Source organism: Cololabis saira, chromosome 20 (assembly GCF_033807715.1).
Source record: "Cololabis saira isolate AMF1-May2022 chromosome 20, fColSai1.1, whole genome shotgun sequence".
Classification (NCBI taxonomy): Eukaryota; Metazoa; Chordata; class Actinopteri; order Beloniformes; family Belonidae; genus Cololabis; species Cololabis saira.
Genome location: NC_084606.1, coordinates 19957643 through 20242535, shown reverse-complemented (window position 1 = coordinate 20242535; position 284893 = coordinate 19957643). Strand labels below are relative to the sequence as shown.

At 40.1% G+C, this 284893-nt stretch overlaps 16 protein-coding genes, 3 long non-coding RNA genes and 4 other non-coding genes across 30 annotated transcripts; 13 read left to right on the top strand and 10 right to left on the bottom strand.

Moving 5' to 3' along the window:
* The first annotated feature begins 24466 nt into the window (after positions 1–24466).
* On the top strand, positions 24467–50710 carry shtn2 (shootin 2). 3 transcript variants are annotated; one of them, XM_061710475.1, is made up of 18 exons: positions 24467–24557; positions 26622–26782; positions 35489–35538; positions 35778–35838; positions 38413–38507; positions 38584–38776; positions 40648–40745; positions 41189–41270; positions 41677–41771; positions 44851–45000; positions 45084–45228; positions 45695–45815; positions 46014–46072; positions 46222–46319; positions 46466–46486; positions 46581–46634; positions 46722–46872; positions 47737–50710. In XM_061710475.1, the coding sequence occupies exons 5-18, from the start codon at positions 38436–38438 to the stop codon at positions 47913–47915; spliced, it is 1518 nt and encodes a 505-aa protein (XP_061566459.1). In that variant the 5' UTR covers positions 24467–24557; positions 26622–26782; positions 35489–35538; positions 35778–35838; positions 38413–38435; the 3' UTR covers positions 47916–50710. The 3 variants fall into 3 exon arrangements, with proteins under 3 accessions (XP_061566459.1, XP_061566458.1, XP_061566457.1); XM_061710474.1 differs by lacking the exons at positions 24467–24557; positions 26622–26782 and adding an exon at positions 27122–27158; XM_061710473.1 differs by lacking the exons at positions 24467–24557; positions 26622–26782 and adding an exon at positions 32546–32669.
* Positions 50711–52011: 1301 nt separating this feature from the next.
* On the top strand, positions 52012–58448 carry tex261 (testis expressed 261). Its single transcript, XM_061709687.1, has 6 exons — positions 52012–52192; positions 54822–54901; positions 55015–55168; positions 55385–55452; positions 55572–55674; positions 57078–58448. Exons 1-6 carry the CDS (start codon positions 52123–52125, stop codon positions 57191–57193), a joined length of 591 nt encoding a protein of 196 aa, XP_061565671.1. The 5' UTR covers positions 52012–52122; the 3' UTR covers positions 57194–58448.
* On the top strand, positions 56846–56918 carry trnak-cuu (transfer RNA lysine (anticodon CUU)). The gene has a single exon. It is a non-coding gene; the product is annotated as a tRNA-Lys (tRNA).
* A 1746-nt stretch (positions 58449–60194) lies between the features above and the next one.
* ankrd53 (ankyrin repeat domain 53) lies at positions 60195–65671 on the bottom strand. The gene is made up of 6 exons (XM_061710172.1): positions 65535–65671; positions 62498–62594; positions 61669–61868; positions 61175–61339; positions 60953–61076; positions 60195–60749 (listed from the first exon to the last, which is right to left on the bottom strand). The coding sequence occupies exons 1-6, from the start codon at positions 65669–65671 to the stop codon at positions 60195–60197; spliced, it is 1278 nt and encodes a 425-aa protein (XP_061566156.1).
* A 27743-nt stretch (positions 65672–93414) lies between these two features.
* Positions 93415–117445, bottom strand: si:dkey-185m8.2 (trichohyalin). The gene is made up of 3 exons (XM_061710053.1): positions 117308–117445; positions 116218–117039; positions 93415–99008 (listed from the first exon to the last, which is right to left on the bottom strand). The coding sequence occupies exons 1-3, from the start codon at positions 117354–117356 to the stop codon at positions 93493–93495; spliced, it is 6387 nt and encodes a 2128-aa protein (XP_061566037.1). The 5' UTR covers positions 117357–117445; the 3' UTR covers positions 93415–93492.
* Positions 117446–122091: 4646 nt separating this feature from the next.
* On the top strand, positions 122092–133976 carry f13a1b (coagulation factor XIII, A1 polypeptide b). Its single transcript, XM_061710322.1, has 15 exons — positions 122092–122213; positions 125627–125856; positions 127482–127670; positions 127905–128153; positions 128275–128393; positions 128478–128585; positions 128713–128887; positions 129224–129362; positions 129439–129542; positions 129653–129741; positions 129903–130056; positions 131475–131750; positions 131883–132043; positions 132264–132400; positions 132874–133976. Exons 2-15 carry the CDS (start codon positions 125655–125657, stop codon positions 133013–133015), a joined length of 2244 nt encoding a protein of 747 aa, XP_061566306.1. The 5' UTR covers positions 122092–122213; positions 125627–125654; the 3' UTR covers positions 133016–133976.
* Positions 133977–143856: 9880 nt separating this feature from the next.
* Positions 143857–156810, bottom strand: LOC133420575 (protein mono-ADP-ribosyltransferase PARP14-like). Its single transcript, XM_061710276.1, has 14 exons — positions 156585–156810; positions 156385–156509; positions 152023–153543; positions 151690–151926; positions 151281–151505; positions 151133–151187; positions 150859–151005; positions 148468–148530; positions 148208–148384; positions 147917–148096; positions 147211–147822; positions 146598–146734; positions 145529–145709; positions 143857–144779 (listed from the first exon to the last, which is right to left on the bottom strand). Exons 1-14 carry the CDS (start codon positions 156754–156756, stop codon positions 144493–144495), a joined length of 4119 nt encoding a protein of 1372 aa, XP_061566260.1. The 5' UTR covers positions 156757–156810; the 3' UTR covers positions 143857–144492.
* A 747-nt stretch (positions 156811–157557) lies between these two features.
* On the bottom strand, positions 157558–161840 carry LOC133420676 (protein mono-ADP-ribosyltransferase PARP15-like). The gene is made up of 4 exons (XM_061710440.1): positions 161282–161840; positions 160148–160284; positions 159736–159916; positions 157558–157975 (listed from the first exon to the last, which is right to left on the bottom strand). Exons 1-4 carry the CDS (start codon positions 161736–161738, stop codon positions 157689–157691), a joined length of 1062 nt encoding a protein of 353 aa, XP_061566424.1. The 5' UTR covers positions 161739–161840; the 3' UTR covers positions 157558–157688.
* Positions 161755–162642, bottom strand: LOC133420479 (uncharacterized). Its single transcript, XM_061710171.1, has 3 exons — positions 161985–162642; positions 161804–161866; positions 161755–161762 (listed from the first exon to the last, which is right to left on the bottom strand). The coding sequence occupies exons 1-3, from the start codon at positions 162544–162546 to the stop codon at positions 161755–161757; spliced, it is 633 nt and encodes a 210-aa protein (XP_061566155.1). The 5' UTR covers positions 162547–162642.
* Positions 162643–162652: 10 nt separating this feature from the next.
* Positions 162653–163788, bottom strand: LOC133420677 (uncharacterized). The gene is made up of 3 exons (XR_009770611.1): positions 163697–163788; positions 163040–163156; positions 162653–162906 (listed from the first exon to the last, which is right to left on the bottom strand). It is a non-coding gene; the product is annotated as an uncharacterized LOC133420677 (long non-coding RNA).
* Positions 163789–167073: 3285 nt separating this feature from the next.
* Positions 167074–168267, bottom strand: LOC133420685 (uncharacterized). The gene is made up of 3 exons (XR_009770612.1): positions 168225–168267; positions 167686–167989; positions 167074–167254 (listed from the first exon to the last, which is right to left on the bottom strand). It is a non-coding gene; the product is annotated as an uncharacterized LOC133420685 (long non-coding RNA).
* Positions 168260–168686, bottom strand: LOC133420686 (uncharacterized). Its single transcript, XR_009770613.1, has 3 exons — positions 168632–168686; positions 168439–168545; positions 168260–168329 (listed from the first exon to the last, which is right to left on the bottom strand). It is a non-coding gene; the product is annotated as an uncharacterized LOC133420686 (long non-coding RNA).
* A 21681-nt stretch (positions 168687–190367) lies between these two features.
* Positions 190368–191766, top strand: LOC133420635 (platelet factor 4-like). Its single transcript, XM_061710385.1, has 4 exons — positions 190368–190612; positions 190719–190827; positions 190926–191006; positions 191193–191766. Exons 1-4 carry the CDS (start codon positions 190552–190554, stop codon positions 191275–191277), a joined length of 336 nt encoding a protein of 111 aa, XP_061566369.1. The 5' UTR covers positions 190368–190551; the 3' UTR covers positions 191278–191766.
* Positions 191767–197606: 5840 nt separating this feature from the next.
* LOC133420553 (interleukin-8-like) lies at positions 197607–201152 on the top strand. Its single transcript, XM_061710247.1, has 3 exons — positions 197607–197820; positions 199018–199153; positions 200559–201152. The coding sequence occupies exons 1-3, from the start codon at positions 197769–197771 to the stop codon at positions 200683–200685; spliced, it is 315 nt and encodes a 104-aa protein (XP_061566231.1). The 5' UTR covers positions 197607–197768; the 3' UTR covers positions 200686–201152.
* A 3972-nt stretch (positions 201153–205124) lies between these two features.
* trmt10b (tRNA methyltransferase 10B) lies at positions 205125–209605 on the bottom strand. Its single transcript, XM_061709944.1, has 8 exons — positions 209237–209605; positions 207882–207990; positions 207634–207767; positions 207295–207447; positions 206865–206943; positions 206502–206569; positions 206185–206308; positions 205125–206097 (listed from the first exon to the last, which is right to left on the bottom strand). Exons 1-8 carry the CDS (start codon positions 209363–209365, stop codon positions 205943–205945), a joined length of 951 nt encoding a protein of 316 aa, XP_061565928.1. The 5' UTR covers positions 209366–209605; the 3' UTR covers positions 205125–205942.
* Positions 209606–211068: 1463 nt separating this feature from the next.
* LOC133420983 (small nucleolar RNA U3) lies at positions 211069–211284 on the top strand. The gene has a single exon (XR_009770675.1). It is a non-coding gene; the product is annotated as a small nucleolar RNA U3 (small nucleolar RNA).
* Positions 211285–213473: 2189 nt separating this feature from the next.
* On the top strand, positions 213474–218912 carry LOC133420668 (radial spoke head protein 9 homolog). Its single transcript, XM_061710430.1, has 5 exons — positions 213474–213787; positions 213875–213986; positions 216393–216522; positions 216769–216891; positions 218574–218912. Exons 1-5 carry the CDS (start codon positions 213561–213563, stop codon positions 218732–218734), a joined length of 753 nt encoding a protein of 250 aa, XP_061566414.1. The 5' UTR covers positions 213474–213560; the 3' UTR covers positions 218735–218912.
* Positions 218913–228884: 9972 nt separating this feature from the next.
* LOC133420994 (small nucleolar RNA U3) lies at positions 228885–229100 on the top strand. The gene has a single exon (XR_009770685.1). It is a non-coding gene; the product is annotated as a small nucleolar RNA U3 (small nucleolar RNA).
* Positions 229101–232644: 3544 nt separating this feature from the next.
* Positions 232645–232860, top strand: LOC133420993 (small nucleolar RNA U3). Its single transcript, XR_009770684.1, has one exon. It is a non-coding gene; the product is annotated as a small nucleolar RNA U3 (small nucleolar RNA).
* A 1145-nt stretch (positions 232861–234005) lies between these two features.
* intu (inturned planar cell polarity protein) lies at positions 234006–255663 on the top strand. Of its 2 annotated transcripts, none has more exons than XM_061710834.1 (17): positions 234006–234289; positions 236609–237201; positions 238754–238839; positions 245574–245789; positions 248065–248183; positions 248377–248466; positions 249456–249533; positions 249827–250010; positions 250256–250309; positions 250971–251033; positions 251243–251461; positions 252744–252836; positions 252990–253421; positions 253720–253814; positions 254040–254229; positions 254685–254821; positions 255259–255663. In XM_061710834.1, the coding sequence occupies exons 1-17, from the start codon at positions 234204–234206 to the stop codon at positions 255368–255370; spliced, it is 2847 nt and encodes a 948-aa protein (XP_061566818.1). In that variant the 5' UTR covers positions 234006–234203; the 3' UTR covers positions 255371–255663. The 2 variants fall into 2 exon arrangements, with proteins under 2 accessions (XP_061566818.1, XP_061566817.1); XM_061710833.1 differs by lacking the exon at positions 234006–234289 and adding an exon at positions 235211–235459.
* Positions 255664–256026: 363 nt separating this feature from the next.
* Positions 256027–260401, bottom strand: ino80b (INO80 complex subunit B). 2 transcript variants are annotated; one of them, XM_061710835.1, is made up of 6 exons: positions 260098–260401; positions 259633–259767; positions 258133–258313; positions 257891–258048; positions 257193–257365; positions 256027–256927 (listed from the first exon to the last, which is right to left on the bottom strand). In XM_061710835.1, exons 2-6 carry the CDS (start codon positions 259673–259675, stop codon positions 256463–256465), a joined length of 1020 nt encoding a protein of 339 aa, XP_061566819.1. In that variant the 5' UTR covers positions 259676–259767; positions 260098–260401; the 3' UTR covers positions 256027–256462. The 2 variants fall into 2 exon arrangements, with proteins under 2 accessions (XP_061566819.1, XP_061566820.1); XM_061710836.1 differs by having other exon boundaries at positions 260135–260401.
* Positions 260402–260443: 42 nt separating this feature from the next.
* On the top strand, positions 260444–270770 carry aadat (aminoadipate aminotransferase). 4 transcript variants are annotated; one of them, XM_061710832.1, is made up of 14 exons: positions 260596–260642; positions 260969–261040; positions 262097–262265; positions 262371–262503; positions 262754–262828; positions 262918–263127; positions 263341–263406; positions 263516–263598; positions 264108–264204; positions 264901–264962; positions 265090–265154; positions 266974–267080; positions 267532–267633; positions 267709–270770. In XM_061710832.1, the coding sequence occupies exons 1-14, from the start codon at positions 260639–260641 to the stop codon at positions 267748–267750; spliced, it is 1287 nt and encodes a 428-aa protein (XP_061566816.1). In that variant the 5' UTR covers positions 260596–260638; the 3' UTR covers positions 267751–270770. The 4 variants fall into 4 exon arrangements, with proteins under 4 accessions (XP_061566815.1, XP_061566816.1, XP_061566813.1 ...); XM_061710831.1 differs by lacking the exon at positions 260596–260642 and adding an exon at positions 260444–260594 and having other exon boundaries at positions 267532–270770; XM_061710829.1 differs by having other exon boundaries at positions 267532–270770.
* Positions 270771–274560: 3790 nt separating this feature from the next.
* On the top strand, positions 274561–284352 carry mfap3l (microfibril associated protein 3 like). Its single transcript, XM_061710032.1, has 3 exons — positions 274561–274689; positions 276550–276953; positions 282105–284352. Exons 2-3 carry the CDS (start codon positions 276683–276685, stop codon positions 283253–283255), a joined length of 1422 nt encoding a protein of 473 aa, XP_061566016.1. The 5' UTR covers positions 274561–274689; positions 276550–276682; the 3' UTR covers positions 283256–284352.
* Positions 284353–284893: the final 541 nt, after the last annotated feature.

The window sequence follows — 284893 nt, the reverse complement described above, 5'->3', positions numbered from 1 at the left end:
CTGTGTGTGCCCCAAAGGAACGAAGAGATAAAATGTTTTTTTTATGCATGTTTATTCAGCCCCAACTGCATAAAGCAGTCACTGACCAGAGGCATGACGGACTTGATGCAGATCACCATGAAGGGGAAGGTCATGACACTTTGTTGAAGCACAGACTGAGGAGTGAACATTGTGTCTACGTAGGTCTGTAAATGCTCTGTTGGAGGGTGGAGGTGGATCTCATGCGCAGCTTTAAGCTCTTTCTGTGGAAGTGGCTCTTGAGCTATCGAAGGTTATGAACAAGAACTTCATCCTAGAGGTGGTGCCTGTTGGTGGATACTGGCTTGATGGTGGGATTTCTGAGCAGCAGCCATCTTGGCAGCTGTGCATCATTTTCAAAACAAAGATGTGCACCCTTAGCTCCTTTAAGACATGAAGGGAGTATTGCTGGAATGAACTGTGTAGAGCAAACATAGACTCATTTTAAAATGACTGGGACAACACACGATGATTCAGGTGTCTGAAATTAGAGGGCTCACACACAAGATAAGCAATAAAATAAAATAGTTATTCTCAAATAACTTCTGGCGATAACTTTTTAACTAAATACACAAAGACACGTGATCCATGTTTATGCTTTTTCAATATCAAAAAGAGAAAGATGAGTGAGCAGTTAAATAAAAGAAAAGATAATTGTGCCATAAGGGGCCGAGGCCTTTACACGCTCCTGTTTTGTTTAAGAGAAAATCAGATCAGTTCCACTTCAGCTCTCAAAAACTGTTTGTTGTTCCTCTGCACATGAACTCTTAGCTTCACATTAGCTCTGATTCTCCTTTAGTCGGCACTGGATGTATTTGTGTGTCTGTGTTTCTGGAGGGTCCACAGGGCCTCAGGAATGCTTCACTGTCCGGCCACCCCCTCTTTTCCTCCCCTCCTCTCCATCCTCCATCTCTGTACTGCCCCCGCCTCCTCCCTCCCTCCCTCCCTCTCTCCCTCCCTCCCTCCCACTATAAAGCAGCTCAGCGGCCCATCAGGGGGGCTTCTCCACTAATTAGGGTCACTAATTGGAGGTCGGCTGGGGCAAAGACCCCTCCACACCTGCATGGTCATGTGACTTTAAAATGGTCCACAGGGTCAAAGGTCGTGCAGTTGGGGTGGCGGAGGGGGTGCTGGATTAGTTTAACTGAGCAGACGAAGAGAAGAGTAACAAGATGACACAAATTGAAATAACAAAAAAAAAGGACTTTCCTGTTGCAGTCAATAAGATTACAAAAGCCTATCTGGAAAACAAATTACAAAACAAAGATTAAGCTTGAAAGAGTTAATACGCATGAGCAAAAGAAGCCTTCTTTCAACAGGTGTCTATCCTAGTGTACCTACAACTATCAACATCAAAGTGAAACGACACTTCAGAGGAGAACAGCCTGGATGGTGGTGGCTGCACTGCTAAAACAGCCTCTTTAGAAATAAGCCTCATATTCCTAAATCCAGTCATAATTGTCTTATTTTAAGCCTTATATGTCTTTGTCAGTGTGGCAAAAAAAATAATTCTTGACTGGAATTCTTCAAATTACCAAAATAATCTTCACATTTTCTTGAAACGAGGCTTTTAAACTCTCTTAGACATTAGTTTTTGTTTAGCTTCCTGTTTTGACTCCTGGTGGGGGTCTTCCCGTGGTGTGTTTGCAGGGTTGCATCAGCGAGGGCATCCGGTGTAAAACCGATGCCAAATCAAAATGATCCCTCTTTTAGGCACAGTTTCAGTTCATGATCAAGTGCCACAGATCAGGAAACTGTACCACATATCCTTTGATAGCAAACAGGAAAGCTGAAGCAATATAACAGCCAGCAGGCAGATTAAAAGGTGAGTCAAAATCTCTCTGAACCATGTCGATAAATATCACAAATGCTGCATTTACTCTGCTGGCCATTTCTAGTTAAGTATATATCCATTTTTTTTTTAAATGAGATACTTAGATCATCTTATAAAAGTGACCCATATCTGATACCTGCATTCACACTGGTAGATGGCAGAATATAGATAGATTTGACTACCAATCTGCAAATAAAAAAAGGTGGCAAGAGAGGAAAAAAAAAGTCCAGCTTTTTTCAATGAATGCAGTCAGGTGAAATAGAAGATGTAGTACATGGACCTATTTCTGTTAACGCAGTGACACACCTTCTGAGTGTTTTACACTACCTTTGCATTTATACTGCTATGCTGTTGGTTCAATAAACGCTGATGGCTACAACAGCAGCTCAGAGCAGAACATATTATCCAAGCCAGTGCTTTTCGAAGCATTTATGGAGTTCAGCGATATATAAACCATAATTTAATGTGAAAAAGAAAGAGTCCGTCCACCTGTGATAGCATCCATTTTCACCCTCACAGTAATGGGAAACATCTGATCTGTTCCCCTTTAGACCTGAAACCAATCTAAAACTAACATAACTACTTATACATGTCAGCTGGTCATCTGATCTCTGCCTCATAGGAAGAAAAAGATGGGAATTGAACCCTAAAGTGTAAATACAGTCACAATTTACCTCTGGTGCTGATGCTGCAATCTATAACTTCTAATCCAACTTCTAATTGGATAAAAGAGGAAAATCCAACAGGATGTCAGATGTCATAGCTGGGATGTAAAATGTTTTAGTATTGGTAGAGCTATATTACATCAATTCTAAAGTTAAGTGAACTTTATAACTACCGTACTTCCCACATCTGAGGTAGAACAAGGAAGCTGGGTAGCTCACCTCTGAGTAGATACTGTGATGTAGCAAACACTTTCATCTCTAGGCGGCCTCAAAGAAAGTAACATTTACATTCTGTCTGAGTTTTTGAATCGGCAGTTACTTCAGACACCCATATGAATACTATCAAGCACAAAAAAGTGTGTTTTTTTTCACAATATGTTCCCTTTAAGAAATTAGGGCCTAGTCAGAGGTTAATTGCCAGGTGACCTCAAGGGCAGAGAGCTCAGTGGAGGCCCCAAACCCACCTGCCTCTCTCAGCGCTCATGGACTAAGTGATGTCTCCTTGTTTTGACACAATTCACACAAGAGTTGGGCCTAAGCTCGTCCGAGAGGTTCACAGCTGCATTCCTGAGAACCAACCCGACCTGATAGCTTGGCGGGCCAAGATGGGGGTTCTTGTTTTTTGAAATTATGAAAAGGCAGGACGCCACAGGAAGTAAAATGTGTGAACCTTGTGGTTGTTTCACATTAACAAAAAAGACATGCTGGGTTATGGGTGTTACAGTACAGACTGTTTTACATGTCAAAGTTGTAAAAGCAACATTCATCTCAGCTGAGTTTATTGGTTTTAGTCATTTCTGCTTGTGCATCTATGTTTTGTTGTTTGGAAATCATACTCTTTTTTTGTGGTCATAATGTGTCGTACTATAGTTGCTTTATAGCAAATATTTTTCATTCATCTATTCACGGTCCGTTCATCTTGCATCTCTTTACAGCTGTTTTTTTCCTCTACTTTAGTTATATCTCATTTTGACAACTTTACTTCCCTTTATGTTTGTTTTGCATTTTATGTTTGATTTAGGTTGTTTAGCGTCTGTATTTCAAAGTTTTGCTTCTCATATGGATTATTTTTGATGATCTGCCGTCATTTGCTTTAAATTGTGTGTGAGTGTATTTTTTTTTCTGACTCAGAGGTCATTATATCGTAGATCTCCATGTAATCACAATTCTTTGTGTCTCTTAATGGTTTGTTTGGGTTTTATTTTAGTGATCTAACATTTGTTTGCTATTTTGAAAGCTTTGATTAATTTTACTTTTGTGTCTCTTTCTTTCTCTATCTTATTATGTGATTTATATTTCTTGGGGCCTTTACCTGCAGGATGTGGTTAAATAAAACCAAAATACAATGAATATTGGTTCATATACTGTATATGTACTGTTAATCGTATTATATTGGACTGAATTGCAAAAACAGGTGGATTCAGTTTCAATAAGATAAGAAATAATAATATAAAATTAAAATTTTTTTTTTTTTAGAGAGTAACAGATGGCCAAATCTAAAACTCTGACTTAAAATGCATGTACACATTTTTTGTGTAAGTTTTGCTGCTATTTTTTTAGTTAAAGGTCAAAGGAAAGACCTTCCATCTTCAGCCTAAACAGAGAGGATTAAAAAATACCATTATTCTTAACAAAATCTGTAATCTGATAGAAGTAACTTAGTTTTATATGCAGCCAAGTAATCAGTGCTACGAATTAGTTGTGCTGGAATAAACATGCAAGGGTGTGGAGTGATGCTTTTTTAAAATGTGTTAATGTTTTTATTCTGTGTTGAAAATAATATAATCAAAATGTGATTGCAAGAAGCTGCAAGAAGTGCTTGGCAAAATAAACTAACTTAACTCGCTGATTTTTCAAGTGGATGGAAAATGAAAAAGAGAGACTTCTTATGGATGTGAAATGCAAAACAACAATAAAACACACAATTGGAAGCACAAAAAGCTCAACTCACATTTGCTGGTTTTGTTTGTCCTTTGGTCTGGAAGTCGGTGGGACAACTGGGGGCCCATTGTTTCATCTGTGTAGGACAATTAGACAATTAACGTGGATACCGGTAATAATTAATCATTATCAGGTGCAGTGTCAAATACATCGATTCAAAGACTGCATCTTCACTATTGATGTTTTCTCTCAGGGTACAATTCAGCTATTACAGCCCATTGATCTTCTTCTCAAACTCATTGCCTTTCATGTGGCAGCTCCTTGGTTATTTTAATTTTTTTGAAGGTTTGCTGATGAATGTTTGTGAAAAAGTAAACAAACACGTTTTCAGAGAATAAAAGCATTTCATTTTCAGCACCATCTGCAAACAGACGAATCAAGGCCTAATGAAGGCCAAAATGTGGAAAAACAGGCGTTTAAACCAAAGAATAGTAGCTGACCCATCACATCTGTATTTTGCAGCACTGTGCCACACACACTCACACGCAGTCTATCACTGCCACATAATTCTTTTCCAGTTTCAATTTGTAAACCTTTCACAGAGCTGAATGAATCTTCCCCTTGCACACAAAGAGTGATGACTTCAAAAGTTGAGATTACATATTGTGCTTTGCCCTTCTGCACATTAAATCTGATTTGTGGTGTGAAAGCAGGAGACAAAATAAATAATTCCTGCACAGACTTTTCACCTTTAAACTGATTGATGTTTGGGCCACAAAAACCATTCTCAGTTATGCAGAAAATCCTCTTTTCAATATCAAAATCATTCCATTCACTGCAATACTGATGACAGGATTCAAGGTTGCGTTCCTCAAAATTATTATTATTTTTCTTTTTTATGCCTCTAAACACATGAGCAAGCCATAACTTTGCATCACCCTCCCCAAATTGCTTAGCCTTTTGTTCAAATAGCCGTGATATGATGTGAAAGCAGTTGCATCAGGACCATTCCAGCTTTGTTTTGGTTGATGCCCCGTGAGGACTAGACTATCAAATTTGACTGTGGTGTAAAGATACATTTTGTGAAGATGTCATTCTTTTGCTTATCTTGTTTTTGCAGGTTGGTTGATATTCAGAAAGTGATCCGACCTCAAGGCCGGAGGGTGGTTTCATAATTTCTTTCCCAGAGTATAAAGCTCCTGCCCTGTAAAGCATCAATCAGTCACCAATTAACATTGGTAAAAACCTGAAAATTCAGCTTTTAAATCAACCGTGACATCTTCCATTTTCTTTCTTTTTTTTTTTTTTTTACTTTACCTTCACCCCACATTTAATGCAGTACTAATGCACAGCAGAGTGCTTCCTAATGAATTCAAGGTTTTGTGCAGAACGCTTGTCATATTTATTCTCAACACATGGTTCAAGACTCTCTAAACCGACTCAAGGGAATGTGACAACAGCTAATTGTATACTCAGGAGGAATATGTTATTTAGATTTCAAGGGTATGAGAGTGCTTTTGAAAATAACAGCTGAGGCGATGATATGTAGAGTGCAAAGTGTGGTAAAATTGTAGTTTACTTTAAAAAACAATAGGAGCAAAAGCAGGACAAAAGCAGTCTGTCCTTGTTTAATGTTAATGTTTGTCGAATACTGGTACACTGGACTCCTAAGTAACCCATCAAAAACGTAATCATACTCTCTTAATGGAAATTAAGTTTTATTATGAGCCTAATAAGTGTACTTTCACCGTCACTTTATCAGATATTATTGTGATTTCCCAATATTCTTTTGACAGGCTTTTTTTGTTGTGTTAAATGAATTTTATATTTTATTTTTGTTGTTCTATGTGTATAAATACATAGTATTTTAAAACTTCCTATATCTAAGGTGTTTTTTATGTGTATTGTCTTTATTTTATTATGTTTTGCTTCAAGGTAGACTCAGGAAATGAACTGTTGCTATGCCTGTTAATCATACCCCCATGGCCCATCTTATGATAATTATGGATAAATAATGTTGTAAACAGCTTTTATTTATAAGTTTGTGAACACTCTGTCCGTAATGAACCTTTTTGCTGTTCACAAACGGCCAAAAGCATAAAATGAGACTAAAAAGAAACGAATGTAGCAAAAGAAAAAAAAGAAGAATAAACAAGTAAACATGGAAGGGGCAGAGATGCTTAATGCAGTTCTGAATAAGGTTCCATAATACAGCTTTGGATTTTTCCAAGCTGACTACAACCCCTGCTGGACTTCTTCATTGGCATAATACGCCAACAAGGTCTCGACCTCGTCATTAGTCCATCTATTTGTTTTTCTTGCTATCCTGCTATCCGGCTGTTGCCTGAGTTCTCACTAGAACTAAGAAAGTGGATCACATCACTTTATATCAGTTTATAAATCACTGAATGTTTTAGGACCAATGTACATTGGAGATTTTTTATTGCCATAGAAACCATCCAGATCATTCATGTGTTTTGGTTCAGGTCTGCTCTTTGTACCCAGAATTAGAACCAAATGTGGAGAAGCAGCATTCAGCTTTTATGCTCCACAAAACTGCAGGAACGCTGAAACCCTCAGTTCCTTTAAATCAAGGTTAAAAACTCATTTATTTCCAGCTGCCTTTGACAGAAATATTCAAACTATTCTGAATTTAACTTTAAATAATGCTGATTTTAATACTCAAGTGTAACTCTAGTTTCTGCCACTGCGCTGTAACTTTTTATTTTCTCTTCATATATTTGTTAAGTAAAGCACCTTGAACTGCCTTGTTGCTGAAATGTGCTATACAAATAAACCTGCCTTGCCTTGCCCTGCCTTCCCTTGCCTTGCCGTGCTTTGCTTTGCCTTGCCTTGCCTATCTTGATCTTCATCAAATCTAGAGCAAAATGTTTCAGGTTCAAATGAGTTGTGTTCACATGATCCATGATCACTTGAAAGGCCTGCAGATTATGTCCTTCTTGTAGAACAGCTTAGTACAATATCTTTACTTCTTAATTTACAATTTATTTTCTATTTAATATTTTTTGCATTTTATCCTCTTGAAGCCTGATGTGGCATATTTGATCCATACAGTAACAGTTAGAGACCTTTGCGGGTTTTTTTTTATTTCATCCCATCCAACGCTGGCAGAGACGTGGAAATGTGCAAAAGGTGTTTCCATTATACTTTTGCAATAAATTGGAATATAAAAACACCTGGAAGACCACCTCATGAAAGTGTAAAGACGTTTTGTACTCACACAGATGGAGTACATTAAGTTTGGTTTTGCTTCTTCTTGCAAGAATAAAGTTAAAAAAACATTGAGACCTGACATCTTTTTTTGATCCTTTAGTTGTCTTCCATAGATGTTGTTCCTTTTCTTTTCTTGAACTTTTACAGATTTCTCTTGTCTTTCCAGCCTATTGACGACATCCTTCACTTTCATTGAGATCTCATTGGACTCCTTCTTGGTAGTTCCAGTGGAACAGATGCGAACTCAACACCTGATATAAACTCCAGACCTTTGGTCTGCTTCATTCCTCTTCAAGTCTTGAAAGAATGGACCACATCTTACTAATACATGTCTTTTCAATCAGCTCACCACATACTGTAGTTCTGAGACCTTGAGAATGGAGGGCTTTCCTTAAAAAAAGCATCTATCTCTATATGGTTAAAGTAATATTTTTTCTGAAACCTCTTAAATTAAAGCTGAAAGTCTAGACTTTAGTCACATCTCGATTGCTGTATTTCAAATTCATTGTGTTGGCATAAAAGGTAAAATCATAAAAACTTTATCATTGTCCAGATTCTTCTGGCCCTAAATGTAAAACCCCACCTTTTTCTAAACAGAAACATCTGGTAGGCTATAGCTTTTGCAATTGTTTGCAAAGATGCTCATTTACTTCTGGCCTGGTTTTTACATTCAACACTGATGCGACAAACTCCAGAACATTATGACTTTAGTCAGATTGAGTTCATAACTTTACCTGTGATGATCAGGTCCCATTTAATGACAAATAATCCTACAAATGGTTTCTTGCACTATATCTGAACACATAGTATAGCAAACTGAACAAAAATAAGCTCTAGACCATCTATCACAGGCAGGGCTGGACCTGAATCCTTGGAAATCTGCAAATTCATTTGTTGGGTTGACATCCAGTTTACAATTATGGAACATGAGTTACTTTTCTCTTGTAATGTTCTGCTGTCATGTTCTTTTTGAACCAGTAAAATGTGGGTAAAAAATAAATTAAACAATAAAATTCACATTCATATTTGGCTGTAATCATCATCATCATCATCATCATCATCATCATCATCATCATCATCATCATCATCATCATCAGCAGCAGCAGCAGCAGCAGCATCATCAGCATAATCATCATCAGCATCCACAATGATGCTTAAAAGGTTAAACACGATGAAGACCTCAATTGTGTGGCATCACTTTAAATAGAAAGATGGCAAAACAATGACTTTCTGTCTAAAATGCAGTTGCATTTTCGTCTACAACAGTTGCACAACAGCTGTGAGACGTCACCTGGTTGGTTTAAGTGTCTATACTCAACTCAGACAGTATAAACATACAGTTAACTTGCGAGCACACTTAACTAATGTAGCTGCAGTTGCCACAATTAAGCTGTTCATTTTCTTAATACACCTTGAATAACATTTCACATGACATACTGTTACAATACAAGTGATTCTAGTAATATAAAACGTGCATAAATGTCTTCAGATCCTGCCAAGGGAGGTGCCTCTGGTCTTCAGAGCGGCTGTCTTTTCCAGGTACGTGGGTAGTGCCTGCCACTGTTTGGACTTCCCTTCCTCAGGTATTCTATATTTACCTTTGGAAAGCAAGGACCTGCCAGAATCAAGCCTTACTTCCAATTAAAAGCAATTAGAACCTGCTGATATAATTACAATTTTGATAAAGTTTTTCTAACAAACTGCAAACTATAATTTTAGGGGGTTAAGATGGGATCTGAAAGCATGTCTCTACCACAGTGTTTATCATTACTTCTCAGTCCTCGGCCTCACAACCCTCTACCCTGTATGTTTGAGATGTTCAGGTGCTTCAGCAGACCAGACTCTGACTTGTGCTTACCCAGGAGAGCTTAAACCATGCAGAGCATGGTTTAAAAGTCCTGAGGTCCAGGGCACAGAAACACACATGTATGCAACTTCAATTCAATTCAATTCAAAGTCTTTATTTCAAAATGACAGTTGAAGGTTACAGACACGCTTGAATATTTGAACAATGAATGCAAGAGATACACTTTTCTTTTTATTCAAACACAATGCATCTTTATCTGTTTCATTCACAAACCCTATTTTTTCACAGATGGATGTACAGGTACAGCTGTTCTGTGTAATCCTATCACATCTCTGAGTAATCCTGGTGTTGTTGTACAGTGTGACAAAAATGTGTCTAAAATCGGTCTTTATCCTAACACAACCCCATTTGGGTAGTTGAATTTATGATTTTTCTAATGAGATGATAATTTTGCATGTTTTCATGCTACAGATTACGATTAAATAGTGAAAAACACTCTTATGGATCCTACTTAGCTGTTCGGGATTGGCCACCTAAGGAGGATGTAAGTACCAGGATGTGGGACAAAGGAGAGGCTCATTCCTGCTTCCAACCAGCCACACCTTCACATTAACGAGGCATGGGGCCTCGTTAATGTCGCGTCCTAAGATGATTAGACGTGGAACATGACACCTGGCAAAAATTATGTTAACCATTGCTGTGACATGATACATTTAAGTTCTGTGGAGAAAAAGAAACGTTAAAAGTACTAGTACTACTACCTTCTCACATTTAAAAAAAACAACTAACTTTAAACAACATTCAGTTACATAGCAGCTGTAATTCAAATTTTTAAGTTTCTCTTGTGAACTTTCTCTTGTGCCATTACTGTCATTTAACAATGACGAATGCATTCTGGGATACTTTGCTGTGTCAAGTCTCCACCATAGACTGTAAACACAATGGACAAAGCATCAGTCAGGTGGCCTATAGATTTCTGAACGGTTTTCAAACCCCTTTCTTCTTACTCCATGCAGCCATGTTGCCCCGGGAAGCCAACTGGAACACGCTCACTGAATGTTAAACAAAGTCAGCTGTGGTTACCAGCTCCTTCAGCTGATCCCTGCTGAAATAACTGCAGGGCCGTTTATAGAAGTATCCGATTTCACATGTTTCTGTGGCAAAAATAAAAAATTACATTACATTAGTATTGTTTTTTTATTTTCATGGGTTAAATAAATGGTCAGAATGGCATGTGGGAAGTATTTTTAGTATAGATAAACTATTTTTGTATTGAGTGGTTTTAAGGGACACAGTTGTAAATACACCCCTTTGATTTGTAGTAGATGGTTTTGCCAATAGTCTTTTTATACTGCATTACTAGCAATTGGCTGAGCTGACTGTTAATCAGTCATATTAGAAAATAAATAAATAAATAAAAACCCCTCTGAGTTATCATGGATAAGAAATCAATTGACCTCACTTTTGGAGCCTCTAGTGGCCAGTAAAGGAACTGCAACAAAACCTGGATGTTAGATGATTGGTGTTTGGTCTACAACAGATGCTTCCTACATATCATGGGCAGAGCAAGAACACATTTGGGGATTATGACTGTACTGGATTACACGTGGAGGTTTGATGTCTAAAGGAAGAAAATGTTGCTCTTTGATCATTGCGTTATAATGACACCAAAAGACTACTTGAACATCACGAGGTCTCAAGGTAAATTCTGATTTCTTTCCATGTAGAGTATCTTGTATACTCAAAACTGTCTATACATCATTCCTACATTAAGCTCAGCTCTTTACTTGGATCATCAAACAGGTGTGGCGTGACCCTCTGCATCCCTTGGGTCACTAGAGCTCACCCTCATTAGTAACAGGGGGTCTCGACCCAGTCCATCACTCTATTTGTGCTCTGCTTAATAAAGCCAATACGACCACACATGAACCAGGGTTCCTACCCATCTTGTAACCTATAACCTTTGGAACGTCTCTTCTTTCTTTGCCTCCATTCACACTTCATTCACTTGAGCTTCAGCAATCCGTTTAGTCGGTGAAAAGGAAAAAGACACATATGGACTCAAGAGATCATTTCCTCATCCGGCCCCTCAGCTCAGACTCAGGACACCCACACGCATCCACACACAAATGCACACAGAAACTCGCAACAGTGCTCACACAGGGCTCTCTTCAGGGCCGTTCCAGACACAGAAGGAGCTGGAGAGAGGTGGAACAGACTGGGATTATATGGAAGGAGGAGAGGAAGACGAGGAGGAGGAGGTCTCGGGGGCGGAGGAGTGGGGCTTCCCCCCCTCGCCGCCTCTCTGCTTTTCAACGGACGTGTGAACAAAAGCCTGGTCAAACTGTCGGACTTGCAGCCTCGGGTGTTTACCGCTCTTGTATCTTTCACCAACAAATCAAGCGTGGCCCCCTCACCACCACTACCAACACAGAGACACTCCCCCTGCTGCCCCTTTTCCCTTGAGCTGCCTGCCTGGCTTTATTGGGATCACCAAATTAAGAAACCATCCATCTGGGTGTGATCACCAATTACGGGCCGAAACTGTCAGCATGCATTAAGGCCTGCAGGGAAGGCGGGCGTGTTGGGCAGCTCTTGCGAACAGAGGCAAGGGAGTGAGAAGTTGATTGAATATGATTAAAAACAGATTCATTTATTACACCATACTCATTTTATGAGGAAGAAAGGCTTCAAAGTCATCCAGACAATCCTGAAATAAACATGTCTAGCATTTTTGTCTCAGTATCCCCATTTTTTTTTTTTACTGGTTTGCCTCCCCAAGCAAAGCTGTTTCGAAACCTTTTCATGAGTGAGGAGGGAGTTTGATCAAAAAGCAACATAATATGTAAGAAATAGAAATATGAAAAATGAAAATGAATCAATGAAGTTTAAGTCTGGCCCCCTTTTGTCGCTGCTCACTGTCACAGGCAGTGATTCCCTGCAACACTTCTCCTCTGGCCAGCTTTCTCACAACACAATAGGACCATCATTAACTTTTTGCTCCATCGGAATGCTGAAAGACCTCCGCGACCAAACACCCCCTTTCCCTCCCCTCGCTCCTCCATGCGTCCCGCTTTTCTCTCAGCTCGCTGGCTCCTAATTTGTGAAGACCAGGTGTGCACAGACCCACAGAGGGGAGGTGGTGGAGGGGGTCAGGGAGTGGGAGGGGGGGCTGCACACAAAGAGTATCCACAAATAAGGCGGCACTGGTGCTAAAATGCATCTCTGCGTTGATGCAGTAATCCTTAAATGCAGTCGATGGTTCTATAACCGGAGGTTTTGAGATGGTGACACCAGGCACAACGCAACACAGATGCACACTAAACTGAATTTTCACACCTTCCTTTTCCTCCAGAATAAAAGCATGTTTGATTTCTTTTGACAATGATAGATTTTGGTATCCACTGCAATATGTGATGGATGCATTTCTAAAAACTGCAAAAAAAAAAAGATATTAGGATCCTTTTAGATTTTTATAGCAAGGTTTTGGGTCTGGTTACATGAAGACTTGTTTTTTAGCTTTGTTTTTGGTCTGCAATATCTCCAATGGCCTTGTTAGTCCATCACTCAAATTGTTACAAATAAAATCAGCAGATTTGTGAAGTGGTTATAATTGTTGATAGATAAATTGACACCTTTAAGCCGTTCAAACAAATAAAGCACCCCCATTCACACAACCAGTTGGTTCTGCATCTGTAGTCCCTTATTTCTGCTCACTACATTGTGTGAACAGTACATGAAGTAGAACGGTGTTACTCTTCGTTTGGCAATGACATTACCTTGCAAGGTAGTAACAGGGAGGGAATATGCTGCTTTCTTGGGATCATTATGAATGTACACCTGAAGAAATGGAAAAATTAAAAAAAGGATGACCAGTACATCTCTCTAGTGCAATTGCCATGTGAAAGTGATTTTTGATTTATATCACTTACAGTGTTCCTATTTTGCTTTAAAAAAGCTGCATGGAGTGTCACCAGCGAGATTGTTTAGACATTTTTCACTATGAATTCCCACCAGCGAATATGTATATCATTTAAATTTAGTTTTAATGACTTCCAGTCTTGATAAAATAAGAAAACACAATAACTTAGCTCTCCTAAGCTCTATCTATCTATCTATCTATCTATCTATCTATCTATCTATCTATCTATCTATCTATCTATCCTAAGCCTAGCTAATTTGTTGCCTAAACCTAACTAAACAAACAGTAGACAGCTTAATGATGTTTGCCTTGAATTTATTTAAATGACGTCTCAAATTATTATTTCAGATTTTTTTTGTGGTTCTAGTGGCCGGACGGGAAACGTAGAGGTAGAAAGAAGGGGAAGACATGTGGCAAAGAGTCACAGACCAGGGTTTGAACCTACGCTGTCTGCACGAGGGTGATAGCCTCTGTATACGGTGCAACCGCTCGACCAGTTGAGCTATATATGCAGGGTTCATCTATAATTCTTATGACAAAGAAATGGTATTTGTAATTCTGTTTTGCGAGACCCTTCCTGTCCCAAAGTAATATGAAACCCCAGTATTTTGAAAGATGCATATACTTTTCTTGGCTCTGTATTTGTTTTACGTGCAGATTAGACGTGCATACACATTCTTTTGTGCTGCTCCTGAACAGGACCTGTGGGAGTTTATGTGCAGAAATCCGTGCACACACAGATGGTTTCTATGTGATGTGTCACTTTGAATATGTGCTCTCATGGTGCATCTGACTATGAATGTGTGAATGAGTCATTGTGTGTATGTGTGTGTGAGAAGATAATTGGAGGACGAGGGCTGGGGGTGATGGTGGTGGTGGAGGAGTTCAGGGTAGGGGTGGTGGAGGGGAACGAGGGGGCTACAAGTCGGCCCAAAGTTGTTCATCAGCCAGTTTGCCAGCTTGAGTGAGTTGCTTAAAGCTTGGCAGCTTTTTTGGAGAGTCACAGCAGGCGACGGGAGGGGTTAGGTGGCAGATGAGGAAGGGGGTAGGAGAAGGAAGGAGGTGGTGGTGGGGAGGGGACCAGGACTAATTGCCACTAATTGAATTGGATGTGCTGATCAGATGGGAGGCTGTGGAAGTAATCAGGGTTGTCACAGTAGATAACGCAGGGCTGTCCCAGAGTGTCCGCCTCATGTGACAACCTGTAACATAGCCTGTGAGAGGGCACCGGCCCCCTTTGTCATCACCACAAAAGGGGAGAGAAGCAAAGTTGCCCGTTACAGTGACCAGCAACAGGCTCAGAGCGGCAGGAGGGTACAGAGGAGGGAGTCAGGGAGGGGGGAAGTAGGGGAAAGGAGGGAGAGAGGAAGGACGGAAGAGGACGACACAATGAGGAGAGAACTGACTTGAATGAAAGAGGAAGATTTGAAAAGGTGAGAGGTTCCCTGGATGAAAGTGCTAACAGAATGAGATGAAGATAAGCTAAAGGGAGAAAAAAGGCAAAGAGATGCTAGAGGTGAGAGGGGGACTAAATTTGATTTGAGTCTGGAGGTTTCACTTGCAAACAAGATGTTTATGAATGGTTCTGCTTGGATCAATGATCATGTGATGCTGAATTTCAAGCTCAGCAATATGGAAATTTGTTATTTTTAAAATTCATGCTTCAGATATTTGACATGGGTGACTCCCAAGTACGTTTTGCACATCTCTCTATTTCATATACTGTACCTTCATTCCTGTTCCTGTAATTTTTTATTTTATGTGTTATTTTATGTTTATGCACCAACGCATGAACGCAAACTCTTCTTGCATAAATACTTTACTTGGCAATAAAACTAATTCTGATTCTGACTCAAACATCAGCTTTTTCATGTCTTTTTTTGTACTACAGAACAACATTTGAACATCTGTCAGCTGAACCTGCTTTTGGGGATCACGGGGTGCCACAGCTGATTGGTGGTTTCATGTGAAACCAGGGGGATGCCATTTTGATGAAAAAATAAAAACAAAACATCTATCAGAAAGTAAATTACAAACACAAAATTACGTGTTTTTCGATTTCATTTATAGCATAAATAAATGAAACACCATCTTCAGTTTTTTGAGAAATGAAAATGAAAAATAGCAGGTACATTTTAAATTGAGGATATAATAGTAATTTGGTAGATCAATCAATATTTACAACAAATTCGTATAAGTAAAAATGTGGGCGGAGTTAGAACTATATGTATACATGTATGTATACATCTATACACACATACATATTGGTAGATAAATGAATCAAATCACAATAAAACAATCAATAAATCATGAATAAAGAATTATAAAAGCTTAAGTAAAAGTGTCTTGAGTCTAGTTTTAAAATCCTCCAAAACTTTCAGCTGTTCTCGGGTTCTCTGGTAGATCGTGCCACAAATGTGGAATAGTAAAAGAAGGAGCTGTGGAGGTGCCCCATGAGTGTTGCTGACAGGGTCTGGTGTGCTGAATTATTTTGGCCGGCACTGACCAAATGGCCTGAGGAGAGGAGGGAGATTTATTATTTAGTTCTTTTGCTATTAGTAATGTTTTTTAAGGGTTAAATAAATGGTCAGAATGGCACGTGGGAAGTATCTTTGGAATAGAGAAAAAAATGTTTGTATTGAATGGTTTTAAGGGACACAGTTGTAAATACACCTAGTGGATGGTTTTGCCAATAGTCTTTTCATACTGGAGGGGGGTTGTGAGTGGGAGAGATTTTTTTTGGATGATGTGAATATGACCTGCACTGTCAAAACTTAAAGTAAAAAGAATCAGAGTTGTGTCTATACTGTGACTCCATGTTTTTTTGTTTTGGTGGTACACTTCATTGCCATCCTGCATTGAGGGGGGTGGTTTCGTCTGGTTAAAACTTACATCAGGCAACAGGAGTTGGAGAATTTTCCCATCCCCATCTAGCCCTGCGATAGATTAGACCATTGGTTCTTATCGTCTTGTCCCACTGCTGTAACAACACCCTGGTTAGTCCTGACAGTTTCTCACCGGTGTTGGAATTCAGTGGTCTCTGTGCGTGCCATTTTTTGTACCATGCCAATATCAGAATTCATAGTTGACTGCAGACAGCTCAGCCAGCCATTGCTGCTCAGTGGCACCCAGCTTGGCTGTGTCCAAATGACACACAGGATTATTGTCAGTCCACATTTTACAATGCTGGCCCCACAGATAGTCCTGAAACTTTTTGGTCATGGCACACTTCATCCTGAGGAATTCCAGCTTCATGGAGCTGTATTTCCTTTCAGCAGGGCTGAGGCTACAACTGGTAGCTAGGTAAATGGCCTAATCTTGCCATCCTGCTCTTTGGACAACACTGCTCCGAGACCTGTATGACTAGCATCCACTTCTAGAGGAAATGGTAGCTTGAGGTTGGCAAAATTCAAGGGTAGGTGCACTCATCGGTCTCCTCTTGAGCTCCTGGAAGCTTCTCACATGCCTCAATACAGGCCTCATCCAGGTGTGATCCTTGTCCCTTCCTGTCTGTTAGCTCAGCAACCAGGTTTTGCAAAGGTACTGCCAGTTTAGAAAACCCCTCCACAAATCGCTTGAAGCTAGCAACACCAAGGAAAGACTGCAGATCTGAAATAGTAGAAGGGTGGGGTCAGTTTCCAATAGTGGACACCTTGGATGAATCTGTAGACATTCCTTCACTGGAGACAGGATGACCCAGGTCATGAACCTACCTTCTGAAAAAAAAAAACACAGCTTTTTCCAGCTTTACCTTTAGTCTTTCCTTCTGAAGGCGGCTCAGCACTAGGTCCAGATGGCTTAGATGATCATTCACACTAGCGGAAAACACAATAATGTCACCAAGTACAGTAGGAGAGACTGAAAGTGCTGCGCCCCAAATTTTCTCTCCATCAACCTCTGAAAGGTACTGGGAGCATTACAAAGCCCAAAGGGTATGCAAGTAAACTCAAATAGTCCAAATGATGTGCAGAAAGCAGTCTTTGGATTATTTTTTTCAGTTACCTGTACTTGGTTATAGCTGCTAGCCAGGTCAAGCATAGAGAACCACTTGGCCCAACAAGGCACTTCAAAGGAATTGTTGATGCGGGGAAGGGGGAAAGCGTCTTTCTGTGTGTTATGGTTAAGCTATCTGTAATCAACACACATGAAGATACCCTCCTTCTTTGTCACCAGCAAAATGGGAGAGGGGTAGGGGCTACTACTTTCCTGAATGGCAGAGCTGTCCAACATGTGTCTCAAGTAGGCCTTAACTCCTTCATAATCATAATCATCAAAAAAAGGGATGTCATGTGGCATTAAATCAATGCAGCCAAGGTCACTTCCAAAAGCAGAGAAAACCAACTCATGTTTTGACAGAAACATCCTCATTTGTTCCTATTCGGCCTCTGATAGCAAGAATAGATCAAGGGCTTGAATCTGTCGTCTTACGCTGCTGACTTGCCTTGCTTGGATGGTGGCTGTTACCCTGTCGGTTTCTACTGGAATCTCAGAAATCCCTGCTGGGAAACCATCAATTGTGGCCTGGACTAAAGACCCATGATACTGTGGGGATAGAATTTCGCCAGGTAAGCCCCACATTACCAATGGGGACGAAAGCAATTCCATTCTCAACACAAATCCGACAAGGTGAGACAAGGAGACCCTCAGGTAAGGGGCTACTAGCTGAGGCATTGCACAAATGGGGTCGGCAGTAGCAGCTACCAACTTAACAGTGCCTCCAGGTTTAAGAATCATCCTGCAGTCTCTAACTTTGGCAAACCCTGCACGTATTGGATTTGGTTGGAGCCAGACCTGAGTACAATACCCCAAAGCGTACTGCCATGGAGGTGAGGCATGGACACCGGTGGGAGGTCAAACAGGGAAGGGCTATTCTGACCAAATAGCTCATCACACCACTCACGAATTACATTAATCCTGAGGACACCGGGCACTTCAGGGGGAAGAGACTGGCCTGGGGGATCTTTTTACCACTGAGGAATTACCTTGCCTTGTAGCTCAATGTCTAATGCTGCATAGCTGGTTTAAGGTATGTCCAAACCATTTGGCGCATGAAGGTGCAACCAATGACATTGTTGTACGTTATTTTTAAAAGTTAACAATGACTTCCCCTATACTAACAGCTACCTTTGGGCACTGTGCAACAAGGGAGGTCATTGTAAGGCTAGCTGAGTTTTTGTCCTGAGAGCCTTTAAGGGCCCTCTTCCAACATTCTGGAGGGAAGTATGTGGCAGGGTGGTGGATTGGGCGTGGTCTGCGGGGGAGCAGCACAGAAGTGGCGCGGGCCTGGTCCAGCTGATTGGGCACACCTGTGCCCAATCAATCTCTCCACCCTGCCTGGGTATTTAAAGAGCGGCTGCACACCGGCAAAGGGCTCAGAGGGATGACACAGAGCTGCCGAGTGTGCTGGTACACGTCTGTGTCTGGGTGCAAATAAATATCAAGAATTTCTCCACGAAACCCCGTGTCCTCTTTCCTGTCGGTTGTCCGCGGCACGGGAGGTGCTGGCGGACCAGCGCTGCGTCGGGGAGGAGGAGGTCCTGGACGAGAAGGCGCAGCTGAACCGGCGGGTGGATGGGCTGAGCAAGACGCTGCTCAGCCGGACCTCCCAGTTGGAGGAGCTGGGGGGGGGTTGGCTAGACTGGATGATCCCCGGCCTGAGTCGGGCGATGGGGGTCTGTGGCAGGGTGTAGCTGATTGGGCACACCTGTGCCCAATCAATCTCTCCACCCTGCCTGGGTATTTAAAGAGCGGCTGCACACCGGCAAAGGGCTCAGAGGGATGACACAGAGCGGCTGAGGGTACTGGTACACGTCTGTGTCAAGGCAAAATAAAGATCCACAATTTCCCCACGAAATCCTGTGTCCTCTTTCCCTGTCAGTTGACCCCGGGTAGCACGAGCTTGCTACAAAGTAGTTTCCCACAACCCGGGAATTAGAACCAGCATCAGCCTGCGCTAGGGATGGAGTAGCAGGGTTCTGGGAACAACTTGTTCATTGTCACACTCTCTTGCATAGTGACCAGGTTTCTGACATCGCCTACAAATGACAGCTGAGGGACAGCTAGATCTGGTCTGGTACGGGGATTCCATGTAGAGTGGCTAAGTTAACTGGATAATCTGTTCTTGCTGTTTTAACAGCATGCAACTGGGCCATTTCAGAGCTAGTTGTACTAACCAGCGGATAGGGCACGCTAAACTGGGTCCTCGTTTTCTAAACTGGCAGGACCATTGCACCACCTGCTTGCTGAGCTAACAGGCAGGTGCTGGCGACCTCTCCAAGGTTCCAGGGTATACTCCGTCAATTAGCTGGGATATGCACCAGGAGGATTAAGTGGGTATACAAAATCAATGAATTCCTCTTTTTAGTTACAATTATTTCATGAGAAAATGAAAAAAAAGTTTAATTCAGCTTTTAATTCAACATTTTCTTGCAAACACGTCTTAAGTCGTAGTTGCAATTTTTAAATAAAGAATTCTCCAACTATTCTCTACTGGGGACAGACCAGGACTGCAGGCAAGCCAGTCCAGGGCATGTACCTTCATCCTCTTCAGCCATGCCGTCATAATGTGTTTGCAGAATGTGGGTTTGTATTGTCTTGTTAGGTGCATTATTGGTGCCTTCACAGCAGTGCCAATAACGTTTGGCATAGGCAAACACTTAAAAAAGAAAGATAAAGAAAGAAAAGAAGATCTGGAACACTGACTGCAATACATATTTCCATGGTGTGATGTTCCAGCCTGGCCCCAGAGAGCACCATGTGAGGTATGAGATCGCAGGTTTCCTCTTTAGGCTTATGGCCTTTTACATATTGAAATTTCCTCCCATTCTATCACTCGATTAATTATATTATTCATTCTAGAAATTGAAATATTTAATATTTCTTTCAGTGTTTCTTTAAAGAACATGGTTTTCAAACATGTCAATGATTTTTATGACAAACTGTAGAATCTATGTCCTCCTTTCATGCATACTGAATTTCTACTAAATTTACAATAACAAGTTGACATCCCCTGAAATAACATCACCAGCCTTTTTCTTTAACTCACTACCGGCCCTCAATTCACCATCATCCCACCCTTTTTGCAATGCATTGCAGACCTGAACTGCAGGAATTGATCTTTTTTATCAAATGAAATGATGATGATATCAAATCTTGAATTTCTTGCATTTATACTGTCTGGAATGATATAAAAGTCGAAACAAAGTCAGGATTCTCTGTTTTTTTTACTATTTTCTAAAGCCTTGTAAGTGCTTTCTGATTTCACATTGATGCAGTATTAAAATAAGTTCAAAATAAAAATATACTTTTAAAGGAGACACTTCATGTTCAAACTCTTTACTTTCAAAGATAGAAAAACATGTGTGAAACTCAACATCACTGAACCCAGAACAGGAGCTATGATCATAGGTTTTGAGGTTTTATTTTGTTAACATTTCATCGTTATCGAATTTACTTTTAAACTTTATCTTAAACACACTAAGCTACTTCATCTAGTTGCTTTGGCACAAAGGGCCTAAATGATCACCTTTTTAATATTATTTTCATCACATGGTTTCAACAAAAGTTCTGTAATTGTTGAAGCTGGGCCATTTGAAAGGGTCCTTAAAGAAAAAGAATGTGATTGCTTTAAAAATAAAAAAAAAATAAAATGAAAAAAATCTAATGTTTAGCTGTGAATGGACTGGATCATCCACATCCGATGAATGTGTTTAGCACTTGGCGAGCGTTTGTTGACGTAGAGCAGGAAAATGAAGACAACCGGATGACAGCAATTAATAAAAAAAAATACAAAGAAGAAAAAAAGGAAAGGCGTGAGAAAGAGAGTGAGAAGTAAGAGCTGGTTTGGGTCTTTCCCAAGCCTGCAGCAGTCCAATTAAGGAGAATTTCTCCAACTGGACATCTGAATCTCTCTCTCTCGCTCTCTCTCTCTCTCTCTCTCTCTCTCTCTCTCTCTCTCTCTCTCTCTCTCTCTCTCTCTCTCTCTCTTTCGCTCACACACACACACACACACACACACACACACACACACACACACACACACACACACACACACACACACACACACACACACACACACACACACACACACACACACACACACACACACTAACAACCTCAGCAGCTGTGCAGTCAGTAGTCAGTTGGTGCTACTGAGGGAGGGGTTCGGTCTTGTCAGCGTGATGAAAGCGGCCCAGAGTTGTGTGCGTGTGGGTCTGAGCATGCATGCTAGTGTGTACATCTGCACTCGTGCTTTTCTGTGTCACCATGAACGTGCATCCTCACATCTGTGTGTGTGTGTGTTGCGCGGAGGGCGAGCTGTGCACTGGGAGAGCATCCCAGGGCACGCAGATATGTGAGAGTGCATGGCTAAGCCCTGGCGAAACCCACTGCGAAGGGTCAAGACCTTTACAGAATCAGTGCCTCTGCATGTCAGGACTAATGGAAGGGCCCCACCAGCTGCACAGAGAGGAAGAAGAAGGCGGGGGGAGATGGAGGGGACACGAAAGGAGAAAGATGAAAAGTGAATAAAAAGAAGCGGTGGAATGGAGGGGAGAAGGAACGGATGGGGAGTTTTAGGAGAGATGGTGGGAGGAGAAATGTCAAGGAAGAGGAGAAGAAGAAGTGTGAGGAGTGGGAGGGAGACAGAAGGAGGAACTGTGTGGGAGGGAAATGAATTGGGATGTTTGAAGCTACAGGATGTAAAAACTTCACGAGAAATGGTGGAGGGAAGAAAAAACAGAAAAGAAAAAAGGAGAATTTTGGACAACTGCACACCAGTAGGAAACGAAAGCAAACAACAGGCAGGAAATGTGAGGTAAGGATTAAAAATACACCCAGTGGGGATGCCTGGGTGAGCGGCACAGATGGAGGAGTGATACATGTTGAAGAGAGGGAGAGAACGTAGGGGTGTGAGGACATGGGTGTGGTCTGGGAGATCAACACACTTTTCCCCCTCTCACTCTCTCTCTCTCTCTCTCTCTCTCTCTCTCTCTCTCTCTCTCTCTCTCTCTCTCTCTCGCTCTCTCTCTCTCTCTCTCTGGTTGACTCTTCAACCTGGTAGTAACAGTTTCATGGGAGTATAAATCTTTATTTGCTTTGAGATGAGTGACTGTGACGTTTTAATTCCATGAAGAAAATCTCTCGCTGCACACAAATATGTTTGATTGTTTGCTGGAGTAAGAGGAATTGTAATTTCTCCTGTCTAATCAACAGCCTCACTGAGGAGGAAAGTCGGTCAAAGTTAGGCAGCAGAGAAATCTGCAGCAGGCTAGGTCCACACGAACGAGTTTAGATGAAAATAAAACTAAATTTACAGATAAATATAGAATCAAAAATACTCATCAAATATTCACAAGCCTGACATAAGAAGTTGGACTTTCTTTTTAAAGATGCAGAAATGTCTTTAAGTTTATAAATGTTTTCTGTCTTTGTTTGGCTTCATCTTTTATATTTTCATCTATTATCTTAAATTCATTTTTTTTTAAAATAAAATTATGGGATATTAAAATAACAAAAACATATCTATATATTGTTTCCAACTTTTCATTAATATTAATTTATAAAATAAACTGTACTCATATGCTTATAGTGTCATTATGCAAATTGATCTACATATTAAAAACATATATTTTGCAATAAAAAGATATTTTTGAGGTAAAAATCAGTTTTATTATCTGAAGAACGTACTAAAATTGACATTAAAAGTACAGGTTTTCTGTGTCCTTTAAAAAAAGTAATTAACTGTGAGTGTTTTCTGAATTAGAAAAAAAGTCTTAATATGTGACAAGGCCACCAAAGTCAAATGTACAACGTTGAAAAGTATAACAGGCATTTATTTAAGTTAATTTATTTTTCCCTTTAACATCATTTAACATCATTTCCTTCTATGCCCTGTGATATTACCTCTAATCTGCATTTTGTGCTTTCTTCACCCTAACATGGTGTGTTTGCTTTAGTGAGATTTAAAAGGAAGATTACTTATCAAATAATTAAAAAAAAGATAAAAGATAAGTAAACAATTGTGAACATTAAAAACTTTAAAACATTTCTTCTTTTTTTCTCTACCATTGGTGATCTCATAATGTAATCTTTTAGATAGTTAGCTTCAAAAACGTGTTTTTAGTCTGCTTGTTTTTTCATTCAGACCCTGTCGTTTGTGCTGAACATTCATCCTCAGGGTTTAGTTATTTCTGCCATAGTTAAAGATCTGAATGTTTTTTTTTCCCAGATTAGTTTTTTATGGATTGGCTTTATATAAACTTTGAATCTGGCAACAACCTGGATTAACTAAATTACAATGAACAGGACTTAATTGGACTGTACTGATCTTGTTGAGATGACTTTTGACATGAATTGGCGCTTTACAAATGAAGTCAATTAAGTTGAATTAAACTGAATTCTTCCACTATTTGAAACAGAAAACACTGTGAATTTGAGAAACATCAGCTAACGATTGCCAATAAGGTTTTGCCATAAATCTGCCTGGGTTCGTACATGTGCGAATAAATGCCAGAAATATAAGCACCCGAATATTTAAAAATTCATTTAAAAATCTGTTTAATCTCTTCAGCAAACCCGGGAGGCTCATGTTCTGCCCAGTCTTAATCTTTCTCCAACCTGGATCTGCTGGATGTGGTCTCGCAGGGCCTTAGTTTTGTCTTAGTTTTCTCTTTATAAAGAATAAATGGGAAGCAGTCAAGATGACATGATCAGACATCAGAGTGTTATCATTCGTAAAAGAAAAATGATAAACCATCCATCCGTCATTCATTACACACTTTGTCCTGTTCAAGGTGGTGCAGGGATGGAGCTGGTTCCAGTCATCACTGAGCGAGAGGAGGACCACACCCTGGTGAAGTGATGAAATATTTCAGGTTGAATTATGCTGATTTATTCTGTAGGTCACCGTCATCACTGACCCTCACCCAGACGAGTCTTCAGACTGTGCTCAGTGTTCAGCTGCAGACGGTGTCACCGCGTGCCCGTCATGACCAGACACCCTGCTTCCGCCTCTCCTATGCCCCTGAGACGGTGATCGACCGTCTGGTACCACTTTGTGCCAGGGTTCAACAGACGGCTTCCTCTCTGACATCATCACTGTGAGACGGCGACGTAGCCGCCATCACTGGTCATAAACCAACGACTGACGACTCTGACGGCGTATCTTGGGTGTTGCTGGGTGTTGCTGGGCGTACAGTAAGTGAAGACTTTTTATTTTCATTGAGTCACATCACACACACCAAAGGGTTCAGGCGGCAGGTCTCCGCCTGAATCTATTGTTTGCTTGTGTGTAAAACATCACGCACAAGCAAAGGCATGATTGCAAACAAACACATTCTTCTTCCTGGTATAATGACAACATTGAACTTTTTTGAAGACTTTGAGCTGAGCAGACAGAAAGAAGAACCTGTTGAAGAGGAGAAGCAGAGCAACAAGTGGCAGATGACAGAGTTAGAGCGACACCTACAGAGCAGAGAGAGGAGGCACCCACACAGCCAGCTGCAGTCGGGGTTTGAGCGCCTAGGTGCGGCAAAAAACTGCAGACTAACTTATACTGGTCTGAAAAAGACAAAATACACATCTAAAAATATAACATCAATTCTAGCATTTGCACTATGAAGTAAACTCCATTGGAAAAAAAGGAAGCTACATAAAAGAATAGATCAGACAGCTGAAATCCATGGACGAGAAAACCAAGGGAATGCTTTGTGAAAGAGTGATGATAAATTTAAATATATATCTTTAAACATTTGTCTTCGTGAAAAAATAATGTATACATTTTTTTCTCCTCCCTCCAATATAGTGTTGTGTCTGGAGTCACCAATTTGTTCAAAATGAATGAAAGCCTTTTAAAACAAATGCACACGAGGCCCAGAGTGGCTAAAAATGTTGCAGCAGAATCTTTCAATGAAAGATGCATTTGTAAATTGAATTTATATTTTGCTATATGTGCATTTAAATCCATTTGTCTGTTCAGAATGTGCCCTTAAAGTAAAACCAAAGAATCTGTTTCAAGCATCATGTTTAAAACATTTCCTCAATTAATTTCCTCAATTATTAATATTTAATGATTTCATAAAATACAGTGGATATATATATATATATATATATATATATATATATATATATATATATATATATATATATATATATATATATACATATATATATATATAAATACTGTTCGATTTGACTAGATGCAAAATAATGTTTTAATATCCTTAGTGGGAAATATGATGCAAGAAAACATGAAAACACTGAGTTAACCACAGATTTGGTGTTAGATTTTATTATTAGTCAAATACCGAGCTATTCACAGAAGGCGCAGAGGACAGGAGCATCACAAAACCCGCTTATGGGCATTAACAGTAACACCAGATTTGTATTTCAGAGTGCTGCATTTGCACATTTCGACCTGCTGATCCTGTCATGTCCTTGAAAGTTGTCAGGATGATCAATAGCAGCAGTAGCCGGATCATATTTGTGGATTTTCTTTTTCTTTCCGTCTTATATTTACTAATGAGCGAGCGTGGATATGAGTGTGTGATAGTCACAGAGGAATATTGTCACTTACGCACCCCACCACACTTTGGGCTAAACTAAGGCAGAGACAAATCCCCCCGTAGGGGACTGAATAAAGAGATCGCTGTTGTCACTAAAAGAATAAATAAATCAAAGAAATGCCTAGGCTCTTTCATTTACATCTGCAACCTCAAACCTTGAACTTTAGGATACAAGCTAAACCTAAAGTTCATGACATGATATCAAGCTGTAATCATGGCCCCAATAAGTTCATGTAAAAACGGTTAGAAAGTTAAAGGAGAGTTCAGGTGCCCTTTTGCTCTGAGGTAAACACAAACAAGTGATGATGCTTGTTTGGACAAATCAAAAGGGCTCCGAAGCACCATTTGTGAAAGAAAACAAGGCATGTGTGAGGGAGGAAAAAAAAGCCTGAGAGTTTTGCATTAAAGTGTATGAAGCAGCTTTGTTTGTTTGTGTTTTGAGCGTACAGTGGAGTCACCAGGAGGCCAGCAGTGTCTGCAAGGCTCTTCTGTCACAACACATCCCATCTCCCTCCACAAACACACGCCTTCTTTCCTGCTCCCCTTTAATTTTGGCATCCTCCTCAGTGAACTTCCAGAAATCCAATCTGTCACCAGTGAGCTAAAAAAAAAACAACAAAAAAACAGAACCTCTCTCTCTTAGAGATTTGTCTCTCGAAATTGTTCATTCACTTCCTCTTCTGCTCTCCTGCCGAAGGACCCGTCCCTCGGAAAGGTCACGGCCCCGCTGGCCTCTCGCTGACCCCGGCCTGACCTAAGTAGGGTAGCTTCTCTGTCTGCTGCAGCTGTGGTGCTGCTAAAAGCCGGGATAATCCAATCACACAGTCATTAGTGCTGAGTAGGCCAGAGCCGGAACAGGTGAGTGCGCTTTCGTCCGTGTGTGGGTGCGTGTGTGTGCACATAGGTGTGTGTGGGTGCGTGTGTATTCCTGTTTGTGTCTCTGTACTCTGAGCCTAATAATCTTTCTCCCTTACACAGATTTTGTTAATTTCACGGACTGCATATGCAGCGGGGGCATAATCAAAGCCCTCCCTCGGTTCAAAAACACATCAGATCAGTGGTGGTGAAATCCAATGATCTGTCACCTCGGCCCAAATCTGCTTCGAGAATTATGAAACAAGCTGAAGCCGCTGCAGTCCTCGCTGCTTCATTAACACTCTGCTTTTTTAAAGAGTCACATGCGTGGATGCAGATGAGGGAGGGGTTGCCAGGGTTGAGGTTTTCAGGATGACAGGTATGTGAATCGCTGAGCCAATCATGTCCGGGATGCTAATGAGAGAAGAGGAAAAATGGGGGACTCCAAACGGTTGTAAAGAGCAATTAAGATGCTTTAGAAAGATGCCGTCTTTTAATTGGGTCCTTGTTGCTGCTTCATGCCTTTTACCATAGCAATGCCTCCCTTTTAAACTTAGTCATATCTGTCTGATTAATGAAATATTAGGCAATGTCACACAGCCATTAACAGATCATACAGTTTTTCAGCTTCTCCACCACTTTTCCCCCCATTTCTTTTTATTTAGTCTCAAGTTTAATAACTTCTTAAATGAATTTAAAAACTCTGTAAAGTACTTGCTTTTGAAAGTGGCCAATAGACAGTGTGTAAAAGTGGTTAGAGCAAATAAAAAAAATATGAATAGAGGAACCAGTCTTTAAAACACCCACTATGTAAACTCAGAGAAAATAGGGAAGGCAGCCATGGATTTACTAAAGCTCATCATCATTCTGTTGTTGTTTTGTTGCTGTGCTGCTGAACGAATCTCTCAGTGTACAGCCTCCACTAACCAGAAATTATGGGCTTTTTCGGGTCAGATTATTTGATGCACAGTTTTGAGGAAGTCTGCAGGAGTGTCTGCTTAATGCTGGCACATGATGGCTAACTTGAACTTTCATAATCAGATCCTCTTCACGTGAACCATTTAATTCCCATAAGAGAAAATAATAAAATAAACTAAGCTTACACTGAAAACAAACGAAAAGTCTTCTATTTTAATTTTAAAATCAAATTCATACAGGTTAATTCGTATTTTCAGCAACCGAGAATCGTTTAAAAGCCTTTCAGTCGCAGTGAGTGCGTGAATTAGTCCCATTGAACCCGGGTTCTTGTTCTTGGCCCTGGACGGAGGAGGAGGGGAGACACTGCAGTTACACGACTGGAAACGTGAAGTTTCCTCATACACAACAGATTCGAGACTTTTCTTTCTCATTTTCTTCCCCCTCGCCCAAAGAGCCGCTACAGAGCCGGGATTAGCGGCGCCTCGGGCGCTGCGTTTCCCCGGAGGCGTCGGCCCGAAACCCGCTCCTGCAGCCGCTCCTGCAGCCGCGCTGCGGCCGCGCTGCAGGGAGACGCTCCTGCGCGCTCTTTGGACGTTTCTCACTTTGTCAAAACGGTTCCTCTTTCACATTTTAAGGCATCGCAATATACAGTATAGGCCTGCTGAATAACTCTAGCAATCTGTCAACTTTTTTGATTTAACAAGAAACTGAATCCAAATATCAATCATAAATAACAAAAACGAAAGTTTTATTATTGTGACAATATTTTAGAGGCCAAAACATTTTTGTTTTTCCGTTAAAAAAAAACATGAAACAAAACAAAAAAAGAAAGCGAATCAAAATAAAAAAACCTACAAAAAAGCTACAGGTTTAACTTAAGACACCACTGTTGTTTTTATGCCGTCCATAATTTTCCTCATCCGTTTAAGATGCAACCAGGACAACCAGGAACATGGCCTTCTTCATGGAAAGTAATTACGACTAATATTATTGCAACTACTTAAAGGGTTAAAGCTATGCTCCATTCTGAGGGAGGTCACAGTAAACTCTTGCTTGGAGAGTTATTCAGTCTCGACCAATTATCTGTTCTCCTGCAAACATTATCATGGTTATCACTGCAGTGTGCAATAGTTGTTGTTGTTTTTTTTAATTACATTGTGTTTTGTTATGAGTGCATAATTCTTGCCCAGAAAAAATGCAAAAAAGGAAAAAATGATATTAAACCAGTACACAATCAATAAATTACATTAAAATAATAATTAGTTAAGATAATGACTATAGAATATGAATTGGATGAACCCAGTCTTCTTCTTTGGTCTTTGTGACAATAAATAAATAATAATAATAATGTGTGATATTGTCAGAAATGCCACACATGGCCACACTGTTAGCTGACCGTCCTGCTTTATAAAGATGGTCAGGAATCCTGAGTGACGTGCTGCTGGAGATGTTGGAGAGCAACACATGGAAAAAAGAAAAGAGAGCAACACATGGAGAGAAAAAGTCTCGTGAAATCAGAAGGATGCCACAACCTTGAATAACAGCAGCTTTTCATCCTTCAGCTTCATAACACATCCAAGTGTGCAACGGAAGTGATTGAAAAGCACACTATTGAATCTTATTTTCTTAGATTGCCCTTTTTATTTCTTAAGAATAAAGAGTTGATAACACTTTTCGTTTGATATGAAAATAAAAATAAAGAGGTACTGAAGCCAGTGTAAAAAATGAAGAGGTTTTCTGCTGAATCTAAGCAAGCAATTTATTCAACTTATTTTCTTAAAAAAAATGTTTTTTTTACACTGTTGGACATATTATAAGACACAAATGGCTAAAGTCAATGGATTAGTTAGGTTTATTGACTTTAATGTTGGAATGTAAGGACATTTTTTTTCTTTAAGAAAATGTACTTACATACAGTATATCAATTACCATTAAATCTTAAGTAGATCATCTTGTACAGTATTTTAGACTGCAGAAGCTACACTATTAAATCTATTTTGTCTGAGTTAAGTTAAACCTTTTGAAGGGTTTATTTGATTTTACAGAGCAGTAGTAGCTGGCTGACTGCTCCATTTCACTCTGTTCACATCACACTTCAACTGCAATTCAGACACCCGTCATCTCCACAAATACTCAGATGACTCTGCAGCGGTGGCGCCAACAAGCTACAGTACAATATCTTGAATGTAAGATGAGGCAGTGGAGATGATTGTGGATTTTGTGAAGACCAGGAATAAGCCAAACACAATTTTCATCATAGAGGAGCTTCGGAGACCAGGGTGTTCAGCTGGACAACAGATCTAACTGGTGATAAACACTGAAGCTTTATCAGTGTTTGCAGCAAGATGTTGTATGTGATAAATAAAATGAAAAAGGAAAAGGAGGCTGGCTCTGTGCTGAGGACCACTTCGGAGCTCTTGGAGCTGGTTGTGCTGAGAAGAATATTGCATAAAATGAAAAACACAACAGACAACACTGCCCTTCTTCCACACAACATGGTGATCACGCAACAGAAAGTCTTCGGTCAGTCTTCTTCAGGTCTGCTGCACCGCAGGCCGCTACAAAGCTCATACAATAAATCTTGTACTGATTGACTGACTGACTTCCCTATGGATAAAATCGTTTCCCTTCAGTGATTATTGAAATACACTATGAATAATTTGACTATCTTAGATTTATAATGTTTTCTTTGAAATTCAAGTCAATAAAAGTAGGAATTGCTCCTGTTTTGTGTTTATATCTCCAGACCATCCCAGGTTTTTTCTTATTTTGATGACATCCCAAAAAGCATACAGTATCTCAGTGGGCTGTTGTTCCGCCTTAAATAAATGATGTGCAATATTTGCAACTGATGCCAAAATTGCCTTCCCCTGTCGATTGAATTACGTAAATGATAAAAAATACAGTGATGAACCGCTCAGGAAATTCCAAGGCCTTTAATTAAGTCACACTGAGCCACGTGGAAAAATTACGTATTCATCTTTCACTTCTCAGGTCTTACTTTTCAATTAATCTGGTTCTAACCAGCTTTCAGAATAAGATAAATAAGGCTTCAGATGAACAGACCTGATGAATAGATCTAATGACACATTTAAAACTAAGCCAAAATACAGAAACTGTGGCATCAACATTAGAACCAGGCTCAACCTCATCAATGACCGGAAGTTTTCTGTATGATGTCATCTATCTCTCACATTGTTGGCAAGGGATTTTGGCCCACTCTTCCTTGCAACTTTGCTTCAGTTAATTGAGGCTCACTAGCACTGGTTTCTGAAGCATTTAAATCAGGTTGAAGTCAAGACATTGACTTGGTCGCTGAAACAACTTTATTCTTTTTTCAGCCATTCTCTTGAAGACTTGCTGGTGTCCCTGGGATCGTTGTCCCGTTGCATGACCCAGTTTTGGCCCAGCTTTAGTTGGCAGACAGACAGCCTCACATTTGACTTGTGAATACAATAGCGTACAGCGGAGTTCACGGTGAACTCAGTGACTGCAAGATGCCCAGGTCATGTGGCTGCAAAACCAGCCCCAGTCATCACCCCTGCTCCACTAGACTCCACACTTATATGGAAACGTTCTTCAATCCAGATTCACCGGTCTTCATGTTTTAGACGTTTCACTGACGGACTTGTGCTGATGTTGATGGCAGGTGATCCATCATGTGAATCAGCGTTGTGTTGGAGCAGAGAAGGCTCTAAAACAAGCAAGCCTAAATAAAAATGAACATGGGATCATATGTTGTTGTCCATCTGAGGCCATATTTGTTTAATGTTTCAGACCTGGAAGGAGCATATGAATTATTCATTTACTTTTGTATTATGCTATGATACAGTTGTGCGAGGAACTGGCAACCAATGAAACCTTGCCTTTCACCTGAAGACAGCTGGAACAAGTTTCACCAGACCCATGTGACCCTGAGTAAGAAGAAGCGGGAATAAAGTAGATAATGGAAAGCTGCATGGACGGATGGATGGATGCTATGATTATAAAGCCTTGTAAATTAAAGTGGTGCACTTTCTCTTTAACATGGCTGTACTTTATAGCTCTGTTTTTCTCTATTTTTATTTTTTTTCTAACAAAAAAAAACAAAAACCCAAACCCATAACACAAACATTATCCTTTAAGATTCTAATCTCCGTCTGGCGCTGCAGCATCAGCTTCATCCATCTGGAACATTAGCCAAGCTAAATCAAAAACTGAGAATTAAATGCAGGTAGTACTTACCCCAAACTAAACTCTCAGCGTACTACTAGAAATCACCTTCTGGAAGGCTGGTGAATAATTAAAACGGGAACGAGGGATAAAGAATTTGAAGAGTCTTAATTATTGATGGTGGAGGAATGTGTGTCATCAGCATCATGGTTGCCACCCACGTCATCATCCGCTGAATCCTTACCCAGAAATGCTGTTCCTGTGGCAGGTGGCTGATGTTTCATAGGTCATGAACTTTAGCCCAGATGCTAATAAAGGAGTAAAAGCAGCTTTTACTTTCCCGCAGCTGCCTGAGTGACATTGATCTTGCAGCGGGGAGACAGTGTCAGCCCTCAGAGACGACATTCACGGAGAGAGGATACATTTTTCACTTTTCACCATATGAGAAGAGGATAGGGGTGGAGGAGTAGAGGTGGGGGGATTGGAGTTCACACAGCCTGTGTGTGTAACATCAAAAGCAAAAATCTGCAAATATCACTATTTAAACAAAAAAAATGAATAAAATAAACACCCTTGATGAATAGGATTTTCTTTCCACTGTTAGAAGTAAGTTCCTCATTTTTGTAACTTGGCGATGGGGGAGGGTTTATGAAAAAATTCCACTTGCTTCTTTTGACATTAGTTTCCTGCTGCGTGGAGAGAAACACATTTTTGTTTGTTCTTGCATACATCTTCGCATACAGCTTCGTAAAGGGCTAAAACTTAAAAACATTGCCAACAAGCAGGATGTGGCTCCAGGATGAAGACAATGCACCTGCTGGTAAGAAATGATAATGTATATTTAAGATAATACTGAGAATGGTAGCATTTTGTAATAACTCCTATCATTTATTAAAGTAGAAAAAGTCGTAATCACAGATACATTTCTTTCATATTGTGAAGATATTCATCATGCAGATTTTTCTAATTTTTCAAGATGATTGTGAAATTCTTGCCTTGTCAATCAAATAACTGGAGTACATTACACATGAACAACTATTCGGGAAATGTTAACAATGCTTTGGGATGCACTTCAGAATGAAAGGAAAAATAATATAAAGACAGATTAAGTCTCCAGGAGAAACGTCAAGCACTATCAAGAAGATAATCTTCCTGCTCCTTTTTCAAAAAGGAGCTCCTTCCAGCTTGTTTTTGTCTTAACTTGTTGTTTTTGTTTTTCAATACATGCTTTTCAGGTTTTCTTGTCATTTTTTAGTCATAACTAAAAACTAATATTTATTTATGTTTCTATTCATGTGCATATTTGTATTAGAAGTTAGATATAAAGATAGACACAACCACCACAGTACTCTTATTTGATCTTTTAGCTTAGCTTACAGTATAAACACCATGTTCATGTTTTCCATCAGTTTAAACTTCATGTATTCTTACTCATTTTGACAAGAAACATATTAGTCTTAATTGTCCAAGGAATTGATAAACATTTTGTAAATGTGCTGTTCACTTTCTTGCCAAAAATTAGATGAGAACGTTGTTTAACTTATCACAAAGACAACCATCCAGTCTGTCTAGACGAAGACACAAGAAAACCTACCAATTAGTTTCAGAAACATAGCTTAATGTCTTATTTAATCCTCCAAAAATGAGGAAAAATGATAAAATGTTCAGATGGGCGGTGTCTAGATTTGAAAATTGCCATCTAACTCTCAACAAGATAGAATAATAATTTCTTATTTTACAACTAGCAAATCTCAGGTTTTTGGGTAGAGGGGAACAGCTGGTAGAAACTGTCTTTAATGTCAAACTTTCTGTGTTCAGAGACTCACTGTATTGCCACAGAAACAAAAACCTATTCATAAGATCCTCCCGTGATTTCACTTCTGTTTTTCTGTTTTTTTCACCAAGAAGCATTTTGAACTTCCTCTTCCAGTCACGTTGACAGGAAGTTTGGATCTTTGGTTGTCTTGGCTTAAACACTCTTTTCAGATGCCAAAACCCAATAATGTCACTCTTCTTTACACAAATCTGGATGTTGAAACAATATTTAATTATTCCTGTTGCCAAAATGTTATCTTCATTGGGGGGAGGGTCAAGGATGCATCCTCTCCACAATAGCTGCACTTGCCATAGACCCACTTGTTAAGAGCATTATATCTAATCCAGATATATACTGCTACACTACCAAAAACATGCAAAAATAATCATTTCCTTCATGCAGATGATGCGTTGTTATACATTACAAAACCCCAAACCACTACCCCTCCATTGGTATCCATGATAGATCAATTTGGTATAGTTTGGGGTTAAAGAATAAACTGAAAAAAAGATTATGACAACAGGCTTACATTTCCTTACTTGTCATCAGAAATTCCTCTTTGAGTAGCTACAGACAAATTTAAACATCTTGGAATCTGCGTAACTAGGAAATATTCTCACTTATTTGAAGAAACGCTTTCAAAGTTTTAAAGTATTTGTTATATGAAGAAAAACTTTAATTAAAACTGATCTCCAAAATCCAGTTCTGGAAAACATTGCCTATCTCTTGTCTTGTCAGCGCCATAAATGCAATGAAAATGATTTCCCATGTTAGATACTACTTTCACCCAGTGGAATAGAAAAGAGATTAATACCGTGGAGGATCTAGAAGAGAAAAACACACTTTCCTCCTTGTTAAAATTACAGTGGGAATGCAATTTGTACAATATTTTGTTCCCGGTTTTCTGTTAGTAAGTTAAAATGCGGGAATACACAATATAAAATCCATATGGAATCAATGAATGTTAATGCAAATGCAAGATCAAAGAAGTTAATCTTGACTATTTACAATATTGGCCAAGCTAATACAGCTCATTCAACAGGAGTGTAGAAACACCTTTGGAAATATAAATTAGGGCATTCAACATTTCAGACATTCTTACCTGCTGCCTCTCTTAAAATCCCACCTCCCCACAGTACCTCTTATGTGCTGATTCTATGGTTGGGGAACTCTATGTGTGCCTTAAAAATTGAGATTCATTAGACTGGAGCCTGGATGCAAAAAATCAAGTGTTTCATCATTTGTCTTAATCCCAAAACCCATCTTAAACAGATTATTTTGGGAGTCACATATTCAACCATTTCAGATTAATGCCTCTTGGAGCGGTTGCCTCTATGCACATTTGGCTAGATATCCTTCCTGCCACAACACAAACATAGAGGTTTTTTTTAATGTGGGAGGAAGCACAGGGAGAGCACACAGAAAGACTCCTGCTGGACCTGGTAATTGAACCACAAACGTTCTTGCTGTAAGGCAACAGTGATAACTACTAAACCCTTCATACTTCCTAGCGTCAGAGATTTAGATTAGTGCTTGCATTTCTACAGCATTTCATTTGTTGTGGGTTGTTTACAGTGAAAAAAATGAATTCTCCCATAGCTAGAAGAAAAGGGAGCTATCTCTTTCTTTCCTTTTATCACGCATGCTGTAGTCACCAGTGTTGCAATTATTGTGTTCTACTGGTGTGTTATTATTGTGACAAATGTTATTGCACTTTCACTTTTACACAAATGCCAGCCTGGTTAAACACATTCCAGTGAATAAATAAACAAATGAACAAAAAAAAAACAACAACTAATAAAATGATTTATTTCTCAATACAGATTCTGAAGATGAAAGTGATTTGTCCTCTGAAGATGAGGAAGATATTCAGGTATTACCGGGGTGGGGGGGGTCTTAAATTTAATCCCATTTAATTTAAAACATTTAAAAGTCAGAAACAATATAAGTTAAACAATCTTGTTTTGCATGAAGATGAAGCAATTTGATTACATCACTTGATTGAAAATGTAAACTACCTGATAATGAAATAAAATATGGATAAAAAATGAGCTGCATCAATTTTGTGTGACAAAAATGGATCTGTTTCTCCTGATTGTAATAATTGAATAGTATGAAATCCTGGAAAACCAGAGGGATGAAGCCAATCAGAGGCTGGCTGAACTGGAGGAAGGTGAGAAATCTCTTTAGTTGTTCATTATTTCCACATGTTTGATCTCACTGTTGTGCCCAGTGATGCAAAATCTAGCAAGACCGGGCAAAACAAGCAAAAACACAATAAACAAATTAAATAAATAAAAAAAATACAACAAAAAACAACATTTCCAGGAAAATGAAAAAAAACAAAAAACAACTGAAGACATTACTGTTATGCCAGCACACGGATCACAGGTGAGAGTCGATGCTCCCATCTTCCTCAGATTGCTTTTGCCACCGCAAAACTGACGTATTTTAAGAGGCACCCACCTAGAACCACCACGCTAATATTGAGGAAAGCACAGTCATTTACAGCTTGTACCAACACATTTGGTGGTTATGTAACTGAAATCAAGACTATCATTAAATAAGGCAATCAGAAGACATGGCTGCCAGAAGAGGTCCACAGGTTACTGGGGGGATGGAAGGCTGCCTTCAGAGCCCGAGATGATGCTGAACTAATAGATCAGAAAAGCCAAGAAAGAGTTCACAAAGAACACTGTTGCAGACTATATATAAGCAGGCATCATAGACCTGTGAAAACATCCCTCTGCTAATTTACTCAACAACTTCTCTGGATGAAATTGCTCCACAGCTGCTCCACATCACCTCTTCCCCTTGACCAGATTTCTCCAGCCAGTGTGGACAGTGCTATCTCTCAAAAAATATTCCCACAAAGCAGCTGGTCTAGACAAAATACTTTTCTTTGTGCTAAAAGACTGTTCAAGAAGAGCTTAGAAATGTCCTCACAGACATTTTTAACACCTTTCTGAGGCAGGCTATTTTTTCTACACACTTTAAAGCTTGCGCTCATTCCAACATCAACGACTACCATCTTGTTGCACTGACTCCACCCATCATAAAGAACTTTGAATGGCTAGTCAAGCAGCACATGACATCCAGTCTCCCTAGACCAGAGGTCAGCAACCCGCGGCTCTAGAGCCGCATGCGGCTCTCTAGCGCCGCCCTAGTGGCTCCCTGGAGCTTTTTCAAAAATGTTTGACCTTTTATTTCTTTTTTTTCTCTTTTTTTTCTCTTTTTCTCTTTTTCTTCTTTTTTCTTCTTTTTTTCCTTTTTTTCTCTTTTTTTCTTCCTTTTTCCTTTTTTAATCTCAAAATTTCGAAGAAAATTTTTTTCTGGACATTTCAACTTTTTTCACAAAATTTTTACTTTTTTCTCGACAATTCGAGTTTTTCTCAACATTTCCACTTTTTTCTCGACATTTTGACTTTTTTCTCAACATTTCGACTTTTTTCTCGAGATTACACTTCAACATTAATCTCGAGATTTCAACTTTTTTCTCAACATTTCCACTTTTTTCTCGAGATTACACTTCAACATTAATCTCGAGATTTCAACTTTTTTCTCAACATTTCAACTTTTTTCTCGCCATTTGCCTTCATTCTAAGATATATACAAGACTTTTCATTTTTTGCGGCTCCAGACATATTTGTTTTTTGTGTCTTTGGTCCAATATGGCTCTTTCAACATTTTGGGTTGCCGACCCCTGCCCTAGACCCTAGACCCCTACCAGTTTACAGGACAATTGGTCAACTGTAGATGCAATTTCCATTCCTGTACACTCAGCCTTCACTTTTCTTGACAGTTCTGAACACTGAGGTGCCTCAGGGATGTACACTTAGCCTCCTGATCTTCACCCTGTTAATACACGATTGTTCACCAGAGCACAGCTCCAATCTCTTCATAGAGTTCACTGACGACGTAACTGTAGTGGCTTTCATTACCGACGACAATGAGCAAAACTGCATGACAGCTGTACGAGCCATCCTGTTTATCTAAGCAAGTTGTACAGTGACAACAATCTCTTTCTCAACTTGGTGAAGATGAAATAGATTATTGTTGACTTTTGAAGAGTCTTCTGTCCTCTGACCATCAACTATACTGTCAAGCAAGTGAGCCCTTCCCGGTGTACATGAAGTAGAGGATCTTCCTCTGGGAAAACAAGACTACATCAATAGCCAAGAAAGCTGAAGACCTAAAGCTCCACCATCCATCAAGTGTTTATTCTACTGAGTTGAGTGTCCTGACCAGCGGTATGGTTTGAAGCTCTACCAACTCCAAACCTGTCTTGTGAATCTGAATGAAGGTACATTTCTCTCATCGTTCATGGAATAGTAGGGAATGTATAGGAAAGCACTCGTTAATGTCAGAGACCACAACCACCCCTCAAAGCTTTTTCCACCTTTTCCAATCTAGAAAGATATTTTGGAGTCTAAGGACTTGCACCCCAATAACCAAGGACAGCTTTGTTCACCAGTCTGTCAGGAAGCTCCTTTCCCTCCCTCCTCTGTCTTCAGCCATCACAAACTCTGCACCCTGACCCCTCACAAACCCTTCTGACTGGTCTATCACCACTTAAGTTGCATTTATTTTCTTCAAGAAGTATTTTTCTACCCTTTTGTTGCATTTTATTGTTGTTATTTTGTTTTCTAAATAGTATTGTGGTTCTAGAAAGGTTACCACTCTTTAACCAGTTCAGATGTGTTTTACACCTGTGCAACTATGATGAATGTCCTCTTTTCGCCATTAGTTTCCAATCAGCTCCTGAAAGAAATGAACGTGTTGGAGATGCAGTTCCAGATTGAACGTGCTTGCAGAGAGAATGCAGAAGTACTGGCTCTCAAGGTAAATCTCCTAAACACTGTTTTTCCATTTCTTTCCTTGACCACATCTCTCAGCCACTGTCTCCTGTGTTGCTTAGGTGAGTAAAGAGAACAAAGTTCTGAAAAGGAAGAGCCAGATGCTGATGCCGCTGATCCAAGAGCTGCCAGAAAACCTTGATCTTGTAACGCTTGATGAAGAAACTAATGACGCAGTTGATGGTGATGTGGCTGATCTCGGCGAGGTCAACAATGAAGAGACAATGCTACTCGAGAGTCAAGCAAAGATCACAGGTTAGCACTTATAACATGATTCCAACCAGTTTGTATTTACTTTTTGTTCCCTGGATTTTAAAAGTGATAGAAGACAATGTGATAGTCTCATTGATCTGCCCTGCAAAGGTTTCTCAGCTGAGTTGCTTAACCAGAAGAAGCCTGGATGCGTTTAGTTTTCTTATGTAAGCAAAGACTCACCAGGCATAACCTGCATTAAAGCTTCAGGAAAGATTTACACTGGATTCACACAGCAGCGTTGCGGCTATGTATGATGGAGGTGATCTGCCAGCCGTCGTTTTTGGGTGTATTCTGTTCATCAGAAAGGCAGGCAGAGGGCTGAATTTCTGGGCTGATGCTTTCACTTCTGACCCTCCTCTTGTACAAGTTCATTTGCTCAGCTCCAGCTGTATAGCTGCATCTTGGTTGGCTGACACATGCAATGAAGCAGGAAAACTTAGTTTTTGATGGATGCAATACTCGCAACCCCCAATTTATTTTGGCAGCAGAAGACATCACCCCTTTCAAAGTCTATGAGATGGACACAGATAACGCACAAAACGCAGCTGTGAGAATCCAGCATTAGTCTTAATTTGGTCAGAAGATTTAATATTATGAGTCTACCCTCCATAAGTCAACATCTAGGGTCTATTGCACTGAGCGAGGGAAGTACATTTTGAAAAAGCCAGCTCTTTCTCCTGTTGGACCCTACGAGTCTGGTGCATTTGCATAACTTTGAAACAGTTTGGTAGGGTGAGTGGTTCTACATGATTTCTAATCCAGGACACTTTTTGTTACATTAATTATCTCTTTACCATCTGCTAGTTTCTTATTTTATGACTACACTGTTACCCCCCCCTCTCCTCCCAAAAAAAAAAAGAAAACCAAAAACAAAACAACCTCTTACACAGCCTTGGCTCTATAAGCTGAACACATGGTAACAAATGGTGCTCCAGCCAGTCACCAACAGAGGTAAAAGATTTGTGCTTCTGCTCGTGGACATGAAGTGGACAATGGGCGTAGAGGCCTCATGATGGGGCGGGATTTGTCTGAGGGCACTGGAGGGAGGGAAGAATTTGCTCTCCATGTTTTGTTGATGTTTTGTTTCAAATATCAACAGACCCTTTAGCTTGTCTTTTTCTACTGGGATGATTGTTTATCCGACTTTCATTTTTTTCTTTCTAATTGAAAAAAGGCTAACACACTTGCTGAAATGAAGTTGGCTATCAAAGATAATGTGATTGTTTTTGTAGCAGTTAGGTGATAGATGACCAAAACGTAATTTCTCTTTATTATTATTTATTTAGCTGGTTGAAATAAAACCAGACAATGACTCCAAGCTTGCGCAGGCTTCTCATCGGGTAAGAGGGCCAGTCCACTGCTATGACCCAGTAAGATGGCCCCATGCCAGTCACATCACTCACATCACATCACATCACATCACATCACATCATCATAATTAGTCAAAAAGCCATCATTTGTATATGCTTTTCACTTAAGCAAATGCACACAAGTACATAAAACTGCATCAATTGTTTTCATTTTCATTTGATATGATTTAGCTCATTTTGAGGAAGGACAGCAGGGAAAATGTCTCAATCTTGGATTTGCTTACATAATCTTATTTTCATCCTTCAAACTCAGTTGAAAACTTTGTTTGCATTTAATCTGATGTGAGTATCTGTTGTTTGGCTCTTGTTGAGCCTCTTAACCTTGAAGAAATCTTGCCCTGGGCCACCTGCTGTCTGTTGGCGACCCCTGAGGCGAGTGTTTATGCCTCAGAAGCTACAGCACTAGTGCGACACTGCAGGAAAACAGGACAGACACACTGGGAACAATTTCACTTTAAATGACAAAGTAATGTAGCACCTCAATCTCTGTCTGTGTGTTAGCGCTGCAGGCTTCGGTGGACGGTTTACTGGCTCAGAACCTGCAGCTGGAGCAACAGGTGGAGGAACTGAACTTGGTGCAGGTCCAGCTCAGAGAGCAGGTATTGTTAAGTTACACAGCCGTGTGTGTGAGTCCTTGTTATTCTTTAGTCTTTTAGCCTTCATGAACTCTAATCTTGTAGGGTTGGTTGTCTTTGTGGCAACAAAAGCTAGGTCGTACTCAGAACAAAAGAGAGAATCATATTAATCCGAGTTGGATTGAAGATAGAATTATTTTGTCCAAAATAAATAGAAGTCAATACAATGTGTGTGTCTGAATGTGTGTGTGTGGGTGGGTGTTACTCATGTTGTGGGGGATCTGGATCAGCATACACAGCCCTGAAATAAAAATTGCTGTGTGAAGACATCTTTTTGCCCAAGTAGTTATTGTCAAGGTTAGAGAAAGTCTCAAAGACCAAATACAAATCTTTGTTCTCTGACACATTTACCATGTGTGAGTGTGTGTGTGTCACGAAACAACTTCAACACTGCTGTTTTCTCTCAGCTCGCTCTGGAGGTTGAAGAGAAAGAGGCCATTCTGAGGAAGATGAGCAAACAGAGCAAGACCATGAATAAAATCAAACGAGGTACAGTCCCATGATCACTAGACTGAGGCTGACTGTTAAATTCAAGTATGCATTTTTTTCTGATTAGAAAATGTGTTTTATTTTTACAATGTCACATAATGGCAAACATGTCTCTTATGTCTTAAGGTCTTTCCTCATTTAATATCTTTTTTTTCAGCAATTAAATAATCACTTTGCCCAAATTGCAAACAAACATTTTGCTGTGCAATTTGTTTTAATTGAAGTACGCTAAGATGTGAGGCAGTGCTTTACTTCACAATGTGATTTGAATGTGATGCTGAATTAATTTATTGTAGATGAACCATAAAAGCTACTAAAATGTGATTATTTTTTCAATTGAAAACATAATGAATGTTATTAAGTCACTAATCAATAACTGTGTGTGTGTGTGTGTGTGCATCCCCAGTCTCCCAGCTCGTCTCAGAGGAGTTCACAGAAATGTCTCAGAAGCTGGAGCTGGAGCAGGGCCTCCGGCAATACGTTGAAGACTTTGCCCAGCAGGTGTGTGTGTGTGTGTGTGTGTGTGTGTGTGTGTGTGTGTGTGTGTGTGTGTGTGTGTTTTCATCAATGCACATAATATTTTTGTCACACATTCACACCTATAGATACTGGGGCTGACAGGTAGAAAGGGTGACCTTCGGGATAGTTGAGCAAAGGGACACTGGGACAGACAGGAGGGACAGACATCCTCAGAAACATGCATGCTGTGTTGCTGTGTGAGAGCAGCTGAGGTGGCACGACGGCAGGGCGCATTTCAATTCTCCGTTTTTAACACTGATGGTCAGACTATCAATGAGACGTGGTATTCACACTCACAAGACAAAAGCACAAACACACACTTTCACACAAGCAGGGAAAACAACTCAATTCACTTAAAATCCTCAAACCCAAACAAATCCACACACACCCTTACACACACCCAGCTGTTCTTTAAATGGAGGGCTTTTCTTTTCAAAACATCTCCTCTCCCTTCCCCTCTCATTTGGCCCCGCCCCTTCCCATAATTAGCGCTCATCATTGCTGCTGCTGGAGAATAGTGCACTTTAAGCACAACCTGTCTTTGCCTGACACCTTTATGTTTTGCCGAGCATATAGCAATTGTTGCCTTTGTGCACAGTGTCCTCCATTTACCGGACAGGCGCACAATGGGCTGCCTCGCAGGGGTCCTTACCTGTCAAAAGGACCCCCAGCTCCCCACACAATTTAGCCCTTTTACTCTCAATTCATGGTAAAAGACCCCCCTGAGCTGAATGCCTCTTCTGTGCACTGCTATTTGTCTGTTTTCATGTGTTTTGAAAACAACAACCATTCGCACCTCTTCTCTGTGGTGCAGGGTGGTATAATGATGCAGATCCTCAAACAGGAAACAATTTGGAGCTTTTTTTTTTACGTGTGTCTTTGTCCCTTTGTGCTGCGGTGTGTATGTATTAAATAACTGTGCTAATTGCTGTGTGAAATTGCTCTCCGCTGAAGAGGGACCAAAGATCAGAGCGGTGTAATTTGCAGTGCGAAGCCTTGTGTTGTGTGTTGTTGACACAGAGCTCACCAAACCCGCTGTTTGTCCTCAACGTGGTATCACAGAAATGAAAACCAATTCTTTTTTTACACTTCCTGTTCTCGGATATGCTTTAAAACATGTTCACAAAGTTTATCTCAAAAGTACTTTCTGAGCCCACTATGAATAGAGTGCAGAAGTTTATTGTCTCATGGAGTGAGGACATCATCATTGACGATGATGTGCAAACTAAAAATTACAGTTTTTTTTTTTAATTATGAAAAAAACGGCAAACTGAAAATTACATGGAAACATTTTTCAAACCTGCAAAAATATGAAAAAAAAACTGCTAAAACTCCTCCTGGCTACAATGATAGCCTTTATTTAATTGACCATGATCATCTCTTGAAACAAAACTAAGCGCAAATGAGCAAGTAATCAATGATGTTAAAGAATGAGAGAGGACTGATTTATGTCCAGTTAGAATTTTTTCAGTGGTGACGAGCAGAGAGTTGAATGAGAACATCACAAATCCCATTATCAAAAAACAGAACCGTTCCACAGGATTTGAGACATTTAGCAAATGTTCTCATATCCCCTTTTCAAATGTTCACCTGCCATGAACTTGTTTCAAAGTCACAAACCCTTCTAGCAGAACCTGGCGTTGAGTAGAATTTGATTCAGTGAAGTCTTGAAAGTATTTTCTAGCTTGTAGGGATAAAAAAAAAAATCACTTCACAAGACATCTTAAGAGCCTCAGGATGACCCAGGGCAGTTTAGAAGTGCTTCATTCAACTAATGCTACACACAGAACACAAAAACAGGATCGTTTTAAGCCAAGGAAGGTGTCATTGCAGAACTGAAACACTAAAATGTCAAATCAAACATTAGTAAGAATCCACAAACAGCAAATGTAGCGTATAGACGACAAATGAAGCCCTACATTAAAGCACGGTGGAGGTTTTATCATGCTCTGGGGCTTTTTTGCGGCCTATGATACTGGAGATATTAGATATATCAAATAATAAACGATAATGATCACTGAGGCATTTCAGAATAAAACTGTTTCAGAGTTAAGCTAGATTTAGATCAAGGATGTTCAGTTCTGGTCCTTGATGTCTTCCTACTCTACGCACCTGGTTCAAATGTAGACCATCGACAGACTTGTGTAGACCCTGATGACAAGCTGATGGTGATCCAATCAGGTATGTTTGAGCAGCAGGGAACTGTAAAATAAATCAATGAATCAATATATAAATTAATCAATAAATAAATCAATAAATAAGTCCTGCAAATCTTAGAAAACCTTGACCACTACCTGAATAGCGTCATCTACCAGCTAACAGAAAAGTTTCCAGGTTGATGCAGAAAAGGTTTGAAAGCCTCCCATTGTTTTGCTAAATGTTGTGCAAAAGAAAATTAGCAGTTTATCATTTCGCATTTGTTGTTTTTATTTCGCTATTGGCCGTTTTGTTGGTAGCTTTGGACATATTGTTAAAATGTTCAGATGACACAAAATTGGTTAATTATGAGTCATTTTTGTTGACTGCTCTGAGGAGCCAGTAACTCTAAGCGGGACTGTATCGCACATATTCATTTATCACTTTTATCACAATATACAATCTGTGGTAAAAGCTCTTGCAGAAGAACGGCGGGTTTATTTACAATGCTCTGATGATTAAGAAGCTCTCAGATTCAGTTATTAACTACAACTGCTGTATTTATCTGTAACACTGTTGAGGAAATCATTCGAGAGTGAATTGTGGCAAGGCTTCATTTTTTTGTTTATCATAATGGAAAAATAATGACGCTTTGTCTCACAGAAAAGTCATCCTGTTTACATTGTTAGGACTTAACAATGAAGCTGATGGCTAATAACAGCTTCCACGCCATTGTTCAATCAAACGCCCGTTTCAAAACATTTTCTTTGCATCGCGACAACCTCCTGGTGGGAGGAAATCTACAACCAGCAATTCAGCTCACTTCATAATGGGGCTTCATTGTGATTAATGCATTTTCTTTTCCCATTTTCTTAGAAGCAGATGATTTTAAAGATTGGCTGAAATGTGTTGTTTGCTTCCTCAGATGATAGTGGAGCAGAAGGTGGCCCAAACACAGGACACGATGGGGACGTGTAGCTCAGAGCCCGGGATGCAGCTGCAGCTCCAGCAGGCACTGGAGCAAATATCCCACGTCAGCACGGCCCTGTGTGATATACAGCGCTACTACCAGGAGGTGAGCAAGAGAGTGTCATGGTACAGCAGAATGCTTTCCTGGTCTATCAGCACACGGTCTCTCAGTCTCTCTCGTTCCTGCAGAGCAAGGGTGCTGTGGAGCAGAGCGGTGTCATCTCTGAGCTGCAGAACCTAAAAGAGCAGCTGGAGATTAGTGAGAGGGAGAGGAAGACTTTGGAAACCCAACTGTCTGAAGCTCATAGACATGCCACACAGCTGCAGGAAGAAGGTACAAACTATTTAAGACAATACAAGCATCTCTTGGTACCTTCTAGTGGTTGAATGTTGTAACCTAACGATAAAACATGAGCTTTTCTACTCACACCTCTAAAAGCTTGTCTGTAGGGTTCCAGTCTTGGATAGATTGTGAAGCAACTGATTCAAATAGTCTCCTCTCTTCTTCTGGTCCATTGCAGATGACACTTGTGTCCATAACTTCATTCCCGAAGCCTCAGGAGTCTCTGGAAGTTGTACTTTCTAGGTTGTTCTCAGTAAAATCTTGTCCTGTTAGAGCAATTTCCGTATTAAGCGTACTCTCTTCATCTGTATCTGAGTTGTCTTTGACCTATAAAGGACTGCTTCATCTCATCTTTCACTCCATGTTACGATAAGACTGCATTGTTTGATATTTGACGTTGAACACTGTGATCTTGTAATATCTGGACAAGCTCTCCCTGTGTCTGCTCCCTGCGTAGTCAAACAGTTGCAAGAAATACCGAACCAGGAGCATAAAACTGTTGAACTGATGGGGGAAAAATCTCTTCTTCCACCTCCACCTCCACCTCCACCTCCACCCCCGTCCACTCCTGCCGTTAAGTACGTCTCACTTAAGATGCATATTTCTCCTTGAATGAAAGAAGTAAAAGTCGAAATACTATTTGAGATTTTACTTGTTTTGTTTTTTTTTAATCTTGTACTGACAGAAAAATGTAAACACAGAGTTATAAGATCGTTTTTGGTGCATGGCACTGTGATATGAAGGCTGTGACCTCTGGTTTTTATCTCTCCGCCTAGTTTACAAGATTTCCTGAGGAGCAGGAGACAAACCTGCATAAATCCAGCTGACCAAACCAGTGAGTCTCCCAGTCACACTGAACTTCAACTATTATTCATACGGGTTGCTTTAAAAACAGTTTTTTATTTGATTACATCCATCCTCTCACTTTATTTACACGTACTGCAGCCCATAAGGTGTATGTTGTCATTTTGTTTTTATTTTAAGAGCCAGCACCCTTGTTGGACATGAAGGCAAAGGCAGTGGATGAAATGATGGAGAGAATAAAGAAAGGCATTTCCTTGAGGCCCATCCAAAAAATACAGGTAGAAAAAGAAAATATTATGGATTTAAGCTTTAGACATTTAGATGATGTTACTGTCAAAAAAAATGTCCCTAATAAGTGGGAATTAAAAAAATATAACTCCCAGACTTTGTCTGATGACAATCATCTCACTTTTTTGGCTCGCAGGACGACGACAGCTCCTGGAAGGTCAGTTATCTTTTGCTTCTTATCAGTTCAATCAAGCACCTCTGCTAATTGGACTGGTAATTTGTTTTTTTTAAAATATCAACTCATCTCATAGGACCAGAGAAGTGAAAACAGAAAATCTGCCGTCATGGAGCTCAAAGTAATACTGGTAACTGATGATACGCTGCTCTTATCTGCACTGTAGAGACAAAAGACTTTCGTCTCTTGATGCGTGTTTTACAATTGTACACACCAGGGGAACATGAAGCATCAGAGTCACCGCAGAGTACCTTCTAGGAGGGGGATCGGACGAAATGTTGGCGAGTCAGAGCTCCTGCTGGTGCTGCAGAGGAGGAGGAAAGTGATGGGAGATAATCAGGACTCATTGTCCTCAACTCAAACACAGGGTGCGCTGCCTCGTCCTGCCCTGGGTGTCAAAAGTCTAGTTTTAGTTTTTTTATTAAATGGATAATGGTTATTATTACTGTCAGTGTATATTGCTGTCTAAGTGGTTATAAACTCTAGTGATTTGTTCGGGACTTCAGTTGAAAATAGCATGTCTCGATGGATATATGTTTATTGAGCTGCTAAAACATGATTTAGCCTGTTATCAACCATCATAAATGAAAGTGTAGGAGATACATCAATGTTAGTTGACTCTACATGACTGATCTGTGACAATCCAGCATAGTTTTCACCAGGTTGAACTTCTGACTTGTCTGTCTGGTCTTTTATCGGGCATTTAAAGCTGCCATGTAAGCTTGTAAGCAGACAATTGTCTCTCAACATCAGTGTCTCACTACGATAAAAGCAGCTCCTGCTAAATCAACTTCTCTTGTGAGAACTGGTGGTTTCTGTCATGAGTCTGTCAGGCCAAAGCATCCAGGAAACATGAGGAGCTCACAAAAGTTTAAACAAATTCTGCTCAGTTTTCTGCTCGGTCCATCGATAGAAAAAAAGGGAGGTATTCATGTGAAAAAAGAAGGAAAAATAAAAGTTTGGATAGGATCATTTAAACAGCTTTTCAACCAGTCACTGTGATACTTGACCTTTTAAGATATCATTATGTGGTAAAAGGGAATGACAAGGAAACAAGACTGCACAGTAACCATCAGGTCACTTCCAGGGCAAGAGGAACTTGAACTTTTCAACTAACTACAATATTTATAAACTAAATGAATATCTTTTTTTTCTTTCTAACTTAAGTGTTACAGCGTGTTCTCATTTTTGGATTCGTGCCTAACATGAGTATGTGCTGATGTCTTGGCCAGACCCCCAGCCAGGAGAAAGATGTGGCCCTGCAGCAGCTGATGGTCCCTGGGCAGCCGAGAGCAGCAGCGCTCCCGTGCTCCGGAGGCTGAAACAGAACCGGGAGAAGAGAGACTCTCGCATCAGAGCCTCGGCGCTGGTCGTCAGCCCTGAAGATTCACACGTAATACCCAACATATAAAATGCTCAACCTCTCTGATGTCTGGAAACCGCTGGCTAATGAAAGTCCAAATAAAAACAGTTCTGTTTTATGTTTGTTTAATCTCCTGCTGAGTACCAGACAGAAGGAGTTTCCGAAGGAAAAGCATTTCTTTTAAGAGCCATTTAAGCCCGGGTCTGCAAAAAGCAGAGGGCAGTGTTAGTCATGGTACCTGAACTCTTATTCGTGTCTAGTCGTGTTTTATATCCAGAATCCTTTATTTTATTTTATGTTTATGGGTGAGGGGGTTCTTGGCTTTCAGCTGATCTAAGTGCAGGAAAAATAGGTGAATAAAGCCTGAGCCCTTACAAAAATCCTTTCTATGAATACCCTTGCCCACTCCTTTCCCTATCTTCCTCTTAAAGCTCATTCTAGGCTGCCTTGTGTTTAGGCACATTAGAGCTGTCACACCAGGAGCCCAAAGGTGTTGCAGCGATAAGAGCCTCATGTGATCTGATGCTTCCCTCCTGAAAGTTCTTTAAATGCTGCGGGTCGCCTTTTGTTTTCTCACCTCTGCATGGGGATTGCATATATGTGTGCATGCATGAATGAGTGCACGCACCTTTACACCACACCATCAATCTGCCTATCTACCTTTGTTAAAAGCACTTGAAAATAGGATGAAATTACTCTCACCTTTCGTTCTGACACCATTTTAGTGTCTTCACACTGTTTCACATTATATATTTACTTTATTTAGCGCTTTACCGAAAGGTGTGCCTTTTCACTCTCGGGCATGCATTTTTGATTGTTTTCATCCGTGATCTCAAAGGTGTTAGCATTTCAGCTATAGTAATATATGCTGCCCTTTCTTTATTATTGAACTCCTGCACATGACTGTGATTGTGTGTGTGTGTGTGTGTGTGTGTGTGTGTGTGTGTGTGTGTGTGTGTGTGTGTGTGTGTGTGTGTGTGTGTGTGTGTGTGTGTGTGTGTGTATTTGTGTGAGAGAAAAATAGAGGAAGTTGTGGAAAGGTCACTCTGTAATCCAAAAATCAATATTAGGAAGAACTTTTTAATGACTCATATATGGATGGGATCTGAAAGGCATCAGTTCATGTTTCTTTCCCTTTCTTAACATTTTATAACAATGTTCCATTATTGAGGATTAAAAGAAAATGCAGATTAATGTTAAAGCCATCAACATGTCTCTTTTATTGAGTGGTACATTTTATACATTTGATCTTTTAACTTTGATATTTGGTCTTAATTTTTAATGATTTGAGCCAAAAAGTGTATGTTGACCAAAGATCTAAATTGCTGACCTAAAAAGAAAGAACTTTTGCACTCTTCAAACGGTATTCCTCCTGAGAAATTAGACTTCAGCTCCACTAGTTCAGATCTTTACTGGACGAGGCTGATGATGCTTACGGTGACTTGCTCCTTCTGGCTGAGTCGCAGCAAAGTTTTGCAGCGAGTTATTGACTGGCTGTCTGGGATTCGCTCCTTTATAGACGCACGCAAGTAGAAAGAGCAGCACGTGGAAGAGTGCGAACTGTCAGACCGTGCATGGATTCTTCATTTGAGATTTCCACCGGGCCAAACTGAATGAGCTCAGGTCTGAACAACACGGTGAACACCAAGGAAGAGAAGTTATAGCATTATAGCATTTTAATCCAAAGTGGGCTTGATAAGAAAAAAAGCCTCACATGGGGTTCATCATAAACCCAGTTCTTCCCAGTGACTCTGACAGTGTCAGATGACCTTTTAACAGCTCACTGTAATCAAAACAAAGCAGACGACTGACTTGATAGTAGATTACTGACTGTGACTGCAGATGTCCTTGTGAGCTGAACGTGATCGGCACCCACAGACCCTAACACATCTGGACTGCGTTTCCAGACACCATTGTTGTCAACTGTGTTAGCACCTAACATAGCTGGAAAGATGCGAACACAAAGCATCTGGCAACAGTGTGGTTTGGATCGCCGAGGTTCAAACCAAACTTATAGTAAAGCCGTTTTCAGTTTTCAGAAAACAGTCATACTTTGGATGTTTCAACACTGCATCATACTGCTATTAGTTAAATGCTAACTTCGGTCGTTGTAGGGCAAATGCACTCCGAATGAATTTCAACCTCTTATTTCTCTTTTGTTGTGTGGGTTGATTAGGATGATTTATGCACGCCCACAACTAACTCCGCCGGCCGGAGCTTCTGCCATTTTTTCGTAGCGGTGTATCGCGTAATTCGCGTCAGGCAGCCAATCAGAACAGTGTCTCATTATCATAGCCTCCCCGCCCACTCAGAATCCCACATAGAGAAGGAGGTTAGAAACGGGGAAGATAAAGACATGGCTTAGAGACTGAATTTCTCATTTATTTAGCAAAAACAATCAAAAGCTTGTTTTTAAGACATTCAAGGCCTGTTTAAAATAGGTATTAGATGACATAATAGGTCCCCTTTAAATTACAACCTGAGTTTATCTGTGATACACCAAGGTGTTTTAGGGTTAACAGCTCAGATTCTGCAGTCTGTTGTATGCCTTCTTTTATAGTAACAAACCTTTTTTATATATTTGAAAGTTGGCGTCGGGGCAGTCGTTTTCCATTCTTTTTTCAGACTCATGGACAACAGACCGACAGAGAGAGAGAGCAAACCAATAAACCACACCCTAACCCTGATAAATCATTAACTTCCTCAATGATTCTTATTTTGAATTCTGTATTCAAGGCTCATTTTGAGATATTTTTCTTGTATTTCATTGTCCTGACAAAAAAAAAATCAAAATGTATAGACCAACTGTGTGTAATTTTGAATGTTTAAAAACATTAATAAAAGCAGCAATATAATTCAGGATTTGCACATTTGTATTTCCTACATGCAGACCCGGATTAACTCGGTGTGGTGCCCCAGGGTGACCACACTTGAAGTGCCCCCCTGCTCCCACATTTTACAGTAAAAAAAGGGAAATTTACTATGGTTATGAAGACCATAGATTTACATGAACGTATTGCTGAAGTACATGCTCAACACTCATACTACAAATAAATGTAAGACAAGCAACCAACTAAGAGTAACACCACAGATAGACATGAGTCTACAAACGCCAAACTACACTGATGCTCCAATCAGAATGCACCTCACATGCCAATGTAACACCACATGTTAACTATCATCATTTCCATCATATACAGGATTGTCAGAAAATTTGAATATTGTGATAAAGTTCTTTATTTTCTGTAATGCAATTCAAAAAACAAAAATGTCATACATTCTGGATTCATTACAAATCAACTGAAATATTGCAAGCCTTTTATTATTTTAATATAGCTGATTATGGTTTACAGTTTAAGATTAAGATTCCCAGAATATTCTAATTGTTTGAGATAGGATATTTGAGTTTTCTTAAGCTGTAAACCATGATCAGCAATATTAAAATAATAAAAGGCTTGCAATATTTCAGTTGATTTGTAATGAATCCAGAATGTATGACATTTTTGTTTTTGCAATTGCATTACAGAAAATTACAATATTCTAATTTTCTGAGACAGTCCTGTACTGTATGGCCTGTCTGAGGACTACATGCAAAACTATTACAGAATATGACTAAACAATCAGACAGGCCTGAATGAGCTGATGGGGGGGGGGGTAGGGAACAGCACACTCACTCAAATGCAATTCTTTTTATTATTATTATTATTATTATTATTATTATTATTATTATTATTATTATTATTATTATTATTATTATTATTATTATTATTATTATTATTATTATTGTTATTATTATTATTATTTTCATGTATTTTTATTATATCATTGGTTACTGCTGTTGTACCTGTTTGCACCTCTTCCAGCAAATATATAGAGAAAATAACAAAATATGACATATATGGTCCAGTTAGTCATTTGATTTGGTGCCCCCTCATTGGCTGGTGCCCCTGGGCGCTCGCCCAGTTCAGTGTATGGATAATCCGGCCCAGCCTACATGTGTGATCGGCAGACTTTGGTCCGTGCAGTGCAGAGCGAGTGTAGCGGTCCGCCTGTGGGGGGTGTTGTAGCGGTCCTCCCGCCACAGGCGGCGCTGCAGCAGCGCTGCAGTAGCAGCGCGGCGCTGTCCTTCCCGCAGACGCTCCACCAGCTGGAGTGAAACAGCGGAAGCGACCTCGACCACCGCTAGTTAGCAGCCTGCTAGCCGTTTTTTCTCTGTTATTTTCTTACCTGTGTGTCTCGTGGCATATGCAGAGAGATGTGGTTTATTTATTTACTCAGCTGGTTATCCTTGGTGATTCAGATATCCTTCGTCACTCTAGCTATAGGTAAGTTAAAGCTGAAAACCCTCAGGTGCTAATGCAGGGACTGTCACCTGTTTGTGCGAACGTCGTCACAAATGGAGGATAAAATCAAATTAAGAAAAAAAAATGAATATGAAATATAAAATCACTGCTGCTTTAGTATTTAAGTTCGTTGGTTTCAGTGACATTTTAAAAGCTACGTACTTTTCAGCATGAGCAGTTCTAAGACGAGGTGAAGATGTTCTGGCAGCATAAAGTAGATATGTGAACTACTTTACAATTACTTTAAATATCTGCTGTTTTCTTTGGGGTCTGGGATACGCATTTACTTCCGAGGCTTGTTATTTTATAGCGTAATGTTACCGGTTCTGCAGTTATCAATATACACTAATCAACTAAACTTTTAATCAGTTAACTGTACGATTATTGGTTTTTGAAATGTGATAATTTTGTGTGGACTTGATAGTCCTATTGCTACATTTACCAGCTTTAGGACAATATATTGATATTATAATGGATTAAGTGAGAGCTGGATACTTTAAAATGCCCGTCCGTGCCCCCAATGTATATAGTTTGATCAAATCAAAACACAAAAGGGAAGTTGAGGAAGAGTCCACGTTGCAGGTCACCTGGCCACGTACCACAGGTGTGCCAGACACACCCCGTTTATATACTCTTAAACAGAGCTGTCAAAAGTATTCACACTCATTACTCAGGTAGAAGTATAGATACTAGAGTTTAAAAAAACTCATGTAGAAGTTGAAGTATCAACTCAAGTTTTTTACTCAAGTAAAAGTATAAAAGTACTGGTTTCAAAACTACTTAAAGTATAAAAGTAAAAGGAATGTAAGGGGAAAAAAGCATTTAAGGACAAAAACCATTGAAAATGAATGCATCTTAGTATAATGCAAATATATTAAAGAACCATATATGTGTACTATTGAGCATTAACATGTGTTTCAGAGAGCAGGAGATATGATGACTAGTTGCCTATAAGTATTGTAATGGTGCAAAAAGTCAAACTTCAGAGGCACGTTATCATTTATCCTAATCTTTATTGGAATGTACATCCAAGTTTAGTTGCAGGAATCTGAGGGCAACGGATGTAAGAACAAAACTGGACAAGAACATCTGAAACAACCACAACCAAATTCACTCTATCTGGATGGAGCAATTTAACTGGATAGTTTTTTTTTTTTAAAGGCCGAAATGAAATAGAGTAACAAGGCTGTTTTTAAAATGTAAGGAGTAAAAAGTACAGATAATTGCGTGAAAATGTAAGGAGTAAAAGTAAAAAGTCGTCTGAAAAATAATTACTCCAGTGAAGTATAGATAACCAAAATTTCTACTTAAGTAAGGTAACAAAGTATTTGTACTTCGTTACTTGACACCTCTGCTCTTAAACGGCTTTACTCATGACTTTTTGGTGTAGAAGACGAACTTCATTGATCTATTTAAATAGTTGACAAAAACTGTCCAAAATTCCCCACTAATATGATTTGAATACACTCTTTACCATGGAAGTATGACAGATGTAGCTTCTTCTTTTTTTCCAATCCCATTACAAAGTAATTCAGCATGTGAGGAATGGACGCTATGCTGGCTCTCGTTTACAGTAGTGGTGCACATACAATAACTTTGTGTTACATTAATCTTTAACTTCAAAGTATTCAAGAGGTCCTTTTTAAATAGTGACCGTCATATTAGAGAATGTTGCTCTCCACCAGTACAGATCGCGCTGACCCAACCACAGTGCATCTGGGAAGTCCTTATACAAACTCTCAGAGACTAAAGAGCAGCTATTCAAAACAACCCAGATGGCTGTAGAATTGCTAATAACACCTTATATCGCTTTTTTGCTTTGTAAAACTGGCTTTCCTACTGTGGTGGCTGCATGCCATTTTGGATGTTTTGAGGATACTAGTCTGGTTGCCTCTCTCCCTGCATCACATGCTTCATTTCTCTGATTGATTACATGCCTATACAGTGGCTTCTTCTGCTTTTTGTTGGTACTACCTCCTGAAAATCAAAGTTAAAGTCAGAGGAGCCACACTAATGCAATGTAACAAAGAGGAAAAGATTAGGTTTGCTTGGCAGGCAAGACTGTAAATTCAGTTTGATGGGTTTCCATGGTATTGGGGCATCTTGCAATGATGCTGTCTGAGGAAACAAAATGAAATGTTTCCTCAGACAGCATCAAAGTAAGCAAAATCTCATTTGTTTACAGCTGCCTTTCACTATATTATGAGTTTAGATTTAAACAGTGTTAATTCCAGTACTTAATTGCAACTCTAGCTCAAGTCTAACTTTTTCTTTATTCTGCCACTGCACTGAAACTTTTTTCTCCTCTTCACTTTTCATATTTTTATTATGTAAAGTACCATGAATTGCTTTAGTGCTGAAATGTGCTATACAAATAAACTTGCCTTGAAATGTCTTCAAGAACAAATGAAAAGGCAGTCCAGTTGCCTACTTTCAAGTCTTGAGAGAGATAACAAACACTTAGTTTTGCCAAAACTATGTATAATGCTAATTCTTAATGCTTATGGATCATGCACAGATTGAGGTTTACAGCATGGAATTGTGATTGCAGCATTTGTCATTGTTGTTGCTGTTAATCTAAGGTGCTCATCACTTTTTTGCCCCTATCCAGCTGCTGGCCTGTATTACTTGGCTGAACTAATTGAAGAATATACAGTAGCCACCAGTCGAATAATAAAGTATATGATACTGGTGAGTAAGCGAGTAGTCAATTATGGATTTGTTTTTAGTATTTGATTGAGTAAAATTAATAGTTAAGACCATCTACATCAAACTAAATTCTTACTACGTGCGAATGTGTCCAGTTTTCGACAGGTGTGCTGGCTGCTCTCTATGTTTTTGAAGGATTTCCAGTGTTAATGGTGGGAGTGGGCCTCTTCACGAACCTAGTGTATTTTGGCCTTCTGCAGACGTTCCCCTTCATCCTGCTGAGCTCCCCAAACTTCATCCTCTCCTGTGGTATGTATTACAGTCAGGATTGTTTTCATATAAATAAAAACAGTCGCAAAGTTGACTTAGCTAAAACACCAAACAATCCAATGTGGAAGTATTACCCAAGATGTGTTAATTTCTATCATCCCAGCATGTATTTGATGAACATTTTTGTATAGGTTTATTTGTTTTTAAGTTTTGCCCCTCTAAAATAGTCTCTCTTTCCTTGTCTTCACACTGCAGTGTTGGTGGTAGTGAATCATTACATGGCCTTCCAGTACTTTGCACAAGAGTATTATCCATTCTCAGAGGTAAGTTCATCTCCCATTTATGCCATGACCACTTCTAGATGGAGTGCTTTATGAGTGGGGAAAAGTTTCCTTCCTTAATTTCAGTTTCTTGTCTCATCTGTGTTCCTCTCTGACCACAGGTGCTGGCATACTTTACCATTTGCCTCTGGGTGATCCCATTTGCCTTCTTTGTGTCACTGTCAGCGGGCGAAAATGTCCTTCCCTCCACCATGCAGCAAGGAGGTGAGAAACAGACACTTTTTCCTCTCTATATTGTTTGTGATGGGTGGGGGCAGAGGTGGAAAAAGTACAAAAATATTGTACTTAAGTAAAAGTACAAATTTTCTGCTTGAAAATTACTTAAGTAAAAGTAAAAAGTACCCATTAAGAAAATTACTTAAGTAAAAGTATAAAAGTACCTCAAATTAAATATAATAAAGTACCAAAAGTACATGGTGTAAAATGTACTTAAGTACAAAAGTAAAAAGTACAAAGTACAAAATTATTTTCAAAAGGATTGCAAAGAAATGAAGAATCCAAGAATTTGCTTACAACTCTAAATAATGGTGATATTATTCTGACCCCTTTAACGTTTGTTTCCATTAACCCATTTTAATTTCGTCGGCTTGAGCGTCGGCTGCCGCTCAAGGCTGATTTATGGTTCCGCGTTACACCAACGCAGAGCCTACGGCGTAGGGTACGCGTACCCTACGCCGTAGGCTCTGCCTCGATTTAACGCGGACCGATAATTCAGGCTTCAGTCTTCATCGGTACTCGACGTGACGGCGGTTCCTCCGGCCTTTCCGGCCCGCCTCTGCGGCGCAACTCTCCCGGGAGCTGCGGCTCCTTCTCGGGGAGGCCGAGTCTCCCCCGCTGGGCAATCACGGGCAATTCACTCGCCCCCCTTCCTTCCCGTCCGCCTTATGGTTCAGCGTTAAATCGACGCATACCTACGGCGTAGGGTGTGCGTCGCCGCGTCCCCTACTCCGTAGCTCTGCGCCGGTGTAACGCGGAACCATAAATCAGCCCCCGCTGTGCTGTTCTCATGGCTTTAATTTGTAGCGAGTAACGACGTGTCCAATTTTAAATGTAGCGGATTAAAAGTACGATTTTTTTTTTCCTTGAAAATGTAACGAAGTAAAAGTAAAAGTACAGAAAAATGAAAGTATCAATAAAAGTACAAATTCTCAAAAGTCTTACTTAAGTAAAATAACGAAGTACTTGTACTTCGTTACTTTACACCACTGGGTGGGGGTTAAGCGTTCAATATCCATGGTACACAGTTAGGGCAATAATGTGCCTATTTGTGTTTTGTTACACACATTTGAAAGGTATTATCTGAAGTACATTATTCCTTGAATATATCATGTGCTCTTAGGAGTGTCAGGTCAAGTTCTACTGATGACTATTCATAGCCCGGCTAGCTCAGTCGGTAGAGCATGAGACTCTTAATCTCAGGGTCGTGGGTTCGAGCCCCACGTTGGGCGCTGACTTTTTCTTAGGCTACTTTCTGTATTCTACCATGACTCTTAATCCCTATTTTTTATTTTATTTTTCAAAGATATAATCCCAATGTAAAAATGTGCTGGTAATAACATCTGCTTTCTGGAAGGTGTAATTAATTCTCTCTTTCCTTTTTTCCTTAGATGACGTGGTGTCTAATTATTTTACCAAGGGCAAACGGGGTAAGAGGTCTGGGATCCTTCTTGTGTTTTCTTTCCTGAAGGAGGCAGTGCTGCCCAGCCGACAGAAAATGTTCTGAGGTGCTCAGACTCGGGGTGCAGCCTCGGGGGCTCGGAGTTTAACTGCGTGCATGGGTCGGAGATGAAGGGGCACTATGGGAGAAAGTGGGAATTGATTGTGGACGGGACTGAAACGAAGCAGAGGCCAAAAGGGGAGGAAGGCACACAAAGGAAGGACCAATGAACAGAACAGAGCTTCCAAGTGGACAGGCTGGCGAGTTTACACGGACTATGTTCATCCTTGTTTGTACTGACTGCCAACAACACTTACTAGAGACCTCATTGTGGGGAGGTCTTGTCTGTAGCGCAATGTTTTCATATTGTTGAAATTCATTTTTTTAAGCTTTAGTATTCAATTATGTATAAGTGGGGTTTGGAATTAACAACCAACAAATCTGACATCTTTTGCTTGGGCAGATGAATCATCAGCTTTCTTCCTGAGGAGGCATCTTCTGTCATTTGTATGTTGTAGGGCACACGCTTTATCTGATTTAATACACTACCATCAAAACCAGATAAAGAGGTGAAAGAAAACCCTTAAAAATATTTTCTCTTAATAAGTAAGATGGGTAGGGATAAGTGAGTAAGCTTAAAATACAAAAAAACTGAATACAATGGTAAACTGTGTAATTAGCAAGTGATTTGCTTACAAAATTCCACAGGTCACCATGCAAATGCTTATTAGGATAAATGAGAAACGTCTGTCAGTGAAGCTGTAAGGAATGTATAGAGCAGTCTTATTCTAATTACAACGTGTGACTAGATAAAAATACCCTCTGCCCTGCAGTATCACATGGCTCAGAAGGAGATATATGTGGGCACTTTTTAACCCTTAAACTGAAGTGAGCAGCAAGGGATCTCTTGTACCCTGGATAATCAACATTGAGCTACTTAAAACAAAAATAAACTTCACCAAGTGCAATATTTTGGATAATCTTCATCACATTCATTATTCATTAGCTCTGCAGAGCGACTGCTTGCCTGTCTTTTTTTTGGACAATTTGTAAAAAATTCATATTTATGACGAATTGATTTTTGTACACCGATTCAATAGTAAATTCAAAAGCAAATGTAAAAACTTCTGAAAATCTAAATGTGCATCTTTTTTTTTAAAGATTCATGGTGTTGGGGTACGAACACTGCTCAAAAAAGTTTCCTTAAAGAGAGATTTGAGAGGCTGACTTTTATTTCCTTTCTTTTTTTTTTTTTTACCAATAAGTGTGATTCATCGTAGGCTGGTATGCACACAACTGTGAAATAAAAGGTTTTGTTGGACTAACTTTCAGATTAAATTGTTATCTTTTCACAGGGTTGCGCTTCAAGGAAACAAATGCAAAAATAGAGCTTCTGAAAATCAATTCCATTTAAATAAGGTCAAAGCACTCGGTCACCCACAAATTGTTGACCTTCACTATGCCAAGAAGGTGTTCATGTGAGAGACTGTCAGTCTGGATGATACTATGTGATTCTAGTCCCATGTGGACTGGTCTCATAGGGAGCACCAGGTTGGTGCCAGTGTGCACTTTGACCCCCCAGCAAGGTGTGAAGTGCCTCCTGAAGTAAAGGAAAAAGACAAAACTACAGCACACGCACGCACACACGCAGATCTTCCTCTGACAGGGCACAGCTCGCGGTTGGTGCTCAGATGCTGTTGACAAGCCCTTACCTGAATCCCAATATATTTCCCTGGGGGAGATCAGTGGAAGTGCAGAGATACAGCTGTGACAGGTGACCCAGTTCACTGTGGTTTTCTCACCTTTCACTCACCCTGCGTTTGTTGGTGCAGCATCTGGAGTGTGTGGGCTTTTGATCGTTAATTTGAGCTGCCTGTGGCAATGTTTGCATGCCTCTTAAAACTTATGAGACAATCAGGGATGTAATTCATTTATAAAGAAGTCAGCCATATTAAAACCACTTGCCTAATATTGTTTGGGTTTCCTGCACTTTAGCTGCATAAACATCCCTGACTCACTGGACTTGTAGTCCATGGGCCAGACCAGATATCAGTACCACTCAAGGTGACAAAACTTATATCTATAGATGACATTCTGGTATGATAACCCTCCCTGAGTGGCAGCTGTATCATAGTTACCAGCTCATGAAGTTACCCACCCCCTTCAGAAAATTACATTTTAGATGCTGGTGCATATCCTGGTTAACTCATGTACAGCATATCTGTCAATGTTTCACAATATTGTCTTTGGTATCATTTTAAAGGGGACCTTTGTAGCATTCATTCAAGCTAAGATGTGAATCTTTCTGACCAACATAGAGGTCACTGCAGCTCTTTAAACTATAAACAATGCACATTTTTACACAATTTTCGCCTAGATGATATACTATCTTTTAGCCCTGTGTCATCTAGGAACAACAGAGACACAAAATACAAAAACTGGAATATTCACAGGACCATAAGGATTCAGGAAATGTATCACATCTTAACTTGAATTAATTCTTCAAAGGTCCCCTTTAAAATGATACCAGAGACAATATTGTGAAACATTGACAGATATCCTGTACATGAGTCTAAACCAGGATATGCACCAGCATCTAAAATGTAATTTTCTGAAGGGGGTGGGTGACTTCATGAGCTGATTACTATGATACAGCTGCCACTCAGGAAGGTTATCATACCAGAATATCATCTACAGACATGGATCTTTTCAAAAACCCTAAGTAAGTTTTGTCACCTTATGGCAAGGGAGTGTCAGTTACCAGGATGTTGGTAGCACATCCTTTGGTTTCTGTGGGTTTTGGGGTAAGGACAATGTGGATTTTTCTCTGACACCTTTTTTTGTGTTTTGTACTGTTTAGAAAGAACATTGTCATGACTCATGGGAGAGAGTTGGTTACGTTTTCCAAGTAGTATCTTTGTGAATATCTTGAACAGAGATTTACCAGTATAATATTTTCTTAACCTGGTATAAGGTCAAGTCTAAGTTGAATTTTAATGCATTTCCCCTCAACCCTTGTGAACACTTTCAGGTGTAGTTGAAACCCCTCAGTCCAGACTGGAAAGGTTCAGTGATGTCCTGCCTCTAGTACCTCTGCAAGGTGCGTAGCCACCTCTGTCCAGATGCATGTGCTCCCTCCCTGGGGGTTTCTTCGATGCTGGCCCTCATCAATTTTCTGTGGCTCGGCTAACCTCGCGGGGAAGGCTCTAGGGAACAACACCCTCTCAACCATATCCTGAGACAAGTTAGGGGTGGGGTGAGACATACAATCCCACTTGGTAGTATACTGCAGCTGCCGGCTGCGGCTGTCCCTCGATAAGGTGACACATTTCCTGAGGTCCATCCCGGTTGGTGTCTCCTCTGGCTGGAGGTTGATGAAGATGGACCAGGGGCTGGGAGATGGAGCTGCTGTTTGCTTTGCGGGGGTGAGCTTGTCTTCCTCAGAGTCTTCTGGTTGGTGTTGTTTACTCAAGCCCTTCATCCATTTGGGATTCGTGCGGGTCTGGTCTGATGAGAGACACTTGGTGTGGTACAGGCTCACACGCACTCTGGGGGAGAAGTCCTTCAGGGGAGCAAAGCCTTTCTTGGTTGCCCACTCTGCCATCTTCTCATCGGTAAGTTTCTAATGATGGAAATGAAGCATTTGCACTTAATGTTGTGTGTTTGCATTGTAGAAAATAACAGCAAATGCAAGAGTACGGAATGTGATATCATTAGATATCAGGTTTTTTTTTTTAAATGACATAACACTCTTCACTTAATATATAACAAATCTTTTGATTCTTTTAATAAATTATAATCAGTGTCTACATCATACAAACTTACCCTTTTACTAAGATCATTCTGCTTGGTCACAAGATCCACAAGATCCCTGTGCAGTGCTTGAAGCAGCTGTCTTTCCTTCAGTTCTAGCTTCTTTTCTGCCTCCCATGAACAATTTTTCAGGTATCTGCGCACACAGAACATTTTTTTTTTTTTTTTTTGGCTCCAGACTATTAATTTTAAACACTTTCTGTGGTGTATGTTCCTTAAACCCTGGCTCAGTACCTTGCTACTTTACGACGGCACCAGATGCGGGCCAGGTCCAGTGGAGTATGTCCGTTGCTGTCCTTTGCCAGCACATCTGCTCCAGCCTTCACCAGGATCTCTGCACAGTCAAGGAAGCCCTCGGAGGCAGCCAGGTGTAGTGGTGTCTGCCCTGAGTGTGCGGGGCTGTTGTCAAGAGAGGAAGCTATCATCATCATCATCATCATCATCATCATTCAGGCTCGCATCACTGCTAACTTCATAGTTGCATTAGTGATGCAACTAAATTGCATGTATAGCAATGTTTGAAAAAGGTGTCTGCTAAATGACAGTAGTAGTTTGCACCTCTTACTAAGCATGTCCCCCACCCAACCAACCCAAAAAATACTTTGCTTTGCAAATATTGCTTTAAAGTGTTCAACAGTTGAGTTATTTGTGCATTTTGAATCCAGTTTAGGAAACGAGGTAAAGGCTGCTGCCTGAACAGAAGATCAACATTGAAGAATATTCCCTACACGTTGACATCAGCCTTTTGCTCCAGCAGGTATTTGAGGCTGGCTGATTTGTTCTGTGGGTACTGGGGGGAAAGGACCGAGTGAATGGGATGGGAACCCAAAGAATCTCTGCCGTTGATCTGCTCCACCGTGGACCCCACCATGAGCTCAACTGAAGCCACTTCCCCATAAAGCCTGGTCACATGGAGCGCTGGTGGACCCTGGAGGACAAAGTGTACATTAAACACTATCAATAGTTTTATATTTGTCCTTTTAAAACACATTTTTCTCAAGTTCATTATAGTTCTACTCAATAAGTATTCTTAGGCCCCCTTTCGGATGTTGCATTAAAACGTCTCTTGAGAAATCCAATTACAGTAGGGCAGTGCTTAACGTATGTTCACACCTGGCATTAACATGTCTTCCCAATTATGGTTTGAGTGATCAGATTTGATTTACTTTTCATCTGAATTTAGCTGCTTGAAATGACTGTAACTTGAAAAATAAATAAAGAAATAAGTCATAGAAGGTCTTCCATTAACTTTTTTTTTTCATAAATGGAAAAAAAAATCAATGAAAGACTACAATACAAATCAGAGTGTACAAATACAAGGAAATAAACTGCAAAACTATTTTCAGGGAGAAGCACACACACTTAAAAGACAAAATAGGTGTCGACTACAAAAAGAGGATTATAGTGACACAAATTGTGGCTACAGGGACATAAATGGCTACAAATGACGTCCGTAAAGAGACATTACAACTGGAGACCGTGAAAGGTCGCAACAACAACAAAAAACGGATGCATTTTTATGGCTTTTATATGGCGTTTTGGTTGTTTCACACGCACCTGTCCTCTCTCCGGCCTCTGTGCGCTCCCAGCGGCAGCAGCGGCAGCAGCAGCAGACACCTGGGCACCCGCCCATGGATCTCTGCGGGACACTTTCCTGTGTAAAAAACAACAAAACCTTAGTGCAGAAAGGAATAAGCAAATAAATAGCACGGGATTTTACAAATATAAGCTTACAATTAATTAAATGTTCAAATATTAAAGAGTGGATTATTTATTTCTAACGATGTGCGTCACTCCCGAGAAGCTCAACCTGGCGCTTAAAAGAGAGAAACGCACACTAACATGCATGATATATAAGCTCTACTTTGGGACTTGTATGCAGATAAAGAAACTGTTCTAATTTTGAATATTTTCAATGCAATTTAGTTTACTTTTTACGTCCTCCGCGTTTTCGTTTTCCGCGTCTGTTGACAGGATCCATGGTTGCCATGGAAACTTAGTAGCAAGGAAACGAGCCCTGATGAACTGCAGTAATGCAGAAAAAAATATAAACATTTATACAGGGTTTTGATTTTAAAGTTCGTTAAAATTTAAGTTATATATAATTTTAGCCTTTGTGTGTATGGCAACTTTGTTTTGCCAAGTCTTAACAATTATCTTTAGCCAATCATGCTTTTGATTATTTGGGTCATGATACATCTAAAACAACGTTTTTCCACTCTCATCTGACTTCTAGTAGTTTAAATGCATAAGAGAGCAAAATGGAAATATACAAGCAAAGCAAAAAATGTTGTGTACAGTAAGAGCATTTTGTTACACTGCACATTGTAGCTTCACAGACCCACTTGTAAAAGGCCTCAACGCTGCATGAAGTGTTTCTTCATGTTTGCAAGCTCTTCTATAAAATTTTTATCAGTTAATCTGGATTCATCGGGAAGGCTTGCCTGTTAGCTTTTGTACCATAGAGACATAATAGATCACCTCTTTATGCTTTACTCCATCTTTTATTCGAACTGAAAACTGAAAGCAAAGTTCAGCTTTGCGATGCTGATTCTTTATCCAAGAGAGGAGTCAGATAAGCAGAGAGAGGAAAAGCTTCTAAACCGAGTAGACGGAATATATAGTAACATATAATAGTAATATATAATAACAATACCTTAATAATTAATTCAATACAATGAAGTGTTGCATCAATGACAGAATAACAACGGCCCAGAAAATATAGGGTTATTGTTTTTACGTCTAGTAGTCCAGCAGATGTAAACACAAATTATCTTGCTCCCCTATGAAACTGAAATCAAACTCCGCCTCCATTTGCAGCACATTCACTAGCACATAATGAATGTTTCCGTTGGTTGTGACAGATAAAGGCAGATGAGCTGCTGCAGGCACAGCGGAAACGGATACTCACACCCTCCTCCACTTCTCCCCACACAGGCCACATTCCTGGCGTGCTCATATTGACATTGCATTAGAATTGCCTGCTCGCACTTGGCCTTGGTAAAGCAGATCAATCCGGCCAATGCCGTGGAGACCTCAGATTGGCCATTTTTTTTCCACTGCACCCCAGACCTGCCGCCACACGTGAAGCTGATGTGAATCGGAACAGTTATATTCTCCATTGGGCAGAGGAGTCGATTTTCTCACCAGGCATCAGGCCTTCCTGATCACAGCTATTGACCATGTGACCCCCGACTGAACTGATTGTGATGGACTGCTCATCGGTGGAGAACAGAGTGTGCCATGACAGAAATACTGTAGTATAACTTTAAAGCGTCTGAAGTTTTCCACAAGTTTTCCAACTATGTGTCTTGGGATGTATTAGATCGTTTTTGGTGTAGAATAACAATGACCACAAAGGCATCAGTTATACATTAGGCTTTATACATCAATAATACATCTTAGAAGGTCAATCTGTGGTCTTCCATCAGATGTTTTTGGCTGTCGGATATAATGTCAAACAGAGAGTCAAATTATCTCATTTTGTTATTTACTAACTAACCATTCGATCATTTGAAGATTTCTTGAAAGTTGTATTCATACTAGTTTGTGTGTGATATGTAAAATAAGACTCGTAAAAAAAGTTTAAAAGTAGTGAACGGGGTTGATTTTTATATTTTTTTTAAACTAAATTTATTTTGTTATTATAATTTGGTGTCACAGCTTTTATGGCAGTTTTATTTCTAAATGTGTGAATTAGATACAGTATTTGATCATCTACAGACGAAGAAAGAATACTTTTGAAAAAATGACATTGAAAGTGTTTAAATTGTGAACGTTCAAACCATTTATTTGAAACTACTTCGTATTCATGATGATTTTATGTCATACATTCAACCCCAGATGGTTACTTGTATTAAGACATTTTCATACTATATCTCAAATTTTCTTAAGTTCCATGTGTGAATATTCAAATAAGATATTTTCTAATTAATTATATGCAGATGTCTGACATATCAAAGGTGTTAAAATACAAGTAATCTTTTTTCCATTAGTATGATGAATTCAAACATTTTTTTGTCCGTAGTTTTCAGCCTTTCAAAAGTTTATTAAATGACAAAGAAACATACCAAAAAAGATGGTGCAGTAATCCAGCATCCTCATCAATACAACTGATCATTTTTATATCAAATTTGTTCTTCAAACTCACCTTTGGACTTTTACCAGCCTTTCCCAAAACTTTCTTATACATATAAGTGTTAAGTGTAACTCAGTAATGTTTTTCACTTTTTGCCCTCAAGACTTTAAATCAATATCCCATCCTCCCATAAGTGGCTCAAATGGTATATTTAATTTACTTCTTTAATTTGTGACGTTGTGCAGGGGTCAAGGACGGGCCACAGACCCTGCTTTCTAGGAGGGGGTTGCTACAAGCAGCAACTGAACTCCCCCCCCCCCCCCCCCCCCCCCGGCCTTCATCTTCAGCGCTGCTCTGCCCTGCAGCTGATGACGCAGGCGAGTATGGAGAGGGTAAGTACAAGTGAGCTCTGTGTTTGTGCATGTGCTGTAGTGTGTATTGTGTTTGTGTTGTAAGTGAATGCAAGTGTATATTGCTTAATAACGCAGTAAGAGAGAAGCACAGCCTTGTCGTGACCCACGCAGCCTCCTTTGACCTCGGTCACGTCCCGTGACGCTCATGGGGATCCTTCGCTGTAAAGCTCTTTCGTGTTTGACTTTCAGCTCAAGTCCCTGGACAAAGATCCCCTCCATGACCTCTTCCCTCCACTGCATGTGTGCTTGTTTCGTCTTGTACTGTCAAACCCAGTCCATATGTGCATGTTCGCACCTTAAAGGTCCCTACGTCTTAAAAGTTTTTGCTCTGGACTTTAGTTTGAAAGAAAATTCAAATCAGAGCTGTTTACTTCAAGGTTTAAGTTGACATTCATACTGTCCTCAGCATTCCACCTGTTACTTTCCAGTGCTCATTACGTTAAGAAAGTACAATGAAACCTTGTGTTTATGTGTGCGCATTAGCTGCAAGTCATCCAGTTGGTGCAATGCCGATTAGCAATGGGCTAATCAGAGTCTAAACCTGCTTAGGGCGAGGATGAAAATGAGATCATATCCCAGCAGCCTCACGGCAGGCTCTCTCATTGGTCCATTAAATCATCTACTCGCACGCCATCTGTTTTTATTGGCTTTGCAATACAAACTCCTGCTCAGCAAGTGGCACCTGACCGGTTGGAAATCAAGCTGCGTTACAAAGAGAGTTGCAAAGTAAACTCAATCTATTAAAAAACACGGGGGAAAGGAATGATATACTTTGCAATTTATCTCAAATATTTTATTTCAAAATTAGGGCTTTGCTTTTTCCACCAAAGCTTTGAGCTGTGATAAGTTCATCTCCTTTTTTGTCACATTATCTGAAACAACAATCTGCTTTCTATGTACATTTTAACTTTGGTGCATTGTATTTCTTTAATATGAAGTTTTTTTACCGGGAAAAAAACAAGGTTGGAAAATCTGTGGCATTCATGAGGAGAAGTTGTGAGCCAGAAAGTAAGAGAGAGAAAAGGAGGAGGAGAGAGAAAGAGCTAAGGAGAAAATAGCAGATGAGCAGTAATGTACATTCCAGCACCAACACACTCCTAATGTGCCTTCATATTTGATGAAGCACCTTACAAGGACCCCGTGTCCCTGGAGCCTCTGAGCTCTGCCTGTGTAAGTGCGCTGATGTCTTCACTTCCTTCTCACTCACTCTCTCTCTCTCAACCGCTCCTCATTTTTCCCTGCATCTTCATCTGGTCCTCCTCCTTCTTTTATCTCCTCTCCGTTCTGACTCTGACTCCTCCTCCTCTCGCCTCCCCTCTCTTCCTCTTCCTCCTCCTCTCTCTGCGCATCATGCTCGGCCAGGCGGCAGCGCGCTAATGCACCGTGGCACATTCTGCAGCTTCGAGTCACAATGCGACTAGGCTTTACGCAGTGACCGAACTGCGACCTCCCTCAGCAGCACTGCACACAGGCGCTGCGCAGTACCAGGGCCTGTTTAGGGGGATGATGGATGAAGCAGTGAGTGGAGGGTTCGGAGAGGAGAGCAAGCAGGGATCTGCCACTCAGAGATATCAGATCAAACGACTAGAAGATAAATAATTAGGAACAGAGAAAGGATAAAGGGTGCTGATATCCCTAACTAGGAGATATTTTATCATTTTAGTGTGCAGTTGTAGCATGCAAAGCAGAAGGAAAAAACGCTGAGGCCAACCAAAGTACTCTCCGAGTAACGTTGGTACCAATATTTTGGACCTTTCGTTCATCAGACTGGAGTTGTGCATCAGTCTTTATCGAAGGTGCTACTCCACAAATAAGGAGAGAGGTTTATTTGACCTCTTTCTCATCATCAGGCCTACCCTTTTTTTCCCCGAGGTTCCGATAGACAACCTGCCATCACACTCCCTGCGATTGTGAGTCTTTTTCCCACATCCTCAGGACACCTTCTTCTCGGTCCTCACAGCTCTGAAGAAATGACCAGAGGGAAGGAGAGAGAGATAAAAGTACTGCGATAGTGAGAAAAGGAGAAGGGAGGCCTTAAAGGTCAATGCCAAATAGGTAGTGGAAACAAGATGAGCATGCATATGTAAGCATCAGTTGTGTATGCAGTGGAAATATTAGTAGAAAATGAATTGGAAAGGCTCCAGATAGGTGGGAGATGCGTCCTTTTTTATTTATTTGTACATTAACTGTTTTTTTTTTGTCAAACCTGGAGGGGAGTTATGTTCATCTGCTTCTTCAAAACTCTTGATTATCAAGCTCTAGTTCATCCATGAATCTTTAACAGTTGTTACAATAAAACAGCTGTTATAGATTAGACATGAATGAGCTACTCTGATTACAGCTGGACACTAGTTTGGTTTTACTTACGGGGTTTGGATTTAAGCATGTCAGAAGGCCATCCAGAGCTTCTAAAGACTGCAGTTAACAGACAGGTTTTTTGTCCTCCTCAAAAACAGCTTCAGAGCTCCAGAGTTGACTGGTTCAGCTGTGGTGTGAACTTGCACCCCGCTTGTGTGTGAAGCTGCAAAGATCAGCCGCTCAGCAACACCATTAACAAGGTCAAATTTACATGTGCTTTACGCAAACCTTTCCTGTCAGGGGACTCCAGCAGCACCAGTGATCCCCGCTCTGTGCTCCTCACTTGCACGCGAGCTTAAAGCTTTGAGACATGCTAATGTCACAGCACACCTGTACGTGCTGACACTGCATGCTGGAGCCATCAGGTGTATGTTGCATATGCATTGTGTTTGCGTGTGTGTGTGGGTGAGAGACCACTTCCCCTTACACGCTCGTGTGTTGCCACTGACACCGTGACCCTTTCTAATATGATATCTAGGTCACAGAGCATTGTCTTGTCCCGGTTCATCAGCGGGGCAACGCTCACCAAAACCCCTTTGTTCCTCTGACACACATGCTGATTACATTCATGATCCGTAGTGATGCTGGAGATCGCAGGAAGTACAAATGCAAGTGTCACTGGGATAAGTGATACCATACTTGCTTTGAGCCAGTTTATAGTGTGCACACACACACACACACACACACACCAGTTACCGGTCAGGCCTGCACACAGCTGAGAACCGTCTGTCTTGCCTAAAGGTTACTTTGTTAACGTGATATAAACGATTAAAGATCTTGTAGTTTGTAGTTAAGTCATTATATGAAACTGCTAAACTTAAACGAGGCCGAACAGACATATTCCAGTTAAAGGAGGAAGATGGGTTTCAAAATGAGGGATAGAAATCATTTGAAAAGTTTAGACAGAACAGAACAGCATGTTAATTGCTGTGATATTGATGGTGAATGTGCTGGCTGTTTTATCCAGCTGTGGGTTTCTCAATTTTCAAACCAGCTGCAGGTTAAAATATATTTTGTGAAAAGAGCTGATGGAAATGCTGCTGCTGTGGATGGAGACCAACAGAGCAGGTCAGAGAAACGAGGGGGCGGACGCCAGGATGATGAGGGAATCCGTGGAGACATGATGAGGAGCAAGAGGCTGGAGTCAGGGCGGGGGAGGCAAAGGCGATGGAGCCGCTGGGAAGAAGATTCAGGCAACATGAGCTGAATATGAGCAGCGACCAGCACAGAAGAAGCTTTTGACTAGTGAAGGGAGCAGAATTTACCAGACAAAAGTAATTGCAAGTCAGTTAACACAGAAAGTAAATGACAAATTGTCCACTTAAGTCTAAGAATAAGCACATTTTATTCCCATTAATTCTTTTTCTCGTCATCGATTTATGATCCCTTTCAGTCCAGTTCATAATTGTTTAAAGACCAGTTCATTGATAAGACCTTTGTCAAGGAATCCTTCAGAATGCGATGAAGTGTCACGTTCTGAGCACATGTAGTCTGACAGCAGAAAAGAAGAACTTCCTCTGTGCTTGTATTGTCAGCTTAGTCATCTTGGTGTAGGTTCACACCGCAGATAAAAGCGACCCAAATCAGATTTTTTCACCTTTTATTTTTTTGACAGTGAACACTTCAACTGACCTGAAATCCAACTGTTTCACATCAAACCTGTGTCACTTTCACACTTGGTCCTAAACGGGATTCATATCTGACGTTTTGGTGAGACTTTAGTGTTAACTGTCAGGTTGGATTCATCCGCCTTGGACCTCACTGTTGTGGCATTGATGCCTCAGTTCTGCATTGGCAGGATTTCTTTGGATGAAATGTGCTTCAATGAAGCTGTTCACGTCACGGTCCACCACTCCTAGCTCCGATCCATCATTCACACACGTCTCTGTTAAAGCCATGCTCCACATATGGCCAGTGTTAAAAATGCTGCTCTCTTTTTCATTATTTCTTCATGAATTTGTCACCTTCCACTCCACGAAAACATCAGAATGAGCTAGGGCTGGGCGATATATCGAGATTTTAATATATATCGATATATTTTCAAACGCGATATGGTACGAGACAATATCGTTTATATCGATTTAAAAAAAATATATTTTTTTTTATTTTATTTTTTTTATGAATTTGATATAGCTAATTTTGTGATAAATTGACTTGAATGTTTTATTTGAGATTTGCACAAATGTTTTGTTATTTGCACAACTGTCAACCTCAGTGGAAAAGTCTGCCTGTTACTGTCTACATTGTATTAATTGCACAGTGTATTTTAATTTAATTGTTATGCAGGAAAGGGATATTTGTTTTATTTTATTCAAGAAGCATTTTTATTCTATATATGCAGGCAGTTTATTTTTATTTCATTTGTTTTATACATTTTGATATTGTGCAGACCTCTGTTAATAAAGGTACCTGTGTGACATTTGGCACGAGGCTTTGTATTAAAACTGACTGTTTTTTTAAGGGTTTGCCTCAGAAAAAAATGAAGCTAACAGAGATGCTATGCTATAATGCTTTGGGGGAAACCCCAATTATGGCACAGAAAAAATATCAATGTATATCAAGTATCGCCATTTAGCTAGAAAATATCGAGATATTACTTTTGGTCCATATCGCCCAGCCCTAGAATGAACTCATCTGGGCTCGCTGCTACTGCATCCATGGTTACCGTGTTTGTCGTCACTTTGTCTTAGTGCACATTTGGGTTACTCAAAGCTCACACAGATATTCGATGCAATTAAAATTAGAATTCAGCAGTAAGAAGTGTATTGTAGCTTCAGATAGCTTAAATCCAGTGATGAAGGGCAGCTAGAGCATCTCCACTGCAGCCACCCTCGTTCCCTTCTTACCCCTTCGCCATGAGAATAGAAGCTGCTCCTTTCTGCACCAAAGTTCAACCATTTGGAGCTTTTTTCCCCATTTTTCCCTGAATGGGAATGGTTTAAAAAAAAAAAAAAACAGATTGAATTGGGGTTAAGTGAAGCATCAGTCTGGTCTGATGGTGAATTGTCAAATAGGCATGAAACATCAATGATTTTTTTCCCTCACAGATTTACACAGCACGGTGCTTTTTTTATGGCATTAAGAATTTCAGTTAGACGTATCCTTCATGTTTTCACCATGTTATGTATTTGGTTCAATCTAGTGAGTTAAAAGAATAAGATTGCTATAATGACATACATTGCGAGAGGATCAGTTTTAAGACAATCCAGGGTGTTTTTTCTTTCCTTTGTCAAGTATTTTTTTAATGCATAAACCTAACTGATTAGGCTAAAGGCTAAAATGCAGATTACCTAGAATCCAGCAGAAGAAATGTGTTCAGGGAAACTATATTGATTAAGGTAAGAAAAAAAAAACTGATGTGGGATAATATTAATCAAACTATTAAGCATGGATAGAAGCCAGCAACCTACTGGATCAGTGACTGCTCTGATGGGTCATTAAAGCTGAGGTCAAGCATCACCTGTCCAACTTCCTGATTGAGGCCAGTGTGAAACTAAGAAAAGTTACAGTTCCCCAAATGACCAATAGGGGCTGATGTTTTTGTTAAGCTCAATCGTAAAGGCTTTGCTGCACTCATCACAAGAACAGCGACTGGTCCTCCCCTCTCTTCACTTCGATCTCAGTCAAAACTGTTCTCTCATGTGGTTCTTCAATGGTGGATCAGCTGAAGTGGATAAAAGAGCAGAGATTCTTTGCGTTCAAGAAACTCTACAAAACTTTCCTCTTGAAATACTACAGTCCAGAGCTCAGATTCAAGTTTGAGCCAGAATCATTCATTAACTGTAATCATATTCGTAAACTAGGGATCAGATTTTTATTTTGTGTTATTCTTGAAGTGATCCTTGAGGCTGTCCACTTTGCTTTTACTGATTTCTTATGTATAGCGGTAAAAACTGCACTGTTAAGTGTTCTGTCTGTAAAAGAACCACCCAGATGTTGATGTGAACAACTTCCAACTCAAATCATCATCTGACAAGAATTCACACAGAGAAGTACGTTTATAGCGGGGGCACAGCAGCAGATTAAATTATCTATGGATCTGATCTGGTTAGAAACACTATCAGCCAAATGAATAGTCACAGTCACATTTCCCAAACTTGAAAGATCAGTTACCAGTGCTGATTTATCATCAAAGAAATCAGTAGCAGGCTTCAACAAGGATATCGCTTAGAAAATATCTCTGTGAACAGAATTTTTCAATTTTTTCTGAACTTGAACTCAACCCAATAACGTTTTAAAGCCTAAACTTCGATCAGGTGCTGTAGTTGCCTGAATCAGAATTAGAAAATACTGCTTTTGTGCAGTAGCTCTAACCTTTAGCAAAGAACCTCCCCCCAAACATTACTTTTGAAACTCTTTTAAAAAAAGCTTTGAGACTGTAGACATGTAGTTATTTTGTGACCATTCACAACCCCCCTACACCAAAAAAAAAAACATCCTGTCCAAGAGCATGAATCAGTAGATCACATTTTGTGACAGGTTCAAGTACTGCTTGCAGACTGTCGATCAGAGCGACAGAAAGATGGATCACATTGAGACGTAGTAGTTTGGGGGCAGGTTACTGAGGTAGACTGGACCTGCACTAGACCTTAACTTAACCCCAGTACTTTTGTTTATGCACACAAGATACAGCACTAAGGGATATGCTTAAAAGAATACTACATTTTATATATTGTCAATGTCAGTTGAACACGTTTGAGAAAAAAAAGGCTTTGGCTTTCCATAGAGGAAGGAAAATAGCTGTGCTTTTGGCTTGACAGCGAGCATCTTTGACATTATCAGGTTGATTATGTAAAGGGTTCATAAGTTCTAGGGGTTGGAAAGGAATTCCCCTTTGAGCAAAAGTACTGTAAAAATCACCAGTGGTGAAGTTGATTTTAAGGCTGTAAAACAAGAAGGGCACAAAGTTCAAACAGAGTTCTTCCATTTAAAAGAAGAAGTAAAAAAGCACATGGAAATGATCAATGCAGCATATTTCTGCTCGGTGTACCGTCATGTGACACATTTCAGAGGTTTTATATATCACGACATTATCAAAGAATCACCTGGTACTTACCAGGTTTTATTATTAAGTACGACCTCAGATGAACAACCATACATGACATATTACACAGGGTTATTTGTTTAGTAAAATCTCAGAGAAAATGCTCCGTTCCCTTTTGAAACAACTCTCAAAATCACCTTTAGCAGCAACAAGTTAAAGTGATAATGTTCAGTCATGACATTTTATGTCTGTGACATCATTGTAGAGGAAATGTTACTTTGTCTGGATTGTGGCATCACCTTAATGTTGTGTTGTATTAGATCATTGTCCTGTTGTGTAACCTAATTCCATATATATATATATATATATATATATATATATATATATATATATATATATATATATATATATATATATATATATATATATATTATATATAAATTATTAAATAAATAATTAAATTATTATATAAATTTGATGTCCTGACACTTAAAACTTTAGAAATGACAGAGGGTGTAAATTCTGTTTACATGTGTAGTGCGAGAGAGCCCATTTTGACCTGATTTGCTGAGTTTTATTTGTTGTTCCTGCTGTGAAAAGCCCGACTGCTGTGACACCAAAACAATTGGTAGAAAATACAGAATATTTTGTGTGATCAATTTCGATTTGATTTGTCAGTGTCCACTCAGTGTCTGCTGTTTGGCAAATCTTTATTAAAGTTGGAAATTAATTTAAGCAAATCAGAAAAATGTTTGATGGCTGCGATTCAGATTATATAAGTGTATAACGATGGATGTTCTTTGCTGTCTGAACACCTTTAGTAGCTACGTTCTTTGTACATTTTCATTAAACTAGCTGACAACGAGTGCATGATTGGCTAAAAAATACATATCTTGATTAAAGTGGCATTTGAGCTCTTACTCCATCCATCCATCTGTCTTGTATACCCGTAAAATGCTTTTAAGAGTCACAGGAGAGCTGCAGCTGTCCCGATTGTCAAGTGCTGGCTGAGTTGTTGAAAAAGTTATAGTATTTTCTTATACAGCAAAAAGTATTATTTTCCGTGCGGGCGTGCGGGCGTGCGCGTGCGCGTGCGTGTGCGTGTGCGCGTGCGCGTGCGCGTGCGCGTGCGCTCTGTGTGATCGTCACCTCCCTTGACATCGCCCACAGTGCCCTCACTAAGGTCTGCCACCCTCCCTGCCCGGCTCCTCTTACTGGAGGTCCTGGGGTCGACGCGGCGCTGGGCAACAGACTGTGATACCGTCTGGCAGGTTCGGGCCCTTTCTGCATTTTCAGCCAACTCTGGGTGACGACACCTCCTGTGCTCACTGTATTATCCTCTCAGAACTTGCGACTATTTGTATCTGTGACAGCGCCGAATGTGTTTTTTTTAACACATGCACGCAGCTCGATGTGTTTCCCAGTTGAAGCCCTCGCGCAAACTTTGTATTGCCATCAGCTGCATGGTGTGGTGCCGGCACATGTGGCTCAGATACACTGTCAGATGTGCTGCGTATCATTGGCTGCTGCGGCTCACTGTGTGGGTTTCACATCATATGTGCCATATGATCTTATTTAATCTATTCTGAAAATGTGTGGAATGGAAGCGATGAATGTGTGCCTTCGTGTGTTCGCGTCTGTCCTCAGCAGTGCCGTTCAGGGCCTTTGTGTTTGTGTTCGAATGCCCTCGGGATGGATATATGACCCATAAAGCCAAGCCATGAGCATGCTCATTGCTGCTGCTTACAGTCAGGTGAGAGTTTGTTGAGACGCTTGACCCGGGGTCGGCGTAGGAATTGTGATCCAAGTGTGAAAAAAGGTCTGGTGGGCCGTGAAAAATCAGGGTTAAATCACACTTTGCTCAGGGTCTAGTTCCTCTGGTTCTCAGGTGTCGTTTCACCTCAGATAATCGTGCAGAGTGGAGAAGAGGACTGGAAGATACTGATCTGGTTTTTATCTGGTTTTTATTGTGTTTTTTAAACGCAAAGTACATAGGAGATGATGTTGAAGCGCTGCATTGTTCCACAGCTTTCGGCTCATTTTCAAACACCAGGGGTCAGAGTTTTGAGAGCAAATTCCTCAGGAGGCACACAGGAGTACACTTCGGTATGTCCTGCACCCTAAGGAAACATTTCCAGGGGAGCAAATAGCGGTATATGTACGGCAAATGTTTGACAAAACATATTACAAGGTCTCAGTGTGACTGTTGGGTGATGATGCTGAAATAAAAGCTGGACATCGGCCTTTCTGTGAAGAGAAATTGGGCATTTTGTTAGTAGCACTGCTGTGTTGTTCCCCCTTCTTTTAAAAAAAAAAAAATCTAACTAGCACTGGTCAGGAATGTCATGGGGATGCATGCAAGAAAAGAGTAGCTTTCATTTTATTATAATTGTCTGGGTAAGTGTATGTGTTGCAGAACTGTGCTCAGCTGCACCTCCAGACGCACATAAAGCTCTTTTGACCTCACAATTAGCTTGTGGCAGTTTTCTCACTAACAATGCCCATAGCTACCTATGAGATCCTTTTCAAATGTGTGATGGATGTAAAGGGGTAAAACAACCTTTTAAATGCCCGAAAGAGGTATTATCAAGGAGCTAAAAGGCTTCAGGTGATCTTGCATAGACTTTTTTTTTTACACTTTAGTTGAAGTGACCTAGAGACAGATGACCTGGGAATGCAGAGTGTGGCAACTCTCTCGTGCTCAGCTGTGTCTCTCCTCGGTTGATTACCTGCATAAAAGCTGCTACATACATCTGATGCATCCTGAGTTTCTATGTTGTCGGCCTTTGTCTTGAAAATACCTATAACACTGTTGAATTAAGTGCAATCTAAACCATGGAGAAAGAAGAAGAAGGTTTTCCTGCAGGAAATGTTCCCAGTTGTTGCAGGAATTTCCCTACCTAAGTAATCCCTGTTCTCCCTCATTTGTGGGTCATAGCGATGCCTGCTCATAGATATGTGCTTCCAGCTTATTCACGTTTAAGTACCAGATGCACCGAAAACACCAGATTGCAAAAACCAGCCATAACAGCGCCTGTGCAGACTGTGCACCAGCTGTAGCCACATCACTCTTGGCATTCAAGGGCGTTCGCAACCGTGACAACAAGCAAGCGTAAACTAAACTTGATAGTGAGGTCATGATATGCTGACACACCCTGGAGGGAAGTTCTACTATCAGGGGTCAGCAAAACTACATTTGCAGCTGCTGTAAATGTGCCTGTCATAGGGTTCATTCTAACATATCTATAATGATTAAAAAGATAACAGTCTGTCGGATCATCTATGATTACATGCTCATTCATGTGTAACCTTTTGAAGCTCGCAGTAGTTCATCCAAAGGTCAAAACTAGTAAGTGTCCTGGTAAAAGATTTAGCATGATTTCAATGAAGTATTTTCTGCTAAAGTGCGTGCATGATTGTAATTCAGAATTATTCATCCGTAATCTGTGCTTTGAAACACATTTTCTTCTTGAATTCTTCCAAAATAATTTGATTTACTTATTCAAAAGACATTTTACTCCTTGGTTAAGGCTGTAAACTAATAAAAATAAAATGCAAAAATGAACTCTATGAGATAAAGATCAAATAGCACTAGTGTCCAATTATTTCTTGCAAATTAATTCTACGTTTAGAAAAATGAACAGAATTGTTTTGAGTCATGCAATATGAAAACTTTTTTGGCTACGAACTCACTTCCTCTCAATAACAGGTGTATTTGCACACATCTGGATTATCTGTCACTGTATATATTCCTTATCCTCCACATCTGCTCCCCTCTAGGTGCCGCGCTCCTCAGCAGCTGCTGAGATGCTGCACGCTTTAATATCACTGCAGTGCTGCTCTAAGGCAGTGAGGGGAAACGACATCTCACCTCTCACACACACATCTGACTACTCGAGCTTTTAAAAACCTCCCTGGTTGTTCCTCCAGCTGTGCCCTGTCCAATATTACACCTCCACCCTAAAAGCTGTAGTCCCTGTTCTGCTCTGTTCTGACCTAATGGGCTGTGAAGGATTGAGGGGAAGGAGGGGACTGATTATCATCACCTCTACCTGTCTTTTCCCTCCTGTGTATAAATACATCTTTATCATCTAAAAGCAATCAAGGTATAAATCGCTTGTAGCACCAGACTGGTATTTCCCCTGACCTGGGGTGTACACTGAAAAAGATTGTATGTATTCTATGTATATACACTGTATTGTGGATTTTTGTTATTTGAGTTTCAGAAAGTTTACAGCTGTTGGAGTTGCTATGGAAACTATGAGGTTTGAATTATGTTAGATGGCGATTTGCTCATCTCATTCTAATTAGCTGGTGGCGTAGCTTCCCATCCCAATTCCACCCTGAAGCCCAAAACTGACAGCGCTGTGAGTGAAGGGTACTGCAGGCAACACACTAACTATTCATACTATTCACACATCCAAACTTTGAAAGACAGAAAGGAAGAATGGTTCTGTCAGACTTCCTCCAGAAGCCAGTCTTCAACTGTCACCTCACAACAGGAAGCATCGTGGTTGGAGTCTGTACTGGGGCCTTTCATATGGGCTTTCCTCCTAAAGATATGAATGGTTGTTGTTTGAAGTATTATTATGGGTTATCATTCTCATGTTATGAACCGGTGACCCATTCAGGGTGTGTTCAGTGTTTACATCCCAGAGGACAGCTGGAAGCTGGAAGGATGGACTGATTGATTTATGATGTTGTTAGTTGGTCATTTTAATGTGGGGCTCAGTGGAGGCAGTTCCAGGACCTCCACCTTATACCCCTCCCACATTGGTGACAGTTTAGCAAGCCTGATATAGCCCCATGGCATTTATATCTGAAGTTGCTGTTCTAAGACTATCGATTACAAGAGGTGGTTAATGTTTTCAGCTCAGAAATCCGGCTGTTGCTTTCTTGAAGGACTCAACAATTGGAAAAATTGAATCAAAGAAAAATAGGTCCAGTTTGAGAGGTCAAGTTTAGTTCGTTGGTCTGTTTCTGCTAGGGGTGTAACAATATATCGTGCCACAAAATTTTGTGATACAAAAACGTCACAATACGTGTCGTGGAGGTGAAAAAGTGTATCGCGATATTGGAATATTAATATTAATCTATTGTGTTGACTAGTAACACGCATCCGAAAAAAGAAGAAAGTCAAATCATACATGAGAGAAACTATTCAGTTTGTGGCAAAATATTTGTACTTGTATGAAACTGAAGATGCATAATACAAACCTGACATTTACTTTTAGTTCAGTTTGTGGAAAATGGTTGGCCTGGCTTTCTCTTTAAAACTTAAACAGTTATAAAGCATTACAAACTGGAACAATAGGGCAAACGCACAGCATTGTTTTGTATTTTGTGTTTTTCAAATAAAAGACAATTTTTTCCAGTCATATGTTCCTCATTCAAGGTTGTTAAAAAAATACTGCTATAATATCGTATTGTATCGTTATCGTGACCTCAATATCGTGTATCGTACCGTATCGTGAGATTAGTGTATCGTTACACCCCTAGTTTCTGCAAACACCACCCTTTTGGTAATTTCACTTTCAACCTTTCAGTCATTTAAAGTCCATCAAAGTGGAAGGAAATGGAAGAAAAAGACTGTCTGTGAGTTTTGTGCTATTGCATTATCAGTTAAAACAGTTAAGGGACAGCAGATAAATGGAGCAAATAAATGTCCTATATAATTTCCCTTCATTTTTCACATGAATGCAGGCCCTGATATTCAATGCCCTTGACTTGTTTCAACCCCTACTGGTTCCCTGTGCTGACTCAGATTGGCCTTGAACATGATTCATAACCCACTGATGTGGTCTCCAGCAGCCATGCTGCGACTTCAGATTCCTCCAAACCCCTTACTGTCATTTGACCTAAACCAGTCCGGTCAGCTTGTCTATGATGGACTGGCTGTCAGTCAGAAACAGAAACTTTGGTTTGACAGCTTTTCGTCGCTGTCATGTGAATCTGATGTTGACCTTGCGCAACCTGAATTGGCACAGGGATGCACATAAGCAGGGGCATGGGAAAAAGCCCCTCAGTGGGCTCACAATCAAATCGCATTCATTGCAGGGCAACCTTTCCACTCTGTGGGCTCAATAAGTTTGACAGAGTTGCAACGATACCCAGCCCACCAGAAAACATTCTGGAGGAAACCTCAGATGGACGATAGTGGGACTGAAAGCTCAGACCCAGAAACATTTGCCTGAAGGACACGGAAACGGCAGAACCTCAGGAAATGGTCAGTCTCACTGGTCAAAGTTCAAGGATAAAGTCTGGCCACAGGGGACATCTCACACTAACTTGTTTAGTTAAACATCTGCAGGTTTATAGTAAATGTCCTGACAAGGTTTGATGCATTTGCTGCCTGGCTCATAAGAGATCTGAAAACGTGGAGCTATTTCTGCTGATGTTAATTTGCTCTGTGTTAGGGCTCTGGTTCACAGCTCGGTCAGCCTTCCCTGATACTATATTCCCGTTTGTTTCAGTAAAGGTTCTCCTGTCACATCGCATTTGGGTCGAGATGCCTGTGAACTGTGAAAGCACCGCACGGAGGGACTGGCTCCGCTTGGCCTCTGGGTCCTAGGCTCCGCTGTGTTCGAGGAAGATATCCTGGAAATGAAGTTTTCCAACATGATTAGAGTGCTGGATGAAAATGGGAATAAATGCAGCTATAATTGAAATTATTTAAAGCTTAATTTTTTTAAAATCCTACCAGGATATGAAGTCCCTAAGTCTACATTTTTAATTAATTAAAATTTAAGAAAATACAGCAATATAAAGGTGTCAAATGTATTCTGTCATTTAAACGTAAAAACATTAAAACTTTATTTGTAAATATAAGCATTTATTTAAAAATCTAATAATGCATATAAACATTAAAAAAAGAAGTGTAAAATAATTAAAGTTAAAAATCAACATCCACAATCTATTTTTGAAAAATAGACATTGTAAGATAATTTTTCACATTAAAAAAAAAATACAACTTGTCAGCTTAAATTATTATATTCGCTAGGTAAAAAAATAAAAATACCTGAATAGTCCAGCAGAATCCAAGCAGGAGTGACAGCAGCAGACTGAACATGTTTTCTAAGAAGAGGCAGCGGTAGCGGTGTCTCCCGTCTTTATACCGATCCCCCCTCAGTGGGAACACTGATCTCTTCATTCGCTTTCTTGTTAACTCTGATTTCATGAATTATTCATCACACAGTCAGATGCACTAATGAGCACGCTAATTGGTGCATTTCTTTCTTTTTTCTCTCTTGCCCTCTCCTTTTTTTTTTTTTATAACCGTCACAGTTATTATTGTCATTATTGCCAATTCTGGTGTGCACCGTTAAACATGAAATTAAATTAATGTGATGGTGAGAAAAATATTGTTCTCATTTATCATTATCCCTCTTGGTAATTTGGAAACACATTTTGGGAAATTAATTTCACATTTGAACACAGTTGGTGATGAGAAGCTGCACACTTTCATTTACATAAATCAGATGTAAGTATTAATTTGTGAAACAGCTCAATTTAGTTGCCACTGCAGATACGATAACACTTCTTTTTAGACTAGTGAGCTGGAGAAGTGATTCAGCTGGGTGTTAATGAAGCACTAACAGAGCTTAATGTTAATATTCCTGCTCAACAGTGAGAGTCATGTGTGCTGCTCTGTTTGACAAAGAACCAAGAAGTCATTTTTCTGTCTTTTAGGAAGGTAGCTGAGTTATAACCAGATTATGCTTTTATTATTTAATGCCATTTGGGTTTTTTGTGTATTTCAGACAATGTTTCAGTGCCATATACACACAACAGCATCTTTACAACTTCTTTTAGTGGATTTTCTGTCATTGTGTGTGTGTGGTCCTTTAAAACAGCCAGCAGCTGAGTGCATGAAGCATTTAAATGGCCGTTTACACATGTTGAAGCGAGCACATAATTAGGTCACATTAAGTTCATGAGAGTAATTTTACTTTTTTTCCTAAATACGTTTGTTTTCCTTTCTTTTGGATTCTCCGATGTCACTGCTTTGTGGAGTTTGCGACCAGGCAGAGGTTGTCGAAATAAAAAATACACTAACAGTTACATTCAAAATTGATGGAACATCTACACTTACTACGTCATGCTAAAGGCTCACTGGTTGACTACTGCTTCCCTCTGCATGCGCAAATCTGCTACACACTAGTGGCATGAAACACTTTATATGTAACAACCATTCCTTATTTCTTATTCATCTTTTTTCTTTTTCAAATTATTAATAAATAAATGGGCTTTTACTTTTGGACCCCTTTTTAAATCTTAATTTAGGGGTTATTAGATCTCAAAAATCATCACAAATCATTTACTGGACATTTTAATCTTGATATATTTTTCTTTCAGACCAGACAATGTTAGTTTAATGATTCTTTTTGTTATGTTCATTCAGAATGTTATAATTAAAGTTGAATTGAATTGTCTTAAGCCCTTAGTCCGCTCAGTCTCCTATTGAACAGGGCTCTGTCGAAAGCCTTTTTCACCTCACTGACTTGATCTGAGCAGCCTGAAAACCAGTAAATCTCAATTCAATTCTAATAAAAATGAGCCGTTCCAGAGGTTATGTGAGATAAGAACCAGTTTATTATTTATTTAACAGCGTTGCTGCAGTTTTTGTGACTGTCCTGACCACACTGCCGTGTTTCGGTGTTGCACAGAGGACACCTGGACATTTATTTCCCTCAGGAGCAGCTGAATAAGATGTGCTCTGATGTGTTGGAAAAACACGTGTAATAGTCCAAGTGTGTGAGAGGATTTAGGACTAGAGACTTGCAGCGCTCTTGAAAAGCGGTCTTTACTGTCCTCTAGTTTGTGTCAAAGGGCTTTTTTTTTTAAAAACAACAAAAAAAAACTTTTTTTCTCTCCTTTCTTCCCTTCTTATCCGTCAGATAGCGGCAGCATTATGAGCAGAAACAGCTGCAGCAGTTGCCATGGCAACAGAAGCAGATGTTGAGGAGTGTCTTCTGTGTGACGAAATGTGAACTGTTGACCTTTGCTTTCAAAAAAAGATTAATGACAGCAATGGATATGGATTTACAGTGTGATTGTACGGGCCGTAGCTATATTCCCTCTAACACAGCTTGGCACACCATATGCCACTGAATCCATTTTTTATGAAGTGGGGTTACTTACTTGCAGGGCTTGGAAGATTTACTTCGCTCAGAAGCTCTGGGACTTTGCAGCCATATAAACTTGAATCTACACACACATATAGCGCAGACTTCACTTCTTTTGCATCTTCCTGTCATCCACATCCTTATCAAATCTTAGTCTCTGCTGAATGAAGAGTATATTTAAAATAAAATGCTGCAGAGCCGGCTTACACACGGGTACATTTTTTCAAACCTCCTCCTTCTGACTCACACACACAAAGCTCAACCAAACGTCGACCTAATTTCACACACTAAGATTCATATATGCATTAATGGCTTTCGGCACAACGTGATTCATCGTAATACTACTTCTGTATGCTTTTCAGGGGCTACAACATGTAGAACACTATTTCTGACGCTTGACATCCACAGGCAAGTCCCTGACTGGCTGTTCCTCCATGACAGACTGTTTTTGACGAGCATTTGCACTATTGTTTTTGCAACAGAACGATACTGTTTCCCTTTCATGCAGTGCAAAAATTAGGCATCTAGTACTGTGATGAAACATTGGTGTTGGAATAAACAATTGTATAGTAATTAAAAGCTGCAATACCTGTTTATTTAGTTTATTTGGAGAGTGAACATTTTCATGTTCATATAAAGTATACATGTGCAAGAGTGAAGTTAACAACACTGGAAAGACTTTTGCGTATTTTGTACGTGAGATACAAATTCATTCGGAAGTTCAAACATATTAATGTGTGATTTTACATCAAATTAATACCGTACTACTGAGTGTTTTTTGTTCTATAAAAAGAATTTAAGCCTGTAATGTGTCGCCTCACAATGCCAATTACTTAACTAAACTGTAGTCTTTGTTTTTTTTCCCCGTCATATAGAAATAATTCATTTAATATGATTTCACTGAGCTTTTTTTATCTTCTCATATCATACATAAATAAACATATATCAAGGGAAAATACGATATGGTGCAAAAAGCAGGATATTATCCTGCTTACCTTATAATGATACAAATATCAGATGAGGCTCCGCGATGATTTTTATTGTGTTGATATTGGTACCACATGTATTTGAATGCTTCCACAGTGTCAAAAAAACCATGTTACGCTGTAAAGGTCAGCACAGAACCGAATGAAGCGCTCCCTCACTTGCAGTAAATGCTCCAGCAGATTAGAAACTCACATTTGCACACTGCCTTTCCCTCTGACGTTCAGTTGGGAGGCTGTGTGGAAAAACATCAGCAAGAGCTCCAGAGTGAGCGCTGCCCATTTCTGTTCTTAGATGCCAGTCCTCTTGAACATCTGGAGAACCTTTCAGTACTGCAGTGCATTTATGAAAATGGGTTCAGTCATCCAGAAAGACGGAGACATAGAGAACAAGCACAAACCACGGAGACACGATTTGTCATGTTGCGGTTCAAACTGCTGACATTCCCATCGGACGGCTTCCAACTCTTCCCAATGATCCAAGATGCTCAGTTTTCCTTGTTGTTGCTGGTTCTGCAACAATAAGAGGCAAGCAACCATCATGTAAAGAGTCCAGAACTTGAAAAGTTTGTCAACCTTCTTAGTGGAGGGAGGTTTAAACTTCCAAGCAGGTACCGAACTACCGAGCTCTCAGATTGAACTTGTTAGTGATCACCAAAGATTCAGATATACTTAGGAGGTCGTGGGTTGCATATGATATCAGTGAAATTCCATGTGGAGGACCGATACAGTGACAGAAACACACAAATACATGTGGCTAACAAGTGAAAAACAAGGATGTAGCTAGGATTAAGGTCACCATTTAGCCCACAGTATATCCTAAATCCATCCATCCTGTGCACACTTTAAACAACTCAAGGTCACAGGGGCGACCCTTGTCGTCATGCACTTATGCAAACCTTGAACTCCTATAACCCCTCTTTTCTTGCTGCTCATGACATACCGCTGCTTATGTATGGCAGGAATTGTCGGTCCCTGACCCTGAACAGGGCAGAGACCGACAATTACGACATCATATCCTGCAAACTTTGTTATACTTCTGACCATGCAGCAAAATTAGGGCCATCTCTTTAAAGAAGGTTTGATGTTCATCTTCACTGCGTGAGCTTTCCAGGTTTCTAATTCTTCCTTTTTTAAACCTTTGTATCACTATGACTCCCTGTTCTATTTATTTATGTAAAGTCCTCAGGCCACCATTCCTGCAACTCAAATGTGTGGATGCATGCTCACAGCACACACATCCTTCCAAGACTTCATTATACATAGATAATGAATCTTTAATCTGGTCCGCACCTCCATCCAGAGCTGTGACTCTGCCGGCCTATCAAACTTTCATAAGGGTAATAGAGATAAAACCACAAAATGGAAAAAAAAATTCTCCTTCCCTTCAGTCCAGGAGGAAAGGTGAAAGAAAACATTTTTCAAGGTGTTACATGGTGCTAGACGGCTCTCTGGATAAGTTTGTCTACCTAAATAAGCAACGTTGAGGGCCAGTCAGCCATAGTGAATAGAGAAAAAGATTTTGAAGGTATCTGCATGAAGAAAACACCCAAAAAACGTGACGATCATTTTTTAAATCAAGAATTTAAAGTGGAAAGATGTTTAATTAGGTGAAAATGTTGCAACAACTGATACACAAGAGGAGAGCGTCATCATTTATGTCTTCTGTGTATTTGTAATTCCTTGTAAATCCTGTCAGTCTTACATAATGTAACTTAGATGAAGTAAAATGGTCGTGTGTGCTTGTGTGCATGCGTGTTAATGCTTGTGCATCACTTACAAAAGAAGAGACAGCATAAAGAGCAGAGAATAGACACGGTCAAAACACGGTGACATGATGTAAATATATCAAAATAAATATCACCCAAGGGGGTGTACTTATGCATGTATGCATCTGTTAAGCACTTACATCCACGTGTAATGGTGCAGGCCTGCAAAATAGTACAGATGGGACTTTGTGTTCACCACTAGAGTGTGCTCATCCTCTGTGAACTTTTGACCCCCCCGCTGCTGGGCATTCACATAATATCACATCTGTTATTACACGACTCAGCTTTAATTAATGAGACAAATGTAGTGGGACGCACTGACTCTATGACCCTCCAGGACAGAATCTCCTCGGCCCGATTAAAGGACCAGAGTTGACTGAAATCATGCAAAAATCGGCAAGCTATGAAACGAATGATAAGGAGAAAAGAGAACGGTGGAAATCTAGGTGGAGAGAGAAGAGTGGAGCTGACAACGGGGAGAATAGATTTAACTCAAAGATGCCGTACGTTGGTCTGACGGTGGAACGTGTTTGTGTTTGTCACAGAGCTGACCCCAGGCCTTTGTGTTTCTTCCTGCTTTTTTTTCTATTTCTATGTAAATGTTCAAAAGTGCAAGAGGTCAAGCTCTCAGGTGAAGGTAAACGTTTTGTATGCTGAATAACATCACACAATAATGACAATAAAACATAGTTTAAAGGTATTTATCATCTCTTCAGTTTCCATACCCACTTCATCTGGTTCAGGGTCGCGAGGGAACCACCTTTTAGCAGCAATAACTTGGAGTCCTAGTGTTCTGTGCGATGTTATCAGTCTCTCAAATCCTTGTGGAAGAATTTTGCCCCACTCTCTTTTGCAGCAGCGCTTAAGTTCACTGAGGTTTTCATTTATGTGAGTCTCTCGAGAGGTCCTGCCACAGCAATTCAATCAGCTTGGGGTCGGGACTTTAACTTGGCCTTTTGACCTCATTGATTCTTTTCATTTACAACACTCTGTTGTAGATTTACTGGTGATTTTGGTATATTTGTCTCGTATATCCCAGTTTCTTGCAAAATTTGACAGATGGCCTCTCATTTGCCTCTAGGATATATGAGGGGGTTCATGGTCGGGTCAAGGTGTCAGCTCCTGTGGCTGCAAAGCAGCCCCTGATTATCACCCCTCTCCCACCGTGCTTGACAGATGATATTAGTTGTTTGTGTTGACAAGCTGCTTTTTATTTATGACATTATGACCAAACATTTACACTTTGGTCCCATGAGTCCAAAATACATTTTGTGTCTTGTGGTGTGTTTAGATGTAACTTTGCACACCTAAGCTGCCTACTGAAAACCTTTGCCAACAAGCAAATCCATACTCTTTTTCTAATTGTGGTGCCACAAATACTAAGGCCTATGGACTCTTTAATGTCACTTTTATTCTTTGAGCATTGCATGATCTGATATTTGATGCATTTGCTGGGACATTCCTTCCTGGGAAGACTGGCAACTTTCTCATGTCGTTCTTCCTCAGCACCGTGTTAACTGCTGTCATTAAGGGGCTTAAATAAGACACTGGATTCCCATTTTCAGACATTTTTGTCTTATGTACTGTAGGTTAAATCTACATTAGTTTCAAACCTGTGCGATAATATATGTATATATATATATATATATATATATATATATATATATATATATATATATATATATATATATATATATATATATGTATACTACTACTACTACTGTCATTTAGCAGACACTTTTATCCAAAGCGACTTACATCTAAGAGAACACAAGCACATATATATATATGTCTGTGTGTGTGTGTGTGTATATATATATATATGTATGTAGGAATGATAAGGAGAAAAGGTATATACAGTATATACAGTATATATATATATATATACACACACATATATGAATATATACATATATGAAACGTTGTCTGTCCTACCTCTACCAACACAACAGAAGAAACATCTTAATGAAACACAGATAGATTAAAAGTATTATTCATAACTTTAAACATGAATATATAAATCATTTCTACTATAATTATTATGCACACTTATAATTTCAATGCAGTGTTTTCCTTTTATCTTTTTTTTGTTGCAAAGAAAATGACATAATCTCACATTTGCACAGAAAAATGGAAAGGTACTATTGTGGTGCTGGACTAGATATGCACTTCATTGCACAAATTATTCTCTTGAGATGTTCAATGAACTTTAAAAAGGCGCAAGCCCGCAAATGAATAAAATAAATCTAAAATACAGATAAAAAAGCAGGCATGAAATGATAACAAGATGCAAAAGCACTATGTAGGACGCTGGGGGTGATTTACATGACTGTGCCAAGGGGCCTATTTTCATAATCCCATGACTTCTACCCCACTTTTTTACTTGTCATCTGTAAGCCACAGCTTGGATTTTCCCTTTCCCCCTTAGTAACCACCACTCTCTTCCTCTTCCCCCTTCTGCTTGTCTTCTGTTCTTCAGCCTTCGGGCATCTGCCGCCACGGGATGATCAGAGAACGCCCACTTAAGACCAGAAATGTTCCTCCTCTTGCATCCTGACCTTCAGCTGAACTCAACTCACAGCTCCAAGGAGGCCGCAGAGATGGAGAAGCTAAATGTCAAAAGACGGGGTGAAAATGCTGAAGGTTGGACTTTTTCACATCCTCTCTTTTAGTACATTTCAAATGTCTTGAACTTGTTGTGCCCGCCTTTAATTCGTTTCAGGGCAAAATACAGAATATGTGTCTAAACTTTTAGGAAAGTTAACATTTATAAAACTGGCTCATGGTGAAGGATGATGCTTCTTCATCAGTCATCCAGATGATGTTTAGGGCAGCTTGTATGAGTCAAAGTGCAACTAAAAATAATAGTTGGACGTTCTATATAAGAGGCTCTGCCTACTGCACACATTAAAAGAAACAATATTTTATTCATGCTGTAAGATACATGGGATGTTGCTTTCATTGTCAAAGGCCTGTCTCTGATATCCTACTGAATAAATAACATCAAAATGAATATATAGTTCTTACTGTGGGCGTCATCCTATCTGGTAGAGGTCCCATAACGTCTATAAGTTCTTTGTGGCCGTAGGGAAAAATGTGAATTACGGCCCTTAAAATGATTCTGTGTTAACACATCATGACTCATTCAGCCAGGAGAAGAGAAATAAAATACTGTACGTTTGCAGTAGTCAGTTGATTTTGAGGGATTAAGAGCTTCAATTGAAGAGGCAATAATAATAATAGTAATAACAATAATAATAAACCCTTCCTGCTTAAGTGATATTTCATGGAACATGTCATGTAACATCCTTCATTCTTATAGAAAAAAATGACTAAAAAACGTACAAAGGTTACTTCTGCACCTTTCCCGTCTTTATTCAACCTATAGTGTGCAAAATCTTCCAAATGTTACTTAGAGTATACATTTCACTCTCCTCACTTATCTTTTTTACTGTGTGCCACACTGGATTTGAATACCACTAGTCTGATGAACCCTGACAGCTGCTCGTTCAAGACGCGATCAGCCAATCGTCTCAGCCCCTGCAAGCCTGTCAGCCAATGGGACGGCGCAGGGCCCTCGGGGGTGTGTCTCATTAGCTAGATTCCAGGACCTGGCTCTGGCCCACTGAACGCACTCAACTGTAAAGGATGCAGTCCAGAGGGGGATTCATCATCTGCAGCGTTGTCTCTTCCTCCTTTTGACTCACCTCCCTCTGTAGAACGAGGGAGGAAAGAAGAGAGGTGGAAGTGAAGCACGCGAAGGGGGAAAAACTGGTGAATAAATCAGCTGTTAAAGTAATATTTTTTATTATGCAAACACTAAAATTAATGCATCTCAAAATGATAATTTAATGCACATTTAAAAGACAAGATCTCATGTTTTCATGTAACATGAGCCAATGCTTGTTTCACCATGCATATCATACCTTATTCTTCCTCAATAAAACATATCTGAGGTGTAAATTGATAGTTGTGTGTACATTTGACTAACCCTTAATTCTTATCTGCCACCTCTTCATTCAAATGTTATGTATAGTACGATCAATTCAAGCAAAATGGAATTGACTGTCGCTGTTTTTAGATCAGCTAAAGCTCAAGTGACCCCACTTCTTCACCACAACAAAAGCATGTTGTTCTTTTCTTACCTTCTTTTAAGCTTTAGTTATTTTGGTCACATAGGTGGCGGGGCACCGGGGGTGGATGAGACCCTGAGTACCTCAAGTCTCTGGATGTCGTAGGGCTGTCTTGGTTAACACGCCTCTGCAACATCGCATGGAGGAAGGGAACAGTACCGCTGGAGTGGCAAACCGGGGTGGTGGTCCCTCTTTTTAAAAAGGGGGACCAGAGAATGTGTTCCAACTAAAGGGGGATCACACTTCTCAGCCTTCCTGGGAAAGTCACTCGGGAGGAGCTCGGAGTCGAGCTGCTGCTCCTTCACATTGAGAGGACTCAGCTGAGGTGGCTTGGGCATCTGTACCGGATCCTCCTGGACGCAGGCATGTCCGATCCTGAATGCTAAATTCAGTTCTTTGTTAGGTGGCTGAGGTGCGGCGTATGGGGTCGACGGGAAGGGAAAGACCTGGAACTCACCATGATAAAATCAGCTTCAATATAAATCCTGGAGCTCAAGATGCCACAAGTGACCTTGCAATCATGACCAATGCAAATATTTACCTTTCTACCAACCTGGATTCTGCATCAATGCTTTGTAGGTCATACAAATAGATTAATAGAAATGGGCTTTTTGAAGTTATATGAATGTGTTTCTCAGGCATAGGAGTACCTCTTATCTCATGAGTTACCATAGCTGCAAATACTGTCTGTACTCATGGAAAATGATTAGATAATCAGTTACTGATTGTGGAAACCTCTGATGACAACAAATACATTGACATGTTGCAGTTTAAATCATTAGAGTCAAACTTAAACCAAACTGTTTTCATGTTGCAAATAAACAGATCAGGGATGTTTTTGTTTTAAATTAATCATTCTTCATTGCGGCAAACAAAACAATTGTTTTTATTACATTTCTTGGAACTCTGTTCCTCTCCCGCTGTGTAATATTTTTTTGATGATGCTTTTCTGCCCCCGAATGCACAGTCACGGTAAATGAGCTCTCATTAACCGACACCAGACTGACGGGCTAATTACGGTGAGTCCGACTTAAACCAGAGAGTTAAAGCCACTTGAATATTGATGGAGGTGTTAAAGCAAAATCACGTTTATTTCCTTCCCAGGTCAAGTACCGAAAAAGAAAAAAACAGTGCAGGAAAGACCATTATTCAAATGAGAGTGCACAGACCTTAATAGAAATCAGCCAAACCATTAACTTGTGTTTTAACACAGCCCAGTAATTTTGGTTCCAACATTTGTAGAAATGATTGACTGCGCATCTCCTGTCTATTGTGCGGCATGTAAATGTAGCCCCATCAATATTTCCCAAAAAGCCTCAATCAGGACATTAAAAGGTTCCAAATAAAGACAAATTAGAGTAACAATGTTGGCTTTATCTGAACTACTATAAGCTAAAACCAAAATGAGTGCCCAAGAGTGGTTTCATCTGCTGCTGTTTGCACCATTCGCCACAACGATGTCAACGTGGAGTAAGAATTCACCTGTGAACTCTCTGATTGCACCTCCTAAATGGCCTTGAACAGAAACACAAGGGAATGCGATGGTTTTAAAGGGCCTAAAATGCACGTTTTCCATTTTTTAGTTTTTAAAATCCATCACTTTTAAATCAGTTTGTGCAGTCAGGTTTAACATCTTAGTACCATTCCCAAATGTCCGTACTACCTTCACCTCAAAGCTACATGGAATTACACATTCTTGTTATTCATTAGCTTTTTCCCCTTTTTATGTGCAAGCTACTTATTTTTAAAGTTCTTTCTTTTGTTTTTCTTTAGTCAGGAGAGACACGTAGTCTAACCTCAGCACAGGTATGAATGAAACTAAAAAAGGAAATGAAATATTTCTGTGTTAACTGTATACCTTGTACACAAGACACTCTCCAACAGGTACAAGAACAGGTTGCTGCATTTTCATTTTCCAACAACTAAGCTATATAATTTGCTCTGAATCAGCAAAAATTTGTTTTTTATGTTTACTTTTTATATAATTCGAAGGGATTTTTACTGCTCTCACAGTGTCCCGTCACTACTATCAGCAGAAACTACAAACAACCTGCTCTTCTCTTTCTAAATCTGTGCATCAGCTCACTGAGTCATGACCAAGGCGATTTAGTGGCTCAAGAAAATAATTTTTGGGAGAGAAAATTACGACTAACCAATAAATGAATAAACCAAACAGGTGTAATTGTTCCTGCTGCTTTAAAACAACCCAGATTAATCAAATTGCAGTTGGAGCCTTGATGACACTTTAATAACCCTTTCTGAGTCCAGAATAGCTGGGAGAAACTTAGCAAAAGGACCAAAAACAGACTCTTAGCAGACCATGCCTACTTGCCCGATCGCAAAAATCACCCAATCACCCAATTACCCACAGTATAACCATAATAATTCCTTACACTCACGTTTCTGTCCAAAAAGCAAGACATAATGATATTTAGATGTACTCAAAGGGTGTTTTTGCTTACTTTGAACTGTCAGGCAACCTGTCTGAGCAATGCTAACGGGTTTAAGTTTAGGGATGAAACATATAGCCTAACCTGTACACTTTTTCCAACTAACTCTTGGAAACATGGAGACTTAAGTGGTATTTCCATTTAACCCTAGATATCTTGCATATATGACATCACAACTGATGAAAAACAGCCACAGTTTTCTTTTTTAACACACGGGCACATACATTCACTCACCGATTAAACTGAAAAGTAATGGTGTGGTAAGGTTGGTTAGGCATAGAGGAGGGAAACGTCATGGCTGTGAACACTGAAACTCCAGAAAGTTAGCAACATAAAGGCAATGAAATGCCTGAAAGGATGAAACGTTGGCCTATAGTCTTACAATTTTGTAGAAAACTATCACTCAGAAAAAATCTAATAACCAGACACTAAATTCGGTAAAATCAGTAAATTCTTAAATTGCAAATGCAATTATCAGAAAGAAAGAAAGAAAAATAAAAAAGAACATTTCTTATGGGATATTATGGGGGACTTTGTGTTGAGAACTAGAAAACATTATGCTAAGTGTATGAAAATTATGTCTACATCAACTGCAATTTGTCAACTATTTTTTTTCCTAATTTCCCCAGCCGCTTTGAAAACAGACCTATCCTGCAGAGATGATCAAAGAAGCAAAAGATGCATTTTGACAGAACACCCTCTCATCTTGCCTCTAAAGGCAGCTCTCATTGAATGGACAGATTATAGAAGAAAAAAAATCACTGCTGCCATGTTATGTTCAGACCAGCACTCACACTCCATAATTATCAGGCTGATGATTGCACTCGAGTGTTTTTGGATGTTGTATCTGGCTCCGTGGATGATGGAAGATGCTGTATTTATCCACCCGCATTTTCCTGGCTGTCAAAAATTGCATTCTGAGAACGCCGTGCTCCTCTCATCAAGAGTCATCATTTACTTGTCAAAGCGGGGATGCTCTCAGTGTGCGGGAAGCTCCCCGGGGTTATAATTGCGAGACAGCTTCTCCTGAAAATGCCTCAAGTCAAGATGAAGCACGGGTCTGCTAGTCAGGCTTTGTGTATTCCTCCTTTTAAAAAGTAACCACTGCACTGTGAAAAAACAGTAAAAAGACAGTTAAAATATGATGCTCTCTCCATCAACTCCTTACCATCCGTGACTTTCAAGGGATACCTGGAGCGAGGAAACGCTTCACTGACACAAGGTCTCCATCTTGTGGAGAAAAGACCAAACGCTTCAAAAGTGGAGCCTGCAGGTCAGATGAGGTTTCTCTAAATATCATTTTCATTTAAGTAGAAATAATTCGGATGCTCTTTTTTTTAAATACATGTTAATTATCATCCCTTAAAGAATTTCACTCACATGCAGGGGCGTCAATTGGGTATGGCAAGGTACGGCAGCCGCCACACCTCGGCTTCAAGGGAAAATGTAAATGTTTGTTTTTTTAAATACATTTATGGAATTACTCTGTGTCTATTTCTATTGATTATTCTATTACTTAATACATATAGAATAACAAATGCAAATCAGAACAACATGATCGATTTCACTAGTTATTATACACTGCAAAAACTCAAAATCTTTCTAGTTAAAATGTCTAATTTGTAGTAAAAAAAAAATCTCATTACATTTAAGACAAGACTCAAAAACAACCATTTCCACCTGTTTCAAGTAAATTTTCACTTAAAATAAGTGCAAAAATCTGCCAGTGGAACAAGATTTTTCTACTTATTTCAAGTGAAAATTTACTTGAAACAGGTGAAAATGGTCAAATAAGTTATTTTTCTGGTGATGAGTCTTGTTTTAAGTGTAATGAGATTTTTTGACTAAAAATTAGACATTTTAACTAGAAATAAGACATATTCCTGGTAAGATTTTGAGTTTTTGCAGTGAGCGAGACTGCATTTGAAAAAGTTCCAATTTTCTTGACCACACAGATAAGCTCCATATCAGACTTCTGTGATGAGTATTTGCTGGACGTGTTGATTGATACTCTAGTTAATGTGACTTGTAACCTTGCCATACCTTAGCTTCCACTGAATTGACGCCACTGCTCAAATGTATAAGTTATGAATCATTGCTGAAGATTAGACTGACAGCTTTTACCGTTTACCGGACATGTGAGATTAATTGAGAAGTGAGACCTTCTTTCACATTTTGTTACATTTATTCAATGTATTCATATAAACATAAGAAATAAACATTTTCTACGGTATAAAGTCTTTCATTTTTGATTAATTCTTAAGACAAAATCTGCTTCCTGCTGTTCAGAGCTACTAAATCCTCCATTTTCTCCAATAATCCTTCGATGGTGACGTTGTTTTTTGTGCTGGTGAGCACATGGTAGCGGCCCCCGCACCGCTCCACAAGCCCCATCAGCTCTCCGCTCCGCAGGATGTGCTGTTCTGGACTCTCCCCCATCACTTCCCCCCACGTGAACAGCACCAGCGCGCGTCTCCACACCTCGTCCCCGAGCAGACCGGCGTGCCTCTCCACGGCTCGCCTGTACTTCCGGGTGCAGGTTAGGAAGGCGGGCATGAGCAGGAGGACGACGTCAGCGCCCGGGCTGCACCAGGACGCGCTGTCCAGGATGCTCTCTCGTTGCGACGCGTCGTCCGGATCGGGTCCGTGTCGCCACCTCAGGCCGAGCGGTTCCGCGATGGCGAGGCGTCTCCCGGCTATCTGACCTCTCCAAGGCCTGAAGCCGGATCCGCCGGAGTTGGACGCCTCTCCGCCCAAGACTGTGACTCCAGCCGGGGAGCGAGAAGCCCAAGTTTCCCCCAAAATCATCACTTTCAAATCAAACCCAGGAGAATCTTCGCTGCCTGGTCTCCCGGGACTCTGCGATGGCGGCCTGACATCACTGACTACCTTGACCTTTCTTCTTCTTGCTTCTGCCGTGTTTTCGTTGTGTTCCAGCTTAGCCGTGTCTTTCAGGGTCTCAAGGTGACAGTGATTGCTCTCTGACTCTGACAACTTTGCTTGCATCCACTGCTCCTCTCTATCTTTTGCAACTTCCTCTCTGTCTGACGCGTTTCCTCTTCCTTTCCCCCTCCAGTCACTGACCTCTTGGTACATCAAAGGCAGGTTATCGTCTGAGCTCTCAGATGCAGCAAGCCGATGGTCAGCATCCCTTTCATCATCCTCATCATCATCCTCATCATCGTCACAATCGGCCCCATACGTCTGCACTGTTTTGTTCAAAGCCTCCTCCCTGTGTTTAAGATTCTGCTCCCACTTGTTCATCCTTTTCAGGGACTCCTTTAAGTTCTTCTCCTTGCTGTGCAGTTCCTCCTTGAGCAGCGCCATGTCTCTGCGCATCTCCTCCAGCTCCTGTGTCGTACAGTTCACGTGTTTGTTCTGCATCTGCAGCTCTGACTTCCAGTTCAGCAGCTCCTGCTCCTCGTGTTTTAAGTAACACTCCCGATCCTCCAGCTCCTTCCCCTGATCTTTGAGTCCCCTGACCTTCTTTTGGAGGTCGTAGCCATGAGAGCTCAGCTCCCTCTGTTTGCCCTCCAGAGCCTTCAGTAAGTCCTCCAGCTCCCTTTCCTTTTGCTCGATGCTCTGAGCTCTCAGCTTCACCTCCTGCTCGTGCTTGTCCTCCTGTTCTCTCTGTCTTGTCTCCACACTAGTTTGTAGCTTCTGAAGCTCTTGCTCTTTACTTTCCAGCTTAAACTCCACTTCAACAAGCTCTCTCTCTTTTGCATTCAGGTTGTAATCTCTTTTGTTGAGCTCTTCTTCGTTTCTTCTCATAGCTTGTTCCCTCTCTTCTGCTGCGATCTCTCTTTTGGATAATTCCTGGTCGATCTCCTCATACTTTGTTGTCAGCCTGCTTTGTTTTTCCATCAGCTGCCTCTCAAAATCTTCTCTCAAATCGTTCATCTGCCTCTCGCTCTCGCCTTCTCTCACTTTCATCATTTCTATCTCTGCTTGTAGTTTGCAATTGACTTGGTTTAACGTCCCCACCTCTAAGTCTCTCTCCGTAACAGTGCCTTCCACGCCCTTTACTTTATTCTCACATTCCCTCAGATGTCTCCGAACTGTTTCTTCGTTCTCCTTTTTCAACTCTTCAAACTTGGTTCTGTAATTGTCCATCTCTTTTCTAAACTTTTCATTCTCCTCCTGCAGTTCCCTCACCGTCTGCTGGCTTTCCTCGTATTTCTGAGCGGAAACCTGAGTATTTTGGTGGATTTCTTCCTCCAAACGACTTATATTACTGTCCTTCTCTTTTGCGAGAGCTTCTATTTTCTCGTTTTTTGCTGTGATCTCCCTTTCATACTCCTCAATCATGTTGGTCATCTCTTTTTCCATTCTGCCGGTGAGCTCCTTCAGCTCTGACTTTGTTTGCTCAATTATAAGTGTCAGTCGGACAATCTCGCTCTCATTCTGTCTGTCTCTCTGCTGCAAGCGCTCAAGTTCTTCTTCTTTCTGCTGCACTTTTTCCACCATTTCTGCATCCTTTTTCCTCTCTTGCTCTGCACTGCGTTCCTGCATCTCAACAATACTGTTGTTCTTCTTTTCATCACTTACTTTCAGCTCCTGTATCTCTCGTAGGTAGTTAGCACAGAGCCTTTTGGCCTCATCAATCTCTCCATCTCTCTGCGTGAGGAGACTCTGCCCTTGTGTGATTTCTTTGGTTTGTCTGTCAATGATTTCTATCAGCTTGTTCATCTCGTTCGCTCCTCTCTCCTCCGTCTTTCTCATCTCTTCCCTCCCTCTGGTCTCCTTGGACTCTGCTTGCTGTTTAATATTTTCCATCTCGGCCTCTTTGTCTCTCAGTTTTTTCTCCGTGTCATCTAATAGCTGCTGTCTCATCTCCTCCATCTCTTTTTCTGTGTCCTGCAGTCGTTTTTCTGCCTCCTTCTTTTGATTAAGAATAATTTCCCCTCGTTCTTCTTCTTTCCTCTGCAGGATTTCATCCACCTCTTTAATGTGCTGTCTTAACTTTTCCATTTCTCTGTTCTTGTCTTCCACAATTTTATCCATTTGTTTCTTGTAGTTCACTACATCTCTCTCTTTTTCCTCTTTTGTCTGGCGCAACTGTCTCTCGAGCTCTTTTAATCGCTCTGTCATTTCTTCTACCACTCTTTCCTTTTCCACCAGTCTTTCCTCCATCTCTTTTTTGTAATCCAACTGAATGACTTCCTTCTTTTCGTGTTCTTGCAACTTCTCCTTCATTGCTTTTATATTTAATGTAATCTCTTCAATTCCCTCTTCTTTTTCTTTCAGCAGTTGTTCTGTTGCTTTAATCTGATCCAAACTGTCTTTTTCTTTTTCTTCTTTTTGTTGTATTGTCTCTTTCATTCCTCTCACGCTCAGCTGCATCTCATCGATCTCTCTCTGCTTCTCCTCCACCCTTTGCTTCATTTCTTTCTCGTATACTGTTTTTTCTTTTTCCATGTTCTCAGTTTCATTTTTAAGTTGACTTTTCAATCCCTCCATCATCGTATCTCTCTGTTGCAGTTTTTGCAGCAAGTTACTTTGTTCCAGCTTCAACTCTTCTAGTTGGTCCGTGTGCTTTTGTGTTAAGTCTCTTATCTGTCTCTGTCTGTCCTGCTGCTGCTCATCCATTTCTCTGGAGAGCTGTTGTCTCATTTCTTCTTTATCTCTTATTTTTTCTTGCTCTAACTCTTTTAGTCTCTCTGTGTGCTCCTGTCGGACCCTCAGGACATCCTCTTCCTTTTCTCTGACCGTTTTATCAACTTCCTCCTGGTGTTCAGCTTTCCTCGCCTCCATCATTTGTACCCCCTCTTTTATTCTCGCAGCCATCTCTTCCTGATGCTTTTGTCTGAAGGCCTCCACCTCTTTCTCTTTCTCTGTAATGTGCTGTTTCAAGTCATTTTTGTGATTCAAAAGAATTGTCTCCTTGTCTCTTTGGTTTTCCAGCGTTTTTTCTTCCATCTGTGCCAGATAGCTCTGTTCCAGCTCTGCCATCTCTCTCTTTTTTGCTTGATTTCTTTCCTTGGTTTCTTTTGCAAACAATTCTTTCAGCTTTGCAGTCTGCTTTTCTTGTTCACGCCGAATGTCTTTTATTTCATTCACATGCTGTTTTTTAATCCTTTCAATATCATCTGCCTTTTCTGTCACCATCTTGTCCTTTTCTTGTTTTTGCTGATCTTCCATTGTCTTCATCGTTTTTTCTAGCTCTTGTATTTTTCTGGCCATCTCCTCTTGATGCTGCAGTTTTATGTCTTTTATCTTCATCTCTTTCTCCTGTATCTTTTTCTCCATGTCTTTCACATGCTGGAGTTTCAGTTCTTGAAATTGTCTCTCCATGTCTGTTTCCCTCTGTTTTGCATCGCTGAGCGTCATCTGTTTCTCCTCTGCAGCTTTCTTCCTCAGTTCTTCCTGCTGTTTGTCTCTTTCAAGCAGCGTAATTTCCATCTCTCTTTTTATTTTTTCCTCCCTTTCAACCATCTCCCTGTTTTTTTCTTCCTCTTTCCGCTGAAGAGACTCATCGTTTTTCATTTTCATCTGCTCCCTTTCAACTTTTAAAGAGTCAATCTTTTCCATCCCCTCTGTTTTCTCTCTTTTGAGCTGCTCTATAGTTTCTGTTGTTTTCTCTAGGTTTTCCCTCCATTCTTGTTTCTCCCCCCTGTTGGCGTCCTCCTTCTGTTTTCTCTCGTGTTCAGATCTTGCACAGACCCGTTCGAGATCAAGGATCTTCAGCTGCTGCTCATCAGTTCTCTCTTTCAGCTCCTCGATCTCTCTGTCTTTTAGCTCCAGCTCCAGCGTCGTTTTCTGGCTTTCTGTTTCACTTTGGTTCAAAGCAACACGGATTCTCCCGTTTTCAAGGCTCAGATCCTGAATTTCCCGCTCTCTGTCCTCCGTCAGCCACCGCATCCTCTCCTCCAGCTCGCCAATGTCATTCTTCGTCTCTCCGACCTTCCTGTCCTCATCCTCCTCTTCTTCCCTTTGAATGTCGGCCTTTCCTGGCGATTTCCCTTTCTTCTTCCTATCAAAGAACCACCTGATGCTCTTCATCTCCCTCTCTCTCAGTTTCTTCAACTCTGCCTCCTGGCGGAGCGTCTTATCTCCTATCTCCTTCAGGCGTTGGTTGAACTTTTCATTCCTCTGTCGGCTCAAATCGCTAACTTCCTGAACGACACCGGAAAAAGCTTCGCACCTGTTCATCGTCGCCATCTTTTCCACCTTCTCCAAGAGTTCGTTCACCCCGGTGGAGGCTCCGCTGCCTTTTCCTCCGTCGGCGCTGTTGATGACGTGGTACCTGCGTCTGCACTTTTCCAGCAGCCACTGCAGATCCCGGCCTCCCCCCTGGATGTGCTGCTCGATGTCCACCCCCTCGCGAAGCTGGTCGCCGTGGGTGAGGAGCAGGATGGTGTGTCTCCACACCCCCTCTCCCAGAAGCTCCAGGTGCTCCCTGACGTGTCCCGTCCTCACCAGCGTGTCCAACCTCAGAGTCACCAGGAGTGCGTGTGGACCGGGAGGGCACAAAGCTACGCTGCAGGCGATTTCTCTCTTGACCCTCTCGGGCGTAGCACCAGCAACCCCGGCCTCCCAGCCCGGTGTGTCCACCACAGTCACCAGGCGCATGGCCACCTCCGCCTGCTGACGGATGCACTCCTCCGTTACCGTCCCTGTCTGGAAGAAGCCCGGGTTTCCCAGGATGGTGTTCCCAGCAGAACTCTTTCCAGTTTCACGCTCGCCCAGCAGGACCAGTCTGACCTCAGGAAGCCGGCGAGGAGCTTTGGAGAATGACTGGTGCGCATTGAGCTCAGAACCTTGAGCACCATCACCTGACGAGGGGAAAGTTAGAAAATCATTTTATTAAATGTGCTGATTACATCAATCTATGTCTTTTTTCAGATTTCAGATTTTTAAAAAGTGAGGTTACAGAAATATTAAGGAAAACCTAACTGCATGTGAGACTTAGGGCCTGATTTACTAAAGGTTTGCGTGTGTAAAAACGTGTGCAAACTTGACAGCACCCGCAAACCAAAGTGCCAGCTGATCTACTAACAGCGTGCAAAGAGGACTGCGTCTCTCAAATGCGCAAAATAGCACACGCAATTCATTTAGTACTTTTGCCCTGATGAATAATCAATATGGGGCGTACCCGGCAGAAATCCTAAATACTGGGAGGGGAAGATGCAAATTGGTCCATTTACCACGCGCAATGAGATTTACCAAGCCTGAAAGTAGTTGCGGGGATTGTGATTGCGTCTGTATTTAATACGTTCGAAAGGAAGGTGCTAATCTGCTGCTGCTGTTATTGTGGCAAGGAGGCGACATCCAAAATCAAAGAATACGCAGAGAGAGAGTCTTTATTCTGCTGCATGCTATTTTAAAAATGGTTGCACAAGTTTTATTGGTGAAATAGGAAAATTAAGATTTGCAACTCTTCTAAAGGTGAGACATGCATTTAATTGACTTCATGGCGCCAGCCTTGGCGTTTATTATTACGCAAATGTGGAATGTTTGGGTCTGTCTAATTTCGTCAAATTAAATTTGGAGATTCACCGTTCACATTTTTATGTGTATGCGTTGTATGAGAGAGAGATGGAGAGGGCGAGGGAGGGAGGGAGAGACGTGGCCTGTACGTCGTTGTTTTTTGTTTTTTTGCAGTTTGGGTGCACAATACACTTGTGTGTGTGTGTGTGTATTAAAAAGAGATTTTGCAGTATGTTGTGTAATTGAAACTGGTTTGCTGTGATCGTTGATGGCAAACTCATATTAAGCATTTACATCGCTGGTTATTATGTGCCCCCCAATTAGATCTGTTCTGCCGTCGACTCTGTTTTAACCTCATCTGCCGTTCTTTTTGTCTTATAACTGCATTTATTCTATCGCAGATTTTCTCCGATATTGCGTTTCTTTTGGTAATGTTTAAATGTCTTTGCTGTAGTTCATGAATGTGTTTATTTGCCTCTTCCACTAATATTTGTAACTCCACCGCGTCAAATTTCATTTTGCGCTTGCGACTATATCCTGCTTTCCATCCAGACTCTCCATGGCGCAGAGTTTGCGCTCGCAAACCGTAAGACGCGCAACACCTCATTTAAATACTGCAGTTTGCACCTGTTATCAATTGCGCACGCAATCTTAGTTGATCACCCGCAAAACACACAACAACAGCACGCGCAAACTTTTTCAGTGCACACGCAATTTAGTACTCTTTATTTAGGATCTTAGTAAATCGGGCCCTTAGAGTTTTCAGACTATTTGTAACTGAGGTTATGACTGCTCCTCTTAATCCAGTCTTTCCACCTCAAACCGGTTGGATGGTGACAGCATAATCACACTTTAAGCTGTCCAATCACAGGGCTGATGTTCTTGTCATCTTCAACCCAGCTCCAGAGGGGTATTCCAGGAAGCAGGTTCAACAAATTCCGAGTTTAAACCTGAACTCCGAGTTGACTTAACCTGAGATAGGAAAGTCGGAGTTTTCGGTTCCAGAACAGCGAATATGAGTTAGTTCAATCAACTCTGAGTTTGTTAAGCTCGAGCTAAGCGCGTGCGTGAGGGATATAAAAAGCCATCATCAGTGATACAAGGATTCACCATGGCAACCGGCGACAACAAAAGAGCGACATACTTTTTCTTCTTTTTTTAAACTTTATTTAACATTTCAATTTATCTGGTGATCTGAAGATCTGAAGATCCACATACTTCACGCCACTGGAGTTAGAAGTGTTAATACGTGCGTATGGCGAGTATGAGAGCATATTTCGGGAAAAAAACACGAAACACGAGGAGAGAATTGGCGTGAGAGAAAGTTGCTGCACTTTCTTGACATTTAGATCAGGGGCAGCCGCACACCTCGGCTTCAGGGGAAAATGTAAATGTTTTTTTTATTTTTTTTTATACATTTATGGAATGACTCTGTGTCTATTTGTATTGATTTATTCTAATACATATAAAATAACTACAAATGCATATCAGAACAACATGATGGATTTCACTAGGTATTATCTTTCCCAACACTTGTAAACCCCCCTCATATCTTGAAATGTCCCAGCGTCCCTGAAGACAGTGGTCGCTATCAATCTGGTTTTTAGCGCGCTCTGCAGTGTTACTAACTTACAAAAATGAAAAGGAAGCAGACAACCACGCAATTTAAAAAAAAAAAAAAAGAAAGAAGGCAAGTGATGGGTCCAATGTTGCCCCAGCAGCAGAAGATATTAACGAGGCTGTTAGCCACTGATGGATTAATTATGCAAGTTCATTTTAAGGTAAGATATCAAATCACCCTACCCTCTTATAAATCTGTTTAAGGGAAATATTTGACTTTTTTTTTTACTCTCTCTCTCTTTCTCTCTTCTGCTCCCTCCCTCTCCTTTTTGCATTTGGACTTTAACTGTTTGAAGTTAAACTCGGATGTCCCTGTGATATTGTTGCACTGACATAGTGAATAAAATATGTTGCGTTTGTTAGATACGCTTTTTCTGCTCCCGAACTCTGCCGCTTGCTGTCCGTGGTGCAGAAAACGGATGTGTATTGCGTAAAGGCCCATTGGCTGAATTGACGCCACTGAGGGAGGAGACTGAGAGAAACTCAGGCTTTATTGAAGTACACCTGCTAGCGAGCAGGTTAGGTTCAGAGGCTCAGTTGCCATAGTAACTGACTCAGAGTTTGAGTTAAATCGCTTTCTGGAACTGAAAACTCCGGATTTCCCTGATCTCAGGCTTAACAAACTCAGGATTTTCACTAAACCCGCTTCTTGGAATACCCCTCAGGTCCTGAACAAGCACCAACCATCTAACTACCAGGTTGAGACTCATGTGGAACCAAGATCCGTTGCAGTTCCTTGACTGACCACTAGAGGCCGGCTGCAAAAGTGAATCAATCTCCACTGACTCCCCCTGTTAACATGCCCAACTTTGGAGCAGTGAAAACAAAAAAAAATATCAATAACAAAACACCCATCATGTCCACTTCATCCTACTTATCATAGAAGTCTGCCGGAGCTTCTCCCAGCTCCATTTGGATGAAATTCAGGGTACATCTTGGACCGGTTGCTGGTTCAGCACAGAGTACAACCACACCTACACTCATCCATGTCATTTAGATACAGCAGTCAGCTAAGATGCATGGTTCAGGGTGGGGGGAGAAAGCCCATGAGAACGTGTAGCCTCCAGACTGCACCAGCTGGATTTTGAACCAGGAACTCTGAATATCTACAGTTTATAACATCATAAAAGGATTCCGAAAATCTGGAGGAATCTCTGTAGCCAGAGGGACAAGACTGGAAATCACTTCTGAGAGCCTGTGATCTTTTGGGCCTCGGGTGCTGCATTAAAACCGGGCATGATGCCTTCATGGAAATCCCTGCAGAGGCTCAGGAAATCACAAATGCAGGTTAAACCTCTGTTGAGCAAATAAGAAGCCGTATGTGAATCCCGGTCATCATCTCTGGGCTAATGCTCACTGAAATTTGAGGAAAAGGGGAAAACAGTCCTGTGCTCAAACAAATTGAAATTCCTCTCAGAAACCTTAGATGCCACTCCTCTCTGCTAAAGTCCAAATATCTGCATTTCTGATAGTATGAGGCTGCATAGTGCCGTTAGAAAGGGTTGTTTGCACATCTAGAAAGGCAACATCGATGCTGGACATTTGTTCCCATCCAGACTTCATATGTTCTGGGATGCCCATGCATCTTTCAGCAAGACAAGGCTAAACCGCAAATGCACACATTGTTTTATATACACACAGAGTAACATGAATTTGTCCGATAGAGTAGTTTTATGGGGTGACAAAGTTTTATGGGTAATAACTTACAGGCTCAAAAAGCTCTTAGATTAGTTATTTGAACCCTAAATAAATTATATTGACTTATAGAGGGTTTTTTGGCTCATGTGGGACCAAACAGTTGTGCTGCACATTAAATTATTTTCACTGCTTCGTACGGCGTGGCCATAGCGCTGACCATGTCCCTAATCTGAAGTTTGTTTTCATGTGGAACATCCAGTCATTGCTGCTGGTAAAACTCAGTAGGGCTTATACTAGATATATGAATTACAAGACTGAAATGACCTTCGCTAAAATAAGTTTGAAATACTCCATGAATTTTAATCAACTCATAAATGATTTGCCTGTTAAGGTGGCAGAGAAAATCAAGCTTACTACAGGTTTATACATTTGTTTTGACTTATACAGGAGATAAATAATTTGAAATGATGGTATTTTTATTTAACTCCATGGTCACTATCAACTTTTCAGCTGAGACCACATTTCCTGTTACCAAAGTTTCAATTATAAGTAGAAAGATCAAATCATTATAACTAAATTTGCTTAAAAATATTGTGGCATGCTTATGTTTTGCACTAAAATGATATTGTTTGCCACCTACATGGAGGTAGAGGGTCCATGAAAGTACTGTAGGTGAGTGCGAGTAGCTGCAGTTTGAAGCATCGGATGCCCATTTACCACAAGTTCATATGATTCTTTAGAGGTTTTATGGAAAGTCACTAAAATAAAAAATTGTCACTGATAGTTAAAAAAAAAAAAAAACTTTTTTTACTTTGTCAAAATCAGCTCCTCATAAATCAACCTGTTTTGGTGCATTTCCACTTTAAATGTTAATGAGTTCTGCTTACTCCCCCTCTCTTCTGTGGAGCATTTGGACACATGACACGTGCAGTGTTGCCTTGACAACATTTTAAGATTAAGTTTGACTGGAACAAGATGAGGCCACCGAAGAAGTATATGCAAATAAGGCAAATTGACATTTCTGAATGGTTGGGTAACTTAATTTCACTTTAATCTATCTTTTTATGTACTGGCAGGGTAGCGTACTGAGCAAGATATTAACCGTCTGGAACAATTTACAACAAAGTAGCAGCAAGAGACAGCCTCGCTAAGTCTCCCCTTCCACTTTTCGCAAAAGTGCATATTTAAAACTATATGCCAGTTTTTAAATTGTATTGAGTTATGATAACTAATATATGGCATGTTTTATTCTGCATATGTCCATCATCTTTGTTGACTGTTGCTGCAGGAAGAAATGGTAAAAATGGGTAATTCTCTGGAAATTGCTTGCAAGCAAAAAACGGTGAGAAAAAAAAGACACCCTCCGTTTTCAGCGGCTCAGATGTCGGAAGTAAATGATGACTGTCGTGTTCATTATAACACCCAAGAAAAGAATATCTCAATCACTGGTGAGAGATCCTGCTGTTGAGACGGCCTCGAAACAATGGCGGACTGTCAGTACGTTTACATGCAGCAAAGAAATCGGATTTCTGATCGTATCCCAATCACTTGTCTGAGTATACATGCTGATCAGAGAATCGGATAAATGGCCAGAGCACGGCTGACTCCGTGACGCTATGTGGCGCTGTAACCATTTCAACAAAGAGCCACTTCCGGTTGACGGATGTTTTGTTTGGCGCCAATGTACGCCTTCCGTATATTTAGGGCCCGAGCACCTTCAGTGCGAAGGCCCTATTGTATCTGTAGGAATTCTTTGTATTATTTTTCTGACAAAAGGAAGGCCTTTTTGCCCCCCTAAACGTGCCCAAAAAGTCACCAAATTTTGCATGCAAGTCAGGCCTGGTGAAAAATTTGATATTTAATGGTTTACATTAATGGGCGTGGCAAAATGGCTCAACAGCGCCCCCTAGAAAACTTTGTGCCTCAAGCCCCACAATGCGGTTTGTCGTACATGCACGAAAATCGGTAGACACCTGTATCATGGCCCAACTTAAAGAAAAGTCTCTGGGCGTCATGTCGAGAAACCGAACAGGAAGTCGGCCATTTTGAATTAATCGTGTCATTTTGGCGAAATTTATGCCTTCCTTCGGCAGTTAATACGGCCCGAACCGTAACGTGCACCCAGGTGTGTTATACATCAAAATGTGCGTCTCCATCCTCCGACACCACGCATTACTTTTCTCTTTCAAAAGCGTTACCGTGGCGACGCTAGACGCCGAAAGGCGCGCCCACCCTTTATCTGATTGGTTCAGACAGAAAAAACTTTGCGCCTCAAGCCCCTCAATACGGTTTGACGTACATGAACGAAAATCGCTACACACCTGTATCATGTCGCAACTTAAAGAAAAGTCTCTTGGCGCCATGGCCGAAACCGAACAGGAAGTCGGCCATTTTGAACATTCTGAATTAATCGCGTAATTTTGGAGCAATATAGGCCATTCCTTCGAGAATTAATACGGCCCGAACCGTATCGTGAACCCAGATGTGTTATACATCAAAATGTGCGTCTCCATCCTGCGACTACACGCATTACTTTTCTCTTTCAAAAGTGTTACCGTGGCGACGCTAGACGCCAACAAGCGCACCCCCCCTTCATCTGATTGGTCCATATTTGATACTTCCCCAAAAGGCACCAAATTTGGCACGCAAGCCAGGACTGGCGATAAATGTGATATTTCATGGTTTGCATTAATGGGCGTGGCAAAATGGCTCAACAGCGCCCCCCGGAAAACTTTGTGCCTCAAGCCCCACAATACGGTTTGACGTACATGCACCAAAATCGCTATACACCTGTATCATGGCACAGCTTAAAGAAAAGTCTCTTGGAGCCATGGCCGAAACCGAACAGGAAGTCGGCCATTTTGAAATCTGATTGGTCCATATTTGATAGTTCTCCAAAAGTCACCAAATTTTGCATGCAAGACAGACTTGGCGATAAATTTGATATTTCACGGTTTGCATTAATGGGCATGGCCTAACGGCTCAACAGCGCCCCCTAGAATACTTTTCTCTGCCATAACTTTTGAATGGTTTGACATAGAGAGTCGTGGGTGGTGTCATCAGATTCTTTATGGAGTCCTTGACCTTCATTGGGCTGTATTAGCCCCGCCCCTTCTTCTGATTGGTTGTCCCTTTTTTCTGCTATAACCTTTGAATGGTTTGACATAGGAAGTCGTGGGTGGTATCATGGGCGTGGTAGTGGGGGGAAAAGTGGACCTGACTACCCAGGGCCCGAGTAGAGAGAGGGGCCCATGAAAATCCATATCTTTTCTTTTTTTTTTTTGTGATGTTTTTATTTCGAATGAATTGGGCCCTCCAATTAATTGGTGTCATAATTTATTTAAAATATATTGATAACATCAAATGAGAGAATGAACTTAATGTCACAGTTCTCCCAACATATTAGACATTCTGGGCCCCCCTCTTGAAGATGCAAAATGGTTTAGTCCGCCCAACAGAGACCGGCAACAGGTCAGTGCGCCCAGATCAGAGACCTGTGTGCAGGACATCATGCTGCCCAAAAAACATACATCGGGCTATCAGAAAAAGAAAGAGAGGAAACAAAAAGAAAGACGGCTGCTGACTGCTTTCTTTCCCAAAGGTGAACCAAGCTTGTCATGCAAAGTCCAATTAAAGTATCCCCGCGTATCATACGCCGTAAGATCTGCGTTGGTGCAACGCGGAACCATAAATCAGCCGGTGTCCGTCACTTATCTGCAAGACGCTTCTCTCTGCTGCACCGTTAACACAAAGTAACGATGGATATTCGGAAGTGGTTCAAGCACTAGTACTGGACTGTCTCAGAAAATTAGAATATTGTGATAAAGTCCTTTATTTTCTGTAATGCAATTAAAAAAACAAAAATGTAATTCTGAAATATTGCAAGCCTTTTATTATTTTAATATTGCTGATCATGGTTTACAGTTTAAGATTAAGATTCCCAGAATATTCTAATTTTTTGAGATAGGATATTTGAGTTTTCTTAAACTGTAAGCCATGATCAGCAATATTAAAATAATAAAAGGCTTGCAATATTTAAGTTGATTTTTAATGAATCCAGAATGTATGACATTTTTGTATTACAGAAAATAAAATGAAACTCCGTGCTGAGATTTAATGAATGATCCATCTAGCAATATTGCTGCTGCATATATCAACATGTAAATAACATACCAATATCACTGTAGGCTCAAGTGCACATTAGTAATATATTAATTGAGCAATAACGCAATTTATTATTTTTGTCTGGTAAAAAGCCTTAGCATTGCAGTGCAGTGCTGTGCTTAAAAGCTATTGTTAATGTTCAATAAATTCATGGTGTTACCAAAGCCAATGAATAATCATGTTAAATAACTGTGATCTCACTATCAATCAAAAATGATTGTGATTGTGATTTTTGCCACAGATAGATAGATAGATAGATAGATAGATAGATAGATAGATAGATAGATAGATAGATAGATAGATAGATAGATAGATAGAGAGAGAAAGAGATAGGTCTGGGTGGTGAGAACATAGAAAAACAATTAGCTATTCTTCTCAATCTGACTGAAAAATGGCTTAAAACATTTTTGCCTCTGCAACTTATTGCAGCCAGATGTAGCCTAATGTTTTAGGTATTTGAGCACAAGTAGGCCAAATGCATCAATTCAGAACCACTCATCAATATAATCTGATCTGATTGTAGTTGATTGTATAAATACCCCCCCCTTTTTTTTTTCTCTCACGCTCCTCACGGGCATGGATAGGGGCCCACTGACATTGAGAGTGTACAGGGCCCAGAATTTGGTGCTACACCCCTGGTGGTATTATGGGACTCTGTAATGAGTTCTTAAGCTTCGTTGGCCTTAATTAGCCCCGCACCTTCTTCTGATTGGTTGTCCCTTTTTTCTGCTATAACTTTTGAATGGTTTGACATAGGAAGTTGTGGGTGATGTCATGGGACTCTGTAATGAGTTCTTAAGCTTCGTTGGCCTTAATTAGCCCCGCCCCTTCTTCTGATTGGTTGTCCCGATTTTCTGCTATAACTTTGGAATGGTTTGACATAGAGAGTCGTGGGTGGTGTCATCAGATTCTGTATGGAGTCCTTGACCTTCATTGGCCTGAATTAGCCCCGCCCCTTCTTCTGATTGGTTGTCCCTTTTTTCTGCTATAAATTTTGAATGGTTTGACATAGGAAGTCGTGGGTGTTGTCATTTCTGATATGCTAATGGGGGGCGGTGGCCCTGAGTGCGAGGGCCCGTTCATCGCTGCTTGCAGCTTTAATTTTCCATTTTATTTTTATCTGCTCCGGTGTCCTGATGAAGCTTCTGCCATCTCTTTCGCGATCTTTTTAAAGGTGTTTAAACAACTATTTAACAAGCGCCGTCTCCTTTCACTTCTGGGTGAATGCCCCAGAGGAAATTCTCCAGCATGCGCAGACAGCAATATCCGATGTCTCCGTCAGAGCCGGATTAACGCAAAGGCAGACTAGGCACGTGCCTAGGGCCCGACAGGGGGGGGGCCCAGACAGAGGGACAAAAAAAAAAAAAATTTTTTTTTTTTTTTTTTTTTTTTTTTTTTGTCTGCACACATATTAATGGTTGATAACATGCCGGTAAAAACCTAAGGCATATATATATGTGCATTATTACTATATTTAGTATACATACATATATATATATGCATACATACGCACAGGGCCGCCGCAAGGGATGTGCGAACCGTGCGACCGCACGGGGCCTGGCGCCCCAAGGGGCCTGGCGCCCCAAGGGGCCTGGCGCTATGGGCCGTTTTTTTTTCCCCCCAATTTTTTTTTTTTTTTCCTTATAAATATCAACAGTCACGTTCCATTACAGACCTAAATGTGTACTAGTCTGTGCATATCAATAAATATATGTGCAATGATGACGCGTGTCTGTTGTTCAATACAACTGATCAGACCAAGCGCGGACACAAGCTGCTCTGAACCAGACGGGTGGAGTGTGGAACAAACTGTTACACAATGTCGAGAGAACGAGACAGATTCAGGAAATTTCCATCAGGGGATGAAAAAAGAAAAAAACAAAAGAAAATGGAAGAGTTTAATGCCTCTCTGAAAGGCACGTTTGATAAATTTGTTACAAAAATCACCGATCCGACCGGGTCTCAAGCAGCCATGGGGCCCCGCGTCGAGGCAAGCCCAGATGATGATGAGGCAGGGGAAGGTATCCAGTATTTTGCTAATTGGAGAGTTAAAATTGCGCATATAGACACCCGATCCGACCCGAAAAACCCAAAAATTTCGCGCGCGCTCTCTACGCTCACGCGCGAGGGCCCCCCTGGCTATTTCACACAGGGCCTCGCAAATCTCTCAAACGGCTCTGCATACGCATACACATACATACGCATACACATACATACATATACACATACAGACATACATACTACAGCACACTTTGTCTTACTGCAAATTGTATTGGTCTTTGTAGATTTGACTTCTTATTTAACTATTCAATTTAATCAACACATTTAATTAAGATTTTCTGCAAAATGCTCACAATCGATAAGATAAGGATAATTTAATAGCATTTAATAGAGCATTGTAATAACGTATAAATAATAAAAATCTAAAAATAGTCTGATAGACTGTTTAATATACAACACATGACTTATTTTGGAATACAAAGAACCAACTTGACTATGACTTTGCTAAGTAAAATGTGAATTAACTTTTATTAGTAACTTTGGTAAGTTTAAGATTTCATAAATAACATCGATGGAGGGGGGCCCAAAAATCACAGTCTGCCTAGTGTAGTCCATTTATTTAATCCGGCTCTGGTCTCCGTATACATGGCGTTAACATTCCGACTGTGAACGGGTTATCTAGTGTTGCTATCCGATCATTAAATGTCCGATATAGGTCCGAAATAGGTCCGAAGTAGATCGGATTGAGGTGTTTACATGCAGTTTAAAAGTCCGAACGATGTCTTATATGATCAGAAATCCGATTGAACTGCTGCATGTAAATGTACTGTGTGTTGATAGCTTTCTCGGGGCAGGTCTAATGGCACTTTTCCACTAGTACCTACTCAGCGCGCCTCGTCTTGCCTCCACTCGCCTCGTCCTCTTTTGTTTTTAATCACCCAGGTGAGAAGTGGGCGCGTTGGAGCGAAGCTGCTGTGACGTATTTGATTGCGTGATCTACAATAAACGGAGAAGACAACAACACTAAAGATGTAGAACATGGAGGAGATGATATATGTGCTGCTGGGTCTGTGGCTTGTGTTCGATATCAAGTTAAAAAATGAGAGTGAAAGAAGCTTCAAGCGGCAACGCTTTTTTGTTTGTTTGTTTGTCTCGGCGCTGCTGAAAAGTCAGATGGGAGCCGCGAGCAACTATGAAGTGACAGAGCTCCTGGTAGATTTAATGGTTCCTTATCGCCTGTCTACATCCCTTTTTAATTCTCTCCTCAGCCAGCAGGTTTATGAACATCTGCACCTCAGAGTTGGATCACCAAACAGAGATTTGCGCTGCCATTGCCTGTTGAATAAAATCTCTGCGGGCTGCGAGTCGCTCTCACGCTGACTCCCGCTTCCTGATTCAAACGTCTGACGGCCCCACCCCCCGACCAATCGGTGGCGTGTAGTGTGATGACGTCAGATCCAGGGCCGACTCAGCACGCTCAGAAGCTCGGCAGAATAGATACAGAAAAAGTATCTACTCGGCACGGCTCCACCCGCCTCCACCCGTAGTGTAAAAGCGCAAGACGGGGGTGTGGCGAGTAGAGGCGCTCTGAGTAGGTAGGCTACTAGTGGAAAAGCGCTATAAGGCGAGACGGCCTTGTCAATCAACTCTCTTGGGAGGGGCTTATCAAAAACTCTGTCATTTTGACAGGAAGAGCAGCGTTATGACTTGCGTGGTAAGTCTAAAATTGTGGCTGGCATCACAACTAATGTTCATGAAACTGCAGCCAACATACAATATTTTCTACAAAAGCGGTTTCCAAAGTGTTTTTCATTAATAAGCACTCATGCAGAACTTGTTACTCTACACATGTGTAATAAACAGTTAATGCCTACTGAATGTGAAGGAGGAAGAAATGTTTGATGGTTTGGGTGGCATTTAAAAAAAAGTGTCTCTCCTGAGGTTTACAGCTTTAATGAGACACTGTCTCATTTGTGCTGTAGTCAACATAGCAAATATCTATTCTGGCCTGAAAGTTCTCCTCGCCACAGAGTTTTAAAGATGTTATGAAGTGATCCAGGCTATTATGAGGCATAAAAAGGCGGGACCCAATCTAAAACATATAAACATAAAAATGGATTAATACCTTATAGAAGTGGATTTGTATGCTTACCTTATCAATATATTTAGCTGTGTTTTTATCTGTAGCAACTCCTAAAGATCTCCAGGTTGATGCAAAGGGGACCTGGTTTGGTTATCTAGTATTTTACACTGAAACAGATTTTTCTGGACTGCCATGTGAAACGTTGAAAGTTCAATAACATCAGTAACTCTGACTAAATATTTAATATGATTACAAGTTTGCTAATTACAAAAAGCACATGCAAACAGTGTTTTTGTTTAGTTTTTGTTGATTTTATCGTACTCTGGCCTGGTGATCATATAAATAACTTATTGTATTTCAGAGGCTGTAGTTTGGCCTTACAGTGTTCTCCTGCTTACTGATGAAAATGATGTCCCATGAGGACCCACTGTGACACAGGTGTCACTGCTTCTAATGTCCTGGGAGGTTCCTGACGCAGATATAGTCATATATTCATCTCTGTTATGACCCCATATGTTTTCCTCAAGTAGAATTGTGTCTGGGTTCTTATGGGTTCAGAAATTAATCCACACAATAAAATTAAGGGATGTTGTTTATAATAGTGACGTGATGAAGATAAGAGTTTCTTAAGGTTTTTGAGGCTATTAGGTCAGGGGGTGCAAATAGTTTTTCACAAACTGGTACTTACATGTTACATGAATGTATTTACATTGAACTAACCCTAACCCTAGACTTAGTATTCTTGTGCCGATCTCCAGTCCTCAGCACACGTACCAAACAAGAATCAAACCACTCATATTAGGGAAATGTCGCCGACATGTGCGCGCCAGTATGAGTGTTGTTTGCAGGGGGCCGCCGATTTGGAATAGGATTGATGATGGCCTCAAGGTGTTGCGTTCTATCTCGAAGTTTAAAAGACAACTAAAAAATAATCTTTTACTAACCTATATATAATTTAAAATGCTTCTTCATGGACTGCTGGGACGTATGTGTGTGACTGTATGTGTATGTAATGTTAAGTATGTATGTTAAGTGTTTTTTTGTGTACTTGTATGCATTTATCCATCACCATCTCTTTACGGATGGTAACTGCTTATACCATTGACTGTACCCTCACCCTTATATGAACTATGGGCCCCCACCTATAAGCTTTCCTAGCTTCCTTGGGGGACCCATTCACTCTACCCGTTTAATTCAATTGTATTAGTATTATTATAATTATTATTCTGGTATTGTGAATAAACTCAAACTCAAACTCCACATGACTGCAGCACCAGTTGAGGGTAAAACCTTTTTGCTTTCTAGCTCGTCCTTTTAAGAAACCCTGTTAACCTGACTGTAAAACTAATAAAGTAAATGATGCATAAGAAGCGCATAGGTGAATAAACGATTTACTTTGCACATTTTGGTTTTCTTTGATATTTTGTGTTGGCTTCAACTTCATATAAAACAGTCTTCAGTAATTTGTATTCATGTCAGACATTACCTGGATAGCTTTCCTTTTATTATTGATACTGAGAATGGAACATTGAGATGTTATCATTCATGGATTTGTAAGTGACTGTAAGTGACTGTAAGTGTCTGTCTGTGTAAACAGTTTGGAGAGAAATGGACTTTGATCCTGTCCTTTGAAATACTGATAAATTGTAAAATCTTTGTTCATAGCACATTAATTAGCATAGGATAATAGGATATATCCCAGCTGTCGGTGATGTTTTTGCACCTCCTGCATGTCGGTGGAGTTTCTCTCTCCTCGACTGGAAACTGTTGCAGTGTGTAACCTCGGACAGATTGTTTCTATCCGGCGTTACGTTGGCGTTCCTGCAGTTTCTTCTTATCATGGAAGTTTGTTGCTTTTTCATTCTTCTTCATTCTCCTCTCTCAAAGGTTCAGCTCAAGTGTCCAGGTTGTCTGTTCACATGTGTGATGCTGAGCTCTCTGGAGTGGAATACTGGGGGACTTTCGGTGCGTCCGAAATGCCATACTAAACAGTGTATACTCAAAGTATACTTATATACTTTATACTAAAAGTATACTTTATTTCGGCAAACTTTTGAGTAGTATCAATAGTATGCATTAATTTGGACCTACTACTCAGAGCACACACGGCACTTCCTGCCGTTGGGAGAGGGAGTTGTTACCATGGTAACAACTCCTGTTACAGCAGCAGTAGCAGCACCGCTCCGCTCTTTCCCGTTTATCCTGGCCCAAACAAGATGACATTATATAATATTATATACGAATATTATTATATTAATATTATATAATAATATTATTACACTTAATATTATACTTATGACATATATGTATCTGCGCAGCAGTTAGCAACCAAACACAGCTGCATTGCATTGTGGGAAGTTTCCACTTAGCTAGTGTCCATCAATCCACACTAATACATTTATCCGGAATGAGTATGGACGCCGCATACTATTGTGTACGTACTAATGTTTCGGACGCACTAAAAAATCTCACATACTGTTTTTGCATATTCATTAGGGTGTAAGTATGGGATTTCGGACGCAGCCTTTGTCTGTGATGTGTCATAGGTTCTAGAACCAGTATTGTGACCTCACACCTGTTGCTAGGCAACATCTGGTTTTGCAACAAAAAAAGATCAAACACGTTTTTAGAACTTCTGGACATCAGTTTCATCAATTAACAATTAAAAACCTCTTCATTAATGACAACATATAGATAGAGTCAGATTCAGAAACTCAACTTCAAACTTCTGTTCTAACAAGAAGACTTGTCCAGAACCTTAATGGACTGACTGGCCTGCAGTCCTGACCAAGGACCAACTCTAACTTCCGTTTGAACTAAAATTAGTTGCATTTCCTCGACTGGCCACTGAAGCTGGCTGCGAATGTGGGTCAGTCTCCATTGACTCCCATTTAAAATGTCCAACTAAACATATTTACGGCCCTGTTTGAAAGATGTTTCTGTCTCAAACATTTCATGTCCATGACAAGGGGGAGTGAATCTTCCCATCTCCTGCACCATGTCAGGAGAGTTTATTAAAATGAATAAGTGTAATTCTACTATGACTGAATGAGGGTTGACTCACCCAATGGCCAGCCACTATCACTTCCTCGTCTATAATCACCACGCTATCACACAGTAAAGCAACCAGCAGTTTGGACTAAACCGTTGCCTAAACAGACTAAACAGAACTCGTCTCACCACACACCACCTTCCTTTTGACTCCTGCTGCTACTTGCTTGTCAGATAACACTCATAACACTTTTCTCCACCCATTCCTATTCTTTTTAATGCATAGCACATCATCTTCAGGTGTTCCTTCACCAGTCCATTGCTTGCACCACCGGTCTCCTACACATACAGAGTCTTAACCTTCTTTCTCACCATCATATCAGCCGGCTCTCTACTTTTACGTGATTGGGCCGACATTAAATATCCCTGTATTCAGTCCTAAAGTTCTGGCTTTCCTGTTTTCTCTCTGTCTCTGGACACGTCTACCCCCTCGTAGCCCAATTTCCATCAGCCCATCAGTTCCTCGTCTATAATCGCCACGCTATCACACTTAGTAAAGCAACCAGCAGTTTGGACTAACCCATTGCTTTAACACGATAACACAAATAAGAGCAGAATAAGAGCAGCTTACATGTTTAATAAGGATTTTTTCAAACAAAACTTGCCCACAAAGTTGAATTGAGTTGTTTTCTTAAACATTGAGACAGTTCATGTCAACGTTTTGACTTTTTATCAGCTTTAGTTGAGCATTTATGACTTTTTGAAATCATGGAGTGGGGTGCAGGGGTGCAGGGGTGCCAGCGCAGCTACTACACATTTGTACTGACATTATACGACTCAAACACTATTTTCTATACAATAACTTATGCATTATTTTCTTCAAAGTTAATGACTTTGTTACTGGTCCAGCAAGTTCTTGCAATCATGAGAACTGTGAGGAGAAAAAGCAACTATTTGATCAAATGTTCCTTAAATAAACTTTTTTTTATTAAGGTTTTACTTGTCTAATTCAGTTATAATGATTATCAGCTCATATAACATGTGATACCACTACGAATGAACCGTACTGGTGGACAAAGGTTTAAAAGTTTCATCTGTCTGCTGGTGCAGTAGGTTATTCCCCAACAAGATTAGCAGATCAAGCCCTGCCACAGTCTCTCAGCAAGATCCTGAAACCCTAAATGTGTTCTGTTTCTACAATTGTAGATTATAAAATTGTAGAAACAATTTGAACCAACAGAACAGGTTGTTTTTTTTGTTTTATTGTTTTGTTACTTTGACCTCAGGCATCAACAAGGCATTTGCGCCCACAGAACTCCCTCTCACTGGATATTTTCTCTTTTTCGGACCATTCTCTGTAAACCCTAGAGATGGTTGTGGGTGAAAATCCCAGTAAATCATCAGTTTCTGAAATACTCAGACCAGCCCGTCTGGCACCAACAACCATGCCACGTTCAAGGTCACTTAAATCAACTTTCTTCCCCATTCTGATGCTGGTTTGAACTGCAGCAGATCGTCTTGACCATGCCAACATGCTTAAATGCAGTGAGTTGCTGCTATGTGATTGGTGATTTGAAATTGAATTTAAATCATGATAAAAAAAAGATGAAGGAAATCATAACATTTTGCATGTTATCAGCTGAAGCACATTGTATTTGTGTGTTATTGTGAGTTAGATGAATATCAGATCACATTTTATGGCAAATTAATGGGGAAAACTGTTAATGCCAAGAGGTTTGCATAGTTTCCCTGCCACTGTATTGATGTATGAGTCCTTATGGGTCAAGGTAGATGTTTAAAGAAAAAAAAACAAAACAATAATAAATGACTGTTGAATTACATGAATTAGAGACAAACATGTCAATGTGTGAAATTTGATAAAAACGCTTTTTAAATATCATTAAAGTGTAATTTATTCCATTCAGTATTAAAATAAATAAAAAATGATGATGCCGCTTTTAATATGCATTTTTCAGAGCTTTTTTGTGACTGCTTTTATGTACTTGATGCCAGTTGGGACATTATATAAAGAGTGTGCAATATTCTGAAGTACTCACTCGTGAGAGCTGCTTTGATCGTCCCTCTCTGCATCTGCGCCTCCATCTGCCTCTGTTTCTTCCTCCTCTCCCTGGCTCTTCTCTTCCCATCTGCCTCCAGGCCCAGCAGAAGACTGTTCCCCAGCCCTAAATGACTGTTCCCACCCTTCTTCCTGTGCACCATCTCCTCTAGCTTCCTTATCAGCTCTTGAGCCTGTGATGCATCTGCTTTGCTGCGGTTGTTTACAACCTGGTATCTGTTGCCGCACTTCTGGAGGAGTCTTTGGAGTCCTGAGCCGGTCGTCAGGAGCCGATGCTCCATGGTGGACAGGCCCAGCTCATCTCCTCTGGTGAACAGCACCAAGGTGTGTTCCCACACCTCTTTCCCCAGCGGCTCCAGGTGCTCTTCGATCTCCCGGATGTAGTCATCGGGGACAGAAGCACACGACCGCACGACCAGCAGCACGGCGTGAGGCCCAGGAGGACAGAGGGACACACTTCGCAAGGTCTCTCTCCTGACCCAGTTGGGCGTGCTGTTAAGGGGGTAGTACCACTCCCACCCAGGTGTGTCCACTACCGTTACTTTTCTCCCGGCAACATCAGCTCGCCTTTTGACACACTCCTCCGTGGGCTTGCCGCTCTCAAACCCTACCGCTCCCAGGATGGTGTTTCCTGCAGCGCTCTTTCCGGCTCCCTTCCTGCCCAGGAGGACCAGTCTGAGTTCAGAGAGAGCGGGCGGGGCGCTGGGGGAGGCAGGAGAAGGTTGCATGTCCATAATGGCCTGTAGACTCTCATCTGTCAAGAAAGGGAGAAGTACTTCCTCAGTGCATCGTACCGGATGAGCTGAATGACACAAAACACAGAAATGTGACAGTTTGTAGTAACTACATTCCACTTAAAACTGTACTTAAAAATCTCTTTTTAATGACTGAATGTAATTTTTAGAACATTATTATTACAATTGCAGTAAGGTAATACTTAGTATTAATTATATTATCATTAAGCTCTATTTTGAGTTTAGTAAATTGAAATGAACTACTATCAAGCTAATGTTTGTTTCTTTTTTTTTCAATGTACACTAGTTTACGAACAAAAATTGTGCGACACTCACCGTATTTTGTGTCTGTGGCTGGGCGGCAGTTCTCATCTGTCATGTCCATCACCACTACGTCCACTCCTCCTGTTCTTCTTCTTCTCCTTTTTTGGTTCCTGTGAGCCTTTTACAGGAAGAATTTCTCAACCGGTGTGAAATGGGGATGGTGCCGTTCAAACTGATCTCATGAAGCTGCACAAAGCGCCGACTTCCGCTCACATGACCTACCGTGTGGTTTTCTCACATACCCTCATTCAAACAGACAGGAAGTTAGGTGGCACGATGAGCATTATAAAACATTTGTACCCGTTTGCAAAGGGACATACAGATGAAACACCTGCTGCAAGTATGCATGCAGGGCAGGTGCATGTCACACAAGCGCAGAACAGATATCTGCACGCAAATACATATGCATGAGTTGATATGAGAACTGCACGACTCCTCCGTGTTAGATGCTGTCCTGTGGTAACTGTGTCTTAACTTCTGCTTCCTTTAAACCGCAAGCGATCAAAGCGTACTAGTCTTGGTAACGGGGCTCTTTAGAGAGTGAAACTCTGCAGTCCAGCTGACAAAACATAGAAAAGGGTTGTGAATTTGGTGAAACACTAAGATAAGACACTAAGATTTAAGTTTCAGACCATATGGTAAGAAAGATCATCTTTTTTATCAACATATGACATTTTCCTCTTTCACTTCCAAAACACGTCATCATATTTCAGCCAATGATCACTTTTCTTTATTTACAACAGACAACAGAGGTCTCTGCATTTACTGTTCTGCTTTTGATCTTATAGTTAAGCATCATAAGGTGAATATCTTTACTTTAAAACAAACCTCAATACTATATCCATACATTTAACAGAAAAAACCCCCCAAAACATTCATAGTTATTGTCACAGCTGGTGACACTTTCTGATTTAGAAAGAAATGATGTTATATGTTATCTTATCCTCAGAATAGCTATAAAATACACCCAGCTACGAAATAATGATTGTGTTACTAACAACTAAATAAACGGAGGTGCAAAATGGAAAATATCTCTGTAATAATTTCCATCAAACCTACACAGAGGCGTTTATTTTTCAAACAATCATCAAACTGTGCAGAGAGCCAGTGAGCTGTCATCGCTCCTGCGCTCAGAGCTGCCAGCTGCCACTCCACCTTGGCTGTGGGGTGTCCCTTGGTACATGTGAGGTACAGCGTGTTCTCTCGTCTCATGAAAACACACAAACACACACATTAGATCATGGTCTTTATGATTCACCCTTTCCCCCAGCTACAGTCAAGGATGATAAAAAACAAGCCCTGTTTATGGAAAAAGGCTGAATTAGCTGTATTGATTTGGTGCCATTGACCCAAGCGGAGCTGCTCTGAGGTCTGTTAAGCACCATGGTGGACGCATTTACGCATATGTGGTTGTTTTTGTAAATGTCAACTTCTATTGGCCTCCTCGCAGCAGCAGCAGCAGTGTGAACAGGATTACAAGACTGTCAACCACAAGATGAATCATGAATAAAGAAAGATCACCAAAGACTCACTTTTCTTCCCATTTGACGTAAATTTGCATCGGAATTTGCTGATTATTTTGCCCCCTGTAATTGACTGGTCAGCTGAGAGAATAAATGAGTGGTGGAAGTGAGAACCAGTGTTATATTGCTCATTTAATAGAACAGCTGTAAGGCTGTGAAGACAGTTTTGTTTGGATTCACTTTTCAAAGTAAATGTATAAAATGCACACCTTTCTCACTCAGAAGGAAATATCTTGCATTGTAAGATCATGTTTTGATTAATGGTGTTTAGAATTCGTTCCAATGAGACACATGTTTACAATCTGGTTATTTAACAACTTGGCTGTATTTAAAATCATGTTTGGGACTGCAATAAATATATAACTGCATTTCACATACATTCGCTACAGCGAATCCTTCCATTGCATCTGAGCCTGTCCTCTGCCTCCTCCACTCTCATACCAACCAGGTGCATGTCCTCTTTCACCACATCCATAAATCTCCTCTTTGGCCTTCGTCTTTGCTGTCCGCCTGGTAGCTCCATTGCAAGCATCCTTCTACCAATATATCCATTGTTCCTCCTCTGCACATGTCCACACCATCTTAATCTGACCTATAACTTTGTCTCCAACTCATCCAACCTGAGCTGACGTGCTCATCCCTAATCCCATTTACCCTCATCACTTCTAAAGAGAACCTCAGTATCTTCAGCTCTGCCTCTTGTCTTTTCGTCAGTGCTGCATTCGTCTCACCACAAACCACCTTCCTATTGACTCCTAGCCCAATTTCCATCAGCCCCCTGTTGATCAACAGCACCAGAGTTCACCTGGACCCCAATCGATCCAGTATGGAAGTATATTTCCTGATTCGCATCACTGATTTACAGTAACTAGGTTTCTTGACACAACCAAGCGCCAACTTCCAGGTTGAGGTTCCTGCAGAACTAAAATCTGTTGCAGTTCCTCGACTGACCACAAGAAACTGGCTGCAAAAGTTAAAATGTTCAACTTTAGAGCAGAAATAAACATTTACAGCCTCATTCAAAAACCTTTTTGGTTTCAACTGTTTGATTTCACATCCATGACAATTCGGAGGGGGGTGAACTTTTTTTAACCATGCCAGGAAAACTGATATCAAGCAAGAAATGTAATTTTAATATGATTGATTGACAGTCACCTCAGCCAATAGCTAGCTGTTATCACTTCTTCTTCTCTAATCATCATGCTACTGCGTTTAAAAAAGCAACCACCCAACCACCAACTGATTTCCCCGTGAAGTTAACATGTTAAACAGTATATATTCCGCTGTAAACATCTGACGGCAACTCTGCAGATATTTTGGCGGGTTCAACTGAAGGAGCTGGGAGCAAGGCTTACTTTGATTGACATGCTGTCCAGAGCAACATGGCTGGGCCACATAAGGAGAAAAACAGACTTCAAAACCATCAATACTATAACTTCAATAACCAATGTGTTACATGACTTAAGGCTTCATCCATTGTTTTTTAATAGTCTATTGACACATCCTTCTCAATTTATCCAGGCTTGGAACGGGAATGGAGTTGCACTGACTTTTCCTCTCCAGTGGATAGATTTGTGTACCACATCAGGTAAAATTATAAAAAGCAACAAATGTGTGCATAGGGTAAATGGGGGTGTGGGCTTTTTATTGGTGGCCAACACAGGTAGCTGTTATCACTTTTGCTACTTAGTGCTTAGCACTCTATTGATATCTGAGCATATCTTCTGACAAGTGACAAGTGAAGACCAAACAGATCATAGCCATTCATACTCTAAAGAAAATATATATCTTATACACCAAGGTTAATTTTACTCACTGACCACCAGTCATGGTGGTGGGTGGTGGGCTGTGGGTTGGTGTGAAGGAAGAGCTGGCAGGTTGTGCTAACCTAAGCATTGGCTGAACAATTTGGATTTGACAACCCAAAACAACATCTGACCATTTAAAACTGCAAGTGTGTTGCATAATGTTCTCTCTATTAGAGGCATATACTCACCCTCCTTGAAAACCAACATAACCAACAACCAACAGGACAGAAACCCCAACTCTAACACTAAAAAACAGGGAAAGCAAACGTCTTTAATTGGTCCAGAATGATCTTTACCATGGAAATGAGAACACAAGAAAAAGCCACACTTCAAACAAAAACACCACGTTAATAAATGTGCCATCATAAACCAGAGCACCATCCATCTAGCCTCACTTCTGACGGAGAGTTCTACCGCAAGTTGAATATTGCTTCTAGGATACTAAAGTAAATCATACAGCGAATAATCACACTAAACACATGGGTTACCATGTGTGAGCGGCCAGATAAACACTTGCAAATGCAGAGTAATCAAGTTGTTAATCATTTTTCAAAAATAAATGTATTCCTGACAGATGTTCCACAAGATAATTTTATGTCTCAATAAAAATAAAATTCATGCCAAACCTCAGAGGGGTGGGCAAGTGCATCACTCTTTTTCAGAGGCAGTTTGGGACACCTCAAGTTTTCCATGCCCTAAAGCTTGAAAAAAAACAAACATTAAAAAACACTAAGAAAGCACACACACAGCTGAGGCTCCTCATCCACATCCAAACCCCACCCCACGTTCACTATTATTAACGCAGGTTCAAACCACCAGCAGCTCAGCAGAAATGTTCAACCCTGGAGCCAAAAATGTCCAGTTTCCCCTAAATACTGTAAGATAGAGGGCTATAAAATATATTAAAGAGCAAATCTCTTTTTAAAAGGTGTCTGTGTTACATTTTCATGTATGGCAACTCTAGTTTTCTGATATATCTGTATTTTTCTATATTCATAGTAATGGAAGGGCAGATATTGGGTGAATACTGCATCCATACTCATTTTATTTATTTATGCATTCATTGATTCATTTGTTTGGTTCAGTTTGTCAGAAAAATGATTCACATTAACATTTTCAACTGTATTCTACACTCTGAAAAACAAGTTGCATATCCAAACTATGTTTAAATGTATTATGCTTTATAATATTGATTTGTGCCTGTACTTGATTCCCACTGAAACTACTGCAAAAACATACTACAGAAACGTCCCGAGTGGAAAGGGTTAAAGATGCAGATGTGTTGAAATGTATTCCAAAATGTCAGAAGCTACGTGAGTGATTATCTGCGCGAGCCTCATCCAGCTGTGGCTTGTGCAGAGATGACAGATTCCACATCCTGCTCCCAAGTTGGACTGACACACACTCCAACTTAGAAAACACAGATACGCACACACACGTGGAGCTCTTCCTATCCTCTGTGGAGTATAAAAGCGGAGGTGGACAACTACTGGATGGGCAGTTCAACTCCAGCCATCAGTAGCGTCTCTTAAGAACTTCTCTCAAGGTGAAGCTTAGAAGCTGTATCCCCGACACAAACGCTGATTGGTAAGTAAATGCTCTGCAGTCGTGCAGCATTTTAATAACGTTTATATTTATCACTTCCAGATGTGAATGTGCATTTTAAATGGCTGGTACCTTTGAGAGTCATATAAAATCTTACTTTAGTTGGTGTACAACTTATACAACATGAGTAACTCAGTCAAACCTGCACTCAGATCTCTGAGACATATTTTAGGGCAATTTGTGACTCCTTAGGTGCATTTATGCTTTAAGTATTGAGCTATACCATAGCTTTATATTTCAAGTTATTCCTTTCAAACAAATGTCACAGTATTACTAGCTGCTATTTCATTTCATTTCATTTCATTTTTATTTATTCCGATCATGGAAATATGCAAACAAAAGAAACAAACAAGTAAAATGACAACACAATCAAAAGCATATTCCATAACCAGAAAGGAGCAGGAAGAAGAAAATCTTATTATACCTGCCCCTCCCTCAAAACAAAATTGAACAATAATAACAGATGGTCTGCACAATTACTTAGTTAATATCACAAGAAATGAAAAACAAGAAAATAAAAGATAGATTGTCTGTCTCCATATGCATATATTATACATTTTTGACTATTTCATCCATACGTTGCTATTTTTTTCTCTTTAAATTTATTTTTAAACTGAAATATGTTTATACAGCCCTTTAAATCATAATTTAATGAATTCCATAACTTAATTCAAACAATTGAAATGCTCATCTGCTTTAGAGTTGTTCGGGCAAATAAATGTTTAAAATTAAATTTTCTACGACTATCTTCATTGTTTGAACTGAAAGTAAACATGTATTGTAAGTTTTCTGCTATATAGCAACAGTGAAATCTGTGGGGGGGGGACTTTATCATTTTTGCCTATGTTAAAAGTCCTCATTGTTATTGTTAACTTACAGCAGATGCTGCACTGGTGTGTGCGTGCATGTTTGCGAGCGCCTTTGGGGTGGGGCATTGGGCATTTCCCTGCAGAGGGTGTTGTGAACACATGGGATTAATAAAAGAGGTATTTTATGCTCCTGCTTTTGCAGACACATGTTTCACAAACATGTACAGTTGTGGCTACTGCTGTTAGTCTGGAGAGTAACCAGTCAGTCCACGGTGTGTATATGGTGTAACATTGTGCAAAAAGAGGAAACGTGTGTGTGTTGAACATTGGCTTGTGGTGAGGTAAAGCAGCAGGTAGCGCTACAGCATTACGTCTTGTTAGAGAAGTAAAAGTAAAATTGTAATACTTTAACAACCCTCAAAATATCCCCTTGTGTTGATGTTACTGAGCATCTCTCTCCCTCACTCTTTCTGTCTCTTTCGATATATATATATTTATATGTGTTTTAAAAAAGGGGGATGTCTTTGAAAAAAAATCCTCTCCATGGTGAACAGTGTATCTATACTTCATCAAGATCTGGATGCAAATTGATATTGAAGTTGCTCCCTGCAAAGTTGAAAAATGCTTTACTGACTGCAAACGTCATGCAAAGCTGGACCGAGCATCAATCAGAATGTTCTGCTAACAATGAAATGCGTCACTTTTGTATTACATTTTATTACAAAGACTTGAACTGAACTGTCATTCAAAAATGCTAGTAGTGTCAATGATAATGTGACTTCAGACTGAGCATGTCACACTTTCTACCCATTCATGGTAAACAAAGGCATGAAGAATAGTCTTGAGGAGTGTGTAAAGGTTAAAACTCTAAACCAAAATCCTTAATGATCCCTTCTGGATTCAAATCCAGTCTGTTAAAACACCCAAGTAAACAAAGAACCTCAGTGTGCTCTGCGTGACTCATTAAACCCAAAGAACATGAAACTAAAATTACATCAACCCTGCATTTCTCCGGGGATTTACTTTAAACCTGTTTCCACCAGGCAGAGCAGACCTGGAGGGCTTCCTCTGCGATGAAGACATGGTTCTGTGCCAGTGCTGACCTTAACCGTTAAACACACAAGAGCTGTTTTCTTTAGATGTTATTGGGGTCTACAGTGTGTCAACTCAGAGGCGCAAACACCTGGACAAGAATAAGGCTCATTGTTGCACAAGGTTTGGGATGATATTGGGCTCCGTGAGTCATGGAGCAGCACATCGGGAGCTCTGTGTTCTTCTGAGCCACCAGAGCCACAAATATCCTCTGTGGGGTGTGGAGGGTAGCAAACTGGCAAACAAATGACAAAGGCTTTCACAGTCATGTTAACTTTGGCTGAACCTTCATCGCCAAGAATTATTTGAACTCAGGACTCAGCAGTAGTAAATATTTGTCAAATATGACTCTAGAGTAATACTGAACTGATTGCACTGCAGACTCAAGTGGTAATAACAGTTTGATCATGAGTTACATTTGCTGCAAAATGAGGATTCATAAAAGAAAGAAAATCCCATTAGAAGTCAAATTTCCATTTGCACTTGAGATTATTACTCTTCAGCCGTTTAGATCTTCCAAATCTTTAAGTGAACAAAATATTTGTGCGTCAGCATTTAAAGTTATCACAATGAGAAGAGAGCGACTCTTTTCTCCAACAGTGGTTCTTTTTGGGCGTAACTGGAATCTCAGAGCAAATCCTTTTCATTTTTATGCCATTAAACTTGGCCACAACATGCATTGAGTTAGTTATTTCCCACATTTACCATTTAAGATTTTCGAGGAGTTTTCTGCCTTCTGGTGCGTTTCTTGTCTCTTCTTTCAAGCCTCAGAAATATAATGATTTTTAATAAAACAAATTGCTCTTTTGTCTCTTTTTCTTGTCTGAATGGCATAAAGTAAGAGTGTGCAATGGTGAAAAATAAGGATGTATGCTGCAGAATGGCCTACAGTAAATGGTTTTTCCAACTTATAATGTGCACACTTTGAAGTGGTGGAAGAAAGACTGATTTTAAATAAAGTCTTTTCTGCAGGTAATCATGTAATACAATGTAATCTAGTGTAGTAGTAGTAGAAGCACACTAGCAGCGAGTAGTGTTGCAGTGCGGTCTAGGGACGATGACGATGCACATCCCTCTTCAACAACGTAACTCACACTTTAAATTTCTGCAGTTGTTCTGTGTGCAGCTTCGTCTTTAACTGGACGTAAATAAAGTTCCGTGTTGAGGCTTGCTCTTGCGTCTGTGACCTCAAGAATACCCAACACTTGAGGAGTGAAAGTAAAGCTCCAAACAATAAGCATGTCTGTCTTTGTCAGCAGCTTACAGGAAGGGGAGTAACTATAAACTCCCTCCAGCAAAACCCACAAATACATGGTAGCCACTTGTGATAGAAATGCACCTCAAACTGCTGTATGATGGAATTAAAGACATTTTAAAGAAATGTACATGAGGCTCTTGTTTATATTGTAGATAAGAACTAAAAATCAAGTCATCTGCATTTCAGCAAACATTCAGTGAACTGAATGTTATTGACTGTCCTGTGTCTTCTCCAAGTCTCATAACAACCTGAAGTATCACCACCATGGCTGATCAAGGTGCCACCCAGACTCCTACTCAGACTCCTACCCCGACTCCCGCCCCGACTCCCACCGGTCGTCCCCCGAAGATATCCAACCGCGGTCGAGCGGCAGGTCCCGTCGACAGCTCCAACTCCGAAACAAGTGACATCCCAGAGATCGAGTTCTTTGGAGCACCTGGCCCAAGAGGATATCCACCTCTGACAGGTGAGCCAGGAAATGTGGCATCTGTCTGCCTCTGTGTGTGAGTTTTAATTGATGCTTAGAGAAATAGGAACATTTTTGGTCAATGCTTCTCATCACTATAAGCTCATGAAGAAACGGTTATTTGTCTCAGAGCACAGATGTGTCAGGGGGTGTTTCTTAGACAAGATAAAGCCCTCTTCCTGTTATTGATACCAGTAATTCTTTGAATGTTTGACATTTGAACGATGTCCAAACTGGATAAAAGCCACTGACTTCCTGCAGCTGACACTTCACTGAGAGATATCCAGATATGACGGGAATTTATGAGCGTACTGACTGGAATTGCAGCCGACTGGCAGAAAGATGCAGCGAAGGAATGCTTGACTGGCCTTTAACATTGTTTTTGATGAGAAAGAAACAATTCCAAAGCTGTGCTGCAAGCAACTTAAAATGATCATTTTTAAACATTTAAACTCATCATGTATGGGTTTAGGATTGAGATTCGTTTTGTTTATTTATTTTTTTTTACCTAAGAACATTATGTCCACTTTTGAAAATAGACCATGTCTGCTTTAATTTTTCTCTTCCTCTTACAGGTAGATAATTATAAAATCAAGTTCCTTCTTTTTATTGTCCTTGTTATCAAATTGTAATCTAAAAAAGGGAATACATGAATAAGTATTTTCGGATCGATTGTGGTTACCGTGGTGAGCTCTGTCGTCTCACAGCAGACAAAAAAAAGAACTACTAAGTCGGGGGAAAACTTTATAACATCTGTCTCTTTTTTTTTACTTGCTGTTAGGGCTGTTCGATTAATCGATTTTAAATCGTAATCGCGATTATGTAATTAGAACGATGTTATAACGTGAAAATCGTAAAAAATCGATTTTTCACTTTTTTTTATTTTTTTTTTTTTACCTTGTCTGCACACATATTAATGATTGATACCATATTAATGATTGATGGAAATACCTCTCAATACCTGCGACAAGTGCCCCATGGGAGAGGCTCTTTAGTGTAGGAGGGGGCGTTGTAACATGCCACCGGGCATCCCTCAAGCCAGATGCGGTAGACCGGCTCGTGTTCCTTGCAAAAAACTTGCAAATGTGAATAGCAAATGTAATGACTGACATTACACACCTCTACCTCCTTCATGGGTTGCATTATTATTTAGCATGCAAAGACCCAGTTTAGTTTAATTAGAAAATGTCTTGTTTTATTTAATTGGATATATAACTTACTGTATGTTTGCAAGTGCTGATTTGCTGATATTTTTTTTACAGAGATAAAACTTTATATTTTATTATATTTTTTCAAACTTTTTTTCAACTTATTTTACAGAGTTTTGCACTTTATTCATTCATTTTTGGTTTAATAAGAGCAAAGTTTGCACTTAAATCCCAATGGGGCAAATGTTCAATAAAAAAACAGCATATTGGAAATCATTTCTTTGCCTTTTGTCAATTCACAAAATAATCGTAATCGTAATCGAAAATCGGATTTTGAGAGAAAAAAAATCGAGATTTTATTTTTGAGCAAAATCGAACAGCCCTACTTACTGTGTTACTTTATCTCTGGGATATCTATCCCAGAGTTCCCTTCAAAGTTTTAAAACACCTATGTCTGTATTGTTTCAATCCATTCAGAGTTTCTGGACATCTGGGATGTTGACATGATAAAAAGGCCTGATGAGTACAACAAGATTGAGCACCACACCATGCTCTTCAACTCTGACCACCTCATCGTCCGTAGAGGTCAGGAGTTCCGGGTGAAGATAACCTTCAATCGTCCCTACAATTCTGAGGAAGACAGGTTTGCTCTGGAGTTTGTCATCGGTAAGACACCTATGTTAAAGATTCTTATATCTTTGACTTTTTCATACAAAATAAATTAAATTATCTTATTTATTTTTGATATACTTTTAATCTAAAGTTTATTATTCTGAAGTTTTAAAAAGTATTCCTCATTTTCAAATAATTGATAGTGACTTGACCAGCAAGTAAAATGATGCAACACACATCCAAGGGTTTTCATTTACTCATGTCTGGCGACACCTCCTGTCCACCCAGGCTCCAGCCCTCAGTACAGCAAGGGAACATACATGCCCGTCTTCCCCACAAAGGATCGTACGAGCCCCTGGGAAGGCCGCGTCGTAGAGACCTCAGACAACATCGTCACTATGGGCGTCACCCCAGCGGCCAACTGCATTGTGGGGAAATATCACATGTATGTTGCTGTGCTGACTCCTTTTGGCATCCGCAGGACCAGACGGGACAACACCCGCGATCTTTACATCCTCTTCAATCCCTGGGAGGCAGGTTTGTATATATACTATGTGTGTGTGTGTGTGTGTGTGTGTGTGTGTGTGTGTACACACACTGTATATATAATCTTGATCAAATCCTTTTGGACATTTTCTCCCTCCTGTTTGGCTCCTAGCTGATGCTGTGTTTCTGGATGATGATAAAGAGAGGGAAGAGTGTGTGATGAATGAGATGGGGATCATCTATCACGGTGCCTATGATGACATTGCTGAGAGGGACTGGAACTATGGACAGGTGGGAGCAAACGCTTTGATTCCTTTCATCACCTATTCATTAGTCAAATCTGAACTCTTTTTTTCCTCTCTCTCTCTCTTTCAGTTCAATTATGGAGTGCTGGATGCCTGTCTGTACATCATGGACAGGTGTGAAATGCCCATCATTAACAGAGGGGACCCCATCAAGGTGACCAGAAAGGCCTCTGCCATGGTGAGATTTTAAAAACCAAAATCCAAATACTATCCAATGACTCTTGAAAAGTACTTCTGACAGTTATATTCCAATTTTCTGTAAGCGATCATGAAATATATCTAAAATCTGGTCTTTTTCTCTGCAGCTGAACTCTCGTGATGACGAGGGCGTGTTAGTGGGGAACTGGAGCGGGGACTACACCTATGGAGTGGCACCCACTTCCTGGACTGGCAGCACCGACATCCTGCTCAGCTATTCCAGCAGCAGGATGCCCGTCTGCTACGCGCAGTGCTGGGTCTACGCTGCCGTGTTCAACACCTGTGAGATCTTGAATTAACATTGCTGTTTTATTACATAAGGAAATGGATTCATAGTTCACCAGTCTGAATAAACCAAACAAAACCAAAAGGATCAATACACAAAAGTATCATAAGTATCCATATCTGACAGGGGTTTATCAGTCAAGAGTATCCTGACTATATAACTGACAGGTTCAAAACATAAAAACTACAAACATTTAACCAGCATATACAGTATGTGACACCCAGATATAAATTAAACCTTTTTTTTTCAATTGTGAATAGCTTTAATGTAAATTAAAGTAAAAGAAAGGCTAAGCAGGTATCAATTAAAAGTCTTAAACGTCTGTGTTCCAGTCCTGCGTTGTCTGGGCATCCCATCCAGAGTGGTCACCAACTACTACTCTGCTCACGACAACGATGGAAACCTGAAGACTGACATAATCCTGGAGGACAGTGGCAGAATAGACCGAAAGCGCACCAGGGACTCTATCTGGTACCACCACTTCCACTGATCATCTTACTCCCACGAAAACGGCTTTCATGAGGCGTTTAACAGTTGTTTTTGTCAGGAACTACCACTGCTGGAACGAGTGCTACATGTCCAGACCAGACCTCCCTCAGGGCTTTGGAGGTTGGCAGGTAGTGGATGCAACGCCACAGGAGACCAGCGATGGTAATGATACCCTCCAATGCAACAAAAAGCCACTATTTTCGGTCTTTAATGTCAGAATTCAAGTAAATGTGCCGAGCTGATCGCTGCATTCTTCTCCAATATCTCAAAAGGGATGTACAGATGTGGACCTGCATCAGTCCATGCCATCAAACATGGACAAATTTGCTTCCCATTTGATGCTGCCTTTGTGTTTGCAGAGGTGAGTGCCTTCGACTTTCTTTGTACAAAAAGAAACTTGCCTTACTTTGTTTTGAATTAACAAGAAAATAAATAACTTCTATCGCTTGCTGTCAAGCTTGGTCACCAACAACTAGATTGTTCTAGATGAGATCGAGTTTGTGATTTTCTTTTCCCCTACAGATTAACAGCGATGTGGTGTTTTATTCCCGGAGGAAAGATGGGACCTTGGATCCAGTCAAGGTGAACCGGACTCATGTCGGCCGCATGGTTATCACCAAAACCCCAGGAGAGGAGACTCGCCGTGACATCACTCATCAATACAAGTTTGCCGAAGGTCAGTGACTACATCACACGCACGTCTCTAAGTTATAAGAGACAGCGGATCCATTTTCCATGTTGGTTGAATATTAAAAATATGTTTCACGTAAGATTCTTCAAATGTAAATTCATAAAGAATGATTTTAAATGAGACAGCCATCACACCTTAAGTGCAAGTGTGCAAAACTGAATAAATGAATACATTTACCTTGACCCATAATGACTCGTGATGGAAACAGAAACACTGAAGCAAGCTGGACTTCTTTGTGCTCAGCCGACCTCTAAATCATTAGGGCCCAAGCACTGACAGTACAAAGGCCCTATTGTATCTGTAAGAATGTTTTTTTCTCCTTCTTCCGACGAAATGAGGGCCTTTTTGCCCCCCTAAACGTTCCCCAAAAGTCACCAAATTTTGCACGCAAGCCAGGCCTGGCAAAAAATTTGATATTTAATGGTTTGCATTAAAGGGCGTGGCCTAATGGCTCAACAGCGCCCCCTAGAAAACTTTGTGCCTCAAGCCCCACAATACGGTTTGACGTACATGCACGAAAATCGGTACACACCTGTATCATGTCGCAACTTAAAGAAAAGTCGCTTGGCGCCATGGCCGAAACCGATCAGGAAGTCGGCCATTTTGAATTAATCGTGTAATTTACTGTATGCCATTTCTTCGGCCGCTTCTTCGCCCGAACAGGCACCCAGGTGTGTTATACATCAAAATGTGCGTCTCGATCCTGCAACGATGGGCACTACTTTTCTTAGTCAAAAGCGTTACAGTGGCAACGATAGACGCCAAAAAGCGCACCCCCCCTTCATCTGATTGGTCCATATTTGATAGGCCCTACTTTCTGCCATAACTTTTGAACAGGTTGTGATAAAGACATGTGGGTGGTCTCATCGGACTCGGTATTGAGTACTTGACCTTCATTGGCCTGCATTATCCCCGCCCCTTCATCCGATTGGTCAAAATTTGATAGTCCCTATTTTCTGCAATAACTTTTGAATGTTTTGACGTAAAGACTCGTGGGTGGTGTCATCGGACTCGGTTTTGAGTCCTTGAACATAATTGGAGCAAATTAGCCCTGTTCCTTCATCTGATTGGACGATATCTGATAGTTCCTACTTTCTGCCATAATTTTTGAATGGTTTGATATAGAGAGTCGTGGCTGGTGTCATCCGCTAAATGTCCAGGCCTGAAGAATCTACATGTAAGTCATACAAGCTTCCACTGCAGCAATCATGAACGTGCAAAAGGGTGCGAGGGCCCGTTCATCGCTGCTTGCAGCTTTAATTTATATTTGTATTCCCTTCTGGACAAAAATACCTTCTCCATATGATAAGCAGGTGAAGCCTCTTAACCAGAACTAAAACGCCAACACTGCTAAAGTGCTTTAAAAGTGCACATTGCTGACATATAATTCAATCCATATTTAGGCAGCAACGAGGAGCGGACCGTCCTGGAAAAGGCAGAGGAGTACGGGTGCAAACGGGAGAAGATCAATCCTGCTCTGGCTGATGTGGACGTGAACCTGCCGAGCCTTGAGATCAGTGTGGGAGAGGACTTTGAGCTGGACCTGGAGTTTGTAAACCACAGCAACCAGCGGCGCACGGTGGAAGCCTACGTCAGTGGGAGCGTGGTGTACTATACTGGAGTTTCAGGCTACGAGTTCCTGTTCAAGACCCCCACCGTGACACTTGGGCCGGGAAAAAGTAAATAAGAGAGAATGCACAAGTACACCAGAAATATAATACTATTCAATTGTTTGTAATGAAATAAGTCGATGTCCAAATTGTCTAAATAGGTGACGTAGCACTTCCTTAAGTCCTGTTTGCATTTTGCAGCCGTAAAGGAATTGGTGATGGTGGAGTCGAAGAGCTACATGGAGCATCTGTTGGAACAAGCAAACCTCAACTTCATTGTCACCGGGAAGATCAAGGAGACCGGCCAGATCGTCACCACAATGAAAGTTGTCATCCTGAAAAATCCCAAACTCATCATCGAGGTCTGAAATCCCTTTTTCTTCAGTTACAGCATCATTCAGTCCAACTGACAGTGTCAAATGAACATCAAAATTTCCCAAATTAGATTAATTGTGAAGAATATTGTTTAAATGTTATCGATCTCAGACTCATGCAGCCATTTTATCTTCATCTTATACGTTTTTGACACATGGATGAGGCTTTGCGTGAGTGGTGGTTTAGCTTGCGCTGTGTATTCCTCAGGTGTCTGGAAAAGGCAAAGTCAACGAAGAAATGATTGCGACTTTGACTTTTACAAACCCCTTCAGCTACAGTCTGGAGGATGTCAACATCCGAATGGAAGGACCGGGGATCATGCTGCCCAAGAGCAAATATTACAGGTGAGCAATGTTCATCTTATCTGTCACAGAAGGTCAAACGGTTCCTACTGGAGGTTCCTGGAGGAACTCCAGCTCTTCTGAAGTGTTCTCAAGAGAGCGGGGAGACAAAATCTCTCCAGTATGTCCCAGGTCTGAACCCCTCCTTTTAAAGGTTTGGCATCCCCTTAGAACTTTCCAGGGACACGTCCAGGGTGCTTTCTTCTAGAAGTGATTATGAATCTCACAGTTAATAACCCTAGATGGGATATGTAACGGAGCCAAACCTTTTGGTTCAACTCTCTGAGTCCATTTTACTGCAGACGCCTCACGGATCGAACGGATCCTCACGGAACGATTTACAGACTTGATGAAATTGTTCATTGGTTCATACATACATAACTGTGAGCCGTTATATTTCTGTGATTTTTGAGATGGTTAATACATCAAAGTAGTTTCATCTACACAATGTCTAACTCAAGTCCTGCTGGTTTCAGTGTGATCGCAGGAGGTTCCTCTCTGACCTGGACCGAGCTGTTCACCCCGCAGCGACCTGGCAGAACCAGGGTGGTCGCTACTCTGGACTGTCCCACTCTCAGACAGGTCCACGGCCAGGCGTCCATCACCATCAAGCCCTGAAGAGCGCTGCCGCTGCCCCGGGACCCAGTATCACTCAGCTTCAGTTATACTTCAGCTCAGTAATGGGCCTATTACACAAACATGTAACAAGCTTTGTTTAAACATATATGATATGGTACTTTTAATAGTCCAGAAGTTATATGAGTAACAGTTTCTTTCGATACTGTAATTGGAAAAAAAAAAAAAAGTTTGGTTTTTGTTCTTTTGTTTATTTACTTTATAGAGAAAGTGAGTCCACAAAAATTGATGTATTTCACTATTCAGCCCCAAAGTTAAAGGAATATTCCATAGTTAAATCAGCCCGAGGTGCATTACTAGGTGGTGATACATTCAAACCTTCATTAGAGATAATAAATAATGTTAAATGTAACAGTTTTGATTTGGAAAATATATGTTTACAGAATATTACAGACTTTTATCAACATAGGAGCAAACAGGAAAGACATCCCCGTACAAATAGTCCTTGTTATACATGTACTGTATGTACACACAGAAAGTTAAATTACCCTTATTTGTCTCTAGGGAAAGTATCCACACTGTCGCTTAAGTGGACTGACATTTTGAGTTTTGTCAACCATTTGTAATAAATAATTATTCTGACATCACGACTTGTCCTCTGGGATAACATCATTGGCCACTAAATCGCAAACTTGTATTCCGTTTGAGCTCAAAACAAATTCAATTCACATTGTTTTGATGAGAGTTGACGCTTATCACCACCTTATAATAGGCCTACGTTTCATTCAACTCCAGAAAGCTCCTTCAGTGGGTTTGTAACTATAAAGAGGTCAAATGATGCTGCAAACATCACAAATCCAGCTCATAGACATAACATGTCAGCTGATCACTTCACATTTCAGCAAGCCAGAGGATATTTTATTATCCCTCTGATGTCTGATCAGTTTTCAGTTCAATCCTGTGACGAATGCCATCTCTTTAAACGCCACTTTAGGTTTATTGGTTTATGACCACATTGAGACACAGGTGGTATGCTATGGATTTGTCAAAAGTTTGTATCCTGAAAAAGTGTTTGTGCAGCTTCCAGAAATAGATGCATTATAGTGAGCTGATACGAAATGTGGTATAAAACTAATGTAATGAGCCAGAAAAGCTAGTGACCCAATTGATCCCTATTTTACCAGAAATTTGAATACATTTCTATATAATAACAACAACTAAAGTTCCAAGTTTCTTTTTAGACTGAGATTTTTTGGTCTTTGGTTGATAATAAACGAATAAAAAGTTGTTGTGACATGTTCTCGACAGTCGTTCTGTGTATTAATTTAAGAAGCTCACCTGAGACTGACTGGTTGATAGCGGATGTTGAACAAGTACAGGTCAAGGTCAGACGTTGTTCTCCACCAGTAAGAGTGAGGTTGAATCTCCCTCTGTAAAACCCTTTCCTGGTCTATAAAAAAACAGCAGAGTCACAAGAAAGTCATCTCTGCCATTCAAAATGCAAAGGTGCCCTCTTTAAACCTTTTATCACACACACAATGTTTTCATGCACATATTATAATATCCCTACTCACCTTTTTTTTTCTTTGAAGCAGATTTTGTACAAGTTATCTGCAACCTTTTCAACCATTGCACAGTCACCTCCTCCAGCATCTCTTTTCTGCTGAAAGTACCTCCAGATCTTCTCAGCATCTCTGTCTGTCAGATCTTTGGCTTCAAAAAACAGTGGCTGCTGGTATTGATCCATTTTACAAACAGGTCTAAAGAAATAAACCAGCTTCTTTGTCTTCTTTCCTGATTGCATGGCATGAAGTCCCACTTTCACTTTTATCTTGCAAATCAAAGCCCATAATATTGCTGGACATACTTAGCTTTTAACTCTGTGTTGCTCAATTCATCTAGATACAAAAATAAAGTTAAACATTAGCATAAAAGCTAATTTACACTTTAAAAATTGAGACTTAATTATTATTTTTTTAAATCGTGGTTGCATTAAAAACCGACTGGAAGCTTCTCCTGTTGGTTCTATTTATACACACTTTGATTCATTAAGATGAAACTGCTCAGATCAGCAATAGCTAATTTCACCTCAGTTTCTCCTACCAATTAGCCTTGTCGCATATTTAATCTTCTCTCGAGTCAGGAAATGCAATTGTGTCTTTGTAAAATTTGTCTATTCACAAATTTTGCTGCGATGGAGGGTTGAATGTTAAAACATGCCGAATCCTCTCCTGGTGCTAAGCCTATATCCAGAACCAAGACTAACCCTGCCCTGACTGTCAAGAAGTTAAGCCACATGTTATTTCTGTGAGAGCAGCATATTTGCGTATCAGTATATTTGGTAAATTAGATGTAGATGGATGTATGAAGAACTCTGGACTGTCCGGCTCAGGTCTACAGTAAGGCATCCTTCACCATCGAGCCCAAGAGCTTGCTGCGACTACAGACACCCAGTTACAGCTCATCCCAGGCCTGTCACACATAAATGTGACTTTAGATTGACAGGTTCTTCTGTAACATCCTTGATTAAAGGAAAAAAGGTACCACTGAAATTGCCAAAGCAAATCTGCTATATATGCTTTTTCATATTTTAGACACAAGGAGGCAGAATTATCTCATAAATTATGTGATCCCACAGATTCTGTGACCTGATTATGAATTTCAGCTGTAAAGTTTTTGCTTAACTTTAACTCCACATCTAACTTTAATTTATAAATGTTGGTCAGAAGGAGATCATTAATTATAAATAAGTTATATAATTAAAACTTGATAGAGCTTTTACTCCTATTCAAACAAAATGATTTAGTAGCTATGCACTAAATGTGTAAACTTGTAGATATTAAAATGTCTTTGTCTTGATGTGTGTTCCCTACATTTTCCATATACGCTTGCCACCCACTTTATTATATTATATTATATTATATTATATTATATTATATTATATTATATTATATCATATTATATTATATTATATTATATCATATTATATTATATTATAGATTTTATGTTATACCAGGTAATAAAGTGAATGGAAAATGTGCCTTTTTGAATAAATAAAAATACAAATTAAATACTTACATTTTACTCTAAAAAAAATAAAAAATTTAAAAACACTGGTGTAACACCAGATCTTGGCATAGATGATTGTTTAGGGCGCTATCTGCTGGAGGCCCTAAAAAAGATCAAAATCAAAACTACAATAACTTTTAGCTCCAACTGGCGCCATTTCCCTGTGCTCTGTCTTGAATATAAATGAATAAAATATGAACAGAAAAAATTACCAACAACACTCCTCCCTCGTTGTTTCTCATTATTTGATTAACATGGAGCTGAATCTTTCCTGCATGTGTAATGTGAAGAGGGGGACGGAAGAGTCGTTAGTGGTCATCTCAGGTAGTGTTCCCTGGTAACAGACGTCAACAAGTCACAGTTTTTATATTGGCTTAATTTTGGTATTCATTTCTGGCCGATCCTGCTTCTTCCTGTTTATTGACCGATTGTAGGGGAGCTGTACAAAGAAGGGCAGCCCTCCTCATTTGCAGAATGAGGCAGAAAAGCATAAGAAGTAAAAGGGGCTTTTTACTTTACCTGATGGATAAAATAAATGCATGAGATAAAGTAAAAAGAGGAGACAAGGAAACATAAAAATAACAAATACATGAATAAGGAAAAGGAAAAACAATATATGTATATTTCTGCTTTTATTTTTAATTATTTCAGTTTTGGTTCTCTGTACATGTAGTGGTCTGTCTGCTGCAACTATGTGCTTATACTGTACGGTAAAAGGTAAACATCTGTCCTGTTTTGAGAAGAATGGACGTTTACATTATTATTTCTGGTCCCTGATATCACTGCTATGAATATTGTCATCATTGTTATTATTATAACAGAATGTTACATTTGAACTTTGTTACTTATTCCAGTAACTTAAAGTTATCACAATATATGCATATATAATTATAAGCCCAATAACATAAAATGTATTCTTTATATGAAGTAGAATGACACAACAGAGTTAAATAAGTAGTGTAACAAGACTGTATGTTTGAATACAACTACAAGTCAGGGAATCGCAGCAGCACCACAGATGTGACACAGCTGGACACAGGTGAGTTCATTGCTGTATATTCCAGCCTCAGTCATGTTTCTAATGTCAATATGGCCAAATGTGGACACATGTGAGGTATAATTCAATCAAATATTCTCATCACTTACAGGTGCAACTCCTCCTGGCCTGTTCATCTGGAATGTTTTTGTCCATTTGTCCACGAACGGAGGCCATGACAGTCTGCTTTTACAATGTCAGTAAATTGGCTGAACTTTTAAACACTTCTAAACCTCCACAGTGGCAGAAAATAATGTAAATGTATCTGAAAAACAGATCAAATTTTTAATTTAAATGCAATATTACTGCTTTTGACCATGTCAAAAGTAGTTAATTTAGGAATTCTAACACTACTATTATTAGTAAAAGCTGTGTAAAATACTTCTGTTATTATGATAAGGGGGTGAGTGGTGCCAAACCATAATCTTAAAATAGTTAGAGCTGGCTTTGGGCCTGAGACATATAAAACTCACAGCAGTGACATGTTCACCGTCCACTTTACATTCCAGCAGGTCAGTGGGAACGTCATCCCTCGATTTCATGAAGGTTCATCAGTTTTCCTTTCATTGCTCTGAAATGGTACTTCATGATCATGAATGTTTTTTTTAACTTAGTGTGACCGCCTTTTGGCACATTTCAAGTAGTGGTACAGGAAACTTTTCACGGTCAGCAGTATACCTCTTTCTTGCCATAAATTCAGTTTGGTGAATCACCGTAAACTTTAAGATTGAGGTCTCGACATTTAATGCACCTGGAAAATTGCCCTTTTTTCTTTTAAAATTATGATTAGGCTTCTGTTGTCCATTTGAGTCAACCTAAACAATGCAGTTTGGGTTTTTTAGGCATACACTTGAAATCTTTTAGTCACAAGAAGGGAAATGTGAAAAGTGAATAATTTAAACATTTTATTCAGATTACAACCAACAAAAATGTATAGAGAACATTTTAAACTCACTACCAGTTTGTAGTGCGTGTGGATGCATGTTTTGATGGGAATCATATGTGTGACAATTCTTGCAGACGGAAAGGCCCGGGTGCCTAATTCACATGCCCTTTTTTATTGCAATACATTCGCTGAACCAAAACTTTCTTTGCTCCTTTGAAAATCGAGCAGATAGCAGTCACCTTCATCTGATTCAGAGTCAGGAAATCATGGCCTCTTTTAATATGTCCTAGCAACTTTTTATGAAATCCTTAGATAAGTCTCTTTTTTACTCCTGCTATTTCCTCCATGAGCAGTCTTTTAACTTCTTTCTCGTGGCAGTACAACCCATTTTCCTAAGCCAAGCCTTCAGAAATGACCCTGAAGATCTGCGCTCATTTCTGACGGCTCTGTGTTCAAGGATTAACAACTGTTATATTTAGTAACTGTGATTTACAGGAACCAGTTACACAAGTGAGCAGAGAGATGCAGAGAAAGGTCTCATCTAACTTTGATCCATCCTTCCATCCATCCATCCAGCTTTGATGCAATCTGTTGGTTTCCTTAGACGTCCAGTTATTATCATTGTTATTGTTTTTATTGGTTCTAAATTAATTGAATTAATTTACTATCTAATAATATTTGTCTTTAAAGCTGAATTTAATTAAATCCTCTGCCTTGTTATGCACTAAAACATACCCTAATTATCTTGAGCTACAGTTGAGAACTTCCCAAAAATCCAGAAACAGCCTAGAAAATTTGAACTCATGCAACATTCATGCCCCTCCTAACCTCTCCTCTCTCCCCCTGCTGACAAGGAGGTGCGCTGTTCTCCCTAAAACTTCTTGGCATAGAGCATCTGAACTGTTGTGCACGAGCACAAGGAAGTTACTCTGGAAACCCGAGGCATCAGAGAGTAGATACATGGGAGTAAATCAGTAATGGAACAAATTGAGAGAAAGAAGTTTTAAACAGTATCTGGATCCTGTACAACTTACCGATTTTTACTTAGTGAGTGTGTTTCCCTCAAATGTTTACATGGCGTGGACATATTTGATAATGCAACCGGATTACTTTACTAGAAGAAACCATACCAACATGTACAAATAACCTTTAACTAGAGACTATTAAAACTAACCTCTTTAGCTCAGACCCCAACATTAATGTCTTACAATGTGCAGGGATTACTGTACACCTTATGGGTAACACTTATATATAATAATATAAATAAACCAAAGACAATCAAACATTAGAAGATTACCTGTAAAGAAGAAATACTGCTAATTCCACATCCAATCAAAAACCTATCACGTCCTTCAGCCCCCACTCACCGCTGTAACGCCACTCCAGTACTCACCGTGGTTTTATTTTCGATGCGGTGAGTTTTTTTCTTCTTTTTTCTTCTTCAAGTTTCAAGTTTCAAGTTTAGTTTATTCATACATAGCCATTAAGATAAACGTATACAATTGAGACCAATTAGACACCTATAATGGTCATTTGGCATGAATGGGTCCCCCAAAGTAAGCTATTGAAAGCTTTTGGGAGGGGGCCCAAAGTTCATGAAGGAAAAATGAAATTTACAATGCAATGTGGTACCGTGAGGAATATGAAAACAGTAGACATTACAGTATAGACCAGGGGTCGGCAACCCGCGGCTCCAGAGCCGCATGCGGCTCTTTAGCGCCGCCCTAGTCGCTCCCTAGAGCTTTTTTAAAGAATGTTTTCCTTTTTTTTCCCCTTTTTTTTCTTCTTTTTTTTCTTCTTTTTTTCCTTCTTTTTTTCCTTTTTTCTTTTTTCTTCTTTTATCCTTTTCTCAACATTTCAACTTTTTTCTCAACATTTTGACTTTTTTCTCGACATTTCGACTTTTTTCTCGAAGTGCATAATGAAAAAAAAAAATTTCCCCAGTTCTAACTAATATAGATACATGCAGCATGTGTTGTCTTCATTCTAAGACTTTTCATTTTTTGCGGCTCCAGACATATTTGTTTTTTGTGTTTTTGGTCCAATACGGCCCTTTGAACATTTTGGGTTGCCGACCCCTGGTATAGACAATCAAACATACAAATACATACAATCATTCATACAGTCATCCCAATAACTCCATCATGTAGCAAGGGTATTTTATAAATAGGTAGACAGTAGGTTTACTTTTAGATTTCTTTTAAAAACGGAGAGAGAACACAGCATCTTCAGATCGTCATTAAGTCTGTTCCAGATCTGAGGCCCCCTGAAGACAACACTCATACCAGTGCAATGTAAACACTGTTGTTTACCTTGCTTGATTCTCGCAACAGTCTTCTTCTGCCTACAGTACTTTGCTAACATGTGTAAGCAGTAACTGCTAAAGCCAACCTTGACTGTGGTGTTTGTTTGTCCGCCACTTCATCTAGTTTTCCTTTAACGGTAGCGTGTGAGTGCTTACATGATGCATGGAGCTGGAGGACGGGGGCATGGGGTTTTCTGCAGGGTGTGCTGGATTCTGTGATTGACATTTGACAAGCACGCCCCCCTGGCTGTGATTGGAGGAGTTCCAACAGGAGTGGTGGAAAACTTTAAACTGCATTACTAGCTGCAGGTGGTACCTATTATGGCATCTAATACCTATTTTAAACAGGTCTTGGATGTCTTAAAAACAAACTTTTGATTGTTTTTGCTAAATAAATTAGAAATTGAGCCTCTGAGCCATGCCTTTATCATCTCAGTCTCTAACCTCATTATCTATCCTGGATTCTGAGTGGGTGGGGCTATGATAATGAGGCTCTGTGCTGATTGGCTGCCTGAATTACGCGATACACCGCTATGAAAAAATGGTGGAAGCTCCGGCCGGCGGAGTTAGTTGTGGGCGTGGTTTCACGCATCGGAGGCCAACCTATGTAAATCGCTCTGTCGTTACGTAACGACGAGCGCAGAATCTGGATGGCTCATCCGGGCGGCTGTACAGACACTGCAGAATTTGGTTGCTTTCCTCCTTCTCTGAGTTGGCAGGCTGAGGGGAGACCACTTTATATATGTTAAAGCAAGAAAAAACGTGTTTTTCATAATAGGTCCCCTTTAACTTCTAAATGCCACTTAGACAAATTCTGCATGAACAAAATTCAGACTTGGTGTTTGTTGGTCTTCTTGCTGCATTCACATCATAAATGGACAAAACTTTGCTTGAGTTGTTTAGTTTCCATCACAGGCTGTATTTACTTGTTTTTCTTAAAGCGACACTACGTAACTTTTCCACCTTAATATCATATTTCCAGAGTCATTGTGATGGTACATCAACTTCCAACAGGTTTAATGACACCTCTTTCATGATCTGAGGGAGTCTGTATCGCCTTCACTGGCACTATGTAACTTTGAGGAGCATGGTAGGAACCCTGCCACCCTAAAAAACTACAAATTTTACGGCTTTGACTGCTTTACGGCACATACGTCACTTCCCCCTCCTTCCCGATTCGCAGTCGAGACGAAAATGGGCGGGGCTTGGAGCGCAGAGCTCCGCAGAAGCTGGTAACCTGTTGCTGCAGCAGCAGCAGCAGCAGCTCCACATATAACAGACCAGGGAAAAGATCCTAATGGTTTAACTTTTCAACGGTTTCCTGCTCGGAGGCAGAACCACGCAGGCCAAGTATCTGATATAACGGAGTAAAAGAGTGAAAGAGTCGTCGGCTCGCTTTGGATCGCGGCTGTAACGACCAAACACACAGTAAAGCCTGAATTATGGTTCTGCGTTAAATCGACGCACACCTACGGCGTAGGGTACGTGGCGACGCGCAACGTACGGTGCGTGTCGCCGCGTACCCTACGCCGTAGGCCCTGCGTCGATTTAACGCAGAACCATAAACAACCTTAAACCACAAACACTCACACAGACGGGCGTCGGATCAAAACACGGGTTTTATTCCCCACTTCGCCAGCTAAACGCAGTTGCTGGCCAGCTCTCTGCGGTGCAATTAACCCCAATCTTCAGATAAAACTAGTTTGTTGAGGAAAAAATATTAACTCTTATTTGTAGCTGCAGAGGAAAAAAATAATCTCACGAGGAGCCTCTTCAGCATAATACAGCGGTCAAAAAAAAAAAGAAAAGAGAAGAGGGATACAAAACATGTACTGTATGTTGTATTATACAAATTTATTGAAACATATGGCTCTTCAGTAGAGATTTCATATGGATCCAGACCGTTAATAATCATTATTTTCTCCATATACTGCTCCCTGGCTTCCTTGTTTAAGGTATGCCGGTAAATTCCAGTTCCTTTCCAGCAGTTTAACATATTTTTTTTTGCGTTCCGTCTGTTCACTTGTTGAAACAGAAAAGCATCCAGTCTCCTCTCATCAAAACAAATGCAGCGAGGGGACAGGAGTTTTCCGGCAGTACGCGCTGGTGCTCATGGGAAACGTAGTGTTCTTTCTGGTAAAACACTACCGCTTTTGTCCAAAAGATGCCGCCAAACTCAGAAAAGCTGAAAGTTACGTTGTGCTGCTTTAAGGTCTATACACTGAAACACTGCAACACTGCAACGCTGCAACCTGCGTGAACACTTGGTGAAAAGGATAATATTACAATACTATTTTACTTTTTATAATCTAACACTGCGATTGAAAGGAAGGAGAACACGACAGGTTTGGTTTTCTGAAAGGCAAGGCAAGGCAAGTTTATTTATATAGCACAATTCAACACAAGGTGATTCAAGGTGCTTTACATTGACATTAAAAGCAGCAAGACACAATTGTACAGTAAGAAAGAAAGAAAGAAAGGCTTTTGCAGGTGCAGATAAATACAAGCAAGGTTCCTGGATGGGGTATGTCCAAATCAAGATATCAGAAAATCTCAGCAAATAATTGTAATTAGATAATACACTGTGGTTTTTGTAGAGAATCCTTTCAGGACCCCGACATAAACTAAGTTTTTCCTATAAGTACTAACACCTTCATCCATGGACTTTGAAGAAAAACACTGGAGTCAGGTTTCGGCTGGTGTTCCATTCAAATACTGCGAAGGTCTTTATTGTAAGAATTACAATCAGTACCAAACACAGGAGAGCCGGCTTCCCGGTGACGGACTCTGAAAACTTGTAGATTTTTCTCTCTTTTATACTGTTCAAAAACCAGGGGCTGCCCCCAAGCTTCAGCAGTCTTTCTCCGTTATGCGCAATCTGTCTCATTTACGCCCCATCAGACAGTTTCTGCCTTCAATTCAAACCCAAACAGGCCCCATATCTATGACATCACTGGTATATGTGTACAATTTTAGCGCATACATATGACTTTTTCTGTTCCCATCTGTTGACATCTGGCCCGCATCTATATTTGTTCTGCAACCAAATTCACCTCTCCTTCCTTATCTGACGCTCATTACGCTCCAATTTTTTCCTGTCTCGTCTTGATCAGATAGTGTTTGTCATATTCCCTTCCTCTGGCTCCAATGGTTGCATTGTCAAAAGCAGCAACACCTACTTCTCCTCATACTGCAGCCTCATAGCCATACATTTCTGCGCTCACCTTTATCCGCGCTACAGCTCTGTTGGGGCCTCTGCGTGTGTGTGTGCATGTGTGTGCTTCTCAGAGGCAATCTGCCCCGCGAGAGAAACACACTCATTCTGTCCCCCTCCTTCCCTCAGCCAAGTGCCAGAGAGATAAAGACCCACACACACACACACACACACATACAAATACATACTCTGTCTTTCTTTTTTCTCCCTCAGTTTAAAGTTCTTATATAGATTATTCTGGAATGAAAAGTTTCCCATGTTAGATTCTAACCAAATGATTATATATATATATATATATATAAACACCAATTCCTCTACATTTTGAGTGACCCATTTAGTCCCTCGTTACACTGTAAATCACAGACATAAAATATTGACTGATCCATCTTTAATATTGTCACTTAAACAGCAATTAAAATTAATTTCCACAGAATAACTGCACTTAAGTTCAAAGTTTCTTTTAGCATTGAGTATGTCCTCTTCTTTTCATGTTTTCAATTTGTACAAAAATTAATCAGAATATCAAGGATAAATAAGTGAGTAAATGTTAGACGTACTTAGAAATCATCAAGCCATTTTTCACTTGAGTAGAAACTTTGTAAGGGATACATTCATTCAATAAAATTTCAATAAATTCTGATTTCAGTTTACCCTAACTTAGCTTATCTCTTGAGCCATAGCTTTTAAACCAGATAAAATATGTTGTAAATAATCACTTATCAAAATGTATTCATTAACTGTCTCATAATTTATGGCGTTGTCACAGTTTAATGTTCGAAACATTCATAACGAGCTTAAAGCCACGCTACTGTATGTAACGCAAAAAAGCTTGTGTCAGCCACTTAGTAAGTTGCCATTGATTCGATTCAGGTATGTTGATGCAAGGAGACAGTAAAACCGGCTAAACCTGACACCTGTGCAGATAAACATTTCTTAACTACACTTTAGTACTTAATAACTGCTCTTGTAAACCCTCAAAATGGCAAAAGAAACCATTTTCCCCCAGCCCTCACTTAAATGTGATGAGGTAGTCTGCGTAAGCTTGGTCATCATGGAACACAACATACATGCCTGGGTTGTCCATTTTATCTACCACACTGTCGTAACGGCTGTGGGATTGCAGGTTGTCACGAGGCGGAGGCACGTTCATGCCACTTTGACCCTGAGTGTAGACGCCGGTCAGGACTCGCGCCACAAACATCAGCTGAGAACCATCAGGGCCTGGGCTGGAGTATGTGGGAGCGGCTGAGTAGCTGGCGTTTACAGCAAAGTATGTTCCAAGACCATATGCCGTTCCTGAGAGAGAGAAGAAGTAGAAGTTATTATTATTGTGCATGAATAATTTTCCTTTTCCCATTTTTCTATTCCCACCAAGATAAGATACGTTGAACCATTGTGTTCCCAAAGAACTATCGTCACCTGATCAAAACCACAATAACTCGTATCTCGAGCACTAAATCCTCTGGACTGAAGCTAAATAAAATGGGTTCATGTATGTTAAATAATAAAAAATACATAAACCACCCCAAATTTCAGAGCTCTAAGCATTAGCACTGACCTCATCAAACCAGGGGCACCTCCAAAATCTTTCATAGAGGTGGCCAGATGGGGCCACTTAAATTCTTGGGGTGGACACCAAAACTAAAAGCCATCATTACTTACTTTATTACTTACTTTATTATACTGTTGTAGTATACAGGCTCAGAAATACTTAAGGAAACGCGTACTGATATGCATTTGGCCCAAATGATTTGGGATGAAACGCATAACACACGATAGAATCTTTTTTTTTTTTTTTTATTGAGGCAAGTGGGGTGGCCAGCAAATTTGTAGGGGGGGCCGTGGGCGCCCCAGGCCACCCCCTGGTGGTGCCACTGCATCAAACACAGATGCTAATAAAGCTTTAAATGCAGTATATGTATTTTCTCTGCCATATTCTAGACATGTCTCTTATTCCTCCTAAACTTCCAGGATTAAGTGGATTTTGATAAATAAAAAAATGCAATTTATTTCTTTTTTTGTTCAAGTAGTTGTGGATTGCTTACCATTTTGCCCAGCAAAGCGCCTGTTGAACCCAGTTTTCATGATGGAGTCAGAGTTTTCCAGCGTGGTTCCGTGGTACAGAAACTTTTCACTTGCACCGCCGTCCCGAGTGTTCTTCTCAGATATAAGCTTCTTCTGTGCCTCGTAGGCACGGCGGAGATGAATATTCTGCAAGCGCTCAATCTAACAGGAAAAATTAAAACAGTGACCAACCAAACCTTCTGTCCTGCATAACAATTTTGTAGCTTTTCTTGAGTGCAAAGCATTCAGATGATTTCCTTAACTTGTGTAAATGATTTCCAAAGGGAATTGTGTTTAATATTTCGATAAAGAAATATGATTGTTAATTCAAATTGTTCTACAGTTAAAAAAGAATAAAGGTCCATGGAAGAAGTAATGCGATATGTTAGATAACAACATCTTTAACTGTGGAGTTTTTTTAGATGAGTTAATTTTCTGCTCTGTATTTGAATGATTGTTGTATTTATGTTCAGTTTAATCATAACTGAACCCAATTAGGAGACGAAATAACACAACATTTTTTTTTTAATTTTCATCTATTTAACCATGAGACGATACATCTGGACCGGCCATAGATCTACATATCAGTTTATAATAAAAACTCTCTAAAAACATAGAAAGTAAGCCCAAATGCAGAAGCAGTGTGTGGAAAAATAAATGCTCTCTTTCTGCTTCCAAAGGAATTGAGAGTAAAAAGGCAGCAAAGTGCTGCTTATGAACTGCATTTGATTAACTCATCACTAATAAATAAGAGCACCTCGATGGAAGCTAAGGTTTTGAAAGTTTTTACTGCCTTGAAATGTTCAGGTGTGCGTACTGTATGATGCACAGACAAATTGCAAAAGCCTAAGAACTGCATATAATCCTCTACTTGTCAAGCTTAGCATCCTAAATGTTAAAGTTCACAATAATAAAAACAAAAGAAAGGCTACATAAGTATAACTTTTTGTAAGAGATGCCAGAAGAAACCTTCTTCTTTTTAAAAAGAGAAAAAGTAAATCCTCAGCTGCATTGTCACTACAAACGTCTTCTCCATAGAAAGCCACCAACCTTCATTACGGTCTTCTTGGCAGTCCGTTTGAAGGCCTCCTTCACAGTCCGGTACTCTGCAGAGGAAGGCTGCAATGCAACCACCTTCATGGTTTCGCCGATAGCCATGCTGTCCCAATAAAGAGGGAATGTGAAATCTGAAAAAGGTCAAGAGAAAGACACAAAATTTTACTAGATGATGCATAAATTAAGTCAAAAGTCATCAGTGTAAAAACTGATACGTGAAATAGGTAGAAGAATGTTAGGAGTGGGACTTTGAAAATAGGAGATGAAAAGCATCCTGGTTTGTTTGGCATCCATGTAAACATAATCTTTTAACAATAAATAAGAAAGATCTTGATAGCTGTATATCTCTTGGCATAGTTTCAACTCACAATAATCTACTGATTTACTGTACTAATAGAACTGGAGTTACATGGGATAGCTACTGTTTTAGATTTATTGGTTCACATCCAGCTGTCACGCTCGGAGTGTTCACTGCTCATGCGAACACTGATTCTTGGGTACATTCTGTCCTCCAAAGAGGAGTCTACATGGATTTAGGGAAAAGGCCACTCTAGGACCTTTGCATACATCCAGATGTGAATAGAGTGAGTTTGTCTGTGCCTCTCACCTGCCAGGTTTTCAAGTCGTTTCAGTTTCGTCTGCTGCAAATTTGCTGTGGCTTCCATCCTCTGCCGGTCTACAGTCCACAAGACTCCCTGCACATCCACTATTCCTCCTGCTATATCCCTTGTTTCCAGTTTGTAACTGGCTGCTTTGGAAAGTCGTTCCCAGTGGCCATTTTGCCCGAGGATGCACCATGCCACACGGGAGTACAGATCGTCCTCCTCTTTGACTGCCATCTTTCTCCTAAGATTGCCTTGCACAGCTGCATTAATCATCCCTATTGCCTGGTTGACCCCATCATTCAACCCGTCCACTGTTAAGTTTCCTGATGGGTCCTGTTGCATGTACAGACCAGAGGTCTCTGCCAGCTGCTTCAGATCCATCATGTCATCTTGGGAGAGGCTCTCAAGATTCTCCTTCTTGAACGTTTGTGTGGAGCACTGTGTTTTATACAGATTCTTCAGCTTTACCATGGCATCATCAACATCCTTTTTAGATAGACCCCAAAACAGGAAGGTGGATTTCTGACTTGTGGAGCTGGTTTGGAGAATGCTTAGATCTGCTCTCAAGGGCTGGGGTGAATGTTGTGGTGCCAAAGGCATTGGAGGCACTGAGACTGGAAGAGAAGTCAAACAAACCTGTGAAAGAGTCCATTAAAAAAATAATAATAATCAAAGTCTAATTTAAGAATGTACATTTTACAAAATCACCTCCTGTCCTTGCATTGGCAAACATCTGCATTGCTTCCTCTTTGAATGCCAGGAAGACGTCGATCTTAATTAGCACAAGGCGGATGTTGGTGAGGTTGTGAAAGAGTTTGGATGAAGTAGCAGCTTTGATGCCTCTGAGGATTGCACCTGCCACAACACCTGGGTCCAATCCACCAGTTCCTGCACACACAGGTCATTTACCTTCAGAATTAAAACTTAGTCTTTAAACACAAAACTCAAAGAAAGGTTTGTTTTATAATGATCACTGAGGATGTCCAACAGTTCACTTACCAGAACAGATGGCAGGGATTGCGACTGACTCTAACTGAGAGTTTTCACAGTGGTCAATGATGCTACACACAAGTCCCTCAATGACACTTGCATCCTTTTGTCCACACACATGTAAAATGGCTTCACAGGGGAACGACCCGGCTCCAGTCACAAAAATCTGTCCTCGGTTCACATTTGCTACAAAGACAGCAGAGGAAACAGGGGTGAGTGGCAATGAAGCGTATTTTGCTTTACGATGTTCAGCTGTGCTCCTTTCTCACCTGCTTTTAGCTTCGCTTCCACACGGGGTCCAGCTACTGTCAAGATATCTTTGCACACCCCATCTGTGAGGCAGAAGACCATGGGTTGGCAGATTTGAAGATTTTGTCAGATCAATTACCAAAACGTATTCTGTGTCTAAGGATTCGTGATTTCCTGTACCATCTTTGATTGGTTATTTAATAATAAACTAATCAAACTTTTTAATGTAGTTGCTATAACACCCACCCAATACATACAAGTGCTACTGCTCAAAGCGAATTTCCCCACTGAGAGATGAATAAAGGACAATCTAATCTCTAATCCAATCTAATAAATCAAGGTAAACATTGTTTATAATTTTTATGCAGAAGATTAAGTTTCATACAAACTTGGTTATAATTTCACTGCTCAAGCATTATTTAGATTTTATAGATTTAAATTATGACCCACAAACACTGGCTGCTGCTCCTAACAAGTTTAAGGAATTTGGCCAATCAAAAGAAAATAACCTTTTAGGAGGGAGGGAGGGAGGGCCTTGTTTTGATGTGGCAATTTGGCACTGAGCATTAAGTAAAATTGAGTTAAATTTTTTTTCATGATGGTTATTCAGACTAATAGGGTTCATCTAGGAAACAGCCTCTAGAACATTTCAAGGCAGTCATGATATGTTCAACTTAGAAGTGACACTAAAAAGAAGGTAACATGCTATAAAAGGTACTGCAAGAACCAATTCACACCCATATTTTCTACCAAAAGATTACTACTTAATATAGATTACTTACTGGAACTGATGGAGGGAAAAGCTGGTAACCAATAACATTCATCCTTCATTCTATACATCAAATTTATTTGACCATGTACAAGATTTTGTTTTTGGTTGTTTTTGGAGATTTTTCAATAGATTTCATAAACGCTGTATACTGAAGTAATACCACAAATACCCACTAGATGTCCTCAGTTCCTCCCTCATCACTTGACTCTTTCATCCAATTTTGATTTTCCAGGCAGTTCCTGTGCAAAGATATCTGATATTTTGGTTTCACCCAGTTAATTCGTTTCCTAAGGTGATTGATACTCTTTTCTTAGTAGATCAACTCAAAACACAGAATGTATGCTTCTGTTTTGCATATTATTTAAACTACTTAAAGGTATTGTGACATGAAAAACACATTTTTCTTGATTTTTTGTGTTTTGTTGGGTGTCTTGACATCAATTACACCCACAAAACAACGAACTTTTAACATTCAGTGTATTGTGTGCTTTCTGGGATTTTCCGCATAACTATGCAAAAACGGCGCACCTGGTTTGGTGGCGGGCCGTGACGTCAAGGCCCGCTAAATCACCGCCCCCTCCACCCAGCTCCCTGCCTCCTCTCCTCTCCAGCGCACCATAAAGGCTGATTTATGGTTCCGCGTTACACCGACGCAGAGCCTACGGCGTAGGGTTACGCGGCGTGCACACCGTACGCTGAACCCTACGGCGTAGGCTCTGCATCGATTTAACGCGGAACCATAAATCAGGCTTAACACGGAGCTGTTTAGAGCCTCTTCTGTTCTAATCACCGGAGGAAAACTGCTAAGAAGACCCGCGGCCACTGACTGGACTTAAGATAAGGGGACCCTGCTGCTTGCATGCCTTTATTTTTATGATTGTTTGCTGTGGACTGTCTGCTTCGCCCTGCTGCTTTTCCGTGCATGCTTCGCCTGTCGCTCCCGGCTTAACTCTACGACGCCGCTGTGAGCGTATTGCTCGCGGGGAGCTGCGGTCCCGGTCCTCTGGTCCCGGTTGGACTTAATCCCCGGGCTGTAGTCGCCCTGTCTGGGCTGTGTGTCGGTGTTTGTGGTTTTGTGTGCGGGCGTGTGTGTGGAGACGCCGGCAGAAGTGTGTAGCGGTTTGTTGGAGGAGGTTTGGAGGAGGAGCGGGGCAATGATTGACAGGAAAGGGGAAAAAGGAAGCGTTTTTCACGGCGCAAAAAAACACTGTCATAAAAAGCCAGGAATGGAGTTCTGGAGTGAAGTTTTTCTTGTTACACTCTTTTAGACACATTTGAGGGATGTTGGCCAAGACTTTTAATAGTGTTAAAAGCATGTTAAAAATTATGTCACAATACCTTTAAATCTGTAAATGCCTACACTGTGATTCTTACGCCATTCAACCTGCCTCCCGACCTGTGTTAATTTCTGTTGCCATGTCATTTAGTAAATGTTGAGATTAACTGTGAATACAGTACATTATATTCAGATGGTACTTAAAGAAAAGGCAGGTGGTGATTATTTCATATTCCATACAACTGCACTTACTTTGATGTAAGCATAAATAATATTTAATATGAGGCTAGAAACAATTTTATCATTTTAATATGTCTTTGGTGCTTGAAAAAAGATCCATCCGTTCTTTATATCCTCACTTACCATTCTGAAAATCTACAAAGTCTGTTGTGTTCACCACAGCATCTGTAGTTTCGTTAGTGATGTCACCGAATATCAATTCTACTTTGACCCCGCCTCCTGCTGTCATGGTGATATCATCAAGATCGCTGGTGAGGGGTCTGAAGATTGCTAAAGGGAAGACCAAGACAAAATGTCCCATAATTGAGCAATATGCAGCCTGATGGGTGAGAATGGTAATGAAAGTGGTTAAATAATAAATCAATAAAAATCCTTTCTTGGCAGTTCTCTGGTTTACCTTGGCCCCCCTGGTTCATATTTGAGATGAGGTGTTTCTTCATTTCATGGTAGCACTGCAAAATTATTGAAAAAAAATTGTTACATAACACAAACATGCACACAAAAAAACTATTCATGAAATTCACAGACCAGCGTTTAATAGTCACCTCCACAGAGTCAGGATAACCAGGTTTGATGATAATGTGGATGGTAGACAGTGACCCACCGGGAGAAGATAATCCAAACTCGCAAACTGCGTCTTTCAGCAGTCGAATGGCTTCTTTTAGAGGGTACTTCAAGACAATGCCAGGGCCGATCACTGGAATGGCCACTGAAGTAAAGCCCTGCTGTACACAGAGCTCCAAGCACTTCTTCAACCCTTTACCAAGTGCCTACAAGGCAAAAGTGGGACATTTCCTTGTAATTTCAAGAGCTGTAATTACATTCTGAGTTAATATGTGCAGCTGTGTAGCTCAGACATTATTACAGTGGGAACTATTGTTGGAAAGTATTGTTATTGTTGGAAAAATTTGAAACCAGTCCACTAGGGATATCTTTGAGGGTTTTGAACTTCACCTGCACACTATTTCCTCTGACACCATCCCATGGTGAACACTCTATGAAAAAGATCCTGGAGCAGCTCAAAGATGCAGACGCGACAATCGGCATAACATCACCAGGGGCGAGGGTACTGATCGATGCCGTCATGTCAAAGGTTGACTTGACAGTGCTTCCTCCTTTTCGGAGCAAGTCTTTACCAAGTTTTGTGGATTCCAGCTGCTTTTTCAGCATAGGTGCCACCAAAACATCCACCTGTGAACACATTGTGAAAAACGGTGTAGGTTACTTACATTTTGAGTCAATACTTTGTATGTAATGAAAAGTAAAATAAAATAGAAACAGCCAAACCTGCTCATCTTCTAAACTGGACAGCTTGATATTTAGGTTTATTTTGCTGATCGCAGTGCTTCCGACAGAGCTGAGGCGGGGTCTGTCAGTGGAAGGTCCACTTGGGATGCTGCTGATATGTTGTGGTTTGGTTTTCACAGACTGTGAGAGGACATCTTGCTGTTCCCTGATCAGGACGTGACAGGAACTCTCAACCAGCTTCTTGCTATCTCGACCATTTCCCTGGAAAAGGCGCATAGCTCCTGGTCCATCAAGAACCAAGGTGTCTAATGTCAGGCTGGATAAAGCAGAGATAAGGGCCTGGTGGGTCTCCTGGACGTGACAACGAGGACCAGACAAGAGCACACATGGGTGGGGAAAATGGGAGGCTTTCAACGTCACGTTGGTCTGCTTCATGCCAAGTAGACGCAGGATTTCATCAAAGCTATCAACCAATTCAGGATGCATCAGGTTCAAAGTCTCTTGAGCTGAAACTTGATTCATTTGGTAGTCGTGAAGAACTTCTTTGAGCTTGGTCACATGTTCGGTGTACCCCACCAGTTGTACCGTGGTCACTGGGGGTCCACTGGGTCCTGGGATGAAGCTGACATCCACCCTGAGCTCCCCGCGGTTCGCCTCGTTCTTGGCTTTGTTGAGGACTTCTTTCAGGCTGTTCACATCTGGAGGTCCAGCTGCTGCCCCCTGCAACGGTACAATGACCACCCTCAGGTCTCTGAGCAACATAACCTCAGCCTCGTCCAGGGACACAGAGGACAAGCTGGACAGAAGCAGGTCTGACCCGATGTCCAGTGAAACTGGATTTCTGAAGGTCTGCTTGAAGCGGGCATCATACTTGGAGATGGCACCGCTGGTTTTCATGAAAGTTAATAAATCTGTGGCGAGATTGAGTCTCTTCTCTTTTATCTTCTTGATCAACTCATTGAGTTTTGCAGCACCTGACTGCACCATCTCATCAGCACCTTCCAAAATGATCATAGCAGAGGCTCTGGTGATTCTGACCTCTGGACAATCAGCACGCATTTCTCGACTGAACTCTTCTTTTACCAGTTTCAAGTGGTTCTCCACGACTGGCACCTCCCTGCGGGTCGGAAGGCTCTTCTCTAAAATCGCAATCTTCTCATTCACAGCTTCAACCTGTCCCACCACCACAGAATAACCACTCTCATGGTACACTCTCATATCATCAGTCACATACTGGCGGTCCTGCAGCAACTTCTTCACTTTTTTTGGCTCAACCACGTGATAGCACAGGTAGCTTTCAGTGATGGAGATGAAGATCTGATCCACCTGTAGCTCCCATTTCTCTGCAACAACTCCAAAAGCTCCTCCGGATCCCTTATCAACATCCCCCCTCACCACTGCCTCCTCCTCATCAAAATCTAACTCCACAGTGCAGTTGATCAAGGAGAGCTGCTTTTGTAGGACTTTGTATGCTTTAGGATTGTCTCTCAGGTAGTACATGAGGAAGATGTCGAGTTCGAAAATCTTCTCAAGACATTTTGTATTTGTTTTCTTAGATGTCTAAAAAAAGAGAAGAAACAAAACCAATCATAAGCCAGGGGTTATTGTAAGACCACAGAGTAATAATCCATATGTATTACATGTCTAAACTAAAATGCTACCACACCATCCACAACTACATGATCTACATGTGTAATATGTTGATCATACATAGTAATGAAAAAAGGTTACTTGTTGTTACTTGTATTTATTTTTGTTCTTTTTTATTATTTAAACCTGTCTGCACATTAGTTAGTACCATAATTTGGTAAAAAAAAATCTTAAAATAAATGTATGTGCCTAAATAGCTGTTAGAGGATTTATAATTCATTTTGATTATTCCTTGTTTTTTTTCTTGGTTCATTTATAATATATTCAGAAGTTTATGAACTTTGAACCCATCTTTTTTGAATATTCAACAAGATAAATAAAATGTTATTGTGTTATTTAAAAAATATACACATGTTGACTGTTTTAATTTATTTTTTGAATGTCTAATTTTTAATTATTTTGATTATTAGAATTAAAATTTGAATTCAAAATGAAAACTAAAAACGTTTCCTTTTATGAAAACAAATCCTGTGAAGTCTCAAGTCTGGAACAATCACACGACACGTCACAACTCCCTGTGCATCAGCACGTAGTGTTGTTCAAGCAGGCTCATTTTTATCTATCATCTGTTTATTGCCTACAAGTGATTCACGGGAGTGGGACATATATAGCCTCGCTTACTTTTTGCTCTAATTGTGCGAAAATAATCACCCTTTTTTGTGGATTATGTGACTATTTCATTAATTTATTGTTGGCATCAAGTTGGGATTTCCAGCTCTATGTCAGTAGTCTGTTATTAAAGGCCCGCCCAGAATAGAAATTCTGGCACCACGCCTGGGTGGGAGCTGACAGAACAAGAAAAAATCATTATATACAAGGGACTTTTTACACCCAATAATAATACCAAGCTCAAAGTTTCTTAAAGTTGAATTTAGTAAGATCATTTGGTGAGTAGGATCATTCTTCCACAGTCTCTTAATTTAATTGTTCTCAAAAATTGTTTAAACATATGCATTGGTGAACTTTTTTTTTCAATATCTGTGCATTTGTTCTACAAACGGACTCATTTGATTGTGATACTTTGGTATTTTGTGTTGCTAATATGCTATTAACATGTCGGTTCCTCATTTTTTTTTTTTTTTGAAAGACAAAATGCAAACAGCACAATACAACCCCCAGGGGGAGACACACCCAGCGGCGGAAAACCAGGACACAATGAACTATAGAAATACATTAGTCAATTCTTTCTTATTTTCGGTTCTGTTTTATCTGTCATGTTTCTTATCTTTTATTGCAGTTTTGCACTTTGGTCCACTGTGATTGTTTAAAGTGCTAACAGATACAGTTAGATTGCATTCCTGTCAGTTCAAGTGGTTTTGGTTAAACATATTTGTCTCTAAATAAATTAATAAAATCCAAATAAAGGTCATTCAACAATGTGTTTGGGCCACCGGGGTCTTCACATCCTCTGAGCGGCCTCCAATGATCGCGCGTGTTTCTTTAAAGGTATTGTGACATGAAAAACACATTTTTCTTGATTTTTTGTGTTTTGTTGGGTGTCTTGACATCTATTACACCCAAAAAACAACAAACTTTTAACATTCAGTGTATTGTGTGCTTTCTGGGATTTTCCGCATAACTGTGCAAAAACGGCGCACCTGGTTTGGTGGCGGGCCGTGACGTCAGGGCCCGCTAAATCACCGCCCCCTCCACCCAGCTCCCTGCCTCCTCTCCTCTCCAGCGCACCATAAAGGCTGATTTATGGTTCCGCGTTACACCGACGCAGAGCCTACGGCGTAGGGTTACGCGGCGACGCGCACTGTACGCTGAACCCTACGGTGTAGGATCTGCGTCGATTTAACGCGGAACCATAAATCAGGCTTAACACTGAGCAGTTTAGAGCCTCTTCTGTTCTAATCACCGGAGGAGAACTGCTAAGAAGACCCGCGGCCACTGACTGGACTTAAGATAAGGAGACACTGCTGCTTGCATGCCTTTATTTTTATGATTGTTTGCTGTGGACTGTCTGCTTCGCCGTGCTGCTTTTCCGTGCATGCTTCGCCTGTCGCTCCCGGCTTAATGCCGCGTTCCATTTACCTCGGAAATCGGAACTGGGAACTGGGAACTCGGGGGTGGTGAAGATTCTCCCACTTTACCAGTAGGAGATCCCACTTCGAGGGGCGTTCCAGTTGAAAATTCCGACTGGGAACTGGGAAATTCCGACTTCCGAGGACAAATGGAGCGCGGCATAACTCTCCGACGCCGCTGTGAGCGTATTGCTCGCGGGGAGCTGCGGTCCCGGTCCTCTGGTCCCGGTTGGACTTCATCCCCGGGCTGTAGTCGCCCTGTCTGGGCTGTGTGTCGGTGTTTGTGGTCGGTGTGCGCGCGTGTGTGTGAAGACGGCAGAAGTGTGTAGCGGTTGGTTGGAGGAGGTTTGGAGGAGGAGCGGAGCAATGATTGACAGGAAAGGGGAAAAAGGACCCGTTTTTCACGGCGCAAAAAAACAGTGTAATAAAAAGCCAGGAATGGAGTACTAGAGTGAAGTTTTTCTTGTTACACTCTTTTAGACACATTTGAGGGATGTTGGCCAAGACTTTTAATAGTGTTAAAAGCATGTTAAAAATGATGTCACAATACCTTTAAGCATCAATTTAGTAACTTTTTTCCACTTCATGGTGCACCATCTACAATCTCTAGTGTGATCACAGCAACAGTTTCCTGGAACCCGTCTGTCTGTCCGCTCTGAATTGAGCTTCCGGTAATCAGTCAACCAGCTGCTTCACAGCTGTTTAAAGGGTCGCTAAAACTCACCTGGGACTGGCTTGTCGAGGGCTGGTCTGGGGTCTGTGCTGAATCAGTTCGACTCACAGTCAGCCGGAGTTCTCCAGCGGGAAGAGAGATTGTGTGAAACTTCCTCTGCAAGACTCTTTCCTGGTCTGTGAACACAGAAAAGTTACACGCTGAGAATAGCTGTAAATACATTAACTTTTTAAGCCAAGGTCGATGCTTACCCTCTTTCTCCTTGAACGAGACTTTATATATTTTTCCTCCGACCTTCTCAATCATCGCACAGTCACCTCCCCCAGAGTCTTTTCTTTTTTGAAAAAATCTCCAGATCTTCCCGTTCTCTCTGTCTGTCAGATCTCTGGCCTCAAAAAACAAAGGATACTGGTATTGATCCATTTGGCCAACAAGTTTAAACTGGGAGAGCTTCTACTTGTGTTTTTCGTGCGGAGAAAAACCTTAACTCTGAAATCTCTTTCACTTTCACCTCCGCATTATTACATATTTACAGACACACCCAGCAGCATATAATAGATGTTTAACATGCATGTAGCAGAAGAACATTTAGTTTTGAAAGTACAGTATAAGAAAAAAAACATATGAATAAGGTTTTTGTTTGTTACATAACAAGTACTTAAATAATAATTTTAAATTCAAACTAAACTAAAAACTGATTTCATATCATTCAAATCACGCGACACACCATAGCAAGATAAAGAAAACTGGGAACCAAAGAAGCACCAGTTCACATATGATGCTCCACTTAGACTAAATTCAAGTAAACAATGTAGTAAATTTCAAAGACTGAAGTTTCATGTTTTTCTTCCACTTCTATGTACTTGTTGTTTAGTCACATTTATTTTGTAAGCAATCACAAACTCTTCACACAGAAGTGACACCTTTAATGCTTTAATAAACTTTATTGCAGCTGTAGTCAACTGTAAACATAGACCCCAAACTCAACTTTAAATCAAAAACAGTTCCTTATCTTAGCATATATTAAACTTGTTTGTTTCCTTTTAAACACGCATCTTAGTCGTTAAAGTAAAAATCTTTTAACATTTAGTTTCCTCTGTGGGCAAAAACCAAAAATAACGAAAACTGCGAACAAGATAGAATCTGTATGCATAATAAATGTCTAAACATACATGTGAATGCAGATTTAAAACATTTAGGATACTTAACAGTTCTCCAGTCAATTTTTCATTCAACATAATATTTTGAGGAACACATCTATATCCATAAATTTAACAGAACAGCTGGATGTGAGTCGTGTACAAACGATAACCATATTAATGATGATTTCTTTTAAGGTTCACTCTAATGGAGTGTTAACAAAATGTAATGAGGTAATCTGGGTAGGCTTGGTCATCGTGGAACACGACGAACAAGCTGGGGTTCTCCATTCTATCCACCAGGCTGTCATAGCGATCGTCAGGCTGCTGGACGTTGCGAGGCGGAGGCACCCTCATGTTGCTGGTGCCCGGAGTGTAGACGCCAGTGAGAACTCGAGCCACAAACATAGCTTGAGTGCCATCATTAGCTGTCATGGAGTAGCTGCGATGAGCTGAGGAGCTGGCGTTTACAGCAAAGTAGGTTCCAAGACCATAGACGGTTGCTGTGAATCCAAAAGGGAAGGAAAAGTTAAAGGTTTTATAAAGTTGCATTAAAGCTCCATCATGGGTTTGCCTTTTCAAATACATGCAAGTGTCTCCTTTAAATAACCTTCAGTTGATGGCATATCAGAAAACGCACAACCCTAACTCCAAAAAAGTTCAAACACCGTGTGAATTATCACTAGAAAAACAGAATCCTGATTTTATTCAGAATACAACAAAGAGAGCAAATCAAATGTTAAAAGTGATACGTTTTACTTTTTGTTACAAAAGTATATATAGATAATCATTGTTTTCATTAAGAAAAACATTTAATTATTTTTGGATTGATGGCAGAAACAAAATCGTGAAACGTCATCTTCTTTCGGAGAAACTTGTTTAGCAAGAGAAAGCTAACCCCCATCCTGCATCTGTTACAAATGCATGGCTTCATCATAGCAGTACAGGTGCTGAACTGGTCTGCCTGCAGTCTCACTCTTTCACTATTTGGAAACATTTGGTGCATTATAAATAAAAAAAAAACATCAAGACTCAACTCAGTCAAGATGGGGGGATGCTAGACCATCTGAAACATTACAGGTTCCCAACTTTAGTTTTTTTAATCAAATTCTAATTCAAAATGACTTTGTTTATTTCTCAAGATAGTGTATTTATTTTGTGTTCTACTGAGAATAAAATAAGGGTTTAGAGAGAGATGGAAATCAATCATTCAGTATCCCAGCTTTTTGGAATTTGTGTCAACATAACTCAGGAAGTGGGAGGACGAATATTATATCAGTAAAAAGGACAAAAGTACATTATGGCAGTCAAACAATGGAAAGTTAATTTTGAATAAAAAGGATTCCTTGTGGTTTTCTTGGATGGGCTTGTGAATTTGATTCCAGAAAATGTTTTACAAATCGTGTTAGAAAGAGACTGGTTGTGCAACTGATCCTTCCGATATTGGATTATTGTGATGTTGTTCACTTTTCCTCTTCTAAATGTGTTTTAGCTCCTCTTAACAAAGTGTACAATAGAATCTGCAGATTTATACTGGACTGTCCTTATCATACTCACCATTGTTCAATGTACCAGTCTCTTCACTTCCCCTCTCTTCATACTCGACGACAGACACACTGGTTTCAATTTATATTTAAATGTATTTATTATGATTACCCGCCTTATTTAAAACAGTATTTGGATATCAAGTACAACTTACATCTAATTATCAAACCAGGCAATCTAGTTATCCTTACTTTGCAGTGCCTCACAATAGGAAATCAGTAGGTATAAAAGCATTCATGTTCAAAGGTCCAAACGACTGGAACCATCTACCTGTAGTTATCAGATCATCGCAATCATTAATCTGTTTTAATCAAGTCCTATCCACCTACCTTGAAACACCCTGCTCCTGCTTTCATTAACTCTGTCACCATATTTTTTTATTTTCTCATCTAATATTTGTTCAAACTCTGGTTGCAATTTTGTCGAAGTGATTTTTGTATATGTCTGTCTTGTTTGTTTTTTTTTTGGTTTGATTGTTTGTTTTTGTTTTGTTTTCGTGTCTGTATTGTATTGTATTGTCTTTTCTCCTTTCACTGTATTGTGCTGAGTTGTGTTATGTCTTGATGTTTTTTGTGTAGGACCCCCTCGTAAACGAGTTGTTACAACTCAAGGGGCTTATCCTACTATAAATAAACAACTTCAACAACAACAGTATCAGCACCACCACCTTATGTGTAGCCCAAAAATGCAGACCAATACTAGACGAAATGAGCATTACCATTTTTGCCAGAGAAACTCCTGTTGAAGCCTTTTGTTTTGATTGAATTGTAGGTGTCCTGACTCGTCCCGTGATAAAGAAGCCTTTCACCTGCACCCCCTTCTGGCTTGTTCTTTTCAGACATGTGCTTTTTCTGCAGTTCATACACACGACGTAGATGAACATTCTGCAAGCGCTCAATCTGACAAGAAAAAAAATGTATTTGGTTGTATTAAACCATATTTGAACAAAAACGACAGCCCATGGATACAACACAAGATGGAAAATGAGCATCTGATCTTTAAAAAAACATGTCAATTTTAGTATTAACCAGGTAAAACTGCACTTAACTGAAGATATTCATATATTTATTGGCAATTTCTTTAAAAAAAAAAGGAAGATCTAAAAATTGAAATGAGTGAAAGCCACCAACCTTCACAACAGTCTTAGTAACTGTTTTCCTGAAGGCCTCTAGTACAGTGCGGTACTCTGCAGAGGAGGGGTCCACCAAAACCTGTTTCAGATCTTCAGCAGGGGTCATAGCGTCCCAGTACAGAGGGAAAGTGAAGTCTGGGAAAAAGGTTATCAGTGAAGAGAACATAAAACATTCAAAAGACTTCAAGATATGACCCCCCCTCCCTTCAACTTGTCTGTCCTCCTAGTAGCACTAGCAGCTGAGCGTGCAAGCAACTCATCTACGTCATAATAGTGTTAGATTAAATGGTTTTAAAATAGACATAATGCACCTTCTTCAAACGTCAAAACCACCCTTTTTATAAAAACGTAATTATGTATTTCTTTTAGGGCTGTTCGATTTTGCCCAAAAATAAAATCTCGATTTTTTTCTCTCAAAATCCAATTTTCGATTACGATTATTTTGTGAATTGACAAAAGGCAAAGAAATGATTTCAAATATGCTGTTTTTTTATTGAACATTTGCCCCATTGGGCTTTAAGTGCAAACTTTGCTCTTATTAAACCAAAAATGAATGAATAAAGTGCAAAACTCTGTAAAATAAGTTGAAAAAAAGTTTTAAAAAATATAATAAAATATAAAGTTTTATCTCTGAAAAAAAAAATCAGCACTTGCAAACATACAGTAAGTTATATTTCCAATTAAATAAAACAAGACATTTTCTAATTAAACTAAACTGGGTCTTTGCATGCTAAATAATAATGCAACCCATGAAGGAGGTAGAGGTGTGTAATGTCAGTCATTACATTTGCTGTTCACATTTGCAAGTTTTTTGCAAGGAACACGAGCCGGTCTACCGCATCTGGCTTGAGGGATGCCCGGTGGCATGTTACAACGCCCCCTCCTACACTAAAGAGCCTCTCTGATGGGGCACTTTTCGCAGGTATTGAGAGGTATTTCCATCAATCATTAATATGGTATCAATCATTAATATGTGTGCAGACAAGGTTAAAAAAAAAAAAAAAAAAAGGGGAAAAATCGATTTTACTAGTTTCACGTTTTAACATCATTCTAATTACATAATCGCGATTACGATTTAAAATCGATTCATCGAACAGCCCTAATTTCTTTGTAACACCCATGCTCCTCTTACCTTCCAGATTTTCAAGCCGTTTCAGCTTTGTCAGTCTGTGACATGTGGCCTCCATTCTCAGTAAATTTACACTCCACATGTTACCCTGCGCGTCCACAATGCCTTTTGCGATATTACGTTTTTCCAGATTATAATTGGCTGTTTTGGGAAGTCTTTTCCACTTGCCGCTACGTCCCAGGATACACCAGGCCACTCGAGGGTAGAGATTTTCCTCTTCCTTGAACCTCATCTCTCTCCTAAGGGGAGTGATACTGTGGAGCATCTGCTCCACCTGGTTGACCCCAGCTTTTAGTCCACTCACCAGCAGGCCACCGTGGCTGAGCGGGTTCTCCTGCACGTACAGACCCTCTGTCTCTGCAAGCTTCTTCAAGTCCTTCATATCACCCTGCGTGAGATCTGCCAGGTCGTCCTTTGTGAAGGTTTTTGTGGAGCAGTGAGCCTCGTACAGATTCTTCATCTTTGCTACAGCATCATTAACATGCTTTGTGTGAAGACCGAAGACCAGGAAGGTGGACTGCTGACCGGTGGGACTGGTACGGAGAGGTAAACTAACCTGCAGCTGAGGGGCCGTTTTCTTTCCTGATGCTGCAAAGCGAGACAAACATATTAAACTGGGGAAATACAATCGGATTATGTTTATATGAGAGCATAAATTGAATTCAGCAAGATGCATGTTTGATATGTGTCAAAATGTAGTCCGAACCTTGCCTGATAAGAACTTGACAGGAACTCTCGACCAGCTCTTTGCTCACTTTACCATCTCCCTGGAAGTAGCGCAGAGCCCCCGGTCCGTCTAGAACCAACGTTCCTGAGGTCAGGCCGGCTAGAGCAGACTTAAGGGCCTCATGGGTCTCCTGGACCAGACAAAGGGGACCAGACACAACCACACATGGACGTGGAGAATGTGAAGCCTTTAATGTTGCTTTTGTCTGCGTCAGGTGAAGCAGCTCGAAAACTTGGTCAAAACAGTCAACCAGGTCAGGATGTGGTAGGTTTAACACGTCTTCAGCTGGAACCTGATTCTGCAGAAAGTCACGAAGAACATCCCTGAGCTTGTTGACATGCTCCGTGTAGCCCACCAGCCGTACTTTAGCCAATGTGTTTGCCGTCGATCCAGGAACGAAGGTGACGTCCACTCTGGGCCCGCTGCGGTTTACCTGGTTTTTGGTTTTGATGAGGATTTCTTTCATCTTGTCTGCATGTGGAGGTAAAGCTGCAGGGCCTTGAAGCTTCTCAATCTCCAGACTCAGATCTCTCAACAGCATGGCCAGGGCCTCGTCCAGGTCATGAGAGCACAAACCAGACAGAACGAGGTCCGACCCCACTTCTACGGAAACAGGATTTATGAAGCTACCCTCGAAGTGAGTCTGGTACTTTGAGACAACCCCACCGGATTTCAGGAATGTCATTACATCCTGAGGGAGCTTAACTCTCTTATCTATTAATTCCTTCATTAGTGCATTTAATTTAGCAGCACCTGTCTGCACCTCTTTGATGGGCCCTTTCAAGAGGACAGTATTTAACTTTCCTTTGAGGATTTCAACCTTTGGGCAATGAGTTGAAATTACTCGAGTAAACTCTTGCTCTAGTAGTTTAAACTGCTTCTCTGTGACATGGCATTCCCTCTGGAAGAGAAATTCAGGAGAAAATGTGTAGCGTTTCATTCACGTAGATCCAAGAAAAGTTATTCTTTGCGACTTTTATGTCATTTTAAACATGCCAAGGATTTGTAGGAGCAACATTAAACAGCGAACTCACCTGTTGGTAACTGATAGGTTGATGATTAGTGGGTATGAGACCCTGAAATGAACTACAACTTCCATGACTCACATCTAGAAGTGAGATTTGGAGATTCTTCCTTTCCAAAGTCATTTCCTGTTATATGAGCACAAAAAAAACAGTTTTAAAATTATGTCTTTTCATCTGAAACAGAACACCTGAATAAGTTACCTGTTTATCTTACAGTTTATGGTTGATTGATGTGGCATCTGCTAGAATTTAAACGCTGAGGGCTTGAAAATCAGCTGACAAATCTTCAACTGTAGTCTCGAATCACTTTCACATTGAATAACGTGGCAAGAGTGTTAAATATAAGGACTGTAAAGAACCTACAGGAGACAAACAGTCCACATGGGCCCGCCGTGTAATCAAACAAGACTTTCTTTGGTATTTAACTCGTTATTGTTTTTTTTCCACCGCAAAACACGGCTTGACCATGAAATTGACGCTCGTTCTCGCGAGGTTTGAAGTGACGCATTTTAGGATGTAAGGATTTGTCTCAGTGCGAAACAACATTAAACAAAAGGGAGAAAAGCTCCTAGTTTATGAATTAATCATATGTTTCGGATCAGTACAAATTAACTCAGGCGAGGAAGCTCCCGGGAAGCCTCGGGTTTGTTTACAAATGTAACTTACCGAGCAGAGCGGCTCTTAATCCAGTTTTTCTGTCACCTCCCTAGAGGTTTTGCTTTTCTGTAGGCGAGTCATGAGCATCTGAAATTAATTTCTATACTAAATTTCAATAAACTTGACACTCCCACGTGGACTTTAGTCATGAAACAACTTTAATATATGTAGGTTTTTTAATTCAGTTTCACTTTCTTTTTTGAGCCAGCCTGTTTCTGGCAGCCCTGGAGTCATGTAAAGTGACACTCCCAAAAGACAAAAATAGTTCTTGTTTGAGTTTCCCTGCCTTATTGTTTTGCATGTTCAGATTTGACTGAGCTGTGTGCCCTCATGTCTTGTTTATTGATTAGTGATTTGCGGATCAATACTGAAATATCCATACTTCTGATACCTGTAGGGTTGCCACCCGTCCCGTAAAATACGGAATTGTCCTTTATTTGAGAAAAAAATGTTGCGTCCCGTATTGAACTAATACGGGACACGATTTGTACCGTATTTTCATTAACTTTTACACCATATTCTAGTTGAATTATTGAAATAAATTAACCTTTACACCATATTTTAGTTGAATTATTGAAATAAATTAACTTTTACACCATATTCTAGTTGGATTATTATTGAAATAAATTAACCTTTACGGTCCGGGGATTAAAGTATAATTTGTTTTTTCATTAAAACCAAAAACGAAAAAACGGAAACAGCGCCCCCATTTTCGTTTTTTCCTTTTAAATTCAAAACGGAAATACGGTTTCTGAAAAAACCAAAAAACCAAACAACCAAATCAAATAACGGCCGAAATTTGGTTTTTGTAAATTCCTTTTTTCATTTTTGTATGAATATGACGGCGGACAGACCGGAAGCGGAAGTACAGTGTAATACCGTCAAAATAATACAAACTTATTTTCGTACAGTACATATTATATTTATAATATCTTAGTATACAGTCTTATATGGCTTTATAGACTTAACCTGTGAGCATGATACTGTTGCTTAGTTGTTTTATGATGTTTGTATAGTTTTAAATTGTTTAATGCTCGCTGCCACAGTTTGCTCCGTTGCCATGGCGACCACAGCGGCGGCCGCCGGCTTTCCCATGTACACCAGAGGACGTCCACTCAAAAATGCTACAGTTTAACAGTAGCACGATGTCACAACATAACATTACAACCAGTACTCGAGTTGTAAAAAAAAATCAGGGGGGATGGTGGATTTTATCATATGGGGACAGATAATTTGTGCTAATTACAAATAATATAATATATTATAAATAATAGCAGTGACCAAAACACCTGCAGAAATACTGCAGGAATGACATAGCAGCAGTTAAATGCAGCCTCCTGTAAGCTTTAAATATCCACTGGGCTTACATCAAATACATCAAAACACAACAATAAAAAACAGTTTTCTGAACTTATTAATATGACTCTGTCCTTCACAGGATATGTAAAATGGATCACTGCAAAAACTCAAAATCTTAACAAGAATATTTGTCTTATTTCTTGTTAAAATGTCTAATTTTAGTAAAAAAAAATCTCATTACACTTAAAACAAGACTCATCACTGGAAAAAACAACAATTTTCACCTGTTTCAAGTAGATTTTCACTTAAAATTAGAAAAATCTGCCAGTGGAACAAGATTTTTTTGCTTGTAATGAGAAGATAAATCTGCTGGCAGATTTTTCTACTTATTTCAAGTGAAAATTTACTCAAAACAGGTGAAAATGGTCAAATAAGTTATTTTTCTGCTGTTATTTTTCTGGTGATGACTCTAAATGTTGAAATAGCAGTAAAACCACATTCATTGATGAAATGACATAAGGGATGGAAAGGAGGGATGGCAGTTTTACAGGGGGGATGATTTGGACCGTTTTTATTTCAGGGGGGGATGCCATCCCCCCTCATCCCCCCTCAACTCGAGTACTGATTACAACTGTTGTGTGTTTGTGTGAATGTGGGTGTGTGTCATGATTAGTGACAGGTAGACAGGTGATACAGCTGATCAGGCTGCCACAGAGATGCCACGGCTGATGCCGCTCTCTGGGGCAGATTCCACAGAGATAGCCTACCGAAGTTTAATTTATGCACGTTAACAATGGTCAACGTTGTATTAGACTGCTACTGCTACAGAAGTAGCATTTCCATGACATTTTTTTTGCATGAATTTGCAAGGTTTTCTTGATTAATCTCTCATTATTTCGGATTGATTCATATCACAGTTTGTTATGTTGCAATGCTGAGGAAGGAAAAACATGGCATAGTTTATAGACAGACAGGTAGAGAGGGGATACACAGCTGATCAGTGTCAGGGCACGAGGATCGATCGACATTGTCTGTGTGTGTCTAGTAAACGAGTCTGATACAGGCGTAATATGTTTTTGTCATTGTGTATGTGCTCGTTTTTAAGCCAGACTACGCTGCTCAGAATAGACGACAATAGAATAGTCTTTATTACCGTTATGCATCTCTGGAGGCTTTAAAGTGCAAAAACCCAAATACAAAGCAATAAACCTCACTCAGACATCATTTTAGCAGCATTCACAGTTCAATATATTGCACGTGTGTGTACATTTGTGTCAGTGCATATTAGAGATGAGGGTGATTATAGCTCTCTGGGGAAGAAACTGTTTTTAAGTCTGTTTGTGAGTGCTGTGATGCACCTGTAGCAACTGCCAGAGGGCAACAGGTCAAACATTTCAGAACCTAGATGTGATCTGTCCGTCCTAAATGATACTCTGTGCCCTGCTGAGGCAGCGGGAGGTGCCAAAGTTCGACAGGGAGGGGAGAGGCCACCCGGCAAACTTCTGTGCTGCTTTGATTCCCCCCTGAAGTCTCTTCCTGGTGGCCTCAGTGCAGGTTCCATACCACACTGCCATACCGTATGCCAGCAGGCTCTCCATACAAGAGTGCTAGGTCTTCAGTTTGGTGTCTGTTCTTCGCCAGGACTCTGGACGGATAATGCGGTGGTCCTCCTCACAGTTGGGCCGGCCCATGGATTGCCACAGATTGCAGTAAAATACACCCTGACATAACGTTAATATGTCTGACCCTGTAATGTGACCTTACATTTTGCCAATTTGAAAACAGTCAAAAGGTTGCAGGTGTATTGACAAAGTAGGGAATCATTTCAATGGTTTGAATGTGTTTAAACAAAACTGTATGTACAGTATGTGTGCGTGGGATGTGTTAAAACAATACAACTAGCACTTCAACCCAAACACACCACTCAAGAAACAGAGTACTCAGTAAACAAAAGAGTGCAAACAAATTCTAATTTATTAATATGAACACGAATAAACTTAACAGATTAACAAAAATAACCAAACAACCAAATAAAACATGAACTATTATGAACCAAAAAAATGTAAGAAAAAACTATTTATCCCCTAATAGTGTCTTTGAAAATATTCAGAGTGTCTTCAATGCCGGTCAGGATGAAGTTTTTCACCCGAAATTCCCCATCTCTGCATTTGGGGCAACTGGGCTCATGAGTCACCCACTCATCCACACATGTTCTGCAACCAATGAGGCTGCGGCAGCATGCGCCCACTACAGGCTCCTTCATTGGATCTGCAAGAAGCATGAAAATTGTATATCAGTATCTTCATGTCAATATTCACTGAAATCTCGTTATTGCATTACAGGGCTTATTACATATTTCATAGACAATACACAAATTCATGCAGGGATGCCTCAAAATATAGGAAATCCATCTATCCCCTTAATCCCTATTGTTATATGAGTAGGTACAACAGACACTTTAATTATCAGTCTGTTGTTTTAAAATCTGTGGGACAGACGTGAGCTGCTCAGTGAACACAACAAGACATACTGATAATTACAGGAAATGAACCTACTCATGTGACTATAGATAAGATAAGATAAGATATTCCTTCTTTAGTCCCACAATGGGGAAATTCGCAATTTGGATATAGAGGTTATTGTAATAGAATAATTTGCCAAAATCTTAAACAACCTCTTTTATGTTTTATCTTACACACCTCTGCAGATAACACATTTAAATGTGGCCTTGACAGACGCCACCTCCTCATCTGTCAAGGCGATTGTTGTTATCTTATTGGCCATTTGGCGCATTCCAAATGGGCCCATCGATGACATGTCCCACACTGCACCTAGTGAGACAACATAACAGAAACAATAAAATTTAAAAAATGTAACATTCATAAAGTCATTTCACATAAAACAATTATAATTCTTTTATAAAACTGTTTACCATTCCTATCATGCTGTGCTGTGGATCGCACTCCAGCAGGGCGCACACTATGCAGTAATCTTTTGCATCGCCTTGAAAAGAATAAAGAACCCTTTTTTATGCGTGTACTGACAGCAGTGTAGGCATCTCTGTTGTTCTTACATTTCTACATTTTGTAGCATGCGCACCTACAGATATCAAGCATCCATTATGAAATGTGTATTTAAAAGTACACTTTATTATGTGTACAGAAAAAAACAGTAGTTGTAGTAGTCATTGTAATTACCACATTGTGGAAACTGATTATCCAAGCATTTTTACACTGACCCGGATTTTGTAGCAGCTACAGGCAATCTGCTTCCTGTATTCATGCAAAGGCTCTGCTGTGGTGATGACCTCTGTGGATTCCTCAGTGAGGAAGTTTTCTGCAAACTGAAACGCAGTGTTTTTATCCACATTCACATAGTCACCAAGTTGGAAGAAGAGGACATTAATTTGGTAATAATTTATCTAGTCAGCTATCCAAATGATGATTTAATACCTTCATAACTAAAACTCTGCAGCTACTGGCATCCTGCTGTTTATTGTGGTGCACAGTCTCCACCTGCCATGCCTCAGCCCCTTCTCTCCATCCTTTTAAGGTAGTTCCTGGGAAACACAGAATAAGAAACAGTTAAGCATTTAGCCATACAAGTTCTTATTGTAAATCATTAATTTTGAGTAGTGCAGATTACCTCCAGTTGTAGAGAACTTTTCTTGAATAATAGTCCTCTTTCCCAAAGGAATCAATAAGGATGAGGGCCTTCTTGGGGATGTTGACAATCTTTAAAAAAATTCAATTTAAATTTCTGTAAGCAAAACAGTACTTTCTGAAGTCAGGTTAGCAAAAAAACTGTATAGGTACCTACATACCATAAGAATCCAGTGCACAGAAAAGTAGTATAGTATAGTATAACATTAAATCCTGCATATCAGAGCTCATTTCTCTGCGTGTGAGTCCTTAGGTCTCCATCTAACAGGACTAATAATGGACCCTATATGCTAACCTGGAACATGTTATTCTTACTTGCCTTGTGCTTTTCAATGAAGATGTGCAAATAGGCATCTATTACCTAAAATGTGAACAAAGAATGTCATAAAATTAAAACATAATACAATAGAAAGACTGCTATAAGCAGCCAAAAATAGCATATTGTATATCATGCACATATTATATATAACATATGACAGCAATACATGCATTATTATTATCATCATTATTATCATTACCAGTGTTATTACTATTATTATTTTTGCACTACACCCCACCCTACTATTTACGCATATTTACACCTCTTATAGGCAGTACTCGAGTTGAGGGGGGATGAGGGGGGATGGCACCCCCCCCCCCCCCCCCCCCCCCCCCCCCGAAATAAAAACGGTCCAAACCACCCCCCCTGAAATAAAAATTTCCATCCCTTGTCATTTCATCAATGAATGTGGTTTTACTGCTATTTCAACATTTAGAGTCATCAGCAGAAAAATAACTTATTTGACAATTTTCCCCTGTTTTAAGTAAATTTTCACTTGAAATAAGTAGAAAAATCTGCCAGTGGGACAAGATTTATCTTCTTATTACAAGCAAAAAAATCTTGTTCCACTGGCAGATTTTTCTACTTATTTCAAGTGAAAATCTACTTGAAACAGGTGAAAATTGTTGTTTTTTCCAGTGATGAGTCTTGTTTTAAGTGTAATGAGATTTTTTTTACTAAAATGAGACATTTTAACTAGAAATAAGACAAATATTCTTGTTAAGATTTTGAGTTTTTGCAGTGATCCATGTTACTAATCCTGTGAAGGACAGAGTCATATTGATAAGTTCAGAAAACTGTTTTTTATTGTTGTGTTTTGATGTATTAGATGTAAGCCCAGTGGATATTTAAAGCTTACAGGAGGCTGCATTTAACTGCTGCTATGTCATTCCTGCAGTATTTCTGCAGGTGTTTTGGTCAGTGCTATTATTTGTAATATATTATATTATTTGTAATCAGCACAAATTATCTGTCCCCATATGATAAAAAAATCCACCATCCCCCCTGATTTTCTTTTACAACTCGAGTACTGCTTATAGGGCGTTGCAACACGGTAGTTTATATTCAATTAACAAAAGTCATGCAAAGGCTGGTCGACACGCACGCAAACATGAAAAACTACAAGAAAGTTGGAATTTGGTTGTAGGAAACATCAAATTAGCACGCAAACATGGAAAACTACAATTTGGTTGCAGGAAACACTAAATTCTTACCGTTTTCACAGTTTTCTTCTTAAACAGCTGTAGGACGATTCCGTGTTGCTTTAGTCAAGTCGACGCTGTTGACTGGTGCGCATGCGCATTGACGCAAAGTAGGACATTCATCAGATTTTATTAATAGATCCATGCATTCACCGGGTAGCATAATTTGACAGAACACCGGCGGCGGCGGCCGCTGTGGTCGCCATGGCAACGGAGCAAACTGTGGCAGCGACCATTAAACAATTTAAAACTATACAAACATCATAAAACAACTAAGCAACAGTATCATTCTCACAGGTTAAGTCTATAAAGCCACATAAGACTGTATACTAAGATATTATAAATATAATATGTACGAAAATAAGTTTGTATTATTTTGACGGCATTACACTGTACTTCCGCTTCCGGTCTGTCCGCCGTCATATTCATACAATAATTAAAAAAAGAATTTACAAAAACCAAATTTCGGCCGTTATTTGATTTCGTTGTTTGGTTTTTTGGTTTTTTCAGAATTGGTTTTCCCGTTTTGAATTTAAAAGGAAAAAACGAAAATGGGGGCGCTGTTTCTCTTTTTTCGTTTTTGGTTTTAATGGAAAAACGAATTATACTTTAATCCCCGGACCCTTTACACCATATTCTAGTTGAATTATTGAAATAAATTTACTTTTACACCATATTCTAGTTGAATTATTGAAATAAATTAACTTTTACACCATATTCTAGTTGAATTATTGAAATAAATTAACCTTTACACCATATTCTAGTTGAATTATTGAAATAAATTAACTTTTACACCACATTCTAGTTGGATTATTGAAATAAATTAACTTTTACACCATATTCTTCACCTGTAGGCTATATTATACATTTGGGCTGATGTGGACATACATAGCATAGGAGGCTATTTCAGTTGCTAGTATGGTTGTCTGTCTGTACAGTCATGCAAGTTCAATGCTATTAAAGCACTTTAAACTTGAAATCAAAGCATTTTGTTTTTTTATATAAAAATGTTATATAAAAATAAACACATTTTTATTCAGTTTAGAAGTTTCTGGGCTTTTTTCTATTGGCTCCTGCGCTGCTGAAATCAGGGCGTCCCTTATTTCTATTTCTGAAAGGTGGCAACCCTAGATACCTGTATGATCTAAAGTCGATTCTCAAATGAAAATATTGATACTTTTGCTACTTCAATCATTTGTGGTAATGTATCATTAACAGGAATACGGTGGAAGGTAACTAAAGTACTCAGATTTTGCCTTAATGACACGCTGCCCGTAGGAACCACTTTTTTCATTTTCATTTTTATGGTAGTTCTTATTTTTGTTTATTATTTTATTATTTATTTCAATGGTTTTATTATTTTACTTAGGATCTTTTTTTACTGATGGAAACACCTTTTTCTGTTGTAATAGCTCGGCTATATGGTGAATGAGGCTGCTACCTCAGTATACTTCTGACTTTAAAATAAATAGCTAAATAAGTGACTCTAATGTCTTGTATCTTTAAACTATCTAAAATAAAAATGTATTGGGCACATTCGGTGTATTTGCACAATGTATCGGTATTGAATCGGTATCTCCGATACCAGGCTGACTTTTACTCAATATCAGATCGGAAAGGAAATCGGTGCTATTGAACATCCCTAATATTGATGTTTCACTTTCACTAATACAGTCGCTATGCCATGCTAGATTAATGTGATTTATGAATGGGGAATTGTGTTTTTGACAGAGAAAGCAGGGAAACAACTAAAACACGCAGGACACTGGCCCTCCAACACCAGTCATGTGCACCCCTGACTATAGTTCAGTACTATATAAATATAGTTTATAGTTTATATATAGTTCAGATTCAGATGTGGGGGGGTGGTGTTTAGCAGCTGGAGTTATGTAGCAGAGTAGCTTTTGGGACAAAGGTGGCTCTCCTCCTCTCAGTCCTGCAGGCGATGCAGCGGAGGCGCCGCCTGGAGGGGAGCCACTGAAATGCGGAGTGAAGTATGTGGGAAGGGTCGTTGATGATTTTAGCTGCCTGGCTGAGGGCCTGTTGGTTAAAAACCTGTGACAGAGTTCTGACCGGCAGGCCAATGATTTTGGAGCATAATGATGCAGTGCTCTGCAGTCTGTTCCTGTTCTGGGTACTGAGGGAGTGGAACCAACAGGTCATGGAGAAGGTCATGATGCTTTCCAGGAAGGCTGTGTTGGCGGAGAATTTCAGGAGGTTGTCAAAGATGGTGCCCAGGTATTTGTACTCCTCGACTACCTCCACTGGCTTCCCGTGGATGGTGGTGGTGACTGCAGCAGGTCACCACCATCCAGGGGCGAAAATCCCGGGGGGGACAGGGGGGACAAGTCCCCCCCATTAGTAAAGCTGTCCCCCCCTAGAATAATTTGAGACAGAATTAATAATTTTGGAACAATGCAGTAGTATTTAGTAGTGATGCACCAAAATGAAAATTTGTGGCCGAAACCGAAATCGAAAATAATAATAAACAGTAAAATCTCATTACACTTAAAACAAGAGTCATCACCAGAAAAATAACTTGTTATTTGACAATTTTCACCTGTTTCAAGTAAATTTTGACTTGAAATAAGTAGAAAAATCTGCCAGTGGGACAAGATTTATCTTATAAGCAAAACAATCTTGTTCCACTGGCAGATTTTTCTACTTATTTTAAGTGAAAATCTACTTGAAACAGGTGAAACTTGTTTTTTTTTTCCAGTGATGAGTTTTGTTTTAAGTGTAATGAGATTTTTTTTAACTAAAAATGAGACATTTTAACTAGAAATAAGACAAATATTCTTGTTAAGATTGTGGTTTTTTGCAGTGTATTATGTCAGATGTGCTGTATTATTGCCACCTTCCACCTAATACCATTGTTTTGTATTGCTCTAAGAAAGGTTTTCTGCCTGTTTGCGAGATAGAGATGAAAATGTCAAAATGCTGTATTAAAGGAAGGCTAAAACTTTTATTCCTTGTCCCCCCCTGGATTTATTCTCTAAAATTTTACTGTTTATTGTCCCCTCCAACTATGAAACAGGATTTTCGCCCCTGCCACCATCTCTTTGGTCTTGCTGATGTTTAGTTCCAGTTTGGAGCTGTCACACCACTCTACGAACTCCTGAAGAACGGGTCAGTGATGTTGTGAGGGGCCTGACAGCAGCGACAGGAGAACTGTGTCGTCAGCGTACTTTACCAGATGGCGGTTGGGCTGTGTGGCTCTGGAGTCATCGGTGTGTAGAGGATGAAGAGCACACAGCCCTGGGGGGAGCCAGTGGAAGTGGAACAGAGGTCAGAGAGAGAGTTGTTGACCCAAACCCTCTGAGTCCTGTTGGTCAGAAAGTCCAGGATCCACAGGATTAACTGATCATCCTGGTGAAAGTGGGAAGAAAGTTTAGTGGCCAGGATGTGGGGCTGCAGGGTGTTGAATGCTGATGAGAAGTCAGCAAACAGTAGTCTGGCTGATGAGTCAGGGAGCTCCATAGTTTAGCACATAGTTTAGCACTATATATAGTACTAAATGAGGTTGTGGAAATTTTATCTACTCCATTCATTATGATTTACTACTTTAGAGAAAACTACAATTGTAGGAAACAAAGAGACACATTTTCATAACCTCCTGCGTTAAACTGACTGTCTCATATGTTATCACACCAAGTCCACTAGATGGCGAAATAAGACAAAGAAAAAGAAACACGACTGCACTAGCAATAAAGTAGCAGTTTAGGAATAACAGACACACACAGGGACGGGGAGGACTACAAACCCCACACAAAAAGACCCCACCCACACTGCAAAAATCTGTCTTGATAGACATTTTGCTAGTTTTAAGAATTCTAGTCAATATTTAAATTCTTACCCCATTGGAAAAGTTATGTTTGCGTGATATAAAACATTTTGACTAGATGTAGGTGTATTAGCCCTATTTCTAGTGGTGTTGTATTTGCAATGCATGATTCAAACTAGGAACCCTCCAGGTGTGAGATAACAAGCCACCATACAACAATTCTTGATCCTCTCCCAACGAATTAATTTACCCTCTACTAACTTTACACGTATAGACTTTGGGATTTTGTCCTACTCTTCTTTGCGAAAAAAGTTCCTTCAGATTGTCCTGCATGCGTGCAGTTTCTTTTTGTTCATTCCAGAGGTTTTTGATGGCGTTGAGGTCCGGGTTCTGATTTTCCTTTTCTTTTTTTTTCTTCCTTTTTTTTTTTTTTTTTAATATTTTTATCCCGATTTCTTTCACCATTTTATCACCCCGTGCTCCTACTTAAGTGACAGTGCTGGGCATTGCTCCCCTCTACCAAGGGCCCTGCACTGAGCTCAGGTCTCCTTCTTAACCTGAGGAGTGAGCAGGCCGCTTCGACAGGGTGGGGTTTCTCTGGCCGGACGTAGCGCGTGGAAGGATCACGTTATTCCGGCCAGATCCTCCCCACCCCATCTGGCGCAGATGGGGACATGTATAGCCCAGGACTGTTGCATGTTTTTGTGAGGGTAGCTCACATTAGCTACCCAAGGGAACACGGGGAGAACATGCAAACTCCTGATTTTCCTTTTCTGAAGTCATGAGGTCATGTCTTGGTCAGTTTTGATATATGCTTTGGGACATTGTGTTCAGTTTGTTTGTTTTTTAAAGAGGGCAAAAGGTTTTGTGCTAAAATGTATTGGTATTTGGAGCTGTTCATTTGCCAATCTATCTTGACGAGTGTCCCCACTCCAACTGAACCACTGTGCTTCATTGGTACTCGTTGATTGAATGACTTCATTTTAAATTATTTTGGTGTGTGGCATAACTCAAATGGGAACCGTTTTTGTTGTTGTTGTAAGAAACGCCTTCCCTCCTCCCTCCCACCACCACACAGCCCAGACTAAAACAGGGACACGGAATGGTTAGTAGCTGACAGAAGTTGCTGTAGTTCCTTCAATGTTTGCCTTTGGCCTTTTGGCCCCCTCCCTGAAAGGTTTTTTTCTTGCACTCTCATCAAACGTGGAGAGTTCTTTGAAATTTCCAAAGTGTCTGTGGTGCAACATTTTCTCCACGTATTGAAGATAGTTTGGACACTTTACCTTGTTCCTAGAGAGCCGCAGTCTTGCATGTTTCCCTGCTTATTCACACCCTGACAAAGGACTGTGACATAAACAGACATGTGCAGACCTGGATGAGAAGCCTATGACGATCGTTCATTAGAATCATGAGTGATGACGCAGATGGATATCGTAATCATGCAGGGCTGTGGCTCTCTAGGAACAGGGTGTCCTACACCAGTTCTAGAGAGTACCATTACTGTCTGGTTCCCAAAGGTATTTCAATACCACAACCTATGTCCTATGATAGCTGTAAATATGCAGCACCTGACCATGAAGCAAAAACTTTACTTATATTATGATTATATGCCTCCAGGCATAATGGCAGGTTTCCTACAATTACTGTTTAGGCTCATTTTACTAGCACACAAGAGAGGATGGGAATTTGCAAAATAACTTAACAATATGGTCCAAACTTAAGTCCATGAAGCAATGATTGGAGCATGTCCAGGTTAAGAGACAGCTCCTTGTGAGCCTTTTTATCAATGAAAGTTCACTGATGGCTGAAAATTAATTCCTGAGAGAGAAAAACTTGGAAAAGCCGGCTTACTGGACAGATCTTATAGGGCATATGGTGGATATGCAATTTTTCCAGAAGATGCACCTGATCCACCCATTTCAGGTCACTAAGTACTGTATGTTCAAAGAGATTACGGACTTGACCCCAGTGGGAGTGGGGTCTCTGGGGCGAACTGAAGCAATGACGGATGCATTTAGCTTTGGAGTGCTATGTTAAAAAAGGCACCACTGGAAAAAACTCACGAAAGGTGCTTGAATTGAGATTTGTTTCATGCATCTGCTAAATTGTGCAGTGGCCTGCCTTATCAGAACGATCATCGCCTCAGTACTCACTTCTGTTGTCTGCAGGTAGGTACAGATCTAATATGCCTCAAAAGAGTCTTGAGTGACTTTGTTGTGGTGACATCCAGCATAATTGTGCAACATGGAACCTCCTCTCTGATGTATCCGAAGTCCATACATGGAAGTGAGATTTAGTCTTAATTCTGAGGAAAATTGATGCTTAATGCTGGGAAAATTTTGTGTGTGTGTGTGTGTGTGTGTGTGTGTGTGTGTGTGTGTGTGTGTGTGTGTGTGTGTGTGTGTGTGTGTGTGTGTGTGTGTGTGTGTGTGTGTGTGTGTGTGTGTGTGTGTGTGTGTGTGTGTGAGAAAGAATTTTAAACCACTTCTTAAGAATCATGTTGTGCAAGTTCCAGCATAAATGTGAGTATATAAAAGTTGAGGCTCATGGTGTTGAACACTCAGATAGATCGAGGAGTGAAGAACTCGAGTTAACAGCTTCCACATTCATTGTAAGAAGATTGAAGAATCACATTTTTAGAGTTGCTCTGATTCATTTCAGCCTTTTGAGACTAGAATGAAGCTTACAATCCAGTCCATCATTCTTCTGGCCTGCATGTTCATTTACACTTCAGGAAGTAAGTTTGCATTCATTTATATTTGTTTTGTTGTGTGTGACTTCTACTTGATTTACGTGGTCCCTTTTTTTTCCAGATGAATTCCGTTGTTTGTGTCCAAAAACAAGCAAGGGAGTAAAGCCCTCCCTCATCATTGACGTCAAGGAGTACAAACCTCGTCCATACTGCAACAAGCATGAAGTCATGTAAGTACCTGCAGAAGAAAATGACCATGAAGACCACAAACATTGATGATCATCGATTATAGAGCTATTATTCATTACATTTTCTTCTCCTTTTGCAGTGTCACACTTAAAGATAACAGCTCCCTGTGTCTAGACCCACAACAGAAGTTTGTGAAGGCAGTCCTGCAAACTATTGCAATGTAAGTCAAATATACAAACTTTTTACATCGAAGTACTGATTTTTGCAGTCGTTAAACACATGACAGAATCATTTGATGACAAAATATAAAGTCAAGAGATAACTCAGCAGTCACCTCACAGCATCATTATGATGCATAGATACTAAGGATGCACCGATACTAATACTAGTATCGGGTATCGATACTACTTGTCTAACTCTTTAAAGTTAACGGATACCAATTTATTACATACAATGGCTTTGCATGAAGACCATGATCAGAAAGTGGCTCGTCATTGTTTTTGTACTTTTTAGATTGGCCGATACCTTTCAGCACCTTGCACTAGTGTTGACAGTGAAAGGCTGTTCAGCTCAGTGTCACACAGTGTGAGTGAAAGCAGAAACAGGCTCACACCTGATCATGCAGACATGATTCTTTTCATCAGAAAGAACCTGCCTCTCATTCTCCCAAAAGAAGCTTACTGAAGTTTGATATTTTGTTTGATTTAAATGTGGAAAATGCAATAATTTCACAGAAAATGTCTATTTTTCACTTTAAATTTTTGTTTTATAGTCTTTTTCTACTAGTTATAATTTTTTTATAACATTTTTTTAAATTAATTCATCAAGTATCAGCATTGTGTCGTTTTGAAAAAAAGTGGTATCGTTGCATCCGTTATAGATACCAGCATGAATGAAAGAATGTAACATAGGACATGAGACAAAAACAGTGTTTAATTTTATCTTTAACACTAATGTAAAACATATTTGACTGTTTCTTTAGCAAAGCAAAAAATGTATCATGGTTGTTTGAAAATTGTACGTCTGTTGTCTTCACAGGATGAAGGTGAAGCGTGCCGAGAGGATGGCATCTACCCAGTCGACAGACATATTTGATGTCACCATGCAGAACTGAGGCCTGAAAAGCTTTGGCTACACGTGTTGAAGATAAACGCTGGAGTGTTTTACTTATTTCAGATGAAGACATGCTCCTCACCCAACCTTTGTACAGACTGATCTGACAGAAGTTTTTTTTTCCACAGTATTTATTTAATGTTTTAATTCATTAATAAATAACGATATGAAGTACTTGTGAATATTTATGAAATTAAAATAAACATATTTAACCCAGAGTTATTTCAATTGTTATCTTTGTCTTTTTCTCAAAAATTAATTTCAAAAAGCAATCGGAAACTTCCAAACAAGAGCCCACACACTCCAACAAGTTATGTGTGTTTGAGGGTGTGAAATAATTTAATTTGACATTCATCACATTTCACACGTTCACACATTTGGTGCTAATTCATTACAACTCCAGTTCTAAAAAAAAACATTGTGTAATGTGTAAATAAAAGCGGAAAGCAATGATTTGTAAATCTCATAAACCCATATTTTATTCGCAAAAGAACAAAAACAACATAAACAATGGCGAAACAGAGATATTTGCCTTCACCTAATAAGTTACACACGGGTCGAACTGCAACAATTTCACCATTAACCACATGCTCTGAACATAAAACTAAAGGTAAGAGCACAACCATGTAACCCACGAACCACAATGACAGCCTTGGTTCTGTTAGAAGACACTGCTGATGCAGGATGAGGAGCGAGTCTTCAGGGACCACATAGACCTGCTGGTCCAGGGTGATGACTGGACCACATGATTTAGGTCACCAAGGGGATCCTTCTGGATCGCTGCCCTGAACTGGACCAGTGACGCACCGGTTCAGACCCACATGAATATTTCAGTGGGAGCTGCTGACAGGTCGGACATATCTCAGTCGCCATGACGACTGTATGGAACGACTACTCAAAATAAAAATAAAATATCCCATAACTTTATCTGAACAGACAAATATTAAAACACAAATTGCAGCTTAGATCTTTTAAAATAAAAGTGAAAGTGTGGTTCCTGCAAACTGATGTGATTCAGCAATAAATGAATAAAGTGTTTATTGAATGTTTACGCTACTTTCAGAGTCTGATATCGAGTCGGTGTGAGAAAAGGTGAGAAAGTGTTTCTCCGGTGATGGAGGACGGGACCTAGACCGGTCTTGTAGCCCTGCAGTTGTAACATTGGACGGGGTCCAAATAGTCTCTGTTGGAGCCAATCTATTATTCAGTAAGGTTGTTGCTTCAGTCAGAGTTGTTTTTGGCAGCTGATATGACATCGCTGTATCAAGCAATCAAATTAACTGCCGTTAAAAAAAAATTGCACTAACCAACCAACTTTCATTTCAACTAAAAGTTTCAATAGTGTGTGTATGAGGGAAACATTTTCACTAGTATGTGTAAGAGCGTTTCAGTAGTATCTGTGAGTGGATACGTTTCCAGTTGTATGTATGAGAGCATTTCACATGTGAGTGCAACTCACTTTTTTGAACATCCGACATGAGCGTAGAAAGTCGCGTATGCATGTTTTTTTCGTACATGAGGCCCCTGGAACAAGGAGATGTTGAGACCATTGTGGAGTATCTCCTCTTCTTTTATCAACGGCCTGTAAACATCGACGAAGGGAGGGAGGAGACCGGTTTCTGGAGTTTTGGGAGAGAAACGTTTCATTCTTCTCTGATGCAGGATCCTAGCTGCTTGACAGTTATGGGTCTTTGTTGCCTGATTTTTCATTTCATGATGCTCCAAATGTTTTCTGTTGGTGGAAGGTCTGGACTGCAGGCAGGCCAGCTCAGCACCGGGACTCTTCTCCGGTGAAGCCTTTCATGCACGAATTTAAAGGGGACCTATTATGAAAAACACGTTTTTCTATAACATATATAAAGTGGTCTCCCCTCAGCCTGCCAACTCAGAGAAGGAGGAAAGCAACCAAATTCTGCAGTGTCTGTACAGCCGCCCGGATGAGCCATCCAGTGTGATGTGGCTTCTACGAGCCGCTCCGATTCTGCTCCCGTCGTTACGTAACAATGGGAGCGATGCGTGAAACCACACCCACAACTAACTCCGCCAGCCGGAGCTTCCGCCATTTTTTCATAGCGGTGTATCACGTCATTCAGGCAGCCAATCAGCACAATGCCTCATCATCATAGCCTCCCCGCCCACTCAGAATGCCGCATAGAGAATGCGGTTAGAGAATGGAAAGATAAAGACATGGTTCAGAGGCTGAATTTCTAATTTATTTAGCAAAAACAATCAAAAGCTTGTTTTTAAGATATTCAAAGTCTGTTTAAAATAGGTATTAGATGCCATAATAGGTCCCCTTTAACTATCAGATATTTTGTGGTCTTCAATCCTGCTCCTCAGGATGCCCTGTCGTGCATGTTTTAAATGTCGCCTAGCATCAACACACCTGACTCTAATGAATTAAATTAAATTTTATTTATAAAGTGTCTATTGCAACAGAAGTTGTCCCTAGGTCAGGGGTAGGAAACCCTGGTTCTAGACAGAGGTGGACAGAGTACTCGACCCCAGTACTTGAGTAAGAGTACAAATACTACTGGTCAAAATTTACTCCGTTACAAGTAAAAGTAGCTCAGTCAAAATATTACTCGAGTAAGAGTAGAAAAGTACTTGCTTTTAAAGGTACTTAAGTATCCAAAAGTAAATGCTTTTAAATTAAAGTAAAAGTAAGAGTAAGAGTAAGAGTAAATGTCTTATTTTCCACATCAGTAAATTACTATATTTTTTCTAAATTAATTTAAGGATCTTTTAACTCTTGTTTCTGAGAATTAACTCTTTGAAACCAGCTGCACTGATGTGCTGCTTTTAGAACCACAATGTTATATAAAACCTGCAGAAACACCAAAAACAAATCAAATGAATGGGGTCATAAGAGGACAGCAGATGATGCAGAGTTTATTAACAATCATGAACTGAAACCAAATGAACCTGCACCTTCCAACTAAGTCTGGATCCCCCTCAAAGACCACTGCTTTACAAAAAACTACATCTCTGCTTTCAATAACTCAATGTTGAAGTCACTTAACTTTACAGGAAGGACATGTACCAGTACAATATAGCAATATAGAGCATAACAAACTGTCTCCCCATGTCTGTCTTGTCAGTCTCTGTGCCTGTCTCCAAATATCCGTCTCCCAATGTCTGTCTTGTCTGCTCATGTCTGTCTTGTCTCCTCCTTTGACAAAAACAGCTTGTGTCCAATAGGATTTTAGGGAAGAAGAAAAAAGAGCAGACCTGAAAGTAACGAGTACTTTTCAGCCTTCCTAGAAATTTACTCGAGTAAAAGTAAAAATATTTGTCTTGGAAATGTATTCAAGTAAGAGTAATAAGTACCAAAGAAATCTAATACTCAAGTAAAGTACAAATCCTCTGGATATGTACTTAAGTACAGTACTCAAGTAAATTTACTCCGTTACTGTCCACCACTGGTTCTAGAGAGCCTCGGCCCTGCATGTTCCAGCCTGTGAGGACATAAGACAGGGGTGTCCAAAGTCGGTCCTCGAGGGCCGGTGTCCTTCATGTCTTAGATGTGTCCCCTTTTTTTAACAAACCATGATACAAGGAGCTTGGTCATCAACAGAACTATCCAGACTTTGATGACAAGGTGGTGACGACCGTTAATTAGAATCAGGTGTGTTGATGCAGGGACTAAACTTAAACATGCAGGACTGCGGCCCTCGAGGACCGACTTTGGACACCCCTGATATAACATGTTTCCAAGGCCATAGCTAGTAACACCAGCTGATAAGGACGTGTCACTTTCCACCACGTGACACTCTATGAGGAAGGTGGAAGTTCCTTCCGACTGTCGGTAAAGTTTGAAGGTAAGAACTACGGATCCTTGTCTGAACAAAAGAAAGCCACGAAGCTATAAATCTGAAGACATAATGAATGTTTTGCGTCAAACAGATGCCATTATCTTGGTACTTTTCCCAAACCTGCTGTAATATCAGTCGTAATGTTTATATTACTCAAACCGTATTGTCTTGTGAGTCAGTTTCCTGTCATCTGTGTCACTGTAAAAATGTGACTCTGTGGTATGGAAGTAATTCCAATGAAATTTTTGACTAAACCTTTTTTTGCGTCTTTCTAGTTTAGAGTAGTGTTTGCCCACCCTGGTCCTCGTGGCACACTGTCCTGCATGTTTTAGATCAGGGGTGGGCATTCCTGGTCCTCGAGGGCCGCTGCCCTGGATGTTAGATGTTTCCCTGCTTCATTGCATGATACAAGTGATTGAATTGTGCAGACCTTGATGACAAGCTGATGACGATGATTAATTAGAATCAGGTGTGTTAAAGCAGAGAAAACTGTAAAACATGCAGGACACCGACCCTTGAAGACCAGGGGCCTGTACTACGAAGCAAGTTCAACATACCCAGGATATCTTTTCCTTATCCAGATTCACTAACCCGGACAATTGCAATCACGCTAAGCGGTCACACGACGGTGGTTATCAACTCGGTATATCAACCCAGGTTTCTCCAATCTGGATATGAGCGCGTGCACATAAAAGGGGCGGTGTTTTCAGCGCATGACCAATCGCAAGCATGGAGAAGTCCGCTGTCAGAGCCGCTTATTTCAGTAGCGAAGAGCAAACAATAATTTTACGGAAATATGATGAGTATAGGCATATAATACAGGCAAAAAGCAACACAGTTGCAGCTGCAAAATGCAGGAAAGACAGCTGGCAAAAGATCGCTGACTGTATAAATGCGTAAGTTCATAGGGATATAAACATCACTGCCCCATCATTAGGGCATAAGTAGATCTGACTATAATTACAGTTGTCTATTCTGTTAAATGCATGTGTTGCTTAGATGTATTCGTATGGCGTGTATGACAATTGTAGCCTCATTCCTTCAACTGCAACCCCAGCGGAGTGAAACGCACATGGGAGCAAATAAAAAATGAATATAAAAGCATAATTCAAAGCGGTAAGTAGGCTCACTTTCATATCTTAGAAGTACAACAAGTACAAGGCTTTAGTGTTTCTATCACTCTCTGTTTTAGGATGATATCAGTATACAAAAGCACAATGAAATAGCATTGACATTACTTGCAGCAAACAGAAAAAAAAATGACAAGAAGAAGATCGGAGGGATCCTCTCACGATCCGCGCACCAAGCTCCACTGGATTCTCTTCGAAAGGGCATGCCATTTTCCAAGAGAGCTGATTGGTCAGTGGGCGGTGCTTTTATACCCGGCGATCTGTATCTCGAACATAACCTGCTCCGGAGCAGGTTAGCTGTTCAGCATAAGTTACCATGGCGATGTACCCCGCTAAGAAGTGAACCACCGTCGTAGTCCTGAAAACCCAGGGTTAAACCTGAAGTTACCTCGCTAACCCCAAATCCCGCTTCGTAGTACAGGCCCCAGGATTGCCCACCCCTGTTTTAGATGTTTCCCTGCTTCAGCACACCGTGATACAAGGAGCTTTGTCAACAACAGAGATGTCCAAACCTTGATGACAAGCTGGTGACGACCGTTACTTTGAATCAGGTATGTTGATGCAAGGAGATATCTAAAGCATGCAGGACTGCGGCCTTCGAGGACTGGAGTCAGAGACCCCTGTTTTAGATGTTTCCATGCTTTGACACACACTGATAGACATGGCTGGGTCATTAACAGAGTTGTGCAGACCTAGAAGTCAAGCTAATCTTGAGAGCATTGAAGATTCTAATCATTAGAATCTTGTGCAAACAGGGAAATCCAGGCCCAGCACCAGGATTGAGAACCTCTGAACTAAAGGACTTCATGAACAGAAAGAACCCACCAAGCTTCATGCAGCATGTACAACTGGCTCCACTGACATCTGTAGGTCCAGGCATGCAAACGACACAATACTGTGTAAACAGACTGAACTACCTTCAAAATCTTTCTCCACTGTTTAAAAATTCCTTTTAATGAAGTGAGTAAAGCAGTGTTCCCCAACCCTGGTCCTCAAGCGCCCCCCTGTCCTGTATGTTTAGTAAAGGACACAGAGCAGATGTTTAGTAAAGGACACAGAAGAAAGGACCTGTTGGTCCTTTGTTTTCTTTTCACCTGGTTGTTTGCATTCATCACTCAGCAAACCGTCTCTGTACGTAAGAGAATTTTGATTCCATGAAGATAAAAAAGATTGCCAGCCCAGACACATCAGCCCTCCATCAAGACATACCCTTTTCTTTTTCTTTATCTCCTGATGTCACTTTTCTTCCTTAAAAAAAAAGGAAAAAAGCTGAAGTGTTGTAACATCACAGATGATACATGCATTTTAAAAGGATTTAACATTCAACAGTGCACTGTGGAAGTAAAAAAAAATTGTTTTTACTTGAGAAAAATATTACATTAATTCCTTTTAATAAAGTAAGTGAGATAGATTGTAGCCATTATGCTCAAGTTATGTTTGGCTTATTACTTGTTCATGTTATTGCTATTTGTTTGTTTTATTGAGTTCATTTAAAAGTCATGGAAAATATGTCCACTCTTGTAGCCTTGCAGCCCCTTCACAAAAAAATATTTTAACTTCATTGCACTGTGTTCATTCTTCAAATTGAAAATGTGTAAATAAATAGTCCGGAGTTTTGCACTTGTTAATCGATATAACACTAACACAAAACAGATCCTAAAGTAGCTTCAAGTAAATAAAATTAATAACAAAAGCGAAAACCACAAATATTGTTGAAATAATGCTACAAAGTCACAAACGCATTATAACAAAACACAAAGTTTAAGAAGAAGATTGAACTAAAGTAGCACACAAGTGTTGCACAATACATGAGTAAAAAAACCTGTTAAATGAGACGCAAGAGCAGCCCAGAAGTGCGAGATACACATCATCAGATGTCAAACACAAAATAAAACAATAGTTGTGCATGTCTTAAAGGTCTCCCCACACCTGATTCATATCACTGGAGCATCGTCAGCTTGTCATCAAGCTCTGCACAAGTCTGTTCATGACCCAGTCAATGGTATAAGGTTTGACAAGAAAAGCTCATGACTGGGTTTCAGTGGGACATGTCCCATGTCTTGTTCACGTTCTGAACCAAGTGAACCATGCTCTGAAGTTACACCACGTGGAAAGACGTTTCCAACAGCGCGCATAAAAAACACTAAATTAAGTTCTGGACATTCAATACAGTCCTTTAACTGTGATGTACTCCTTTTGAAAAATAGAAATAAATGTAGAACAAAAGAGCGAGATGCGTTGCAACAGCAGACCACTAGATGTCAAACTACTGTAAGTCTAAAATCGTGGTCAGCAGCGTAGCAACATAAAGGGTCCAGAGTTAGACAAACATTCAAACATTGTTCTTGTTTTAATGCCACTGTGATGTGGATTGGTTCTGTTTATTCATTTATTTACACAATAATACACAAAAGAACTGGATATAAACCGCCACACACGCTAATATTTTTTAAAGATTTTATCATTGCACACATTTGTATCTCTATCAAATCAAGATCATTATGTCGCAACATTTATTTCTGTCAAGAGGTGAATTTACTTATATTGGTGATGGAGGGTCCGATTGCTGCATAGTCTTCTCCAGCACATTCTAAAACATTCGCAATGTGGTTAAAGTCAGAACTCTGTCAGAGTCAGAGTCATTTTTATTGTCCCTCTAGGGGAAATTCTTTTAGCAGTCTGGGAAAAACAGTCATCATCATACAAACACAGACATACCAAAAGAACAATTAAGACATTAAAACGTGACATAGTAACCATAATAGTGAGTAAAAGCAAAAGTGCTTTCATAAGTGCAGGCAGAATGATAAAAATATATTAAAAATATTAAAATTTATGCAAGTTGATCATCTTAACAGCGGTTGGTATAAAAGAAAATTTATACCTATTGGTATTGGCCTTGGGAAGCCTATAGCGCCGCCCAGAAGGGAGAGGGACAAACTCTTTTGACAGAGGGTGATCAGGACTGGTCAAGATATCTTGTGCCTTATTCAGGACTCGACCTTCATAGATGTCAGTCAGAGAGAGCTGCTGAATGCCAATGATTTTACTAGCTGCTCTGACAATGTCCTGCATCCTCTTTTTGTTCTGCACTGTCAAGTTGCCATACCACAATACAATACAGACTGTGGTCGGTCCATGGGGGGAAAATGATGTCTCCTGTTCCCGGGAAACACTTTTGAACATACTGATGCATATAAATCATCACATCGAGAATGCTGTAAGAGAATCAGGCATCAAACTTCATCGGTTTGAAATCTTGATAATTCAGCATATTTGGGTAGTGACCTTACTGACCTGACTTTTTTTGGTAATACATTGTTGAAACTAAACCTGACTAACTAAAGCCACCTCAGAGTAAAGACCTCCCACACAGGCTTGCACAAGGCCTGATGGGTATATCACGACATCTGCTTTCCTTTTAACGCTGATGTAATTCATCATTCCATCACTAGAACAGTCATACACACCTTAAGGCTAATAAGGACGATTAATTACAATCAAGTGTGTTTCAAGGCAACAGCTAAAACTTGCAGGACAGGGGGTCCTGAGAACCAGCTAGGACAATCTCTGCTCCAGAACGATGTAAACCGGGATGCTTCAGACTACATGATCTCTTTCTACGTGGTCCGGTGTGAGTCAGTGCTCCGATCTTTAGGCTTCCTGGTGAAATAACCAGAATATTAAAGCTTTAAATTGGAATCTGAGTTTCGATATGGACCTAAGACGTTTCAGTCAAATCTCAGATGTTTTTTATTTACTTATGTTAAAGTGTTTAAAACCTCTCTTGTTGCGTTTCTTTTCACTGGGTTTTTGTAGTTTGGCTGTGGAAGGCATCCTAAAATCATAAAGATATTATTAGCTCAGAATGAACTGTAAACAAAACAGTTATCGTGTTTTCCTGTTTTTCTTTTTTTTATCAGTACAAATTCAATTTTACAATCAGCCTTTTAGTTTAGGGTGAAAATGTCAACATTAGTGTTCGAAAGGTTGTTTTGGGATTGTAAAGGCTTCGGATTAGAATGTGCACGATGTAACAGTTTTAATGAATTTATCAAAGCACCATAATAAATAGAAGGTAACAGAAAGGCTCTAACAGTTCAGCACTTCTCTTGTTTATAAGCGTTTGCACAGATGGCATAGAGCCCAGTTTTTGCAGATGAGACGTATATAGTGAAAGAGAAGAACTGACTGAAAGCAACGCTAAAACATTTTAGCAGGGGTCACCAACCGTGGTTCTCGGGGACGCTGTCCTGCATGTTTTAGATCCGGGCTGGGGAAATTCCTAGTCCTCAAGGGCCGTGTCCTGCACATTTTAGGTATTTCCCAGCTTCAACATATCTGATAAGTTCGTCATCAAGGTAACAAAAGTCTGGTAATGACACAGCCATCTCTATCAGGGTTGTGATCAAGCAGGAACACATTTAAATGATGCAGAACATGACCCAGGAGGACCAGCAGGGCTTGCCAACTCCTGTTTTAAGCGTTTCCCTGCATAAACACACCTGATTCAAAATAACGGTTGCCACCAGCTTGCCGACTTTGGACACCTCTGATCTAAGACAGGGGTTTTCAATTCCGGTCCTCGGGACCCCCTGTCCTGCATGTTTTAGAATGATGTTTCCCTGCATTAACACACCTGTAGATAAGATATTGGGATTTAACTGATGGAGGAGATCTGTGCTGCAAATGTATCAGTGGCAGAACAGAAAAACAAAAAACTGCCTGCACGAAAGTGATTGCATTTGGGGGGAGAAGTGAAACTTGGTTTAAGATTCTTTATTCAACAACATTTCACAATATTTAGAGACTGATTGAATGTAGTCCTTTCACATGACGTGTGTTTACCAAAAGAAGGAAATGCCATGTCTAACAAACCTCTTGACTTTCCTATACAGCTGCTCTTTAGAGGCTCGACTAAGAGCAAAAGATATGGACGTAAACCGCAGACTTGTTGCAGGAGGAATATAACCTTAATTAAGCAAATTTAGATGAGAAATACATTTACATTTTAAATGATCCTGTAGCTCTGGGACATTTTCACAAGGAAATGAATCTGTTTAAAGCGACACTACGTAACTTTTCCACCTTAATATCATATTTCCAGAGTCATTGTGATGGTACATCAACTTCCAACAGGTTTAATGACACCTCTGTCATGATCTGAGGGAGTCTGTATTGCCTTCACTGGCACTATGTAACTTTAAGGAGCATGGTAGGAACCCTGCCACACTAAAAAACTACAAATCGTTACGACTTTGACTGCTTTACGGCATACGTCACTTCCCCCTCCTTCCCGATTCGCAGTCGAGACGAAAATGGGCGGGGCTTGGAGCGCAGCTCCGCAGAACCTGTTGCTGCGTTGTGGCTGCAGCAGCTCCACACAACAGACGTGGGGAAAAGATCCTAATGGTTTAACTTTTCACCGGTTTCCTGCTCGGAGGCAGAACCACGGAGACCAAGTATCTGACATAACAAAGTAAAAGAGTGAAAGAGTCGTCGGCTCGCTTTGGATCGCGGCTGTAATGACCAAACACCGGCTTCCACACAGTAAAGCCTGAATTATGGTTCTGCGTTAAATCGACGCACACCTACGGCGAGGGTACGTGGCGACGCGCAACGTACGGTGCGTGTCGCCACGTACCTTACGCCGTAGGCTCTGCGTCGATTTAACGCAGAACCATAAATCAGCAGACCGGGTCGGATCATTCATACGGGTTTTATTCCCCACTTCTCCAGCTAAAAGCAGTTGCTGGCCAGCTCTCTGCGGTGCAATTAACCCCAATCTTCAGATAAAACTAGTTTGTTGAGGAAAAAATATTAACTCTTATTTGTAGCTGCAGAGGAAAAAAATAATCTCATGAGGAAAACGCCTCGGAGCCTCTTCATCATAATATAGCGGTCAAAAAAAAGAAAAGAGAAGTAAGAGGGATACAAAACATGTACTGTATGTTGTACTATTATACAAATTTATTGAAACACATGGGTCTTCAGTAGTGATTTCATATGGATCCAGACCGTTAATAATCATTATTTTCTCCATATACCGCTCCCTTGTTTAAGGTATCCCGGTAAATTCCAGTTCCTTTCCAGCAGTTTAACATCTTTTTTTTTTTGCGTTCCGTCTGTTCACTTGGTGAAACAGAAAAGTGTCCCGTCTCCTCTCATCAAAACAAATGCATGCGACGGGACAGGAGTTTTCCGGCAGTACGCGCTGGTGCTCATGGGAAAAGTAGTGTTCTTTCTGGTAAAACACTACCGCTTTTGTCCAAAAGATGCCGCCAAACTCAGAAAAGCTGAAAGTTACGTTGTGCTGCTTTAACTATCTGTGATGTGTGTTGTTTTTTTTTAATGACACTGCCATCCTAACCCAATGGTATAATAGATTTTTTTTAAGTGACTATGTGTGGGATGTTCCAGATAACAAAAAGATAACAAATCCTCCAGATAACAAAAAAGAAAATATATAGTGTCATAAAACACCCTATCTATGCAAGTCTACAAATGATTCATAAAAACATGAATCACGTGTTAAAGCAGAGACCCACCTAAAATGTAATTCATAAAAACATGATAAACTACTAAATCAAAGCTTCTCCCCACTTTGATTAAACTAATAGTAATTGTATTTAAACTTACCTTAATATTAACTATAGAGGCAAGAATGTTTCACACTTGTCATTAAGGGTAGTGTGTGTGTGTGTGTGTGTGTGTGTGCGTGCGTGTGTGTGTGTGTGTGTGTGTGTGCGTGTGTGTGTGTGACACTGGGGCTCACTGATTGCTTAATGAATATCCCCTGCATCTGTCTGTGAACGTTTTTGCTTGATGCAGAGAGAGGGTGAGGCAGGGTGCCAATAATTCTGTCGACCGCTACAATGTTACCATTATCCAACCCAAATTCTGCAAACATGCAAAATGCACTTTGAAAGTATTCACAAGACGGAAGAAATACATTCACAAAACTGCAGTAGTGGAGTTATACATTAACATGTTCAGTCCCAAGGATGAAAAATGTAATCCCTTCTGTCTCATCTGAGATTTCCAGTCCACCACTTCAATAAAGAAGATTCAGCAAAAGCAGGAAAGAAAAAAGGACTGGTCCTGACCATCTTATATCTACAAAGAAAATTATCGTATTTAAGGTTAATGATTTATCAATTTTATTAAAACCATTAAGAGCTAAGGAATCTGTCTTTATGAGACTGATCATGTGGTCTTATACAGATGTCTGTTATCTACTTGCAGATACAGATCACATACACCTCGGGAAAGTTTTGTTTTGGTCAAGTGAGTTTTAATCTAGTCAAATCCTGTAACTGCTCTGGAGGAGACCATGTAGGAAGAATGTGTAATATGAGGAAGTGTGATGTAAGAAAGCTGTTCTGATTCAGGATTTCAGAGGAAAACTGAGGTAACATAATGATGGGAACACAGTCTTTGTGTGTGGATTATCAACCACTTCTCAAGAATCAGGCTTGGCACGGTCCCATTAAACTGAGAGTATAAAAGTTGAGGCTCATGGTCTTGCACACTCAGTCTGGTCGAGGAGAGAAGAGCACTCACAGAGAGACAAGAGCTTCCTCCTCTGAGAGAAGGAAATCATTTAAAAAACTATTAAGTGTTCAACACTGATACTCATTGCTGCTATTTGAGACAAGGATGAATCCTGTCATAAGGTGCTTCATTCTTCTGGCCTGCATGGTCATTTACACTTCAGCAGGTAAATGTTCTACTTTGATGCAATATGTAACCGTTTTGTACTTTCCTCCTACTCATAATTTGTTGAATAATGACTTAAAACATTTTCTTTTTCTCTTTTTTTCCAGTTAGGTTCCATTGTTTGTGTGTGAAAACAAACAAGACGGTAAAGCCCTCCCTCATCATTGAGCTCAAGGAGTACAAAGCTCGTCCATACTGCAGCAAGCATGAAGCCATGTAAGTACCTGCAGAAGGAAATGATGGAGTGCACCACAGTTATTGATGAGCATTTATTAAAGAACTGTTATTCATAATATTGTATTCTTCTTTTACAGTGCCATACTGAAAGGTAACAGATCCGTGTGCCTAGACCCTCGAGGAAAATTCACTGAGAAAGTCCGGCGATATTTAGCAATGTAGGTCAACAAACTTTCTACACGAGAGTACAGATTTTTGCCGTTGTTAAACATATGAGAAAATATATAATGTCCATATAAATTGGCAGATTTAATACTTTTTTAAGTACTGTGGATGACTTATTCCCAAATGAATATGCATTTAGTGCCTTCAGGGTGATTGACCATGATATGTTGTCTTCTCAGGAGGGAAAAGGGTGCTAAGATGAAGCTCACAACTGAACATCCACAGCTATCAAATGGCACCAGCAGACCCACTGTCAATCCATGAAACTGCTTTCCATCGTTGGCCACTGCAGCAGCAGCATGTTCCACTCCCAGCTGAAACTGAAATAGTGAACGGAGTGAGGTCCTCACACAGGAATCACCGCTGGAAAATGTGATGTGGGAAAGAGGAAGAGGAGTAGTTCAAGCAGTGAAGTGGAGAGTTTGGATGTACCTATGCGAAGTGAAGGATACTCCTCAGTGACACTGTGCAGGCTTATAAAGAAAGGCTTTTTCTTGCAGTGTTTTCATTTGCAGCAAACTGTAACTGTGAAGTCGTTACTGTGAATCCCTCCATAAATGCTTTTTGAGGGCTTTTAATGTTTTATTTTATTCTGATGTTAAATAGTATTTAAACAATAATGATTTATTTGTGTGTCTTGATTTAAATGATTGATTCATTTTTTTTTTTTTTTAAAAGCTTGGATGTAAAATTGAGACCTGTTCATTGTGCTTGAACTCTTGAAGAGTCACGGCATTACAATAAAAACAAATATATCCAGTGATTGTTGGAGTTTCATCTTATCATTTTATTACAAATATGTTACAATACAAAACAAAATAAATGATAATGACAGCAGAAAGAGCTGTGTAACATGCGCTGGCCTGCAAACAAAGTAGACTAACAACAAGTTAATATAAACCAGTAATGACAGTAACCAGTAACAAGCAGGCATTTACCAATCCAACAGCAGCCAAAAGTCCAAAGGTTGTCATATTGGGTGCACTTGCTGCCAGGGGGAAGTGTGTGTGTGTGGTTTGGTAAGCCAATGAACTTGAACTTCAGCACATTTTCTCAGACCTTTACAGATTTGGACAGAACAGTGTCCAGCCTGTTTTAGATGCTTCTCTGCTCCGATACACCTGATTCAAATGAAAGGGTTACCTGGCTGTTGTTGTACACTTGTGACTTTACTCTGACTTCAGCACTGTTGCCTTGGACTCAAACGGATGTATCAACTTCATTTGGACTCACAATTAATACACTACTTTATTTTATATGCCATGATGTTTTGACATATAGTAGTATAGTAGCGGCATTTGTAGTAAATAATGTAGTTCTAAGTATACCATCTATGAAAAAAGCATTCAGGAGATGATGGGGACAACTCAAATGATTATCTTGCATTAATTCAAGCAGAGAAGTAAATGCTATAATATATTTTGATCTGTTTATAGAAGGAGCAGAACAGTAGAGAAAGCTATGGCTGTTTTTAAGACTGTACACATGTTTAAAAAATTGACAACTATGAATTTGTATTTGAATTTTGCCTTAATGGTTTGGATTTGATTTGTACTTGAACACATGGGGCTCTAGACTGGACTGGGACTCGTGATTGGGTGGCTTAACCACCACACTAAGAGGTCACTGCCAGACGTGTTGATGGAAAGGTGATGATGATCCCTTTGTTTTAATTTAGAGATGTTGGAGAAGGGAAGCACTTGCAGGTCTGTGGCCTTCACAGACCTGGATTAGTGCACATGATATTTTTGGTTTGGTCAACTAGTAAAGTCCACTGAGCTCTACCGCCAGCATGTACAAGTCGTTCCGCTCACAGCAGCAATTTTAGTAGGATTGCAAATGAAGCAGTTAGTAAACCATCTTCAAAATGTATTTTCAGAGGTTTAAATTCTTCTTTACTTCAAATAAAAAAATATTAACTGTCTATCAGCCACTGAAAGTAGTGGAAAAGATCATAACTACTGTAGCGTTAGAGTTAGAACAAAAAAGTGATAACACTGCCAGCCGAAACACACCAGCCCTGAAGGTACTACAGTTAATAACGTGAAGTTTTTCCTATTTCCCCTCATGTCACTTTCCATTGTTTGTGATGAAAAGCAGAAGCCAAAGTGACAGTTTAACTGTTTTCCCACAAAATATTGCAACATCACAAATGAAACACGAGCAGTGTTTAATATGTAACTCTTAAATGTGCACTGTTGAAGTAAAATAATTAGTTTTACTTAAGAAAAGTGTGAAATAATTTTCTTAGAATAAAGTTAGATATATTACCATTACTTTTAATGTTATACTAAAGTTACTTTTGGCTTATTTTAGATGATAAATATTACATTTGTTATCTGCATTGCATTTTGCAATGTTTATATTTTAATTTCATATTCATATTTTTTTAGTTAGTTCTGTCCATGTTCTGTCCACTCATGTTGACATCATGTAGTTGTGACTGCAACCTGCATTTATCACACCATGAGTTACAATTATTCACCAATGTCTGCTTGGATTTAAGTTTTAACTTTAAAAAAAATGTCTAATGGAAATTTACTGTAATAAAAGGACTCCGTGATGGTCAATGAACAATTGTGCAGCTAATCCCATATTTATCTGAGGTGTTTGTTTTAATAAAATACCACTGTTGAGAGCAGACAGAACAAGATACAACAGACGCACCATCAAACGTGTAAATGGATAATAAATAGTGAGTGAATCAGGTCATGCCAGGTGATTTTAATTCTGCTTATGTTTGTCTGTTTTGGTGTCATGGTTGGGAAAGACTTCACCGACACCAGGGAAAATTATAAAACTCAATCAATAAAAGCATGGGAGAAAAGGGTCATGGATTTGTCAATATGGATATGATTTTTTTTTCCTCTGTTGGGTTTGTCAGCTGAGTAATTCTTTATTAAACTGGAATTGAATACAATTTGGAGACAACTGAATCGCATTTATTGGAGTGTATTCAAATTGCAAACTTACACTGTAGGCTATAAAGTACTCTGAGATTTTCCTGCTCATTTACAAATAAAAAGCACAGAGGAAACAGACACACCTACATTTATCTTACACATAAAATTAATAACACCGCCACTACCCAAGTGTTACTTACTGGCAAGATGAGGTTAATCTCTGGCAAGACTCAAAATGTAATTCCACTGAAGTGATAGTGTGAACTACCTAGGTACAAAGACTTTTGAACTTTGCCAGTGTTCAGAAAGAGATCAAAGAGACTTCTTTCTTGTCCCTATTACCTTTTTAGATCCATGCACGTTGCCTACCAAATGTCTGCTCCCTTTTTTACCAATAATAACTACATCCTGATCTGGTTTTGTGGAAGCAGAGACCACAGAACACCAATGTATTCCTTTGGATAAATTTGGATATCCTAAAACTAATTAAAAAGAGGGACATAAAACAAATAAAAAGCAATTCAAAGTCAGTAAGTGCTAGAAAATGTGTTACAACATGAATGGATAAAGTAGTTTAAAACATGTTTTTAAAAAGGCCAAAGCAGATATGTTTTTCCTGACCATAATAGAGAAGTCAAAAAGAACCAACTACAGAATCTGACAGCTAAAAATACAAACACATTTTTTTAAGTTTAAAAAAAATCTAGAAATTAAGATAAATGGACACATTATAATCAATTTGCATAGCAAATACCTTAAATCATTTCCTTATCAACACTGTATCTATTAATGCCCAGAGTTTCATATCTAATAAATGCATGTCCAGTAAATACAAGACAGCATAAGTCAGTGTTTCCCAACCCTGGTCCTCGAGCCCCCCCCCCTGTCCTGCATGTTTTAGATGCTACCCTGCTTCAGCACACCGTGATACACATGACTGTGTCATTATCAGACTTGTGCAGACCCTTGATGACATCCCGATGACAACCATTAAGTAGAATCAGGTGTGTTAAAGTAGGGAACCATGCAGGACACCGGCCCACGAGGACCGGAATTGAAGATCCATGCCACTGTCGACCTTGATGACGAGGTAATGAGGACCCTTAATTAGAATCAAGTGTGGTGATGCAGGGAAACATCTTAAACATGCAGGACAGCGGACCCCAAGTACCAGAATTGGGAAACGCTGGCGTAGATACTTTTATGCTGAAACAGTTTAGTCACACATTAATCACCCAATCCACTAAAATTCTCAATTATTCTAGTTCTCAGGAAATATTTCCCAATGTTTGGATGTCATCAACCGATTTCTTAGTCCATTATAAATAAAATTCTTTGTTAGTGTGCAATAGCAGTCCAACTGGTATCCTACTTACAGTGTCTAAAGTTGCAGAGAAATTCATTGGTCAACAAATATTCTAACATTTTGACACCCTTCTTTACCCCTGACCCAATGCAATTTGACTTCAGGACTCACCTTCCACAGAGACTGACAACTATTTCTTCATAGAAAACATAACATTTTTACTGGATACAGGTGCTGTGGTTGGTGGGCTTTTGCTTGATCTTAGGAAGGCTTTGGACACTGTTTAAAGTATTATTGACCAAACCAAAGACATTCAATTTATCATGTGCCACAAAAGGGATTGAATCTCGTTCATCGAATGGACCACAGTCAGTCAGAGTCAGTTTTTACCATTCACCTCCCCTTCATCCATCCACAGGTGCCCCTCAAGGATCCATGCTGGGGCCATTACTTTTTCCATCTCTACGTATATATGATCTTCCATCAATATGTTCCTATAACTACATTTAAAATTTACACAGATACACACACATGGTACCAACATGACACAGGTCATACAAACATTAACAGTCTATAATTAAATCAAGTTAGGCTAACTCGTACCGTTGGAAAAATGTAATTAATGTACATCATCCCTGCCAAATCAACTGATAAATGAATTAAGTTTGTGTGCTATTCGGAAAAGCCTGACACAGGGAGTGGCACATGTATTTTGGCAATTTTGCAGTGACTTTGCTCGGTCCACTATGAGTAGAATAAAAAAATTACCTTTTTGTCTTCTAAACTGAGCCTCTCCTGGTTCAAAACTCTTCTAAAACTCTCTGAATTCTTTTTCCCTCAGCTTCCTAAGATATACGTAACATTAATGTACAAATCGAGGACCAGTCATGGTATATTATTTTTTTAATTCTTGCTAAAATTTTTACATCTGATATCTTCAATCAATCTCAATCTGCTGTGTGTAAGATGATGCAGTTTACCTGCTGTCCAGACTTGAACTGTACCTCCTGAATATCTTTTTAACTATAATTCAGCTCTAGCTCACAGCTGTACAAAATAACACAACTTATTAATAATTTTAAAGATTCTACAGTGCTTCCTCCTAAGCTACTGACCTCTAAAGAGGAATGACCCCCCACCTCTGCTTTAGGAACAAGGAAAAGCTTACTGTATATGGTGACTAAAAAAGGGTGTAAAATGTTTTATTTTCGCCTTTGAAGGCCTGAACTTTGCTTCTTCCTCCTTACTCATAAGCAATTTATTCAAGTTATTGGACTCTTCCAGGCAAATAGATATATTCCTGACCTCATGGCTAACTTTTATTTGTTAGTTAATTCACTGCCATTTGAAATCATTCATTCATTTTCTATACCCCTTTAGTCCTGTACAGGGTCACAGGGGTCTGCTGGAGCCTATCCCAGCTCATTACTGCCCTGTGATGGACTGGCGACCTGTCCAGCTTGTACACCTGCCTTTCGCCTGTAATGAGCTGGGATAGGCCTTTTAAATCAGTATAGTAAAAAGAAAAAATATTGTATTATAGCACTTTTATTCTTTAGATGATAAGATAAATGGGCCTTCAAGTTTGTTTTTTAAAAGATGATCATTTTGCTGACTCATTCTGAAATATATCCTTACTGCCTTGCAGTCATGTGGCCTGAACGAGTGTCATGATGACCCAAATTTATGACTGACATCTGCAAATGACTCGTGCCAGTAATCATGAGGGCGTGAGACAGCAGTGGTAAAAGACAGCTTTTACCACTGCTGTGGCAGTGGTTTCCTTCTGTCTGCCCAAGCATCGCTCCGTCTGTAATATCACATGTCCTAAAATCATGATACATGATAATTCTAATGCATATTCCTGTAAATCTTAAATCAAATAATTATTAATGGAAAAATAAATCATTACTTCTATTGGAAATTGTGTTGTTCGGCTCAATAGCTGTGATGGTTAGATCGCACAGCTATTTCACACACTGACTGTTTTCTACTGTATGCAGCCTCTGTAAAAGCCCCTTCTGGTGGGAAAAACATCAGAATATCAACAACAATGCTTTTTCAAAATAAGATCCTGCAGGCACAGATAAAGATTGTTTACAGAACTGCATCTGATGATGTTTTGTTTTTTTTTCATTTTCCTCTCTCATGGTCATAAGGGGGGACCTGAGATACATGTAAACACTTTTGCAGAGCTACAACAGACAGAAAAGAAAGGACACTACTACTCACTGTCCACACAGAAGTGCTGTATCTGTGTGACTCATTTCTGTGGCTGCCGACCGCAGGCTCGCCGTATCCTAACCTCAGCGGGGCCTCTGGTTGTTCCCTGAACCCACCGTCTCATGACTGCCTTCTGCTGCACATGTGAACTACCAAAACGAAACCACACACACATACGCTACTCTGACATTTTTTTTCTAAATATCCCCCAGCTGAATTCATGAGGAGCACATGATCAATATACATATAAATACAGCATTGCAGAGATATGTCCACACGCTCAACTCTCTTTCAAGAACCAAACAAGAAGACAGCTGAACAAGATGAAGCTCTGCACCCTGTTGATGCTCGGGACCCTGGCTGTTCTCGCTGATGGTAAGAGCTACTGAACAGCTGTTTGAAATCACATCCAATTGTAAACTGTTGGGAATCTCAGATTTCCAGTAATGGTTCAAGTAGTCATATTTATCCTCCTGGGGACACTATTTATTTTTTAAAAGCAGTTTAAAGCCCAAAACATGTACATTCATTATTTTGATGAAGCAGGTGGTGCTTGTTTTGTTACTGCAGAGAAAACTTAGAAATGCTTTTTAAGGCAAGAAGAACCCTCTTGACTTGTAGACTTCAAGTCTGGAGTCTTCAAAGTCCAGCCATCAATTTTCTATACCTGTTTTTCGACCTTGTCACACCCACGGCTGTACCCCACCAGCTGCTAACGAGCGAAAAGTGGGGATAAAATAAACCATACAGGCTTAAACTCACTCTTTAATTAAGGATCCCTTTAAAATTTGGACTGTAGGAAAAAACTGAGGATACGTTTTCCAACTCAGAGGATGTCAATGTAATAAATGTTTTAAGTCTAAGTGAGTATCAGTTTCTATCACTTGACAATCACTTCTGCTACCCTGAAACATGTGCGTCCTCGCCACATGACATAATTGTCAGTAATGAATTGCATAAATACTTGCAAACTGGTTGTGACATAAACTGGAGGTTTTCTTATTTAACTCTTTATAAGGATTAGAATTAGGGAGAGCTTGTTAGACGTGAAAGTATATAATATGTATATTTTTCTACATATAGCGTAAATGTTAACGTTTGACAAGAAAAACAAGGCTTCAATGATTTAACAACGGCATCGGACTCACACTTGCACAGACCAGCCTGCATCTGATAAGTTGGTACGTGTTTTGTTAGTGCAGGAGAAAGGTAGCTGTCAGATGCTGGTGAAACTGTGATTGCTGTTCCACCAAATTACTTTTGGTTTTAGATAGTTCAGTTGCAACTGAGAGTAAATTGAAGTGTTGAAGTTGAGCAACTTCTCAAAAAAGCATACTGCAGGAAAGTTTGTTTTGTCTACATTCATGAATCAGCAGTCATGCAAAATATTGCTGACATAAACACCCAAGAGATCTAAAGGTAACAAAGAGAATATCTACTTTTACAAAGTCTAGCTTTTCAAACGACTTAGAACCAGTCAAATGTCTCTGAGGTGATGCCTCACTTTAGGCTTTTCGGCTTAAGTTGAAACAAAAAACCTCTGAATGCTTACTGGGTCTCTGTCAATGGCAGGTATGCCGCCAATCAGCAGAGACTACAACACACACTGCCGGTGCCTTCAAGTGGAGTCCAGGATCATCCCTCCAGACACCCTGAAGAGCATCAAACTGGTCGCTGAGGGGCCTCACTGCCCAGACACGGAGGTCATGTGAGTGAAATTCAACACATAAACAATCACTGACAGTACAGACTTGTATCTATTAATTTCAATAATCCATTAACAGACAAGTGCAATGTGGTAGCAATGCAATGCTTAAGCCGCTGACACAAATGTATGTATCTATTATTGTAAACATGTTGTACACAGACTCCAGTTTAATACTGATTAGTGAGACTAAACATATCAAATAGGGGGAACATGGATATCTATTTATCACGATAGCCAGTACTCGAGTTGTAAAAGAAAATCAGGGGGGATGGTGGATTTTATCATATGGGGACAGATAGTTTGTGCTGATTACAAATAATATAATATATTACAAATAATACCAGTGACCAAAACACCTACAAAATACTGCAGGAATGACATAGCAGCAGTTAAATGCAGCCTTCTGTAAGCTTTTAATATCCACTGGGCTTACATCAAATACATCAAAACACAAAAATAAAAAACAGTTTTCTGAACTTATCAATATGACTCTGTCCTTCACAGGATAAGTAAAATGGATCACTGCAAAAACGCAAAATCTTAACAAGAATATTTGTCTTATTTCTAGTTAAAATGTCTCATTTTAGTAAAAAAAATCTCATTACACTTAAAACAAGACTCATCACTGGAAAAAACAACAATTTTCACCTGTTTCAAGTAGATTTTCACTTAAAATAAGTAGAAAAATCTGCCAGTGGAACAAGATTTTTTTGCTTGTAATGAGAAGATAAATCTTGTCCCACTGGCAGATTTTCAAGTGAAAATGTACTTTAAACAGGTGAAAATTGTCAAATAAGTTATTTTTCTGGTGTTATTTTTCTGGTGATGACTCTAAATGTTGAAATATCAGTAAAACCACATTCATTGATGAAATGACATAAGGGATGGAAAGGGGGGATGGCAGTTTTACAGGGGGGTGATTTGGACCGTTTTTATTTCAGGGGGGATGCCATCCCCCCTCAACTTGAGTACTGACGATAGCACTCAACATGCAATACAGTTGAAAAATATGTCACATGTTGTGCAAAGTAATAAGGAAAGAATAAATAAGCTTCTATTCATTAAAGCCTGTCAGAGATCCTTGTTTCACAAATGGGCTTTTGTTATTTTTGTTTGTCCTACCGTGGAACTGGAAAATACTGTATACCTATGAGTCAAAAGGAAAAATGCATGAATGGAGCATATCTGGCCAATGTGGTGTGAAAGATGTAGTTTAACTAACGTGCTTATGAATTAGATTGTAAATATCAAGAAATACTGTAAGTGATTGACTCAAGTCTAGTGACAAATATCCAGACAATATACCACAGGTGTGGAGTACGTAAGAGCCCGTAAGACGTCATTAGTGGGTGTGTTTGTGGAATCACTGGCTTTGACCTTAACTGTCACAAATCTCTTGGATCAGAGCCAGCCTGACAAACGGAGAGAAAGTCTGCCTCAACCCTCGGTCGGCCTGGGTCAAGAAGCTGGTGCAGTTTGTCCTGGAGAAACAGTTGTATCAGCAGGGAACACTTCCCAAGAACCGAGCATGAGGACGCACAAGGGTGTGTTGCAATTCAAAATCATTTGGCAAGCTAATAACTGTGAATGTGAGCCAAACAATCTTTCTGTTGAGTAATTAAACATTTGTCATGTCTTACACTTTTTTTTTTAAATGTTCTTCTGGTTCCTTTTATTTGGATCATTTCACTTTCTTTTTTTAAATTTTAAACTACATCTATGTCGTATCCCTATGTTTATTTTATGCACATTTTTTTCTAATGAATAATGAAAACACATTTGTTAAGTGTTTGTTTAAGAGCTTTAAAAGCACTGGAAGTGTTTTGTACCCACATGGTATTTTACGGTGTTGGACCGAGGGAAGAAAGTTGTTTTGTTTGTTTTGAAGGCGAGTATTGTTTGTAGCACATATGTAGCATTGTAACACTCTGTCATTTCTGTCCAATACTAATTATGTTCAAGCTTGCTCTGCAGCAGCAATAAATGAATACTTGATTGATTCATGTCTGAAAGATTTTCCTTTGCACAATTTAATCTCTGAAGCCAGACATCCTGTGAAGTTGCAAATGCCTCAGGCATTTGCCTAAAACCTTAGAGGCTTACTTGTAATAGTGCTATGAAACCATCATCACTACCGTAACCCTCAGTTTTTACAAGTGTTTACAGATCTTTAGCATTTCCCATGAGGTTTACCCCAGGGCTTTTTAATTAGATCATGATGATGGGGCAGGTTTTCTGCTCTTCCCAGGAATCTCAACAGAGAAAAAATCTGACTTTTTCAAAGGACATAGACAGTTACAAGGGGTTATCATGTTCCATAAACAAACAGTTGCTTGGAAGCTGACAGAGATGGATCAAGTTTCTTTCACTATCTGAGTCTGTGGCTGGATACCATATTGTGATAACTGTAGTCAGTGAATGACACCTACCTAGTTTTGAAGACTAATGCTGTGCTCAAACTAAACTCGGAGTGAACTGTTTAGGTTGAGTGATAATACATCAGAAAAAGACATATTTTCTTAGTGGGTGACATGAGTGGATGCAAATATGCATCCACGAAAGTTGAAAATATTTCAACTTGAGGGGGAAGTACCTAATTTTCCTCAGGTGCTCCTGCTCCATCAGACATACCTATCTTTAACCCCCTCATCAGTGCATCATGCTGGTGCAGACGCTCAGCTTCACCAGGATGTAGGAGGTTTCAGAGACAGCAGGGGTTTTCATCTAGCTAATTTCACGTTCTACCTCTGAGATTCACTCACCCCTGATACCTTAACTGTACCTGCAAGTTTTGAATAATAAAAGTTCAGTAATGCTTTACACATTACTGGAGGAAAGCCACATATTTTTCTTACATGATTAAGCAAGTATTATTGAATTAATGAACCTCTAAAAAGAGACTTGTCCATACTTGCAAACCTTCAGAGAAATCTGCTCCTCCAGTTTACACTTCTCTTCCAGTCCTAAAATAGTCAGAATTAGGAAGGCACTCGGATAACCAGTGGAGAAAAAGATGTTGTTACTATAAGACTAGACTAGACGAGCCCTGGCACGTATCCCACACACAGGTAACAAGCTGCTCCTCTAATGTCCCTGAGAGTTCGGAAGTGTCTGCTTTCCAGAAGCGTATGTGTTTGTACAAGTCCATAATAATAACGTAATAATAAATAATAATAACTTCTAATCACGCTGAGATTTAAGTTTGTAGAACAAATCCTTGGAAAGATAACATAATCATAATAAAGAAAAATTGACACATTGAAGGCCTTCTGCCAAATAAATGGAAGCAGATCAGCCTTTAAATCAGTGTGCTATTAAATAAATACCTCCCCCCCTGCAAACACCATGTGGAACAACTTAACATAGAAGTGGGACTTCACTGAAGGAGGGTGAATCAAACGTTAACTCCTCATATCTCTGGCAAAATATCTGTCCGTCCGTCAGCTCCACACACGGCTGCTGCTGGTTCCCTCCGTGACCGACCTCAGCCAGGTGACTTCTCCGGGGCTCTGCATGCCTTCCTCGTGTTTTGTGACAATGTCACATAATTCTTCAAGTCAGATGCTGTTTCAAGCACTCTGTTTTTTTCTTAATTGAATAAGGTGAATTGTTTATATTTATATATGAGCAATACATTCTTATAAGTTATAACATTTTGTAAGTGCACTAAACGCAAAGATATTCCTGGTTTCTCAGACGGTCATGGGAATGAATGAGTCTTCCAGAAGTGAGTCATTTAAAAGTGAAAATTAAGCCTCCTCCAGACATTACACAATCCTAAATTCAAAGTTGACTCAAGAAATACTGGCAGAGAGCAGTCTGAGAGTTGCAACTTTCAAAGTGACAAAAATACTCCAACACAATATGGAGATAAAATATAGCTGAGCTGTCTTCCAGAAAACCCAGCTGACATTTTCACCCTTAGATCTACTTTATTAGCCTATTAGTTTTGGCCCCAGACCTCTGACATGCGACTAAAAATGGTGAAAATACATTTTATAAACAAATTCTTGCACATGGCACAAGGTTTGGAGAACATAAAACAAAAGCAAAAAACATAAACGCAACCTTTTCTCAACTAAATTCTATGATGTGCATCATTTTTTTTTCAGAACTACATTAAATTCCCCCAAAAGCTAGGATTGAAGTAATATCGTCATTCTTTCTGGTAACTCTAAAATGCCATTCTTGCTTTAATATGATGAATGAAGCATCTGAGATGTCGGTTTGTCCTATTTTCCCTGCAAACAAGTCTTACGATATTTAACAGTGAGGTCTTTGCATTATTTATTTCAAATATCTCTCTTTTCAAATACTATTAGTAATTCTCTACAGGGGATGGGTCGGGGCTGCAGGTAGAGCATATCCCTTCTTTACCCTTACAATTTGGGCAACATGTGGTTTTTACATTGTTTTGTTGCAAAATCCACAATGTCCCTGGACAATGAAGGCAGAATGTGTGACTAACAACTCAAAGGTAGTTTTAAGTATAAATGTGATCACATCAGAAGTGCCAAGGGCAGTGATACAACCTTAACATTACAGAGCCTCACTTCTCACACAGGAGCCATTTCTCCCGCCCCAAGAAAAGATCTTGTATACTGATTTCTCTGACTGCAATACACATTTCCACTGGCACTACATCCCAGATGGCTCTGCGACCAGAGACATTAACACCGCCTACAGAAAATGTAAATAGAAGGCTTCTTGTTTACACAGTAAATGTTTAAGCAGCATTTGTCAATCAATCATTTCATTGCAATTTGTGAAACACTTTACATACCAAATGTGCAACATTAAACGCTTACGAGATGAAAAACAACAAAGGTGGTATAAATAAGTCATGCCCACCAATAAAACATCCCTTTGAACCAGAATTTCAATGATTTTTCCTCTGTATACCACCAAAATGAATTTGGAATAACACTATAAAAACATAATTAAAGTGAAGACTTTAAGGGGTTTCACAAAGTTATGACATTTAATATTTTGGAATTACGGCCATTTCCAGGGGTTTGAATAAAATTGGACAAACTGACATGACTGTAAATCATCTAAAATTCTTTGCTGAAAGTTCTTTAGAGTCACTGAGAGCTTGAAGTCACCAAATTCAGCTACTTGAAGTTGTTGCTTGTTTTGTTTTGTCTTCAGTAACTCAAAAGTATGCAATGTTGTGTTGAGATCCGGCGATTGAGGTGGATAATGAAGAATATTCCATAACTTTGCCTTCAACAGTCCAGATCTGCTTCTGCAGTTTGTTTAAGTTCATCATCGTATGATCAACAAACTCTAAGGCGCCCGTTCCACTGGCAGCCAAGTACATGATGCAGTTCAACGCTTCGGATTCGTATGGAGTAAGATAACTTCCAAAAAGATGTGTCCATGTTATAACTATTCGTATTCGTAATGATAAACATTTGTATGTAAATAAAAAAGTTGTACCCAAAATTCTGCTGTCACACACATGAGTGATAAATTATTAGGGTTAGGATTGTTTTTATGTGAGTATGAATCTAAAAGCTGTGAGTGCAAAGTCTTGTGAATACAACTCTAATTTCTACGACTACGAGTCTTCACTGTGAACACGAATTCAAGTTTATGGGTACGAGTCGAAAAACTGTTGAAATGACGTCACAGGCAGGAAGGAAAATGGCCAATTTAGCAATTGAATGAATTGAATTACATTGCTATGAGCTGTTCCTTTGGATTCATGCTGGTGTTTGGCCGTCCCGTCTTGTGCCTCATTAATCTACATCATCATCTAACAGGATGATGGACTCTGACCTCCGTCTGGCTCATGGACATCACTAACTGCTGGACCGACATGGACACATTCCTTAGTCGCTCTTTTCTTTTACTCGTGGACAGTTTGTTTGTTTGTGTTTGGATTATTTTTGTTGTTTTTTTTCTTTAGTATGTATTTCTATCTGTGTTTACTGTTTTTTTTTAATTCATATAATAAAAAAGCATGAAACATTTTTTTTTTAATGTCCAATATATTCAGATTTTTTTTTCATCATTATTATCATTTGTAGTCAGTACATATAATTATTGGAACTTGTGCAATTCCTCATTGTAAAACATTAAAAAAAACATGAATAAGGTGCAACAAAAACATCCCTATCATTAAACTCGGCCAAGTCAGTAACCTCCTTTAGACATGTTCTTCTGCGACCAAAGCTGTTTCACCTGTCAAAAAGACTCACATGTATGTAGAAAAATATAAAAACTATCCTGAGTGTTTATGGTTTCTGGCTGGCATGACAGCTGACATTTCAAGAAAACAAAAACCTGAAGCCTGAATTAGTTGCTTCAGAAAAATTAAACTACATCCAGGGCGTCAAACTTCCAGAGCATTTCTGGACGGACGTTCGTTGCGATGTTCACCAGCCAACTATGCTGACCTTGAACTTTTCTGACAACAAAAGAAAAGCTAATTTCCCGGAAAGGGGAGTAAAAACAATGGATCCTCTCCAAGAGGATATCTGTCTGCAAGTTGTTTTAATGTGTCACATGTCTGTGGAATTGTTGCTCAGCCAGTTTGAAAGAGGGTGTAAAGACCAATAACAGAAAGAATACCATCTATTGACTGTCATGTTTGGATCAATTGTGAGCGAAACAAAATGTCTTAAACTGTCTGAAAACTTAGTTCGACATGTGCTAAAAAGTGTCAGCGAGTAATTTCTCTTGAAACCGGCATTTTGGGACGTAAGACAACTCCCAACAGACAACGTCAAGAACCACTTCCCTGAAGGACCTTCCACATAAACCTCTTCAAAACAATATAAATTAGTTCTGTTGCGAATCCTCGCTGTGTGTCTGTGTGGAGGGGAGGAGCGCTGGCGAATCGGCTGGGATTACGAAGCCCTTCGACAGAGGGAACCACGCCTGCAGTGCTCGCGTCCAGCTGCCGGTCTCGCAGAACATCAACAATATGTCAAACACTGCCAAGAAAAAGAGACTCATGAAACAAAAATAAACAAGGTCAAATGGACTTTACATCGTATAGGACATATTAAACCAATGCTTGCCTTGATTAATTGCTAAGATCTTTGAGTGAAAGTTCTTCACGTTGCTTTTCTTCACCATGTATTCATCAATGGGAAGCCTCAGGGTGCGGACGCTCAGATCTCTGGCTCTCAAGAGACTCAACTTCTAGAATAAAGAGACACCACAAACAGATGAGGACTCAAGATTATTGCTTTTTACACATGTTACTACTGGCTGGAGAAATTGGAGCTAATACGTTAAATTTGAACTGGATGTACTGATAAAAATGAGAAGATTAAAGTATCTGTTTAAACATACAGAATTGGTTCAGAGCGTTTTTTTCTTTCGGTCTGAATACCTTCTGGATGCTTTCATCAACAAGACCACCGAGGACGTACACCGTGTCATCATCTACCGACTCCAAAGCTGAAACAAAATAGGACACATAGTAACTATGTTCATGATAATGTGCATATTTCCTTTAAAAAACGTTGGGTTTTTTGTATCCCTATATTTCATGATACATTTGGAGCTTTACTTTAAAATGTGCTATTATTCTCATTTTATCCCTGCTTTCCTTTGGCGTACAAGCAGTGGGGATGAAGTTATAGTCAGATGGCGCCCTCTTCTGGCCAGAAAACACAACAACAACTCCACAGCTGTACAACTTGAACTCAATGAAAACTGCAATATATACAAGAATAACGTGGATCTGTCAAACCTTCTTCAGCATCTGGTGTGAGGTAGACAACAGTTTCTGGCAGGAAAAGGTCTAAACAGCTTTTCTCTGTTATTTCCATCTGAAAGAAGAAGACACTAATAAAGAAAGGAAACATAAAGCACAGCATTTGTTGTTGCAAAATATCCAAAGGAAATTAATGAAACAACAGAGGAAACTCTCGTAAATGAGGAATAATGAGCTGGTTAAAGCTTTCAAACCCTGATAAAAACTACTTCAAGTATTGCTTTTATTACTTTCAATAAAAAGGGGGAAAAAAGACATAACTCAACAGAACAAAAACTTCTGCATCTGGAAAGTAACTTCAAAAACTTCACGAGAAATCACAAACTCTTATGCTGGTTCACTTTCCCTTTCTTTATATTTAAGAAAGATTTAATAACAGATAGAGGTTGTAAAGCACGATAATCACCATGTAGTTGAGGAAGCCGTCGTTCATGCGTAAACACTCCCTGTAGAGGCGACTGTCCTCCCTCAGGTCTGTAAGGAACAGGTGAAACGGCCGAGTCGCCTTCTTATTAGACCCGTACAGTCGTCTTAACTGGCCAGCCAGTCGGCTTATCTCCTGACCGAGAAAAGGCGTGGACAGTTTACGTGGGGAGATTCAATGCTTCATAACAAAGTCTACAAAAGAAAAGTATCTAAATAAGAACAGAGACGTTTTAATACCATCATTTGAAATGATTTTCTAATAAAAAAGTCTGTTCCAGAGGGAGTGACGTTGTTTAAGGACTATTCATCTACCACTCACCTTGTCAGACATGCAAGCCGTCATGCTGAGGTCAATGCAGAGTTTGCGCCCTGTGGACTGAGCCTCAGCCAAACGTTCCTTGGTGATTGCCTTCAATACCCGCTTGGTAAACTGAGGATGCTCTGCACTTGTACCTGCGTGACAAGAGAGAAAAAAGATGTTCTGATTGCCTACAGTAAGCTAAAGACTTTTCACATGCACTACTCCTAGTTTGTGGGGCAGATTGATTGTCTTCATTTCATCTTTACCAGACTCCTGCTCACGACTGAGCTTCCTTCTCTGCTTCTCTTCCCTCCTCTTGCTCTTCTTTGCAGCCAGCTGCTTCTCCCAGCGTCGCTGCTTCCTCAGTACATTCCTCTGTTCAGCAAACAGACAATAAACTATGGGCAGCGCAAACAGCAGGTCTGAAGATGTTTAAAGCATGGCACTTTTTTTTACTGTATTGCACCAATCACCACAACAAATTCCTTGTGTGTGTTGACAAACTTGGCAATAAACCCCCTTTCTGATTCTGATTCTGATTCTGATCAAGGGGTAATTTAAGAAAGAAAACCAAAGGTCTTTTCCAGTCTTAAAAGAAGGAAAATACAACCTTAAATTAATAGATTATAAATACATGAATTAACAATAATAATACTTAGAATTCAGACATTACAAGCCTCAATTATCATGTCAATATTAAAAGTTTGTGACAGAATAATTAGAAAACTTTGAACTGCTGTGACTTCTTTAGATGAGTCGTTGGGAAAAAAAAGTGTTTTCCCCTATAGAAACTTCAGGAACATCTTTTCAATAGATGAGACCCCAGAGTAGATTTTTGGATGTAATGCTCGGTGCAAATTCTGGTGAAAACCCAACGCACAAATTCAGCAAACACCCTTCATACCAACTACCAAGCACAGTGGTGGAAATGTGATTATTTGGTCTTGTTTGTCACTACAGGATCCCAGTTTCTCCTTATACTGAACTACACATCTAGAATCATCTTTTTCCTGAACAAATGGCCTCGACCAAAACTGGGTCATCCAACACGGTGAACAATTCCATCACACTAGCTCATCTTCAGCAGAAAAATAACACAATAAAATTTTTAATGGCCCTGTCACGGTAAACACCTCAACATGACTGAAAAATTGTGGCAAGACCGTGGGTCTGCATGAACAGATGACCACAAAACTCAATGAACTTAAGCAACTTAAAGTAACGACGAGTGGACCAAATTCCTCCACAACGACTCAAGAGCCTGCTTAAGTCAAACAGGAAACAAATATTTTTTTTTTTTTACTGCTACATGTGATTCCAAAAACCATTGAATCGTTAGTTGTACTTTTCAGATTACCTCTTCGTGTTTGCTTAGTGTCTGTTAATCTTATGCAGCGTTAAATATCTGAGGACCCATTTGCCTCCCCATCAGGTACAATAAGGACCAGATGCTCTTTAAAATAAAATGTAAAAAACTCAAAAGATCACGAACAGAAAGAAAAAAAAAGGGAGGATTGTTTTCATATGTAGGTGAAGGAATGGGAGCCTAAATTTGTTGTCATGAATATGGATTAGATGACTTTATATCAGTTCTTCCAAGCACCAGCATAAGTGAACCTACTGAACACAGTGAGTCGTCTCTCTTGGATCTCCCATCCTCTGCATCAATCTCCACGTCTATGAGAAGCAGATCCATGAGCTCTGAAACTGCATTCAACTGCAGCACCTCCTCCGCAGATCCCACTGACATTATCTGGCAAGGAAGACGTGATTTCCCCTTGAAAATGTCAAGAGTTCAACAGCTTTGTGGCAAAAATAACATCATAAATAACGCGTAAGGACGCGTTTTTAAAAGTAATACTAATACCGTTGTTAAGACACTGGTATTAGGTTTAAGCTAACTTAAAAGTGTGTCTGCTGCCTAATTATCGATATAATTAAGCAACATATGATCGGAGTTTGGACGGAGAAGAGGAAAAAATACACCAAATAGGAAGAGAGGGGGAACTGGTTGCAAACACGTGGGTGGCGCTTCTTGATGACGTAGCAGTAAACAAACCTGAGTATTTTATTTCCGCTCTTTCACCAGAGGAGGGCGCTGTTTCAACGTAGTTCAATCAACACAGGCCAGTCTGCTCTTTTTCTCTTTTTTTCTTTTTAATATGTGTTTAATACCGTTATGGCTTCAAATTCCACTTAATTTATAAATCTAAAATCTATGTTGTGTTGGATTTTTTTAGTTGTTATATATGATTAATTTCTGAACCACAAAGAGCCCCCAGCTATTTGATGCATTAAATATACAACCCTTATCTAATTCAGTTTTAAAAAAATCATTAATGAATGTAAATTAAAAGATTTAAAAGAAAACATTTCCATCTAAATATCTTTATACACAAAGATTTCAAAGACATTTTGTACTGTTCCTTAACAGTTGATAGCAGGTTTTGACTATATTCTGAAATCACATCTTGTTTCAAATATTGCATGTTTATCATACCGCTTCAACAGCTCAATTTCGAAAATAACATCAAAGGTTCTATCCATTTACCCACAATAATACAGATTATAGTAATTTGATTAAAGGTATACATTTGCTGCTTTATTGTCTGTACATGCTGGTGACTTCTGGCATCAGAAAGCCTAAATCTAGTGTCTTTGTTTTGTAAGCATTGTTCTCTCTGAATTTCATTTGCATTTTTACTATTCATTTTCAAAGACAAAAAGCAAGTACTAAGGGCAAAAAAGAAAACCAAGGGGAAAAAAATTGACTTAGATTGCTTTAGCTAATTCGCAAATTTAGCATGGCTATCATGAACAACATGGATGTAGCTGTAAAAAAAATTACAATAGAGTGATTGTAGTTGTATAAATAAAATATAAAGTATAAAGTGTCAGTGTAAAGTGTATCTATCTATCTTTTTGATTTTCAATTTTAGAGACTTTTCTAAAGATCGTGATAATAAATACGGAACTAATGAATTATTCAGCTCAGAGTCGGACGCATAAAATCGACGCAATCTCTTCTTTCAGGAAAAAATAATAAATACATTTTAGTTGTACTTATTACTTCGTATTATTTTCATCTATGGCTCAATCAATAGTTCTTATACCACTGATCAGCTAAATTGCATTTCGTAATTATGGTTTAAACCTTCGGTCGTCAATTTTTGAGTTATTCCTCCAGGGGTCTCTCCCACTGTCACCGAAAAGCATGATGGGTATTTCAGATATCTACAATGATAACTTTTTTTAAAGTGTATATTGTCTATCGGCTAATGCATATGCATGTATATGTTATATAATTTGCTTTTATCCGGTTTGGTGGAGAGTTTATTTTACTTGTATGTGTATAATATCATTGTAATGAGTCTTGTAGTTCACGTTAGTCTGCACCGTGACTGTGGGAGTTGGTCTCGTCATACAAGAAGGTGGGACGCGGAGTGATTCGATAAGACTATACTTTCAGGGATCATTTCTATAGTTCTTGACTTGAGAAATGTTTTTCTAAAGTGTTTGGTCTCGCTGTCCACGATGAAGAGGTGTTGATACTCCTTCTTGAGCGCGAAGCGGGCTGAAAGACTTGATTTAGATCTCACGCTTTCAGCTTTTGATGACCGTTCACAGTTTCCCTGGAAACTATGAGGGAAGGAGTATGATCAGAGTGGTAGTGCGAAGCTGTTGAAAATAAATTAAAACATATGAGTGGGAGAACATTGTTATGTATGTATAAACGTATCCGTGAATGGAAGTTTAACATTACTACACACATAATGTTGAAAAGAGTCATGTTTAAATACAGTTGAATTACCTTGTTTATGACCGCTTAATGTCATTTTATTTTAAACCTGCAGTCTTGAAGACCTGTTGGAAAGGCAACATTTGTCAGATGCATGTTGTGTATGAAAAATACACAACTTCAAATAGCTACTATATCTTCTCCTTGTGTGTGTGTTTGGCAGGCTGAACGGATGAGCGGGTCCAGGAGTATTAATAAAAATAAATAATACATTTTATTTCATATACATCTGTGCTGCGCTTTGACTGTGCGTACCATGTAAAACATGAGTTCACTTAAAGGGGACATATTATGGCATTATATTATCATTATACAAGAAACAAAATACGAACGATATTAACGCTGTACAATTGTATGAATAACCAAATTATAAACATTTACATTTTTGGTTGGGAAATGATTAACTTAATACACTAAATACGCAATGAATCAACAAAAATGCGGTCACTTAAAAAGGTAAGTACTGAAATGAGAGATTTGAATGAATGTGGCGATCTGTAGCTCCATCTAGTGGACGCAGACCGCAACTACACCGCTTCCTCTCAGCACGTGAGGGATGCATGAATAGCGGTAGTAATTAACACTTAAAAGAGGCTAAATACGCTGCACTGATACAAATAGGTAATGTAAGGGAACAATCGGAATATAGTTTAAAGCTACATAGACATCACACTGCAAGAAGAGCTGATTGAAATGTCCCAATCAGTATCTGACGAGTCCAGATACTGATTGAATTCACAATGAAAAGTAAAAAAAGAGGGTTTTTTGTGTAAGATTTTGGATTTGTGGATGTGGAATTTTGCAAAGATAATCAACAAATTGATAATAAATGTTTCTTTTGGCTTATTTCTAATCGTTACATGGTCAAAAACACCAAACAACACATCCTTCCAAAATAATTTGAAATCAGTTTCAATGCTTTCAGACACAAAATTACACATATCACTCCAAAAGGTTTGAACAATGGGGCACAGCCAGAATAAGTGAGTCATTGTTTCCGAATTTGCAGAACAAAACGTACATTTTGAATCGATATTTCTTTTGAATCTTTTTACAATGTGATAATTTGTAGGATATAATTTATGAATTAACTTAAATGAAATTTCTTTAACTTTGTTTGTCACCAGATCTTGGTTGGGGGAGAGCCAGACCTTCTTCCAGTTCATATTTTCTACATATTTATTCCAATATAGAATAGAATAGAATAGAAAGCCTTTATTATCAATGTACATGTACAGTGGAATTAGGCAGCAGCTCCGTCAAAGTGCACACATGCAAAGACTATGTAAACAAGGAAACATAAATGTATATATATGTACACACACTATAAATAAGAGTGAATGGGAGGATAAAAAAATGTACATGGATGGGTGGGGGGATATTGCACTTAAATGAATGGAAGAATAATATTGCCCTTGAAAGAATGGGAGTATTGCACATAGTAGAATATTGGGACATTGTGCATAGAAGGTAGAAAAATATTGCACAGAAAATATGAGGTAGCTTATAGGTTGAGCTGGCACGCACATGTGCCGACGGGGAATGACGTCAACATTTTACAAGCGCGCAACGGCCGAAGTGGGACGTTAACATTTCCGTTTCTACTGTGATATCTAGTGGTGACACGGTCCACTTGAAACGATTAATGTAAATAAGAAAATAAAAATAAGCTTTATTGGCCAAGTATGAACATGCCAGACAGGGAAATTTGTCATCGGTTGTTTAGTTCACTGAATCCAGATTTGAATAATTGCAAACAGTATTACACTGTGAAAAAAAGAAAAATGTGGGAAAAAAAGAAATATACATATATAAAAAAGTTGTTTTTTTTTTTTTTTGCACATGTAAATTAAGATATCAAGTGCTAAAGGATGAAATTCTTTGTTTTGTTATTTTGTTTTATTAAACTTCTCTTGAAGTTTTGTTTTTTACATGTACAAAAATAAAATACATCGAATCAAATAAAAAAAATAATTAATACTTGAGCGAAGCGGCGTAACCATGGCAATATCGTTTGTCGTCATAGCAACCATAGCAACGTTCGGGGTTCATAACTTTGGTTAGCTGTTATGCGAGCTAGTAAGTTGTTTTAAAACACAAGATAGCGTTAAAATATATTTTAAAAGGTTCGTTTACTAGTTATAAAATGGACTCGTCTTCACTGTGCCGTGATCTGGACCTTGTTGCCGGCAATGGGTGCATTTTAACCGTTGAGCAAAGAGCAGCCCTTCAGGTTTCCCTGGTGAGTCTCAAGAAAAACCACAAGTTCACCAGAGTCTTGTTTTGGGGCAAAATATTAGGATTGGAGCGCGACTACTTCATTGCACAGGGAAGAGGAGAACATGAGATGAGAGACAGAAAGAACCTGTACAGGTAAATTCCCCTCAGGTTTGAACTCCATGCTGTTTTGATCCGTATGAGTGTCTTTATATGGACTGTTGTGTGATCTGTCGTCCCCAGTTTGAACTGCATGGACTGGGTCCTGCTCCCTACTGTCACAGACTCCATGATCAAGGAAGTTTCTGGAGCTGCTAACCGTCGCTTCAAAGGAGACCCTTCATATGTGGATCACGTAGGTCACCAATGTAGGAGTTTGGGAACAAAAGAGCAGAGAAACGCTTTTTGTGGACAAAGAAAAAACTTGTGTTTTTTATTCCAGTCTGTCGTTACTAACTGACCGTTACCAACGGTAACAGAACACTAACAGAAAACACATCGTCATCATTAATAACGGCTAGATTATTGTGAATTCTAACCTACTGAAACTAAACAGTGTCCTGCTCGTGAGTGGCCACTACAAAACGATCTATATACAGTCATTCATTTAACATTATTCTGAACAGTATTATGTATGTGGAAGGGAAGGTAACAGTCTAGCATTGGCATCAAGGTATGGGGCGGAGTCTATAAAAGGGGCGGAAAGCTCACCTGGGTCTCTCTTCCTGCACTGAGACACACCTGAGGGAGAGCAGCTGAAGGTAGCTTTTGTTTGGTGCTTCATTTGATTTTTCATGTTTTGTGAGGGACTAAAACTGAGTGATTGTTTCTGCACATCAGCCAAGAAACCAGATTCCAGTCACCTATATGTCTCTGATTGGGGGAAGGGACGGTGTTCCAGTCTAGCAAGTTTTCAAAAACAAGGACATTACTGGAGGAGCCAACCCCTGTTTTTCCCAGACTTAACATATTTTATTGTGCTTTTAACTAGTTAATCAACGGGGCCATCTTTTGTTTATTTATTTTTCATGTTGGGCTTTTTTGGCTGCTTTTAGGAGGGACTGAGTGGTCGAGTAGCCATTTGGCAAATGCACTTTATTGTGTGGTTTGAGTCACCTTAGCTTGCTGTGAGTAGGTTTACTTGAGTGTGGCTTGTGTAGTGGTGTTTGCCTACGTATTTTGGGACAGTTTTCCTTATGTATAACTCGGCACCAGTTCCCTGATGATGCAGCCTTGACCCCATATATTTATTGTAAATAAAATCTATATTTTTTGGTATAGCAGTCTCTGGCTCCAGTTTATTCTGGGTCTTGTGTATTAACACCTGGTCACATGTAGAACGAACTACTGCAGCTAAAGCCAAAGTGTTACAACAGTGTTAAAATGTGGTTGTGCCCAGTACTAGAGTTGTAAAAAAAAAAAATCAGGGGGGATGGTGGATTTTATCATATGCGGACAGATAATTGGTGCTGATCACAAATAATATAATATATTACAAATAATAGCACTGACCAAAACACCTGCAGGAATGACATAGCAGCAGTTAAATACAGCCTTCTGTAAGCTTTAAATATCCACTGGGCTTAGATCAAATACATCAAACAGAACAATAAAACACTGTTTTCTGAACTTATCAATATGACTCTGTCCTTCACAGGATAAGTAAAATGGATCACTGCAAAAACTCAATCTTAACAAGAATATTTGTCTTATTTCTAGTTAAAATGTCTCATTTTAGTAAAAAAAAATCTCATTACACTTAAAACAAGACTCATCACATGGAAAAAGCAACAATTTTCACCTGTTTCAAGTAGATTTTCACTTAAAATAAGTAGAAAAATCTGCCAGTGGAACAAGATTTTTTTGCTTGTAATGAGAAGATAAATCTTGTCCCACTGGCATATTTTCAAGTGAAAATGTACTTTAAACAGGTGAAAATTGTCAAATAAGTTATTTTTCTGGTGTTATTTTTCTGGTGATGACTCTAAATGTTGAAATAGCAGTAAAACCACATTCATTGATGAAATGACATAAGGGATGGAAAGGGGGGATGGCAGTTTTACAGGGGGGATGATTTTGAGGGTTTTTATTTCAGTGGGGATGCCATCCCCCCTAATCCCCCCTCAACTCGAGTACTGGTTGTGCCACTGCACTACTAAAAAAGTGTGTGTTACCAACTCTTCTACACTCACCAGCTCACCAGCTCACTCACTCACTTAATCACTCACAGGTTCCACTCAGCACTACACCGCACCCACAGTTTAAAGCCAGCACTTTGCCAAAGCCAGTGATGTGCACCTCACTGGCTGTGGCAAAGTGCTGGCTTTAAACTGTGAGTGTGGTTTTTAGTAGTGCAGTGGCAAAACCACATTTTAACACTGGGTTACAAAAGCAAGGATTAAAGTTTTGAAAAGGAACTGAAATATAAGACATTGAAAGAAAGTCACAAGTTACATTTCGGATCATGTTTACTGGTGATGAGGATTTAATTAAAGTCTGGATTGGATTTTAAGTTATTTTTTCTGTCAGACAATAGGGTCATAAATCTTCATCTTGTTTTTTTTTTGCATACATATTAATGGTCAATACCAAGTTGGTAAAAACCTAAAGCATATATATGCATTTTAATATATAGTCAATTTAATATATAACTATATATATACACATATATTATTTTTTTTAAATATATATATACATAATTTTTATTTTTTTTTATTATATATAAATCTTCATCTTAGAGATAACGTGTTCTTGGTTGCAGACCAAGGTGACTGAGGAGAAGAGGCTGGCAGTGACAGTTCATTGCATCGATGAAGACGTGTCTGTGGTTCCTCGAGGTGCCTTCATCAGGAGGCCAAATGGCCTTGTCCAGATCAACCGCAGCTTTGGTGGTAAATGTGCTGTATATACTGAACCACGGTTACCTGTGCAGTGTGGAGTGTTGCGATGTGTTTTCTCTGCTTGCAAATGAGTCAATAAATTAATGGAAATGATACATGTTTATAGGAAATCTTGTATTACATTATTTACTGTATGTTCACACATACGTTTGTGTATAGTATTTGGCTGCTGTACACTGGATAACTACATTATCAGTGTGAGACAGAGTTTTAAATCAACTGTAATTTCTTTTTCAGGTCTCTCTGACTCAGAAGCACATAGGCTTGAAAATTTTGTGCACTTTAGCAAACCAAAGGGTTTCAAGAAATCGATCCCAGCGGCTGACTTTCTGGATACCATAGATGATGACATTCCCAAAGGTAAAGCATCTGAGTTTACATGACCAGTCATTGCATTCTAGCTAACTTAAAAAAAATTACATTTTTCAAAATTTGCTGCAACTGCACTGTCAGACAAGAGTATGTGAAACCCGGCCTAAAAAAGCTTGCCTGTGGTCTCATGCACTGTGGTACATTGGGTTTTTCGCCATTTAATGTGTTCCAACTACCACCCTACACTGTAACAAAAGTATGTGAGACTTTTAAGCTGGAATCAGTGTGCTGATTCACATGACGGAAAGCTAAGGCAAGTTACATCCGAGAGGAAATAAATTGAATCATCTTATATATGAAATGCTCGCATAAGTGATTTTCCAAACTGCCTGATGTTAACCTATCATTGGGCAGTTAGGATTTCCAGGGACTATGTTTAAAGACTCCTTTAGACAAAGTTCATTGGGTTTTTATGTAGTGGTCTGACAACCAGATGATTTGTGTAACTTTTGAAATATCTGGTTTCTTAATTCAGCGCTAAAGCGAGGTCAGAGGAATAAAAAAGAATTAAAAAAACACACAACGTAAGAGTGACGATGGAGAGGCGTTTATTCTCTGAGAAAGTATCTATGGCATAAGATTAGATAGATTTGATTACATACTTAACGTCCAAAAAAGTAAAAAGATAAAAGGCAACAAATAGAAAGCAACAAACCATAGTATAGTTAATATTTGTCATCAACTATCATCTGGCAATGTAGAATTTCAAGTTCGAGTTCAAATGCGTACAGTGACAGTGTTATATGTAATGGAAAACTCAATACTAGGAGGCAAAGATTAAGCCATGAATACTTTGAAACCAATCATGGGAATTTAGCTATGCATAGTCATGTATTCAAGACTGTGCTTTCCAGTTGGACGTAGTCCTGGCCAGAATAAGCATACACTGTGAGGTCCTGGTTGTGAAAGTACGTGAGCGTTAAAGTCAGAAAGAAAAAAAAATGCTTAGCACACACAAGCAAAAGCACAGCAGATGTTTGATTTGAAGGGGCTTCCATATGATCACAGGTTGTGTATAGACGGTTACTACAGCAGGCAGCATGCAGCTGTTTCACTGTCACACTCACAGCTGCCTTTCGCAGAGGCAGTGTGTGTTCTCGCTGATAACGATTAAGAGTTAACATCTGAACTCTGGGAAGAAGCAAATACATCTCCACCAAAAGACAGGTGCTATCCTGTGAGACCCTAAACTAGGATTCCCACACTTTTTTTTTTCAAACCAATCCTGTTAAATGCTTCCAACTCCTGATTTACATCTTTGTTTGTTCACCTGCAATAGACTTGTTGTTGCATCTTGCATAACAAATGTCTATTGCAATTTTACTTTCAGTTGCAACACATTTTGAGACGAGACCAAAACCAGAGTTATAACAGCGTTCTCGATTAAAATTGTGTCCCTTTAGTGTAGTCAAATGTTCTCATAGTAGCAAACCCAGTTCTTGTTAATTACACACGGCCCAAGTGTTGACAGCCACATCCAAACACATTAAGAAACAGGTTAGATGGTAGATATCAAAAACACAAAGGTATATTTTATTACTGTGTTTTTTGGCATCTACTAGCATGTGAACAGAGTAACATTTCCAAAGATTACTGCGACTCAACGTCAATGCACAGAGCAGGATGTAGTTCCCTGCATTTAACTTTATGAATTTGCTGTGTTTGTTTAGGATCATGGAGTCTTCAGTTTGAGGGTGTGGGTAAAGTATGTGTGCTGCGCAGCCTTCTGTGGCTTGGACTGACCTTCTACCATGTGCCAATGACTCCGCAGCACGGCTACATCTACATGGGAGATGGGATCAAAAATGTAGACCTTCCCTTCATGCTGTGAAAGAGACCCCTTATATTTAATTGTTCAGAGTTCTGTTACTATATGTTCTCTATGTTCTATATGTACTATATGTTCTGTTACCGCACGGCTACATCTACATCCGAGATGGGATCAAAAATATAGAGCTTCCCTTCATGCTGTGAAAGAAACCCCTTATATTTAATTTCTCAAGAGTTCTGTTACTATATGTTAAAGCCAACTTAAGGAATACAATCAACAGCAGTTTGTGTCTAATAATAATAATAATAATAATAATAATAATAATAATTTCAATTTATATAGCGCTTTTCACCTGAAACGACAGATCTCAGAGCGCTTTACAAAGAAGACTAAAAACAAGACTAAGAAACTAAGACAAAACCTAGCTGCTAAGATAAAGTAAGATAAAAAGTTGTGGGCAGCAAAAAGATAAAAAAATAAATTAAAAAAAAATATTTGAATAAAAGGGGGTCAAGGAGAGTTCAGGGGAAAGCCTGCTTATAGAAAAGTGTTTTAAGGCCCGTTTTAAAGGACTCCACAGAAGGTGCATTCCTGAGGTCGTCAGGTAGAGAGTTCCATAGGCGTGGGGCGGAGGCAGAGAAGGAACGGTGTCCCATCGTCACCAGCCGTGGAGAGGGCACATGAAGGAGAGTGGCGTGGCTGGAGCGAAGGGTGCGTGCCGGTTTATGGATAGTGATTAGATCACTTAGGTAGCTGGGGCTTTTTTGATGGATGGCTTTGAAGGTCAGGAGGAGGACTTTGAACTGGATCCTGTAGTGGACCGGGAGCCAGTGGAGTTCGGCCAGAACAGGGGTTATGTGTGCTGACTTTTTGGTACCGGTGAGCAATCTTGCAGCGCTGTTCTGAACCAGTTGGAGGCAGTGGATGGATTTTGCAGGTAGACCGGAGAGAAGTGCATTGCCATAGTCAATGCGTGAAAAGATGAAGGCATTTACCAGTTTTTTTAAGTCATCTTTGGAGAGGGATGGCTTCAGTCGGGCTATATTTTTAAGGTGGAAGTAGGAGATCTTGCAGATGTGTTTTATGTGAGGTTGGAATGATAGGGAAGAGTCAAGCTTAACTCCAAGGTTGGTAACAACAGGGGAGAAGGAGATGGGCTGACCGTCGAGGGAGAGTGCAGCAGTGCTAGCATTGGCGAGTTGGTGGGAGGTACCGATCATGATGGCCTCCGTCTTGCTGCTGTTGAGTTGGAGGAAGTTGTTATTCATCCAGGAGCGGATGTCCTCCAGGCAGGTGTTGAGGGAGGAGACTGTTTTAGAGGGATTTGGATGGGTTTTGATATAGACCTGAGTGTCATCAGCGTAACAGTGGAAGTTGATTTTGTGTTGTCTGATGATGTATCCAAGTGGGAGCAGATATATCAAAAACAGGATGGGGCCCAACACTGACCCCTGTGGCACACCACATGTCACCTCAGTGTCGTCAGACCTGGCACCTCCCAGGGAGACATGGTAGTAGCGGTTGGTCAGGTAGGAGGTGAACCACTTCAGTGCTGTGTCTGTGACCATGGTGTAGGTTTTAAGGCGCTGGAGGAGGATTTTATGGTCCACAGTATCAAAAGCAGTGCTCAGGTCTAGAAGCACTAGGATGCTGGGAGATCCAGAGTCCGCTGCCAGGAGTAGGTCGTTGGTGACCTTCACCAAGGCAGTTTCTGTGCTGTGAGCTGGCCTGAAACCAGACTGGAGGGCTTCGTAGAGGTTATTATGTGCTAGGTGTGACTGGAGTTGACAGGCTACAACTTTCTCGAGAACTTTTGAGATAAATGGGAGGTTTGAGATGGGTCTGTAATTTGACAGAACTTCTCGGTCGAGTTTTGGTTTCTTTAAGAGTGGGGTGACCGCTGCTGTTTTCAAAAGGGCAGGCACTTCTCCACTATGCAGGGATTTCAATTCAATTCAATTCAATTTTATTTATATAGCGTCTAATACAACAGAGTTGTCTCTAGACGCTTTACAGAGACCCATACCCAGAACATGACCCCCGAGCAGTTATTACATAAACAATGGCAGGTAAAAACTCCCCTAGTGGGAGAAAAACCATAAGCCAAACAGTGGCAAGGAAAAACTCCCCTTTAGGAGGGAAGAAACCTTGAGCAGGACCAGGCTCATCAGGGGGGACCCTCCTGCCGAGGGCCAGACTGGTGGGTCAGGGACGGCAACAGCACAGCAGGCAGGTGGAAGCAGCAACGGGATGACCGGGGGTGGGGACCGCAGGCCAGCACACAGCTCCCGAAGCTCCGGCCCAATCAGCAAGTCCCAGGTTGGGGTGCAGGGTCAGGAAAAGACTTGTGCTCCGTAATGCAAGCTACAAGCCACCCATGGCCACCTGCAGGACAAAAGAGAGAAAAGGGAGGAGAAGGGGGGGGCAGCAACGGGATGACCAGGGGTGGGGACCGCAGGCCAGCACGCAGCTCCCGAAGCTCCGGCCCAATCAGCAAGTCCCAGGTTGGGGTGCAGGGTCGGGGAAAGACTTGTGCTCCGTTATGCAAGCTACAAGCCACCCACGACCACCTGCAGGTTCCGGTGTCCGGATTTATTGATAAGAGTAGTGAGAAATTGAGCCAGGGTTGGTGAGCACACTTTAAGCAAGGAAGTGGGTATAGGGTCAAGGGAGCAGCTGGTTGGCTTGGATTTGGTGATGATGTCCAGGAGTGCAGCTGGTGTAACCTCCGTGAAGCTGGACAGGGTGGAGCCACTGGTGGGCGGAGGGCAGATGGCTGGGATCCCACAAGGTGTTATGTTGGCTTTGATTTCATCCACCTTGGTCTTAAAGAAGACAGCAAAACGGTTGCACAGCTCTGGAGAGGCAGCTGAAGGGACTGAGTTGGTGGGGTTGAGCAGGCGGTTGACAGTGATGAATAAGGTTCTGGGATTATCTTCACCATTGCTGATTAAAGTTGAATAATATTTTGAGCGAGCGACTTTAAGATTCTATAAGATTCTTGTCATTTTCAGCTGTATCACAAAATCTTACACAGTAAACAGATTTTGAGAGGCAGAATAAACAGATATTTTATTTGAACATCTGTGTTGTATTGTGTTTACACAGTAAACATACCACCTACTTTGAAAATGTAACAGTGACCCAGTTGTTGCTCACATTAAGTTGTCAGCAACTTCACTTCAAGGGCTTTTTTTAAAGACCCATAGTTAGAATAGATGGGTTCTGGGGGGAGCTGAGAAAGTTTAATGAAAAGTCTGACGCAGCTTTATAAACAAAAGTTAGAATAAATACAGATGGATGAAGCTTTTACGTCTCCTCCTACGCCAGCATGACAGAAGTCCAGGTAAACTCTAGATATCAATGAAAAACATGAAACTCTCCCCCAATTTCTCTTGAGTGATGGGTCCCTCCTCCTCCAGCTGTTGTACCAGGTCAGGTTTTGTGTCCTTCAGTGTTTGATGTATAGGGACTTCACACCGTAACGCACATTGTTCTTGAGTGCTGGGTGACCAACAGCCATGCGCCTCTTACACCACTTCAGACCAGTTTTATAGATGGGTTTTACTGAATCAATAGACCAGCGAGTCAGGTACCTGTGCAACAACCAGGGATTAAAAAGGGTCAGTAGTCATTTTAAGCTCACTGAATATGCACGTACATACTGTTTAGACACACACAGGTGCAGATGCATGCGTCACCTGTTAAGTTGGGGCTTTGGTCTCTTTGGAACATGACGGACGTTTGGGTTTGTGATCAGGAAGCAGACCTTAAATGCAGATGGAAAAGTTGTTTCAAATTTAAAGGTTGCTTTCTTAAATTCACACTATGCAACTAAGCATCTGCAATCAAAGGTAATGTTATCAATTCAACCAAAAATCACTGACCGTTAAAGAATTTCTCAGTTGTGCACACAGGTGACAGACTAAACAAGAGTAAACAAGGTTTTTTATTATAAGCACCACAGAGGACCAAAAGCAGGGTTGCAATCTTGGTGTCTTTGCTTTCAGTTAAATTAACAGCCCAACATTTTGAAAACTCAGAGCAATTTCATGTATCGTCAAAGATTAAAAAGGAAATAAAAACCCTGGAATAGTTGCCCTCTTAAAATAATGTATGGTATATTTGTTTTTATGTGATTTAATTCAACTTTTTTCGACACCACGAGTGTATCTATCTATCTATCTATCTATCTATCTATCTATCTATCTATCTATCTATCTATCTATCTATCTATCTATCTATCTATCTATCTATCTATCTATCTATCTATTCGTAAAATACGGAACTAATGAATTATTCCGCTTGGAGTCGGGCACCTAAAATAGACGGAATCTCTTCTTTCGGTAAAAAATAAAAAATGCATTTTAGTTGTAGTTACTACTTTATATCATTTTCATCTATGGCTCGATTAATAGTTATAATATCATTGATCAGCTAAACTGCATTTCTTGATTATTGTTTAAACCTTCGGCCGTAAATTGGCCGGGTTTCCCAGATCAGTTAAGTAGTTCTTAACAGCGAAAGACTTCTTTCAAACCTTCTTAAGGAGCCTGTGAAAGAAAATCGCGTTTCCCAGAGTCGCTCTTAGCTTAAGTATCTCTTTCATTAAGAAGGAAATGAAAGATGCTGCTGACCCAGTCTTTACAACCATCTTAGTGAACAAAGACTCACAGATCCAGCCGCGTCAGGCAAATCAATATTACACCAAGCAATGAGATATTAAAACAATGCACCCCGCACAAGTTTTGATCTATTTTATACTTTAGATTTATATTGTTTAGCATTTATTGGTGACAGCAAAGGGGGGAAAAAAAAGAAAAATAAGGAATAACAAGTGTGTTCCTGTATATGCTTTATGCATTACGCACAAATAAAACGATCATCATGAATATCATTTATTTGATGATTTGGCTGCTATACAGCATGTTCTCGCTGCAAATCAACCGCGTCGCCGTGCGCGAAGCAGAACTGTTTATGAACGCATTTGTGCGTCAGCACTTCAGTCCCCTGGACGTACTGTCGGACCGGGCTGTCCAGACAGCCGGGACACCGATCCTCCTGCCCGAGCCCGAGCCCGAGCGCATCTATGTGATGACAGGGAAGCAGCAGCTGATCAACGGGATCCTTTGATGAATCGTTCATTACAGTCTCAAATATAATCAATGGTGTCGGTTTATATTAAAGAATCTTTTTGCCCAGAAGAAAAAAGAGCGAAGACAATGACCCATAACTATTTTCTTCTCTTGAAAAAACCCACCTGCACCGCGGGGTTTAGGATAAAAAGACGCTACAGAGTCGGGATGCAGCAGCATCAGAAGAGCAGGAATACGTGCGTGGCGGGGATGATCTCTGCAATCTGAAGCCCTCTATAATTGTAAAAAGAATTTCACTTATCACGGGTTCTTTTTGGAACATAACCCCTGCGAAAAACCAGGGATTGCTGTAATTCCGCGTTGCGATTTGCGAAACTCGCCTTCTCTTGGCTCATGTTTTTGAACGCACACACACGCCCACCACGTTTCCTCCCGGTTTCTGCGTGTGGGGAAAAAAAGCCTCATTGTAGCCAGAAATAACGGAGTAACGCACCGTTTGGATGAAAAAGGGTAATTGAATTATATTTATCATCTTAATTTTTCATTATAACGCACAGGCAGCAGGGAATTAGTGCGTTAGGTAGCAGTGCTGCGTGTGAAAATGCGCTGATAGTGATCGGTGATCGATTTGCCTGGCATCGATTGATTTGGTTTCAGAACCGGACAGCTGCTCCAAAGAGCTTCTGAAAGAGCGAAACTAAAGGACGGTGTTAAGAAGTCATCTGGGAAACACCCATATCTTAGGGTTCTCTCTTAGTTCAAACCTTCTTTGAACCTCTCTTAAAGCAGCACAACGGAACTTTCAGCTTTGTTGAGTTTGGCGCCTCCTTTGGACAAAAATCGGTAGTGCTTTACCAGAAAGAACACTCCATTTCCCATGAGCACCAGCGCGTACTGCCGGAAAACTCCCTTCCCCGTCGCTGCCATGGATCTGGTCGCTGCATTTGTTTTGATGAGAGAAGGCGGGACAGACTTTCAAAACTACTTTTGTTTTCAGCGGTCGTTTGCAGGATGGATAGCGAAGAGGTAATGTATCTATTTTTGGTTAAACAATATAATATGACGATGTTGAAAAACACTAAGTTCAACTTGGTTTTCAGCGAGATAATGCGCCTTACAAACTCATACGCTCTGCACCTTTTTCCTGTCACGTTTTTTAGAAGGATTTCGTCATAAATTAGTAGTCCAACATACTTACTGACAAAATGAAAAAATACTTTATAACCTGTGAATAACTGAATGCCCATTCCTTATATTTTGCAGATCAGCCCTGCACAATTTTACAGCTCTCAGGAAAAATACTAGAAATGTTCTATACATTTTCTTTGCATTGCATTATTTCCTCTAGTGCTGTTATTCTATTCAATTGTATTATTATTTTATAAAGCTTCCTCATTGCGAATTACACATTTTTATGATCACTATTATTTTTCTGTCTGTTGTTGATATTGTCAGTAATTTTAGAATTACCAAAACCCAAGACGAATATGTGAAAACATTCTAATTTTGATTCTTATTGAACATAGAACTCTACATTTACATTTGTATCATAACAATTATGTCTCTTGTTTTATCAGGAATCTGCTGTTCCTGAGAACACCTTTACCTCTACCTCATCAGAGTTTGAACCCCCACAAAGACAGAACCAACACGCAGCATATATATCATATATATATATGCATATATATACATATCGCCAGTTTGTGCTCTGGCAGCATGATGTTTGGAAAATAAGAGACACCTTTCCAGACCCAATGGGACAGTACACTGACTGGTTTCAGGGCTCGCCGTCTTCTGTAGAATGGAACCTTTATGAGGATTACTGCAAATATTTTGATATTGTTTTTTTTTTTGTTCCATTTTTTCCTGTACAGTTGTTTTTGTGTGTGTTTAAAATAAAGACATTTGTGCAAAACAAGACAGACTTTTATTTACACACCTTTCAGAAAATAGAACAATTCTTGAACTTTGTCATTTGCATAGTGACAGCAGTTATCCCATACATACTTATTATAAACAATAAGTAATATGTATCACAGTAGCAGTAATGAATAACAACTGTATGACAGGATAAATTACTGTGAATAAAGTAAACAAGTGTAAATAGAGTAGTAGAAAAATAAACTAAAAATAATGAACTGATAATAAAAACTGAACTATGAAACAGTGTAAGAAGTTACTGTAAATAAATACAATGACTATAGTAGCAGTAGCATCTTGTGTCCATCCATGTTTCGTGCTGGGAGAGTCCGCGTGCGATTCACTGCTGGAGTGTAGGAAAACCTTCCCTGATTCACTGCTGGAGTAGGAGAACCCTTCCCTGCATGAGGATGTGATTCTGAAGTTTTCCAGATCTGATGTAGTCCTGCAGAGTGTGAGAATAAAGATACAAAAACATTATGTCTTTCTGATAATTACTGACCTATGAATCATTCAACATATTTTGTTGATCACAAGTTTGAATTTTTTTCTTTGTTGAAGTCACTGTAATTACGCAGACAGTAAAAGCAATTAATGTATAGCTATAGAAAAATTAGAGAAATGTATATATTTATACACTCACAAGATAAAACGACACATTATAAACACCATATAAGGTTTCTTTTACTACCGTTGTTATTATTTTAATATAATTCCAACAAAATAGATTTATTTTATATGCTTATATGGTATTCCTTTTATCTGGAAGTGTATACTTTGCCTATATATTTCATTTTTCTGGCTATATTTTACTATATCTACAAATGTGTTGCTTTTACCATCAGTGTATAGGTATCTGTATACAGACTTGAAGAGTCAAAAGGTTTACATAGATATTGACATTTGATACAGTAGCAACACTTACAGCAGCTGTAGTAGTTTCAGGACAGTGGTGTAAAGTAACGAAGTACAAGTACTTCGTTATTGTACTTAAGTAAGATTTTTGAGAATTTGTACTTTTATTGATACTTTCATTTTTCTGTACTTTTACTTTTACTTCGTTACATTTTCAAGGAAAAAATCTTACTTTTAATCCGCTACATTTAAAATTGGACACGTCGTTACTCGCTACAAATTAAAGCCATGAGAACAGCACAGCGGGGGCTGATTTATGGTTCCACGTTACACCGGCGCAGAGCTACGGCGTAAGGTACGCGGCGACGCACACCCTACGCCGTAGCCTACGGCGTAGGTGTGCGTCGATAAGGCGGACGGGAAGGAAGGGGGGCGAGTGAATTGCCCGTGATTGCCCGGTGGCGGGTCCGTGACGAGACACCTTTAATACCGTTAATATTATAGATCCATGCGAGACACCTGGGGCAGACGGGGAGACTCGGCCTCCCCGAGAAGGAGCCGCAGCCCCCGGGAGAGTTGCGCCGCAGAGGCGGGCCGGAAAGGCCGGAGGAACCGCCGCGTCGAGTACCGATGAAGACTGAAGCCTGAATTATGGTTCCGCGTTAAATCGACGTAAGTTACGGCGTAGGGTACGCGGCGAAGCGCACCGTACGGTGCGTGTCGCCGCGTACCCTACGCCGTAGGCTCTGCGTTGGTGTAACGCGGAACCATAAATCAGCCTTGAGCGGCAGCCGACGCTCAAGCCGACGAAATTAAAATGGGTTAATGGAAAGAAACGCTAAAGGGGTCAGAATAATATCACCATTATTTAGAGTTGTAAGCAAATTCTTGGATTCTTCATTTCTTTGCAATCCTTTTGAAAATAATTTTGTACTTTGAATTTTGTACTTTGTACTTTGTACTTTTTACTTTTGTACTTAAGTACATTTTACACCATGTACTTTTGGTACTTTATTATATTTAATTTGAGGTACTTTTATACTTTTACTTAAGTAATTTTCTTAATGGGTACTTTTTACTTTTACTTAAGTAATTTTCAAGCAGAAAAATTGTACTTTTACTTAAGTACAATATTTTTGTACTTTTTCCACCTCTGTTTCAGGATAAATAATAATAATAATAATGATGACTTGGATTTATATAGCGCCCTTCTAGGCACCCAGAGCGCTTTTTACAGAAATCATTCATTCATACACATCCTCACAGGTGGTGGTAAACTACATCTGTAGCCACAGCTGCCCTGGGGCAGACTGACAGAAGCGTGGCTGCCATATCGCGCCTAACGGCCCCTCCGACCACCACCAACATTTAGGATAATTGTTTTTGTAAAACACACTGACATAGGTGTTGACAAAAGTGCATACCTGGAGGTGATGAACGTCTTTACATCCTTCAACCATCTCTTGTCCAAGACGACGGCTACAAGGGCTTGTAGTGAGTGAACGCCGGGCCAATGTTTATTCTCCACCGGGCATTTAGCTTGTTACTCTCCCGCTTTCTTTTTTTCGCCTCCTCCGCTCCGTTAAAACTTTTATTTTCTTCGTTTTTTTCCGCTGCTTCGGCCATGATACCAGCTCCTCGTTTAGCTCAACACCAGCTTCTGCTGAGCTCAGCCTCTGCGCTCCAAGCCCCGCCCATTTTCGTCTCGACTACGAATCGGGAAGGAGGGGGAAGTGACGTATGTGCCGTAAAGCAGTCAAAGCCGTAAAATTTGTAGTTTTTTAGTGTGGCAGGGTTCCTACCATGCTCCTCAAAGTTACATAGTGCCAGTGAAAGCGATACAGACCCCCTCAGATGATGACAGAGGTGTCATTAAACCTGTTGGAAGTTGATGTACCATCACAATGACTCTGGAAATATGATATTAAGGTGGAAAAGTTACGTAGTGTCGCTTTAAATCCTTAAGAGAGGTTGGATCTGGGAAACCCAGCCATTAGGAGTTATTCCTCACTTGTTATTATCAGAGTCTAACGGGCTGTCACGTGACATCAAAGTAACCAATGAAATTCACAGGAGAGGTCCCTGTCGCCGAAAAGCATGATGGGTATTTCAGATATCTACAATTATAACTTGTTTAAAAGTGTATATTGTCTATCAGCTAATGCATATGCATGTATATGTTATATAATTTGTTTTTATCCGGTTTAGTGGAGAGTTTATTTTACTTGTATGTGTATATTAATTTCATTGTAATGAGTCTTGTAGTTCTCGTTAGTCTGCACCGTGACTGTGGAAGTCGGTCTCGTCATACTAGAAGGTGGGACGCGGAGTGATTCGTTAAGACTATACTTTCAGGGATCATTTCTATAGTTCTTGACTTGAGAAATGTGTTTCTAAAGTGTTTGGTCTCGCTGTCCACGATGAAGATGTGTTGATACTCCTTCTTGAGCGCTAAGCGGGCTGAAAGACTTGATTTAGATCTCACGCTTTCAGCTTTTGATGACCGTTCACAGTTTCCCTGGAAACTATGAGGGAAGAGGTATGATCAGAGTGGTAGTGCGAAGTTGTTGAAAATAAATTAAAACAAATAATTAATAGAGTAGTCATACCAGTATGAATGAACGTTATGTCCTAGTCCAGTGTTTCCCAGCCCTGGTCCTCGAGGCACACTGTCCTGCATAGATGTTTCCCTGCTTCAGCACACCGTGATACAAGTGGCTGTGTCATCAACAGAGTTGTGCAGACCTTGATGACAAGCTAATTAAGACCATTAATTAGAATCAAGTGTGATGATGAAGGGGAAACATCTAAACATGCAGGACAGTGTTGCCTCGAGGACCAGGGTTGGGAAACACTGTCCTAGTCAACTATATAGTATCGATTTTAAATACCACCGATTTCCTCTCCTATCTGATATCGAGTAAAAGTCAGCCTGCTATCGGCGATACCGAGTCACACCGATACATTGTGTCACACCACTTAATGTGCCCAGTAGACTACGTTCACACTGCAGGCCTTAATGCTCAATTCCGATTTTTTCCCATATCCGATTTTTTTGTGTGGCTGTTCACATTATCTTTTAAAATGTGTCCTATATCAGACTCGAGTGTGAACGCATCGTGGCCCTGAACTGACCCGCATGCGCAGAGGAACAATAACAAAGACGTCACACGCAGCACGCCGTCATACGGCGGTAAACATGGAGGCAACAGAAGTGAGCGTACATGGGTATATTTTGAAGTTGTTGTGTGGTGGAAGCCGACGAAACTGTGAGCAAGTGTTAATGTAGAGTAGAAGGAGGAGAAAGAAAGCCGCATTTTTAATAATGGCTTTTTGTGGAGCCTCTGCGTCCTTCTGTAGCCGCGCACGCACATTTCTTTTGATATGCTCTCAAATACGGACCGGTTACGATAAGACCCCTCTAATTTAGCTTGTATAGTAGTGCCCCCCCAAATACTTATAAAGACCTCACTGTCCCTCCACTGATTAGCTCCATCGCCGCTATCCTCCATGTTTGTCTTGACCTTTTCCGCTTGCTTCCGAGTGACTCCCGCCCCCGCCAGCGCAGTATTATGACAACGGTCGCTCTCAAGTGACGTCAAAGTCGCATTAATTCCGACCTGGATGTTCACACTGAGGTCGCATTGCAAAACATCAGACCTGTATCCGATTTAGAACCACAAATGGAAGCGACCTGAATCTGATATGAAAAGATCAGATTCCATGTGACTTGTGCTGTTCACACTGTCATAAACAAATCAGATCTGAGTCACATATGAGCAAAAAATCGGATTTGGGTCACTCGGGAACTGCAGTGTGAACGTAGTCTATAACAATTGGTGTATTTTAGATATCTTAAGGATACAAGACATCAGTCACTTATTTTGCTATTTATTTTAAAGTCAGAAGTACTGAGGTAGCAGCCTCATTCATTCACCTTATAGCCGAGCTATTACAACAACAGAAAACCAGAGTGTTTGAAAAAGGTGTTTCCATCAGTAAAAAAAGATCCTAAGTAAAATAATAAAACAGTTAAAATAAATAAGAGAATAATCAACAAAAATAACTACTATAAAAATGAAAAATGGAAAAAAAAGTAGTTCCTACCAGCAGGGTGTCATTTACACAAAATCTGAATTTAGTCACTGAAGTATCAAAAGTATCAATATTTTCATTTGAGAATCAATTTTAGAGCATACAGATCTGGCATCGGAAGTATGGATATTTCAGTATTGATCCGCACATTACTAATATATATGTATATAAAAAGTCAGGTTCTATGTTACACGGGTGGATGGAATAAAAGGACAGGCTCCAGTGTGTGAAGAGTAAACTGGATTAATCTGTAAAGACAGAACTCAAACATTTCAGCTTTCTTGCTCTCGGTACCGCCACTGGTTCTTCCCTGATCAACAAATGCAAATATCCTTCAATGATACCGGCAAGTAAATCAAACTTAATCTTTGCATCACCTAACCATGAACAAGAACTGGTATTTTCTCAGTGGTACCTACAAAACACATTCTTATAACAAAATAAAGTATATTAATCACAGCCTCATTTTTTACAACTTTAACAAAGCTTTTTATACTGCACAGGATCAAACTTTAATAATATACATTTCCACAGTGGGTCCACACTGCGCCCTGGGGCCTTCGGTGCAGGGGGGGTTCCTGGTGGAGGGGGGGCATATCCATTAACTCTGCCATGTCCATTAACTCTGACTCACCCCCCCAACCCCGCCTCATGGATCCACATCAATATAAATACATGAACATGGAAGGCTGGCAAAGATCCCCCTTTTAATGCACTCACTCAAAACACTAATATCAACCAAGAAATTAACATGATGGAGAGAAGGGAAAATATTAATAAAACATACATTTTATTTATAGAGGGTTGGGGCATGCAGGGGTTATCCACCCCGCCTGTCCAACCTTCTGATTTTAATGCACACATTAATTTAACCCACAGAGATCTATTTGAAATTAACATTGAGGAGACAAAAAAATAGAAAAAGAAGGAAAGGAGGAAAAAGGAAAAAAAAGGTCAACTGTGATGGGGGGGTGGTTAGCAGGGTGGGACAGCCTGATTTAATGAGGATGCTGGTGGCAGTAACCAACAATGATAGAAACTACCGTTGTTACTGCAAGAATAACCATTGAAATCATTATTATTAATTCTATAACTCTACTTGTGTATATGTTTGTATTTGTGTATGTATATTGATGTACATATTAAAAATGTGTGTTTATGGGTATGCTTGTATGTAGGTATATGCATGTGTATATGTATGGATGTATGCATGCCTGCGCGTACACACATATACAAACTATAAGCGTGTGTGTATGGGTGTGTATCTATTTAGGCAGGAGTGTTTATATGCATATCTGTGTGTGTATGTATAAATATATATAATATATATGTATATGTAAAAAAAAAATATATATATATATATATATATTATGTGTGTGTGTGTGTGTGTGTATGCATGCATCTATGCATCTATCTTTTTTTATAATTTTAGAGGCTTTTCTCAAGATTGTGAGCGTAAAATACGGAACTAATGAATGATCCCGCTTGGAGTCGGACGCCTAAAATAGACGGAATCTCTTCTTTCGGTAAAAAATAAAAAATGCATTTTAGTTGTAGTTACTACTTTATATCATTTTCATCTATGACTCGATTAATAGTTATAATATAATTGATCAGCTAAACTGCATTTCTTAATTATTGTTTAATCCTTCGGCCGTAAATTACGAGTTATTCTTCACTTGTTATCATCAAAGGCTAACGGGCTGTCACGTGACATCAAAGTAACCAATGAAATTCACAGGAGACGTCCGTGTCGCCGAAAAGCATGATGGGTATTTCAGATATCTACAATTATAACTTATTTTAAAGTGTATATTGTCTATCGGCTAATGCATATGCATGTATATGTTATATAATTTGTTTTTATCCGGTTTAGTGGAGAGTTTATTTTACTTGTATGTGTATAATATCATTGTAATGAGTCTTGTAGTTCACGTTAGTCTGCACCGTGACTGTGGAAGTCGGTCTCGTCATACTAGAAGGTGGGACGCGGAGTGATCCGTTAAGACTATACTTTCAGGGATCATTTCTATAGTTCTTGACTTGAGAAATGTTTTTCTAAAGTGTTTGGTCTCGCTGTCCACGATGAAGAGGCGCTGATACTCCTTCTTGAGCGCGAAGCGGGCTGAAAGACTTGATTTACATCTCACGCTTTCAGCTTTTGATGACCGTTCACAGTTTCCCTGGAAACTATGAGGGAAGGAGTATGATCAGAGTGGTAGTGCGAAGTTGTTGAAAATAAATAAATGAATGGGTGGTATACAATGTATGCAGAAGACAGCAACAATTAAATAGCGGTAGTTGAACAAATAAGGTTTCTGTAGATTTGATATACAGGACTGTCAGAAAATTAGAATATTGTGATTTTCTGTTAATGCAATTACAAAAACAAAAATGTCATACATTCTGGATTCATTACAAATCAACTGAAATACTGCAAACCTTTTATTATTTTAATATTGCTGATCATGGCTTACAGTTTAAGAAAACTCAAATATCCTATCTAAAAAAATTAGAATATTCTGGGAATTTTATGCCGCGTTCCATTTGTCCTCGGAAGTGGGGATTTCCCAGTTCTCAGTCGGAATTTTCAACTGGAACGCCCCTCGAAGTGGGATTTCCCACTGGGAAAGTGGGAGAGTCTTCACCACCCCCGAGTTCACATTCCAAGATGGCTGCCCCGGTTGTAAACAGTAGAAGAGAGCTCTGTAAAAATTCGTAGCACTTCATTCTAGTTTTGGTCACACTAAATCAGTCGTATTCAAGTATTGTTCGGCATATATATGCTACTATAGTGTAATTTACATTTTTCATGTGGTATATGCGAACTACAAACTTGTTTACCTACTTTGTAACTGGAACGCTGATAACTCGGCTGTGACGTCATTCCCAGTTCCGAGTTCCGACTTCCGAGGTAAATGGAACGCAGCATTAATCTTAAACTGTAAACCATAATCAGCAATATTAAAATAAATAAAAGGCTTGCAATATTTCAGTTGATTTGTAATGAATCCAGAATGTATGACATTTTTGTTTTTTTAATTGCATTACAGAAAATAAAGAACTTTATCACAATATTCGAATTTTCTGAGACAGTCCTGTAAGGTTTCTGTAGATTTGATATATTCGTCGTCGTTTTTCAGCAATAAAGCTGTAGTGTTTCGTACAGTGAAGTGATTTCCTCTGAATACTTTATTATTTTGACGTTAAGGAGGAGGGTTTTCTGCCCAGTTGGTGGCAGGCAGTACCCGTTTTTTTTCTTTTTCTTTACTTTTCTACAAGACCGCTAGAATAATCTCCGCTATGTTGGCTCGGAGGTTTCTCTCTCATTAAAAAAAGAAAAACCTATCCTGAATACCCTCTTTGGGAAGCAGTGGACCCGTCCTGGGTTAGGACGCAGCTCAGCTCGCATGGGGCTGCTGGTTCAGTCAGAAACCTTGTTTTCAAGGAGAAGGAGTGAACTTTGGACTCGTTCATGGCTCGGGATTGCTTTTTTTATTTATTGGTGTATTTATAACGCAACACAGTTTGTCTTACTGTCCCGATGAAAACATGAAACGCAGATGATGTTCAACGTTTCTGTAGATGGAAGTTCATTTTCAAAGAACTTGGAGGACTTCGACTCTATTCGTAGTGTTCTTCTTTACAGGTCAGTATTATTATTATTATTATTATTATTATTATTATTATTATTATTATTATTATTATTATTATTATTATTATTATTATTATTATCATCATTATTATGATTATGATGCTGATGATGATGATTATTATTATTATTATTATCCTCGTTATTATTATTATCATTATTAGGATTATGATGATGATTATTATCCTCGTTATTATTATTATTATTATTATTATTATTATTATTATTATTATTATTATTATTATTATTATTATTATTATTATTATCATTATTATGATTATGATGATGATTATTATCCTCGTTATTATTATTATTATTATTATTATTATTATTATCATCATCATCATCATTATTATTATGATTATGATGCTGATGCTGATGATTATTATTATCCTCGTTATTATTATTATTATTATTATTATTGTTAATTATTATTATTCTGTAAGTCATTAAAAGACCAGTAATTCAATATTGGTCAATTGGTTGCAACTGCAACAGTTAACGATATGCATCATTTCTGTGTATCAGTTTATGGTATTTTGATGAACTGGTGGCTTTGTTGGATGATTAAAGCGCGTTATTACTCTATCATAAAGTTAAATAGCATTAGTGTTGATGGTAGATCCAGCGTACAATGTATAATTCACTTGTTTGACAGTTTCTTGGTGCATTCCTGCATGGTTCGTGTTTCCTCTTTTCTTATTTCACCTGAAAACAAAGCAAAACTTTAGGATGCATGCGAAACTCGAACCTGTCGCCTCACCTGTGGCAAGCATTTGAAATAGAGAGAATGAGAGAGAGACATAGAGGGAGACAGGGAGAGAGAGAGCGCTTCTGCGTTGTCAGGGGCAACTACTTCTTCCACCAATCAAATTGCACGCTGGTGCCACGTGATTCTCCTGAGCCGTCTCCGGTGTTTACAACATGGCGATAGGACACCGCTGCTCATCACAGTAAAACTTTTCTTTTCGCCTTTTTTAAGGCACGCTTCACAGGTGTGCGCAATAGATTATAGATAGAAAATAGAAAATAATAATAAATGTCACTCGAAAACACCCGCCAACATGCGGACAAAACTGTTTTGGAGACTCGTAGAGGCGAAGATGTCGTGGAGCCAGACAGCGACTGTGACTCCGCATCAGGGAGTTTCAGCAGCTGCGACACCGAGTAAGGAGGTTGTCTGAGTCCGTGATGACAACCAAACAAACGCTTTTAGCAGGAATGTGGTGGTTATTTATTCATACCTGTAACCCAAATGACTAGACGCTCCTTTGACTTGAAATTCAAATGGCAATGTGTGCAGTTTTGTAAAGAAAAGTGCATGATTCAGATTCTAGTTTCTTGTGCTTTTTTGGTTAAAAGATTAAAAGCAAGGCAAGGCAAGTTTATTTGTATAGCACAATTCAACTCAAGTGGATTCAAAGTGCTTTACATCAAAATGAAAAGCAGCAAGACACAATTAAACAGTAAATAACAAATAAAATAATAAAAAGCACAAGTTGTTAAAAAGTAAGGGCAGTAGAGTACAGTAGGTAAGTATTTAATTTAAGAGAACGCTTCAGTAAACAGTAATGTTTTTAGGCCTGATTTAAAGGAGCTGACAGTTGGAGCAGACCTCAGGTCTACAGGAAGTTTGTTCCACCGGTGAGGAGCAGAATAACTGAACGCTGCCTCACCTTGCTTGGTTCTGGTTCTTGGGACACACAACAAACCAGATCCAGATGAACCTCAGGGGTCGTGGAGCTTCATAGGGAACTAACAGATCAACCATGTATTCTGGTCCAAGACCATTCAGGTCTTTGTAGACCAGCAGTAAGATTTTAAACTCTATTCTTTGACTCACTGGAAGCAAGTGTAGTGATTTCATGACCGGTGTAATGTGGTCCAGTTTCCTGGTGTTTTTAAGGACTCTGGCGGCAGCGTTCTGGATCAGCTGCAGCTGCATGATTGATTTCTTGTTGAGGCCTTTAAAGATGCCTTTGCAATAATCCAACCTACTGAAAATGAATGCATGAATAGGTTTTTCCATGTCTTGTTTAGACAGAAACCCCTTAATTCTAGCAATGTTTTTCAGGTGGTAATAGGCAGATTATCGATACATTTAAAGATTAAAGCAGGAATGTAGTGGTTAAAAAGATTAAACAAGATTTTGAAAAATCTAAATAAGATCTTCATATTAAACAGAAAAAATAAGTTAGTTCTGTCATGAACCACTGAACCCTAGTTATAAAATGCTCCCCACATTCACAGTAGTAAAACTTGTATTGAAGCGTGCTGTCCTGTACTGTTTCTCAGTGTTTTCAATGTTTCTCTCAGTGACTTGGAACCAGAGTGGCTCGATGACATTCAGAAGAACGGTGAGCTTTTCTACCTGGAGCTGAGCGAAAGTGAAGAAGAGGCCGCTTTGTCGCAGGCCAATCAGTGTGTATCCACGAACCACGTCCGCTTCAGCGAAAAAGAGGCAGAGATCATCACAGAAGAGAGTAAGAAGCAGCCATGCAGCTCCCAGGCAAAAGGTGTGCCGAGTCTCAAAAGACTAGTCAGGATCCTGAGGCGGAAACGCCGACCGTCCCAACACAGAGGAGGGAAGGGTGTCAGTAAAAACAGCTCAGGTTCATCTCAACCAGCATCCATTCTGAAGAATCAGCCAGGCCAAAGGCTGGGAGTGGATGTTCAGCAGCATCAGCTGAAGGAAGTGAGCGTCTACCTCAACCCGAAACGTTTAGCTGGTTCGTCAGCTCCTCTGTGTGACAGCGGAGGACTGCTGGAAGCACTTCTCGGAGTTGTGCATCGCCCTGGCCGGAGACCAGGACAAGGAGTCTCTGCAGTAGTGAGACAGGAGGAAAGACTGACCGTTCATGGATTAATACCAAATAGCCCAGCCATAAAATGTGGCCAAATCCTTATTGGTAAGACCATTAATTTAACAGTTAATGCCACTGTAGCTTGTGTTGTCAACCTAAATGAATTCATAGTATATTTGTGTAGCTTTGAGAAGTCTGGATGCTCATCAGCCATGTATTGTTACAAAGCCACATTTTGTAACAATACACGGAAAGGCAGAGGAAAGTATTGCAACACTGAGCTTTTAGTGGTTTATTAGTTTATTTTTCATGGAGTGAAACCAAAGTAGCAACTATTATGTAAAAGAAATGTGTCTTCAGTGGAAGAAAACTGGAGCACTGACTGATTTGTTGTTTTTAATGGTCTAAATTCATTAAGATTAAATGAGTCTTGATCAGAATTATTGTTTTTTAAACTAAGAAGCAGCATTGCAAGTTATTCGTCTATTTGCACCATCAAACACACAAAAGTGCTTCTTTTATTTTTCTCCATGAATTTTGTTGATCCTCAACTGAGATGCACCATGCAGACTCTTTCAAGGTGTAAGGAGAATGGCTCATTAAAAATCATTTTCATAGGTTTAGTTTCCTTTACTGTACTGTAAAATCGAAGTTCTTGTCCAGGATAGTCAGTAACTGTCTCTCAAGTTCGTACTTTGTTATTTTATACAGTGAATGAAACTGTAAGTGTCACGTGTTCCTGTCCGTGTGACAGCTTGGGGTCGGTGTAGTAGCTTTCATGCTTTCAGGAATACTCCATTTTTGCAAGCAAACAGAGGAATGCCATTTGTGCCTAACTACAAATGACGACTGGCGTCAGTAATGGGGTGCAGAAGCTTCCATGCACAGCAGCAGCATGCTCAAACAATTAGAGTGGTTAAATAGCTGGAATAGCTGCATTATAGAGATGACGTGTCTCCCTGCACGCACACAGGTAACGCTGTTTCATAGCCTTTTACTGGGTTCATAGACCTAATGTGTAAACAAAGCTGTGATTAATCTGCTATCTTATCAGAGGAAGGGATTGCCTTGTGTTTAAAATGAAGCCACTTTTCTTAGTGACTGACTGTAAGATTTTTAAAAATCCCTCGATGTGTGTGTGTGTGTTTTCTGTGCAGTCAGTTCCCTTTCTTTCTTATATGAGCATCAACAAAACAAAACAAGACCATCAGCTTCATATTAGATTCCAACAACATCCACGTAGCTAAAACTCTCTAAAATCTCGCCACCCATCTGGTTTCTATTTCTGTTTTATGAAGTTATGGTTTTATGGCAATTCTTGAAATATGTGGCAAATCTCTGTTTCTTTGGCACTACGCAGTGGTTAAAACAAGGGTGTCCAACGTCGGTCCTTGATGGCTGCTGTCCTGCATGTTTTAAATGTCTCCTCGCATCAAAACACACGATTCTAATTAATGCTCATCACCAACTTGTCGTCCAGATCTGCACAAGTCTGGTAATTACACAGTCATGTTTATCTCAAACCTGCAGGACACCAGCCCTCGAGGACCGACTTTGGACAACCCTTGGGTTAAAGAAACACCACTGTTGTTTTTTTGTGTGACCTTTTTGATCTGGATCGCTTGATAAACATCTCCTTTCTCCATGTCGTGCTCAGGTGATGTACTCGTAGCTGTGGACGATGTTGATGTGAGCTGTGAGAACATCGAGAGGGTTCTGTCCTGCATCCCGGGACCGACGCAGGTTAGTGTGGCGCTTTTGATTTAAAACAAAAACAAAACTTCAGATGGTCGTTTTCCTGAAACCCAGTCACGACTCGGTGCTCCTTTTTTCATTTCACATCCACATTTTCTGTTTTATGCAACCCTTTATCAGATTGTTTGACAGGTAACATTTATGCCTTCAGAGTCCTGGCGTGTCACAAACAGCAGACGTGAGCAGTAAATACAGACATTAGATTACTTTCGGATGCGTCGGTTTACCTCAACTGCTTAAATGTGCACGGAAAGCAGAGCGCGGTGCTGGTTAACATTAGAAAACCTACAATTACTGAGAAATGATCTTTTGATCGTTATCAAAAAAAGAAATAAAGAACACGTTCTCCGCTTCAGCTGAGCATTTTCACCAAAGTGGCGAGCATCAAAAAGAAGGAATTTGTAAATGACAGAGTGCGTGCAGAGCTGGTGGCAAACATGGCAGACAAACAGGACAGCGCCACGACTCTTTTTCAGCCACAGGAAGCTGTTGTGGGATTGGAAGCTCAGCTGATTAGAAGATGTCGTCTGAAACTGAATTACATTACAGGGAAAGAAGAGGGTACGGCTTTATGGAAAAATATACGGTTTTGTGGGCACCATGATGACTTTCAAACTGGAAAAAGAGCCATATTTCTGACCAAATTGTTTTGTGTGTGTGTTTGATGTAAGATAGTTTTCCTTCGTGCCAGACAGAACCTATTATGTGTGGAGAAACAAATATCAGTTTAAAAGTAAGTCCATGCTCTTTACCAACTCCAAATGAACGACAGTGTCTCCCTCGTGTGTGTGTGTGCATGAACGGGTGGTAAATGGCTGATATCAACAGGCAGGAATTCGAGCGAGAGCGCACTCCAGTCTGACCACATCCTTATAATTTATGATGAGAGAAAATTCTGCAGTTTGCCTGCTCAGCCTCTCCAGGCAGTGATTTCTTCAGTGAATTTGAAAGTTTTTTACTCAAATCTGACTCCTTGCCGTCAGCTCTCAGTCGCATTTTCTTAAAGCACATGCACGTCCAAAATAATCGAAAATACAGAGGCATTTAATCAATTTTAATGTGTTTAGAACTCACTTCCCAGATTAAATTATTCAATCAAACTCATCCCTGTGATAGGTTCATCACATGCTGCACTGGTGTTGCCTGGTTATCCTTTAATAATAGCGTTCCAGTCAAATTGGCTAAAATGGCCGAGAGCCCAGATGGAGGCGCCCGCTGAGGCTGGTGGCCTGTGGTCAGAGCTGACAGCCTGGAGAGTTATGGGAGTGATCTCTGAAGGAAAAGAAAAGAAAAACTACATATTCAACGGTTTCAGCAGTTTTGACCAGGTAATAGGATCTTTTACTGTTTGGCCCATATTTTCCAAATGATTTGGTCGACTCCAGATGGTCAAAGACTGAGAAGAATATAGACTTTACCTTTTTTTGGAAGGACATTAACCCACAGCTCATTTACTTCTCTGACTGCGTTAAGTCCTCGGACCTTAACAGTTCAAGCCTCTGGGCAGCGCTCTGTAGGGTATATATTTTGCGTTCGGTGTCTCTGTCCAACATCATGTCAGAGTTTGGGTGTGACCGGTGTCAGGAAAGATGTAGTGGTGAAAATGTATAATTGGATATGCAAGGACTTTGGTGGTTTGAGGTTAAGCCTTGACAGAACCTCCACAGTTCTGCAGAAAGACAGAAACGTCCGCAGTGAGCCCGCCCGACTTACGGCTAAAGTATTTTTGTTATACAATGCTCATCTTGCAGCAGTTTCACACTAAAATACTGAAACCGACACCAGTTGTGTGACACATCCTCTGTGATTTATAGTGCTTAACAGGAACAAGCCTTAAATATTTCTACTCAGGGAGCATCCAAGTCTTCTTCATTCTTCACAAAAAAATCCTGACTCAGAAAAAGCTCTACTTTTATATCTATAGTTTGTGCAAACTTATTGCATTTTAGCTTTTGTGAAAATCCTATTGAAATCCAGGAAAATCTTTGATTATCTGAAGTAAATACTGACCAACTTAGTGCAATAAGTAAACAAATTTGTGCTTGGTAGATTATTTCTTTGTTGTAACAATGCGTGATGCATATCTTTATTTCCTTTTTATTTCTGCTGAGAATTGCACATGTACAATAGCGTTCAGATGCTATTGTCGCCACCAGTGAGGCATCCTCCTCCTTCCTTTCCCTGCTGAGAATTGCACATATGCAATGGAGTACAGCGCCAGATAAACAATATGGCCGAGGCATCACTGCAACGACCGGCAGTAAAGTTAATTAAAAGCTGCATTTTTTAATAAAATTTCCATCTTTCATGTCTTTAATTTATAATTAGCGCATCATTTGAGGAGCCTTATGTAAAATTTAAAAGGAGAGAGCTAAATAAGAGCTATTTAATAACTATGAGATTCATAATCCGATTGATCGACTAATCGTTTCAATAGTCGATGACTAATCAACTATCGGAATAGTTATTAGTTGCAGTCCTATTTGTAGGAATTAATCAATAAATGAATGAAAGAGCAGCAAAGCAGCAAGGCTGAGGGTTGTGCCCATGAAAAATTTGCCAAATCTTCTCTGCCAATGCCAAACAACTTATTTTCCTGGTTGACTCTTAAATCTTCTGATACCCTCGGTTGCAGCCACTCAGGTACCAATCAGACACTTTGATAACGTAATTTACCGTAAAATCTACAGATTTGCAGTCAAGGTTTCCAGGACGATATGACCGACAGCTCTCTGCCAGACAATCTGGAACAGACCGCACGCAGCCAGTCTCCAGTCTCACAGGGCTGCCAGGAGGCCTGCCATGACCGCCCTTCACAGGCAGGCCCGTTTGTGCTGGTGTCAGCAACACGTGCACTGGAACCTGAACATGTGGGGAAACGTTATGTTCAGCGATGAGTCCAGATTCTGCCTACGACAGTTGGATCATAGGGTCAAAGTGTGGAGAAGGTGCAGAGAACGTTTTGCGGATATCTGCACCGATAGAGTAACATCTTTTGGTGGAAGCAGTGTGATGGTGTGGGGCGGGGTCGCCCTCACTGGGAAAACAAAGCTCGTCATCATTGAAGGCAATCTCAATATATAAGATAAAGGCATTGACTTGTCTTTGTTGATATAGAGAAGAGCCTAACTCTATCCTCCAAGATGACTAGACTTAACTTTATTTATATATCACTTTTAGAACAACACAGTTGACCAAAGTGCTGAACAGAAACATGGATTCAGAAAAAAAAAACATTAAAACATTGAAAACATGTGAAGCAAAAGCAGAAAAGCATGAAACAAAAATAAAACACTAAAACCAAGATCTCAAACTGAGTTACAAAGCCAAGGCGAAAAAGTATGTTTTAAGGGAGGATTTAAAAACAGGAAGTGAGTCGGTCTACCTGATGTCTAAAGGTAGCTCGTTCCACAATATTGAGCCAGCGACTGAAAAAGTTTCCTCTTAGACTTAGACCGTGTGAAGCTGAAGCAGGTCAGGCAGATACTTTGGAGTGACACCATGAAAACATTTTAAAAACAAATAAAATAATTTTAGAATCAACACGTAAACAAACTGGAGGCCAGTGAATTAATGCTAAAATTGGAGTAATACGCTCTTGTTTTCTTGCATCGATTAAAAGTTGGGCGGCAGCATTTTGAACTAACTGGAGTCGAGCAAGTTATTCTGGATAACTTCAATGCAATGCAATAATTTTTTAGCATTGTGATTAAAAACATGGATTAAAATGTCAAAGGGAAGTCTGGATAGAAAAAAGGCCCAACCTTGGCCAGTTGCCGTAGGTGAAAAAAGCTGGACTTGACCACTGAAATAATATGTGTATTAAAGGTACAGTTTTACACTTAGGCTTATTGCTGTAGGTTTCAAATGTTTGCTTAAAAAACCCGAGTCGACATGCACTTTAGAGGCATCACTAGGCCCAAATCACATGAGCTCAGTTTTATCTTGAAGTGTATGAAAATAAGACATCCATGTCTTCATTTCGTCAATACACTCTAACATATTGTTTAGCAGAGTAAGCTTTTTCATGCTTCAGTGAAATATAAAGTTGGCTGTCATCAGCATAAAAGCGGAATTAATTGCATGTTTTCAGAGAACTGATCCAAGCCAAAGCAAGTATAATGACAAAAGAAGAGGGACGAGAATAGAACCCTGAGGCACTCCGCATGTGAGAGGAGGACTCTGCAGACGGACACAAAAACTCCTCTCAGTTGGGAAGGATTTGAACTAGCTTAATTCGCCCCCCTCTACACGAATGCCCACCCATCTTTTCAGGCAAGACAGGAGGATCTGATGGTCGACTATATCAAAGAAAGCTGTTAAATCCAACTAAAACAAAACATTGCAGTGACCAGCATCTGTGGCTAAGAGAATTACATTAAAATGACACTGCTGGTCCCCACAGAGGAGGTTTTATCAGAGACTACCTCCAGAATTTGGGAAAGAAGAGGATGGAACGGCCTGTCAGCAGTTCTGACCTCAACCCCATTGAACACTTGTGGGATCAGCCTGGGCGTGTTGTTCGTGCCAGAGTGACCAACGCAACCACGTTGGCTGACTTGCGACAAATGGTGGTTGAAGAATGGGATGCCATTTCACAGCAGTGTGTGACCAGCATGAGGAGAAGGTGCCAAACTGTTGTGACTGTGTACAGTTCTTCCACAAGAACTGTACACCGAGGCTCTTGTTTGTAAAAGGGATACATTTTTAAACTGCCAATATGTGTTGTTTCTTCAAACTTCAATCATCCAACCTACCAAACACCAAACAAGAGTCAAAAGTGTGACATTGGCAGAAAAGATTTGGCAAATATTTCATGGCCACAACCCATGTACTAGGCTCTGCTGCTCATCCCATGAATGTATGTTCCTGACAAATGTGGCTCCATTTAAAAGGGAATAAACATGATTTATAACAGTATGATATTTATTGCCAAGCATAATTGTTACAAGAAAGAAATAATAAAACAAACTATTACATTTTGTGCTAAGTTTACATAAATATACAAAATCATAAACTGATTTAAGATTCTTCTGCAGAGAAGACAGATCAGCTACGGCAATGAAAACATGAACAGCATGAGAGATGAAGGAAATACTACGTGTTATCTTCTTACAGTGTTGTATTCCCAACGAAACAGTGACTATAACCTGCTTAACCAGATGTTTACCGCCCTCATCGGGGCATGAGCTTCTGGAATTGGCCTGTAAAAAAAAAAACGAGTGCATGCGATAGATGCAAGACATTTTTCTCAGATAGAAATCTTTCAATGCTGAGGCTTCAAGTAGAACATCAGGGATATGAGGTCCCCTTGAAGAAAACGTGAGGTACGCACACTATTATCCTCTGTTACAAATACCGGTTTGTGTGAAGGAAAAGGGGGTTTTATTACTACACATTAATGTATCAAGCGCTTAGACGTTAAACCTATGATTTTGTCAGCTTTAGTCCGGGAAGGATCCCTACAAAAACATTCAAAGCTCCTATAAAAGTGGGGATGATACTCTCACTGGGCATGAACCGGGAGATTCTGGTGCCGTGCTGTTGTGTCTGGCTCTGGGACGATGGCAGCCTCGTGGACTTCCTTCATTCAGGGCTCGTAACCATTTCTCCTCTGATCTGTGAATTCAACCACATGTCTTAAACCCACTACACCAACAAACGTATTTATTAACTCTGGGTTCTGATTCACTTGGATTAACATCCACAAAGTTATGGAGTCAGCTTCTCGGATACTGAACAGTCTTAGCTTTTCCCATTTCGGGAAATGTGATCTATATATATTTTTGTATTTTTTTGTGTGGGTGTGTTTGTGTTTCAAGTGTATTTGTCTGTGAACGTTCCTTTCAGCCTTCCAAAACATCTAAACTTTGGAGAAACCAAAATCCCAATCAATGGGGCAGAACTTTGCGTAGATGAAACTGAGCTTCACGAATCAAAATTCCAGTCAAGTAAATTTGATTTTGCTCTTTGCAGACTGATGCTGATGGGATCTTATTCTGCAAGGTCAACACACAGCCTTTTCTCCTAATTATAATTGGATTTTCCCAAACTGCTCTAAACCTGATGTGCATCTCACAAATTGCTGTAACGGTCTTCACTAAGATGCCATTTCTCATCCTTCTTTGCGTCTAACACACATGTGCGTTGGTCATAGCTCCTCCCAGCGCTGCGTCTGTTTCCAATCTGACTTCCTCTGAATGACAACATAAAATATAGTACCGTAGATGAAAAGTAAAACCAGAGCATGAATGACACAGGATAGGGCATCTGCTGTCTTGACACTTTTTCGTGGGTTTCTGGCTTTAATTGTCACGTGCTCTGAAACCACTCACATGTTCCATCTCATTGTTATGCAGTGGTTTGGTGTAGATGACAGTATTGCTTTCTCTCTGATGGTCACCATCCTGTTTTTCATTTATCTCCAACATGGAATGATTGAAGTTTTACTCCCTTTTGAGCGCATGGCGCAAATACACACGCATACACGTATATTTTCCCTAAAACGGACTCATGAGCGCTGTTAAAACTCCTTGCCAAGTGTAATCATGTGGTGCCACGGCAGCCTGGAGAACTCTGGGAAATCAGACTCTCAGAGGGGCTAGTAGGCACACTGATTCAACGATAAACCAGAATCACTCTCCCTTTTACATTTTCCCCTCCTTATAACTTATCCCAGTCATCTCTCCCACCTTTCTTTGCCCCTTTTCCACCTTTTCCAGGTGCAGCTCACTTTGGAGACGGTGTCCTCGGAGGACAGAGACAGACTTAGCGACTCTTCATCGGTTCAGAGGATGAAGGCTTCTCCACCGGTCAGCCAGCTGGTGCGCCTGCTGTGGGGGGAGGACACGGCTGAACTGCAAATGTCCATCGGACACATCCCTCATATCGTCATGTACCTGTCACTTAAACTGGACTCGGCGTCGCCACAGGAGGAGGTCAGTTTGTACCCAGTAGTGATCTAAGCTTTTCAAAGATTTGAACAAATTTTCACCTTCATTCTGCTGTCTAATAAAATAAACTGATAAAACTTGTGAGTCAGGACAGTTTTATTATAACTCTATGTATTATAACTAGTTTATGAGACCACAGATCAAGAGTAAAGCCACTGGCCGACAATGAGAGTACTCTGAATGTTTATTATGGCGTCATGCTGTTGGAATAATACTGTACAGATGTTTATGTCATGTAATAGCCTTATAATTGAAAAGTGCCGCAATCTGAATTCTGGTGCCCATCTTTAACAAGCCTGTAACACAAAACCGTGTTTGTTGTGATAAAAATCAATGATCGTTAACCAGTCAGTGATAATCAGGCTGCAGACTCCACATGTCTTTATTTTATTTCCTGGCCATGGGAAAGCTCTGTCCTTAAATCATGGATGTTTTGAAAGGCTGATTTTCAGGCCCAAGAGCTGCAGTTAAAAGTAGAGTAAAACTCTAGACTTCCTTAAAGGAGTCCTGGAGGTCCTCCAATGGAAACATGCGGTAATTAGAAAAAATAAACCTTTAAGTGTAGAAAATACTTAAAAGATCAATATTTGAGAGTGGAAAAAATAAAATGCTGATTGTTTAAGATCTTTATTACAATAACAGAACAAAGAGGAAATTAAAGTTGTTGCTAAAACCCTAACCTAACTGTCAGAAACACAAGACACTCCTTACTTGTATCAACACCTTTAGAGTCAATTTTAAACACAGAATAGACCACTTTAATAGACTAATTTAGTGATTTTAATCTGATCAGTTGCATCCTGATAATTGGTTGTTTGGATTGACTGAACTGATGCAGGATATGTCAGTGTTATGAGTGGAAAGGAGACCTTCTCTGATCGTAGTCAGATGCTTCAGGAAGCTACTGCTCTGGATGAAGTCCAGCATCTGCAGCTGCTACCAAGATGGGATTAAAAAAAGAAAAAGAAAAAAGGCCAGAGAACTGAGAATTTGAAACCAATTTTAGCTTCTTTCAATAAACATCCTTCATTTTAAGGGTTGTGACCTCAGTTCTGCTGCGTCTTAACTCACAAGTGGCCCTTTTTAAATGAGGTTTAGCACCAGTGAGTAATTTCACTGTTCACTCTATAAAAAAATCACGTTTCCTTTTTTAAATGAGAGTCATTTGCTCGACAACAGTCTTGAATTCCACAAAGTAGGGCACCGCTCGCACGTGGTGGAGCTTTACTGTGAAAGCCGACTGCATCCATTCACTGACCAACACCTCTGACACTGTTTTTGTGGGCCGCTAATTTCAGGTTCACGGTTGTTCTTGTCTGCGAGTTCGTGCAGCAGAGGGCAGATCATGGTTCGTCTGGAGCCACATCAGCCGCTGGTTTATTTTCTAAAATGTGCAGGAACTCTCTAAGCTCTGACCTTGATTTTTCTTCTTTTTTTTTAAGTCCTTTGATTGCAGGGTGGTAGAAATCAGAGAGAAGGAGCTGTAGTATTTTTGACTCTCAGTGCTGGGATGATTCGTTAATGTGAGCTTTCTTTCTGGTTGGTTGTTTCTGTGCCAGTTTGGTTGAAACAGAAAAGAAACAGCGTTTGCTTCATTCTCACACTCCAGGAGCCTCCCTGTATATGGTTTTGGCCTCAAGGTGAATGTGTTTTGTTTGAGTCTTTGTTTTGGTTGCCAAGGCTTTAAGCGGGCAGCTCGTTCAAGGTCTTTAAATCCCATCACCCCTGGCTACGTCTGCTGATCCCCCCGAGTGGCTCAGCATGCTGGCACCAATACTAATATCACAAACAATGAGCTGGATCGGCCCAAACTATTGTATTTTGCCTTCAACATATAATGCTGTTTTCCACAGCGCAGATGAGTTTGTCTGTGGTTCAGCTGAATTCCTGTGTTTCCTGAATCTGCTGGAAAACTTAAATAGTTTCCATCATTCACCCTAAAAGTGACGTTTGCTTCATTCCAAAGTAAATCATTGGTTAGATGGAAAAAAGTTCAACCAAACTTACATTTTTGAGGTGGCAGCATAAACATCCGCTCACTTTTTGACATTCGCTCGTCTTTTCTGTCCATAAATTATAGGTGACAGAAAGCTTTGGTGACTAGAGCATCCAAAAGCAGATTTTTCACATTTTTACGTATTTTTTGTCTGTTGTTAGACTAACCAGAGATGTTTCTCAAAGCCACATGTGTAATTGTGATGACACAGAGGAACATATGCAACCAGAAACTACAAACTGCTATGTGTGTGTGTGTCTTCAGGACGAGATCTTGTACCAGTACCCCGTGTCCGAAGCATCCAGCCAGCTGAAAGGAGTCAGGGGCATCTTCCTCACTCTGTCTGACATGCTGGAGAATGTCACAGGAGGGCAGATCATCAGGTTGGGAAAGTTAAATTGACACATTAAACAGCTCAGAACAACAGATACTCTGGAGAAATGATGGTATCTCGTGGTCAATTGTAAGATTTTAACAGTTAATTTGTACTCACGTTAACACCCCCCTCAATCTCATCTTTTCAGTATATATCTGACTTTGCTACTTCTTCTCTAATTGTCCTGTTCCCTCTTCCAGCTCTTCTCTGCTGCTTGGGAATCATCTGGTTCATGTTGGCTACTGGAAGGACAGCAATAACCTGTTGGTCATTGGTCTTCCTGCTGAGAGGTGGAGCGAAGCAGCACCACACACACTGAGCCCACACCAGGGGTGGAAATTAGCCAACGCTGCAAAGTGTAGATTATTATGTGCGGTGGGGGACCAGCTCAAACTACCAGCCACTGTGGCCGCTGCATAAAAGTATAAATAGTTAATAGTAAAATGCTGTTTTTTTTAACATCCCGCAACAGAGATCGAGACATTTTACATGAGACAGAACAGGTCAGCACCAAGTTACCATGGCAACGCAGTGATGCACCAGAAATTCTTTAGTGCCATGAACTTAAAGAAAATGAGCCTTCAGTTTTTTTCCATCTCTTTGTATAAAAGTAATAATGTGTTAAAAGATTTATCAAGTCAGAGTTAGACTCAGGAAGAGACTTAAAAAAAAAAAGAGTATTTTTTTTTTTTCGTTTTGTATTTAATGAAAAATGTGTAAAGTATCTGTTAGTGACCACTCTTGAAACGTAGGACAAAAAAAGCAAACAAAAAAAACACTGGCAGGTGGACAAAAAACGCAGTCCACCCAGTTTTATTTTGAGGCTGCAAAATACCCTGACCTGTAAGGAAAAGGAAGGTTTGGGAGAATTTAAGATTCATCAGTATTTCCTCAAATAAAGCAGTTATTTGAAGAAATACAGCAGTCTGGAAAAAAAAAACGATCTGAGAGGATCATCAACTTCTTTGTAATGTATCTTTAACATGTGCTGCTCTTCGTCCTTTTGTTCACTTGAATGCCTCTTTAAGGCGAATGCCTTCGTAAACGGTCCTTGAGATGACTCATTTCAGCCCTCTTTCACTTTCAGCACTCATGTCAACAGAGTCAGTCACCATCTTCTCCCCTGAGAAATCTCATTCATGCTTGAAAGTCATGGACCTGCAACTAGAAAAAAGAATAGCTCATCAAATGTTTCCAGTCATAATATTTGATAAGCAGTTATTCAGCTGAAGTTGAAACTCAGCCAGGCTGGTGGTTGACTTTTTCCGTCTCCTTCCAGGGTTCCTCTGCTCTCCCTGCAGACGGTGGTGGGAGACGTTGTGCGGACATTAAAAGTGATGTACGGCTCCTTAGACAGGTCGGTCACTCTTGGCTTTCCTTCGGTTCTGCTGAAAGCTGCATGAAACTTGATCTTTCTGGTTGTCATATTTTTTTTACGCACAATGCAAAATATGTTCTTTCACTAAAGCAAAACATGATTCATTGTTGGTTTCAAAGTTGGTTTTCAAAGTCAACATTGTCAGTCTGTCTCAACCTTAATTTACTTAATTTACTTGTTTCTTTAGTTTCGGGATGTGATCATTCTGCTATGGATCTATAATTTACCACATCATGACACTCGTCTGACGGCTTTGAATGTGCTCTCTGCAGAGCGTTTTGTAAGGTGGACCACTCTCCCCGGCTGGATCATTTCTTCTGCCTGTTTTTCCAGCAGCTCATCCAGCCTTCACGTCTAAGGGAAGGCTCCTCAACCAGCTCGCCAGATGTGTCAGGGACGCTTTTCCTTGATGGACTGCCGGCGGTACAGTGGCTCACCCTGCCTGCAGACATCAAGGTGCATTTCTGTCAAATGACATGGAGCATTAGTAGATAAAATACAGCTGCTGGGCTGTAAATGCAGCTGTTGCTGTGGTCTAATCAAAAGTGCAGCTGTGGCGCCACCTTGTGTTCAGTTATTTAAATGACCGAAAATCATTTTTAGCAAAAAAACTACTCGAGAACAGAAAAAAAAACACGGATTGAATATTAAACATGTTATATCTCAATGTTGTCACAATCTTTTTATTTTTTAATCAACAGATGGAGGTAGACAATGTTCTTTCTGACTTTGAGTCTTCAGATTTTGGAGAAATGGTGAGAAATAATTTGTCATTCTTGTCAAATTTATGCATCTTACATCTCTGAGTTTGTTGAACTATAATTATGAACTTATAACCTTTTACTTGTCTTAAGTGATGCTGAAGTGGGTTAAACTTGTGTTACTGTCCTTAATCTTGGTCTGTGAAAGGTTGATTGAGGGGCGACATGTTCTCTGTTTTAGTTTCTGGTGTGTGTGTGTGTGTGTGTGTGTGTGTGTGTGTGTGTGTGTGTGTGTGTGTGTGTGTGTGTGTGTGTGTGTGTGTGTGTGTGTGTGTGTGTGTGTGTGTGTGTGTGTGTGTGTGTGTGTGTGTGTGTGTGTGTGTGTGTGTGTGTGTGTGTGTGTGTGTGTGTGTGTGTGTGTGTGTGTGTGTGTGTGTGTGTGTGTGTGTGTATTTTTAATGAGGCATTAACAGGATCTGATTCCTCTGGTGGAGATGCAATTATACTGGTTTTAAATGAATTATTGATGATGACAAGAGCAAATATGTGGCATGCACCTTTTGTATCCATCTGTAAATAAAGTACTCTATTGATATGTGATTGAACACCAACAGTAAAAACCCTCCTCCTTCCTCTGAGGTTGTCTTCTTCCATCATCATTTATCTTTTATTGTGTTTTATTCTTACATTTGTATTTTTATTTTTCTGTTATCAGTCTGAGGACTTTTTTGGCCTGAGGCGTCTCTATGTCATTCTTGGTTCCTGTTTGTTCTACAAGGTAAGTGTCACAAAAACACACACATGCTTCAGCAGCAGCTGTGTTGATAAATTTATAAAATCCCCTGATGTTTCCCTGCCGTTTATAGTCATCTATAAATGTCACAGCCAAGTCTGATCTCTGTGGGAACATATGAACTAAGAGGAAAGGGGAGAAGAGAGGTCTCTGCTGTTCACCCTCTTTACATTCACTCTGCTTCCACCCCTCAGGCCTACTTGATCGCCAACCACCTGCCGAAGGAGGATCTGCTGGACGTGTGTCTGTACTGCCAGCACTACTGCCTGCTGCCTCTGGCGTCAGAGCAGCGAGTGGGTCAGCTGGTCATCTGGAGAGAGGTGTTTCCTCAGCAGAGAGTCAGCGGAGGCATCGGCTCGGCCCCGGGTTACAGACAGCCTCAAGGAAGACACTTCCTGCTCATAGTGGGGCTGGTAAGGAGCTGAATCAGTGACTCAGGACTGTCTTCTCATTTCTGTTGTTCCTCTTTGGAAACAGCCTCAGATCCTATCATGAGCGTGAAATCTGTAGAAATGTGCTATTCGTAGGAATGGGTGATATTTTACCGTTCACGATAAACCGTCAAAAAAATTCCTACCGATAAGAATTTGTCATCTCGCGGTAAAAACAATAAATTCCCGTTGATGAAGTTTTTGTGTAAAGCTGATTTATGGTTCTGTGTTAAATCCATGCACAACGTACGTGAAGGAAGGAAGGAAGGAAGGAAGGAAGGAAGGAAGGAAGGAAGGAAGGAAGGAAGGAAGGAAGGAAGGAAGGAAGGAAGGAAGGAAGGAAGGAAGGAAGGAAGGAAGGAAGGAAGGAAGGAAGGAAGGAAGGAAGGAAGGGAAGAAGGAAGGAGAGAGCAGGAGGAAAGAAGGAAGGAAAGGAGAAAAGAAGGAAGGAAGGAAAGGGGAGAAGGAAAGGAGAAAACAAGTAAAGGAGGAAGGAAGGGAGAAAAGAGGAAGGGAAGGGAGGGAAGGAAGGAAGGAAGGAAGGAAGGAAGGAAGGAAGGAAGGAAGGAAGGAAGGAAGGAAGGAAGGAAGGAAGGAAGGAAGGAAGGAAGGAAGGAAGGAAGGAAGGAAAAAGGAAGGGAAGAAGGAAGGAGAGAGCAGGAGGAAAGAAGGAAGGAAATTAGCCTGAAAGAAAGAAAGAAAGAAAGAAAGAAAGAAAGAAAGAAAGAAAGAAAGAAAGAAAGAAAGAAAGAAAGAAAGAAAGAAAGAAAGAAAGAAAGAAAGAAAGAAAGAAAGAAAGAAAGAAAGAAGGATAAATTCCCGTCGTTGACGTTTTTGTGTAACAAACATGGCGGATCTGAGAGCGAGATAGATTTATAGTTGAAAAGGTGGAGTTGAATTGGTATTTTTTTTATCGTAATTTTTATCGTTATCGGGATAAATGCCAGAAATTATCGTGATACATTTTTTTGTCCATACCGCCCATCCCTAGCTATTCGTGGTAAATTCACAGTGTCACAACTGTGTTTTTTTATGTGTTCCTTCATGTAAACAACAGAAACATCCATCAGGCTCAGTCTTCCTTCTTTGTATCTTATAATCTATCAGTTTCTCTGCTTTCATACCGATGTGACACATACTTCCACTCTGTACGCTGTAGTTCTAATCATCCACCTGCATATCATCTTTTAGCATTCATTCACTGCACTGCTTTCTCGTGATTGAGGTTTGATAATGCATTTCTTTCTGTCTTTTTCCACCTCAGAGGCACTTCATGCAGTGTGTCCTGCTGGAAGCAGGCGGTTGTGCTTCACCAGCTTTGGGCTCTCCTGGACCTGATTGTGTCTATGTAGATCAGGTGGGTTTTGTTAAGGTCTGTTTTTAAATTACAGGCATTATGTGTCCATATTTCTGTTTTATTTGTCCTCTAGTTTCGTTATTTGCAGCAAGAGAACCAAGTCACTGGATCCTGATGGTATTAAACTAAATCTCTGTTCTGCGTTGGCCGCAGGTGAAAGCCACCTTGCTGCAGCTGGAGGTGTTGGAGGCAGGAATTGAGGAGCGCCTGAATGCTCCACCTGCCCCCTGCCTGTCGTGCGCGGACTGGTTCCTTCCTGCTGCCACGGCCCGCGACCGGCTTGACAGCCTGACCGCCTCATCTCCAGTCTTGAGTAAAATTGCCGGAGCCATAAAAGGCTCCTCTTCTCGGTCCAGAGGCCGCAGCCTTTTCAGCGAGAAGACCCGCAGGTCCAGTCCACAGAGGAGCTTGTCAGACAGCGGGAGTGAGGGTCAGATGGATGCCGGGTCGGGGTCGGGGTCTTCCATGGCTCCAGGCCACAGCCCACATTCCACCCCGGACTCAGCGAGGAAGCTGGGGGGGCGACGGGACTCGCTGGGGTCTGGAGGGTCTGATGGCAGTGGAGGCAGTGGAGGCCTCTTCAAGGTACCAATGTTGTTATCAGTTTCACTTCAACAATGACAACTATGTTTTACTTTATGAACATCATGAAACCAGCTCACAAGCTGCAGTGGGTTTCATGGCCGAGGAGACTAAGAGACTCGAGAAAGTCACGACAAGAGAAAATGACCAAATAAGAGGGAATCCTGGAAAGCTTTGTAAAAGTAACTTAAGGTCCTTGATTATAAGCGAGCTAAAAGAAAAAAGAAAAAGTTGCTTTAATAGCAGACTTAATTGGGCCTTGCTTGTAGTGCTTTTATTTAGAAGGTGTTGTTCTCTTCAGATACCCAGAATGAAGCACCCAAACCCTTTCTACCTGGGCACTCTGAAGAAGACCCTGACTGAGAGAGAGTCGGAGGAGATGTATAACACCATCAAGTAAGTCATATTCTTTTTTTTTTATTCAAATCAATCTTTATTTGTATAGCGCTTTTCATACAGATAAAAAAATGCAACACAAAGTATATGTGCAGAAGGTCTTCTAAGTAAGTAATATTCAATATTCACTCATTTATTTATAGTGGTTAAATTATGTTGGCTTAAAGGGTTTCTTTCTTTTTTCCTGTCACACAATTGCTGTAAACACTTCTGCGTCTGTGCCAGACTAACCTCAGGTGCGGAGAACACCTTGTTCCACTACGTGCTGATGGAAACGGTGCAGGGGATCTTCATCGCTCCCACTCACAGAGAAGTGGCTCAGCTCAGCGGCTCCATCCATCCTCAGCTCATACGCAACTTCCACCACTGCTGCCTCTCCATACGGGCCGTGTTCCAGCAGAGTCTGCCAGCCAGGGTGAGACACGCTCCCCCCTTTTAAAGGAAGAAAGTCGCATCATTGTCCACACAGTCCAATATTTGGATGTATATCTTTTTTGTTCTTATTGATGTTAAGCTGTTAAGCTGTGAAAACTTGACATTTAAAATGCAGTTTTAGCTACATGTCTTAAAGTTTTGCACAAACTACTGCTTTGACATGTATCTAATCCATTAATTTGCATATCTTCTTATTGCTCCATATGTACAAATATGTGCATGCATCTTAATAAGATGGGCCTGACATCTAAATATGATGAGTGGCGCAGTGATGTAACTGAAGATTGTTTTTTGTCTGTGATGGTCGGAGCAAAATTTAAAACTAATTTGTTCTTATATTGAGATCAAAAACAGTATCACGAGAGGACGGATCTTTACCATCTTCTGGGAGTAAATAACGTGATTGTCTGAGATTTATTTGTCTCTTTCTTCCAGGGCCGGCGTGCAGCAGACAGGCCTCAGCGCGCTGGTTTGGGTCCGATCAAGGAGCACGGGGTTCTGTTTCAGTGTAAACCCGAGAACTGGACGGACCAGAAAAAAGCTGCCCCCACGATGACTTACTGGGTTATAGGGTACGTCTGTATCCACTTTGATGGAAATGATCAGCAGCTTAAAATGTTTCAAATTAGTCTGGTGGCTGCTGATAAACTAGCGGGTGGCCGAGGTGGAGGCTCAGGAAATGAGACGTCTGCTAATATTTAGTTCTGCACCAGTAGAAGCACACGTGGCCGCAGAAACTCCCCAACTGTCTAATCTTTGTGCTATAACAACATAAGCAGGGTATTACCACTAGGTAAGCTCGAGTGGCTCTTAAGAAAAGCACGAGCAGTTAATTTTTCACTGAAGTTTTCTTGTTTATGATGGGAATTAATGGGAAACACTGTCAAATGTCTAGTCTCGGTCACAGAGAAAGTTTGTTTTTTCCATAAAGGTGAGAATCCAGCTATATTTGAAGTCCTTTTTACAATAAAAAGCATCATCTTTAATTTACCTCTCCGTTCTTTTTCAGGCGGATGTTGCTGGAGCCCGTTCCCCAGGAGTTCTACGTGTGCTTCCACGACTCGGTGCCAGAGGTTCCTGTTGAGATGGCCTTCAGACTCTCCTTTGGCTTGTCTGTGTGACGCATGATCACCACACCAGTGGTGTGGACGGGCATGAAAATCTCTTGAACATTGAAGCATCAGTCCCATTCTCAGGAAAACAAAACATAGGTCCTTTAGAAGCATTCTGAGTGCAAATGTAGGGATTTAGAGCGCCGCGGCTTCTATGAGACGCTCTATGGTATCATTTTGAACCTCTTATGTACACAGGCCTTCATTTTCCAGATGATTTTTCTGCAGATACCAGCGGAGCGTGACTGAGGTTTTCAGCAAACGATAAGTAAATGGCAGGCCAGCTGCTTATCTCAGCTTCAAGCCTGCCTTGTTTCTCACCACAAGCGTATGCAAGACTCTTCGGTACTGTATGTGAGAAAATACCTCCGTTCCAGTGGGACCAGCTGCTCCAACAGCCTGCTGCCTTGATGCTTAGGATTCCAAACTGGACAAACACAATGATGCTGTTCTGTCATCGTCTATGCTGACACAGAAAATAATACTATCCTGATATGTTCACACTTTGTATGGAGTAAAGCAAAATCATTAACTGTTCATTTAAATTTTGTACAGTTTTGTATGAAAAAAAACCCCTCATTTTGCATAAATGAACAATGTATGACATGAAAATGTAATAGTTTCTCTTTCAATACAAGTTTACTAGATATTGTCTTTTACACAGGAAAATTGTGGAAAAATTATAAATTGTTTACAATAAAGTGGCAATATTTCATTTTATTACATTGTAGTTTCTACTTTGTGTGATGTGAGCAGTGAGTGGCTCTGGAAGTGAAAAATATTGAGAATTATCTGCCTGACAGCTTCCTTTATGCACTATACAATTGGATTGATTAATAAGCAATGCTGCAAATTAATAGCAATAAATAAAAACACATGGACCTGGCACATCTATAAATGAAGGTCTGCTGATGAAGATTCACTGCAACTTCATTCCTCAAATGATTCGGTATAAAACAGAAGATGTACAAATCATATCTGCATGGCCACCAGTGTCTATACTACACATTTATTCAGTTTTCATGATCACACATATGTGCAGTATAAACGGAGTTGGGCCAGAGCCCGTCTTGATCTTTACAGATATGTTCTCTCTGGCGTTCAAGCTGTGCTCTGCACCAGCAGCAGGTTTATCTTGTAACACTCGAGGCTGCAGAGAGGAACCCCAGTCTTCGAACAAGAGTACTTCTTAAGGTTGGTGCACCCGCTCACCCCGCAGTTCAGAGAGGGTGGAGGGGGAGGAAGAGGAGGTGCGGGGGCTGGAGCCGGGACCCCTGAGGGGAATGAGATGGCGATTCCCAGAGCTGAATCGCTGTAGCGGACCATGGGGCACTGGTTCAGCTTGGTCTTCCTCTCTTTCAGGCTTTTGATTTTGGCCTTGCTGGTCTTTGTTAGTCTCTCTATTGTCTGGTTCTTGTTCTCTTCAGCCTTCTTGGCCGCCTGCAGTCGCCTCTTCCGGGCTCGCTCCTCCCGCTTCTGCATCATCTCTGCGGTCATCTCTTTCTCCTTGTAGCCCATAGGCAGCTCCAGCAGAGGCTGACTCTGCTGCTTGTGTAGCAGGGCTTTCTGAAGAAGAAGAAACATGTGTTTAAGGCGACGTAAAGCAACTTTTGACCTCAGGACTATTCAAGTTTCAAGCCTTCTTTGACATGTTCTCAATATATAAAAGAACTAACTTTCTTGTAAATGAGAAATCATGTAGGAAATACTTAATATATGAATGTTTCAAAATCTTGCATTCATTTGACTTTCTTTGATTCATTTATTCCCTTTAAAGCACTAAGGAGTAAAGGAATGTCCATCTTTGCAGCCTGTAGTGTCTCGTCCTCACCTGTCTAGCAGTGAGCAGGGACTCGTCGACCTCCTTCTTGAGTTCTCCGTTGTCGTCAAGCTCGCCCTTCTCCAGAGCGTCCAGCCACCTCTCCTCTTCGTCCACAGGTACACCCAGCATGGAGTCTGAGTCCATGTCTGGCAGAGGGGATGTCGCTAGGTTGCTGTCTTCATCTGACAATACACACAAAAAAGGCAATATTCTTACCTTACAGCGGGAAATGAAATTTATTTAGCATTTTCCAGATGCTGACTCGGTTTAAAAGGTCCTCTAATTGTATTTATGTATTTTATTATCTGAAACTGGCATTTTGAGATTAATTTAAAGCTTTTAAAACTTTGCTTTGAATCCATAATGTGCAACTAAACAGTTAATCTGAACCGGGATCGGATGAGGCAGCACTTAATGATAACCAGAATAGTAAATTTGTTAGATTTTCAACAAATTAGTTGACTACTTGTAACTATTTTAATTTGTGTTATACATTTGTAAATGCAATGTTGTTGCTCCCACTTTTTTTTCCTAAATTAATTACATATATTATTGGCAGGTCATTAAAGGTCACAATTTTATTTTCTATATATTTCAATTTGTTTAAAAGGCTGAAAACGTTTTAGTGATTGATAAATGTATTAAAAACTTTCTCTGAGAATAAGAACACTAGTCCCTCTACCAGCTGTAATTGTAATGGTACCAACCCAGCCACGCTCGATACTGCTCCAGAGGAACAGAGGGCTCATCGTCGTCGTCATCATCATCCTCATCGTCATCGTCATCATTATCTACATCTTTATCAATGATCATCAATGGTGAGGGAGGACGGGCCACACCGGGATGGACGGTGAAGGTGGGAACACTGGAACACATAAGACTCTCATAACATGAGCGTTGTTTTTTGATCCATGAAAACTGATAGTGGAATATTTCCCACACAGCTCACCTCTTGGTGCCCAGTGTCTGCCCTCCCAGTTTGATCTTGAGCCGCAGCTGTGGTGGGGGCCGAGGGACTGGGACGGGCTCGGGCTCCGGGGCCTCGGCAAAGCCGTGGTGTTTCTTCTTGTGCTTCTTGTGTTTTTTATGTTTCCGTTTGTGAATGCTGTGCAGGCTGGAGCTGCCTTCACCTGCAGACGATGAGATGGAAGCACAGATGAATACAAAACAAAGATTGTATTATTTACTAAGCCGTGCTTGCTGTTCGATCAAAGAACAAACAGAGATGCATCACAGTAGAACAAAAACATTTAAATTAAGCAATAACAAAATATGTCCACTCCAACTGCACTTATTCATGACATTTTTGTTTTCTCCACCTACATACAGCAGTTAACAACCCCATAGATCTTTAAGACAAATAAAAAAAGTATTCCTAACCAAGATATCATATTCTCCAAACACTGCACATCTGTGTGAAATCATAGCAAATCAAGAGACATTCATATTTTTCACCACCCCAAAATAATAGGGTTCATGCGTTTGAGACCTTCAGTGATACTTTCATCGAACCAAAACTACATGTCTGTTACAGCCTCTATGAAAGTCTGGACTGCAGGTACGAGACATTAATACTTGGAGTGTTGTACTGCAGAGCCACACTACCATAACATTTGCTGATTTTAGATTTACTAAAATAAGTACAGGCTTCCCTGAAAAAGAAGACATCTAGATGTCCAGTTACTCCAGAGTGGGTGGGCAATCCTGGTCCTCGAGGGCCGGTGTCCTGCATGTTTCCCTGCTTTAACACAGCTGATTCTAATTACCGTAATCATCGTCATCAGCTTGTCATCAAGCTCTGTACAATTCTGTTAATGACAGTCACTTGTATCATGATGCAATGAAGCAGGGAAACATCTAAAACACAGGTGTCAAACTGAATCCCAGAAGGGCCGGTGTCCTGCATGTTTTAGATGTTTCACTGCTTTAACACACCTGATTCTAATTAATCATCGTCACCACCAGTTTGTCATCAAAGTCTGGATAGTTCCGTTGATGACACAGCTCCTTGTATCATGGTGCAATTAAACAGGGACACCGGCCCTCGAGGACCAGGATTGTCCACCCCTGCCGGTCCAGAATATACCTGATCAATCAGCATCATTGCCAAGTACATCGATATGTCCTCAAACCATCACATACACTGGTTTTACAACTAGGTCCATGATCAAAATCCACGATTTCTAAAAGGAAATTCTGATTCACTAGATAAACGATGAGTTTTCTTCCTCATCTTCTATCTGAAATGAGCTCAAATCAACAGAAGGCAGATGTCATTTTACCGGCTGCAAGCAACTGTAACACAGAATAACAACTTCAGCGGCTCCAATCTTATGATAAAACAGGGCAAGTTCACTTTAATAGCACAACTTATACACAAAGGCAAGTCAAAGTGCTTCACAAACCCATTAAGATTAGGAACAAGAGAAAAAGAACCATGTTTACTCACCGGAAAAAAACCTGGGATGAATCATGTCTTTTCTTTTCCCCATTGAAACGACTTAACAGCCAATATGCAACTCTACATGTCAACACAAACCTCTGAGTCCACTATAAAACCAACGTAATGGCTCTGAAACTGGCCCTGCCAAGAGACAAACATCAAGTCAGGGTTCAAACTGATAGAAAATTCAAAAGAAAGCACAAGAATATTAATCAAAATCTTAAAAACCATCTAAGAAATTGCAAGAATTTGCATTTTGGACAGATTAATTCCAAGTAGAGATTCAAACTGCAAAAACAAGAAATGGGAGCAAGAGACCACGCGTTTTGAGCATGCAATGTGTTGTAAAAACAACCATTTAACTGACAATGGCATCAAATTCTTGCAATTTCTTAACTGGTCTTGAGGTTTTGATCAGGAGTGTGTTATGTTTTGAAATGTTTCCAAATTGCTACAAAACAAAAATTAAACCTGAAAATAGATGATTCACTGAAGGTACAGAAATTACATTTTCGTCAGAGATCCAAAGTATTAACGGAAGCTTCAAAACTAAAGTATTTTTAGATAAACAACAACTCGGTCGTTGAATTTAAACACAACATGCTCGGCTAACAACACGGAAGTTTACTTCTTCGTCGTTTTCCGGTTATAATTTACAGCCCGCAGCGATAGCGGCGGAACGCTGCTGCCCCCTGGTGGTCAGTGGCTACCGCGCATGACTAACAGCGTCTCTTATTATTAAGCTTTAAACAGCCATTTGAACTCGACCACCGAAGGATAGGATATCTATAATAGATCCATGGATAGCGCCCGGTGTTAAATGCTGGTATGTGGCGTTGTTATGTTCTGCTTGAGTCTGGGTAATGTAGTTTACTACCACGGACTCCTCCGTTAATCGCCGCCGGCCAACTCACGACCAGAAATACATTACCCATAATACCCCGGTTCGAGGACCCCACATGCGCAAGGTCAGTAACACACACAAGTGGACGTGGTCGTGTCACTAAATTTTATGCGTACGGTATAATTTCTGTAGTCTTTGTTCACCAAATTAATGCAGTTTGTTCGTTCCCGCTTATATCCATGTTATGACCCAGTAGTCATTATCCAACTATATATGATGGAGTTTTAAACATACTTGTTTGTGTGCAAGCATACATACGGTATGTGTAATTGCCTTAAAGCACTGTAAAAAGTCACATTAAACAAATGCAACATACAATGTCACTGAAAACAAAGCATATTCCTCATGGTGGACGTTTAACAACAGATAGCAATGAATAAATGGATAAACCTTAGGTATTTGCCGTAAAGGAAGCTAAGATTAATGTTTTTCTTCCAGGAATCATGAATTATGCTCGGTTTCTGACAGCAGTCAGTGCGGCGAGAAAGCCATCCCCAATCAGGATGCTGAGTGAGTACTCTTCCCCAACAAGCTGAACCACATCACACGAGTATTCACACACACTGATTGTGAATATTGATATGCACCCTTGTTTGTACAGAATGATTTATCTTGAAAAGTTGCACAAAAACATTTTATTCTAGCTGGAAGGTTGTTGAGCCCCATTTTCTGCATGTCTCTCTGCTGCAAGGGTGGGAATGTGGTAATTATTAAACCACAAAGGTCACGATTCAGTTATTCTTTAAGAAAACGTCTGAATTAAGACAACTGGAGATAACTGACCAACTTGACCTGGAAGTTTAAGTATAACATTCTGATCAAAGATGACAACAGAAACATTATGTGTATTACAGTCCAAATGCATTGGTTTTCAGTTATGTTATTTTGTTTTTAGCTGTAGAGTTACTGGTGTCCTACGGATATGTTTTCAGATTTATTTTTTTGATTGCAGCTCTGCAAGCATAAGTTATCCAGCAGTTATGCTACCATCTTCATTGTAGAAAGAAGAGGCTTTGTCCTTGCAAGTCCTACTTTTGTAGTCATTTAATAATACTGTCATAAATCATAACACACATCTTTCTGCTCCAGACCAGAAACTGGCTGTACTTAGCATTTATAGAGGTGATCACTCATACTGATGAGCAATTAACCCAGTGAATTTGTTTTGCAGCAGCCTACCTGCTGCTTATATGCATAAGTTGGAAGTCCTGCATGGTTTGTAAACACTGTGTGTCTACAATTTGGATTTGTTTTTCTAAGAATAAATGATAGCACTTCATAGTATTTATTTGTTCATCTGAGGTTATATTTACCTACTTTTAAAACCTGGCGAGGGCCAAATTATTAACACAAAGAACTTCAGTGTACGCTCCGTCTTTTTCACACGATAGTAAACAGGTTTTAATAGCTTACAACTACATGAAGTATTGATTTTTTTTTATTTTTATTGACCTTTATTCATCCCACAAGGGGAAATTATTCTCTGCTTTTAACCCATCTCTAGTTAGACTAGGGGGGATCGTATAATGTGAGCTGATACTGTTGATGCTGTCTCTCTCCTAAAAGCTGAGTTACAGCAGCGCTCGCCTCCATCTCTCATCTCCCTGGCTGGCGGAGCTCCCAACCCCAACACTTTCCCCTTCCAGTCGGCAGCAATCCAATTAAAGAATGGCCAAACGATCAACTTTGACGAGATACTGATGAAGAGGGCCCTGCAGTACTCTGCCTCTAATGGGTCAGATGAGATTGGCACTTCGAGCAAACACTTTTCCACCTGGACTGATTCTGTTTTTTCACAACTGCTATGTCTTCCTTGTCTCGGACTTCCACCTGCATGCAGAATCCCTGAGCTGCTGACATGGATGAAGAACTTGCAGAAGGACCTGCACAAGCCTCCCAGTGCCAGCTACAGCCCTGAAAAAGGCCAGATGGACATGTGTGTGACGACGGGGAGCCAGGAGGGGCTCTGCAAGGTCAGAACACCACCTTCTACAGCCTTGGTGTTATTGAGTATTTTTACGTTGCAGCAATTTGTGAGTTTTGTTATGTGTTGTTTTCTTTCTCGTTTTTCACAAATTTGCCTCTGAGACTGCTATAGTACCTAAAAGTAATGACGTTATTTTAATTTCAAATAGGAACTACACTTAATGAAGTAATTGTACTGATTATTGAGGCACCGAAGCCCAACAGTTAAGTAATTATCACGTATTCTTTTGCTTTTAGCTGTTTGAGATGCTGGTTAACCCTGGAGACAATGTTCTACTGGATGCACCCACGTATTCGGGCACGCTTGCAGCAGTGAGCGCATTTATTTGTTTCCTTTCCTTTCTACATCACAAATGCATTGATTCCAGCTGCGCTGACCACCAGACTCTGTGCCTCTGCAGCTCCAGCCTCTTGGTTGCAAGTTAATAAACGTCCCCAGCGATCAGCACGGCATGATCCCCGCTGGCCTGAAGGAGGTTCTGTCTCGCTGGGATCCGTCGGAGGTCCAAAGGCCCGGCAGCACCGCTCCCAAGATCCTCTACACCATCCCCAATGGAGGAAACCCCACTGGTGCCTCCATGACGGCTGAGAGGAAGAAAGATGTGTACGAGGTTTGTGTACTTCACGTAGCGACCAGGCAGTGACACAGAGATGTGTGTGTCTGCGTGTATTCACACTCAGCGATACCTTCAAGTACACTCTGGAGATTCTATGACTCTCTTTGAGTCTACATATTTTTAGAAAGCAGCCAGTGGACCGTTGGTGCGTCTAATTAAACCCTGCACATTCACTCTTTCCATTACAAACACTTGGCTGTTGAACAGTTGGCCCGGCAGTACGACATGCTCATCATCGAGGACGACCCCTACTACTTCCTGCAGTTTGAAAAGGTTCTCTGTTTGACTGAAAATCTTTCCTTTATTTATTTTTTTCAATCTTGGCTTGGATAGATAATATGCAGCACTTCAGAAAGGTTTATGTTGTGTTTTTATGTGGCAGCCGTGGGCTCCAACATTTCTCTCTATGGATGTTGATGGGAGGATCGTCAGGACAGACTCCTTCTCTAAGATCCTGTCATCAGGGTGAGTAACTCAGTGTTTATGCTTGTGGTGGTAATTATTTAAAATTGAATAGACGTGGCCCAACAAGTCCATATCAGAACACAATACTGCACTATATTTCTGCATGTCGATTGATTTCTTTTTTCTTTGTATGCCAGAAAGCAAAAGCTTCATTTGAAATGTTATGAAAACATTGAACATTTCTTTGCATGAGAGCAAAAATCAAATGAAATGAAAATCTCTGACATGACATGCAGCGAGCTGTTCAAATTTGCATCCCACTGTGACATCACAGACCCAAATCAGAGTATTGGAAGACAGCATTGATACTGTACCGGTCATAAGAGTTGTGTAAAACGATGAAAAAAATGTGAAATACACTGTCTGTACAGCACTTAAACATAAAGAGATCTATGTTTAAGTGTTGCAGGGGAAGATCTTCCAGTTTGATAGTGAAAGCAATGTTTAACTTCTAGTTTCATGCTCAGTTGCTCCGGTTTGCTTGACTCTTTCATCTCTGTGTGTTTAAGGCTCAGGATAGGTTTCGTGACTGGTCCCAAACCGCTGGTAGACAGGCTTGTGCTGCACATCCAGGCTTCAACGATGCACACCAGCACCTTCACCCAAGTGAGTGAAACCTTCACTTTGGATGTCAGTTTTTGCATCACTGGGGAACTTTTTAGTTTTCATGACATTCTGTTTGGTGGGTTGAATTTGATCCTTTATGTACTAAAATAAAATATACAATTATTAGAAAATGATGTTTACAGGGAAAGTACAGCACCTCACGAACCTCCATGCAGCAAACAGCACAGAGCTGTGCAGGTCCACTGCTCCTGTGCAGAAATCGCCTGCAGTGAAGCATATTTGACGGCAGACTCATCCCAATCCTGCACATGCTGGCAGCTTGTGTTTTCATTTTTTCTCACGTGTGGCAGATTTGCACAGACTAATGCCGAGCAAAGATGAGTAGCCTGCAGTCATGCTGCGATGGCTCTGGATTAGCAGCAGCTGCAGAGGATGAATAAGTGGGATCTATAAAAGAACTGCCGACACCCTCCTCCGATAAACATCTTGGCCAGTGCATGAAACGTTTAAGACGCACACACACCTGTTAAAAGGACTCAACACAGAAACAAGCACAAGTTAGGACAAGCAGAATTATGTAGTGTTAGTCTGTGTTGAGCAGTACTGGTGAAAACTAAACCAGTGTTGTTGAAGTATTAATCTGAAGATAGATTTCTGCTAATAATTTACAGTGAAATAATTAGTAGTGAGGAGTGACTCGCAGTGTATAATCAGAGTTGTGTGCTTCCTCTTCAGCTCATGGTGTCTCAGTTGTTGCACAGCTGGGGACAAGAGGGCTTCCTCCAGCACATAGACAGGTACAGGACTTCCTGCATGACTGGTTTAACTGGTCTGGGACAGAGTTTGATCAAATAATGATGCCTATATTTACTATGACAGCAACTCCTGCACCAGTAGCTGAAATGGTTTTCTCTGCATCTGCAGCGTGATCGAGTTTTACAGGAAACAGCGTGATGCTATGATCAGCTCTGCAGACAAGTGGCTCAGAGGTCGGTGGACTCCTGCAGAAATAGAAAAACACTCACAAGTTGCTGTTTCGGCAATTTTCAAATCATCATATTGGCACCTCGGTGTGACGTTTATGCGCATGGCAACAGATTTAGGTGACGCACATGTGTTCAGGTTTGTTCTCCCAGACTCATGTTATTGATGGACGAGTTACCAGAGAGGGAGCAGATGCATATATTTAGAAAAAAGATCTTCATATCAATGACATTAATTTACCAACTATTGATTCTTTTGTTTTTCTTTCTTATAGTTATAATCAATGCGCACATAATTTTTTATCAACAATGAAAGATGGCAGAGGCTGCAGCCCTCGCGAGTATCATTTATAAAAAAAAAAAAAAAAGGAAAATACACCACTGATGTAAACACATGAAGTGAAACTCGTTGCCTGCTGTGTCGCGTGCAGAGAACTGAAAGAAAACTTCTTGATCTGATAGGACAGACTGTGGCCTGCAGGTGTTTGCATGTATGTGTTACCAAACAAAAAGTGCAAAATAGATAATGAGCAAGCACCGACGTTCCTATTTCCAGAGTAAAGCCAACCTGGAAATATTAGAAATTGCAGTTCATTGACTGACCTAAAAAAGTGGCTAAAAAAGTGAGTCAATCTCCTTTAACCCAACTTTGCAGCTCTCATTTCAGTAGTTAACATCTGAGATGTGACTAAAGACCTAACCGAATATATTCATTCATGCTGTGAAGATAATACATTTCTAGTGATTCTGATTTTATGAAACGATGCCAGTCACTGGGCGTGTATTGGCCTGGAAGGGTCTGAAGCTTAGTTGAAAGCAGGCAGCTTGTGCTAATCAAAAGTGGGCTTGACGCAGCTAAATGCCGTTTCTTTCAGATTCGGGCACCGTAATGACATTTGAAATGTCAACTCTGCAGCTCCTCCGGGGTGGATGAACATTTGTAAATCCCACGCAGATGTCTGACTCAAATTAGAAGGCACAAATTTACGATGACTTACGAAAAGAGCTAATAGCCAGGTGCCGTCACAGAGAGCTGATCAACCGTTTACGTGGTTTGTTTATCCTGAAGCATCACCACTTACTGTTAAAGTTTAACTGAGTTCAGCAACATGCGAGGCTGGCTCATCCGAACTGTTTCACCCCACACATTTCCACGGCTCCACAGCAATTTGTACATTGCAAGTACAGATGAAGCCAGATTAATGGCCCATCTTTATTTCTACAATATTACAACGATTCAAGGTACCGGTATATGATTGTGGTCCATCAGCAGTTTCAGACTTGTTTTAGGCATGCACACTAACTGCTTAAGAGGTTCAATGCCCAACTGAATTTCAAAGAGGAAACAAGTACACTTGTGCATTTTTTTATCCTCTGCAAAACTGCTTTACTGTCTCAAATTTCAAAAAGAGTCAGTAACACCCCACTTCGTTCAGCTTCACATCTGCCAAACATAAAAAAATGCATACTTGTGTACAGTATATTTCCACATTGAGGGCGTTAGTAGTCAGTGGACAGTAGTTTCATTGTCATTCTCAGAATTGAAAATGCTCAAATAAAACAATGAACTGTTGTTGCAGCACACTACTTACTGAATACTGAGTTGTTCGCTTTTGTGCATTGATGGCCCACACCACTTCCAGCTGCAGCCACTGCACATGTGAGGAGGCAATCTACTTAATAGACTGCATGAGTTATTTAAAAATGCAATGGTACAAAAAAGAGAAAAAGTAAATCATCTTGTGAATCAGAATACACACTGCAAGTTATTTGTTCATAAAGTGGGTGGGTGTGTGTGTGTGTGTGTGTGTGTGTTTGAGTGTAGATGTGGCAGAGTGGCACACCCCATCTGCAGGCATGTTCCTGTGGATGAAGCTAAAGGGCGTAGCCGATACCCAGCAGCTCATTATGGAGAAGGCGTTGGAGAAAGAGGTCAGCGCACACAAAAATGCACAACTCATGAGATTTAACTCCACCCACTTCCACACAGTCAAGGCATTTGCGTGTTTGAGACTGTTGTGAGATGCTTTGCCTCTGAGCTGAGGCAAGATTTGTGTTCCAGTAGAGCGTAGGATGGCGTATGTAAAGCAGTCATTGAGTGCACTGTGAGATTTCCCTCCTACACACACACATAAACACACACACTGTAAACCACTCCTGAAGCATTTGGTGATTGGCCATGAGTAGAGCTCCGAGTGTGGGAGCCGCCAGGCTTTTCCGAGGTCTCTGCATGGTAGACTTCTCCCTGATGAATTAAGAGTATTTAAAGCCCTCATTCAGCCCAAAATAAACTGTTACGTGCACAATGGAGGACTATTTCAAAGCAGTAAGAGTCTTGAAGACCGCTGCTTGTTGTGCATCCATGTGTTTGTGTGCATTAAAGGTCCTCCTGGTCCCTGGAGGTGTCTTCATGATCAACAGCAGTGAGCCCTGTCCCTACGTCAGAGCGGCCTTCTCTCTCTCCACACCAGAGCAGATCGATGAGGTTTACACACACAAACACACAAACACAAACACACATCCCACAGCTGACTCTAATCGGCCTCAATTCTGCCCGCAGGCTTTCAGGAGACTCTCTCTGCTCATCAAAGATGCCTTGTGATGTGAGCTGTGGTCCTTCCTGGCAGATGCTGCATCATGACCTTTTAATGTATTAGTGAGCTGTTGGTTAAGTTTGAGTTTAATGAAGATGCTGCTTCAAACTGTGTCTTAACCAAAGTCAAGAGGCAACACTTTGGATGATTGTACATCTTTGACAACCCACCGTAGCCTGGAAAAAAACAAACTGCTGCTCTACTGTTCTTTCACTCAGTGAAGAGGTTTTTATCGTGTTAATGTACAAAAGAGTAAATAGAACATTTTTAATCATTGTTGGTTTTTGCCTTTTATTTTGTTGGTTTATTGTGGTTCTCAATCAGTTAAACATAACTTTGGAGGTTATAGATATGAAATACAGCGGCAAGCGCAGTTAGTCTGCTGCAGGATTTCACAGATACACAATACTACATCAAATCGGTGTTGTGTGCACTGTAAAGATGACCTTGAGTCCCCTGAAAGGCGCCTTAAATAGATTTATAGTATTATTATTTTTAATATTATTATTAGATGGAGAGGGAAATATATTATTTTAAAGAGGCATGAATGTGCAGGCAGGTAAATGAAACTGAACTGCATTTCAACTGTTAGAACATTTTCCTGAAACCTGGGTCTTCCAGCGAGTCCTTTCCTTGACGTCCTGCTTTTAAACGGGAGTAATCAAGATACATTTCATCCCCAAGAACAGATTGTGCTGGCAGTGTTAGGTGGTTTAATCCTGCATGCTCATTAATATGAGAAAGAAGACACTTGGTTAGAAATAAAAACAAACAACTTCTCTCAATTAAAGTTTTTCTTATTGGAGATTCAAAGCAAACTTACACACAAACCTTTTCTGTTCGGCAGAACAACCTCCCAGAAAGACCAGATCAAGAAAGTGCATCATAGTTTTCTACTGACAAAAATGCTAATATTTAGATATATGATTACGATATAATTGGCTCAACTGGTGGAGAGGAACCGTAGTGTAGACTTAACCCTCCCTTCGTTGGAGCCTTGTTGGTTCCCAATCACTCGGCTCTCTTTGTCTTTGTCTCCCAAACATCGTGGGTTTGGCCTTGTACTAAAGCAAACACTCTTGGTCGTGTCCCCTTCGTCGCTGTGTTCTTGAGATAAGCAAACTACTTCAAGCGATAAAGAGTTAACCTGCGTAAGCCTGTGTGATACCTTCACATGATACACAGATTTTGCCTGCAGAAGAAAGTGAACAAGGTCACAGTTTCCAAATGATGTTTAGCCCTTTTTAATCTATGTTTTAGTTCTCTGTAACTTTTTTTTTTTTTTTATCCCAGCATTTTATTTTTGCCTTTCTGCTCTGATTGTGACAGGAAAACGGATAAGTCGAAAGCAGTGAAACTTTAATTCCTGGTTATTTGATAGTTACGCTCTATGGCGTGATTATAAACGCCAAACTAAATTGTAGAAAGGCCTAACATTAAAAGGTTTTAAGCTAAAGGAGTAAAAGTAAACATCCTCTTCTACCTATCGTTGAGGTCAGAGAGCTCTGATTAGTGAGAGAAAGGACTGAATCTGAGCAGTTAATCATTTATTAACAGGTAACATGAAGTGGTTTTGAGTAAATACACTTAAAGTGTATGCACAAGTCCTTGAGAAAAAGCCTATGTTCACAGTTAATTTGGTAAAATAAAACCTCACGTTCTCATGTTTTCTGTTTTTGGAAAGCATTCAACAATCAGACTATTGATCATCTTATATGAGCGGCTCTAAGATGAAGAGCCAGTAACCGATGGACTATTTCCTGTTAAAGACCGGTTTATTCAAGTACAGAGGGTGCCAGCTTAGTAGGATTTTCTTGCTGTTGCGTAGAATATGCAACTAGGTAGACCCTGAATTCAGTCCATATGTACAAATAGAGCTTTAAACTCATCTTTGACTCTAGTTCTGTAAATCTCACGGCATCTACTAAAGGTCTGACCTCATTTCATCTATTTGTTTAAAGCTTGTGCAGTTCGCGATCACATAACAGTACCTGCTGATAACAACAGCGTCCATCTGCCGATTGTGTTTTTTTTCCTCTTGTGCAGACTTTCTCCCTGCTGTGTTGATGGTGATGCAGGTCTCGTTACAGACTGATGGAGCTCTCAGAAGTGTTTTGGTGCAGCTGAAACACTCATCTGTGAAGGATAATAGGGTCAGGGAGGAGGAGATGAAAGATTGTTGGAACATTTATATCAGTGGAGGGCAAAGTAAAAAAAATCCTCTTGTAAAAAAAAAAATAAAAAAAATCCATTAAAAGTAAGCTTTCTTAATCCTGAGCTAAAAAGGTCTGCTTGACATGATGGTAATTGCCTTTACCAACAGTTGGTTTAGTACGACCTACTAAAAAGAATTGAGCTTTTAAAGCACTTTTAGACTCAATTTTGTTAAAACTAAAGCGAAGCATCAAGTTTTATATAAATGTCATTCGTTTGGATGTGAAACACAGAAATGTCTGGTTAAATTGGATGTTAGCTAAGAAGAATAATCAACAGTTGCTTCTAAACGTTATGAAATCACGTGCAGAGAAATAATGAAGTCAAGGAATAATAAATGCAACCCAATGCAAGACGACAAACCCACATCCCCTTTCATATTCGCAGCGTCTATGCACAGATGGAGCGTTATTGAGTCACATATTGACTGTCTGCTGAGTCCTGGGTGCATAACATCAATTTTTGGACTATAGTTTCAAGGTCATCACTTATCAAGGCTGGCCCACAAAAGAACAGCCTGAACAACCCTGGCCTGGTCTCTGTGTGCACAAGCTTTTGCTGTGTCTTTATTTCTCCTTGTAATATTTGCTCTTCTGCTTCTGATTTCTGCTGCCCAGCAGGACGACACTCCACCTCCTCCAGCTTTTCATTACACAGCCTCTTAGCTTGAGTGGCTTTTGACTACAGTCCATTTATTTGTTACTGTATGTCAAGTTACTTAAGATGCAGTCAACAACCCATCACAAAATTGCCATGAGAAGTTTTCTCTTTATTTGCCTTTGAAGGCCAGCAGCCATTTATTATCTTGTTATTGATCTTTATTTCTAAAATGACACTATGGACAAATCTCCGCTTGTTTTCCCTGTTTATATTTTACAGCTATTAGTCGGTCAAGTGATGTAAGATGGTATGGTCATTAAAATGAATTAGTCCTCATATTTCTATATATACCTTGAATATATGAGAGCTATGGGGGGGGGGTTCAAAAAACAATATATTCATGGGATTTGTCTGCAGATAAGAATGCTATAGTGACATAAGAGCAAGGGATAATTCCTCCATCATATTTCAACTCTGCAAGTACTGGACTTCACTGTTTCTCGATTCCTCTGAACTTCCTCCAAAGTTTATGCAAACTATGGAAAGGTTTGTGCACTCTGAATACACCTTATACAAATACCCGTGCATGCAGCTGTATTTCATCACAGAATAGTCTTTCTGTAAAGCATCACATGTTTATTTCACTTTAAACAGGACCATAACTTACATGAACATTATGGTTTATAGAAGAAAACTTTAATCTAATGATTGTATTTATAGGTTCAAATGAAATTAATCAACTAGAAAGGACATTTGCACAAACTTGATCATATTTTAACAACCGGTGAATCATCCATCGATCCATCCATTTTCTATACCCGCTTTTATCCTTTGCAGGGTCACGGGGGTCTGCTGGAGCCTAACCCAGCTAATTTCAAACGAGAGTCAGGGGTTACACCCTGGACAGGTCGCCAGTCTATTGCAGGGCCACATATATAAACAAACAACCAGACACACTCACACCTACAGGCAATTTAGAATCATCAATTAACCTAGTATGCATGTTTTTGGACTGTAAAGCATCACATATTTATTTCACTGTAAACAGGACCATAACTTACATGAACATTATGGTTTATAGAAGAAAACTTTAATCTAATGATTGTGTGTATTGGTTCAAATGAAATTAATCAACTAGAAAGGACATTTGCACTAACTTGATCTTATTTTAACAACTGTGGGAATCACAAATTAGTTATTAGCTTCTAGGAAGAGTCTGTGTTGCATTTCTGCATTGGCCCTACTTTTCAGACGCAGAGATCAACCCCCATAAACTGTTATCCTAAACTCAGGACACCTTAATTTGGAGTAAAGTGACCTTACCCTCCATGCAAAGGGTGCACAATTCCCAAATCCAGCCTGTCGAGGCCGGATTATCCATACACTGAACCAGGCGAGCGCCCAGGTAACCAGCCAACAAGGGGGCACCAAATCAAATGACTAACTGGACCATATATGTCATATTTTGTTATTTTCTCTATATATTTGCTGGAAGAGGAGCAAACAGGTACAGCAGTAACCAATGATATAATAAAAATACATTAAAATAATAATTATAATAAAATAAAAAGAATTGTGTTTGAGTGAGTGTCTTAACAACTTAACCTTAAATCTAACAGCCTACACATTTTATTAATGTGCTGTTCCCTACCTTCACACCAGCTCATTCAGGCCTGTCTGATTGTTTAGTCATATGCTGTAATAGTTTTGCATGTAGTCCTCAGACAGGCCATATATGATGGAGATGATGATAGTTAACATGTGGTGTTACATTGGCATGTGAGTTGCATTCTGATTGGAGCATCAGTGTAGTTTGGCGTTTGTAGACTCATGTCTATCTGTGGTGTTACTCTTAGTTGGTTGCTTGTCTTACTGTACATGTATTTGTAGTATGAGTGTTGAGCAGCAATACGTTCATTTAAATCTATGGTCTTTATAACCATGGTAAATTTCCCCTTTTTTAGTGTGTGGTCCCCCTGGGGCAGCACACTGAGTTAATCCGGGCCTGATCCTGTCCTGGCAGCTGGACCGGTCTGCTACCTGCCGAGAAATGCTACTTTGTGGTTCTGCGCATGCGCACAGACGATTTTCAAAGTTTGATTGCCACGCTAAATTGATAATATGGGATGTTGAGTATTTGATCCTTCAAAATACACTACCCATGACATGAATCTCATTGCACTTTGTGAACATTATACGATAAAGAGAAAAAAAAACAATTCTATCGCTTTAGTTGATATTCATTCAGTCAATCGCCTTTATTTAACCAGGCAGGTCATTAGGAACACATTCTTATTTACAAAGACGGCCTTGCAAGAGACAAGGACCACTTGGGGGGAAAGGGAAGTGGGCTAGGGAGTAAAACACAGTAAAATTGTAGCTCTACAAAGGTAGAAAATACGGAAGCGTATTACATTCATTTGACAGCTTCTTGCAAGTTGTGAGGTATCTCGTTAATTCAGAAAAACAGAGCAGATTTTTTTTTCATTAAAACTTTTCTCGGAATTCTGAGATATTTAACTCGTTAATTCAGAAAAACAGAGCAGATTGGGGACAGATTGGGGACGGATAAAAAAAACAGTTTTCTGAACTTATCAATATGAGTCTGTCCTTCACAGGATAAGAAAAATGGATCACTGCAAAAACCCAAATTAAGAATATATTTGTCCTATTTCTAGTTAAAATGTCTCATTTTAGTAAAAAAATCTTATTACACTTAAAACAAGACTCATCACTGGAAAAAACAACAATTTTCACTGGTTTCAAGTAGATTTTCACTTGAAATAAGTAGAAAAATCTGAACTTTATCACAATATTCGAATTTTCTGAGACAGTCCTGTACTATCTTTTATCCCTGTGTCATCTAGGAACAACAGAGACACAAAATACAAAAACTGGAATACTCACAGGAGCATAAGATTCAGGAAATGTATCACATCTTAGCTTGAATTAATGCTTTAAACTCCCCTTTAAAATGATACCAAAGACAATATTGTGAAACATTGACAGATATCCTGTACATGAGTCTAAACCAGGATATGCAGCAGCATCTAAAATGTAATTTTCTGAAGGGGGTGGGTGACTTCATGAGCTGATTACTATGATACAGCTGCCACTCGGGAAGGGTTATCATCAGTACTGGAGTTGAGGGGGGATGAGGGGGGATGGCATCCCTCCTGAAATAATAACGGTCAAAATCATCCCCCCTGTAAAACTGTCATCCCCCCTTTCCATCCCTTATGTCATTTCATCAATTAATGTGGTTTTACTTCTATTTCAACATTTAGAGTCATCACCAGAAAAATAACACCAGAAAAATAACTTATTTGACAATTTTCACCTGTTTCAAGTAAATTTTCACATGAAATAAGTAGAAAAATCTGCCAGTGGGACAAGATTTATCTTCTTAAGCAAAAATATCTTGTTCCACTGGCAGATTTTTCTACTTATTTCAAGTGAAAATCTACTTGAAACAGGTGAAAATTGTTGTTTTTTTCCAGTAATGAGATTTTTTTTACTAAAATGAGACATTTTAACTAGAAATAAGACAAATATTCTTGTTAAGATTTTGAGTTTTTGCAGTGCTCCATTTGACTTATCCTGTGAAGGACAGAGTCATATTGATAAGTTCAGAAAACAGTTTTTTATTGTTGTGTTTTGATGTATTTGATGTAAGCCCAGTGGATATTTAAAGCTTACAGAAGGCTGCATTTAACTGCTGCTATGTCATTCCTGCAGTATTTCTGCAGGTGTTTTGGTCAGTGCTATTATTTGTAATATATTATATTATTTGTAATCAGGACAAATTATCCATCCCCATATGATAAAATCCACCATCCCCCCTGATTTTTTTTTTTTTAAACTCGAGTACTGGTTATCATACCAGAATATCATCTACAGATATGGATCTTTTCAAATTATAAGCAAGTGTGGTCACCTTGAGTGGTACTGACAAGTGAAATTTTGGGCCCATGGACTATATGGTGTTAATAATAGCAGGTAAAGCAGTCCCAGCTGGGGAGACACCGCCTCCTCCCGCCCGGACCAGAACTGATGGCGGCTCCGCAGCAGCAGCTCTAACTGCTGGTCCTCTCCTAAACTAACACTACAGTTTACCGGCAGCAGACCTGGGTGTGAGTATGTATTGTTGCTGTTTCCAGCGGGTAAAGGGCGGATATTCGGGTCGTTTTGGGGGTGATTTAGCGGATGCTGTCGACGGTACCGCCGTGTTTCCCGTTATTAACCCCTGAAATGAGACGTGTCAATGTCACCGGGTCCGATCTGCTACGGTTATTAACTATTATCAAAATAACCTGCCGGGAAGGTTAATAAAATTAACATTTGGTTGTAACCCGGTTCTCCAAACCCCCCAATATAAATGACCCGCACCCAGCACATAGCCGGGTCCCACGGGGCTGACGCTTTTCTCTCGGTTTAGTAGCTTTAGAGCTTTAGTGAAAAGGAGCACAGTCCTGATGTTTGATAATAATCATAATTACAGATGATAATTACGTCAAACTATAAGCGTGGTTCTTGTTTTATCCTCGTAAAGCCTGAATTATGGTTCAGAGTTAAATCGACGCAGAGCCTACGGCGTAGGGTACGGCGTAGGGTGCGCGTCGCCGCGTCCCTACGCCGTAGGTTCTGCGTCGGTGTAACGCGGAACCATAAATTAGCGTTAAGGCAGCATAAGGCACGTCAATCAGGCGGACCAGGGAGTAGACGGAGCCCACGCCGCTCCGTTATGTGGCAGCGCTGCCCTGGTTTTTCTACTAAACAAGCAAATGGCTGTTTTTTAATAAAATATCACGGCTCATGTGCAACAGGGGCGTTAATGATCATCAGTTTAAATATCTAATTTTATTAGAGGTCATTGATGTTTTTTATTTTTGTCTTTCTGTTGTAGAGCTGCTCTTTTTCATCGTCAATAAAATCTCCTTAATTGCATAAAAAATGGGGACATCGGTGAGTTTTATGAGGGCAGACAGGCAACTAGGTTATAATTCAGGTGGAAAGAGAAAAGGGAAAAGGACAGCTGCAAATACCTGTCTATCAACTGTTCACATCTGACAGGAAATGGACGACGACATGTGGTTTCATTGTTTATCCTCAGCAGGGTTTAAACCTGTTTACTTTGCTTTTAATTAAAATGTTAAACTGTTTCAGCCTCTACGACAGGAAAACTAGATGCTCTTCTCATTTGAAAGGGGGTTATTATATTCTTTTACTCTTTTTTAAATATGAATATAAATGAATCCTTTATTTTTATTACAGAAAAGAGCACATTGAGTTATTTACAATACACATTACAGAGAAAACACACCAACAGATTATTTTGTGAATCAAGATTACTGAAACTCGATGATTTGGTTAAGTTAACTCACAATCATGTACACTAAATGTAAAGCATTACCAGAAAACTTACAATAAATGTGTTTACTTTCAGTTCAAATAATGAAGATAGTCGTAGAAAATTAAATTTTAAACATTTATTTGCCCGAACAACTTTAAAGCAGATGAGTGTTTCTGTTGTTGGAATTAAGTTATGGAATTCATTACATTATGATTTAAAGGGCTGTATAAACATATTTCAGTTTAAAAAGAAATTTAAAGAGAAAAAAATAGCAATGTATGGATGAAATAGTCAAAATGTATAATATATGCGTATGGAGACAGACAATCTATCTTAGATTTTTTTGTTTTTCTTTCCTTGTGATATTAATTAAGGTATAATACAATTTTCTTCTTCTCTGCTCCTTTCTGGTTATGGAATATGCTTTTGATTGTGTCGTAATTTTACTTGTTTCTTTTGTTTGCATATTTCCATGATTGGAATAAATAAAAATGAAATAGATACTGTAAACAGTTGATGTTCTGTGTTTATTTTTGAGGGTTTATTATCAGTTTGTTCCATCTGCTGAGCATCACATCCCACACATGTTGAATATCGCTGCACTTGTCTCTGTTTGATACAATCAACTTTGTTGTTACAGTGAGATGTTTGACAATCCAGAGCAGAGAGCCAAATTGTCGTCATCTATCAGGAGATAACCAGTCTGCAGAATGGAGGCACAAGAGGAATGACAGTCTCTTCGCCCTTGGGTGACGCTCCGACAGTTTACCAAAATGCACTGGGCCGGTGGATGTATTTCGCTGGTGCTGGTGGCGGTCCTTGCCTCCCACACCGCCGGGGCCTTATCGGTGGATACGGCTGGAAATGGCACAGAAAATAGCAATGTGACAGATGGCGGATTTGTCCCCGTTGCGTTCACAAAAGTGAGTCAGATAATTGCCCGTGAGGGGAGCTGCGCACTGATTGATTGCAACATCACTGGAGAGCCGTTCCCCAGCGTTCAGTGGTTCAACTCTCATGGAAACCTTCTGGACACGACGAACGGTGAGAAAGACAGTTATGTTTTTAACCTGGTTTTATATTTCCTTTAGTTACTCGTCATTCTACGACGGAGTATTAGGGCCAAACTAAGACAAAAAAAAATTGGAAATTACGAGAATAAAGTCATAATATAATGAGAATAAAGTCGTAAAATTACGAGAATAAAGTCGTAATGTTGTGAGAATAAAGTCGTAAAATTACGAAAATAAAGTCGTAATGTTGTGAGAATAAAGTCGTAATGTTGTGAGAATAAAGTCGTAATAGAATAAAGTCATAATATTATGAGAATAAAGTCGTAAAATTACGAGAATAAAGTCGTAAAATTACGAGAATAAAGTCGTAACAATACGAGAATAAAGTCGTAATGTTGCGAGAATAAAGTCGTAATAGAATAAAGTCGTAATATTATGAGAATAAACTCGTAATATTATGAGAATAAAATCGTAATATTACGAGAATAAAGACGTAAAATTCCGAGAATAAAGTCGTAAAATTCCGAGAATAAAGTTGTGACATTACGAGAATAAAGTCGTAATGAATAAAGTGGTAATTTATGAGAATAAAGTGGTAATTTATGAGAACTCTAATAGGAAGAATAGTCTTCTCCCTGTGTTAAAATGAAGAATATTGAGCATCTTGTGAAGTTATATTTATATATTTATAATATATTACAACTTTATTCTCGTAATATTACGACTTTATTCTCGTAATATTATGACTTTATTCTCATAATTTTACGACTTTATTCTCATTACATTATGACTTTATTCTCGTAATTTCCTTTTTTTGTTTTTTTGTTTGGCCCTAATACTCCGTCGTATCATTCATTTGTAGTCTCATTGTCAGCAATGTGGATATGGCTAAATTCAACCCTCGGAGAAACATTTAGTTGAACTTCTTAATCAGCTAAAGTACTCAGTACTTACAAACCAGCACACTCGGATCCTTTTAGAGTAATTGAAAGCTTAAACATTATCCAGACTGTTATAATACACGGCATGTGATGCATGAAATGGCAGCGCTGCTGGGTTTTTTTCCTCTGAAGACTGAGTTACTGTGAGTGAGCAGATTAAAGTTGCAGATTTCATTATAAGGTCCCCACAGTGAACAAAGAAAACCTTCAAAGCTCATTGATTTAGTTCAGATAGCTGTAAAGAATGTAGAGTCTGTCTGACTTTGAACAGGACAGTCTTGCTTTCCAGCGGGGAACATTTTTGGAAGGTCTGTGTCATAATTATTATAGATTTCCATTCGACTCAGTGTCCTTTGTCCATCCTTGAATATCCTCCTCAGGAGGAATGAAGAGGGAAGAGTGGTTTGTTGTTAAGAAATGTCTCCTGCACGAACCTGTTGAAACCTGCCACCAGGACAGGAGGGCTGCATTGCTTCCTAACCCACAAACCCAGAACAGGGTTTATAGCTTCAGAGAGTCAGGAATATGATTAAGGAGGAGCTGACTTTTCCTGTTGTTATCACAATAAACAGCACTTTCTTTAGAAACAGTGTCACTATGCTGCACATTGTTTATTTTTCCTACAAATCCACTTCGAGCGTTGGGAAGCACATCAGTCACATTCTATGATCTTATAGTGGAGATAAAATTAGAAAGGTTGCTCTCGCCTGAAAAGGCGGATGGGTGGGACGCAGTTAGTCGGCCGGAGCGCATTTCCTGACTTCCCAGTCATCTCTTCCTGAAGACACTGGTGTGGGAAATAATTGATTATAGTAGAGAAGAAGGCGGCAGGAGTGTTTTGTTATCTATAGGGAACATGCTGCATATCTATAGAAGCCATCTGACATGCTTGTCCATGTTTACTCCTCCCACACAGTACAGTTGGTGAGAAATTCATTTATAACTCACAGAAATCTCCTCAAAATCATTAAATGAAATTGTAAAACCAAATTTAGAGACATTGAATTCTTGTGAAGGATGTAAAATATGTAGAGATGTACCGATTGACCGGACAGGGACCGGAATTTGCTGATTTTCAGCTTGACCGGTGACCGGCAGGTCACCCTCCCTTTTTTTTGAACAGATTACATTCTGGTCTGTTTTGCACATGCAACATATAATGTATGCAGCACATCAAATGTGAAATAGATGCGTACACACGTAGCTGGAGCAACATGGACATTTTTACTGACTAAGGACTTAAATACTGTCGGACAGATGAACTGCAACATCCCGCCATAAGTTTTCTGAGGTCGTAATACGGGGTGTAATGTTGTAAATGGGTAAACTGGCATGTGTAGCCGACTTGAACGCACCCATGTTATGTCAGTGAATGTTAGCTGTGGCCACCAGCTTCATCCATCCAGGATGAGGGAGCTACTGGTGAAAGTTTATAGAGGAATAATCCATTTCACATATTGTTTTGGTGCTGAAATCAGAGATTACTGCTGCGTTTAGGCGACGCCGGGTCTCTGGAGAGTACAAACTGCTGATTGCTTCACTATTCTTCTGATGGGGAATGGATGATGGCTAGCTGTTGGCTAAGCAGACTACCAAACAAAAGGCTTCGTCCATAATGTAAATACATTTATTGCTTCAAATTAATTCATCTGAAGTGGTATTAGAGCCTTATTGGATGTGAAACCAGAAGTTTTTTGAATCAGTATTTAATTATGTTTATTTCTGATGCCAAGTTGCACATTTTCATATGGAATTCAATGGAGGTAAATTAATATAAAGCAAATGCATTTTATGAATGTACCTGATGTGGTACAAAATAATAATATACAGTAGTCAACATTTAAAGTGGATTAAAAACACATGTTATGAAAGAATTTTTGACAATATCCATTCTTGTTTTTTGGAAAACTTTGATTAAATGTTTAAATCTACTTCAATTGATGACTGTATATCGCTAAAACCACGCAGATGTGCTTCAGCGAAGGTTTAGCAACACTGAAGAGAAGCTACAGTTCACTCTGGAGTTATTTATCACAACCAAGTTATAGAGTCAAAGTTTATAGCCTACGTTTCTATAATAATTAAAAGAAAAGTTATACATAGCAGCAAATAACTATATAACTAGTATTTCTATTATGGATTTTACAATAACAAAATAATTAAAAAAAAAATATGCCTAATAATGGAAACCATGATGCCAAAAAAATAAAAAAAATTCTGGAGCTTTGAGTATAAAACAATCTTAACTTATTGGTGGTTAAGCTCTCTCCGAAAAATCAGAACTGGCAAAACCGGTATTGAGAGGTCACACTCACTGAAAAATCAGTAACCGACTCGGTGCATCTCTATAAATATACAACTTAACCATGACTTTGTGCAAAGACACATGGATACTGTCGACTTTCATGTGTTTGTTTTTACTGAAAGAGAATCAGCTTTGCAAGAAAGTAAAAAAGACAAACCGGTTTATATGGTAATATAAGCAGATGGCATCACGTTTAGTTTTATGCCAAACTATAAGAAATTACTTGTTTGCTTTTTTCTGAATTACAATAAACTTCCTTCCACCATCCAGAAAGCCCAGTTATTAACATGCAGTTGTTTGTAAAGTTCAAATAAATTGTCCTTGTATTATGACTTGGATGTTATTGGTCGAATAATCTGACATAGTGTCATGATGTTTTTACATTTATACATTACAGTGAGCGTTATTGAACTCCCAACAGAAAACAAACCTATTCAGGTTTGAACTGCCAGAGGATTGATACAGCACTGCATTGATTCTGATGAGATTATCAGTCCAAACAACCACTTCATTAATCTGATGACAACCAAAGTAGGACACTGCAGTCAGGCTGCATGTCGAACACGTTTGAAGCTTTTTCAAAAACTTGTTTGACACAGATGGTTCGGTCTACTCGCCCCTGTACGTTTACTGTTGTTGGTGGTTAAGTTACAGTATTTGTTGCTTCTGTATTATTGAATGCCTCTAACTTTAATCATTTACTACTACTATTAATAAAATACACTTGACCTGCTTACATGAGCCTATGAAGAGGTTTTATGCTCATTTTAGTTGTTCCACCCCAGAATGTGGAAAGGCTGATGTTGCTTGCACAACATGTAATGCAACCTCCTGTTTAAATATTGAAAGCGTGGCAGAGATATTCAGGCCACGGCTTCATTCTGGTGTGTCTGAACAAACACATGAGAGGGTTCATGGACACTTGGGAGGGGGCAACATCAACTGATTTATCTCGACATTCAACGGATAATTTACACGGATAATGAAGTGAAGATCAACATAAGCGACCTCCTAACAAGCTACATGTCTAGGTTCTCATGAATATACATATTAGACAAAGCAGTATGTTCCCTGACGTTGTCAGACTCTCTAAGGAGTCCGAAAAGTAAAATGTAAGCAACTTTGAGAAAACAAGTTCCTCCAAAAGCAGCAAAGGTCAGCAACAAACAAAAAAACCCACTGCAGAGAAGTGTTTACTGCAGCATCACAGCAGGAAGACAGATGCATTAAGAGGATTTTTGTGGTTTAAAGTTTGACTTCAGTCAGTTGCTTAATGAGTGAACCGCGTATTCACTGGGTTGCTGCCAGAGGTTAATCCTGACTTTAAAAGCAGGGCAGAATGTGCAGTTTTTTTCCACACTATAGTGAAATGAATAAACTAGAAGCTGTGTTTTTACCGCCAAGTAGAAGATTTTCAGCTTTGAAGGAAAATTAAAGTTTAGTTTATCTCATAGGTCTTAATTTCATCAGTTCCTTTTAAGGCGTTATTCACTGAAACATATAGATATTTAAGTTGGAGGAAAACGGCAAGGGTCATGTCAATTTTAAAAATCTTTTTTTAAATAACCAGGAAGAGCAAAGAAAAAAAATCTGCATCTGCAAACATTGTTCCCTTCCTTAAGGCCTTTGAACCAAAGATGAAACTATTGAAAGACACCCACATTTGACCTACTAATATCCACATTCATAACACTCAAAACCTCTATGATGGATTGTTCTTTTGTTAATTTTTTATTTTTTTTGCATGATCTTGTGCACAATCAAAAACAAATCAGAATCATGTTTATTTGGCCAAGTCAGGTCAAACAAGACGGGGAATTTGACTCGGTTATTTTCCCTCACTGTACAGTAAATGGACAAATAGACATTTATAAAAATGTAAAGTTTATGAAGTCATTAGGTTTGATCAGTGTTTGATTTCTCTGTGTGTCCGCAGGTGGGAAGTGGTGGCTGCTGGACAACGGTGTCCTCAACATCACCAGCATCGAGTTCGCAGACCGCGGCAAGTACACTTGCAAGGCGTCCAATGCGTACGGCAGCATCAACTGCACGGTGACGCTGCGCGTGGTGTTCACCAACGGCGACATGGGCGTGTACTACATGGTGGTCTGCCTGGTCACTTTCACCATCATCATGATCCTGAACATCACGCGCCTCTGCATGATGAGCAGCCACCTGAAGAAGACGGAGAAAGCCATCAACGAATTCTTCCGCACCGAGGGCGCGGAGAAGCTGCAGAAGGCCTTCGAGATCGCCAAGAGGATCCCCATCATCACCTCGGCCAAGACGCTGGAGCTGGCCAAGGTGACGCAGTTCAAGACCATGGAGTTTGCGCGATACATCGAGGAGCTAGCTCGGAGCATCCCGCTGCCACCGCTCATCATGAACTGCCGCACCTTCATGGAGGAGATCCTGGAGGTGGTCGGGGTGGAGGAGATGAGACACACCTTTGTCAGGCATGTTCCCGAGTGGCGCAGAGAGGCCGTGGGTAGGATTGCTTCGATCGGGGCGAGGGATGTCTTCACTATCTTGCAGGTGAGAGACAGGGAGCGCAGCGAGTCCCCCACGGCTGACTCGGACAACTCCTCTGTGCACGAGCAGCCGCAGCACATCGCCATCCAGGCGTCTGTCCACCCACCGATCGCAGTGGGAGGTTACTGCAGCATCGACCTTTCATCCCAGCCTGAGGCCTCAACATCTTCACCTCCTCCTTCCTCCCACACACCACTGGCTCTTCCCTCCGTGGAACAGCCCGAAGCTGTAGGAGACAAGACCGCCGAGGAGGAGGAGGAGGCTGCAGAACCCAGGGAAGCGGCTGCAGAACCAGAAGAAGCGGCTGCAGAATCAGAAGAAGCGGCTGCAGAACCAGAAGAAGCGGCTGCAGAATCAGAAGAAGCAACTGCAGAACCAGAAGAAGCGGCTGCAGAATCAGAAGAAGCAGCTGCAGAATCAGAAGAAGCAACTGCAGAACCAGAAGAGGCGGCTGCGGAACCAAAGGATGCGGCTGCAGAACCCGAGGAAGCGGCTGCAGAAACCAGGGAAAGCAGGACCCCTCCCATCCAGGTGTTTTACGAGAGCCATGTGTGACGAAACAGTGAGGAGTGATCATTTAACTCTATGCATTTCCACATGAAGACAAAAAAGGTCAACAAAACATTGTTTCACATTTAAAGAACAATCCCATTTTTATTTGTCTTTTCTGAATTTCTTAAAACTTTTGTAGGCTGATCCACTGACGAGAAATCATAAGCTTTTTAGATACTTGAACGTTTTCCTCAGTCTGAACTTTCATGCTTGAATGTAAATGGGATAAGTTATCAATATTACTAATGTAGTAAGCACAGACTGTACCAGAACATTTCCTGTGCTGAGTTGGTCATAGCTCAGATTATTCTCTAGGTTAAGTTAGTAGGTCACCTTTTTTTTTTCTGGGTGGGGGGGTATTCAGTTATTAGTTTCTTATAGTGTTACGATTTTCACAATTTAGTCCAAAAATCTGCCTCAAAAGGCTTTCCATGCTGTTCTCTCCAGACCATGGAAAGCAATCCTTCTCCATCCACGTAAGAGTTGACGTTCAGCTACCGTCAACACCACTCTGCTGTTGTACAGATGCATGCTGGACCGGTGAAGATATGGATGAGTTTGTTTATAATGTCATGATTGTACAGCCTTTCAGTACCAGATGAGCAGGCCAGTGATGTGGGTCAGTTTCTCCTGATCAGACTCCTCTAGGTGCAGTTTGTAGCCATTTCCTTTGAAATAATTTTAAGAGTATTATATTATTATTATTACCCAGAGTGGTGTGACTTTGTTTTCATTTTATTAGTAATTTTTTCTTTAGTCTTCTCTGATTCTTCAGTAGAAAAGAGAAGCTCCTTTTTTCTGTCATAACGATATAAAGATTTAAAATCCGACTCCTGATCTGAACTCAGCGTTGTCTTGCTTCTGCAGAGGCTTTACAAAGTTGCATTTCTGCCTGCATGTATAAGTGGAGATGCTGAACCTTTTGCTCTGGGAATAAGGACTTGTTGCATTTCTTCCTTCGCTTGGCTAAAAGTCTCGTCTGTGGCGAAGATGAGCTGGACACTGCTCTGCTTTTACTGGTGCTCTTGACATGCCTCTTTTGTAGTGAAATAAAATAAAATTGCTGTGCTTTAAGAAAAAAACTGTTGTACGTTTTCTTTTTACCAACAACTTTAAAAAAGTCTTAGCTACAAAAACATTAATATTCATGTTTTATGCTTCACTGGACATTTTTCTCAATTCTCAAGCACGGCATGCTCTAGTAGCGTCCTGGTGGGTACAGTTAGTGATGCGAGGACAGCCGTAGCCATGGTAACGGGCTGTCAGGTCTGCTGTGAAAAGGGTCACTAAAGAGATGGATTTAATTCATCTTTAAACATGAAGATTGCTGTAAAACTGCAGGTTTTAACCTTTGCAGAGACTTTCCAAAAACTCAAAACACAACTTTTCTTTTTTTTTTTTAAATAGGGAAACAAAATAATTGTATATGCCGTTTCTGAAAATGCAGAGCAAATTACTGCAAGCACCAGTGAACAGGTGTAGACGAGTGACAGCCATGAATGATGGATGCGTAACAAGATCTGAGGAGAACCGGAGCCGTTCAGCTGCCGTCATGGGTCAGAGTTACTTTCAAAAGATGTCCTATTAACAAAACCTCAACTGTTCTTGTTAAAGACAAAACTCAGTACAGTTCTGTCCTAC

Excerpts from the sequence above, each read along its gene's own strand:
- ino80b (XM_061710835.1), bottom strand. The coding sequence starts at position 259,675 with ATGGGGAAAAGAAAAGACATGATTCATCCCAGGTTTTTTTCCG. Across the intron at positions 258,314-259,632 it reads TCATCCCAGGTTTTTTTCCG|GTGAAGGCAGCTCCAGCCTG; the intron begins GTGAGTAAACAT and ends CATCGTCTGCAG. Across the intron at positions 257,366-257,890 it reads GCAGTATCGAGCGTGGCTGG|ATGAAGACAGCAACCTAGCG; the intron begins GTTGGTACCATT and ends GTGTATTGTCAG.
- LOC133420635 (XM_061710385.1), top strand. The coding sequence starts at position 190,552 with ATGAATCCTGTCATAAGGTGCTTCATTCTTCTGGCCTGCATGGTCATT. Across the intron at positions 190,828-190,925 it reads TGCAGCAAGCATGAAGCCAT|TGCCATACTGAAAGGTAACA; the intron begins GTAAGTACCTGC and ends CTTCTTTTACAG. Across the intron at positions 191,007-191,192 it reads GTCCGGCGATATTTAGCAAT|GAGGGAAAAGGGTGCTAAGA; the intron begins GTAGGTCAACAA and ends TTGTCTTCTCAG.
- LOC133420575 (XM_061710276.1), bottom strand. The coding sequence starts at position 156,756 with ATGGATCAATACCAGTATCCTTTGTTTTTTGAGGCCAGAGATCTGACA. Across the intron at positions 151,506-151,689 it reads TCAGAGGAAATAGTGTGCAG|GCACTTGGTAAAGGGTTGAA; the intron begins GTGAAGTTCAAA and ends TTTGCCTTGTAG. Across the intron at positions 147,823-147,916 it reads TGCCAATGCAAGGACAGGAG|TCTCAGTGCCTCCAATGCCT; the intron begins GTGATTTTGTAA and ends CTTCTCTTCCAG.
- ankrd53 (XM_061710172.1), bottom strand. The coding sequence starts at position 65,671 with ATGCAGTGGAGGGAAGAGGTCATGGAGGGGATCTTTGTCCAGGGACTT. Across the intron at positions 62,595-65,534 it reads GGTCAAAGGAGGCTGCGTGG|GAAAGTGTCCCGCAGAGATC; the intron begins GTCACGACAAGG and ends TTTTTTACACAG. Across the intron at positions 61,869-62,497 it reads AGAGGCCGGAGAGAGGACAG|GGTCCACCAGCGCTCCATGT; the intron begins GTGCGTGTGAAA and ends TTTGTCCTCCAG.
- si:dkey-185m8.2 (XM_061710053.1), bottom strand. The coding sequence starts at position 117,356 with ATGGACATGACAGATGAGAACTGCCGCCCAGCCACAGACACAAAATAC. Across the intron at positions 117,040-117,307 it reads AGCCACAGACACAAAATACG|CTCATCCGGTACGATGCACT; the intron begins GTGAGTGTCGCA and ends TGTGTCATTCAG. Across the intron at positions 99,009-116,217 it reads GATCAAAGCAGCTCTCACGA|GTGATGGTGCTCAAGGTTCT; the intron begins GTGAGTACTTCA and ends TCCCCTCGTCAG.
- LOC133420668 (XM_061710430.1), top strand. The coding sequence starts at position 213,561 with ATGGACTCGTCTTCACTGTGCCGTGATCTGGACCTTGTTGCCGGCAAT. Across the intron at positions 213,788-213,874 it reads GACAGAAAGAACCTGTACAG|TTTGAACTGCATGGACTGGG; the intron begins GTAAATTCCCCT and ends TGTCGTCCCCAG. Across the intron at positions 216,523-216,768 it reads GATCAACCGCAGCTTTGGTG|GTCTCTCTGACTCAGAAGCA; the intron begins GTAAATGTGCTG and ends TTTCTTTTTCAG.
- aadat (XM_061710829.1), top strand. Across the intron at positions 262,504-262,753 it reads GCCAGGAGGGGCTCTGCAAG|CTGTTTGAGATGCTGGTTAA; the intron begins GTCAGAACACCA and ends TTTTGCTTTTAG. Across the intron at positions 265,155-266,973 it reads TGCAGACAAGTGGCTCAGAG|ATGTGGCAGAGTGGCACACC; the intron begins GTCGGTGGACTC and ends GTTTGAGTGTAG.
- LOC133420479 (XM_061710171.1), bottom strand. The coding sequence starts at position 162,546 with ATGCTGTTGAGAGATCTGAGTCTGGAGATTGAGAAGCTTCAAGGCCCT. Across the intron at positions 161,867-161,984 it reads TCAAGTTCTTATCAGGCAAG|CATCAGGAAAGAAAACGGCC; the intron begins GTTCGGACTACA and ends CTCGCTTTGCAG.
- shtn2 (XM_061710473.1), top strand. The coding sequence starts at position 32,636 with ATGTGGCTCCAGGATGAAGACAATGCACCTGCTG. Across the intron at positions 45,001-45,083 it reads TACAGCGCTACTACCAGGAG|AGCAAGGGTGCTGTGGAGCA; the intron begins GTGAGCAAGAGA and ends TCGTTCCTGCAG. Across the intron at positions 46,073-46,221 it reads AAATCCAGCTGACCAAACCA|AGCCAGCACCCTTGTTGGAC; the intron begins GTGAGTCTCCCA and ends TTTTATTTTAAG.
- mfap3l (XM_061710032.1), top strand. The coding sequence starts at position 276,683 with ATGCACTGGGCCGGTGGATGTATTTCGCTGGTGCTGGTGGCGGTCCTT. Across the intron at positions 276,954-282,104 it reads CCTTCTGGACACGACGAACG|GTGGGAAGTGGTGGCTGCTG; the intron begins GTGAGAAAGACA and ends GTGTGTCCGCAG.
- trmt10b (XM_061709944.1), bottom strand. The coding sequence starts at position 209,365 with ATGTCAGTGGGATCTGCGGAGGAGGTGCTGCAGTTGAATGCAGTTTCA. Across the intron at positions 207,991-209,236 it reads GAGACGACTCACTGTGTTCA|AGGAATGTACTGAGGAAGCA; the intron begins GTAGGTTCACTT and ends TTTGCTGAACAG. Across the intron at positions 206,944-207,294 it reads ACGGCTTCCTCAACTACATG|ATGGAAATAACAGAGAAAAG; the intron begins GTGATTATCGTG and ends TTCTTCTTTCAG.
- LOC133420676 (XM_061710440.1), bottom strand. The coding sequence starts at position 161,738 with ATGAAGAATCTGTACGAGGCTCACTGCTCCACAAAAACCTTCACAAAG. Across the intron at positions 160,285-161,281 it reads ACGGCTTGAAAATCTGGAAG|ACTTCACTTTCCCTCTGTAC; the intron begins GTAAGAGGAGCA and ends CCTTTTTCCCAG. Across the intron at positions 159,917-160,147 it reads TTACTAAGACTGTTGTGAAG|ATTGAGCGCTTGCAGAATGT; the intron begins GTTGGTGGCTTT and ends TTTTCTTGTCAG.
- intu (XM_061710833.1), top strand. The coding sequence starts at position 235,332 with ATGTCACTCGAAAACACCCGCCAACATGCGGACAAAACTGTTTTGGAG. Across the intron at positions 252,837-252,989 it reads ATTGTGTCTATGTAGATCAG|GTGAAAGCCACCTTGCTGCA; the intron begins GTGGGTTTTGTT and ends CGTTGGCCGCAG. Across the intron at positions 253,422-253,719 it reads GCAGTGGAGGCCTCTTCAAG|ATACCCAGAATGAAGCACCC; the intron begins GTACCAATGTTG and ends TGTTCTCTTCAG.
- f13a1b (XM_061710322.1), top strand. The coding sequence starts at position 125,655 with ATGGCTGATCAAGGTGCCACCCAGACTCCTACTCAGACTCCTACCCCG. Across the intron at positions 127,671-127,904 it reads TGCTCTGGAGTTTGTCATCG|GCTCCAGCCCTCAGTACAGC; the intron begins GTAAGACACCTA and ends CTGTCCACCCAG. Across the intron at positions 129,742-129,902 it reads CTGCCTTTGTGTTTGCAGAG|ATTAACAGCGATGTGGTGTT; the intron begins GTGAGTGCCTTC and ends TTTCCCCTACAG.
- tex261 (XM_061709687.1), top strand. The coding sequence starts at position 52,123 with ATGTGGTTTATTTATTTACTCAGCTGGTTATCCTTGGTGATTCAGATA. Across the intron at positions 52,193-54,821 it reads CTTCGTCACTCTAGCTATAG|CTGCTGGCCTGTATTACTTG; the intron begins GTAAGTTAAAGC and ends GCCCCTATCCAG. Across the intron at positions 55,675-57,077 it reads CTCCACCATGCAGCAAGGAG|ATGACGTGGTGTCTAATTAT; the intron begins GTGAGAAACAGA and ends TTTTTTCCTTAG.
- LOC133420553 (XM_061710247.1), top strand. The coding sequence starts at position 197,769 with ATGAAGCTCTGCACCCTGTTGATGCTCGGGACCCTGGCTGTTCTCGCT. Across the intron at positions 197,821-199,017 it reads CCTGGCTGTTCTCGCTGATG|GTATGCCGCCAATCAGCAGA; the intron begins GTAAGAGCTACT and ends TGTCAATGGCAG. Across the intron at positions 199,154-200,558 it reads TGCCCAGACACGGAGGTCAT|AGCCAGCCTGACAAACGGAG; the intron begins GTGAGTGAAATT and ends CTCTTGGATCAG.